Source organism: Strongyloides ratti, scaffold srae_chrx_scaffold0000002 (genome assembly GCF_001040885.1).
Source record: "Strongyloides ratti genome assembly S_ratti_ED321, scaffold srae_chrx_scaffold0000002".
NCBI lineage: Eukaryota > Metazoa > Nematoda > Chromadorea > Rhabditida > Strongyloididae > Strongyloides > Strongyloides ratti.
Window position 1 is genome coordinate 2,387,465 of NW_020171510.1, and position 288,358 is coordinate 2,675,822.

At 19.6% G+C, this 288,358-nt stretch overlaps 73 protein-coding genes across 73 annotated transcripts in view; 34 read left to right on the forward strand and 39 right to left on the reverse strand.

Annotated features, from left to right (window-relative positions):
- Positions 1-1,905: 1,905 nt before the first annotated feature.
- On the reverse strand, positions 1,906-3,423 carry SRAE_X000150700 (Peptidase M14, carboxypeptidase A domain and Proteinase inhibitor, carboxypeptidase propeptide domain and Proteinase inhibitor, propeptide domain-containing protein; the record flags this gene model as incomplete). The annotated part of the gene is made up of 4 exons (XM_024649752.1): positions 1,906-2,601; positions 2,643-2,967; positions 3,010-3,176; positions 3,223-3,423. 4 exons carry the CDS (start codon positions 3,421-3,423, stop codon positions 1,906-1,908), a joined length of 1,389 nt encoding a protein of 462 aa, XP_024498973.1.
- Positions 3,424-5,044: 1,621 nt separating this feature from the next.
- On the reverse strand, positions 5,045-6,612 carry SRAE_X000150800 (Nucleoside phosphatase GDA1/CD39 family-containing protein; the record flags this gene model as incomplete). Its single annotated transcript, XM_024649763.1, has 2 exons — positions 5,045-6,480; positions 6,552-6,612. The coding sequence occupies 2 exons, from the start codon at positions 6,610-6,612 to the stop codon at positions 5,045-5,047; spliced, it is 1,497 nt and encodes a 498-aa protein (XP_024498974.1).
- Positions 6,613-7,579: 967 nt separating this feature from the next.
- On the forward strand, positions 7,580-9,456 carry SRAE_X000150900 (ADP-ribosylation factor GTPase activating protein 3; the record flags this gene model as incomplete). The annotated part of the gene is made up of 3 exons (XM_024649774.1): positions 7,580-7,967; positions 8,010-9,007; positions 9,445-9,456. 3 exons carry the CDS (start codon positions 7,580-7,582, stop codon positions 9,454-9,456), a joined length of 1,398 nt encoding a protein of 465 aa, XP_024498975.1.
- A 545-nt stretch (positions 9,457-10,001) lies between these two features.
- SRAE_X000151000 (Hypothetical protein) lies at positions 10,002-10,763 on the forward strand (the record flags this gene model as incomplete). The annotated part of the gene is made up of 1 exon (XM_024649785.1): positions 10,002-10,763. One exon carries the CDS (start codon positions 10,002-10,004, stop codon positions 10,761-10,763), a length of 762 nt encoding a protein of 253 aa, XP_024498976.1.
- Positions 10,764-10,863: 100 nt separating this feature from the next.
- SRAE_X000151100 (EF-hand domain and EF-hand domain pair-containing protein) lies at positions 10,864-11,686 on the reverse strand (the record flags this gene model as incomplete). The annotated part of the gene is made up of 4 exons (XM_024649796.1): positions 10,864-10,983; positions 11,029-11,241; positions 11,298-11,566; positions 11,614-11,686. 4 exons carry the CDS (start codon positions 11,684-11,686, stop codon positions 10,864-10,866), a joined length of 675 nt encoding a protein of 224 aa, XP_024498977.1.
- A 1,275-nt stretch (positions 11,687-12,961) lies between these two features.
- SRAE_X000151200 (Hypothetical protein) lies at positions 12,962-13,738 on the forward strand (the record flags this gene model as incomplete). The annotated part of the gene is made up of 4 exons (XM_024649808.1): positions 12,962-13,121; positions 13,170-13,220; positions 13,287-13,415; positions 13,467-13,738. 4 exons carry the CDS (start codon positions 12,962-12,964, stop codon positions 13,736-13,738), a joined length of 612 nt encoding a protein of 203 aa, XP_024498978.1.
- Positions 13,739-15,003: 1,265 nt separating this feature from the next.
- Positions 15,004-16,103, reverse strand: SRAE_X000151300 (Osteopetrosis-associated transmembrane protein 1; the record flags this gene model as incomplete). Its single annotated transcript, XM_024649819.1, has 4 exons — positions 15,004-15,128; positions 15,180-15,596; positions 15,654-15,909; positions 15,990-16,103. The coding sequence occupies 4 exons, from the start codon at positions 16,101-16,103 to the stop codon at positions 15,004-15,006; spliced, it is 912 nt and encodes a 303-aa protein (XP_024498979.1).
- A 1,546-nt stretch (positions 16,104-17,649) lies between these two features.
- SRAE_X000151400 (Hypothetical protein) lies at positions 17,650-18,960 on the forward strand (the record flags this gene model as incomplete). Its single annotated transcript, XM_024649830.1, has 3 exons — positions 17,650-17,955; positions 18,001-18,222; positions 18,448-18,960. 3 exons carry the CDS (start codon positions 17,650-17,652, stop codon positions 18,958-18,960), a joined length of 1,041 nt encoding a protein of 346 aa, XP_024498980.1.
- A 3,644-nt stretch (positions 18,961-22,604) lies between these two features.
- Positions 22,605-24,752, forward strand: SRAE_X000151500 (Acyltransferase 3 domain-containing protein; the record flags this gene model as incomplete). The annotated part of the gene is made up of 3 exons (XM_024649841.1): positions 22,605-23,027; positions 23,083-24,541; positions 24,589-24,752. The coding sequence occupies 3 exons, from the start codon at positions 22,605-22,607 to the stop codon at positions 24,750-24,752; spliced, it is 2,046 nt and encodes a 681-aa protein (XP_024498981.1).
- A 1,331-nt stretch (positions 24,753-26,083) lies between these two features.
- Positions 26,084-27,050, forward strand: SRAE_X000151600 (Lipase EstA/Esterase EstB family-containing protein; the record flags this gene model as incomplete). The annotated part of the gene is made up of 2 exons (XM_024649852.1): positions 26,084-26,866; positions 26,928-27,050. The coding sequence occupies 2 exons, from the start codon at positions 26,084-26,086 to the stop codon at positions 27,048-27,050; spliced, it is 906 nt and encodes a 301-aa protein (XP_024498982.1).
- Positions 27,051-28,428: 1,378 nt separating this feature from the next.
- Positions 28,429-29,512, forward strand: SRAE_X000151700 (Hypothetical protein; the record flags this gene model as incomplete). The annotated part of the gene is made up of 5 exons (XM_024649863.1): positions 28,429-28,514; positions 28,564-28,714; positions 28,768-28,839; positions 28,884-29,027; positions 29,084-29,512. 5 exons carry the CDS (start codon positions 28,429-28,431, stop codon positions 29,510-29,512), a joined length of 882 nt encoding a protein of 293 aa, XP_024498983.1.
- A 192-nt stretch (positions 29,513-29,704) lies between these two features.
- On the reverse strand, positions 29,705-30,712 carry SRAE_X000151800 (Carboxylesterase, type B domain-containing protein; the record flags this gene model as incomplete). Its single annotated transcript, XM_024649874.1, has 1 exon — positions 29,705-30,712. One exon carries the CDS (start codon positions 30,710-30,712, stop codon positions 29,705-29,707), a length of 1,008 nt encoding a protein of 335 aa, XP_024498984.1.
- A 2,999-nt stretch (positions 30,713-33,711) lies between these two features.
- Positions 33,712-34,820, forward strand: SRAE_X000151900 (Hypothetical protein; the record flags this gene model as incomplete). The annotated part of the gene is made up of 3 exons (XM_024649885.1): positions 33,712-33,824; positions 33,872-33,936; positions 33,991-34,820. The coding sequence occupies 3 exons, from the start codon at positions 33,712-33,714 to the stop codon at positions 34,818-34,820; spliced, it is 1,008 nt and encodes a 335-aa protein (XP_024498985.1).
- Positions 34,821-35,132: 312 nt separating this feature from the next.
- On the reverse strand, positions 35,133-35,862 carry SRAE_X000152000 (Hypothetical protein; the record flags this gene model as incomplete). The annotated part of the gene is made up of 2 exons (XM_024649896.1): positions 35,133-35,662; positions 35,706-35,862. The coding sequence occupies 2 exons, from the start codon at positions 35,860-35,862 to the stop codon at positions 35,133-35,135; spliced, it is 687 nt and encodes a 228-aa protein (XP_024498986.1).
- A 2,022-nt stretch (positions 35,863-37,884) lies between these two features.
- SRAE_X000152100 (HAD-superfamily hydrolase, subfamily IG,5'-nucleotidase and HAD-like domain-containing protein) lies at positions 37,885-38,711 on the forward strand (the record flags this gene model as incomplete). The annotated part of the gene is made up of 2 exons (XM_024649907.1): positions 37,885-38,655; positions 38,703-38,711. 2 exons carry the CDS (start codon positions 37,885-37,887, stop codon positions 38,709-38,711), a joined length of 780 nt encoding a protein of 259 aa, XP_024498987.1.
- A 94-nt stretch (positions 38,712-38,805) lies between these two features.
- SRAE_X000152200 (HAD-superfamily hydrolase, subfamily IG,5'-nucleotidase and HAD-like domain-containing protein) lies at positions 38,806-39,346 on the forward strand (the record flags this gene model as incomplete). Its single annotated transcript, XM_024649919.1, has 2 exons — positions 38,806-39,080; positions 39,124-39,346. The coding sequence occupies 2 exons, from the start codon at positions 38,806-38,808 to the stop codon at positions 39,344-39,346; spliced, it is 498 nt and encodes a 165-aa protein (XP_024498988.1).
- A 438-nt stretch (positions 39,347-39,784) lies between these two features.
- Positions 39,785-49,154, reverse strand: SRAE_X000152300 (Inositol 1,4,5-trisphosphate receptor type 1; the record flags this gene model as incomplete). Its single annotated transcript, XM_024649930.1, has 6 exons — positions 39,785-40,109; positions 40,158-42,597; positions 42,791-42,817; positions 42,915-48,621; positions 48,662-48,938; positions 48,991-49,154. The coding sequence occupies 6 exons, from the start codon at positions 49,152-49,154 to the stop codon at positions 39,785-39,787; spliced, it is 8,940 nt and encodes a 2,979-aa protein (XP_024498989.1).
- Positions 49,155-53,051: 3,897 nt separating this feature from the next.
- On the forward strand, positions 53,052-55,265 carry SRAE_X000152400 (Segment polarity protein dishevelled; the record flags this gene model as incomplete). The annotated part of the gene is made up of 2 exons (XM_024649941.1): positions 53,052-54,117; positions 54,208-55,265. 2 exons carry the CDS (start codon positions 53,052-53,054, stop codon positions 55,263-55,265), a joined length of 2,124 nt encoding a protein of 707 aa, XP_024498990.1.
- Positions 55,266-55,606: 341 nt separating this feature from the next.
- Positions 55,607-57,740, forward strand: SRAE_X000152500 (Mucosa-associated lymphoid tissue lymphoma translocation protein 1; the record flags this gene model as incomplete). Its single annotated transcript, XM_024649952.1, has 6 exons — positions 55,607-55,809; positions 55,861-55,964; positions 56,064-56,230; positions 56,277-56,284; positions 56,341-56,399; positions 56,452-57,740. 6 exons carry the CDS (start codon positions 55,607-55,609, stop codon positions 57,738-57,740), a joined length of 1,830 nt encoding a protein of 609 aa, XP_024498991.1.
- A 7,428-nt stretch (positions 57,741-65,168) lies between these two features.
- SRAE_X000152600 (Hypothetical protein) lies at positions 65,169-70,268 on the forward strand (the record flags this gene model as incomplete). Its single annotated transcript, XM_024649963.1, has 3 exons — positions 65,169-66,555; positions 69,218-69,270; positions 69,333-70,268. 3 exons carry the CDS (start codon positions 65,169-65,171, stop codon positions 70,266-70,268), a joined length of 2,376 nt encoding a protein of 791 aa, XP_024498992.1.
- Positions 70,269-70,654: 386 nt separating this feature from the next.
- SRAE_X000152700 (PDZ and LIM domain protein Zasp) lies at positions 70,655-76,367 on the reverse strand (the record flags this gene model as incomplete). Its single annotated transcript, XM_024649974.1, has 8 exons — positions 70,655-70,845; positions 70,888-71,373; positions 71,456-72,829; positions 73,050-73,258; positions 73,563-73,769; positions 74,429-74,950; positions 76,073-76,218; positions 76,272-76,367. The coding sequence occupies 8 exons, from the start codon at positions 76,365-76,367 to the stop codon at positions 70,655-70,657; spliced, it is 3,231 nt and encodes a 1,076-aa protein (XP_024498993.1).
- A 936-nt stretch (positions 76,368-77,303) lies between these two features.
- Positions 77,304-81,092, reverse strand: SRAE_X000152800 (PDZ domain-containing protein; the record flags this gene model as incomplete). Its single annotated transcript, XM_024649985.1, has 4 exons — positions 77,304-78,337; positions 78,392-78,530; positions 78,582-80,906; positions 80,952-81,092. The coding sequence occupies 4 exons, from the start codon at positions 81,090-81,092 to the stop codon at positions 77,304-77,306; spliced, it is 3,639 nt and encodes a 1,212-aa protein (XP_024498994.1).
- Positions 81,093-82,563: 1,471 nt separating this feature from the next.
- On the forward strand, positions 82,564-84,196 carry SRAE_X000152900 (Hypothetical protein; the record flags this gene model as incomplete). The annotated part of the gene is made up of 4 exons (XM_024649996.1): positions 82,564-82,600; positions 82,663-83,046; positions 83,889-84,137; positions 84,189-84,196. The coding sequence occupies 4 exons, from the start codon at positions 82,564-82,566 to the stop codon at positions 84,194-84,196; spliced, it is 678 nt and encodes a 225-aa protein (XP_024498995.1).
- Positions 84,197-84,439: 243 nt separating this feature from the next.
- On the reverse strand, positions 84,440-86,091 carry SRAE_X000153000 (Hypothetical protein; the record flags this gene model as incomplete). The annotated part of the gene is made up of 3 exons (XM_024650007.1): positions 84,440-85,576; positions 85,628-85,767; positions 85,941-86,091. 3 exons carry the CDS (start codon positions 86,089-86,091, stop codon positions 84,440-84,442), a joined length of 1,428 nt encoding a protein of 475 aa, XP_024498996.1.
- Positions 86,092-87,518: 1,427 nt separating this feature from the next.
- On the forward strand, positions 87,519-89,090 carry SRAE_X000153100 (Protein Wnt-16; the record flags this gene model as incomplete). Its single annotated transcript, XM_024650018.1, has 6 exons — positions 87,519-87,537; positions 87,608-87,636; positions 87,686-87,819; positions 87,897-88,332; positions 88,386-88,577; positions 88,623-89,090. The coding sequence occupies 6 exons, from the start codon at positions 87,519-87,521 to the stop codon at positions 89,088-89,090; spliced, it is 1,278 nt and encodes a 425-aa protein (XP_024498997.1).
- A 120-nt stretch (positions 89,091-89,210) lies between these two features.
- SRAE_X000153200 (Hypothetical protein) lies at positions 89,211-90,275 on the reverse strand (the record flags this gene model as incomplete). Its single annotated transcript, XM_024650030.1, has 3 exons — positions 89,211-89,397; positions 89,440-90,075; positions 90,115-90,275. 3 exons carry the CDS (start codon positions 90,273-90,275, stop codon positions 89,211-89,213), a joined length of 984 nt encoding a protein of 327 aa, XP_024498998.1.
- A 1,268-nt stretch (positions 90,276-91,543) lies between these two features.
- On the reverse strand, positions 91,544-93,017 carry SRAE_X000153300 (Solute carrier family 40 member 1; the record flags this gene model as incomplete). Its single annotated transcript, XM_024650041.1, has 2 exons — positions 91,544-92,011; positions 92,088-93,017. The coding sequence occupies 2 exons, from the start codon at positions 93,015-93,017 to the stop codon at positions 91,544-91,546; spliced, it is 1,398 nt and encodes a 465-aa protein (XP_024498999.1).
- A 1,162-nt stretch (positions 93,018-94,179) lies between these two features.
- On the forward strand, positions 94,180-95,346 carry SRAE_X000153400 (Heparan sulfate 6-O-sulfotransferase; the record flags this gene model as incomplete). The annotated part of the gene is made up of 3 exons (XM_024650052.1): positions 94,180-94,313; positions 94,368-94,880; positions 94,923-95,346. The coding sequence occupies 3 exons, from the start codon at positions 94,180-94,182 to the stop codon at positions 95,344-95,346; spliced, it is 1,071 nt and encodes a 356-aa protein (XP_024499000.1).
- A 2,506-nt stretch (positions 95,347-97,852) lies between these two features.
- Positions 97,853-102,765, reverse strand: SRAE_X000153450 (Proteinase inhibitor I2, Kunitz metazoa domain and EB domain and Cysteine-rich repeat and Lustrin,cysteine-rich repeated domain-containing protein; the record flags this gene model as incomplete). The annotated part of the gene is made up of 3 exons (XM_024650063.1): positions 97,853-99,309; positions 99,420-102,535; positions 102,590-102,765. 3 exons carry the CDS (start codon positions 102,763-102,765, stop codon positions 97,853-97,855), a joined length of 4,749 nt encoding a protein of 1,582 aa, XP_024499001.1.
- Positions 102,766-105,917: 3,152 nt separating this feature from the next.
- SRAE_X000153500 (DNA helicase Pif1 like family and P-loop containing nucleoside triphosphate hydrolase domain-containing protein) lies at positions 105,918-106,619 on the reverse strand (the record flags this gene model as incomplete). Its single annotated transcript, XM_024650074.1, has 1 exon — positions 105,918-106,619. One exon carries the CDS (start codon positions 106,617-106,619, stop codon positions 105,918-105,920), a length of 702 nt encoding a protein of 233 aa, XP_024499002.1.
- Positions 106,620-107,483: 864 nt separating this feature from the next.
- On the reverse strand, positions 107,484-108,519 carry SRAE_X000153600 (Hypothetical protein; the record flags this gene model as incomplete). Its single annotated transcript, XM_024650085.1, has 2 exons — positions 107,484-107,752; positions 108,489-108,519. 2 exons carry the CDS (start codon positions 108,517-108,519, stop codon positions 107,484-107,486), a joined length of 300 nt encoding a protein of 99 aa, XP_024499003.1.
- Positions 108,520-110,957: 2,438 nt separating this feature from the next.
- Positions 110,958-113,045, forward strand: SRAE_X000153700 (DNA helicase Pif1 like family and P-loop containing nucleoside triphosphate hydrolase domain-containing protein; the record flags this gene model as incomplete). Its single annotated transcript, XM_024650096.1, has 3 exons — positions 110,958-112,098; positions 112,153-112,494; positions 112,546-113,045. 3 exons carry the CDS (start codon positions 110,958-110,960, stop codon positions 113,043-113,045), a joined length of 1,983 nt encoding a protein of 660 aa, XP_024499004.1.
- Positions 113,046-117,642: 4,597 nt separating this feature from the next.
- SRAE_X000153800 (Hamartin family-containing protein) lies at positions 117,643-120,400 on the forward strand (the record flags this gene model as incomplete). The annotated part of the gene is made up of 2 exons (XM_024650107.1): positions 117,643-117,757; positions 117,816-120,400. The coding sequence occupies 2 exons, from the start codon at positions 117,643-117,645 to the stop codon at positions 120,398-120,400; spliced, it is 2,700 nt and encodes an 899-aa protein (XP_024499005.1).
- Positions 120,401-120,639: 239 nt separating this feature from the next.
- On the reverse strand, positions 120,640-121,167 carry SRAE_X000153900 (Hypothetical protein; the record flags this gene model as incomplete). Its single annotated transcript, XM_024650118.1, has 2 exons — positions 120,640-120,775; positions 120,821-121,167. 2 exons carry the CDS (start codon positions 121,165-121,167, stop codon positions 120,640-120,642), a joined length of 483 nt encoding a protein of 160 aa, XP_024499006.1.
- A 6,222-nt stretch (positions 121,168-127,389) lies between these two features.
- Positions 127,390-128,770, reverse strand: SRAE_X000154000 (Diacylglycerol kinase, catalytic domain and ATP-NAD kinase-like domain-containing protein; the record flags this gene model as incomplete). The annotated part of the gene is made up of 4 exons (XM_024650129.1): positions 127,390-128,054; positions 128,102-128,476; positions 128,521-128,664; positions 128,707-128,770. The coding sequence occupies 4 exons, from the start codon at positions 128,768-128,770 to the stop codon at positions 127,390-127,392; spliced, it is 1,248 nt and encodes a 415-aa protein (XP_024499007.1).
- Positions 128,771-134,707: 5,937 nt separating this feature from the next.
- Positions 134,708-135,889, forward strand: SRAE_X000154100 (FMRFamide receptor; the record flags this gene model as incomplete). Its single annotated transcript, XM_024650141.1, has 3 exons — positions 134,708-134,785; positions 134,834-135,207; positions 135,277-135,889. The coding sequence occupies 3 exons, from the start codon at positions 134,708-134,710 to the stop codon at positions 135,887-135,889; spliced, it is 1,065 nt and encodes a 354-aa protein (XP_024499008.1).
- Positions 135,890-136,360: 471 nt separating this feature from the next.
- Positions 136,361-138,122, reverse strand: SRAE_X000154200 (Neurotransmitter-gated ion-channel transmembrane domain and Neurotransmitter-gated ion-channel ligand-binding domain and Nicotinic acetylcholine-gated receptor, transmembrane domain-containing protein; the record flags this gene model as incomplete). Its single annotated transcript, XM_024650152.1, has 3 exons — positions 136,361-136,708; positions 136,751-137,452; positions 138,087-138,122. 3 exons carry the CDS (start codon positions 138,120-138,122, stop codon positions 136,361-136,363), a joined length of 1,086 nt encoding a protein of 361 aa, XP_024499009.1.
- Positions 138,123-138,269: 147 nt separating this feature from the next.
- SRAE_X000154300 (Hypothetical protein) lies at positions 138,270-140,456 on the forward strand (the record flags this gene model as incomplete). The annotated part of the gene is made up of 3 exons (XM_024650163.1): positions 138,270-138,510; positions 138,555-139,359; positions 139,412-140,456. 3 exons carry the CDS (start codon positions 138,270-138,272, stop codon positions 140,454-140,456), a joined length of 2,091 nt encoding a protein of 696 aa, XP_024499010.1.
- A 111-nt stretch (positions 140,457-140,567) lies between these two features.
- Positions 140,568-142,064, reverse strand: SRAE_X000154400 (Neurotransmitter-gated ion-channel family and Neurotransmitter-gated ion-channel ligand-binding domain-containing protein; the record flags this gene model as incomplete). Its single annotated transcript, XM_024650174.1, has 3 exons — positions 140,568-140,979; positions 141,028-141,166; positions 142,007-142,064. The coding sequence occupies 3 exons, from the start codon at positions 142,062-142,064 to the stop codon at positions 140,568-140,570; spliced, it is 609 nt and encodes a 202-aa protein (XP_024499011.1).
- A 2,070-nt stretch (positions 142,065-144,134) lies between these two features.
- Positions 144,135-146,001, reverse strand: SRAE_X000154500 (AVL9/DENND6 domain family-containing protein; the record flags this gene model as incomplete). Its single annotated transcript, XM_024650185.1, has 4 exons — positions 144,135-144,630; positions 144,703-145,429; positions 145,485-145,857; positions 145,900-146,001. The coding sequence occupies 4 exons, from the start codon at positions 145,999-146,001 to the stop codon at positions 144,135-144,137; spliced, it is 1,698 nt and encodes a 565-aa protein (XP_024499012.1).
- A 1,599-nt stretch (positions 146,002-147,600) lies between these two features.
- On the forward strand, positions 147,601-148,281 carry SRAE_X000154600 (Cdc42l protein; the record flags this gene model as incomplete). The annotated part of the gene is made up of 3 exons (XM_024650196.1): positions 147,601-147,888; positions 147,934-148,131; positions 148,192-148,281. The coding sequence occupies 3 exons, from the start codon at positions 147,601-147,603 to the stop codon at positions 148,279-148,281; spliced, it is 576 nt and encodes a 191-aa protein (XP_024499013.1).
- Positions 148,282-148,827: 546 nt separating this feature from the next.
- SRAE_X000154700 (Protein of unknown function DUF1394 family-containing protein) lies at positions 148,828-149,937 on the reverse strand (the record flags this gene model as incomplete). Its single annotated transcript, XM_024650207.1, has 2 exons — positions 148,828-148,917; positions 149,008-149,937. The coding sequence occupies 2 exons, from the start codon at positions 149,935-149,937 to the stop codon at positions 148,828-148,830; spliced, it is 1,020 nt and encodes a 339-aa protein (XP_024499014.1).
- A 4,856-nt stretch (positions 149,938-154,793) lies between these two features.
- On the reverse strand, positions 154,794-156,271 carry SRAE_X000154800 (Protein FEV; the record flags this gene model as incomplete). Its single annotated transcript, XM_024650218.1, has 4 exons — positions 154,794-155,431; positions 155,472-155,867; positions 155,928-156,197; positions 156,268-156,271. 4 exons carry the CDS (start codon positions 156,269-156,271, stop codon positions 154,794-154,796), a joined length of 1,308 nt encoding a protein of 435 aa, XP_024499015.1.
- An 817-nt stretch (positions 156,272-157,088) lies between these two features.
- Positions 157,089-160,060, reverse strand: SRAE_X000154900 (Hormone-sensitive lipase; the record flags this gene model as incomplete). The annotated part of the gene is made up of 4 exons (XM_024650229.1): positions 157,089-157,926; positions 157,970-159,716; positions 159,774-159,816; positions 159,860-160,060. 4 exons carry the CDS (start codon positions 160,058-160,060, stop codon positions 157,089-157,091), a joined length of 2,829 nt encoding a protein of 942 aa, XP_024499016.1.
- A 975-nt stretch (positions 160,061-161,035) lies between these two features.
- On the reverse strand, positions 161,036-164,121 carry SRAE_X000155000 (Cysteine-rich Golgi apparatus protein 1 repeat and Cysteine-rich Golgi apparatus protein 1 repeat,eukaryote-containing protein; the record flags this gene model as incomplete). The annotated part of the gene is made up of 2 exons (XM_024650240.1): positions 161,036-162,196; positions 162,241-164,121. 2 exons carry the CDS (start codon positions 164,119-164,121, stop codon positions 161,036-161,038), a joined length of 3,042 nt encoding a protein of 1,013 aa, XP_024499017.1.
- Positions 164,122-165,995: 1,874 nt separating this feature from the next.
- Positions 165,996-167,350, reverse strand: SRAE_X000155100 (Protein of unknown function DUF2045 family-containing protein; the record flags this gene model as incomplete). The annotated part of the gene is made up of 2 exons (XM_024650252.1): positions 165,996-167,039; positions 167,096-167,350. The coding sequence occupies 2 exons, from the start codon at positions 167,348-167,350 to the stop codon at positions 165,996-165,998; spliced, it is 1,299 nt and encodes a 432-aa protein (XP_024499018.1).
- Positions 167,351-168,349: 999 nt separating this feature from the next.
- On the reverse strand, positions 168,350-169,927 carry SRAE_X000155200 (Protein kinase domain and Serine/threonine-/dual specificity protein kinase, catalytic domain and Mitogen-activated protein (MAP) kinase, p38 family and Protein kinase-like domain-containing protein; the record flags this gene model as incomplete). The annotated part of the gene is made up of 3 exons (XM_024650263.1): positions 168,350-169,529; positions 169,569-169,757; positions 169,800-169,927. 3 exons carry the CDS (start codon positions 169,925-169,927, stop codon positions 168,350-168,352), a joined length of 1,497 nt encoding a protein of 498 aa, XP_024499019.1.
- A 1,267-nt stretch (positions 169,928-171,194) lies between these two features.
- Positions 171,195-172,479, reverse strand: SRAE_X000155300 (Hypothetical protein; the record flags this gene model as incomplete). Its single annotated transcript, XM_024650274.1, has 4 exons — positions 171,195-171,378; positions 171,432-172,176; positions 172,214-172,337; positions 172,471-172,479. The coding sequence occupies 4 exons, from the start codon at positions 172,477-172,479 to the stop codon at positions 171,195-171,197; spliced, it is 1,062 nt and encodes a 353-aa protein (XP_024499020.1).
- Positions 172,480-173,927: 1,448 nt separating this feature from the next.
- On the forward strand, positions 173,928-174,683 carry SRAE_X000155400 (Marvel domain-containing protein; the record flags this gene model as incomplete). The annotated part of the gene is made up of 2 exons (XM_024650285.1): positions 173,928-174,485; positions 174,570-174,683. The coding sequence occupies 2 exons, from the start codon at positions 173,928-173,930 to the stop codon at positions 174,681-174,683; spliced, it is 672 nt and encodes a 223-aa protein (XP_024499021.1).
- A 228-nt stretch (positions 174,684-174,911) lies between these two features.
- On the reverse strand, positions 174,912-175,608 carry SRAE_X000155500 (Hypothetical protein; the record flags this gene model as incomplete). The annotated part of the gene is made up of 3 exons (XM_024650296.1): positions 174,912-174,984; positions 175,040-175,473; positions 175,528-175,608. The coding sequence occupies 3 exons, from the start codon at positions 175,606-175,608 to the stop codon at positions 174,912-174,914; spliced, it is 588 nt and encodes a 195-aa protein (XP_024499022.1).
- A 1,480-nt stretch (positions 175,609-177,088) lies between these two features.
- On the reverse strand, positions 177,089-178,064 carry SRAE_X000155600 (Collagen alpha-5(IV) chain; the record flags this gene model as incomplete). Its single annotated transcript, XM_024650307.1, has 2 exons — positions 177,089-177,859; positions 177,903-178,064. The coding sequence occupies 2 exons, from the start codon at positions 178,062-178,064 to the stop codon at positions 177,089-177,091; spliced, it is 933 nt and encodes a 310-aa protein (XP_024499023.1).
- Positions 178,065-178,690: 626 nt separating this feature from the next.
- Positions 178,691-179,536, reverse strand: SRAE_X000155700 (Valacyclovir hydrolase; the record flags this gene model as incomplete). The annotated part of the gene is made up of 2 exons (XM_024650318.1): positions 178,691-179,376; positions 179,428-179,536. 2 exons carry the CDS (start codon positions 179,534-179,536, stop codon positions 178,691-178,693), a joined length of 795 nt encoding a protein of 264 aa, XP_024499024.1.
- A 64-nt stretch (positions 179,537-179,600) lies between these two features.
- Positions 179,601-180,382, reverse strand: SRAE_X000155800 (Uncharacterised protein family,transmembrane-17-containing protein; the record flags this gene model as incomplete). Its single annotated transcript, XM_024650329.1, has 5 exons — positions 179,601-179,618; positions 179,664-179,701; positions 180,007-180,177; positions 180,224-180,317; positions 180,371-180,382. 5 exons carry the CDS (start codon positions 180,380-180,382, stop codon positions 179,601-179,603), a joined length of 333 nt encoding a protein of 110 aa, XP_024499025.1.
- Positions 180,383-181,280: 898 nt separating this feature from the next.
- SRAE_X000155900 (Cytochrome b5-like heme/steroid binding domain-containing protein) lies at positions 181,281-181,723 on the reverse strand (the record flags this gene model as incomplete). The annotated part of the gene is made up of 3 exons (XM_024650340.1): positions 181,281-181,385; positions 181,508-181,576; positions 181,649-181,723. 3 exons carry the CDS (start codon positions 181,721-181,723, stop codon positions 181,281-181,283), a joined length of 249 nt encoding a protein of 82 aa, XP_024499026.1.
- A 3,535-nt stretch (positions 181,724-185,258) lies between these two features.
- Positions 185,259-185,612, forward strand: SRAE_X000156000 (Gamma-aminobutyric acid receptor-associated protein; the record flags this gene model as incomplete). The annotated part of the gene is made up of 1 exon (XM_024650351.1): positions 185,259-185,612. One exon carries the CDS (start codon positions 185,259-185,261, stop codon positions 185,610-185,612), a length of 354 nt encoding a protein of 117 aa, XP_024499027.1.
- Positions 185,613-186,773: 1,161 nt separating this feature from the next.
- On the forward strand, positions 186,774-188,696 carry SRAE_X000156100 (General substrate transporter family and Major facilitator superfamily domain, general substrate transporter and Major facilitator superfamily domain-containing protein; the record flags this gene model as incomplete). The annotated part of the gene is made up of 5 exons (XM_024650363.1): positions 186,774-186,793; positions 187,019-187,317; positions 187,364-187,923; positions 187,982-188,059; positions 188,106-188,696. 5 exons carry the CDS (start codon positions 186,774-186,776, stop codon positions 188,694-188,696), a joined length of 1,548 nt encoding a protein of 515 aa, XP_024499028.1.
- Positions 188,697-194,631: 5,935 nt separating this feature from the next.
- SRAE_X000156200 (Cation efflux protein family and Cation efflux protein transmembrane domain-containing protein) lies at positions 194,632-195,437 on the forward strand (the record flags this gene model as incomplete). The annotated part of the gene is made up of 2 exons (XM_024650374.1): positions 194,632-194,896; positions 194,980-195,437. The coding sequence occupies 2 exons, from the start codon at positions 194,632-194,634 to the stop codon at positions 195,435-195,437; spliced, it is 723 nt and encodes a 240-aa protein (XP_024499029.1).
- Positions 195,438-197,218: 1,781 nt separating this feature from the next.
- SRAE_X000156300 (Kinesin, motor domain and P-loop containing nucleoside triphosphate hydrolase domain-containing protein) lies at positions 197,219-199,530 on the forward strand (the record flags this gene model as incomplete). The annotated part of the gene is made up of 5 exons (XM_024650385.1): positions 197,219-197,437; positions 197,480-197,671; positions 197,729-198,187; positions 198,245-199,252; positions 199,303-199,530. 5 exons carry the CDS (start codon positions 197,219-197,221, stop codon positions 199,528-199,530), a joined length of 2,106 nt encoding a protein of 701 aa, XP_024499030.1.
- Positions 199,531-201,109: 1,579 nt separating this feature from the next.
- On the forward strand, positions 201,110-202,280 carry SRAE_X000156400 (GPCR, rhodopsin-like, 7TM domain-containing protein; the record flags this gene model as incomplete). The annotated part of the gene is made up of 3 exons (XM_024650396.1): positions 201,110-201,259; positions 201,309-201,959; positions 202,020-202,280. The coding sequence occupies 3 exons, from the start codon at positions 201,110-201,112 to the stop codon at positions 202,278-202,280; spliced, it is 1,062 nt and encodes a 353-aa protein (XP_024499031.1).
- Positions 202,281-209,803: 7,523 nt separating this feature from the next.
- On the forward strand, positions 209,804-211,995 carry SRAE_X000156500 (CUB domain-containing protein; the record flags this gene model as incomplete). Its single annotated transcript, XM_024650407.1, has 3 exons — positions 209,804-209,929; positions 209,973-211,876; positions 211,935-211,995. 3 exons carry the CDS (start codon positions 209,804-209,806, stop codon positions 211,993-211,995), a joined length of 2,091 nt encoding a protein of 696 aa, XP_024499032.1.
- Positions 211,996-213,675: 1,680 nt separating this feature from the next.
- On the reverse strand, positions 213,676-220,032 carry SRAE_X000156600 (Epidermal growth factor-like domain and C-type lectin domain and von Willebrand factor, type A domain and MD domain and C-type lectin-like domain and C-type lectin fold domain-containing protein; the record flags this gene model as incomplete). The annotated part of the gene is made up of 1 exon (XM_024650418.1): positions 213,676-220,032. One exon carries the CDS (start codon positions 220,030-220,032, stop codon positions 213,676-213,678), a length of 6,357 nt encoding a protein of 2,118 aa, XP_024499033.1.
- A 381-nt stretch (positions 220,033-220,413) lies between these two features.
- On the reverse strand, positions 220,414-220,928 carry SRAE_X000156700 (Hypothetical protein; the record flags this gene model as incomplete). The annotated part of the gene is made up of 2 exons (XM_024650429.1): positions 220,414-220,838; positions 220,886-220,928. 2 exons carry the CDS (start codon positions 220,926-220,928, stop codon positions 220,414-220,416), a joined length of 468 nt encoding a protein of 155 aa, XP_024499034.1.
- A 1,235-nt stretch (positions 220,929-222,163) lies between these two features.
- SRAE_X000156800 (3-ketoacyl-CoA thiolase, mitochondrial) lies at positions 222,164-223,403 on the reverse strand (the record flags this gene model as incomplete). Its single annotated transcript, XM_024650440.1, has 2 exons — positions 222,164-223,335; positions 223,385-223,403. The coding sequence occupies 2 exons, from the start codon at positions 223,401-223,403 to the stop codon at positions 222,164-222,166; spliced, it is 1,191 nt and encodes a 396-aa protein (XP_024499035.1).
- A 4,391-nt stretch (positions 223,404-227,794) lies between these two features.
- SRAE_X000156900 (Retina and anterior neural fold homeobox protein 2) lies at positions 227,795-228,490 on the forward strand (the record flags this gene model as incomplete). Its single annotated transcript, XM_024650451.1, has 2 exons — positions 227,795-227,996; positions 228,099-228,490. The coding sequence occupies 2 exons, from the start codon at positions 227,795-227,797 to the stop codon at positions 228,488-228,490; spliced, it is 594 nt and encodes a 197-aa protein (XP_024499036.1).
- Positions 228,491-229,045: 555 nt separating this feature from the next.
- On the reverse strand, positions 229,046-230,686 carry SRAE_X000157000 (G protein-coupled receptor, rhodopsin-like family and GPCR, rhodopsin-like, 7TM domain-containing protein; the record flags this gene model as incomplete). The annotated part of the gene is made up of 4 exons (XM_024650462.1): positions 229,046-229,449; positions 229,513-229,719; positions 229,985-230,420; positions 230,537-230,686. 4 exons carry the CDS (start codon positions 230,684-230,686, stop codon positions 229,046-229,048), a joined length of 1,197 nt encoding a protein of 398 aa, XP_024499037.1.
- A 6,917-nt stretch (positions 230,687-237,603) lies between these two features.
- Positions 237,604-239,341, forward strand: SRAE_X000157100 (Hypothetical protein; the record flags this gene model as incomplete). Its single annotated transcript, XM_024650474.1, has 5 exons — positions 237,604-237,626; positions 237,696-237,810; positions 237,910-238,454; positions 238,501-238,588; positions 239,159-239,341. 5 exons carry the CDS (start codon positions 237,604-237,606, stop codon positions 239,339-239,341), a joined length of 954 nt encoding a protein of 317 aa, XP_024499038.1.
- A 284-nt stretch (positions 239,342-239,625) lies between these two features.
- SRAE_X000157200 (NK7.1) lies at positions 239,626-240,267 on the forward strand (the record flags this gene model as incomplete). The annotated part of the gene is made up of 1 exon (XM_024650485.1): positions 239,626-240,267. The coding sequence occupies one exon, from the start codon at positions 239,626-239,628 to the stop codon at positions 240,265-240,267; it is 642 nt and encodes a 213-aa protein (XP_024499039.1).
- A 754-nt stretch (positions 240,268-241,021) lies between these two features.
- Positions 241,022-242,340, reverse strand: SRAE_X000157300 (Homeobox protein HMX1; the record flags this gene model as incomplete). Its single annotated transcript, XM_024650496.1, has 3 exons — positions 241,022-241,854; positions 241,897-242,150; positions 242,210-242,340. 3 exons carry the CDS (start codon positions 242,338-242,340, stop codon positions 241,022-241,024), a joined length of 1,218 nt encoding a protein of 405 aa, XP_024499040.1.
- A 3,898-nt stretch (positions 242,341-246,238) lies between these two features.
- SRAE_X000157400 (Beta-lactamase-related domain and Beta-lactamase/transpeptidase-like domain-containing protein) lies at positions 246,239-250,305 on the reverse strand (the record flags this gene model as incomplete). Its single annotated transcript, XM_024650507.1, has 7 exons — positions 246,239-246,409; positions 246,454-246,693; positions 246,740-246,936; positions 246,995-247,506; positions 247,569-247,765; positions 247,881-247,949; positions 250,297-250,305. 7 exons carry the CDS (start codon positions 250,303-250,305, stop codon positions 246,239-246,241), a joined length of 1,395 nt encoding a protein of 464 aa, XP_024499041.1.
- A 7,020-nt stretch (positions 250,306-257,325) lies between these two features.
- SRAE_X000157500 (GPS motif domain and D-galactoside/L-rhamnose binding SUEL lectin domain and GPCR, family 2,extracellular hormone receptor domain and GPCR, family 2-like domain-containing protein) lies at positions 257,326-266,857 on the forward strand (the record flags this gene model as incomplete). Its single annotated transcript, XM_024650518.1, has 3 exons — positions 257,326-257,371; positions 261,163-261,346; positions 263,905-266,857. The coding sequence occupies 3 exons, from the start codon at positions 257,326-257,328 to the stop codon at positions 266,855-266,857; spliced, it is 3,183 nt and encodes a 1,060-aa protein (XP_024499042.1).
- Positions 266,858-268,153: 1,296 nt separating this feature from the next.
- Positions 268,154-270,476, forward strand: SRAE_X000157600 (Polycystin cation channel, PKD1/PKD2 domain-containing protein; the record flags this gene model as incomplete). Its single annotated transcript, XM_024650529.1, has 5 exons — positions 268,154-268,198; positions 268,328-268,765; positions 268,833-270,050; positions 270,096-270,225; positions 270,379-270,476. The coding sequence occupies 5 exons, from the start codon at positions 268,154-268,156 to the stop codon at positions 270,474-270,476; spliced, it is 1,929 nt and encodes a 642-aa protein (XP_024499043.1).
- A 1,068-nt stretch (positions 270,477-271,544) lies between these two features.
- On the reverse strand, positions 271,545-273,559 carry SRAE_X000157700 (Protein of unknown function DUF229 family and Alkaline phosphatase-like, alpha/beta/alpha domain and Alkaline-phosphatase-like, core domain-containing protein; the record flags this gene model as incomplete). Its single annotated transcript, XM_024650540.1, has 2 exons — positions 271,545-273,466; positions 273,505-273,559. 2 exons carry the CDS (start codon positions 273,557-273,559, stop codon positions 271,545-271,547), a joined length of 1,977 nt encoding a protein of 658 aa, XP_024499044.1.
- A 14,338-nt stretch (positions 273,560-287,897) lies between these two features.
- The window catches only part of SRAE_X000157800 (Hypothetical protein), a gene marked incomplete at both ends in the record, with an annotated part of 1,620 nt that continues 1,159 nt past the window's right edge, over positions 287,898-288,358 (forward strand). The window contains one exon of the mRNA XM_024650551.1: positions 287,898-288,358. This exon is cut by the window's right edge and continues 1,159 nt beyond it. Coding sequence (XP_024499045.1) covers positions 287,898-288,358 — 461 coding nt within the window.

A 288,358-nucleotide genomic window follows, 5' to 3' on the forward strand; every position in this document is an offset into this window, starting at 1 on the left:
ACTTTTTTTAAATAACTTAGTAAAGTTTTAATAAAAAGTATAATGAAATTTGAAAGTTAATGATAAAAAATTTGTATACATTATAGCCTTAAAATTGACAATGAAAAAATATTTATTTATTGTAAAATATAAATAATTATTTAAAGATATTGTAAGGTTAGTTGTTTGTCAGAAAGAATAAAATATTTCTTTATATTTTAAATATATAAAGAATATTATTGTAAATTTTTTAGTTAATCATTAAATATAAATAAAATAGAAAATAAACAAAATAATCAACACTTGGAAAAAAAAAGATCAACAAATTAGTAAATATAAAAAAAAATTATAGAAGGGTATCTATATGAATTAAAAAGAGTACTTCTGAATATAATTTTAAAATATTTTTGGTTTAAAAACTATTAAATAAATGTATTTTATATCTCTATAATTCATCTTTAACATACTTTGATTGCTCATGACACAAATAAAAGGGAAAATATGTTAAAATTAAGTGATTAAAAAAAGAGAATTTATAAGTTTACATTGAAATCAAGATTAGGTTGTTTGGTTGGATATATATGAATGGTTTTATATATTATTATACAACGATTTTTCTAAAATATAAATACCTATTTAGCCATAAAAAAATATCATTTATCTGATTTAGTATAATATATATTTTTTTTTAACAAAAGAATTTCCTTAAATAGAAAAAAAATTTTTATTTTTTTTGGTATCTTTTATAATAAATTTTTATAAAAGAAATATAACATAAAAGTATAAGATAATAGATTTTTGAATCATAAAAAGATTACAAAATAAATATATCTAAAAGTTTTATAAAACAAAACTTACTAGAATTATTCATAATATATAATAATATTTAAAAAAAGCAAAAAGAAAAAGAAAATAATTTTTTTATTGAAAGTAATTTTGTTGTAATTTAAAATATTTAGAAAATGATGTTATTACACGCGTATTTATTTTAAAGTGAGATGATGAAAATTAATTTAAAAATAGTAAAAATGACAAATCGAATATATAGAAAATAATATAGTAATTTCTTTATTCTAAATTATTTTTAAACATTCAATTAAATATTTTTATGTTTTACTACATTTTTTTTTAAAATAATAATAATAATAATATATTTATGTATTTAGATAAAATAATATTTTTTTTATTCAAATTTTATATTTTATTTCATATATAATTTATATTTTATTCATTATAATTTATAACAAACATTTTAAGTTGTTTGATACATTTAATATAAAACCTTTTTGAAAAAAGTAAATATGTAGTAAAAATATATTCACAAAAAAAAGAACAAATACAATTATATGATCTTTGTACATTTATTCTTCACATTCAAATTGGTATCATGAAAGTTAGATGGCACGAAAAAATATATTATTGTTAGCCAGGTTGGTAAAAAAAAAAATATAATAAAAAAGTTTTTATATTTTATACAAAAATAATGTATGATGCAATCCTGATAGGTATATAGATGTTAAATAATTCAATTGTATGGATAAATAATATAAATACACATTTATATCTATTAAAAAAAAGTAATATATCGATAATGATAAATAAATAAAAAAAAATATTTTATTTATTTATAAATATTATAAAATATAGTTCATTAATATACATATAAATTTAAATTATATAGAAAACTCTAATCTATTAAAAATAAAAATTATTAGCAAAAAAATGATAAATTTTTTTTTAAAAAATGTATAAACTAAATGGTTAATATCATTATATATATATACTAATTTACATATATTTAATTTTTTCAATGAAAAATATAAAATGAATGTAATTAAATGTATTGCATTAATCCAATAGAATAAATTTTATTTACTAGATCAATTTGTTTTTTTTTAAACTTAATCTTCAATACTGTTAAATTGTTTAATTCAAATTTGATTTTGATAAAGCATAGCGACACAATTTTATACAAGCACTTAATACTTCTTTACCAGATGGTTCAATAAATTTTGAAGGTATTATAAATCCATATATATCATCATCACCAGGTCTTAATTCTATACCATAAATATAAGGTACACCATAATTTTGCATATAATCTATACTTGTTCCAGATGCTGGATACATCATTTCACTTATTGTTCCAAACATATATTCAGCACCACTTATATTTTTTATTGCATCTAAAGCCATTAAAGCAGCATTTTTTTGATCTTTATGATTAATTGGTAAATCATTTGTATAACCCCATGGTGCTAAAAAAACTTGACCATATGAATGTAATGATATATAAATTTGAGGATCATATACATTATAAGTAATAAAATTTTTAAGACCTTTTGTTTCAATTTCACTAAATGGTTCACTACCAGAATATATATTAGAACATGGTGATCTATTAGCTCCTATTTCACCCCATTTATATCCCCAATTTCTATTAGCATCTGCACCAATACACCATTTACTAATTGTTTTATTTATTGATCTTGTTTTTCTCCACATACGATCCTGTTCCATACTATATTGGTAACCATCTGGATTTGCTAATGGAATTATATACCAATCAAATTTTTCTATGACATATTTAATGTCATTATCTTTATTAACCATTGTTAAAAGCTAAAAATTAAAATTAATAAAAAAAATTTTATTAGACATACTTGATTTATTATATATATGGCTGAAGCAGGTGCTATCCATTCTCTAGCATGAACTCCAGCATCAATAATTATAGCTGGTTTATATATTCCTGGTATACCAATTTTAATTCCTAACATATCACGATTTTCATATGTTTTTGTGACATTTAATAATTGACTATACTGTGGATATTTATTAACCATATTTATCATATATTTATTTATATTATCAACTGAATTATATGTAAAAATATTGAAAAATAATGATGAATCATCAATACTTCTTTTTTTTCGTCTAAAAGTATGTTCTTCATTTTGTAAGTTTTTTTTTTCTCCTTCCAAATGTCTAACAATAATTTATTAATCAAACAAATATGTCTATACTTACTTTTGAACATTTTTATGTATAATTTTATAATTATTAAAACCCTCATTTATTAGTTTTTCTTTAAATACATAAACAATTTCAGGAGACACCAAAACGTCTGCATATGGTTTAAGATTATGTGCTGGTGACCATATATCAAAAGAATTTTGATGTGTTGAAAGATAACTCTACATAAATATTTATTTATAGTTATTTAAAATATTAAAATCTTACATTTTTATCACTTAACTGTTTCTCTTCAAATTTTTCTAGCCAGTTATTTAACTTTTCAACTGATATATTTGAATTACATTTTATACGAAATAAATGATAGTTGTCATATCGTATTCCTTTTGATGATTTTTCATGCCATTGATTAGAAAATACTTCAAAATTAAATAAAGACAAAAAAATAAAAAATGACCAAGAAAACATAAATCTAAAAAAAAATAAATTATAATAATTTTAACTAGTGTTTCTTTCTATAGTAATTGTTAAAATAACACAAAAATTTGAGCAATTACACTTAAATAGTTTATTTTATTCTTTTTAAACAATACTGATAATAATTTTGTCAAATATATAAAGAAGAAATAACATAATTTTATGATTTGTCTAATATATGCTTTAACAAGTCTAACATATGCCAAGTGTATCATGAAAGATGATTATTTAACACGTAAAACTTCAAGTTGATTGTTAAGCTATAAAATAAATTTAACAAAGATTAAAAGTGAATTAATTTTAAAAAGATAAGTAATAGTTTTTTAAATAATGTTATATGATCAATTTCTTACTCAATTAAAAAGAAGATTAAAAAAAAAAGTTTAATTTGTAAATTAAATTATAAAATTTTTTTTAATGTAAATTTGTATTAACTAAAATTTTTTACATTAATTTTAAAAAAATTTACCAATAAATAATTTTATCAGGTTTTTTTTTATAATTTTTTTTAATATTAATTATGCTAAAAATAGTTTAAATAATTAAAATTAGTTAAAACAAAAAATATATATAAATAATGTTTTATTAGATGATAATATAATAAATTTTTAAATTATGAAAAACTAATAAAAAGGTATAATATCAAAATTTAAAAAAATAAAATAATAAAACTGTTTTATTTACCGTTTCGCAATACCATTTTTAAGCTGTTACTTGCTGATATTAACTTAATTCTGGTGTTTCAAAAAAAAGATCACATTTTACTTTTTACAATTAAGTGAGACATTTAAGAATAAGTTAATACAGCATACTTTAAATATACGAAATAAAAGTGGATTGTCAATTAAATTTAATATCTTTTAATATGCCAAAAAGATAGAGGCTATAAAAGACTGAAGTAAAAAAAAAATATTAATTTACTTTACCAAAGACAAATTATAAATTGTCTTCTTTTTTTTTTTAAAGAATTTACTAAAAATGTCATTTTATTTTTAAACAATCTTGTAAAAATAATTTTCTTTTTTTTTTTAAATTTATAAACATTAGGAGGAAAAAGATTATTAGAAAATTATTTGTATAATATTGTAATGTCAATATAAATTGCGCAATTTATAAAAATGACAAACTTCTTTTATATTAAATACATTTTCAATATGATCTTTTTATTAGACATATGTGCCATTGTTTTTATAAATAATATGTTACAATTTTTCTATTTTATTATTGTATAAACGTAACACATGTTAAAATTTTGAACCATTCAAAATAATAGATACCAGATTTTTATATTATTTTCACAAATATTTATACGTAAAAATATATTAATTAATAGTTGATTTAAAAATATTTATTTAAGTATAATAAATGAAATATTATATTTTTTTTTAAATAATTTGAATAAATTAATATATATAAATTTTTGTCTGGTAACTAAAAATAAACAATTATGCTTTTAAGTTTTAAAAAATTAAAGAAATAGTATTTAAAATAATAAAAAAAAATAATAACCCGATTGTTTATTTAAATAAAATTATATTATTTGCTCACTTCATTGAACTTTATTTTTGATAACATTAATGGCATTGTTTCTAATAAAATATAATTGCTGATTTCATAATGGAAATGATTTTCTTTTATATGTTGGTAATAATTCTTGTTTTTTTTTCATTTTTATAAAAATAAATACAACAACACTGAAACAAATTATTGTTATAACAAAAAATAATATATAACTTGGTACATCTGATGAATTATTATTCTTATAAAATGTTGTTGAATTATTGTATTTTGTTGAATGTATTATATTATACATATGATATAATATTGCACCAAGTGCCCATTGAACTTCTTGATTTCCAATTGTTAATGCACTTTTAAATAATATATTATCTGTAGTAAATCCAAAGCCTCTATGAAGTGAAGCCATTGTCCATGCTGTTTTAAAACAATTATCTCTTAATCTATCAATATCAGCATTTTTATACCAATGAATTTTTTTTTTATATAATATAGTTGGCCATTGTTGTTTACAGTATTCTTTTGATGCTGTTTGTAAACTATTATACCTATATATACCACCTAAATTATAAATATTATCAAAAGAATACCAAAATTCACTAAAACCATAAAATTCAATTTGATTAGTATTAATATTTGGTCTTTCAATATAATTAAAATAACATTTTTTAAATTCTGGACATGAATTAGAGTCATTTTCATTTATAATACTACTAATTGTATTATAACATTTTTCCCAATCACCAGTACCAACACGAATTATACTGTTATTCCATGTTGAAGGTTTTGACATTTTTTGCGGCAAACAATCATCAGATATGTTTTGTTGAGTAATATTATTTTGATCTATATTTATTAATTTATTTTTAACAATATAATTTTCATACTTTTTTTGTCCCTCATTTACACCATATCCAAGGAATGTTGATACAAATAATTTATATTTTAAATTTTCTCCCAATGAAATTATTTCTGTATGTTCTGATTGAAAATCACTTGATCCATTTGGTAATTCATATGCAATTTGGCATGATGCTCCTCCCATTTCAATCATTCCAACAGTAGGTAAATTAACAGATTTAAATTTTCCAAGAATATAATTAACAGCTAACCAACTATAAATACCTTCCCATTTTCCTTCAATAACTTTAATATTTTCTGCAAGAATTTTTAAATTTGAAATTAAAGGAAGATGAATACGTAAATTATCTAAAATTTGATTTTGTTTTTCTATTGGTATTAATCTCATTCCTGCTGTTGCAAAAATATATACTGGAACATTGTGTTCAACAACATCTGGTATATATTTTCGAACATAATCTAATAGAGGTTTTATATATGTAACAGCTTCTTTTGGTTTATCAGCAAAATCACTTAATCCTGGTGAAACTTTTTTAACTACAGGCTTTGTAAATTCATCCAACACAGGTGTTATATTTCCCATTTCTTCACCATATGATTGTTGTATTTGATAAAGAAATAAACGCGATCCTGTTGAACCAGCGTCTATCACAATACCATATTTGCTATCTAAAAAAATTTTTTTATTATTTATAATAAAACAAAAATAGAATGTATAATATAATTTCAATTAAACATACCATTATCAAAAGAAGCCGATGATAAGGCTGATTTAATCCAAATTGTTAATAAGAAAAGCATAAAAATTCCTCCAACAATTAAAATAATTGTTATAATATTAAGTGGAAAAAATAATTTGATTAATCTGTTAATACACAGTCGTTTAATGTGTTTATTTTTAAATTCCAACCTTATCATTGGACCAAACCTAAGAAAATTTGAATAAATTAAAAGTAATATAAAAATTTATTTTTGGATTGAAATTTAAATTAATTAAATTTTATTCAGATTTTATCTTTGTTATATAAATGAATATCAGAAGATAAGATTTTATCATATTTTCAAGTCATGACAAATTAAGAATGATTTTATTTAATATTAAAATGTATTTCTTGTCTGTTTTTATTAATATAACTTTATAAAATTATTGTTAAAAAAATTAATATGTAAATTTTGAGTATTTAGAAGTAAAAAAATGTTTTAAAAAAATTGAAAAATATATATAAGAAAAATAAAATTAAAATAATCTTTAATATAAACTTGTTGTTTGCAATTAATAACTATAATATAATAAAAAATATGATATCTAATTTTCTAAATATTATAAAATTTATATAAAAAAGTCCATTGAAAAGTAAGTGACGTGGGGCTATAACCAGCTGTATAAATACTTATTTAAAGTGTTTCTTTAGTGTCATAAAACGAATATACTACAATATTTGGAGAAATGTATTAATTTTATTACACGTGTAAAATATAAGGTGAAAGTTTTTAAAAAAAAGACTTTATAAAACTTATTTATTTTTATTTATAATATTTTTTAACAAAAAAAATTATGATTATTGTAATTAGCTAATTTTTATATTATAAAAATAATTTTATAATAAGATAAATTGATTATAATGTTAAATATAGTAATGCTATAGTGACGTGTTTGTATGTATAAATAATATTTTGATTACTTAAAACAATCTTTACCTCTTTTTTTTAAATTTTTTTTTATTAATAAATTTATTTTGTTTAAATAAAATATCATATATTTTTAGCAATGACTTCTGAAACTCCCACTGCTGATGAAATCGAACAAATTCTTACAAAATTGAAATCACAACCATGCAATAAAATTTGTTTTGATTGTAATGCAAGAAATCCAACGTGGGCAACTGTTACATACGGGGTATTCATATGTATTGATTGTTCTGCTGTCCATAGAAATCTTGGAGTTCATGTTACATTTGTTCGTTCAACCAATTTAGATACAAATTGGACATGGCATCAACTTCGTGCAATGCAAGTTAGTGGTAATTCAAATGCAAGCAAATTCTTCAAAGATCATGGATGTGAAACTAGTGATATTCAACAAAAATACAAAAGTCGTGCTGCAACAATGTATCGTGATAAGGTATCTAAAATGGCTACTTATGCCCATGAAACATGTAAGGGAAAACTTTTTATTGACACTGCTGATAGTGTTGTAGTTAATGATGAGAAAGAGGGTGAAGAAGATTTTTTTTCTCAAGAATTTAAACCTGCTCTTCCAACAACTGATGCACCTAAAAAGTTAATTGTTGCACCAAAAAAAGCAGAAAATGAGTTATTGGATGAATCTTCAGCTGTTGAATCACAACCAATAAAATCATCTATTATTAAGAAACCTATAAAAAAAATTACACTTGGTAACAAAAAAGGATTAGGTGCAACAAAAGTTAAGACTAATTTTAGTGAAGTTGAACAAAAAGCTATACAAGCTGAGAAAGAGTTGGAGGCATCATCTAAGTTTATTTATGAAAATGAAGAAAAAGAGGAGGTAGGAAAAATTTCAGGTCGTTTAATGATGCAAGATCCGGAAGATGTTAAAAAAGCTAATGAAAAACTTATCAAAATTGCAGCAGCTGATCCAAAGAAAGCTGAAGTTGTTGAGAGGCTTGGCATGGGTGGCATACAAAATGTTGGAATTTCTCATAATGTTTCATCTGGAATATATACTATCAAACAAATTGGTAATAAAACAAAACAAACACCAAAATCATCATATCTTGATTCTTGGGATACACTTGAAGATAGTGAAAAAACAGATGGAACAACAAATGAAGATGATGATTTCTTTGTTACATGGAAAGAACCAAAGAAAGTTGAAAAATCAAATTACTCTCGTCCAACAACTTATTATTCTGATGCGCCATCATCAGATGAAGCACTGAAAAAATTTGGAAATGCAAAATCAATATCATCGGATGCATTCTTTGGTAAAAATGAAATGGACAATGAAATGCGTGCAAATCTTTCACGTTTTGATGGTGCTACAAGTCTTGGTAGTGCTGATCTTTTTGGTAATGGGCAATCTCAGCAACCTTCTTATACGTATAATTCCCATGTTCCTGAAATATCTGAAATTAAGGATAGTGTACGTCAAGGAATGTCAAAAGTTGCCGGAAAACTTTCATCTTTGAGTAGTACAGTTTCATCATACCTTAACGTAAGTTTATACTTTTCATGGAAATATAGATTTAGATAAAGCGTAAAAATTGATTAAAAAAATAAAGTTAAAAGTGAATAATATACATGTATTCTAAAATTAAAATTAACATTAATAAAGAAAAACTTTCAGCGTCAATCAGCTAAATCATAAAAATATTTTTAAAAAAATATATGAAAATGGTTTCCATATATTAGTTAATTAATTTATTTCTTGTGAAAATACATTATTACTTTCTATTTTAAAATAAGAGAAAAAATTTATTACATGGTAAAATATATTATTTAGATTTTATGTTTATTTTAAACTTTAAATATTTTTTTTACCACAATTATGCTTATTAATTATTTTGTTATCTATCTTTAAATTTGCCAACATCTCAATTATTTTATTTATCTTAAATATTTTGTTTAATTATATTTATTTATTTTTTTCAGGAAAATTATTAAATTGTGACAAAATTTATATTATTATATTTGCGGTTTTTGTAGAAATGAAAAAAGAATTAAATGTTACTTTTTAAAATTATGTTAAATTTACATAAACAATATTTATTTGAACCTTTTTTTATATATTCATTTTATATTTGCCAACTGGCCGCAAAACAAATTGTAAAGATTTTTGACGAGGCAAATAAAAAAAAAAAAAAATTTTTTTTTGGATATTAATTTTTAATTAGTATTTTACTATGAAATAAAAAAATTTTAATCTGATTATTTATTTTTAATTAATTAATTTATATTACTTTTTATTTAATGATTAAGTGTTTTATTAATGTAATAATAATTTAAGAAACAAATTAAAAGCTTTTTAAAATGTATATAGGTCAAAATATGATGCTTAAAAACATATTACATCATTAAATTGTTTTGTTTAAAGATTTATAATTTGGATAGGTCAAATGAAGGGGGTATTGTCATGAAATTATTCATTATAAAAGGTCTAAAAAAGTATTAACCATTCATTATACTTTATTGTATATTTGATTATCATCATGTTACTATTAAGTTACTTATTATTTTCATTAACCACTTATATTTATGGCGATTTATCTCTTTCCTATCTTAATCGTCAATGTGGACCAAAAAAATATTCAGAACCATTTAAATGTCCTGAATTTAATACTGATTTAATTCGTATAGATGTTGCTACCTTCTATGAACCTATTCCAAATGAATGTTCAAATGAATGTTCTGCCATTCGTTCATATGAAAAAAAAGTTATTTATAATAAAGATTGGATAATGCTTCTAGATGGTACTGCTGCATATAAAGTTAATACACTTCTTTATAATCCACATTGTTATCCAGAAGAAACATTTGTTGTTAATGGAAATGTACCAGTATCCCTTTTAAAAGATAGAGTTAATTTTACATCAGAATTTGAATATATACTAAAAGAAGGTAGCCCAATTTTTTCATTTTTACCAAGACTTGGTCGTCGTAAAGTTCAATCAATGACAATTCAAGAAAAAGAATTTTTCATGTTTCTTACATTATATTTAATGAAAAATAATACAGATTATAATCATGAACTTCATCATAAAGCTTCTGAATTTTATGATGCTGCAACTGAGAATAAATTAAAGGGAGATGAAATTGATATAAATAAAGCTCAAGAAATGTTAAATGAAATGTATTCAGATGCTATAGAAATGTTAGTTGAATCTTCTGAGATGCAATGGAATCGTTTATGTGATTTAGCTAATACTGAAAAGGGACAATTTTATGAAGAAGTGATGGTTTGGATGCAGTGAAGTTTATAATATTTTTAACATACATTCTTAACTTTTTTTTCTACTTTATAAATTTTACTCGCAATAAAATTTTCTTCTTATTATCAGCATTAAATAGATGTTAAGCTGTAGGCAAAATTGTATATAAATGACTTATTGAATTTAAAATATTAGGATCATTAAGACAAAGTTTTGTAAACTGTTCTTTAGTTATTAATCCTGTATTATTAGGATCAAATTTCTAAAATATGATATATTTAATCTTTTCTTTTAATAAAAATCTTACATTAAATATTTCATTAGTATGATTTATTTTTTGTTCACGTGTTTTTATAGGCCTAGCATCATATCCAATCAAATCATCCATTGCTGTTATTACAAAAAATAAACGTTCCCAACTTATAACTCCTGTATTACGAGGATCATACATCTTATAAATCCAATCTATTTTTTCTTTTAATGTACCTCTACATAATGTTGACATACTTTTAATAAATTCCTAAAAAAAAGTTTTTTTAATTTTTATTAAAAACAAAAAATTAAATATTTTATTACTTCAAAAGTTATCATTCCCGTATGATCAAGATCAAATGTATTAAATACCATATCAGCATAATGTTCTGTATCACCTTTAGGAAATAATTCAACAAAAGCTTCTCTTATTATATCACGTTTAACTAAAGCATTTGGTGAAGCTTCCTTAAATGCTCTATAAATAGCTTTTACTTCACTTTTTGTAAATTTGCTTTCATTAACTAATTTATTTAAACTAACAGGGCGTCTAAGTTGTTGGTCTAAAGCTTGAACAATATCTGAATGAATATCTAAAAAAATATTTATTATAATATATATATATATAGATAAATAATACCTAATAAATTTTTCATCTTCAAATGTTCATTTGGAGAAACAATAGCTTTCCTTCTTTGAAAATGTTGCGCCATTTTTTTTTTGACTTTAATTGTTTTATTTTTATAATTCTAATAAAAAAGAGTTATTTTTAAAGATGATAAATAAAATATATTTTGTTTTAAAAATATATGTATATTATATAATTATAAATATAATTTCTTTATAGATCTTTACTAACAACGAAAATAGTTAAGCATAAAAATATTATAAATGCTATTAACAAAAAGAAAATAATATGGTTAGATAAAAGTATGCTCTATAGTATTATTGCAATAAAAAAAAATTCCTTATTTTAAATTTATAGTTACGTTAACATAAGATAAATAATTTGAATAGATGTTTAAAATATTCAAAAAAAAAGAATTAAAAAAGAAAGGTTAAAAGAAGCATATTTAAAATATATATGTATGTATGTCTTTTTGTCTTTTATTTAAAAATAATGCCAAAAATCATTTGAGCTACAAAGAACATTAATTTTTAAATTTTTCTTTAAAACAATTTTTTTTAAATAGAGCATTAGATAATATAGTCTATTGACAAGAATGATAAATTTATACAAATAAATATGTTTAGACATATAAATAAATAAACTTAAATTTTGACTTTATAGTACTTTATAAATAGTTAATTTTTTAATATCTAACATAAAATTTATATCATTAGTTATTTTATAATAAAAAATAATGATATTTCTTTAAATATTAAATCCAATTTTCTCAAAAGCTTTTATAGAAAAAAATAAGAAAAAAAACATTAAGAGATTTCAAAGATTGTAAAGTAATATAGTTTATTAAAAATTTCTTCTAATGTATCATTTTTTTTTCAAATAGTTTCTTTTTTAACTTAAATTCGGTTCAAATAATTTAATATAAGGACAAAAATAAGATAAAGAAATTACAAAAAAAAATAACTTAATTTGGCAGTTAAAGATATATCATACTTTATTTATATTTTAAAAAAAATAAACTTATTTTTAAATGTGAAAATAAAATATTAGTTAAAGTATAATAAAAGCTTTGATCAAAAATTATATAGTTATTGAGTGTGTAAGAAAAAATGTAGATAAATGAATTAATATATATTATAAATATTTTCATTATTATATATTGTTAAAATATTTAACTTATTCAATTATTTTAAACATAATTATCAATATATATATTTATTTAAAAACAAATGTTAAGTAATTTCATGATTTATTTCATTGATATTTATTTCTTTATTCTTTTCCTGTTTCTTTGAAATAATAGTAGTAGCTTAGTATTATTTATCATACATTTTAATTACAAATTTTTATAGAATTACTAATGAAGTTAAACAAAATAAATCTAATTGCTGTAATTTTTGTTATTTGTTTGGTTGGAACACATTTTCTAAATTCAGCTGGACTAAGAAACAAAAAAAAGAATAAAAGTGAAACTAAAAATATCCAAGAAAAATTGGAACCTGATACAAATGGATTTATGGGTATTTTTTTTTAAAAAGATATCAATTTTTTAATACAATTAATTTTAGAATCATCTATTACTTCTGGTGGTAGTAGCACATTATTACAAAGAAATAGAGGTAATATATATAATTATATATATAATATTAAAAATATTTACAACTTTTTTTTTTTATAATTTTTAGATGAAAAAAAAGAAGAAAGAAGAAAATTAGCAATGAATAAAGATGATGACGTCAGTGAGGAAGACGAAGAAGAAGAAGAAGATGAAAAGAATAAAGAAATTACAACAACAGTTAATCCAAATAATGAAGGTATGTAATTTTCTTTTTCATTTTTTTTAAGATAAAAATATGTACTTTTAGTTCAAAAAGCAATTAACAAAAATAGTAAAACTTCTCCTATAACACATAAATTACATAGAGAAAAAGAATTAGAAGAAAGTAATGAAGAATTCGCTAGAAAAGTTCATTTAAATGGTGGGAGAAAAAATAAAAGATCTGATGAAATTCATTCTCTTGGTAGGGCAAAAGAATTAGATGAAAATAATGAAATAGTTAATGCTAAGCCAAAAAATGAAAATAAAAATAAACGGTCAATTAATATTGAATACTTAAAAAATGAAAAGAGATTTTAATAAAGAAAAAATAAAAAGAATGTTACTCACAAATTTTTAAAAGTGGAAATTTTACTTCTTCTTTTAAAATGAATATGTTAACAATAATTGATAAAACAATTAAATGAATTTTTGATAAATTTTCATATATTATTCATGAAATTATTTGTGTAGTATTCTTAAAATGAAAAAAATATATATTTTTTTTAACAAATTATTAGACAAATTTTAACAAATTATTTTTTAACAATTTTTTTTAATAAACATCTATCATTAAAATATATCCTTTTTTAAAAAAAAATATAAGATAAAAATAAATTTTAATAAAGGAAATGAAAAAACGTTTAATGTATGAAACAAAAAATAACTAATCTTATAAAAAAAATTTTTTTCACTTTTCATTATAAAATAAATATTATTAAATAATTTACAAAAGTTTGATATATTCTAAAGTCATTTATTTATATAATCTTTGATACTTTATGCACTTTTATTCTTTTTAAAAATAATTTCCTTAATTGTAAATTTTATTTAATGTTATTTAAGAAATAAAAAAAAATATTTCACAGTGTTTAGGTAAACTATACTTTATTTTTTTTAACAACTTTAAAAACAAATTTTTAATCTTGTTTGATAATTTTAAATTATTTATCTTTAAAATTGTCAAATTAAATAAATTATTTAACAATTAGTTTTAACTTTTTTTAGATAAAATTTGTTATTTTTAATATAAATGTTATCAATTAAATAGTAACAAAAATTTATTTTAACAAAAGATCAATAGTAAAACTTTGTAATATTAATTTAAAAATATTTATTTTGATATATGATTAGTAAAGAATTATGAACAAATCATAAACATTTATTAGTACATTTTTAAATAATTATCAAAAAACTAAAAAAAAAAGAATTTTATCATAAATTGTTGTATATATTTATTTTAAAATCATGAAAAAAATAACACCATGTCTTTTGATAAATTTTGATGTAAACTAATTTACGATAAGAAGTCAATCCCGTTATTACTACCACGTAATGGGATACCTCAAAGCAATGTTTTTGTTCATTTTTTTTCACAATTTTTTTGTAAGGAAAGACTAATTAAAATAATATTAAAAAAAATATAAAAAAAAAGCCTTGAGATGGCAACCAGTATAAACACATTTTTTGAAATTAAAAATCGTTCTAACAAAGCATTAATGTTTTCTACTGAAAACAGCATGTCTACGATAAAGAATTCCAAAAACAGATGAAATTAATAAATATTTTAAAAATATATATATATTTTAGTCTTCCGCTATCATTGATGTAAAAGTTGGATTTAAATAAGAATGTTCAGAGTTACTGTCATTATGAGTTGAAGAACTTAATAATCGTGATCGGGGTACTTGTATTGGTGGTCTAGCAGAATCTTAAAAAAAAGAAAAATTAATTATAAATTAAAATAATAATTTTTACTTACAATTTTCTAGACGTTGAGGTTTTCTTTCACTTTGTATAAAACTACCAACATAAAAAACAATTATTGAAAATATAAAAAATGATGTAGTAGTTAGAAGCATTGTGCTATCATATCTTCGATCCTTACGGCTATCATCAGTACAATTCCAAATATTGTGCCAAATATTCATTGTGTCATTCATTGTTGTTTCAACATCAACACAAAAATCGTCATTTGGTTCTGAATAAATTTTCCAATAATAATCAAATAAATTGTCAAATGCTTGTGAACATCTTTTACATATATCTTTTTCAGTTGATGATTTATTAGATGCACAATTTCTCCAACTAAATATTTTATTTTGAAAATCAATAGTTTTACTATCATATACTATTTTTGAACCACCTCCTTCAAAATTCCATTGAACAATGAGGCATGCTTTAAAAAGAAATGTAATTGTTTAATATTTTATTTTTTATAAATATATAAACTTACAATCACATCTTGATAAATCCCAAACCTGTTTAGTTAATGAATCAGCTATATTTTTAACATATGATAATAAATATTGTCCATAAACAACTTGAGAACATGTTGTATTATCTAATGATGAAACATTATTTAAGTTTTTTATAGTATATTCTAATTCTTTAAAATTAATATATTGATCAATACAATTTGTGCATACTTTTGGAGGAGATGTAAAATTAGCAGCACATTCAGTCATTTGAGATATTGCGACCGAAAATTTCTAAAGTTAAATATGTTATTAGTTATATAATTGTTAAATAGATATTAAAAACATAATATACATATGTTATAAATACTTACCTCAATATAAGGTTGACATGGTGAATTAAGATCCCAATCTTCGCGTAATATTTCTCCATTACATATAATGACAGATATTATTAATATATTAGTTATTAATTGAAATATAAACATTTTGTCATGGTGTAAGTTAAATTCTAAAAAAAAATAGTCTAAATAAACATAATAAATATATAGATGGTCTTAAAAAGAAATAGTGACAGGAAAACAATTTTTTGGAATAAAGTTATTTTAATAGTATTAAATTAGTGTAATAATATATATATATATAAATGTAAGAAAGAAAAGTTTTTCAATCACTATATACATATAATATAACAAATTAAAAGGTATCATTAAATACTATACAATCTTTTTTTTTTTGATTAATAAAATTAATCTTTATAAAAAATAAGAATTATATAAATTAAAAGATGATAACAAATGTCGTAGTTTATACTATTAAAAAAAGTACAAAATAATAAATATTTTATAAAATGATAAAATATTTTACAAAAAAGTAATTATATATATATAATATAATAACAATTTATTAAAATTTTATATACAATTTTTGAAAAAATATTTTTAAAAAAAATATTAATATGGTTTAAAAGTTTTTGTTTGAATGATATTACAATGTTAAAAAGAATATTTTATTAATACCTTTAATATATACAAAATAATAATCATAAAAATTAAATTTGTACTAGATATAAAAAGAAATTAAATATTGATATTATTTTAAAAATAAATGACCAATGTATATTTTTTTATGAAACAAAAAAAAATTATTTTGATCAAAGTTGTTGTAAAAAAATATTTGTTTAAAAATAGTTATCTTAATATATATATTATTGAAAAATATCTTTGAAAATGATTATCAAATAAACTGTATTTTTATAATATAATAAAATTTGTTTATTAAAAATATTAAATAATGTATTTCTTTTTTTCAAAATCTTACTGTTTTTATTTTTTTTTATTATATATAATTAAAAGTATATAGTACTATTTTTATAATCTAATTTTTTATGATTTAATATTAATTATTTAAGTTAAAATCATTGATTTAAAAAATTTAAAATTATTAAACATTTAGATCATATAAAATTATGAATCATGACAAGATATATAAGTGTTCACGATATTAATAATAATAATAATATATTGTTAAAGAGATGTTATCTGGAACAATATTACAAACTTGAATATATCCATAACAATTCCAGATACTCAATCACCTTTTATGTAATCTAATTATTTAAAATTTAAATAAATCTTAAACCACCTATAGAGTTCAAGTGTAACAATGTTTCTAAAATATTTAAATAATTATTGTATTGAGATATTTAAAGAAATAATAAATATAAGCATTAAAATACAAAGACTTATCAAATTTAATACAAATAATTATATCTCAAAATAATAATATTATTTTCATCAAGATATTTTTTTGTAGTAAAATAATGGTAGTAATAAATTTTATTGTTACAGTCTTGAAAAATTCCCTGCCCATTTTTTGTACTATAAAAGAACAAAATTTGAATGAAATTTTATCTAATTAATTTATATCATATATTAAAACTTATAATTTTTTACAATGACTTTCTATTATGTTATTAATACATTTTTTATATTAAAATTATTTTTTGTTTCTCAAATTTATGGAGCATTTGATATGAATATAAGAAAGCAAAATAATTGTTGGAGTTCTGGTAATAAAATTCCAGCACGTTGGTGGGTAGAAGGTTCAATAATTGAACGTGGAAAATATTGGTATAAATGTGAAGATGGTACATTAAAACCACAAGGATGTTTTTCTAATTCAAATAAACGTATTAAAATTGGTGAAAGTTATATTGAAAATGGATATGAAATGACATGTATTTTAGGTTCACAAGGATATTTAAGTTTTAACTTTACGCATTGTGTTCCTGATGGTATTGAAAAATATAGTATTGGTCAAAGTTGGATTGATTCAGGTGTATGTTTTATCTAATTATAATATTATTATAAAAATTTTTTTTAGATGAAATCATGGTATATTTGTAAAGAAGATGGTCCATATCTTCGTATAGATATTGGTGGATGTGTTAGTCATGATAAAAAAAGAAAACTAAAAATTGATGAAGAATATGATTATAATGGATTTACATATACTTGTCGTCAAAAAGCTGATGGTGCTGTACAATTATGTGCCACAGGTTGTATTGTAAACAAAAAACATTATAAAATTGGTGAAGAATGGCAAGTAAGTTTTTAATATTTAAATTTATTTATATAAATATATCATCACCAAAATATTTTTAATTTTTTTTTTCTACAATTTTAATTACAATCTTTTATAATTATTTAATCTAATTAGATTAATACTTTTTCGCTTTTTTTTAAAGTAATAGAAAGTAACAAATAAAAAAAAAAACTTTAAAAAATTACATAACAAATTATAATAGAAATTTGATTATATTCATTTAAGGACGATAAATTTATTTATTATTGTAAACAAAAAGGTGGTAGAGCAGCAATATCCACAATTGGATGTATTCATAATGGTAAAAAATTATTTGATGGTGATAGTTTTATTGAGGGTAATGAATATTATCAATGCCAAATAAGAGAAACATCACACGGTATAAAATCAAGTGGTTGTGTTTCAATTGATGAAGATGGAAAAAAAGAAAAAAAAACATTTGGTTGTAGATGGATAAAAGTACTTAAAAACGGAAATAAAGTACAACAAACATGTTTAGATATTAATGGTAAAGGTAAAATATCTACAGAAGCTTGTATATTTGTTAAAAATGGAAAAGAAATTGTTTATCTTGAACCAAATTATTATACAATCTTTACTTTACCTAATTCAGATGAACCAAAAATATATACTTGTAAAGTAAATGAAAAAGGAAAGTATAATCTTGGTGTATTCACAATACATGAAAGCAAAGATAAAACTATTGGTATGAAATATGACAGGCCTCGTGGAAAATAAAATATAATAATAATCATCATTAAATATATTTATATGTTTTTTTTTCCATATTTTCTTATTAAAATATTTCTAAATAATTAAATAAAAGTATAATAAATTTTTTCAATATACTATCATTTAATTAATATTTAAAAAATAATAATTTTTTTTTTAAATATACTATGATAATTTGGTGATTATTATTTGTACCATATAAAATCAATATATATTTATATACAATAAACAATAATGATATAATTATGATAACTCTGATAAAGGGTATACTATATTATGCCATATAAATAAAAGACCATGACCGAACATTATAAATGCCCTTGCCCTAACTTAATATTATTTTTATTTCTACCTATCTTTTACAACATTAAAATTGTTAAATATTCTATAAAATATTTTAATTGAAAATCTCTTTAATGTTCTAGAATTTTTAACAGATTTTAATATAATTAAATTATTATTATTATTATTATTATTATAATACCTTTAATAATAAAAATTAATTTAAATATTACTATATGTTTATAAAATAGATTTTATTCTATTTAATATATATATATTTTATCTAACTTTTTATAAATTTAGTATAATAATATATATTTATTTTTATTAGGTAATATATATAAATTGCATATTACCTGAGTTATTTTAACATTATTTTATATAAAAAAAATATGATAAATTATCTCTAACTTTAATACTCGTTTTTAGGTTGATTTGTATCTTGAAACAATTTTTTCTCATTTAAATAAGCATTTTTAAAATTTTTGTGTGTATAATTTTTGCTTCATATCACTATTTTTGATATTACCTTGTTAAAATATGTCGGTCATCGGATATTTATACTATAAAGTACTGTCTACTATTTAATGAGAAGGTTATATAGACATGTAGCATATTAAATTTTATATTAAACTAACATTTAAAATTCCTTAATTAGAAAACTTTTTTTTATATATTTTAATTTAAATATAGATGTATTTAGATAAATTTTGACCTCACTCTTATTTATTTATTCATTTATTTTTCAATATTTGTATTAAAAAGACAAACAAATAATAAATTTTAATTTTTTTTTTCTATTAAAAAAAAAAAAATTATTATTATTGAGATAAACAAATTTTTTAAAATTATGTTAATGAATTTAAATATTCTCTTTTTTACACATCATTCTATTTAATTACGAAAATTTTGAAGTATATAATTATAAAATTTTTATTTATTATACTACACTCAATTGTATTATTTTTATTTTATTCTATTGCCATAATAATATAGCCACGATAAAATAAATAGGACATAAAAAGGTTGATCAGTTTTGTTACCATATTTAATGGATGAAAGAATAAATATTTCGTATTTTGTACCCATTTTATGATCATAATGCGACATGTCATCAAATATTTTTCTGGACAATTTATATATATATAGTAATATATATTATAAATGTTTATAATTTAACCTATAATAAAGTTTTTAACTTATATTTAACATTGAAAGATTAATTTGAAAATAGCCAAAGTTATTTTTAGTTAATTAATATATTTATTATCTAGTTATATAATCTATTTCAAGATTAACAAAATTTAAATGTAATAAATATTATAAAAATATTTTTTTTTGCCATATTTTGATAAATTAAATATATTTAAAGTATTATCATTCATATCTTATTGTTATGTAAATTAAAGTTACTAAATAATTATATATATGATACTGATGATATATCGTTAAAACAGGTTTTATAGGTAAAAAAAAAAACAATTATAAATAATTTTGATATAAGTCAATAATTTATGCTTATCTTTATGGTCAAACTTTCAAAAATATTTAATTAAAATTATTGTTATACTTTTTTTATTTTTTTTTATCATTTAATATGTTATTATTTTATAAATAACTTATATTATTAAGTAAAATTAATTTAGAAAAAAAACTATATTTTTTTTAATACATCTATATAAAAGTTACATGATTTTGATGTTTAATAAATAATAATATCTTTTTGTATCAAAATAAAAGTAATAGAAACAACAAATTTTGATAGTTTACATTGAAATTACATATTTTAAAATTTAATATTCATTTCAAATGATTTTATTTAAAAAGTCATCATTTTCACCTATTAATGTATATTTTGATTTATATATTCTTTAGCTTTAATATTAGAACATAAAATGATCCATTTTATAAAATTCATGAAATTTATTTATACCATGTTTACAAAGTGTTTAGTAAGTGATATATTTGTTTAAATTTATTATTTTATGTACATTAAAAATTAGTATATAAAATTATAAAAGTGAAATAATAGTAATAAATCACATAAAAACCAAACACTTTTTCAAAGATTTGGTTTTATTTTTTTTATATGAAACTAAACTAGTTAATTATGTTACTTTACCAAATTATGTTACTTAATAAATACAAAAAAATATATTTACCTTATAAATAAAAATACTAATGTAACAAAGTTACTTTTTTTTTTTATAATAATTTATTTAATAAAATTGTTGTTTATAGTTATTTTTAATCGCTTCATTTTATGACAATCTTTTTTTTTTTACAATATATAATTTCAACAACTTTTCATTACAAAAAAAAATATATATATATATTTATAATAAGTTTTTATATAATAATGCGTTTACTACTGGTAAATATTGTTTATATTATTATTGTTTTTACAAAATATATAAATTTTATATTTGTATTATAATAATATATTAATATATCCTTGTTAATATATTTAATAACCTTAAGTTATTCTTGACCTATATGTTTTGTAATCATTTTATTTTATAAATTTAATGTATAGTTATATTGGTTATAGGAATGTTACAACAAATTTAAACTAAATTAATTTTATATTATTTATTGCTCAAAGTTTATTAATCTTTCACAATTTTTAAATAAAAAAAATTTTTTTTTTTTTTAATATAAAAGTATAATTAAATGGTGTGAACATTTAGAATATTAAGGTTTACCTACTTTTTGACCATTTTTTAGACAGTATTTAAAATATTTAAGTTTCCTTATTATTTTGTATAAAATTAAAATATAAATTTTAATACCAATAAATGTTTTATATTATTTTAAATTTATTTATTTTATTATTTAGCAAACGTTTTTTTTTATAAATAAAAAGTATTGTATTAAATATATAAATAACATTTTTTAAAATAATATTATTTTATTTAAAATATAATAATATTAAGTTTTATTTATTCATTATTATAGTGATACTTTTCTTTTTTTTTACAGTATTTAATGTAAAATATCTTATTTTAAATTATATATATTTGTTGCATTAATTAATCATCATCTTAATTTATAAAAAAAAAGTAGAAAAGTATTAATTATCATTAAACTTTTATGTATATTTTATTGTAGTCAAAAATTATGAAATTATTTTTTATATCCATCAATATTAAGTTAATTATTTCTATGATTCCTTATGTTAATCAAATTTCATTTGTACTTTTTCTTTTATTTGACCTTAACATTATTATAAATCACATTTTTAGATATTTTATTCATTTATAACTCTATTTAAACAAGTTTGAAAGTAAAAGAGTTAATAAAAAAAAATTTTTTTTACTAAATACTAATAATATTAATAATAAAATTAAGAACAACAACTTTTTTCAATGCGGGTTATACTATTTTCATTATTTCTATATTTTTTACCATTTGCCTATGGAAAAGTTGAATCATTCAAAGAAGATTATGTTTGGAAATTTTTAAAAAGTGTACCAAGACAATTTTTATCAAAAAAATGTGGTGAAAGTTTAGATAGAGTTGAAAGTTACTTGACAGATTATAATACATTACCAAATGAAAGAGAATTTTATTATAATTCATTTGGAATTGGTGTAACAAGTCAACATAATTCAAGAGATATGGATAGATGGATACATAAAGCATATGAATGTACAAAAGCAGCTGGTGAAACTGCATACTCTGCATCACAATATCCACTTAATTTTTGTTATTCACAAAATACTAATAATCCAACATCTGATACATATGCAATTTGTATTCCAAGTACATGTAATAAAGATACAAAATATGTAAGTTAAATAATTATTAATTTTAATATATGAATATATATATATATTTTTTAAGCTTTTAAATGAATTTCAAAAAGTTGCTGGTAAGGTAGAATATAAAAATGAAAGTACTGATTATCATACATGTATTCAATCAAGATATGATAAACAATGGTATGAACAATTTATTCCTGTTGCTGATTTTGCACTTGATCTTATGTTAATACTTCTTGTTGGTGTTGCTACTGTTTATCATGTTAAAAAAGGTACTAATGGAAAAAGTATGACATCAAAACTTCTTCTTTGTTTTTCTGCTAAAAGAAATATACGAAGACTTATACAAATGCCAAAAGATCCACAATCAACAGTAACATGTATGTTTGGAATAAGATTTCTTTCAATGGTATGGACAGTTATTGGTCATAGTTTTATTTTTGTACAAGTATATATTGATAATGTTGATGATTTTAAAAAAGATCTTGTTAATAATTTTTGGAATCAATGGATTACAAATTTTACATTATCTGTTGATGTATTTTTTACACTTTCAGCAACATTAACAGCATATTCATGGTTTAAAAAATGGCAAAAAAATACAACAAGTGATGAACCATCATGGACATCATATGGTTATTGGTTACGTTTTTATCGTCATCGTGTAGTACGTTTATGGCCAGCATATCTTTATACATTATTTACTGTAACAACAAGAATTTCTGTAACACATTATCATGGTATGTGGCCACCAACTGATCCAGCTGTTCAATGTCCTAAACATTGGTGGAAAAATATGTTTTTTGTAAATTCATTATTTGATAATCGTTGTCTTCCATGGACATGGTATATTGGAACAGAATTTATTTTTTATTTACTTTGTCCTATTTTTCTTATAACATTACGTCAAATGCCTAAAATAGGAATATTTATTTCTGTCGCAACAATGTTAGCATCATGTATTGGTAATATGGTTGGAATGGTTTATTACAATTTTCCTCCAACACAATTTTTATGGAATCAACCAGCTATGTTTAATGATGATTATATAGCTCATCATTTAATTATATATAATAAACCATGGTATAGAATTTCACCATATATAGCTGGATTATTGCTTGGATATTATTTAGCATTAATACAACATAATAAAAAAGTAATAAATATTAAATATCAAATAATTGGATGGTTAATAGGATGTGGTCTTGGATTTTGGTCATTATATGGTCTTTATCCAAGTCTTCAAGGATGGGATTGGCCAATATATCATGTTTTTTATGGTGGATTTCATAGAATAGCATTTTCATTATTTATTTGTTGGCTTATATATGCATGTCACACAGGTATAGGTGGTATCATTAATAGAGCTTTAAGTCTTCCAATATTGCTTCCATTATCAAGTCTTTGTTATTCAGTATATCTATTTCATATGATACCTGTTGTTTTTACATATATGCTTGTTTCATTTCCAATTGTTTTTACAACAAAATGGTTTGTATTAAAACATTGTTTCTATCAATTATGTATTGCGTATTTCTTTGGTATGTTAAAATTATTAATATTATATAAATATATATTATATTTTTAGGTATGATTTGTACAATGGTAGCAGAATTACCAGCCTTAAATATTGAACGTGTTTTATTAACAAGAGAAAGAAAAGGAACATTAAAACCAATATCAACAAATGATAAAGATTGTGAAATGCAGTTAAAACCAAATTCAATAACTGTAGATTCGGTGAAAAATTAATTTGAATTAATATTGCTTCAATATACTATTTTGTTGAGAATGTATAATTTTTTTAAATATGGTAAATGTAACAAATGTATATTAAGTTAGTGATTCTTTTGTATTAATATTTTTGAATTTTTTTTTTTTATATCAAAAAAGCAACAATTGAAAAATTTGCCTTAATTTTGCAATATTTTAATATGAAAACATAATAATATACCTTAACGCAATTAATACATTTATTACTTTAAATATAACTCTTTAGCATTTTTTTTTTGGAAAATAATTTTTTTAACATATCATATTAATGGAAAAAAAATTTCGTTGTATCCTGTTATTTTAAATAAATATTTGTAATATTTTTGTACATGAGAAAAAAATTATTTTAATTGTTATTTATATGTTTTAATGTTTTATAATTTCATTGTTCAATAAATTAATTGTAATACTTTAATTAATATTCAAGTTTTTAAATAATTATAAAAACTAAGATTAATTAAAAAAAATTAAAAAATGTATTTATTAATAGAAAAATGTTAAATATTTAAATTTAATTTTTAACTTTTTAAAATGTACTTTGTAATTGAAACAAAAATTAAAGAATGCCATTGATATAATTAAGTTTAAAATTATAAAGTGAAATGAATGTTTTTTAATCATGTTATTGTAAAACAATAGAGAAGAAAAAAAGTTGTTTTATAATAATTAATATAATGATAAATAAGAAAGCAAATTTTTTTTTTAATTTTTAATAACAAATCTATTAATTAAAACGTAACAAAAACTAGTTTTTTTTTTAACTATTATGTACTTTTTTAAATTTTTTTTTGGTTAAAAAATTTTAATTTGCCATTTAAATAAATAAATGGTTTTCTACAAAATAAAAAAAAAAACTATTAAACATGTTATATAATTATAATAACTTTAATTTTTACAATTGAAAAAAAAAATGTTTTTATTTAATCTTAAGAAATCTAAAATTATTTACTTTTGTCATTTTACACGCTTAAAAATAAAACTAGACATCATTACTTTATTATTATAGATCATTATTTTCCGTAAAATTTAAAAATTTCCATGGTTTGGCCTAATTTTAATCGAGTAATTTTGTTATCCATAAGAATTTTCTGCGATTATAGTGCATTTAAAAGGTAAATTTAAAATTTAAAACTACTATTAATTTGGTAGATAAAAGAATATTTTTAATATTATAAAAATAGTCACTTTTAATTTCAATATTCTTTTTAATTTATTAATGTCATTTGATTTTCTTATAGATTAATAGTTTTATTTATTAATAAATTAAGATATATTTTTATTAATATTAAAATAAAATATACTATAAAAATATGAAAAACTTTTTATTAAATTTTATATTTTTATTATATTTTAATTTTTCATATTCTGCATTTACAACAGATTTTGGAAATTGGTTAAGCTTACATTTTGGTGAAAATATACGTCAAAATCTGGAACGTTTAGATTTAGGTGATAATGGTTCATTTGGTGGAAAAATAAATGGGACAGAAATTGCTAATAAGCAACCTGTTATTTTTGTACATGGTGTTTCTAGTACTGCTGGTGATAAAATGAAATTATCAGCAAATTTTTTTAAGAAACATAGTTATAATAATTATGAATTATATGGTACAACATATGCAAATGGTGCTCAAGGGAATCCATTACAATGGGCACAATATCATATGAGTTGTCATTATGTTAAATTAATTAGAGCATTAATTGTTGCTGTTAGATTATATACAGGAAGATCAGTTGATGTTGTATCATATTCACTTGGAGTTCCTATAAGTAGAAAAGCTATATTAGGTGGAAGATGTGTAGATACTGGAGAAGATTTAGGACATCCATTAACAAAATTTATTGATACATTTGTTGGTGTTGCTGGACCAAATCATGGAATAAGTCTTCAAATGGGTGTTCTTTCACTTCCTGGATGTGCATTAAGTGCAATACCTATTTGTAATCAACTTACAGGTTTATATTCTGGTAACTGCCCATATGAAAGTTCATTTCTTCAAGATATTAATAGTAATTATAAATATGAAGGAAAATATATTTATTCAATACATAGTAAAGCTGATCATGTTGTAGGCTACAAAGTATGCAATTATGTACGTTTCTTAAATTATAAAAAAAAATTAAGTTTTGTTATAAAATTTTTTTTATTTATAGATTACAACGCAAATACCAGGTCAAACAGGTGAAAAAGTTTATATAGATAAGAACCATGATGATGTATATTATCATTCGTATAATATACAATTAAGAATGGTACGTGATCATCTTATACCATAACGTTAATTAAACAGTATCTTGAAAATTATTTTAACATACCATTGTATAAAAATTGTTAGAACAAAAAAGTACAACTATTTTTTATTTTGTACTTATTTTAATTATTTTTTTATTTATATATATAATTACTAAAAAGAATAAAATTTAATATAATATCATGTCTATTTCTTTTATTTGATGAAAGAGTAACTAGATTTAGACATTTTTTAATTTGAAATATTTTTTTTTAACAAACAAAAACAATTAAAAGATAATTTATTGATATTTTTTTTTATTTTTTTTTTTGATTGCCTTTAAAATGTTGTTTTAAAATATAATGTTATTCTTTAAAAAAGTTACTCTTCATTTATTATAATATTTACAATTGTTATTTTGTTAAAAAAAAAAGTAGTTTTTTTTTTATTAATCAGAAATAAGATGAACTTTGATATATCTTTATATTATATAAATATATAATTTAAAAAAAAAAATTTATATTGTTACATTTCATTAGTTTAATATTATAGAAATATTTTGCTATCATACAAAATAATGTGTCATTTTTTTTTTATTAAAAAAAAAACGATTACAATTTATGTTATTTTTTTTTAATATTGTATAAATATTATGTTATATGTATAAAATTATTATTGTCTTCTTATTTTTGGATAGGTAATATAAAACTTTTTAAAAATTTTCCAAATCAGCAAAAATGTTTTTGGTATAGTTAAATCAAAACATGCTATCTTATCAGAGTTATACTTCGTATATCATAAAAATAATTATTAAAAAACAATTTTTGTCATTTTATTGCAAAAAACATAACAATGTTACTTTTTTATACTAATTATTTTTTCATTTAAAATAATTTAATTATTAATACATTATAATTAATAGTCTCTCTTAAACAGTTCTAGTAAAATTCAACGACATTAATCATTGATTTTTAATATAATATATTATATGCCGACATTGCTTTTTTACATTATACAATGACTTTATTATTATGATTACCTTTTTAATACCCCAAATCATTAAGATACAAAAGAACTGTTCACTTATATGACGTTGACAAAATATTCTACAAATCAATGTTCTATGTTGTTGTGTTGGCATTTAACTATGCTTATTATTATTATTATTGTAACATGTTTAACTAACTACAATAGTATACTTAATAATAATTATATTTTGGTAAAAAGTTTTAACCTATCTTTTAAACATATACATTATAATATATATATATATATATATATATATATATATGAATAGTTTAAATTATATGATTAATATTATCCATTATCACGTAGTTACTTTTTATAAAAATAAACTAAAAAATTTATTATATTCTTATAATTTTTCAATCTTTTCTTTTTATTCTGGTTTACCATTACAATAAATGTTCGTAGAACATTCATTTATATATAAATTATCACTTTATATTATTTTATCGTTTAATAAATTAATTTATTTATTTACTGTAATGTAAATTTGTTTATTTTATTTTAAAAATTATCCAGCTTACTAGTTATAGGTTGTATAAAAAAAAAACTACAAAATTTTCTATCCATCATAAAGAATTGTCGAACATTATGGTTACAGATGATTTTCTTATCACCGACCTAGATTTTTTAGAAAATAGATCTACTGTTGATTTACCTGAAATTGATACTGAATTTGAGCCTGTAAGTTATAAAAAAATATTAATTTTTATAAATATAAATTAAATAATTTTTAGGGTGCTTTATATGATGCAAAAAGATACTATTCATCTGATGAATTAGATAAATTAAGTTTATGTCTAAGTGAGGTAATTTTTAATATTAATTATTATTAAAAAATTAATTATTAAAGGCATCATCAGAACAAGAAACTAAAAAAAAAGCAACTTTATGTAGTGATATTATTCAAGCACAATTAGCATTATGGACACTAGTTTTTAGTATTTTTTATTCATATGCTTGGCAACAACATCGAAAAAAATTTTTAATGACAATTGTAAGTAATTAATAAATTTAAAAAAAAAAAATAATTATTATTAATTATGTTTAAAGATTTTTGTTGTTCCTACTGTTATCTTTGTTTGTTGTGGAATATCAATTCTTTTGACAAATATTATCATTCTAGGAAGAATGTTTACAAATACATTATCATTTGAAGATATTCTTAATAATAAAAGAACTTTTATGACAGAAGATAATAATAAAGATGTTAAAAGAAAACGTACATTATCAGTTGATTCATGGAATTCATCAATAAGTAATTATTCAATGGCAAATAATGAAATAGATTCTTTACCTACACCATCATGTATGAAGCATTCTTCATCATTGTTAAATAATTATATTAATGGTTATAATTTTACTGAAAATAATTCATCTTCCTATTATACTGGAAATGGTACAATTTCAAGGAAATTAAGTTATACAACAGCTCATTATACATGTGATGATGATTCTAATGAAAATATTGAAGAAAATTAAAATTTAATAATTCCCAAATATAGATGGTAATTGTGAAGTATGTTTAGTGAATTTATATAAATCATTACACGGGTATAAACAAAATATTTACCTTGAAGTAAATTTAACATAAAAAGTTATATATTTTATTTTTCTATTTTTAATATCTTGTTTAAATAATATTAATGTATTGTAAAAAAAAAAAATCTAATTTTATAATTCTATATGACCTTCAGTAATGTCTTTATGCCATTTTTGATAATCATCTTCTATATAAAAATTTGGGATTTCTTGATCAATGAATAAATCATTATGTATGTCTGCCATTGGAAACCTTTTACCAACCAGTTCTAATTTATTCATAAATGGAATTAAATTATTCCACAAGGTAACTCTTCTTTGATAAAAAGGAAAGTCCCACTCTACTTTACCATCTTCATGAAGTATTAAATAATAGTTTCTTTTTGTTGATCCTAATCGTGGAAATGTTGGATTTTCAGGATTACATGAATTTTCTGTTGGTGAACCTTTTTTAACAAAACGTATAATATATTCATTTAAACGTTTACAAAAAGTTTCTAAATATTCTGGAATGTTTGATTTTATACATACCTCAAAAGCATTATTTATTTCATACTCTAACAACCACACTTTATTTTTATTATCAACTGTTAATATATCATATGCTAATGTTTTTAATGGTGAACGAAAAACTTTATCATTTAAAATTTTTCTACTAACTTTCCATAAATAATATGTGTCTGATTTGTTTCCTTCTGCATATAAATATTCGTGCATAACTAATCTTCTAATTAAAGGAGCATTAACATTTTCATTATCATTGACTAGTTTATGTAAAAATATTTTAAAATCACGATAACTATAATTTTCATTAAATTCATCAATAGACATATACTCTGACATTATATTTTTACTTATTCCTAATATAATATTATATTTCTTTTTTAATATTGGTTTTTCTTTATTTTCATTATATGGTTTAAATGGAATTCCATCAACTTCATCAAATACCATACTATTTAATACATTTTTTATTTCCTCAATTGATTTAGTTTTCAAACAATCTATTGCTTGAGAATATGATGGAATGTGACAATCAATTTGTTTGAGTAACTTAGCTGAATAAATTCTAACATTATTTGAAGGGATTGATCTTTCAGAAAATTTGTTTCCATTCAACAATATAACTTTATTAAACATATCTTAAATAAAAAATGTCCTAATTTTATTAAGTAATTTATGTTTAATTATTATAATAGAAAAAAAAAAAAAGAAAAGAAGTTATTATAATAAAATTAACTATAACATTATTGAGATATAAATTTTTAAGTTAAAAAGTAATTAAACTATTTAATTTTATATTATAGTAATATTTACTATATATAAATAGGTTATATATTTATTTTTAATTTATTTTTACTAAAATATATTTTATTTTAATTAAAACATGAAATCATATTATTTTATTTTTTTTATTATATCTTTTATTATTACTCTATCTCTTGGTAATCTTCAAATAGATGGTAATGAGGTAATAAATAACACCCATATTATAATTTTAAGTTTTTAGCTTGTCCTTAATTTTAACTCCGAAATAAAATCTCGTCGTGTACGTGATGTTGAACATATTTTAGAAGAAAATATTCCACAAAATTAACACATCATTCTTATAAAAATATTATAAAAAAAAATGTTTATACATGAATGTTTGTGATTTAATGTTTTATAAATACTTTTATATATATATATATATTTTGTTTTTTTTTTTTGTTTTTTCTTATATATTTATATTTTTCTTTTAAAACTTACTTATTTCAACATCATCTCTTTCAATGGCCCAAGATAGTTGTGAAGCAGAATCTTCTTCCGCAATTAATGTTATATAACCAGTAATATTAAAATATGATTTATATTTATAAATCCATTTTAATGATAATACTATATCATGATGTCCATAGTCATTTGGATTATTTATATCTCCTGTATAAAAATATCCAAATAAACCTTCACGAAAATGTACAATTGCAATAGCTATGTCTTTAGATATATAATTTTGAACAAATGATAAATTATATGGTATATTTGTGTAATAAACCATTAATGGAAGTGGATTATTTGATATTTTATTTGTGGGAAGATAAAGATCCAAATTTAAACAATCTTCTGATGATTCATCATATTCAACAATTTTTCCTCTTTTAAAATGATAACATGGTGCACCTTTAATATTACCAATAAAATCACTGTTCACATCCGCAAATTGACTGTTCATAAATCTTTTTTCTTTTTCAGAATTTATAGCATACTTTATTCCTAAATATGCTTTGATACTTCCATTACTCAGGGATACTCCATTAATATAAAAATCATTGATTTTGATTTTTGTCTCATTACATCTTAGCACATTTATATATAATTGTATTAATATAGAAAATAATAAAATTTGTTTATACATTTAATATTAGAAGCTTGTAAATTTATAAATACTTTTTGGTCAATATATGCATAATAATTTTTATATATATACCTTAATCATTATATATTATAATATATTTTTTATCAATTTTTTGATAAGATAATTAAAAATTTTATTTACAAAATTTAATATTTATATTTCTGTTAATTACTTGATTACTCTTATCAATTTTTTTTGTATATAAATTTATTTGTATTTTTAAAGATTAAATGAGTTGTTGAGTTAAAATTAAACATCTCACATCAACATAATCTTTTTGTCATTTGTTAAACTTTTCTACATTAAACAAACTTATTTGTTGTATGAAAAATTATATTATTATATAAAAATTTTTTTTTTTTTAAGATAAGTATAATTTTACTTCAATTCATTTTTCATTAGAAAATAAAGATCTTTATTTTTTGTTATTATAAATATTTTGAAGTTTAAACATTTTTGATAAATATAATATTTTACCTATCTCATCAAACATAAATTTATATATATATTTCAATTGTATTTATTTATTAAAAAATTATTTTAATATTGTTAAAACTATTTTATTTTAATTCATGAAATATATTCATTCTTTATTACAACACAAAAATTTTAAACAATAAGACATATATTTAATAGTGACTCATTTTTGCCAAATTTCTTACTTATGATATGGTAAATCACAACCCCTCATTCTATATATCATTACATAGTACTATTCAATAAAATATTTTTACATTACTCCTATTCTTACATCGTTTTTCAATTAACTTTATATATAAATGTTTTATCTTGCATACATTTTGAATTGTATGAGGGCAATAGTAGTAAGGACATTTTACAATCTATTTTTGTTTTACTCTTATAGTAGGTGTTTTAATTCTTATATATATATATATAATACAATATTATTATATGTTGATAGAAATTAAAGAATGGCAATTGTTTAAATGAATCTAAAAAAAAAAAAAATTTTTTTTCTGAATAGAAATAGATAAAATACTTATATAATTTTATTACATTTAATTTATTTTAATTATTCTTTTTTTTCATAATTCATTTATAATCGTTTTTAAGAGCCAATTTCATTATTTATAGAATATAATTTCTTTAAACAATAAATAAAATTTAAATATAGGACATTATAATATTAATTTTATTATATAAATAAATTGGCTGTATCATGTTAAATTTAATATATATGTTAATAAGAAACATTGATGTAATATTTCTTTTTAATTTACCACGCAATTTTTTAAAATATTACCGATCATTTCTTAATTTATGTTATTGAAAGCAACCTCCCTGCATGTCCTGAGTTTGTGTTTAACAAATGTTTAGTTTTTCTCCTAGGCTTTTTATTTTATCATAGTAAATGGAATAATATGTGATGAACCATTCCCACTTCTTTGTTATTTCAAAATTTGGTGTCTGACCTCTAAATGTGCAGGACATTTCTATCAACATAGTATCATATGTTTCAATGATCACGAAATGATATGTGTTCATTACTTTATTATAATATGTATATCTTAAAATTTTATTTTAGGTAATAATAATTATTATTACATTTAATATAAATTATCATTATATATAAAAAAAAATCATACTTATATTATTAAAAAAATTAATTTTTATTTATATTTTTTTTATATTATTATGTATTATGAGTAATTACATTTTAATACGTCATAAAATATCTTATTTAAATTATAAAACTTTTTTTTTTTTTAGATATTATTTTGTAATGTTATTAGTTAATGAAGTGGTTGAACATAAGCTTAATCCACAACAAAAACATAATGAATTTGAAATACATTTTCCACATGATAATGAGACAAAAGCTTTATCAATAACAAGGTAATTATTAAAATAATCACAATTAAAATATTTAATTTTTTTTTTAGATATTATGAATATCTTTATGGAATGTTAGCATTAAGTACTAAAAATAATGAAGAAGAATTACTTGGTAATTATTTTAAATTCTTAAATCTTGTAATAACAAATATTTACGATAAACCAGAGGATGAAAAAGAAAGAAATGAAGTTTTACATAGAACTGCTAAACAAATCCTTTTACTATTAAGATTTTATAGATTAGCTAATATAAATATTCAAAGAAATAATGAATATGATGAGTATGCTATTGATATTGGAACAAGAGTTGCTTATCATAAAATAAGATTTAGTGAACTTGCTAATTCAATGGTACAAGAAAAGTACAATTTTATCCCGAGATTTTTTACATTAACAAATAAAAATTTAAGAGGTGAATTCATGTCTCAAAATAGAATTATCGCATTATGCTCTATTTGTAATAATTATGACCTGAATTCATTTAACGTTAGTTTCAATGTCTCAATGATTCCAAATTTTGTAAAATATTCTGAAAGTCTCAATACATCACAACATGTTTATGGGTTACTTTTAGGAAAACAAAAAGAAATTGGTACAGTTGAGTTATGTCGTATATTATCATTTGGAGAAAATCAAGATCTTTTTGATCCAAAAAATTTAAAAATAGTTGTAAACAATATTGCTGCAAGAGGATATTTTATTTATGGAATTATTTGTTACAATCAATCATCTGCATCTCTTTTAAAAATGCCAGAAATAAAATATCGTGAATATGTTAATTGTGGAGCATTTGTAATTAACTATTTTAAACATGTTGGAGTGTCTTTAATTTACCATTTTCCAAGAGTTGATGAAGAAATATGGAAACCAATAATTCCAAATCAACCATTATTAGAATATGTTGTTACTCATTTTACTTCTTGTTCACATATTGATATAAATCATGTTGTTGAAAGTAAAATTACTGAACATGATAGATATATTATTGATATTTAAAAAATTCGTGGTCGGATGTATCGCTTACCATTTTTGGATACTGATCTCGAAATTTGGTTTTAAATTTTTATCCTTTTTTTTTCTCTATTAATTCATTTAAAAAATATATTATCATATCCTTACAAGTATAATTTTACTTCTGGATATGTTAATGAATTATAATCTAATTTTTAAATTATCATTTGTATTTAACTTTAAATTTTACATAATTAACAAAACAATGAATAATTTTTTGTTTTATTTTGTGTAGTAAAGTTTTTTTTTTTTTTTTTTTTTATTAATTTAACCCGAAATAAAAATAATCGTTAATATTTAATTTGTTGATTTGTACCAAGCATCAACGTAATCACCAGTTTCTGTATTATACCAAGCAATGAATCCACAAGTTGCTTTACCAGAAACATTAAATAAATTTAGTCTGTCACAACCATCACCTTCGATACTTGTAGAACCATATGCATTTTTATTAATATTATTTATACCACATGACAATCTTCCACATATACCATCATTATGATCATAGCGACAATGAGCATTATTTGCAGTTGATGCACTTATCCACCTCCCACTCCATGAACAATCTTTTGCATCACTTTTACAACAAAATCTTTTTGTATAATATCCACCAAAAACTGTTGTACAAGGCATACCAAATGATGGATCTGGTTCACAAACACCTGAAAGCCACCATCTACTACATCTACCATTATGTTCACGAATAAAATCATATTCAATAGGACATCGATAATTACATAATGGTGCTGTTCCAAACCATTTACATCCACCAGATGATGATACTGGTTCATAACTTGTTAATTCTTGTAATGCATTTGAAGTAAATCCTATATAAAATATATAAAATTATTATAAAATTATTAATATTACCAATGACTCCTGATACTAATGCTACAGCTACTGGTCCTGATATTATTCCTAAATCACGTTTAATAATATTTTTTTTTAATTTTTCTGAAACACTTCCATCTTTTGAAATATAATATTTATGATTAAATTTTTCATCACTTATATTTTTAATTCTCATTTTTAAATTTTTATCTTCTTCCAATTGAAATATATCAATATAGTCTATTATTTCACATGTTATTAAATTTAATATTAAGAAAGATATTCCTATTAAATAAATTAACTTTTTTGTTTTTTGAGTATTCCAAATATATGTCAACATTTGTATATATATATATATATAATATTTAATGCCTATATTTACATATAAATGTTAAACAATATCAATAAATAATAATAATTATAATAATACAAAAATATATAAGACAAATAATACAAATTATAGTTGTAGAGAGACCTAATTTAAATAAAGAATTATAAGTAAAGTTTATTGATAATTTTAATTATATATACAAATTAACATCATATTAAATATTTAAAATTGCTTACAAAGTTAATAAAATTTATAATTTATATATACTTCAAATTATTAAAAATAAAATCATATTTAAATTATATAAAAGATGATATTTTAGAGAACAATACATTATATAATGGAAGGTTAAAAATTTTTAAATAGCTTTTAATTTTTAGATGATTTAACATAATTTAGAAGTTATATGAGTAAATGATAAAAATAAACATTAAATATATATTCAATTAAATACGAAATTTAATACAGGATTTTAAATATGATCTAATGAATCATCACTGATAGTGATTTGTAAAATTTATAGTGTAACAATTTCATTAAAAATAACAATATTATACAAAAGTAATTAAAGATAATAAAATTATTTAGTGTGAATTTTGTTGTTTGTTCATAAAATAAAATTTTTTTATATAAGTAAATTAATGCCATTAGAAAATATACTTACACATTATTTTATTATTACTTGTTGAAAAAAAAAGTAACATAATTTAGACCATTAAAGTATAGTATTTAAAAAATTTATATATTAAAAAAGGGTAATAATTTATAATCAAAATAAAAAAAAATTTGTATTATAAAAAAAAATATTATGAATGTAAAAAAAAATTGAATGAATATATACTAATAAATGTTTTTATAATTTTAAAAGAATCTTTAAAATGTGTAATTATTTTATTATTTTCTTCCATTTAAATGTATGTTAAAAATTCTTTTTAATTTAATTTAAATTTTTATATAATTTTAAATTACTTAATATTCTTTTATAAGAAAAAATTGAATTTATATATTAATTTTTTTGTCTTTCTAAAGATATGCTTAAAAATGCTAATATTAATATAATTTCATTTTCAGTAGCTATTTAGTTTATATTTTAAATGACAATTTACAGTTTTTAAAATATATTTAAATTCTTATAATATAAAATAAGTTATTCTATATTTAGATATATTTGTATGAAAACATATAAAAAAATAATTTTTAAATATTGAAATATTGACTTTTATATATAAATGGATGAGTAATATATGGTATATATATATATTTCTTTTTAAATATATGTATATAAACTTTTAAAAATTTTATAAAATATCAGTAAATTTTTTTTACGTCAAAATCATTTATCACATACTATATAGAAGTTTGTAATACAAATAATATTACTACATATTAACACTATCATAGAAATATCAATTTAGTATATTGCAAAGATCACTTTTAAATTAAAACAATTTAAAATAATGTCATTTCTTTAAATTTTAATATTTTATAAGCATTTATTATACATTAAACTTACAAAATTATTTGGAAAGATGTTTTTAAAATAAAATTAAAGTAAAAACCATTTTTATTATAAAATATTATATATTATTATTTATCAAAAAAAAAAAATTTATATTATTTAATCAATGTAAAATAATTTATAATTAGGTAACTAAATTTTTTTTTTCATCTTTTATATTTTATTATTTTATTACTTTTACAATAACTTTTATTCATATATTTAATACTCTTAAATTCTTATTAAATATCATTTTTAATTCTTTTTTATAAAATTTTTATTATGAATAAAATTTTTTTTAAACAGATTTAAAATTTGTAATAATGTTTCGTTTCATGGTAAAACGATTTCTTTCAATAAATAATAAATGTTCTAAAAACCAAGAAATTATGAATATTTATAATACAAGTAAAAATCAAATTCAAAAAATATCTTTAAAAAGACCAATAAATCCAAGAGGTGTCTTTGCACAAAATGAATTAAATCTTCGTCATATTGGAGCATTTGGGTTTGATTATGATTATACTCTTTGTGTATATAAAAAAGAATTAAATAAATTAATATATAATTTAACAATGAATGTTTTAATAGAAGATAAAAAATATCCAGATGCCTTAAAATCTTTACCATATGATTTTGATTTTGCAATAAGAGGATTACATTTTGATATTAAAAATTCATGTTTACTTAAGATTGATGCTTTTAATACAATTCAATCTGGTTCAGTATATAGAGGTAGAAGAAGATTAAATGATGAAGAAATACTCAAACAATACAAAAGTTTTAATTTACCAGATTCAAAAGTTCAAAAGATGATACAATTAAATGATTTATTTTCACTTCCTTGGGCTGGTATATTATCAAATATAGTTGATTATTGTGATAATGTAATTGGTAATGTTATAGCATATACACTTCATGATGATATTAAAGAAGCTGTTGGAAAAGTTCATACAAGTGGAATGATGTATAAAGCTGTTATGGAAAATATAGAAAAATTTGTTCATCCAAATGAAAATTTACGACCATACCTTGAATCATTAATTAATAATAAAACTAAAGAATTATTTATAATATCAAATAGTCCTTTTAATTTTATTAATGCTGGAATGAAATATATGATTGGTGATGATTGGAGAGATTTTTTTAAATATATTATTGTAAGCGCAAAAAAACCTGATTTTTTCAAAAAAGATACGCAATTTAGATTATATGATGAAAAGGAAAATACTGTTGTTTGGTTTTCTCCAGTAAATAAATTAGAACCTGGAAAAATATATTGTAATGGGAATATACAATCGTTTTCAAAGATGGCTAATTTTAAAACTCCAAATGTTCTTTATTTTGGTGATCATATGTTTTCTGATTTAGCTGATCCTATTCTTCAACTAGGATGGAGGACAGCTGCTATTGTTCCTGAATTGGCAAGAGAAATTCGCTTACAAAATCAAGATGATTACATAAGAGATATTTTATGGATTGATGCTTTAACAGAAATTTATGAACGTTATCAGTATTTAAAAGATCAATGTGATGATTGTGCAGATATTCTTAATCAATTAGAAGATGAAAGAAGGCAAACAAGGTAATAAATTTTATTTTTATTGTTTGTAATTAATTTATTTTAGAGAATCTGCTAAAAAAAAATTTAATCCTCAATTTGGATCACTTTTTAGAACATACAATAATATGACATACTTTTCAAAACGTCTTTCAAGGCTAGCTGATATTTATACAAGTCGTGTATCAAATCTAAGTAATTACTCTGATAGACATAGTTTTTATGCTAGAAGAAATGCATTACCACATGAAACTCCACTTTGTTACAATCATATGATTAAATATGATTAGAACATATTAACAAATTTGAAATTACAATAGAAAAAATAATTATTTTTCATAAATTTTAAAACTAACTATAATATTATGTAATTGATAGTAGATATTCATTTTAATATACTTACTAATATAAGTTTTAATAAATCAAGTTACTTAAATTTCAATGAAACAATATTCACAATTTCACTGTTAATTTAAAACTACCATTTTCAATCAATCATTATATGTTAATGTTATATTTGTTTTATTAAAAATATACATAATTAATATTTTATAAATAGTTATTTTAATAAAAATTCAATTAAAATAAAATTAATTTTTTTTAAAAAAATATCTTTATAAAACTAGGTAGTTTTTATAACTAATTTCATGTCAATATATACTTTTATTCAATAAAAAAAATAAACAATAAACATGATTATGGAATATAAAAAATTTTAACTAAATAATTTAGTCGTTGTCTGAATATGATCTTTGTAACATTTGTAATTTTGAATATATTTCCTTTAATAAAATTTCTTGTTGCTTTATTTGCTTTTGTAAATCTTTATATTCCGGTTGATCATTATCACTACCATCTTCAATAAGTGAAATAGCTTGCATCCTTGGAAACCAATCTATACTTTTTGATTTTACACAATTAGCAACATAACTTTCAGGTCCCGTAAATTCAGTTGGATCTTTTTCTTGTAACAATACAATAAAAAATAGATAATGCCATAGATTATGTTCATAAGTACGATGTGTTTCAAATGAAACGGAATGATTATCAAATCTATAAAAAAAATTATTATAATATTAATATATTAAACTAATAACTTACTTTCCACGTTCTAAACCACAAATAAAACAAGTATTTTTTAAGACATCTTCTCTATCATTTTTTTCTGATCTTAAATCACCAAAAGTATCAATAATTACACCAAAAATTAAATTAAGTACTATAATAATTAATACAACAAAAAATGACATATCATATATTATTCTTAAATGAAATGATTCTTCATTAGGACTAACATTTCTTAATACATCACCAATTCCTCCACCATTTCGTAAACCCCAATTTAATGTAGTTAAGATACACATTCTTAAAGTATCACATGCAGCTACTTCATTTTTCTCTTCTTCTTCTTCTTTTGATTTATAACATAATTCTTTATTATTTATTTTAATATTATTAATTAAATAATTATCAACATTATTTTTTGTTGTAGTAGGTTCTTCTAATGAATCTATTTCAAGTTTAAAATCTTTCTGGAAAAATGTATATCCAACAATTGAAAATTGATAAACTAATATTAACGCTAACATTCCAGTTAATATAATTGATTGCCAATTTCTTGTTACAGATCTGATAACATTTCTTAATGTCTCATCAGTAGCAACAATATCAAATAAAAGAAGTGAATAAACAAATGGATGAATAAGTATTCCAAATAAGCATGTTGTACAATAAACTACATGATATAATAATTTAGATTCTTTGAATCGTTCATTCCATGTTTTATCAATTAATCCTTTATTTCCTACATATGCAACTATATGAATTAATTTATTTAAAAATTGTAATGTACCAAATATTCTTATTAATAATTCTATACCACATGAACATTTTATAATTAAACCAATATTTATAAGTAATATCATAACAGCACTATTAAATGACATTGAATGTTTAAATTTAGAAGTAAATTGTTTTTTAAAAACAAAATATATATAAATTATTGATGCTATAATAACTCCATATAATAATGAATTTTTGTGTGAAAAAACTTCTTCACGATTTGAACCTATTGGATAATATAAACCAATAACAAAATTAATTAATATTGCAAAAAATAATGATAATCTACCCCATAATGGTAATAATTGTGTTATAAGTGATAATATTTTTCTATTTTCAAGTTTTCTTTGCCATTTCATTTCATCATATAAATGTTCCCATTTTTCAAAAAATCCTGATACTTTACTACCTTGATTATCTCTTTCTGTATTCATATAAATATAATTTTGTGTTTCTGGTGTTAAATATAAACATATATCATATATTGGAAATACAACTCTTTCAAGATTTCTATCTTCACGAACAATTTCTATTTGTGCTGTATGTTCTTTATAATATTGTAAACAATTTTTTATTTTTATATCTTGATGATAATCAGGATCTAATTGTGTTGCTAATTCATTTGAATGTCTTGATAATTGATGTGCTAATATATAAATATTATGACCAACATCTTTTGGTGATACTATTGTTAAATCATTAGAAGAAGATGATGAAGAAATACCATTATTTAATAATTTCATTTTTTCGTTACAAAATATTGTTGATACTTGCTTTTTGACATCACAATTATTTACAATACTACCACAATCATCTACAGCGTATTTTTTTGAATATTCATCATTATATTGTTTTAATACTCTATTATTAATATCATTTGATTCATCCATATTATATGTTTGAGCAATAGCTTTTATAAGTTGTGTTATACCAGATGTTGTATGTGCCATATTACTTAATACACGTTCTGCATTTTTACTATCATGTCTTGATTCCATAACTGCTAAAAGAAGTTTTGATGCATTACATTTAATTTCTAAAGCTTTTTCTGTATGTTCATCAGCTAATGGTCTTATATCATTTAATACTAATGATATTATTATATCTAAACCATTTGATTCATGAAATGCTAATGTATCTTGATTTTGATGACATGGACCTTGACAAAATTCAGTTAATGTAATTAATGTTTGTTTAATTAAAGAAAAGTTATGTTCACCAATTTCAGCAAAAACACCTAATGATCCTTTTGTACTTCCACAAATAATATCAAGAAATGTTAATGTTTCAGCAACTAAATTATGATCAGGTCTATCACCTTGTGTTCTTAAATAATCTTGAAGAAGATTATTATGATTTTCACATAATAATTGTAAAAATCTTAATATAGGTTCCATAATAGCAACTTCTTGTGGAAGAATATCTTTATATTTATCTTCTTCATTAAATGTTGCAAATTCATAATTATTATATCCAATATTATTATTATCAATTTCAGAAGCAATAGATTGTCTATGTATATTTTTATTTAATAATGGTGATAATTCTTGATTATTTTTATCATTGTTAATTTGTCCATTTGTTAAACCTAGAAACAAATTGCTTGTTGAATTTTTAATACTACCCAAAAAACCATTGTGTAATGAATTTTCATGTGCATTTTCATTAGCATAGGGTAATGGCGTAACTATGGCTGATGCTGAAAATTAAGAAAGGATAAGATATATGTTGCAAAAAAAAAAAAATAGTGTTGATAAGGTTAGGAGGGTAAGATAGACTGACAAAATTTACTAACAAACATATTTGTGTAAAAATTAATAAGCCAATTAAAAAAAGACTTTGTCATACAAATGACTCACAAAAGGGCAAGTTAATAAATTGAAAAATATTACATCGTCGTGATATTGTTGTAGATGGAGCTGAAAACAAATGTATTAGTATTAATATTTAAAAAAATGCAATATTAGTTATTATATTAAAATTTATAGTTAAATTTATTTTATATTAAATATATACCTGTACGTTGGCGAACAGAATTTCCAGACATCATATCAGCTTTTAAACGATTTTGAGCAGATTGAAATTTATTAACAAATGTTGAAAAAAATTTTCCTGATACTTGTTTATCTTTTAATTTTAAATAAAATGATTTTTGTACTTCTTCATTTCCTTCATATAATAATGCTTTAGCTAAATGGCATGCTTTAACAAAAATTTCTTGTGATATATCTGCTATAACTAAATCAATAACTAATTCAACAGCACCAGCATTATTTAATTTACATTGAATTTCATGTAATGATATACTTTTAATTGGTTTTAAATCACTATTAAATATATAATTTTCTTTCTTATTATAATCATTTATTTGATCATTATTTTTATGTGATCTTCTTATATTTTGTAAATTCATTGGTTCATGAATTGGTTCAACAACATGGCTACCAAAATAACGTTTTAATAAAGTATATCTTAATTTTTTAGCTTCACCATAAAATTCTTGATTAGCACAATTTGCCATTTTACAAAGTGTTTGAATAACACTAATACATAAATTTTCTTGTTTATTTTCTAATAAAAGTTTACAATGTTGAATAAGTTTTGTAACAGCTTTACCATTTTCACATTGTCCTCTTAATATTGATTCAGCAGGAAATAGTTTTTCTGGTAAATGTAATACATCAACAAGTACTGAACATTCAGCACTTTGTAATGGCAAAAGATAAATTTTAAATACATTAATAACTTCTTGATATTTAATTACAACATTTGATGTATAATGTTCTGATGAAGGTATTTTAACTGTTGGAAGTCTTGTATTTGAATAGTTTGATTTTGTCATAGAATTATGATTACTTTTATCTATAATAAATTTTGTTGCTTTAACAGCATTTTGAAATCTTGTAATACCATTTATTGCATTTGGTTTCATATCATTTATAGCCATACTAGCAATTAATGTTATATTATTATCTGAAGCAACTCTTTTCATTAATTTTAAACAATTTCCAATTGAATACCAATTTTTGATATCACTTTTTCTAAGTCTTCTATTTGATGCTACATTTAATTCATTTACAATTTGTATAAATGTTGCTTTATGTTGTTTTATATCAATTATAGCAGAATTATTATAATTTGTTGTAAAAAATTTAATAAGTAATCTTGTAACATATTTTCCAATATATGATTCTAAATTATCTAATAATGTATTATCTTCATTTATATTAATATATGGTACTGTTAAAGCTGTATTTGAATGTGGTGTTAAATATGATGATTGTAATGGTAAACTTTTATTATATGATTTCATATCTTCACATATATTTTTTAATATTTGATCAATATATTCAAAATTTCGTGCATCTTTTAATTCAATATCAGTATCAATATAACAATGCATCAAAAATTGTATATAAACACTTTTTACCTGATAGTTACATTTTTCATAAGTAATAACTCTAACAATTTGATCCATTGGTAATATACTTGCACATTTTAATTCTGTATTACCATTTTTACCTTTTGTACATAATGCCATTAAACGAACAAATTCAATATGATAAATAAGTGGATGATATGTTGGTAAAGTATGACTATCATTATAATGTTCTTTCATCATATCTTTTAACTGTTCAAAACTTGCTGCATCAACATAAACTTGTTTAACATCATCAGCTGCTTTTTGAACTTCTTCAACAACTTTTGATTGTGCTGATTCAATTTCATTATCATGATCAATTACAATAGATTGTAAATATTTTAAAAATATTGAATCTTTTCCTTTATGTTCAATTAATCTAACAATATGTGATACTAAACCTTCACTAACATTATCACTTAATTCAAAATTATTTTGAAAAATACATGTTAATGTTTCAACTTCTTCTAATGTTTCAATACATAATTGACCATCATTTCTTCCATTTTCAATAGAAATAAACTTATGAAGTCTATTTTGATTTTCTTTATTATTTTTACAAAATGATCGTAAAAATATGTGACTAAGTTTTATTAAATGTGGCATTTTATGGTCATTTTTTTTATCAAATGGAATACGTAAAAATTCTAAAACAACCTCATAAACACGCATATTTCTAAGTAATTGTTGATTCATACTATCAGCTTTTTGTTCTTTGTGACAAAGTGATTCATATCTTTCTAATATATCTTGAACTAAAGGATATCCAAGTAATGGAGCTTTATCCATAAGATCATGTAATGCTGATGCAGTTTCTTTTTTATCTTGACTTTTAAGTAAAATAACAAGTAAAAGAATACAACTTTTTCTAGATGTTTTATATTCTTCATCAACAAAATCAATTAAATGTTTAGGTATTGTTTTAATATCATTTTTAACAGATTCATCTAAATCAATTTCCCAATCATCATCAATAGAAGGTGGTTTAGAATGTTCATCATTATGATAAACTATTTCTAATGTATCTTGTCTAGTTAAACTGTTATTTTTTTGTTCTTTAACTTGATTTTGTAAATTATTACCATCTTCATTATTTATACCCCAATGAACCCAAAGTTCTGATTTTTCAGTTAAATTTTTTAAAATAAAAACATCTCTGTCAATTTGATGATAATTATCAACATCATTATTTGATACTAATAATTGAACTTGTTTTAAATCTTCAATTAATTCATGGTATTGTGTAAAATGTCTAAATAATACTTTTAATGCCATACTTGTTAATGTTGGAAAATCATTCATTGTCATTTGCATTAATATTCTTAATAATTGTTGACCTTTTTCTCCATCAAAATCTAATTCAGTATCAATTGATTCAAATACAACATTACATAATTCTTCTGGTTTATCTTCAATTTCACATATATTTTGTTGTAATTCACCATCTTCATTACATGGATATTGTTTTTTAAACCATGATAATGCAACAGTTATTCTATAATCTCTTTTGACATTCATTATAAATTGTAATATATCAACAATAATTAATTTTGTTTGTAATACTAATTCTCGTGATTGTTTAGCTTTTAAAGCATCTTCATTTGGTATTTCTGGATTTTCAATATTATAACTTAATCGATTTTGCATTTGTGATTGTAAAGTATAATCAGGTGGTACCATATTTGTTGTCATACCAGTTAACATTTTCATACCTTTTTTAACAATTGATTCATTTCCTTCATCTTCATTTGGATTACCATCAGCAATAGCTAATAAATTTTTTGCTAATCTAAGTAATTCTGTAAAACTATAAAATCCAAATTGTGCAAGAGCACGAGCTAAATTTACTATTTCATAAGTAAAACGATTAACATCACAATATGCACCACTTTCTTTTAATACAGGTTCATTTGATTTACTTTTATTTATCATATTTTCTAAATATCTATCAACAATTTTTAAAACATCTTTAAAACTTTCAACATCTGCATGTTTACTACGACTACCATCAACATATCCTTCAACGGCACTACTACTATATTTTTCTACTGTTACATCAATTGGAATATCTCTCCATAATCGTGCATGTCTAACAGCACTAACTGGTGATCCTCTTACAACATGTAAATGAAGCATTAAACGAGTAAAAGATGCTCTAATATCATCTGGTAATCTTCCATCAGCCATACATTGAATAATTAATTCAATTGGTAATTCTTTACTTACATTTAATAAATGACGTTCTGGAGGTGGATCAATAGCTAAATATTGTTGATCTTGACACATTTGTGCTAATAATCCTAATTGATGACGATAATAATCTAACATACCAGCATCTTCTTTATTTGAATTTGCATCTAATGCACAATTAACAAGTGATTTACAATAAGTTCCTTGTGTACAAAGATAAATTTTATATTTTCTAAAATTTTTAATATCATCTTGTGTTGGACATTCAATAGGTTGTTTTTCTGTTTCCATAAATATATCTCTATTTCCTTCACTTAAAACAGAATTACAAATTAATTCTTGTATTTTTTTATTTGCTTCACCTCTACAAACACATAAATCAGCTAAATAATCTAAAAATTTTCCAGATTTATTTTTTCTAACTAATTCTACAAATCTTTCAACATGAGGTGTTTTAACATATTTTTCTAATAATTTTGGATTATTATGTAATACTGCCGTCATTGTATCTTCAGCAAGTAAATCAAATCCAATTTGTTCTTGTATTTGATCAAATTTTCCAGCTAAAAATTCTTGATTTTTTCTATAACCAGTTTGGGCATATTTTAATAAAGCATAACAATATCTAAACATTGTTTTAAAAACTAAATTTCTTTGTTCATTTAATGATTCACCAGATTCAAATAAAGGATCAATTTCTTTATTATCTTTACCTTTTCTTTTTTGAAATGGTGCTTTAAGTAAGGCAAAAACTTGTTGTAAAACACCTTGTTCACGTAATAATTTTTGCCTATCTCTACTTGGAGAAAAATCAACTATATTTAATGGATCAATCATATGATCAGTAACTCCTGTAACAAAATAAATACATTCAATTAATAATTGACATGTTGTATTTGTCATATCTTTTGGAATTATTTGTCCTGAAAGCATAAGTGATATAAATTGCATTAAAGCTTTACTAGCATCATTGGCAAAATCTAAATCACGAACTTCATGTGGTGAAACTTTAAATAAAGCAAATGCTTCTTTATCAATTTTATTTTCTTCACATATTACTTTAACCCATCCTTTTTCTGTTTTATCCATATAAAATAAATTTGATTTTATTCCTGGATCAGTTGTATGAATCCAGGCACCAGTTTTATAATGTTGAATTCTAACAAATGAATCAATTGGTACTTTTTGATCTTTACCAGAAGTTATTTTACATGGATCAAGTATAAATAATAATGATTCATCTTTTGAAGGATCATTTGAATTTGATGGCATTAAAATAAAACAATTATTTCTTGAATCTCTATTATATTTAGAATAATCCATTATATCACCTAAATGATTACCATATGATGAAGTAGTACTAAATTTTCTATCATAAATTATTTCATGTTTTGTAATATCATATGGAAGAACAGTTAAATATAAGTCAGTTGCAAGATGTTTAAAACGTATAAATTTTCTCCATGTTGCTGTACCACCTCTATAGGCAAAACCTCTATTAAATATTTGTATTTCCCATAAAGCTTTAGAACTTGTTGCATCAGCAGCACTAGATCTATTTGTTAATCTTAAAAAAACAACATCACTATTTACAGGACAATTTTCTTTATCTTCCTTCAAATTATCACCATTATTTATATTATTTTTTTCAATATTATCTTTTTTTAATTTATTTTTACTTGATATTCTATCTAATGTTAAAAATGTTTGTTGATCTGCATGAAATAACCTAACAACATCACCACTTTTAACATAATCAGTTAAATTTTCATCATATTGAAGAAAAAGATTTACCTGCCATTCTGTATTTTCATTTAAAATATTAACTTCACAAGCATTTTCATGATCTTTTAAACGTTGTCTAGACAAATGAAGTTGATGTTTTATATGACCTAATGAATTTTGATTTCCATTTGTATATGGAACAAGATAAATTCTTTCTGATGACATAACACCATATCCAATAGCAACATGTTTATAGACAGGTTCAACAATAAACCATGATCCTTCATTTCCAACCTTATCTAAATATACACGCATTGCATTTCTTTCAACCTTTGCAGGTGAATTTTTTTGCATTGTAAGATATTTATTTGATTTAACATGAAGTAACTAAATTATTATATAATATTAAAAAAAAAAATTTAAATACCTGAATAGATGTACCATATTGAATTTGAGTTCCTAACATTTTTCTATATTCTAATTCATTTTGTTCTTTTTCTTTTTCTGCTGCATTTCTTAATTTACTTAACATTTCTTTTTCAGAACTATCTCCTGCTAAGCATTTTTTTTGTTCACTCCAATATTGTTTTTGTGCTGCATACCTATAAACCGGACATATTCTAAAAAGGCAATCTCTATAATTTTTTGGAGGTGATTGTAATGATCCATTTTTAAGTTCCACTAAACATCTATCATCAACTAATCTAAAAATTATAGTATTGAATATGTTAATTTTTTTTTATAAATTTTTCATACCCAAGTGTTGACAGAAAACCTTCATAAATATTTTTTTCTGAATTATCAATGGCGTAAAGTGAAATGACGTCACCTATATGAAGATTAGTATTGTGAAAAGCATCAAGGCTGACATTACTTGATGATGTAAATTGTTCACGACTTTGTAGTAAATTTTCTACCATATATGCAAATTTCAATAATCACCTTAAATATTAACATTTTAGAAAAAAAATTTTTATTTTTTTTAGATAAAAAAAAGATAACATATACAAGAATAACCTATTTCTAAATTAAAACAATTGAAAAAAAATTAAATTACAATGTAGTTTTAAAGATATGTTCGTCATTCTTAAAAACGACCTTATAAATATTATAAAATGATATTTTATGATATAATAATATTAATATATTTTTTAATTACAAAAAAGTAATTATTATTTCTGTTAAATTTATTTAATTTCTAAGATAAATAAATATGAATATTAAATAAAACAATTTAAAATTATTATAATTACCAATTTAATAATAAAAAAAATAAAATATTATATAAATAAAATCTTGAAAATAAATTAAAAAAAAAGAAAGAAGATACTTTTTTATTGATAAATGTTACATAAACTGTTAACATACTTTCAATTTGTTTTACGGATCATGATAATTTTATAAATATATATTTAGTTTATTTATTTAAGAAATGACTAAAATATATTCGTTTCTTTTTTAGATGGAATGAATAAATTTCTTTAAAAAGCAATTCTTATATTATTTTAATATTATTAGTTGTTTCTTTATTTAAATAATTTTTTTTTATATATAAATTTATTAAAGTGATAACAAATATATATATATTTATATTTTAAATTAATAAGAAAACAATTAAAAGACTTTAAACGTAAAAAGATTTTTTATAATATGATCAACATATAACAAATTTCTTAAAATTTTAACTATAGAAAAAAAATATTTTAAAATATATAATATATTTGATTAGAAATTAACTCATTATATATAATTTTTTTTTTAGATTAAAATAAATTTTTTATAAAAATTATATATTAAAGAGTATATTTTAAACTACTATAATAAAACTTATTCATTTATATTAAATTAACAAAAATAGAAATAAAATATATATTTATATATATATATATATATATATGTATAAATATAATAATAATATTATTTATACATATATATATTTTATAGGTGATGATCATAAAGCTATAAAATTATAATAATGCTACAAAATATAAAAAGTGACAATTTTAATTTTTAAAATATTGTATTGTGAAGTTATGTATCATACATTTTTAATAATAAAAAGTTAATAATGTATAGAAGCATATTTGATCATATTACTACATGTTATGAAAAAGGAATTGAAATTATCATAAAAGTGTAAAGAAATTTTCCGCGTATTTTCTAGATAAATGGTAATATTTTCTCTCAATAGATAAAAATAAAGTACATGATAAGAATGAATATGTTAAACCAATATTATAAATGACTCTGATTATGTTTTGAGACTATTACTAATCTGTACTAATGGAAGCAAATTGATATTTATATTAAAATGATTTTTAAAATATCATAAATAATAAAAATAAAATTGATCAAAAATGTAAAGTTTTATAATATGTATGTATATTATAAATATGTTTGATAAAAATAAAATATTTTAATTTATTATAATAACGTGTTTTGTTTTTTTCTTGATTATAGAAAACAATTAATTAATGATATATTAGTTTAGTAATTTTCAATCACTTTAAATATTATTTAAATGATATCATAATAATAATAATATATAAAATGAACTTTAAAGATATTTATTACATCAGTCAATATATGTTAATGAAATAGTATTTAATTAAAAAGTTTCTTAATAAATTGCTTTGTTAAATAATGTAGAAAATAATCTTAAATCTGATAACAATAATGATGATCCATGACAAATGGGTGTATAAACAAAAATGATCTTACTTAATTTGCAATTATTAGTATTTAAAGATTTAAAATACTTTATCATTAGGTAAAATTTTTACTTCAATCAAACAAAATAAATAATTAAAAGAAGGATTTGCTTTAATACTGATAAATGACATCAAACTTTCTACTTTATTCATTTGACTGGAACAGCTTCTTTATTTTTCATTTACAGTATTACATATTATTTTTATTGTATATTTAAACAATTATATGTTATCTGTAAACATATTTAAGACATATTATTATTAAAAAAAAAAACAACATAATAATATACATATTTAAAAATGAATTAATATATATGGATATTGTAATGTTATAAAATTTTATTATTCATATGTATATATATATAATTTTTTTTTACAATTTTAATTAGTAAATATTTATTTGAACATTTTAATCAGATTAAATGTTGAACATTAATCTAAAAATCACTAGTTTTTCATTAAGTCGGAAATAAAGTAAAGTCTTTGATTTTCTTTTTCATTTTTAAACATGATAAATGTAATAATCAAATAATGAAAATATTTATCTCCTTGTATTAAACTATTTTATTACTATATACACGTCATAAAAGAATACCTCTAAATATTAATTTTAATTATGCTTTTATAAAATAAATTAAATAAACTATCGGTATATTACTTTAAGAGGATAACCAATTTTTGTTTACTGGAAAAATTAATCTTATCAAATTTGTGATAAAAATTTTCTTTACAACAATTTAGAAATTTTCAATAATTATTAGTATGTCATTGATGTTTTACAACTAATCATAAAAATAGCACAAATTACTTTTTCCTTTTCAAGATCATCTTTTTATTTGATAATAAATATTTTTAAAATTTTTTAATAACATTATTTTAATGAACAATTATAATTTATTTTAAAGATAGTTAAACTGATTAAAATTATTAATAATTTGAAACTATCATTTTAATGAAGAAATTTATTTCAAGAAAACATTAAATATTAAATAGGTGGAGACAATATGAAAAAAATTGCCATCATATTATTTTAAAATATTAAAAATATTAGTTACCAAGATTTTGCTCCTCCTTGGCCTTGATCAATTATTGATAATAATTTTAATTTTTAAAGAAAATTTGTATTATTTATTACTATTGTGAAATAGTTTTAAAAAAACTTTAAATTTATTAATGCAAAAAGTAATTTCTTTACAAATATACATATTTAAATATCTTAAAAAAATTTTTTTAATTAAATAAAATTATAAATTAATTATTGTGGAAAAAGATAATTAACCAATAAATTATAAGTAAGATATTGATAAAATATTTTTTTTTCTTTAATTAAAAGAAGCAATGAATTGAGTGAAATATGTAAGATATCTTTTTTTTCTTAATCACATATCAAAAATTTAATTAATTTTTAATATTTATAATCATCTATAATAATATATAAGAGGCCACTTGTAATTAGGTATTAAGATAAATAATTTAAAAATTTTTTATCCATTTTATGAAGATTTCTTAGAATTTATGAGAATATACTTTATATAACAAGTATATTTGCTAAGCAATAACCTTAATATATGAATCTTTCTTCTGTTGTCTACTGATAATTATCGTACAACATTTCCTTTACTTTTATATTAATTATGTTTTCTTAAGATATATGAAAAATATATTCTTAAGAGTATTAACCAAAAGAAAAAGTTCAGGTAAACAAATGGTGCTATTGGATTTATAATTATCTTTACGAAATATTATGCAACTATAGTAACTTTTTTGCGTAATAAAGATAGATAATTTTTATCTTCAATATATCTTATTATTATTTCAAATTTTTTTACTAATTATCTTTTTGTTTATAAATATTATTATAGATACTAGAAAATTGTATGCTTTAAAAAAAGTAATCTTATTAAACTATTTTATAAATTTTTATAATTGTATTTTGTGAATGATATATTGTAAACATTTACTAATTTTATTTTAAAATTTTTCATAAATATTTATTAAAATAAAATTATTTGTAACATAATTTTCTTTTTTTTTTAATAATCATTTCAAAAAAATTATTATATATTGATATATTTTTTTATTTTTTAGTGATATAATATTAAAAAGATGAATGAAGAAATAAATGTACCAAAGCGAAAAATAAAACAATACAATGTCAGAAGTAAAACAATGGATTTTATTGATACTTTTTTATCACCACTAAGACATAATAATGTTAAAGAAATAACAAATACAATTTCAGGATCAACAAAAGGAAAAACTTTAGCTATTCAATCTCCATCAAATACATCAACACAAAATTGTTTAGTAATACGTGAAAAAGATTCTAAGCAATTAAAAAAGTCAAGTACTGTGATTTTTGAACAAAGTTATAGTAATTCAAGTAAAAATAAATCTCCTTATGATGAAATAAACATTGACTCAACCAAAAATAGCATCATTTTAAAAATGCGCTCTTCTCTTAAAAATAAAAAGAATAAACAACAACATTTTAACAATTGTAACACATCAATGGAAGATTATTCTGATAATAATCTTGATTCAAAACCTGAATTATATGTTAAAAATATAGAAAATTGTGAAAATAAAAAAAATTCCGACAAGTCTAGTTTAAGTGCAAAAATAAATATATTTAAAATGTTTCTAAATTCATCTAAAAAAAAGGATAATATTGATGTCAAAAAAATTAGAAAAACAAAATCATACAATTGTCGTGGAAATACATTGAACTATGACAATGATTTATCAAATAGGACATCTGTTTGTCTTGGTAAAGAAGGAAATAATAATGATGAAAAAAAAAATTATAATAATGTCAATAATATTGTAGATTCTTATACTGTACCAAAATTAAATTCAAATAATTTATCATTTTTGAATGATAAAAAAAAATTAACAAAAAATGATTCAACATTGAAAAATAAAATTTTACCACAAATAAATGTAAATGATAATTTTAGTCTTGAAGATGAAACTAATATGGTTCGTGTCAAATTAAGACAACCAAAAAAATATTATGGATCGCATACAACAAGTAGATTTATAGATTGTTATAATGAAAATGTTCCTGATGCTCCACCAAGACGAAAAATGATAGGATTTTTACATCGTACTTCAAATTTTTCTATTGATGGTACTCATAGTGATGACTCAACAAATCACTATTCATTAGGTATCTTTTCACAAATATTATTTTTGTTAAAAAATATAATAACAAAAATAATTTTTAAAAAATATATTATTAAAATATAATTTTTTTTAGAAAATAAAAATAATACATTATTAGAGAATAATTCAAAAGAAAAATACAATCGATTATCAACAGCATTAGAATGTGTTACTACATCAGTACCTATTAAACAAAAATATAATAATAGGGATAGAAGCTTAAGATATCATAAAAATATTAATGTTATATTAAAATTGAAAACAAATGAATTTTTAGGAATAAATCTAGTTGGACACTCATCAAAAAATGGTGATAAAGGTATTTTTATTGCTGATATTCTTCCAGGTGGAGCAATATCTCAATGTGGAAGAATATGTGTTGGAGATGAAATATTAGAAATGAATGGAACAAGTTTTGAAAATATTTCTAATGATCAAGCTGTTATAATGCTTACAAATGAATTAAAAAAACGTGATTTATTAAGGTTAAAAATTAGAAAACATTACAATAGCATTGATGATTATTATGATAATGATATAAATAACATATCAATTAAAAATCGTTTTGATTCAGCAAGAAGAAGTCTAAGAGACTATCCAAATCATTTTAATTTTTTACAACCTGCTAATGATGAAATTTGGATAAAACAAAAACCAATAAAAAAAAATGATAACAAATTGCAATTAGAATTACCACAAAAATTGATGCCTTCAATACATGAAAGCTATGAAAATTTACCTTCATCACCATCATTAATAAAAAAATCATCTAAAAATGATGATGAAAAGAAAGAACTTACAATGCATCATGTTGATAAATTATTTGATTTAAATAGTAATAAAGAAAATGTTGTTATGTCAATGTCATTACCAAATTCATATTTAGAAGCAAAAGAGAAAGCATGGATTAAAATAAGTTACCCTATGTGTTTTTATGGTAAACATTTAGTTGATTGGTTATTAGCAAATGTTAAAGGTTTAAAAGAGCGAAGAAATGCTAGAAACTATGCTTTTGAATTATTGAAAGAAAAACTTATTGTACATGTTATTTGTAGGTATACCTTCTCAGAACAATGTTATTATGTTTTTGGAGAAAAAATTGAAAAATTAAAGAAGGCTGATGAATGTGGAGTTAATGGATTAATAATATAGTTTATTTGTTTTTATTAATTAAAATATAAAAGAAAAAACATTTTATTACAAATGGATATATGCACAAATTAGTTTTTTTTTTATCAAGATAAATATTTTTTTTTTAAGAAAAAATTTAAAATATTATTTTATTCATATTTTTAACAAATATATATTGATTTATCATTTTATTCTTAATAAATTAAATCTTTTTAATGTTTATTAAAAAAAAATTGTCTATATTATATTTATTGGAATAACGTTTATATTTTTTAATTTTCAATATATTAAAAAAAAATTATGTCTATTATATTATTTAATATAATAAAATAATTTAATATAATATTTTAAATTAAATAGAAATGAATTCATTAAATTATATTGAACAATTATATGATGATATTAATCATATGAATCGTGTTTGTTGGAATAAATCTGATTTTTTTAATGAAGTATTTGGAAATGTATCATATCGTATAGTTGTTATAGTAGAACATTTATTAAGAAAGAATAATGCATGGAAATGGATTGTTGGATCAGATAAAAAAGATTCATTTTACATTCCGTAAGTATTTAGTATATTTATTATAAAATAAAATAAAAATATATTTTTAAGAGAAAGTAAAATGAATTTGTTATTAAATGATGTTGATGCAGTTGAAAAAATAATAACATTATTAAATTCAAAAGGAATAACTATAAAACAATTTATATGTCAATGTAATGATGTTATTGTAGATAATTTTGATATTATACCTGTAGAAGAAAGAAAAACACTAGAACTTATACAATTAACGTTATGTAGAAAATTTCATCCAGTTGAGTTAATTAATCCTGACAATAAAGAAATATTTGATATTGAGATACTTGAAGATAGTATGTATTTAAAAGTAAGTATAAATGTTAAATCATTTCCTGCACCTAGTTATGAATGGAAACATGATGGAAAAATTTTTAATCCTTCACATATTGATGATACAGATAACGTAAGATATATACTAAGATGTCATTGTTTATTAAATCAAAAATTAGAATGTATTGTGTATAATGAAACACCATTAAGTGATTATTTATTATGGTATTTAGAAAATAAAAGATGTACTATTATTGGTGGACCAATAACACTTGAAAAATATGAATTAGAAGAGAAATTTAGTAAGTTTTATATGATAAAAAAAAATGAAAATGGTTATTATATAAATTATAGTCTGTTTTGATTGTAAAAAAAAACAACTTATTATTAATGAAAATGATTTAAATACAATTGTTGATAAGACAAATATTACTACTATTGATGAAATTGGAACAAACTATGATACAGATAGTACAAATATAATATTAGAAGCTTCTGATAAAGTTGCACTTATAATAGCTAATAGAAATTATCAAATATTAAATCTTGGTTTAAGAACACCTTTATCAGATGCTGAAACATTAGCTGAAGAATTACAAGGAATGAATTATAAAACAGTAGTTTTAGCTGATCTAAATTTAGAAGAAATGAAAAGTATGATTATATATTTTACTAAACTTTTAGGTGATAATGTTTATGCTGTTTTTTATTTTGTTGGTCATGGATTTCAAATAAATGGTCAATGTTTTCTTTTACCAATAAATAATGATATAGAATATTATTCACCTGAACATTGTTTACCAATGAATTGGATTCTTAATAATTTTATGTCATGTAATCCTGGAATGCATGTAATATTATTAGATATATGTAGATATGAAGAACCATCAGATCCAATAAAATTTATGTATAAAGCTAAAGAAATATATAATATTCAAAAAATTCCTGTACGCCCAAATGCAATATATGGTTTTGCTACATCAACAGGTGGTGGAGCATATGAAGTTGTTGGTGAAAATAATGGTATATTTATGAAATATCTTAAAAGACATATTTCAAAAGATATACCTGTAATATCAATATTACAAAAAGTTTTCAGAGATGTTCAAAATGATCCATTGATATCAAATATTCAAGTTCCAGAATTAACATGTAATCTTCCACATCCAAGAAAATTAACAGATCCATTGATGATTAATGGTCATACATTATCATATGAAAATCATAATACACTTTGGTGTAATATACATATGTTTCCTGATCCAATAACAATTAAACCAAATAATTTAAATGTTCTTGTTACTATTTGGGTTAATTATTGTGGACATTTTACAAATAAATGTTATATAAATGTGAATGTTTGTAATGATAGAAATATTCAAAATAACCAAAAATTTATGTATATTGCATTTTTAAAATTTAACAAGCTGCTTAGTATTTCTAAACCAAGAAAAACAGAAAATGAAGAAGAAGGTATAACAATGTCTTATTTAGTTTCTGGATTACAGAAAATAAAACAAAATGTAAAATGTATAATGATATTAGAAAAATATCATGATGATGAAAGTACAAATAATGATACAAGAGAAATTTTTAGTAAAGAAATTGATTTAGGATGTATTTTAATTACTAAAATTACATAAACATTTATTTATATATTATTTACAAATAAAAAATATTGTTTATACATGTGTAAGATTAAATTTATAAAAATACAATTCATTATAATTGTATTTATATAAAACTTAATAGAAATTGTAAAAAATCATATTTTTATTATTAGTAGGTTATCCCATATAAATAATATGTTTTCAAATGCCCAACACTTGTAGCTTGTTTAAATTCAAAACTAGCTATGTTTTTATAAAATTAAGCATTTTGTTAAATTCGTAAGAGCCTTCTCTGCATAATGACGTATAAAACATGCTAACAATAAAGTTTATCACTTTTAATTTTAATTTATCTAATAATGTTACCAAACGTGAAATTTGCATTAATTTCCTTTAAAAGTTTAAACTAGTGATAAATGCAGGAAAAACAGCAGAAAATATCAATAATATTATTGAAGAAAGACTTGTAAATCCTTCAATTGTACAAAAATAGCTAAAAACAATTCAGAGAAAGAAATCAAGATCTTGAAAATGAAGCCACGAAAGAACAGTTTTAGTTGTTGATAACGACTATTTAAAAAAAGTTATAAAGATGATTCTTAACAAAAAATTACAAAGATATCAGATCTTGGAGTTTTAAAAGATACAATTTTCCGCAATTTGAATCAATTTGCCAAAACGAAATAATTAGATCAATGGGTTTCTCATGAAATAACCAAGAGTAAATGAATTATCATTTATAAATTTGTTATTCTTTGCTTCTAAGAAATAAAAACTATCTTTTTTAGACCGAATTGTAACCTGCAATAAAAAGTAGATTATATACGAAAATAAAAAACGCCCAGGACAATGGTTCAATAAAGATAAAACCACAAAACAGTTTCCAAAACTCCAAATAACGTTAAAGAATGTAATGATCACTATTTTGTGATCTTCTGAAAAATTTGTGCTTTATGAATTTATGAAAGCCAGTGAAACAACAAATTCTTAATTCTACTTCAAATAATTGAAAAATTTTTCAAAATTGTTCCAAAAAAAAACTTCTTTAATCAATAGAAAAAGTCTTTTTTTGCTACATGACAACACCCGCTTCCATTTTTTAAAACAATACTTCAAAAAGATTAATAAAATGGAATATGAACACTTGCGCACCCACCTTATTTCACAGATCTTCATTTTTAAAAAAAAATATTTATTCTTTACTTTTTTACGCGCATTTAATTTTTTAAAATTTAAATATGAATTTCATTTGATACAACTTAATATAAAAAGATAATTAAAATTTGTAAGAATTTAAATAAAAACATTTATAGAATTATTCACATATTTTTTAAATACTCCAAAAAAAAACCTTGACGAATTTTTTAATACATTTTTTTGGTGAAATATTAAACAAAATGATATAAAAGATTAATTTCATAACAAAAATTTGTATTAAATAAGTTTAAATGTAAAAAATTAATTAATAATTAAAAAAACGTTTTCAATAGTTATTTAGTTTATTTTTTTTTGACATTGTTATATTAACTTCATTTTAATTCAAAACAAATAATTTTAAAATTTTAAATAATTTTAATATTACATAACAAATTAAATATAATTTCTAATATTTGGTTATTATTTTTAGTCTTCAAACTTATTTTTATTATTTTCAATAAATATTTTCTAAATTTATTATTTATATTTAATATTATTAAAAAGTGCTACATTAAAAATCTCTCCATTGTATTTAGTTATTTACATTAAAAAAAATTTATTCTATAAAATAAATTACTATTTATAAATGATTTTTATATTAAAAATTATAATAATTAATGATAGGTATAGAAGTTATAATTTTATTACTTTCATAGTTATTCAAAAAAAAGTTAAAAGCAATTAGATACTGTATATTAATGATAGCAGGATTGAGATATAAGATTTTAAAAGTTATTTTTGTAAATATTTTTTTTATAACCAATTATTATTATTTATGCAAATATCTACATATTCAATTAATATTTAATAAGTATTATTTTAAATTCATCTAAATAAATTTATATAAAAATTAACTACGTAAATTTTCCAATTAGTATGTAATATAACTTTTGTTCTTTAAACTATTATTAATTATATTTTTTGAATTTATATTTATTTATCTTTTTAATAGTTTTTTATATTTTGGATAGAAATAATTTAATAAATTACAAAAAATAATAAATTTTAATATTTATTATTATTTAATACTTTAAAGTTATTAATATCAAGCAATTTTAATTAACCATATATCAAAAAGTAATGTTTGTATTTTGTAAATTATTGTTATTATGATTTTTATTTTATCTACCTATCTTATATTTATTTCCTGTAACTTATACTAATCTTTTAATATATTTTTAATAAATGATAAAAATTTATTTTTATGTGAAATAACTTTTAATAAAAGTAAAATAAAATATATTTAAAAATATCTCTTTATAATAATTTTCAAATCAACAAAATATCATATTTATTTGAATAAAATTATAAAACATTTCCAAATGAATAGTTTAACAATTATTTTTAATAAATGTTACTAAAACATTTTAAAACTTTTATTTTTTTTTATTTTACTCATTTTTAAAACGAAAATATTGTATGTGTATTATCACAATATATTTTTAATTTAGTAAATTTTTTTATCAATATTAAAATTATTATTTACTTAATTATTTTATTTATAATTATGTTAGTTAATATACATGTTTAATACTATATATTATTTTTATTTGTATACGTATTATTAGAAATAATAAATTAATTTTAAAAATATTGAAAAAAATATTTTACTTAATATAAAGTTTTTAAATTAACATATTGTTACTAGTATTTTTAAAATCCTGTTGATTCATATTGGAAAAAATTGTAATTAGCGATATTCTAATTCTTAATTAACAGTTTTTACAAATTTAATTTCATAAAAAATTATTCTTTATGTATTAATTTATATTTTTTAGTAAATATTACGTAGTTAATGTTGTCATTTGGGTATGGTAACTAAATAAAATTTCCATATCTCAACTTTCATAGTTTTTTACTGTTATTTTCAAAACATGTGACCAAGAATTATATTAAAAAAATAATAGAATTTTTTTTTCGATTTCATTAACTTAAAATAGCTAATTTAAACTGTATGTTTTAAAGTTCAAAACCAAATCTTTCTGAAGTAATTATTTAGTCACGAACTTGAAATTTATAATGATTAAGGTCTTTTTAATTTTATTAAATTTTATTATATCACAATCTTGGATTGTTTAAATTATTCTGATAATTTATAAACTTTGTTCTAGCTTAATTTAAAAAAAAAATTTTGTAATCATTGTACATTGTATACTTTTAATTATCCTCAATAATACCTTCCTTTAATAAATTGTTTTAATGATACAAAGCAAAAAAAAACATGTTGTGCGTCAAGAACATTAGTCTTTTACTAGTTCATGAATTACAAGTTTTTTTTTTATCTTCATTATGATATTACTAGTGACTTCAAACAGTAGAAAAGATACCAATTGTTATCTAAAAGTCTTTTACAAGTTTATAAACCATCTCACATAAGTTTTTTTTTTAACAAAGTCGATATAATTTTGATCTTAAATAAATATTTTGATTTACAAACTCTTTAATTCTTAAACATTGTACTTATATAATGTGACTTTTTGAACCAATGTTTTTTTACTTAGTTTTGAATTAATTTTGAATTTTAAAAAAATAATAATATTTTTTTTAGATTTAATTTTAAAATGGCTAAAATTAAATTTCCAAAAGTTGTAACATGAAAATCTGATTTTGACATAAATTTTAAGTAGAATCTTAATAATTCTTATAATAAAAAATATAGAAATTATAAATAATGATAAAAATAAAACTGATTAAATTTTTAAAATCGTGAACACATTGTATTGATAAATATATAAATAAATTATAAAAATACTTTTTTTATGTGATATTTTTTTTTGAAAAATCTAATATTACTAATTTACTTGAAATTGTTCTATTATTTTTTTTAATGCATTATATATATTAATAGTTTTATTTATCTATTTTTTAAAGGAAGATTACAACCATACAAAATTCATTTTATGTAACAGCTATAAAATTAAATAAACATTTTTTTTTCTAAAGTTTATTGAGATACTTTAATAAAAAGAATAATGTTTGTAAATAATAATTTTGCAAAAGTATTATATTTAAAAAAAATTATTTTTATATTTTTTTTTATTTTAACTAGGATACCTTTCTTTATAAATATATTTCTTTTTTCTATTATTATTACTTTAAAAAATTTTCCTCTTTTACAAAATTATATAACGTTGAAATTTCTTTTTATATGAAATTCTTTGAATAAATGTTTAAATACTATTAAACAAAATATTATAAATAAAATTTTCTGGATACTTTTTATATTACTTTAAATATTCGATTCAATTGTATCTTTTTTAAAATGAATTTAAAATTTTAATACTTTATAAATTATTTTTTATTTTTTATAGTTGAACAAAAATTTAAATTTAAAAAAATAATCTTTTTTTAACAATTTTAAATACATTTACTCAATATACGACTTTTGTTTATATTTTTTTTGTTTTACTATTGTAATAAGTATTTATGACTTTAATTATCCATTATTGTAAGTATAAAATAAATCAAATTTTTTATTTAATAATTTTTTTTAAAGAGCAACATTATAAGTATAATAATACAGGGTTTATGCGTATTTAAATTTTTTTTTTCTTATAACTATCTGTTGTATTAAAAATGCTAAAGAAAAATTTTCCAATTTTTTTTTTGAGTTATAAAATTAAAGTAATAATAAATAATTATATATAACCTATATATAAGTTTACAAAATGTTACAATTTTGTTTCATTTTTGGTATTTTTTTAATTTATTTCACTTTTAACCTTACATATATTATTTTCAAATTGGCTTATGTCAAGAAAAGTGTTATATAACTATTTATATTTTAATAAAAATGTTAAAGACTAGACTTATGAAATCTTTCAGGTTATAAAAAAAATAACAGCAAACTTAATTTTAAAGTAAATATATTTTTAAAAATTAAAATAAAATAATGAATTATTCAAGTAACATTAATAATAACCGAATAATATATTTTAAATTTTCATATTTAAAAATGGCTTATTTTCATTTGTATATTTTTAGAACAAACAACTTTTGTGTATATATAATTAAAAAAAGTTTCTACTATAATTTTATAAATTTTTTTTAATACTTATGTTAAAAAATTAAATGTAAATTTTTGTTTGATCTATAATTCAATCAAGTTACTAATATTTATCAAAAATATTATTGTAATTAAAAATTCATTTTATTTTTAGGTATATTTATCAGTATAATTGTTTTTAAAAAAAATATTAAAAAAATTTTTTTGTTTTATTGGTTAAATGTTAATAAAAAATGTTGTAGATTCATGATAGTAACAAAAAATATATCAATTTTACATTGCATCAAAAATTATTTATAGTTCAGTAAAATTCTTATTAATTTTATTTAAATTTCGCAATAATATATAATTATAATTTAAAAAAATAAAAGTAGTGTAATTTTAAAGATAATTTTATATTAGCAAATAATATTTGTTCTTAATTTTTACTATAATTAAATTTTAATAAAGTTTAAAGAGCTTTTTTACTGATTTTATTTAAATCTAATAGTTTAATATTTAAATTAAATTAATTATTATTTTTTTAAATAAAATTTTTACTAGTAAATTTAACAAAAATATAAAAGTAATAGCTTGTAGTATGTAAAGATAAAAAAATACTATGAATGTAAATTTTAAAAATAAAGTAATTAATGTCATTTTTAGCAAACATTTTTTATGTATGACAAACGTAAAATTTTTAGTTATTGTATAATATTAAAATAAAAAAAATAAATTTTTAATATTTTAATAATTTTAAACTCAAAGCTAACTATAAAAATACATTTTAATTTACTAACATATTTTTTTTATTAGAAAAATATTGAAACGGATTTAATTTTGTATTGACAATTAATTTGTTTTAATTATATCTTTTAAAAAAATAATATTTAATATTTTATTTCTAATCCTTTTAGTAATTAATTTTAAAAGTGATAAGTTTTTAAAGAAAAAGATTTATATAGCTATAACTAATTTATAATTATATTTCTATTATAGTTTTAATTTGAATTGCCACCTTTTACAGGAACTGGCTAATACGGTTATCTTTAATAAAAGACATTAAATAAATAATATTAAGTTAAATATACTTTATTAAATGTAAATAAGCATTATTAATAAAACAATAATAAAAAGAAGCTTGTTTCTGTTAATTTTATCATTATATCATTAGAAAAAAAAATTTAATTGGATTTAATATTTTTTTAACATTTTATTTTAAATTAAATTACACAAGAAAATTGATCATTTACTTGTTTTTATTTGTTATTTTTTAAATTTAAGTATTTTGTTTTGTACTAATATTTTATGTATATATTTTTCTTAATATATTTTTTTATAACTACAATCACTTTAAAATTTATTGAATTTTGTGTTTTTAACAAATATTTTTAAATTATTAATACTCTTTTGAATAATTTGTGGTATTTCAACATAATGTTTTTCTCAATAAACTTTGGTCCATTAAGACTCTTTATTTTTAATAGACTTTGACTGAAATATTAAACGTTTTGGTGTAATTATCTAAATGCCCAACATTTGTAATGTTCTTTTATTACACCGAAAAAGTTTCCATGGAAACACCTTTTTATAAAATATTTAAATTTATTTTTAATTAATTGTTTTCTCTATAAAGGCTAACATTTTAATATAATTAATTGAAAATTTTAATATGAAACGGCAAAAAAAAATAACTTATTTTTTTATGTTTTCCTTTTAATGACAAATTTTTACATTTTATATTATAAAAAAAATTTTTTTTATAAAATTTGTAATAAAAATATTTTGCTTGTTATATAAATAAATATTATTTTCATGATGTCGATGTGTTTTTTTTTATAATTATTAGTTGCACTCTTTTTTTAATAACTGTTAATGAAGGATAAAATTTTTATTATATTTATAATTTTTAATATGGTGAATTTATAGGAATGCAAATTACATTAATATTTTTTCTATAATGGAATTTGAATATAAATATAAGAACATAAAAAAATTTTTTCAGGTTGGTCTTTTTTAAAACTATATAAAAAATTTTTTTTTAATAGATATCACCAAAATTTAATAAATTTATTTCATATAAAATAGTTAAAAACTTTTTAATGAATATAATTTTATATAAAATTTTATTAACTAATCAAGCAAAAAAATTTAAAATACATGAAAATGTCATAATTATATTGATTACAAAATTTGAAAAATTAATTATTCTATTTGACTTACCAAAATTTGAAATAATTTTTTATATTTTATTGTTATTGAAAAAAAATAAAATTATTATGAAGAACAATAATAGTTACTATCAATCAAATCAAAAAGACAATGATAATTCAGATAAAGGAAATAAAGAAAAACATCAAAATTATGATAAAAAAAATAATGAAGAATCACAAAAAGAAGACAATGAATATGGGAAAGGAAATGAACAAAATAGTGATGGAAATTATGAAAGAAATAATAATAATAATAATAACAATAATAATAATAATCCTAATAGAAATAATAAAAAGAATAATGATGGTAATAAATCAGATGATAGTGATAATGATGAAGAAAATGAAGATGAAGAAATAAATAAATTTTCATTAAATGAAAATAATAAGACAAAAAAAATTTTATATGGTGGTAAAAAAATATTTAGACCAAATATAATTGTAAAAAGTGTAGGAAGTTTTAATAATCTAAAACATATTAAAATATGTGATGATGGAAATGTTGGATTATTTAATGTTACAAGAAATACTTCAAAAAAAATAGAAAAAAATAATTTTAAAAGAACAGAATCATTAGAAAGTATAAATTTTAAAAATGAAAAAACTTTTGAAAGTACTATAGATATTAATAAAATGGTATTAAAACCAATTATTAGAAGATTAAATTATACAAAAATAATTAATACTTTGTTAAAAAATATAAATTCACGAAATACAGCACTTTTATTACAAGCATTAAGACAACAAATAACACGTAAAGAAAGTAAAGAAGCATCAATTGAGGTAATAAAAGTTTTTGCTTTTAAAGATATTTTAAACTTAAGGAATGCAAATAATTCAATTGTTTATAATATTTTATTACATCATACATCCCAAAATGATATTATTAAAGAAGAGTTTGCAAGATTTCTCAATGCAATTGCATCATTTAAAGTTGGAAGAACATTTTTAATAAATTTTTCATATGGTAAAAATTTTATCTACCCATCAGTAGTAGCATTAAAAAATAAACGTTTAGATGAAGTAACATCATCTCATATTTTGGCAGCAATACAAAAAGTATCTATAAAACAAGTTGTACAAAAAGAATTATTACAACAAAATATACTTGATTGGTTAGTTAAAATTATCACAGAAGAATGTGTTTCACCAACATTTTTTGATTTTGGTATTGGTTTAATATTAAATTTGGTATTAAATCCTTTTGTTCAATCTCATATTTTTCGTATAACACATAATTTAGTTGTAATGTTATCAACAATATTACAAAAAAGTCATTTTAAAGATAAAAATGTCATTTATGGTATAATGTATGTTGTATTGGAGTTAAGAAAAGTTAGAGTGAAAGCTAAAGAATTAAAGATTGATGAAATTTTGTATAAACATTTAGAGGTCTCCACAACCTATGAAGAAAAATATATAATTGCTTTCTTACTTTGTTGTTTATATGAAGGTAAGAGGTTTAAAAAAATTAAATATAAATATTGTTTTTAAAAGATAAAAATTTCTAACATATGTTATTAAAGTCGATAAAGTTAAAAAATTTTTAAAATAAAAAAAATACTTTTTTTTGTTAACATTTGATTTTTTGAAAATAACATTTTGTTGTTTTTAAAAGATAAAAATATATTTTAAGAAACCTATTTTATTTAAATATGTTTCTTATAATAATAAATTAAAATTTTTTTTTTTTGTCATTTAGAAAATTAAACAAGTTGTTTGAAGAAAAAAAAATTTTTAATTTATGTAAAACAAATAGTTTATATGACATATTATAAAATTAAAAATGTTTAATAAATATTAGTTATTTTATTTAAATATATAACGAATAATTACATATCTTTTTTATATTAAAAAAAATATAATATATATATACATATAAATAGATTTTTTTTTTATTTAACAAAATTCTTAAAAAAAATTGATTTCTATAAAAGATAAATTTTTTTATTAATTTTATTTATATAAAATATTTCAAGATTAATAAAGAAAAGAAGACATTTTTTATTTTACTTTTTTTTTATGAATATTTTAGTAATTTATTTTACCACTACATAGTTAACTAGTTGAAATGTCAACTCTTTAAATATATCTTAATATAATATTTTTTGTTACATTCATTATTTTATCCCATATTTAATATAAATATTTCACTTACAAAAATTATTTCTATTCATCATATATCATCAATGAGAAGTTTTCATTTTATTTTTATATTCAAATGCCTTAATTTTTCTATCCAGATAAAATATACATGCTCAATTTCATGTGATATTTTAAAAGTTTTTAAATGTTTAAAACATATTATAACAAATGTCTGTACCCATTAAAAAATGCTTCAATGGTTGTCCGTGGCAGGTTGTGCTGGTCACTAAAATACTAAGACATAGAATATTTTAGCATTACATAATCATTATTTTATCAAATAATTTTAGTTATTTTTAATTCTTTTAATTTTTATATAATTTATTTTTATTAAGTTTTTTTTATTTGTTATGAAATATAAAAAATTATTTTTTGAGATTAATTTTAAAATTTTTATATGATATTTAAGAATATCACATTTTATACTAGAGAACTGCTATACGATTATATGTATATAATTTTTTATTTCCAATGTGTAGATATATTTTGTGTATATACATGTATAGTTTAAAAATTCGTCAAAGTTAATATCGTTATTATTTTTGTTTAAAATGTTCAGTCAACATTAAAATTATCGTTCATTTCAAAATTTGTTTCATACTTACCCATTTTTTCTCTCTTACAATATATTTCATTTAAAAAGGAAACAACAGAGTTCGCATTATTATTTTAATAAAAAAATATATTTCATTATGAATTTTTTTTTTTTACATATTCAATACTAAGAATAAATTTAGATTTATTAAAAATTATATTGCCTATTTCAAAATCATGACGTATTATTAAGCAAAAAATAATCATGAAATATTTATTTTAATGATGTATAACATAAATTAATATTTTCAAGTTATGGTTAAAAAAAAACTGACTATATATACTCTTATTTTTATAAATATTATTCATTTTTTTTTTCTAAAATTGCTTAAAATTTGAAGCTTATATTATGTTGCTTAGCAGTATATAGTTTATTAAAATTTATAAATATATATATTTTTTCTTAACATATAATAATCTTTTTTACCTATATATTAGCTAATTTAATTTTAACAAATATATTAGATAACAGAGTTTATTGTTGTAAAAATTTATTCATTTTATTGTTACTTTTTTATCTTTTTAAAATAGTAAAAGAGGTGTATGACAATTGTGCCAGGCTGTATCCTTCTTCTACAGATTATGTCCTAAACTTACATACTTGACCACATCAGATAAAATATTTTTGTTGCATATATATAAAAATCGACTTACATATTTGAAAGAAATATTTATGGGTATAAAATAATGAATTATGTAAATGTTTCTCTTTTTTTATAAGATAATTTTATTACTATACATTATTTTTCTAAATTACAACAAAAATATATATATATATATATATTTTTAAAATATTTCATTCCAATTATTAGTAGTATAACGAAATTTTTTTTATTATATAAACTATTTAGTTTTTTAAATATATCTTTTTGTACTTTTACGATATTAATAAAATATATAGTAAATATATAAGATAACCTATTTGTCAAATAAAATTAGAACCATAGATTATTAAAATAATCAGGTAACAATTATTCAATAATTATATTAAAACAAGTACTTTTTTTACATTATTAAAAAACACCTTCTCTGTTATTATATTTAATTCATTCCCTTAAATCAGTTCTTTATAATATGTATATTTACATTAATTTTGATAATAAAATAATTTATCTAAACTATAATATTTAAATAAACAAAATTTTTTTATTATTATATTAAAATTTTCCTACTTTACACACTACAACATTATACTTTCTAATAATATGAAAGTATTTTTTGAAAACAAAATTATAAAAACTTACGACTTCCCGTTCCCTGAGACTCTACTTGTGACAGATTTAATATGTCCCAAGTTAGATGATCAGGTACCAGGATATCGATAGTACCATATGTTAGAAAAAAAAAATAAAATAAATATTATTATTTTTCTTTAGAATATGACTATGGAAATAAGAAAGTATATACTTTGTCAGAAAATGATGATAATGTAAGTTTTTTTTAATAAGTATAATAAAAAAAAAATGTATGATAAATATAATATAATTATAGTGGGATGATTATATAGAAGCTGAGATAGAGTCAACAGATAGACTTCGTCCAGGAGCATTGGAATGTTTTGGTGAAAAACTTTTAGTAGAAAAATATCAAATAAAAAATGATCAAAAAGATATTTTTTGTCAAACATTTACAGAAATAAAAAAAAAACCTTTTTATATTAATAATAACTCTTCAGGTATTACATCAAATAATATTGAAAACAAAAAATTATCAATTATATCAAATGATACATTAAATGGACAAAATATATCACTAACATCGAAAAATAATGTTAAAAGAATGTCAGCAGTAAATAAACAACAAAAACGAAATTATTTAAGAACATCTCATTCTCTTACAAGATTTTCAACAAAAATAAATGATTTAATTAAACCACCAAATTCAACAACATCATATAAAACTTTTATTTTAGAAAATAATAAAAGAAAACCATTACTTTTACCTTGTGGTATAAAAAGTGCAATAATTGAAAATTCAAAATTAATAAGAGCAAAATTAATATCATTAAATATATCTTTAGAAAGCGATGATAATGAAAATTCAAGTGAAACTAAAACAAACATTTCTAATAAAATTGAGATGAAGAAATTTATCGTTGTCCCAAAAAAAGTAAATATTGAAAAATCATTGAATATAGAAAAAAAGAAAAATATGAAGAATTTTTCAAATTATAAAAAAAATAATGAATTTAATAAAGATGGTATTTGTAAAAATGAGTCACTTCCAAAAAGTAAATATGATAATATTTTACAAATTCAAAAAATTGATATTTCAACAAATGATTCTCCTCTTATTGATGTACCTTGTGAAGAATGTGATGTTGATTATAATAGTGTTTTTTTGTCACGTCCAAAAGTTCTTCGTACACCAGATAAAGTAAATTTAGATAAAACTGAAAACACATTTTTTTCAAAAAATTTTTATTAAATAAAATGATACACAAACAAAAAATATTTTATTTCAAAAAATAAGAAGATACAAAAAAAAAAAATGAAGTTATATTTGTATGCAAAAAAATATATTATAAATGATTCTTTTATTTAATGCATTTAATATAAATCTTTACAATATATAGAAAAATAAAATGAATTTAAAAAGCATTTTTGTCTTTAAAAAATTAACTTAAACAAAAGAATATAAAATTTAAAAAACTAATAAGATATTTAAAATTCATTTATATTTAACTATTATTCCAAATATAAAAGTACTAAATAAAATAAATTTATATCAACTAATCACTACATAATAAGGCTAGATTATATTTAATAATGTTTTTTTTTTCTTTGCAACAAAGGCTAAAATAAAAAAATTTATTAAGCATGCATTCTACAATATGGTTGATTGTTTTTAGCATAAAAACTTTGGCCTTCCAAATTTACATGGCAAACTACACATGAAAAACAATTTGAGTGAAAAGATGCTCCTAATGCTTCAACCCATCTGTCTCCAGCCTCAATTGGAAATTTGCAAGAAACACATTTTGTTGTAAAAAGATTGTTCCAATCTAAATAAAATATTTTTAATTAGTTTTCATTAAAATATTTACCTCTTTCACAATATGGTTTTCCATTTTCCATGTAAAAAGCAGCATTACCAAATGCTTTCATACAATGAGCACAGGTAAAACATTGTGGATGAAATTGTTTTTGCAAAGCATTTAAACAATCACCAGTAATTGGTTTATTACATTTGCCACAAACAGGAGCAATAAGTTTTTCAAAACATAATTCACAAAAACGTTGTCCTCTTTCTTCAACAAAACCAATATCAACTAATTTACGAGAACATGAAGTATTTGCACAAACAAAATGTTCTGGGCAATAAGTATTACCACCTGTCATGACAAATGCACCATGAATTTCATTTCTGCATTGATTACATATTGGAATTCTACTTTCATATGGTTGTTGAGAATTTCTTCCATTATTACCATTAAATGTAATATTTTTTTGTGTTGTATAGGTTGATTTATTATTTTCTTCAATTCCTTGATAATTAACCCCTGTATATTTTGGTTGTTGTTGATAATAGTCTATAGAAAAATAAAAAAATTTATAAAAAATTAAGAGAATTAAAATAAAAAAAAAAACATAAAAATAAGTAATAAGACAAACCTAAACATTTTTTTGACAAGGACATATCATTACAAGGTAAATTATTTTCTACATAAACATTTTTAATTTTTTTACATATATAATCAGCAGGTGTTACTACTTTTGTTGGTTCATATTGAGAAAATGATGAATTTTCTTCTTTAAAATTTATTGTTTCATACTTTATAGGACCACTAAAAGTGATTGGTTTATATTCCTTATCAGTAACAATAATACTTCTATCACGTAATTCAGCTTTCATTTTTTCGATTTCTTCTCTTGTTTCTTCAATTAATTTTATTGTTGAATTTTGTTTATACTTCTCTATCAATGAATTATCTTTATTTTCAAAAATTAATTTATTATCTATATTATTATTATCCATATTATTATCCTTTTTTATTCCATGTTTTTTTTCAACGTGTAACAAAAGTTGTTGAGTACTTTTGATAAGTTCAGTAAGTTTATTTTCTTCAAAATTTTCACATGAATTGGTTACTGATGTAACAGTAAGATTATTAATTTCATCATTTTCCATTTCATTTTTTGGTTTAATATCTTTTTCAAAATTTGAATTCATATTATTATTTTGTTTCTTTAATTTTTCTAATTCTTCTTCTTTTTTATATTGTTCTAATTCTTCTTTTATCCATTGTTCCTGTTCATCTATACAATCAGATTCATCAGCCTCTATATCCTCAAAAGTATTTTCATTTTCATTTAATCGATAGTCAGAAAATGATTCTTCAGTTATAATATCTGCCTCCTCAATTATTTCTGGATCTTCTACCCAACGTAATTGTTTTTCAATTTTTAAGGTATTTTCTATAGTATCATTTGATAAAGATGTAGTTACAATTTCTGGTAATTTTTTTATTTGAATAGAATATTCATTATCATTATCAGGATTTATTGGAATAAAGTCATATTTTTTATTAATTTCTTTATTTTGCGAATCCTTTTTTTTGTATCTTCTTGGTGATATACGTGGAGGTGTTAATCTATCAATATTTGAAATTGGAATAGACATAGAAGTTGTTGGTTCTTGATGATTTGATATATCTAAATCTTGAGATTTTTCATAAGTTGAACTTAAAGTAGGTGAATGAAAATCATGATTATTATTATTATTATAAATACTTGATTTTAAATCTTCCTCTACAACCAAATCAAGAAGTGATTTATTTTCTTTTCTTGTATATGGAGCTAAATTAAGTGTCCAATATTTTTGTGGAGATGTTGAAAATGATTCTGTTGGTGGCCAAACTGGTAAACTATCACTTTTTTTAAGATATTTTATGGTAACATCTCTAATTTCTCTAGGTAATGGACTTTTTTTAAGATTACGAAACTCTAGTGGTTCCGGTGACTTGTTAATATTCACATTTAAAGTATCTACATAATAAAAGACAAAAACAACATTTAATGTCATGTTAATTTTTTGTTAAAAAAAATTTTTTAAATAAATGTTTGTTAAATTGTATGGTCATAAAATGTTAAACAAAAAAATTTTGTTAGTTTAACTTAGTTTCACTAATGCATAAAATTTTTAAATATATAATAATTAAAATATATTAAAAGCATTTTAAGAAATAATAAATAACGAAATACTTACCATAATCATGAGATGATCCATAAAAAGGAGTTGGAGTTTTCTTTAATTCATTTGTCATGGTTGCATAACTTGAGGAGGAATAATTTTTGATTATTTCATCTTTTTGTTTTTCATTTAAAATAGGTTGTCGTGCCATGATATCAGTTTGAAAAGATGGTTTTGACAAATCATGCTGGTATATATTATTTCCTGACGAATGAATATTTACTCTATAAAATAATGTATATAATTATTAAAATATATTGTAACTAGACTTATAAATTAATATATTTCTTTAAATGCACTATTTTATTTCATATAAATATAATGTAAATATTATAATTTATTTTTTTTTTAATTTATTTAAATATCAAAAGATATACAGTATATTATTTTTCTTAATAATAACATACTTAATGTCTATTGTTTTTTTTTTCAATTAGCATTTTAAAATTTTTTTATTGTTATGTCAACGTAAATTTTTTCTTCTTCATTGGTAAAGATAAATTTTTATTTTTTTTTACAAAAACTTACGGCTTGTTCTCATATTGGTGAGAAATTTTTAAAGTATTTGGTGAATATTGTGGTTGAGATAACGACTTTATTTGTCTTCCATGAACATCACAGTAAAATTTTGAATTTACAAAATGATGTCCCTGATTCTTTAAATTGCTTCCACATGTTGAACATGAAAAGCAATCAGCATGAACATTAACATCAAACGCACGACAAACAAGTCCTCTAAAAATATTTTTATTTATTATTATTATTTTAAAAATTTAAATAAATTTTTTTTAGATTATATAATTATTAAAAAAAAAAAATTATGAAATTATATAATTGTATTTTATTAATTTCTTTAACTTTTTTTATTTTTTACAACGTAAGTAAATTATTATTAATTATTAAGTAAATTATTTCTAGAATACTAAAGCTGAAGTTATGCCCTTGAGAAATTTAAATGAAATTTTATATACAAAAAATGATAATTTACCTATTCAATATAAATATAAAATTAAAAAATATATTAACTATCCTATCGATAGAAACATATTTAGAATATGGGAAGGAATGATTAATCCTAAAAAGTTGGATAATGAAATGATCTTTACAAAAAAGAGACTATATGAAAGAACTGGTGGAACAATATTATTAGGATAATCCTACTTTTATACAAAAATTTTTTACAAAAAAAAAATACATTTATCTTTATTATCTTTTGATGGTTATTTACAAAAAAATTTTTTCTATCATTTTTATGATATGCCAGTCAGTATTAAATTTTTAAAACAATGTCATGGAAAAACAATTATTAACTATTTAAGGCTAATTTCAATGCATAAATATAATAATAAGATATATTTTCATTTAACGTTAAGTAAATTTTTAATAAAACTTACAAAATATTTCGTCCACATATAAAACAAACAGGTAAATTATGATTTATATTATTTGTAGTCATAATTCCTCTTGGACCACAACTTTCTTGTCTATATGGACTGTTAACTTTAACAGGTACTTTATCGTGTCTCTCTCGTTTATCATCTTCTTGAATTAATTTTAATGTTTCAGAATTAAGATATGATGGTTGATTTTGTTTTTGATTAAATGCATTCTTTGCATTTGGATCTGTTCCAAATAAACCACCTTTTTCTTTTAAATATTCTTCAGCTTTAGTAGAATGTGATGCTGAAATTTCAAAATGTTTTTGATCTCCAACATGATCATAAGCATTTTGTAAAGTTTGATTAAATGGTTTAGCTGTGGTATTAAAACCATTTACTAATGGATCACAATCTAATGGTCTATGTTCAAGATTTACTTTAACATTTGACTGTAAATTTGTTCCAGTTTTAAAAACATTTTCTGATTCTGATGTTTCAGAAATAATTGGTTTCCATATTCTTGTAGATGACATATTTCTGTAATAAATTATTAAAAAAAAAAACATATTAAAAAATATTATAAATGATTTATTAGGAAAATTTTAATTCATAATCATAATTTGTTATAATAATAATATTTAGGACTTAAAATATGAAATGATATTTAAAATTATGTAGGTCAAATAACTGGGAGAATTTATTTAATGAAGATTGTTAATAATAAAATGTTATTCAATACTTAGTTTAATCATTTTATTATCTATTACAGTTTTACAAAACATAAAATTAATTTCACTATATCATTTAAAATATACTAAGTCAGTTGTTTCATTTTAATGATCCTTTTTAATAATTTTGAAATTAATAATCATATATATTTTTAAATAGTATAATGAAAAAGATTTTAATAATAAAATAAAAATAAATAAGAATTATAAATTATTATTGAAAATCATGTGATTCTTATTTATTTTACCAAGTTATATGATAGCTTTTTTTTTTAAAACCGTTTAAACATCAATATTAAAATCATAAAAAGAATATATAAAAATTTAAAAAAAAATTTATTTATTTACTTTAAATATTATATAATGATTTTAAATATTATAATATAATAATTATAATTTTATATTTTAAAGAATTACCTACTAAAATTAAATTTTTTATTTAAATATTATTAAGCTAATATAAAATAGATTTAAAAATATTTTAATTATAAACTATCGCTTTATCCTTACATTTTTTATGTATAAAAAGTAAAATTTTTGAAAAAAAAATTATATATATTAAGAGGAAAATAATATGTTTGTAATGATTAAATAATAATAACATATAAGTGATTAATATCTAACATCTATAAGATATTTTTAATATAAAATTAGGCTTTTTTTTTTAACAATTTCTTATTGTTAAATAAAGATAACCTGTAGTCTTCTTTTTAAAATACATATGCTTAAGAAATAGTAAATAATTATTGAAGGAAGTCAAATAAATTTTATTCAAGTATATTTCTTAACGCTTTAAAGCCAGTTACAAATTATTTAAATAATCTTAAAGATAAAATTTTAAGCTAAGAGGTAAAACGAAGTATCAGTACACAATTTTGCGTACTTGAATATATTTTTTTTTTCTTTTATACATATTAAGTTTAACACTTACCTATAAATAATTAATTCAATTTCATGAATAGGTTGGGTAATAATATTTTGTAAACGATTAAAATCATTTACATTTTCATTTTGTATTTTAGAAATTTCATCACCATGTTGAATTCCTGCTCGATCAGCTAAACTTCCACCTTCAATCTTTAATTTAAAAAAAAAAATTATTAATAGTACATTATCAACTGTTAACTTACTTTATAAATAGTACTTGGTGGTCTTACTTGAAATCCCCATGGTGTATTTACATCAGCTCTGTTCATTCGAACAGTAATCATTTCTTTGTTAATCATGATGACAATTTAATGTACCTACATTTAAATAAAAATATTATTCATACATTTTTTTTATAATTAAAAATAAAAAAAATATAAAAATAAATTAATGGTAAAAATTATTAATTATTATAATTGAAAAAATAACCAAACTATAATATAATGAATATTTTATATAATTAATTTTCTAATGAACGAATGAACTTTAAAATTAATCTTTATCATCAAAAATCTAAATAGTAGCTAAATATATATACATTATAATTTTTATATAGAAATAGGATGATAATAATAATGAATGTTTTAAATTGCTAATAATACACAATGTCAGTTGTCCTCTAAGTATAAAATATTAACCATTACATATTATATTTTTAAATTTTTATTATTATGTTAATAAGTATTAACATACATCCAACGTTACAAGGTAGATAAAGATTGATTTTCTAAAAGTTATTTAACAATTTTTCTTATTATCTAAGATAAAAAAGAAGCAATAGTATTATTTCATTATATTTTAACTTTACTTAACATCATTGTAAAGAGATTATAAATATATATTTTTATTTCTATAAAATTACTTGATAGAAATTCTTGAAAGTAATAAGCATTTTGATTGATAAATGTGAATAAAAATTACTTTATTTTATCTAAATATAACATTTAATTTAAAATGATAAAACAAAATATTTTGTAAAAATAAAAAACAAAGAAGTAGTTTTTATATTTTATATATAAAATATAATTTTTATTAATTTTACAATATTTAATTAAATTTTGTTGTCATTATTTTTACTAATTTCCCCATTTAAATTTCTTTTAAAGTAAAAAATAATCTTTTTTGTTTTTACAAAAAATTAAAAAACATATTTGTTTTTTTTTTTTCGTGAATCTATTATAAATTTGAAAATAAATTATAATATTTTAAGAAAGATATTAATAATAAAATATTACTTAACCATTTTCAGTAGCATCACATGAACTGAGACCTTCACAATAATGAATCATAACTAAAGCTAATGCTTGTAATTTTAAATCCATCTCAATAAGATCTTCTTTTTGTTCATCATTTGATAGTGTTTCAGTAACATTATTTAAATTATTTTGTGATATTCCAGAATTTGCAAGTAATTTTTCTTTCCTTTGGTTTGCCAATTGTGATATAATTTTTTGCACTTCAGTTATCTTTATATTATTTTTTTCTTTTCTTTCAATAATGTCAGTAACATCATTAAATGAAATATTACCTAATTCTTTAACATTTTTAATAACTGTTTCATTATATGCATTATTTGGTTCAAACATAAGTTGCCTTAATTTTAAAGGACATTCTAATGAAACCAAATGATCATGAATAACATCATCTAATTTTATTAAATTTACATTTGGAGATATATTTCCTTTTGATTCATTTTTATGTCCTCTATTATAAGCTTTTCCTAAAAATTTAATTCCACTTGAAACTTTTTCTGAAAATTTTCCCCTTTTAATACTTCTCAAACTACTACGATCAAGAATACTATTACGATCAGGTGTAGATTGTAAAGAATCTTTATCTTGAACATCTGAATTTGATTTCCTTTTCCATAAATTATTATCTTTTGAAAAATTTTGTGAAAGTAATGTACTATCAAGATCTTCAAAATCAGAATCTTGATAAACTGATATACATTCAATATCAGTATAAGCTTTCTCAGAACAACCTTTAGAATGTACTATAAGATTACATGTAGAACATTTTATTAACCCAGCAAACCAATGTTTTGTTTTACATATTCCACAAATATATGAATCATTTTTTTTACCACTTATAACAGTAAATGTATGTAAAAATTTTTCTTTTTCCGTTATACATGTTTTATCTTTACTAGAATTTTCTGATGTTATTGTTACTTTATTACTACAATCAATACTATCTTCATTATAATTTTTCTTATCACTATTTAATGTATTATTTTTATGTAACATTTCATTAGTTAATCCATCTTCTAAATAACGAAAAAATATTTTAAGATCACCAAAACATAATCTTTTATCAAAACCTGGTTTATTTGAAATATTTAAAGAATTTGTAAATTGAAAATTTGAATTTTTTGTTGGACGTAAATCAAAAACTTCACAATGACATTTTGATAGTGTTAAATTACAATCATCAATTATCTGTGGGATAAAAATACTAGTCTATAATATTAATTTTATTTATATAAAATTTATTTATAAAAAAAAACCTACGTATCCTAAAAGAATTGGGTTTGAATCAATCTCTTCAAGTGTATCTTTTGATGATTTACTTTTTGTATTACTATCTTTATCATTTTTATTTTCTTTATCTTCATTGTCAAATTCTTCATCATATTTAGCATAAACAAGTACATTCAAATATTTAGTACAGTTTTTTTCTAATGTAAAAAATAATTCATCATTCCATTTTACTTTTGATTTTAATTTAACTGAATTGGTATTTTTTGCGAATATATTTACATCATTTTCTTTTCCTAATTCATTTAAATTTTCTTTTTCATTATAATTAGATTCATGATTACTTCTTTTAGATCTAATACCTTTAGCGACATTTTTAACTTTACTTTTAAAACCATCAACAACTGGTACTTCTAGTGATATTGGACGTTTTTGTTGTTTTACTCCTGATAATGATGAAATAATTGAATCTTTTGAATAAATTGAATCATAATCATTATTAAACATATTTTCTTCTGTAGCTTCTTCTCCTTCTTGAATTTCTTCATGTTCATTGTCTTTCTCATGATCATTTTCTAAATTTTTTTCTCTTCTTGATTTTATCATATTGTTAACTTTTGATTTTGTTACGGCTAATTTATTTACCATTTGTACATATTTTGCTGCTAGTTTTGTTCTTTTTTTACCAGTTTTTAATTCTACTAATGAATCTGTATCTTCTGAACAATCATCAGTTGCTATTGATAAGTTATCTAAATCATTTTTACTCATTGAAATATTTGAATTATTTGATATAGATTTTTCATCATTTTGATTTTCATTATTAGTAGTGTCATCGGCTTTATCTTTTAATTGACAACTTAAATTGTCAACACTATTCCATTTAAACATATTATCAATATTTGATGATTCAATCATTGATACTGGCCTTATTTCCGAACCTACTTTTCTTAAATTTTGTGAAAAAATTGTTTTCTCACATTTCTCTTCATTTATTGTAGGGTAAACATCTTGAATACTTTGTTTATCGAATAATAAATTATCTGGACTTGATTTTGGTAAACTTTCTGATAATGATATATTATCACATGGTATAGGTATATTATCAGATTCTTTTATAATATCATCTTTTTTTTCATTTGTGTTATTTGATAATGATGTAATAATAATTTGATTATCCTTGTCATTTGTAATATTAAATTCAATATCAACTAATTCTTCATCAAGACATTCTTGTATTAAATCAGGTGTATCAGATCTAAATAAATCATCATTTTCTCTTTCAACTAATACAGATAGGTCTCCTTTTGTATTTAATAATTTTATACCATGATTAGAATTTGAAACAACAACATTATTTACTGATAGTATGATGTCACCTTGACGAAATCCTGCGTCAGCAGCAGATGAATTTAAAGCAACACTTTCAATCTTAATCTTCTTACTACCAAAATCATCACAATGTTTTATAAATGTTAATCCTAATGGTTCTTTTTGATCATGACGTGGAAAATTTATCATAATTGTACTAACATGATTACAATTAGCATTAAAATTAGCAAATGGTTTTGGATCTAAAAATACAGCACAATACACAATTGCTTTTTTTCCATTTAATATTTGTATAGGTAAACGTGATCCTTCTAATATATTTACTTGTAAACCACCACGTATATCAACATGATTAAAAGCTTTTGGTGATGCTGTAGGTTGCATTAATGGATTTGGAAAAAATGGACGATAACGTACTTTATAATTTGGCCAAACTTGTTTTTTTTGTATAACATTTCTAAATTGTTTTTCAATAATTGGAGTACAATATTGAGCAGCAACTCCACCTAATTGTGTTTCAAATGCTAACTCTAAATGAGGAACATTTGTAAATGAAAAAGCCCAATGTGGATAAGGATCTCTAGACATTATAATTTTTGCTTTTCCTTCTAATTTTGTTATTTTTACTCCAATAAATGTATCACCAAATATTGTACTAGCAAAAATTGATGTATAAAAATTTCCTGTATAAAATAAATCAACTAATAATGAAAGTGATTCAACAGAATTATCATCATTACACATTTTTATATTTTCAACAGATATATTTTTAATAATAGGAAATTTACTTCCAACATCTAAATCTCTTATTTTAACACTTTGAATAATATAATGTGCTGCAGCATTCCTTGATGAAATATCATTAATTTCTAATTGAAGCCTTTTATGAAGCCAACGTCGAAATAATCTTGTATCTTTATGTTCTTGAAAAAGAAAATGTAATAAGGCAGATATTGAGAAACATGATTCAACCCGTGGTGTAGAAGATGATGTTAAATTATCTATATTTAAAAATTTTTTTAATTCCTAAAAAATTTTATAATTTATATTTTATTTTTTTAAATAACAAACCTCTGGCATTTCTAAATTTTGAAATTGATCTATCGTCTTTGGTGAAGTATTTTTTTGTGAAAATTGTATATAAATAAAAAGGAAAGCTGTTATAATAATACAAAAAACACCAAATATAAAACCAACTAAAAACTCAAACATATTTTTTTTTCTTCAATATATACAACAATAGTAATATCTTTTTTATTATAAAATAAAAAGAATTGGTGTATGATTTACTACCAGTAGTTTAATATTTTAAATATTATGGCTTTTAGGAATATACAATTAATTATCTAAAACAAAATTAAAATAAAATGGTTAATTATTTTATAATATGACAACAATTTAATTAATATATAAAATAAATAAAAAACAATTTATTTATTTATAAATTAAAGTTCAGACAAAAAAAAAGTTAATATATATACGTGCCACATGATATGATCATTTTTTAAAAATATTATATAATAATAAATATATTTATAAATTTCATAATTTATTGCTAAATCAAATGTGAGATAAAAACCACAAATGTGTTTTCTTTTAAATCACAATTATTTACAATATTTTAAAAAACATTTATAAAATAATAAAAATTTGTATTATTTATAGAAATAAAATTACCATATTTAAATATAAAAATATTAATTAATATACAAATGTTTTAACGAGACTTTTATTTATTTTATAAAAGGTAAAAAAAAATATAATGATAATGAAAAATATATTAGATAAATTTATATTTTTTTTCTTAAATAATTTTATAATATATAATAATAATAAATAAATAATGAACAAAATAGTAATGTTATTTGTCATTATTATGTAAATTATACAAAAACGAGTCTAAATCTTTTAGGGGAATAAGAGATTTCACATGACATCAACACTATATATTGCTTGCAATTATATTCATTGACAAGATAAAATGAACTAAATTTATTACCTGCAATAAATAGAATAATTTCATTAAATAAGAAAATAAAATTTATCAACAATATTCTTTCTTAAAACAACATTTAAAAAAAAAAATAAAGAAGATATTTTTTTTTCTAAATACTTTCTTATTTTTTTATTATTCATTTTTTCATATAATTTTATATATACATAATATAATTCTTAACCAAAAAAAAAAAATATTAGTATTAAGAATAAAGTTTATTTTTTATAGTCAGTTTACACATTATTTTATTAAAATTGATAGATTTTACTTTCCCGATATATTATAAATTTATTAAACAACATGAAAATATATTAAAAAAAAAATGATAAATATATGTTTTAAATTAGAATTTGACACATTACTAAACAACATAATTTTGTTTTTGATGAAGGAACAACTCTATGAAACGTCGTACAATTACAACAGATTATCGTTGTAAGAACTTATATATTTAGTAAATATTTAAATTAATTTATGGTTATAAACATAAAATAAAATATTATAACTGATTAATATATAATAATATTAAATGATAACATTATAATATCTATTATAATTGTTAAAAAAAAATTAAAATGATAAGATAATATATCATTTTATAAATAAAATATTAATATATTATTATCCAATAAAATTATTATTCAAAAAACTTTTTAAATATTGATATTTTCTATAAAAGAATATACAATGTTTTTAAACAGCTCTAAATGGTATAATATATTAAGTAAGTATAATATAATAAATTTAAAATATAAAAATAATAATAAATAATTGTTAAATTTATAGTTATTAGTTTAAAAATATTTTTTACATTTTCCTGTAATTCACCAATAACAAATGATGATTGTAATATAGGTACACTAGATTGTTGTAATGAAAATTTAATAAACTTTTTAAATGTCAACAATACTATTTGTAATAGTAATAGTACTTTACACAATATCAATTGTTATATACAAGTTATTGAGGATATGTATAAAAATGGTAAAGAAAAAGATCTATTAAAGATATGCAATGCTTATACAAATTACAAAAATTGTTTAGGAAATTCTTTTCCAAAATGTTTATCTAAAAATTACTTAAATAATTTTTTAAATAATCAAAAAATTGTTTTTAATATATCAAATTTTATTAGAAAATTAACATTTGTCTGTGGTTCTGGATTAGAAAGTATGTTTAATATATAATATATTTATATATCTAAATATGTATTAAATAACATTAAATAGTTTTAAAATTGAGTAGCTTTTTTTTATTTAGTAAAAATAAATATAGATTTTTTTTTTATTTTTATAGTTAGTAGAAATGAAAAATTATAGGGCGTTACCATGTTAATTTTAATAAAAGAATAAAATGAAAAAAAAAAATTTAAGATAATAAAATGTATCTTTAGCATAAGTTAGTTAAGGAAATAAAATTTAGTTAACATAAAATATATCTAATAAAATATATAGCTTAAAGTAAAAATAACTTTTTCATTATATATTTTTTAACACACTTAATACTATTTATTTTCTCATAAAATATTTTATTTTTGAACTTGTAACAATATTAAAAATAACTAAGATTATATTATTAAATGTATAGGATATTAAAAATATTTTATTCAACTGTATATTTTATTGTTCTTATTATAGAAATTTATTGTTAATAGTTTAAAATTCTCATCATATAATATAAAAATATTACATTATATTTATAAATATTTAAATATCTCAAATAAAAAATTATATAAGTATAATTATTTTTATCATTTATTTTTTATTCAATAGCCATATTTAAAAAATAATAATAGTTAATCATTGAGAAAATAATGTAAAAACAAATTAAGCTAATTATTATTAGAATATAATATGTAAAATTAAATCAAAATTATATTTTATAATATAAAATATAAAAAAAAAAATTTTTATAAATAATTTAGTAATATTTAATTGTACTTAACAATATTTATAATAAAATGTTGGGTATATAATATATTTTTGTCATTCATTAATCAAAAATGATTTAAGGTTTTTTAATAAATGATGAATGTATATCAAATGTATTTGAAAAACAAAAAAATAGTTTAGAAAAATGTTGGATTGATTTTGAAGAGTCATTTGAACAATTAACAGTATGTGCCAATTTAAATGTATATATTCAATGTTATACAAATATATTTTTTAATTCTTGTAATTCTGAATCAGCTTGGTGGAGTTGTGAATATGGAAAAGCTAGTCTTTTTTCAAATTATCCACAATGTTCAACACAATGTACTTGTAAGTTATTTATTATCATTTTTTTTTTATTTTTCTAAACGATTCATTTAGTTAGTTAAATTACAATCTATAAAACAAATGTTTTTTACTACATTTAATAAATTTTCTTATTACAAACAAAATTTTTTTTATTAAATAGTAATAAAATATTTAATAAAATAAATCTTTTGATAAAAAAAAAAAGTTTAATTTGTTTAAATATTATATTTTTAAATCTAATAAAAAGGTAGATATAAATGTTGTTTCCTATATTATTGTTTTTAAATATTTTTACCTTAACAAATATTTAAAACATTTTTTCATTACATATTATAATAATTATTTCCATAAAAGTTATTTTTATTTATGTATTGTTTATCTTGATTAACAGTAGATAATATGTAATCTTGTTCATTATACATATTTGAATTTAATTCTATACCTGGGTTGTTTTGAATATGGGTAGAGTCATTACTTTTTCTATATCTTAAAACATTGCTATTTCCATTATGAAAATTTTGATTTTTGACAAAACGACCTTGTTTAGGTGATGATTCTACAAATGAAGATGTTTCTGATAATGTTGGTGTAAGATATTCTTTTATATTATTTTTTAATTTTGTGTCATTTTTTACAACTAAACAATATTTATCACAATTAACAATTTCATTCATCATACATATTACATTATTTGGTAGTATAATATTAAACTCATCACAAAGATTTTTTTTTTCATAAAGAAATTTTAAAAAATAATAATGTTCTAATGTAATATTAGACATTGAAAGATTTGTACATGACTCATTTTGTTGTTTATATAAATCATTGCGACTAATATCTATATTATTTTTATCATTTTCTAATATATTATTAACTATTGGTGGTGAAATATGTTCAATTTTGTCACGTATTAATATTGACTGAGGTAATAACATTTTTGTTTCATGTTCAAATGTTTCTTTTGATAATATTTTGTTATTACTAACATTTTGTATACCTAATTTTGACATATTTTGATTTTTATCTGATGAGATATAATTTGATGTCAAATTATAGTTACTTCGAATAGTAGGTTTTTGATTATAAACAGCACCTGATTTCCATTTTTCTCTAGTTCCAGAAACATCAGAAATAGATTCTTTACTAATAGATTCTTTTATTTGTTCTCTATCATACCAAGGAGTAGATAATGATGGTACTGATAATGTTTCCATAGATTTTCCTTTTTTAATATGTTTTATTTTTTCATTAATCATTTTTATTTTGTTTCGTTCAATTTCTGCATTTTTTTCAGAATTATCTATTAATTCTTTTCTAAATTCAGGAATAATACTATCATTTGGAATCAATGCTTTTTGATTTGAACTTGCTACTAAAGATGCTGACATTGCATCTATTGATCTCCAACGTGGAAATTCATATGACTTTTTTTTTTCCTTCATATTTTCAAATTGTTTTAGCTAAAGATTAAAAAATTTTTTCAATAAATTTAGTAAAAAAATATAACATACCTTTTCTTGATTTTCTTTTTCAATATTTTTTTCCCAATATTTTTTAATCATAGGTGTTTTTGTAGTTAATATTTTTCTACTAATTCTTGGTATTGTTTCATATGTTTTTGATAATTTAGGTATTGTATTTAAAACTAATTCTATATTTAAAATATAAAAGAATAAATTAATTATAATTAAATGAAATCTTAATTTAATAGAAAATATATTATTAAATAGTTTATTTCAAATAATTAACGATAGTTGAGTGGATATTTAAGTGTAACAAATTGAACTGTCAAGTTCTTTCTTAACACAATCATCTAACACTTACCTGTTTGCAAGTTTTGTTTTTCACAATCAAACTTTTCTTGAATCCCTTCGTCATTGTTTATGCTATTGTTATCAAAATTATTCTCCTCATTGTATCTTCTTTTTGCATTAAAGACATTATGATTTTTCTCACTTTTGTTCATACTACTCATTATATAAAATATATATAATTTTATTTTTCTAAATCTGTACGGTATGAGTTATCTAAAAAGAAAATTATTATATTAAAGTTTTTTTTTCCTAAATTGTTTTAAAATAATTTTATTAAAATGTCACAAAAAATATTATAAATATTTAATAGTAAATTATTATAGTGAAAATGAAAAAAAGTAAAATGTTTCATTTATAATATGTTATTTACTGATTATTTAAATCATTAGATTAACATTTGAACTATTGAGTAAAATATATTTTTACAACAAAATAAATTTACAAATATTAAAGATAAAAGAAGTAACAAATATAAGTTCTAGGGAAAAGATTTTTACTTGTTTTCAGATTATTTACATAAGAGAACAAACAAAAGAAGATGCTGTAATGGTGTATAAAGCTATTTTTTTTATTTTCAAGTGATGTCTATGATTTCTAATGCTTTTTGAGATAAAATAAACAAAGGTAAGATTATTTCAACTTTTGTTATTATTATTTAATTTGCAACCAAAAAAAAATGTATCTTAATTAATTTTTTAGTATAATTAACTTATATTATTAATTGTTATAAATGATATTTATTTATATAAATGATTTTTTTTTAAAATAAAGTTATAAAAAACACAACTCAATGTAATAGTTTTATATAAAGTTAAAAAAATAAATAAAATTACATCTTAAATTTTAAAATTTTTCTTTATTGTATTTTCCTTGATGTTAAGTAATAAAATCACCAACCGATACATTGTAACAAATACAACTCATCATCAACAAACATTACCAACAATTTACGATTTAAATTTCCATAAATTAAACAAGTCTTTTGATGATTCCATAAGGTATTAGACAGACCTCAATATCATTTTCTGTTGGGTAATTGCCATAAAAAGCAATCAAAACTTATACTCAATGGGACAGAATACAGTCTTTTTATTGCTCAATTAAACTAACAACCATTAAAGAAAGTTATATTCCTAAAATCATCTTCTAATATCATAAACTTCAACAAATACATATATTTTATATATATAATTGTATAAAATTTGAAAATTTATTTTACAGAATGATTAAAAAAAAATTTTTTTTTTCTTTTATACATATTTCCATTTAATTTTAATATATATTTTTTTTCAAAGATTTTATTATATATAAAAAAATAATAATTGTTATGTATCTTGTTTAATATAAATGTTTTAATAAAATTCCATTATTAGATAAGTTAAAAATATTGTTATAATTTACCATTTAATATATTTATATATATATATATTTTTTTTTTTATTTTCTTACTAATCATAAAATTTTATTAGAAGGAAAAAGATAATAAAGTAAATGTTAACTTTATTACTAAACTATTGTTTAATTTTCTTTCAAATGTGATCATTAACTTTTTATTTTATTTTAAGTTTTGTCATTTTAATTATGGCATATGCTTCTTGTTACCGATAGTCTGTTGCCTGAGATAATTAGCTAACAAATCTATAAAAATTTATTTCTTTAAAATGTGAAAATTTGGAGAATATTTATATCAAATCTACTGCTATTTGGTATATATATCTTGTTTCTTATATATTTTAAATTTTTTTGATCTTCCAGAAAAATACATGCATAAATATAAATTTTTTTAATACTAGAATAATAAATCAAGTATCAATGTTAATAAATTACTCTTATTTCTTTGTAACATTAATTTTTTTAATATCAAATGCAGCAAGTAGTTTGAATTGGTTGTAAGTATTATTATATAATATTTTTATCATCTTATTAATCAATTTTAATATATTTATTTCTATTCTTTTTTTTTTAGAGCTCTTGCTTCAACTTCAACACAAAATTATCATGTACCATACAAAATTCATAGAAATAATGATAATCCTTATCATGTTTTATGTGATCGTTTACCAGGTTTAAATCCTATACAAAAACAAATATGTCAAAAATATCCATATGCAATGCCTCATGTTAGTAGAGGTGCAAAAGAATCTATATATGAATGTAGAGAACAATTTAAAGATGAAAGATGGAATTGTTCAGAACCATTAGAACATGAAAATTCAAAAAATCCACGTACATTTGTTGTACCATTAGAAAAAACATTACAACAATCTAATAAAGAAACAGCTTTTGTTTCAGCAATTACAAGTGCTGGAATTGTACATTCAATTACCAAAGCATGTAGTATGGGAAATATGACAGAGTGTGATTGTGATAATCAACCTGGAAAACAACGATTTGTAGATACTGTAATTTTATATATTTATTTATAATAAAATGATAAATTATTTTTATTTTTTAGACATCACAAGTGGCTGGTGATATAATACCAAAAAAAAATGAACCATTTATTTGGGCTGGTTGTTCTGATGATATTACATATGGTATTAAATTTGCACGTGAATTTTTAGATAAATATGAAAAAGAACAATATGATAATTCAGGAAATGTAAAACATCTTATGAATCTTCATAATCATTTTGCTGGAAGAGAAGTAAGTTTTTATATAATTAAAATATATATATATATAAAATATTAGGCAATATCACAAAATATGAGAAGACAATGCAGATGTCATGGTGTTAGTGGATCTTGTGAATTAAAAACATGTTGGTTACAAATGCCAAAATTTTCAGAGATAGGTGATATGTTAAAAAAACGTTATGAACATTATTCTGTTCAAGTTGCTAAAAAATCTAAAAAAAGATTAAGAAGAAAAGAAAGAAGTGAACGACGTATACCACTTCGAGGTACAGAAATTGCATATATTACAAGATCACCAAGTTATTGTGAAAGAAATGAAACACTTGGAATATTTGGAACACAGGAACGTGAATGTAATCCAAATTCATTAAGTACAGATAGTTGTGATTTACTTTGTTGTGGAAGAGGATACAATACTCGTGAAGAAGTTCGTGTTGTAAGATGTCATTGCAAATTTGTTTGGTGTTGTCAAGTTAAATGCAAAGAATGTAAAGAATTAGTTAGGATTAGTACGTGCAAATAATCCTAACAATATTTTAAAATAATAATTGATTCATTTTTTTATACATCAATATTGTTATTATTAATTCATAACATTTTTATTTATCAAAAATAAAACCATCAGAAAAAAATTAAGTTTATTTTAATATATAGTATTTTTATAAAAAAATGACTTAAATGATCTAGGTTTGAATGTTAAATCTGGTGGAAATATTGAAAATGTTCTTATAAATGGCTTATTTGGTACATCATTATTTATATATATATTATCATTAGATATAAAATCATCGGGAACTTTTTCATAAATATGTTCATCTATATTGATGCCACTAAAAAAAAAAATAATTAAAATAAATTTTTAAGTAACATACTCTTTATCTAATTTTCTATTTATATTTTTTATAATAATAGAATGATCATAATTATCAGGTAATATATCTTTTTTTGTTCTAATATTACAAAAATTGTTATTATTCTTTGTAAATTTTGGTGCTCCTAAAACAAGTTTTGCTAAATTATACTTCTTTTTTTCTTTTTTAATTGAATTTGTATAATTTATATTTTTATTGTAATCAAATGATTCATTCTTTTTTTCGTAACTTTTTATATTAATATTTTTTTTATTTTGCATAGAATTCAAACTTTTGTCACCACATTCATTAAAATAATTTATAATTTGCGATACAGAATGTCTTTTTTTTTGACTAATGTTTTTTGAATTTAAATTAATACTATTTTGCATATCTATTGAAGTTGTGAAATTAATTTTAGGCAAATTAACAAATTTTTTATCACGAAATTTAACTTTTTCCTTGAATTCTTTAAAAATTATATCATTATTTATTTGGTTATTAGTTATATTTTTAATATTTTCTTGTATTTCATTATTATACCTTTCTTTAGTTATTAGTTCATCTAAATAAGTTTTACTTTTTTCTGAAAATGTTTTTGAATTTACTGATAGTTTTATACGTGGTATTAATTTTAATTGTAAATTATATTTAGAACTAAAAATATTTATTCAAATTTATAATTAAAAAACCTACTTTATACATCTTTTAAAGTTTTGATTTTCATAAAATTTTTGATTATTTAATATTGATACAGAAGAATATGGATTAATTTCATTAATTTTGTCTTTGAAAGTTTTTCCATCAATAAAATTGTTTGTAATATAATGATAATTTAAGGATTTAGATCTATACATATTATAATACTTATATTTTTTTAATAAAAATATTTAAAATTTACTAAAATAATAAAGTTTTATATAAATAATTATTACTTATTAAGCAGAGAAATATTATTGTACACATAATGACATAATAAGGGACATTTAAATATTACGTTAAATCTTAACTAAACAATAAAATTTTATAATTTATATTATAATAATATATAAACTGTGATTTTAGCTATTATGTTAGGATCAAATTTTTTTCTTTAAGTTTAATTTAAATTTTGAAGTTTATTCAGATATATTGACATTAAGACTAGATTTAATAAAATTTTATTGTTGTCATCTGATCTTGATATATCATTTCTAGTATTAATTAGTTTCTTTGTTATCTTTATTGTTGATATACAATTTATTTTATAACAAAACTTTTATATTTTTATGCTTTTCCTATATTTAATTGATTCTATAATAAAAATAAATAACATTTTACAAAACTAAAGCAAATAAAAAGTCTTGATTTTCACTTAAAAATTATACGGAAATAATACAATAAAAATGTCAATTTTTTGAATAAAAAATGAATTTTTTTCTAAAACGGTTTTGTAAAATAAAAAGATTATTTAATTAATAATAATAAATTTTATTTAATATTAATCAAACGAGTTTTAATATTTTATGTTAAAAAATATTATAATAACAAATGAAAAAATTTCCAACAAAAAAAATCTATATGTATATCTTTATATTATTTTAACTAAAAAAGAAAAATACATCTATAAAAAGTGTATAAATTAAATTTAACATTTTATATATATGCTAAATTTTTCAATTTATTAGTAAAATTTATATGTTATTCGTCAATAAAATTTTTTGATAATACTTAAATTTATTAATGTATAGAAAGATTTTTTCCCACATACAAGTTGATAATAAATTTGAGCAATTACTTTAATATAAGAATAATAAAAGAACTATTTAGTTTTGATAATTTAAATAGATTTTATAAATAATGTTTGGGTTATATCTAACATTTTTTGTAAATTTACAAAATAAAAATATTTTTTTGGTAGTTGTAAATTTTATGTATACTTTTGCATATCAGCATTAATAATGTTTCAAATCATACTTCCTTTTTTATACCTTAAAGTTGTTACTGACACTTTTATCTTCAAAAAACTTTTATAATTTTAAACTATACTTATTAAAAGTTTTATTTATTATGTTAAAAATAATGATAAAATAATAAAGATTTGATTTATTATCTTAATTAAAATCAATTAAAAATTTAATAGTTTTTAATGTTTTTTTCTAATAAATGAATAAAAAGTTATGATTAAAGAAATTGTCCCAACTGCAACAGATATAATCATTAAAATTCCAAATGTTCTAATATCAGGAAATAATATTACAAAAATGTCTTTAATAGTTGAGAAAAAATTGCACAAACTATTTTGAAAGCCAAAAACTGAACCACGATTATTTTCTTTTACAGATTGTTGCATTTGATGTGTTATAGCTAAATCTGTAAGCCATAAACCTATTCGAGAAAATGTAATAGTTATTAAATAAACCCATACACTTGGATTAGTTGTAGATAAATTAGATTCAACTGTATTTGGTGAATTTATTACTTGACTATTTGTGGAAAAAATTTTAGAACTCCAATTACTAAAATTCCATTCATCAAAATATTTTATAGGATCAAAAGGTGTCCCAGGTAATACAAGTGAAATTAAGCAACAATAATTAAAAAATTGTTGAATCTATAATAATTTTTAAAAAAAGATATATTATTTATATTATTGGTAAGCAAATTCATATAGATTAAAAAAAACTTACTAAAAGTCCACATAAACTTGAAGCAGATGCTTCAATTTTTCTTTCTAATTTCATATAAATGAATGCACCAACAATACCTGTAAGTGAACTTATTCCTCTAAAAACTCCTAAAATATCTTCAGTAATATTTTGACTTTTTGCATATGCTAATGAAAGACCATCAAAAGCAAGAACTGTCATATATAATAATGATAAAGCTAAAGATTGATAAAAAGTAGATTGTGAAAAATATATTTGAATTACGTTTATTAATGAAATTTTTTCATCATTTTTAATTTTATTTTTCTCTTTATTTTGTTGTAATTTAACGTTTTCCATATATAAATTTCTTATTAAAAAATATTCTATTATCCATGAAATTAAATTCCATACCATAAATATAATACAAATTATATCATAATTAATTGTTTTTAATAAAATTCCAATTAATATTGGTGCAATGACACACATAATTTGATCCAATATTGTCATTGTTGCATTTTTTTTACTTAATTTATTTTTATCATTATCAATTATTACCAAAATCCAATCTTTTGATAATAACATTCTTTCTGCTTGTGATGCAACTTCACTTATTGAATTTAATATTAAACCAATATATATTAGCATATCAAATGTATTATCATAACTTTCATTTTTTATTCTTAAAATAAACATATAAGTTATTGCACATAAAGATACAAAAATATTATTTAAAAATAATACAACACTTATAGATTTCATTCGATTTTGATTATCTAACCATTTTCCAAGAATTCCTGACAAAAAAATAGTAGCTAAACCATTAATTAATTGAGAAATAGCAATTAATTTTAAACCACCTATTTTTTCTAAGATAAAGATTATGGCAAATGACCATAAACGATCACTAAGACATGATAATGTATAAATAAAATAAAAGTTATATCTACAAAAATTTATTTTTTTCATTTTATTGCATTAAATAAAAGTTATAATATATTATATTTATATGTATTATTTAAATAATAATATAATATTGTTCCATTATAAAGATTATAATGTATTTATCAAAAGTTACTAAAAATTATTTTAATAATCTTAAGATGATTTGAATATTAAAAAGGATTATATTAATAAATTATTTTAAAAATGAAAAAATCCATTGATTTATTTATTTAGAAAGGTAGTTAATAAAAAATAAAACAATTATTTATATTTAAAATTTATGATATATGATATATATTTATGAAAAAAGGTTACTTTTTATTTATAAACTTTAAATAATTTAACAAATTTTATGCTTTTGTTAACATTCACAATTTTTTTTGTCATACAAAAATTATTAATAATGAATTATAATAAAATATTTTTTATACATTTTTAAAACATTTTATTAAAAAATAAAAGGAAATATTTATGAAATTTAATCATTTTTTTTATCTTAAACTTTTTAATAAAATTTTAATTTAAACATAACAATATTGTATACATTTGTAATAATTAAAAATTGAAAAAATTAGCTGATAAAATTTACAAATTACCATTAAATAAGTAATTATAATATTTTTTTATACCTATAAAATTTTCTAGATTTAATATTTTACAATAAAATATAAAAAATTATATAATTTTTTTAAATTTTGTCACTAATTATTTTTTGATTTTAGTTTATTATTTATTAAAATGTATTGAGGTAAAATTATTATATCAAAAAAATATTTATTATTTTATTATAAGATAATTGTAATAAAATTAATAAATATCTGGTTTTTATTATTGATTAATAGTTTATTAGAAAAGCTTAATCTTCTTTTTCTTAATAAATAATACCCCTAATTAATTATGTTCTTATAAAGAAATGCAATGCCATTTGGAGTAATGTTTCAAGAAAAGGTTTGTGCCAAAAAATCATATTGTTTTCTTTAATATATTGTTAAATTTTTTTTATTATATTTTTGATATATATACATGTATCTTTTATATCAACGTTATGAATTTAAAAAAAACAAAAGCAAACTTTAATTTTACTAAAATATGTTTTTCTGGTATTATTATATTTATAATTATTGGAATAATTTATATATATGATAATGGTGATTATAGAAAAAATTCTTATTTACCAGCTTCCAATATGTATACAAAATATTCATTAGAACAGATGAGAAATTTTGCTTTTAAAAATAAAATTAGTATTGAATATAGACCACATTTATATACAAGGTGGAATATGTCTTTTAGTAAAATTTTAAATAATCAAAATTCAAAGTATGTTTTTGATTTGTTGTTATTAAAAAAAATGAATAATAATAATTATTTTAGATTCAATTTAAATAGTGATGATGTAATCGTTTTCTTACATATACAAAAAACAGCTGGTACAAGTTTTGAAAAATTTCTCGTAAAAAATATGAATATTGAATATAAATGTGAATGTAATTTGGGAAAAAAAAGATGTAATTGTAATAAAAATAACAGTACAAAACAAACTTGGCTTTTTTCAAGATACTCAACAGGTTGGATGTGTGGTTTACATGCTGATTATACAGAATTATTTGTCTCTGATTGTGTTGAAAATGTTCTTGATCGAAAAGAAGGAGGTCATAGAAAACGACGTTATTTTTATACAACTTTTTTAAGAGAACCAGTATCTAGATTTATTTCTGAATATAGGCATGTTGATAGAGGTGCAACATGGTTATCAGCAAAACATATGTGTAATGGGAAACCACCAACTCCTGATGAATTACCACTTTGTTTTGATCCAGATGTTGGATGGGAAGGAGTAACTTTAGATGAATTTTTAGATTGTCCTTTTAATCTAGCTTTTAATCGGTAAATTTATAAAAAATAAATATAAAATAATATTTATTTTAGGCAATCTAGAATGTTAGCTGATTTAACATTAGTTAATTGTTATGATACAAAAACAATGAGTTCTGAAAAACGTGATCAAATTATTTTACGAAGCGCAAAAAATAATCTTAAAAATTTTGCATTTTTTGGAATCAAAGAAAATATGAATGCTAGTCAAGTAATTTTTGAAAAGTCTTTTAATTTAAAATTTACAAAAAGTCTTGGTGTATGGAATAAAAGCAAATCAAAGGATACTAAAATAACAAAAGCACAATTAGAAAAAATAAAATATAGAAATAAACTAGATATAGAATTATATGATTATGCGTTAAAACTTTTTGCTAAAAGAATGAAAAAATTAAATATTTCAGGATTTGAAATTCCACCATCACCATATAATCTCACATATGAAGAATATCTCAAAGAAAATAATAATTGGGTTTAAATTGTTTTAAATTTTATGTTGTTGCCAATAACAATTTTTTTTAATTATTAAATTAAAAAGAACGATAATATTATTTTTAATAATATATTTTGCATGCAAATTTTAATAAAATCATATTTTTAATTTTTTTATTAATAGTTTTTATAAAATATGGAATAATTATATTTTAACAAAATGAAAAAAATAAGTTGTAGTAATAACATTTAAAATATTTGATATATTAATAAATATTAGAAATATTATCATAGTAAAAACAATTTAAAATTATTATTATAAAATTAAGCTAATTTAAAAAATTATAGACTGTTAAAATATATATAAACTTGAAACACTACATAAACTTTAAAAAATGTATAAATATACTGTAATACAATTAAAAAGAATTTGTATAAGCTACTTTGCAATTTTAAACATTAAAAAACTAATATTATCAATCATTCTGAATTAAAAGTTTTAAAACTTGAAAACATTGTTATATTATTTTATTAAAGTAACGTTTCTTCTATCTTGCTAATCTAAAAAAAGATAAAATTATATAATTTTGTTAAAAATCAACAAACTAAATAGAGTAAAAAATTTTTTCATTTGTTATACATTATTTTTTACCTTATTTAAATATTTAATTTTGTTTAAAATTGTTGTAATAATGATAAATAACTTAAATAGTGATATTACCTATTTTAAATTTAAAAAAATTTTTTCATGCTTAAAAATATGATTTAAATATCTTAATTTCTGGTTAAAGTTTTTGATGATTCTTTGATATCAAATAATTTTTTTTAAGTTTTTATATCACCTTGTTTTTAGATTTTAATCAATGTTGACAAGTGATAAAAATTTTATTCCATAACTTTTATTTTAAAAAAAATTAAGTTTATAAAGCGCTTTAAATTTGATTATCAACTAAAATATATTCAATTTTTATTAAAAATTAACAACTTTTGTTAAAAACAATATATATATAATGATAATTATTACGTATAAAAAAATAAAACAAAAAATTATAAAACTTTAATTTAAATATAAATAAAAAATAAGTTAGTATAGTGTTAAAAAATTAGTAAATATATTAATATTTAAATTTTCTTTATTAAAATTTTTTCTACGAAAAGTTATATAAGAAAATAGAAACACAGTTATTAATAGTTTTTTGTTTTTTTATTTCATCAATCACAGCACTAAATATATACTTATATATTTATTTTATTCATTTTTATGTTGTATAAATTTTACATCAATTAAAATTTTTATATATTTGTTTTGGTAAATAAAAAAATTTTTAATATTGTTAATATGTTGTGTTTTGTATTTTTTTTTCTATATTTTAGTGATATTTGCACATTAAATAGCTTTATCTTGAATAAATTTATAAAATTGTTTCTAAAAGTACTAGATCTATGTGGAGTTTAATTTTAAAATTCTATTTTTATAAATAATATGTTTTAAAAAATTATTTTACTACTCACTTTATTAATAATTATCATATTCAAAAATGCTACTAAATTTGATTTTTTTTGCAAAATTACTTTTACAAACTTTTCAAAATTCTATAAACAAAAAAAGTCAATTTTATTTATAATCTTCTTTATTTTTTTAAATTATTTAATAGACTGTCAAAATTACCTTTTAAAAATTTCTCTCATATTATTTTTTTTATAAATTTTTAAAGTTATTTTTACGTTGATTTTAGGGTTAAAATTCATTTAAAAAATTTTTAATGTCTTTATTAATTTTTTTTACAATTTTATAATATTTGATTTCAATTAAATTTTATAGGAAAAAATTTTATTAACTTTACTTTAACATATGTTTTATTTTTCCATACTTTTTAATTGTTATTTTACTTTTTTAGAAGATATTTTATTCTTCTATAAAAAAAATATAAAAAAAGCAAATTTTAATTTTTATATAATAATTTTTTTTTTGGAATTGACACTGAGTGTTTCTTTTTCTATCTTTTAAAGATCAAAAAAATAATTTAGGAAATTGAATGTTACACTTGTGATGCTTATCTGTTTAATTTTTAATGTGTACTTAAAAACGTTTTTATCAACTTTGTTACCGTTTTTTTAAATTTGAAAATATTTTATTAAGATGGAACTAAGTTTATTAAATGTTTAATAAGTAAAGTTTTTTAATCATTTTATAAATTTCTAGTTCTATCATAAAAATAAAGTTTCGTAAAAAGTATATCTATTTTAACTACTAATTTTAATTACTTATGACATCTGAAATGCATGCTAATATGAATTTTCTATAATTTATTTTATTCTTTAATGCAAGTATATTTTATACTCGATTAATTATCAGAAAAATCATATAATAATTTGATATTTGATTATTACAGACTTCATATGTTTTGTTTTCTATTCATAGTTATATTTAAATTTCATTATTTTTCAAGTATTCCATAAAATAAAATTTTTTTTTTAAATTATTATTAACTTTTTATTGTTTTACATAAAAACTTGTATTATTAATTTAAAATAATATGTGTAAATTACTTTTACAATTTATTATTAGCTACTGAATAAGGATGTTCTTCAAAAAGGTCATTTGTCTCAAAGTCTTCTAAATCAACATTTAATGGATCATCATTTAATAATGCTTCATGGCAAATTCCTTTCACAGCTATTTGTCCTTTTGGACATTCATTAAGACATTTTTTAATAATTCTATTATTCTGTATCTTTGAAACTTGTACTTGTGATGAAGAACAAGCACTTACTCCTTCAATAATTTTACTTGGAGAATACCTTCTAGATGATCCTTCTGAACAACATTGATAATTATTTGACTTCAAAGATTTTGTACATCGATATCCTGATGGACAAGAATCTGGACCCATATTAGAGCATTGAACTGGTGTCCCTGTTGATGGGAATAATAATGAAAACGTCCCACTTGGACAACCATTTATATCTTTTGTTTTTTCACTACTACAACAAAAATATTGTTTTACTTTTCTAGAATATAAACATTTGAAACCAGAAGGACAAGAATTCTTGGAACATGATTGTGGTAATCCATTAACAAGATATGGACTACCATTTAAACAAACATTCATTCGACTTGGTATAACTTTTGTATTTTTTGATAATCTTAAATTTCCACTTAAAAGTGAATTAGATGACAATGAAGACTTTCCACAACAAATATTTCTTTGACTACTTGGAGACCATTGGCAGGAAAATCCTTTGGGACATGTATTTTTTCCTGGATTACAATATCTAATTTTATTTGTTGATAAATCTGTTAAAGGAACTTGACCTAAAATGGGACAAATTCCATTTACCTGTATTGTTGAAGTTGGTCTAGAAGAAAACTTTGATTTTTTACATAACCCATCAATTATATCTGTACCTTCTGGACAAAGACATATTCCATCGTCACATTCACTTCCATTTTTACATTGTTCTTCAAATTGGCATGCATCTTCAATTTCTTTGTAATCATAACATTTATTTTCAATCATTATTTGATGTAAAGGACATGACGATTTACAATTTCCATTAATCATTACCATATTTGGTGGGCATTTACATACTTCTTCATGACATATTAAATTTTCAGGACATTGTTTTGTATCAATACATTTTTCATCAATATTAACTTTTGGTAAACATTTCTCATCAATTTCTACTTCATTTTCAGAACATTTAATTTCTTCAATAGTACAACAAATAAATGATCCAGTTGATGTTTTAATACATCCAAATCCAATTGGACAATTATTAACTGTCGGTGAACAACCTTGTGGTTCTCCAGACATTCCAATAAATGCTACTGAATTATTTGGACAACCACCAATACTTCCACAACATTGATATTGATTTTGTGATGGTATAAATAAACAGAAATATCCCAAAGGACAATCACTACCACCAGCAGTACATATTTTAGCTTGTGTATTTCCTGATTCTTTATAAGCTATCTGATTATTTGGACATCCTAATGAAGCCACTATAATTAAAAAGAAATTATTAGTAAATAAAAAAAATATAGTAGTTGTGAAAAAAAAAAACAAAAAAATAAATATAAAACTAAAAACGTGCATTTTGTGTAAACTTTACTTGATTTTGATTGCTGAATTGGTATAGTACTACTACAACATTGATATCTCATATTACTCTTACTCCATTGACATGTATAAGATGATGGACATGGAGCATTTGATGGATTGAATGGATCACATGAAGCTATTTCATTATCTTTCATATAAACATATTCATTTGGTGGGCATCCACCAGAAAATGATATTATTTCACCTTTACAACAATAACCAGTATTTGAATCAGGTGCACTTTGTTGACAACTATATCCATTAGGACATGTTATAAATGCTCCAATTGTACATGATCTTGGCATTTGATTACTTTCTTCAACAAAAAATTCACCTTTATCAGGGCAAATATGATTATTTGAACAACAGTAACCTTGAAAAGCTCCAGGTATTGTTGATTGACAACTATATCCATTACTACATTGATTTCCTCCAATTGTACATCTCATTGGATTTTTATTTGTTATATCTCTAAATACAGATTTTCCTTGTGGACAAAGATCACCTTTAATATTACTGCAACAATAATATCTATTTTTTAATGAATTAAATCTACAAAGATAATTTGATGGACATGAACCTTCAACATTAACAAGACATTCTCTGACACTATTATCTGCAGCATTAACAAATGCTTTCTCTCCATCAGGACATACATCCATTCCTGATGCTCCACAACATACTGATGATCCTGTTAGTTGATCATATGTACATTGAAAATTAATTGGACATGAATTAATTAATGAAGGGTTACATTCATAAGGAAGATTTGTATTTGGATTTACATAAGCAACATCACCTGGTGAACATGCTGATGATCGACAAAAACTATTACATTGTTCAAGTGAAATCCAATTATTTAAATTTCCATTACATCCATTAAATGTAAATTGTGAACATTCTTTTGTTACAATATTAAAATAATATCTTATAGCTTGTGAAGAACTACATGATGATCCTTGTTGTGGTGGTAATGAACATATATAATTTCTTGTAGGACAACATCTATTTACAACAGATGATCCACTACTGATAACAGTACATTCATGAGTTGATGGACATGTATTAGATGCTGAACATACTGTTAATTGTCCAAATTCGTTTCTATGAGGTGTTCCACCGTTAGGACAATTAGCTACTCCACAATATGATTCACATTCTTCTCTAGTAGCAAAATTATTTGAATTTCCATCACAACCATTATATTTAAAACTAGCACATTCTTGATTTTGAGAATCATAATAATAACGATAACTTGATCCAGATCCACATTGAACTCCTTTATGACTTGGTAATGAACATGTATAGGCTTTTGTTGGACAACAACCCCAAACATGGTTATCAAAATAACATTCAAAATTAACAGGACATGAATTACCTGTTCCAGAATTTGAACATACATAATAATTTCCTTGATAATCTTTATAAGCATCACCTTGTGGACATTGTGGTTCTGGACTAATATTTTCACATGTATTTTGACAATCTAATAATGTTTCAAAATTATTATCATTTCCTTGACATCCAGTATATTCAAAATTTTCACATGCTTTTGAAATAGCATTATAATAAAATCGTCTAATTGATTGTTTACAATCACCAAGACGAAGTGGTTGACTACATATTGCTTGTGGTCTAGGACAACATACACCATGTTCAGCATTACAATCATGACTACTTGGACATTCTGCATTTGAAGAACATTTTTGATTTGAAGAACCAATTTTTAATGGTGATCCATATGAACATTGAAGTTTAGCACAAAATAATTCACATTCAGCTGATGATTTAAAATTATTAAATGATCCAAAAGCTCCATTATATGTAAATGGTATACATCTACCTTGTTCAGCATCATAATAATACCTTGAAGAGGTAGCAAAATTTAATGAATGTGTTCTTTTCATTGTATATCCTGGATCAAAATTAGTTGTTCTTAAAAGATCCATTGGACGTCCACCAGCATTACTACAAATAGAAGCAACTGTTGGACAACAAAGTTGCATTGAACCAATAGAAATACATTCAAAATTACCACCACATGTTCCAGTTGATTGACAATTATTAATTGGTTCATCTTGATTTACTACAGATCCAGATAAATATTGAGGTCCACCACGTTTACATGTAAATAAACAATATGATTCACAATGTTCTCTTGTTTTAAAATTATTTGAAGATTGTAATTCACTTTCATCCCATGGATCCCACATAAATTGTTCACAATTTCCAGTCACAGAATTAAACCACCAACGTGGTCTAACACCAGCTGGTGCAGCTGATCCAGAGTCAGCTTCACGTTTTGGTTGTATACAAGTAAATGCTCTTGATGGACAACAAATTCCATCAGAATCACTATGAATATCATAAATTCCTTCCATAGCATTTTTTACATTAGACATTGATGTTGGAGCTCCTATACAATCATAAATATCTCCTATATAAATTCCATTTCCTGGTGTAAATGGTTCTTGACCATAAACACATGCTCCACCACCATTTGGAAGAAAACTTGTATAATCAGTATTTTTTGAATTACAAAATTGAAGTGGATTAATATGTTCACCCATTGGAATATCATGATCATCTGGATCAGTCATAGCAGGATTACGTAATTGTGAGACAGGCATTGTTAATAAATCATCATCATACTCAGGAAGAGGACATTTAGGTATGACATCTGTATCTTCACCAGAATGAAGTATACAAACAACTCCATCTCTAGTTTTTGACATAACATATGGAATTCCATTAACATTTTCTGGACAAACACATCTACTTTTTTCACAACGTGATTCTGGCCATATAGCAGAACATTGTTCAGAATATTGGCAACCAGATTCACCAGGATTTTTTTTTAAATAACAATATCCTTGAATTGCGACAAAATTGGAAAGGCAAGCACATGTTCCAGTTGAACAAAACATTCCAGCAAGACAGTCAGTATTAAATGAACAAAAATCACCTACTCTACCACTTCCAGAAATACCTTGACGTTTTCTTCTTTCTTTTGGAATTTGACATTTTCCTTCAATAAATTTTTCATTTCTATAACATGATTTTAATGAATAAACTTTATTCATACTATCACATTCTAAATATGAAGTATCAAGAACATTAATTTTTCTAAAAAATAAATAATTAAATATTTTTATTTATTAATATATTTCTTTTACTTACTTTGTTCTTGAATCACAAAAAAATGCTTTTTTGTTGTTTTCATTATCTTGACATTTATCTCCAGGTATTGTAAAATTACAACTATTGCAATTATCTCCTATCTTACATTGCTCTGTATTATTTATTATAATATAAGATATATAGATGATAATATAAATGCAAGTTTTTCTGCTCATAATACATAAAAATGAAATACAGAAGAACAGGATAAATGTTTGCCGATTTACAAATATATAAGAAGTTTAAATAAAATGGACAAAGTAAATTTAATTTCTAAATACCTATAAATGTTCAACCTTTTAGTTTACTTTCACGCTTAACTTACAGGAAATGGTCAACTTTGCCAAAGTCTTTTGTAAATAATATATACTTTAATTAATATAATACTTTCATCAACAATAGCTATTTTTCACGAAATTATAATGATAAAAGATTTATAACGGCTTACTTTTATTAAATCATTTTCTTACCTATTCTTAATTCTTTAAGTTTTAACACTTTTCATTAAAAAGTTTAATTAAAAATTAATTGCACAAAATCTTTGTATCTTATTCATTTACAGTAAATAAATTCTTTTTCACATAACTACTTATATTTATTTGTTTAATATAATAACAAATAAAAACATTCTATGAATGTTTAATATTTATTCTTTATACATATATATAACAAGTAGTTGGTACAAACGTTATACATACAGAGTAAAAAAAGCTTATTTTTTTTTATCCATATATCATTATCGATGATTATCAAAAAAATTTTATTTAAATTTTAATCAATTTAAAAAAAATGTTAAAAATCAATTTTGACCAAGAAATAAAAAAATTTAGTTTCAAATCTTTATTTCCAACATATAAAATTTTCAATGTAATTATATATCAAAATGTTGATTAAAATTTAATATTACAATCTGTTATCTATATTAGTAAAAAAATATTTATACTTTTTCATGATTTCTATAGGCGAATTTAGATATTTAACATAAAAAAAAGTAAAATAAATGTTAGATCTATCATTTAAAAAAATTCTATACGTACAAATTTTTAATATTTGATGAATAAAAGATTTTTTTTATTATTAGTTTATCAGAGCTAGTATCAAAAATGTAATTCTCTAAAAATTTTTATATTTTTTAAATTTTATTAAAAATTTTATAGATTATGCATTAATTGCATAAATATTGCATTTTTAACACTTCGTAAGATTTTTTAAAAATTTTTCTGTCTTATGACAGTAATAGATTTTGAAAAATTTATTATGAAATTTTTACAAGCTGTTCTTAATAGTCTTTTTTACAATTATGTGATAATAAATTTTAGTCAACTTAATTTTGATAATTTTGTTAACTTTTTTTCAACACTTTATTAATTTTTTTATATTTCAACTTTTATCTTTTCTAAAAAAATTCTATTTTTTTAGAATTATTTATGTTTTTTGAAGTTTGAAAATAAATGTTATATTTTTCTGTATGTTGTTAATTGAATAATTTTTTAAATAGATAAATAAGTTTAATTTTTAATATTATTAGATTTTCTCACATAAATGCATTTTTATTAATACTCAAGATGTTTGCTAATTTTTTTAACAATTTAGTGACAGTTTAATAGAGTAAGTACTTTACTCGATTTCTCCGAATCTGCTTTACAAAATAAAATAAAAAAAAGTGTGAAGATGACAGAAAAACCCATTTTTATTATATTTTTATCATGTCTATTAAAAAAGGTATACGAATTTTTTTTCCATAAAAGTGTAAAAGAGAGACAAATACAACAAGAGCTACCCACAATATTAATAAAGTTTTTGGAGAGAATCTTGTGAATCCAACGACAATACAACAGTGGTTAAAAAAATCAGAAAAAAGAAATTAAAGCTTTGAGAATGAAGACCATGAGGATGCATTTTCAACTGTTGACAATAAAAATTTGAGGACGTTATGGAAGCTGATTCTTATTAAAAAGTTAGAAAAATGTCTGATGTTTTTAAAGTATCTAAATCTATTGTTGCTATTTATTTGCAGCAAATAGGAAAGATAAAAAACTATATCAATAGATAATCCATTAATTTAACAAAAATCAAAAAAATCGTTCTCTTGAAATTAGTTTCTTTTTGTTGTATAATAACAGAAACAACCATTATTTTGGATAGAATTGTTGCATGTGGTAAGAAATAGATTCTATATGGCAACAGAAAACGAAGTCGGTAATAATTAAACAAAAAATAATTTCCAAAACAGTTTACAAAACCGCAGTTAACTCCAAAGAAATTTATGGTACCTTTTTCGTAGTCTTGTAAAGAATTATGATAAAAAAAAATCCTTAATTGTATTGTTCACAACTAGTAAAAGTTCATCAGATATTGTTCAAAAAAAAGCATTATTTTTTAAACAAAAAAGAACTAATTTTTCTCTGCACAATACTCGTCTACATGTTTTACAAAACACGCTTCAATAATTGAACAAGCTGAAGTTTAAAACTCTTTCTTATTAATCTTTTTCTCCAAATTTTGCGCTAACGGATTTCTACATTTTTATCATCAAGTTTTTTTTTAAATAGAAAAGCTTTGAATACTGTAAAGCTATAAAATTGGCTTTCAAAAACCTTATCGATGCTAGGAAACCTAATTTTAATTATGATAAAAAAAAATAAAATTGTATTTCATTGGAAACAATATGTTTCTTACAACGTTTCTTATTTTAAACAATAAATGCTTTTTTATCACTGAGTTACTAGAATTTAAAATTTTAATAAAAAAAACTGCATTTTATGTGAGTCTACCATATATTTTTATAATTTATTGATATTTAAATATGACAATAATTATAAAAAAGCTTTTTTTATTATTTTTAATCCTTATGTATAACTTTAGTTACTATCATAAATTATTGGACGTTAAGAACATAAATTGTTATTTCCACAAAATACTTTATAAATATTAAAAAAACAAATTATATGCTTACAAATGATAAAAATTATGAAAATTACAATATTTATTTTTTACAAATATTAAAATAGCGTTATAAAATTTTATAATAATTTATCATTATACATTTAAATAATAAAAATAATTTATTTACATGACTATTACTAATTCATGCAACAGATATATCTGGAAAATTTTGAGTGAGTACTTTTTGAAGGGTCGTTTTTGTAACAAGTTCTATAATTTTTTATGATAACGTTTTTTATTTTGCTTACTTATTTGGAACTTGTTGATATGACTATTTGACTACCACTTCTTATATTGCTCTAACCTGGCTAAGTGCAACGTATAATTGACCATGAGCAAATAAGCTTTCTTCAAGATAAAAGCCAACTTTTTCTAAAGTTTGTTATTGGGATTTATTAATTGTCATACAAAAGCCGAGTTTTACTGGATATTGATATCTCGTAAATGGAATAAGTATTTTTAAATCAATTGGGGTATGTAATATCCTTGGAATGTGAAATATTTTTTTCCCGTCTATTGATATACATTTCAGCAATTTTTGTGACCCATCACTCGTTTCAACAGTTTCTTGATATATCATTCTTGTTCTATTACACAATCCTTCTTTTATTTTTAAATTTCTAAGACATATTAAAATACATCCTTTAGAAATTTTTAATTCATGTAATGGATATCCTGATGGATTAAATGTACTTAAAGTGTCACACTCAAATTCTAATTCTTCGGAATTTTTTTGAAAATCATTTTCAAAGTATAATTTATTATTTGATAAATATGTTTTTTGCATATTTTCATGAAAATATATATTCAATATTTTTTCATTTATATTGTTAACGACATTATTTGTTGACGCTAATATTGCTGAATTTTTATTTTTTAAAATATCATACTTTATTTTTCCAAATACATACTCAATAAATTGATTATCACCACCATCAAATATCATTTCCTTAGGAATTGTGACAAATCTATGGTTGTCCATTCTAACATCTAATGAATATGTAACTGATGAATCGTATGTTTCACCATTGCCGATAAGTGATAAAAATTTGACAAAATCACATTCCTCACTACCTTCTCTCATGTTTTTTTTCTAAAAATATTCTTTTTACTTCATTTCTATTTGTAAAATATTTTGAAGTAGGTGTGGTGGATGATAATATTTCTTGGGTGGTTGAATCTTGTATAATAGGTAAAATGGCAGAAACACTTCGTAACCTATACCTATCTGAATCATTCATCATTCTAACATTTTTTTTCGACAAAAAAATTTTTATTGTTTATATTCAAAGGCATTTTCAAAATGAATGAATCGTCTGCCCTTCATAAAGTAATGATGCAGCGATTCTTGTAGTTGCTAAATTTACATAAGTTTTGTTTTGTGTTCTTAAGTATGTTGAAATCTATTGATATACATATGTTTTCCAGTTCCGGTAGGTCTTTCGATCATCATTACTTTTGAATCCCTATCTATATCAAGAATTTGTTTAAAGAAATTAAACGTATATATTTGATACTTTGTTGCATTATTTATATAAGTTTCTAATAATTTCAAATCATTTTTATTATTTATTTCATCATTATCAATAATTTAAATATAATTAATAGTTTCTAATAGCAAATTTGTTTTTGATAAGTTAAAACCATTTACAGATAATTTTATACTAATATCATAAAGTAAATGATTATTAGCTCGATAATTTACTATTTCTTCATTAATAGGAATTCTTAAATTATTTTTACTGTACCTTTCTAAATATATTTGATTCATATAGTCTTTATGTAGATTAAATATTTTTTTATTTTCTTTAAATTCAGGATCAAAATATATATAAATAACAAATGCATTAATAAATTCTTGAGGAGTTAATAAATTCTTCAATTCAATAAAATAATTTAACTCCAAAGCACCATGTTCTATTAAATTTAAATATTTAGCTTCATCGGTTTATGTTTGAAATTCTATACTATCTATTGTTTTCAAAGCATCAAATGATGTAATACCTTTTCTATGAATTAATAAACTTCTCATTGCAATTAATTTTTTATTTTCTTTAGAAATTGGTACTATATGACCAATTACTTTTCTTTTATTAATTCTTCTAATCCATGCACCTTTTTTATGGCGTGGTATTGTATTATCATCTTTTGAATATAGAGGATCCCATTTAAAGATAGTTGGAATATTTTTATATGCTAAATTAATAAGATTTGTATCTGGATTTTCTTAATTTTTTTTATTTTTCATTAAATCAAAATAGACCATTAATTTTGATTTGCCTACTATATTTGCTGTTATTAGATGAAATAAAACATCATTATCAGTATTAATATCAGTTTCATATAATAAATTATTGTCTTCATTTTAATATGTTAAAAATATTGTATTATTTTCTTTTTTTGGTTTTTCATAAATATACAAAACTTCAATAGTAACAGTATTACATAAAATTGTATATTCAAATAATTTCATATTGTATCGGTTGGTACAAAAAATTTTACTTTTTGATAGGTTGATACTTAATCTTTATTATTATCATAGTATAACATTTTTACATTAACTTTGTTTGTTTCTCCATCTTTGCTAAAATATTCGTATATATAGGTAAAAAATTAATAAAAAAGTTTTTTTGATTTTTATATTTTAAATAAACTTTTCTCTTAGAAAAAAATGCGCTGATAACAAAAACAACAATCATTATTTAAAAAGTTGCGTTTTTATAGAGATAATGTAGTTAAAAGAGTAAAAATATTAAATGCTGCAAAATAATTTTTTTGAAGCAAAGTTTAACCTAACAGCAAAAAATAGCTCAAAAACTTGTTTTTGATAATGTTTCTGAATAAAAATTAATTTTTAAAAAAATTATGACATTTTGCAAATTTCAAAAACTCATAACTTTCTCATAATCTAACTTATCAAAAAAAACAGGTCTTGGACATTTTTGTTACCTACATTTTGACAACCTTACCGATTTTTTTATCATTTCCTGCTATCAAATTGACCTTAGCAATGTAAAAATTTTTAAAAATTATTTTTACATTTTTTTGGACGTATTATATCATTTTGAAAGGTGATTTTATGATCATGGTGACATGAAATATGTATTTTTTTGACATTATTTTCAATGATTAATGTGATATCACAAAACAAATTTCATTCTCGAGATATATTTAAAAATAAAAGAAAAGTGTTATTAAAAAAAATTTATACAAATAATTTTTTAACATTTTAACTAATTCAACCAAACAATTTTACTAATTTTTAAAAAATAACAATTGTTATATCAATATTAATGTAAACAATAAAAAAATTGTTTTTTAATTTTTTTTATAAATAATTTATCTATTTAAAAATTAATTAATAAATATTAAAAAAATTTTTTTTAAAAATATTACGTTTTGTTATTTAATACTTATAACTTTATGAATAAAGCTATGTATCAAATGTCTTTATTTTTAACATATATTAAACTATAAATTACAAATAAAATGTTTTGAAAGATAAAATGTTTAAATATTTTTAATAACATATTAAAATATATAAACATATACTTTAGATGAAGATGTAATTATTTTTATTACAATAATGATGTTTTATAAAAGACAAAAAATAATTTCAAAAGGAGATTAAACAAAAAGATAATGGAGATTACAACGCATACTTAATGTTACAATTAGAAAAATAAAAAAAGACAATTTTAATATTATTACAATAAACAAAAACTACATTTTGATTTTTTTATTGTTTTTCTTTAAATAAAATAATATAAAATAAAAATTTTATCATTATATTTTTATAATGAAAAAAAAATTTAAACATTCTATTTAGTATAAAATAGATTTTTATGATTCATTTTTCATTTCAATTTTTAATTTAACTTTAAATGACCTTAGTTAACGGCAATTTAATATTTACCATTTTTTTCGACATCCTATATCATCGATTGTTTCTCAGATCGAAGTGATTTTATGAAACGAAATAAATTTTATAATTGCCTCATCAAAAATATAAACAATTCAGTTCTGGAAATACCATATTTTTATAGATTGTAATAATGAAGATATCAAAAGGCATTTAGAAGTTTAGAATGTAATTGATATCAATATTGCTATTGAAGAATGCTTTAAACATCAAGTACTTTTTGTAGGTGATAAATGTGTTGTATTTAAAGACAAATTAGATGGTTTCGAGTTGTTGTATCAATATCAAAGTCAACTCCCTATTTATTAAAATTGTTAAAACTTAAACAAATCATTAAAAAAAATATGTTAACGATTACTATATTAATATTGTAATCAAGCATTGAAATGTTTTGCTTTGCTTTTATTAGTGGAATTATAAGAAAGCAAAATATATCTAGAATTATTTCTAAACATATTATAAATATATAATAGAGATTTTCATAAAAAACAATATATATAGTGATTCCCTTGATATCACAGTAAAAGTTTTTTAATAAAAGCTTAAATTTTAAAATTGGATTATCGAAATTTATAGAGTTATGAATAAACTATAAACGATATTAATAAATGACTATTAGTATATATTTATTACAGCGGATATCTATATGAAGTAACTTTTGAAATACATTTTAATATTAATAAAATCAATATAAAATCATGCAGATTTTGATTTAAAAGTTTTTTGTGAGAAAGAAGATGAAGAAATTAGTGATATTTTAAATGTATAAAAAAAAATAAAAAATAAATTAAAACAATAATATTGATAAAGTAGAAAAGAAAAATTTTAAAAATTCTGGTATTTTATTTCGTGATTGCAATCTTTGTTTTAAAATAAAATAGATAAAATTTTATTAAATCAGATGATAAATATGATAATCTTGTACAAAATGATAAAAATTTTAATTTTTTAATTAATAAAATAGAAAAAGAAAAACAATTCTAAGAAATATAATAAATAACAATGGCATTAATGTAGAATATATTTATAATAATAATATGATTCGAATAAATTTAAGAAACAATAATATTAATAAATTATTATTAATACTAAATTACAAAATTTTTAATATAAAAAAATCATAAATTATTAAAATTTACAACATTACAATATTTAAAGTCATCTCTTAGAAATTTTGGTAATATTTATAATAGAAATAAGTGTAAATTTTGTGAGGCAATATATTTTAGCAATAAAAAAATCGGAATAAAATGCTGTAAAAAAAAGAAAAATTAATGAATCTAAAAAATTAACAAAAAATTATCCTAATGAATTATTAAATTACCTTGATCTTAAAAAACTATTTTGAAAAAATTTTTTTAAAGAAAATTCGAAATATAAATTATAATAATTTTTTATATGGTACTGATATAAATAATGATACTGATGCCTTACTTCACCTAATGTCAGCAAACACAATTGGTAAATCAAAATTAATGGCATACTTCGATTTGATAAAAAATGAAAAAAAAAGATAATCCTGATACAAATGTTCTTAATTTAACATATGAAAAAGTTCCAACTATCTTTAAATGGGATCCATTATATTTAAAAGATGATAATACAATACCACGCCATAAAAAAGGTGCATGGATTAGAAGAATTAATAAAAGAAAAGCAATTGGTCGTATAGTACCAATTTCTAAAGAAAATAAAGAATTATTTGCAATGAGAAGTTTATTAATTCATAGAAAAGGTATTACATCTTTTGATGATTTGAAAACTATAGATAGTATAGAATTTCCAACATACACAGATGCAGCAAAATATTTAAATTTAATAGAACATGGTGCTTTGGAGTTAAATTATTTTATTGAATTGAAGAATTTATTAACTCCTCAAGAATTTATTAATGCATTTGTTATCTATATATGTTTTGATCCCGAATTCAAAGAACATAAAAAAATATTTAATCTACATAAAGACTATATGAATCAAATATATTTATCAAGATATCAAACAAATATTAGAGAGATACCTATTGATGAAGAAATAGTTATGCTAAGAGCAAATAATCATTTGTTATATGATATAAGTTTAAAATTATCAGCCAATGGTTATAATTTTTCTAATACAGATTTACCATTGAAAAATATTAATTATGATATAATAATTGATAATGAAGGAAAAAATAATGAAGATGATCTAAAACTTCTACAACTTTATATTTCCAATGCAAAAAAAGAACAAATAAATGCTTTTAATTTTTTTAAACTTTTACTTAATGTAGATAGAGAATATAAAGTAATGATGATAGAAGGTCCAGCAGGTACTGGAAAAACATATGTTTATCAAATGATTTCAACATATCTAAGAACTGAAGGTAAAACATATGTAAATTTAGCATCAACTGGAATAGCAGCTTCATTACTACCAGAAGGACAAACTGTACATTCATTTTTAAAACTGCCTTTAAATATAAATAGAAAAGATTATGTTGTTGATAAAAAATTAATTCGAACAATGACTGAATCAGATATTTTCCGATTAAAAAATGCATCTGCTATTTTTATTGACGAAGTATCAATGTTAAGTAAAAAACAACTTCAATATATTAATATGGCATTACAAAAAAATACTAAAAATTATAATTGTCCTTTTTGTGGAAAAGTCATTGTCTTAGATGGTGATTTTTGACAATGTTTACCTATTTCAGATTCATCAACTACTGCAGAGATAATAGCATCAACAATATTATCATCCAAATATTTTACCAGTAAAAATCAAGTAAAAAGAATATTTTTAACTGAAAATATGAGAGTTGGACATGGAGAAAGTGATTTTGCTCAATTTTTATTAAAAATTGGTAATGGTGAAACATACAACTCATCAGTTACATATTCATTAGATGTTAGAATGGACAACCATAGATTTGTCACAATTCCTAAAGAAATGATTTTTACCGGTTATGATAATTATTTCATTGAATATGTATTTGGAAAGAGAAATTATGAGATTTCAAAAAGCAAAAATTCTGTAATTCTAACATCAGCAAATAGTGTTGTTAACAGAATTAATGAAAAAATATAAAATAAATATTTTCATAAAGATTTACAAGAAACATATTTATCAAATAATACATTATACTTTGAAAATGATTTTCAAAAAAATGCCGAAGAATTAGAATTTGATTGTGACACTTTAAGTACATATAATCCATCAGGATATCCATTACATGAATTAAAAATTTCTAAAGGATGTATTTTAATATGTCTTAGAAATTTAAATATAAAAAAAGGATTATGTAATGGAACAAGAATGATATTTCAAGAAGCTGTTGTAACGAGTGATGGATCACAAAAATTGCTGAAATGTAAATCATTAGACGGGGAAAAAATATTCCACATTCCAAGAATATTGCATACTCCAATTGATTTAAGAATACCTATTCCATTTACAAGGTACCAATATCCAGTAAAACTCGGCTTTTGTATGACAATTAATAAATCACAAAGACAAACTTTAGAAAAAGTTGGTCTTTATCTTGAAGAAAGCCTATTTGCACATGGACAATTATATGTAGCTTTAAGTCGAGTTAGATCAATATAGGAAGTGGTAGTCAAATGGTCATATCAACAAGTTCCAAATAAGTAAGCAAAATAAAAAACGTTATCATAAAAAATTATTGAACTTGCTACAAAAACGATCTCTTAAAAACCACTTACTCAAGATTTTCTAGATATATCTGTTGCATGAATTAGTAATAGTCATATAAGTAAATTAATTTTATTATTTAAATGTATAATGATAAATTATTAAAAATTTCTATCGCTATTTTAATATTTGTAAAAAATAAATATTGTAATATTTAAAGCATATTTAAATTTTTTTAATTAAAAAATTATTAGATTAATTAATTCTATAAATTCTATTAAAATTAATATAGTAAACGAAGTCATGCTATGCGAGCAAACGTGTACGAAACACGCACTTGTTTAAAGTTAAATTAAAAATTGAAATGAAAAATGAATCATAAAAATCTATTTTATACTAAATAGAATGTTTAAATTTTTTTTTCATTATAAAAATATAATGATAAAATTTTTATTTTATATTATTTTATTTAAAGAAAAATTAAATAATATAAAAAATACAAAATGTAGTTTTTGTTTTTTGTAATAATATTAAAATTGTCTTTTTTTATTTTTCTAATTGCAACATTTAGTCTGCGTTGTAATCTCCATTATCTTTTTGTTTAATCTCCTTTAAAAATTATTTTTTGTCTTTTATAAAACATCATTATTGTAATAAAAATAATTTTATTTTCATCTAAAGTATATATTTATATATTTAAATATGTTATTAAAAATATTTAAACATTTTATCTTTCAAAATATTTTATTTATAATTTATAGTTTAATATATGTTAAAAATAAAGACATTTGATACATAGCTTTATTCATAAAGTTATAAGTATTAAATAACGCAATATTTTTCAAAAAAATTTTTTTAATATTTATTAATTAATTTTTAAATAGATAAATTATTTATAAAAAAAAATTTTTTTATTGTTTACATTAATATTGATATAACAATTGTTATTTTTTAAAAATTAGTAAAATTGTTTGGTTGAATTAGTTAAAATGTTAAAAAATTATTTGTATAAATTTTTTTTATAACACTTTTCTTTTATTTTTAAATATATCTCGAGAATGAAATTTGTTTTTGTGATATCACATTAATCATTGAAAATAATGTCAAAAAAATACATATTTCATGTCACCATGATCATAAAATCACTTTTCAAAATGATATAATACGTCCAAAAAAATGTAAAAATAATTTTTAAAAATTTTTACATTGCTAAGGTCAATTTGATAGCAGGAAATGATAAAAAAATCGGTAAGGTTGTCAAAATGTAGATAACAAAAATGTCCAAGACCCGTTTTTTTTTGATAAGTTAGATTATGAGAAAGTTATGAGTTTTTGAAATTTGCAAAATGTCATAATTTTTTTAAAAATTAATTTTTATTCAGAGACATTATCAAAAACAAGTTTTTTTAGCTATTTTTTGCTATTAGGTTAAACTTTGCTTCAAAAAAATTATTTTGCAGCATTTATATTTTTACTCTTTTAACTACATTATCTTTATGAAAATGCAACTTTTTGAATAATGATTGTTGTTTTTGTTATCAGCGCATTTTTTTTTAAGAGAAAAGTTTATTTAAAATATAAAAATCAAAAAAACTTTTTTATTAATTGTTTACCTATATATATGGATTTTTTGAATATTGAAAATTAAATTCAACACTATTTTTTTAATTTGCAAAGTATTTACTAATTTTTAATTGCTATTTTTTGTCTATCATTTATAATATATTATCAGTGATCGTAAATTACTATAGTTTTGATTAATTGTTATATATTTAACAAAAGTTTTTATTTATTTTGTTTTTACTAATCTACGTTTTCATAATGTAAATATTTATTATTATCCTTTCTAAGTTAAGTGAATTCAAAAATATTATAAATTAAATTAAATAAATAGCTTGTGATATTATTGCCTAATTTATTAAATAAAAAAGTTTACAATAAATCAATTTTTGCTATTTCATTAAAAATATTTACAATTAAATTCCATTATAAAACAATTATAAGTATTATTTTATTATTAATACAACTTTTTAACAAAAATAACTTAATTTTAATATCTACAAATAATTAAAATAAATCTTTCAGTTATAACTATACTATTTTATTTTACGAATATTCTTCATACGTTGAAAAAATAATGTGTTTTAAGAAAATTTTATTTTTAATATCATATATTTCTTTTAAAAGTATGTTAATATTTTTTTTATTGTCTTTTAATGAAACAGAAATATATCAAATAATGTTTTCTGTAAATAAATGATTTCAATTTATACATAATTACATAAACATTAACTAATATAAACATTTAAAAAAAGATTTAAAAACATATAATAATAAAATTATTATTTTATCATATAATTTTTTATCTCACAATAACACGTTTCTTTCAAGAATCTTATCATGTTATGAAGTCAAAAATTTTTAAACTATGTTATAAAAAATAGCAATAAAATAGAAAGTTTTAAAGTTAAAACTTTTTTAATTTTTTAAAATTGATAGTATATGCAACATGTCGTAAAAAAAAATTTAATGAAACACGATAAAAATTTTCTTAAATATAAATGTTTGCTTAAACATATTATATTTGAGAAAAAGCCCATAATAATAAATATATATCATTTTTTTAATCATTGAAAAAATTAAAAAAATAGTAGAATTATATAGTATATTTATATAAAAATTGATGTTTTATCAGTGCCCTTTTTTAAAAATTTGAATAATTAAAATTCTGAATTACAATATATATATTCAAAGTTTTTTCTATTTTATTTATTTTTTGTTTAAAGTTGCATGAAAATTTCATACTTTTCAATCCCACTTTTACTAAATTATTTGAATAAATAAATAATTTAAGTTTATGTCTCATTTATATCTTTATTAATAAAAAGCATATCATAATTAATTAACTTTATAAGTACATTTTTGCAAAAAATAATAATTATTACAAGAAATGTTAAATTACAATGATATTACAACATTACAATTATTAAAACTTTTCATTTTTAAAATAAAATGAATATTAAAATTATAATTTATTCTATACAACTTAAAAAGTTTATAATAATAAAAAAAAATAGTCAATAAAGAAAAAAATATAATATAATGTGAAAAATGATTTATATTGATACGATAATAATAAAAACATCTACTACTGTTATATATATTTAATAAAGTACTTTTTCATTTTTTTTATTTTTGTTTATTAGTTTTTTAATTAATTAAATATTTTAAATTAAGATGTATTTTAGTAAATTACAGAAAATTATAACTATAATCTTTTAAATGATCAAATATATTAGATAATTAAACTTAATTAGAACAAAATTCTAATTTAACATTAGTAATTTTTTAAATGTAATACTTCTTTGTAGAATTTTTGTCATTTATTAACATTAAATTAACTTTATAAAAATGTTGAAAATAATTTATGATCAATTACAAATTTTCTTTTTAATTCAAAAACAATTTTAAATTTTACAAAAAAACAGTTTATAAAAGCTGTTAATTTTAATAAAAATGCCATTTTTTAAATTATCGATAACAATTCAAAAGCAATTATATAAAAATATAAAAAAATAATATATTTTTAAGAATCTAATATAAAATAGTAGATTCAAAGTTTTTTGTGAATTGAATTTTTAAAATATATCTATAAATTAAAAATACTTACAATGTAAAATTTTGTTTTTTGTATTTAAAATTAAATGTCAAAATAAAGTTGCTTTTATATTAATATTTCTTATTAAAAGAAGACATATATAGCTAATGCTACTTACTGATTAAAACATTGTTAACATATTTAAAATTTTTGCAACTATATTTTATTTCAAAACATTAATTTGAAGTAAGAACAAATACAAAAATATTAAAAAATCTTAACAGCAAAGTATAAATAAATATCAAAATGTTTCAATCGAGTTATCAACATCATAAAAAAATAATATATTAGACAATTTTTAATGATCATTTTATCCGATACTTTGTGTAATAAAATATTGTTATATTAACATGATTTTTCTTTCAAATTTTAAACAATAACATTAAATTAATTTTTCTCTGATTTAGTTTAAAAAATTTCTTACAATAATTTTTTATTATTGAAATATTTTAAAACTATAAAATTATATATTTTAACAAATTTTCTATTTTCAATTGAAATAAAATTTTATAACTAAATTTTTCTCATATGTGTTTCTTTATCAACTAATTCAAACCATATATTTTTACATGTAAATAATTCTAGTCATAATTATATCATCGAATACGTTTGAAAAAAAAATATTATATAATTAAATGTACTTTTTTCATTAAATTAAAAATTAATTATAACATTTTTACAATCAATTAAGATATTATTTTATATATAAAAGCGAAATATATTTAAAAAATCCGGTATGCTCTTACAACGTTGGTAAAATGTTTATGCAAATTATATTATATATATATATACTTCTATCACATTTAAAATAATTATTTTTTCTTTATATAATTTTATATTTAATTTGACTTAATTCATTATTATTAAATTTAATTATTCATTTATATTTTTTAAATGGTTCGTATTCAAAATCCAAAAGTTTTAAAAAAATATATTCAAAAACTTGAGTCACTTAATGTTAATGAAGTGAATGAAGCAAAAGAAAAACTAAATGAATTTATTGATAAAGGTAAATTAAAGAAATAAACAAAACAATTTTTTTAAAAAATAGTTTTTTTATTTTTAAGGTGTATGTATTGTTGAGTTGGTTGATGAATTTTTAAGAACACGTTCATTTAGATGCATTGAAATATTATGTAATGTTAAAGTACCATATGATAAAATTTTAATTGAATCAATAGAAAAACATCTTGAAGAAAATCCACATGTTACATTAATATTATTGGTACATTTGACACAAAATTCTTCAACATGGATATCAAAATTTCCATTTTATAATAATTTTTTTGAAAAAATATTAAGAAATTATATATATGATAGTATGGATCCATTATTAAAATCAGCTGGTTTATACTTTACTTCTTGTCTTTTACCACATTGTCCTAAATTACCAAAAAGTACTTTAGAATTAATATGTCAAATATTTATTAAATGTTTTGAATATCTTTTTACAATTCTCAAAATGGAAAATAAAAATGAAGATGATGATATATCTTATAAATTAAATATTCATTTTTCTCTTAAAGAAGCATTTACAATATTTTATGGAATGTTTCCTAATACATTAGTTAATTATATTAAAAAACAATATAAATTAGGTAAAATTACAAATGATATTTTTAATCAAATTATCGAAAAATTCTTTTCATCTGTAAAATTTAATCCAATATTAATAACTAAAGATGAAATTGATGAAGATGAAGGAATTCATTTAAATTTTACCAAACCACATGATATTTGGAATGAATTTAATAATTTATCTGTATATAATGAAGATTATAATATAACATTTATTAAATCAAATGAAAATTTTCTTTGTAATGATAGTTATTTGGCTATTGATAATTTTTTGACAAATAATGATGTTATTGATATTGGAAAAGAAATTGTATTTGATGAAGAGAATGAAGAAATATATGACAAAGATTTATTTACAATATCAAATAGTAATAGTAGAAAAGTATCAAATGAATTAAACAATGCCAAAGAACAAAGAAATATTTTTAATTTATCTTCTAACAAAGAAATATTAGATGATGTAAGAACAAAAGTAATACCTCCAAAAAAAGATAATATAATTAAAGAATATAAGGGAAAGGAAATTAAAATATTAGAAGAAGGTTATTTAAGTGATTATGATATTGAATTTATAAATTTTCAAAAAAAACAAAGTATTAAAAGTGAATATAATTTTTGTGAAATAAAACAATCAAATAATTCATTATTAAAAAATAGTAATGAAAATATATTAAAAAAAGATAAATGGAAATCATTACCAAATATTTTAGAAAATTTAAATTGTGATTTTTGTAAAAAGTATAAAGAAAATATTACTAATAAACCTGATGTTATTATATCAAATCTTTTTCAAAAAAAAAAGGATAAATATATGCAAGCAAGTAAAATTCATCATGAATGTCTTATAAATTTAGGATTAGGAGATCGTTTTCCTGGTATTATGTATGATGATATGAAAAAAATGATGGAAAAATTAAATGAAAAAGATAAAATAGATGTTCTCAAAACAAGATTAATACTAGTTAATCAACATTTATTATTTGAAAGGTATTCAAGATTAATGTACTTAGAAAGAATTAAATGTTTATATAATCGATTTTTACGAGAAAAAAATAAAAATAAATATTTTAAATATTTAGAATTAACTAACAAATCACTTGTTGCTGAAGTAAATTGTCTAAATCAATATATTACAGATGTTCAACTTGAAAAACAGAAAGAAATTGATAAACAAAAAGAAGAAATGACCTTATGGAGAAATAAACTAATAAATCTTAAAAATGAAAATGAAGAATTAAAAATAAAAATAGAAAAATTAAAAAGAAATAATGATTATATTCATAAAAATGAGCTAAGTGATATAGAGTCAAACTATTTAGCTGTTATACGTGATCTTGAATATGAGAACGAATTGTTAAAAAATGATATTAATAAACTTAGTAATATTGAAAAATCATTCAATGAATGTAATGACATAAATTCGCAATTGACAGAAAGGTTAAATGAATATAAATTAAAAAATGAAAATTTAATTGAAGAATCAAAAAAACAAACCAGTAAAGGTGATGTTGAATCTCTAAGAAATGTTCTTATATGTAAAGAGGATGAATTAATTAGAATGCAACAACAATTAAATAATTCAAGAAAAGAATTTAAATCACTTATACAAAAATATAGACAGTTAGAACAAACATTAGCTTTAGAATATCATAAAAATAAGGAAATAAAAATTCTTACTGCTAGGCAAGCTAAAGCTAACTCAAAATTCATAGAAACATTAAATGAAAGATATAAAACAATATCAATATTGAATGATAAACAAACAGATTATATAAAAGTACTTCTTGGAATAATTGAAAAAAATAAAAAACGTATACCAACAACAAGTGAAAGTAACAATCAAGAATTAGTTAGAATATTTGAGGATAATTTCTCATCTGATATAGGACAATTTAGTCAAGATAATTTACGTGATTCTAATCTTCTTCCTGAATTAATTAAAAATAATACTGTTGGACAAAGATATTTACAAAGTCGTGGTTCTGGAAGAAATAGTTGGAATAATTCAGAGCCAAATAAAAGTCTCAATATAAATAGAAGAAGATTTGATAGTCAAGCAGAAAATTCTTCATAACATATTTGTAATTACATATATACATTTTTTTTTGTTATGCAAAATGTACGCAAATAAATAAAAACAATAAATTTAAATATTTTTACTTGTTATAATATTAACTTAGTGTAACATTTTAAAGACGTTAAAATATAATTTTACCTGAATTTTGTGTAAAGTTAATTTAACAAACAAAAATTTATTGTTATTCGAAATTAATATAATTTGAAACTAACTAAAAAAATAAACAAAATTATAACTTATTCAATGTGAGTAAATTTTTGATCCTTCTTAACTATAGTTCTTTCATCTATATGGTTAAGATATTTAATTGTCCTACTTGTTAAAAATGCTGAAATTCCAAATGCAATAATTGCTTTAAAAGAAGTTGATAATCTACAATAAATATATTTTTTTTAATAAAAATATTATAAAACTTACTTTTTTGGTATTAATGGTTTTAAAAAAACAGCTAATAAAATAGTACCAAAATTATAGATAACAGAAGAGAAAACACTGTATTCAACACGATTCCATTTTGATGTTTGATAAAGATGGGGTCTATAGAAAACAAAAAACCCACTTCCTACAAGTGATGTTGCTATGAGTGATTTTGATGCAACAACATCCCACTCATCACATATATTTTTTAACAAACCAGGAGAAAAAATATTTGCTGTAAAAAGTCCATGTGCAGCAACTCCTGTTAATGGAATATAATGTGATAATATATTAGTCATATTAATTGGTCTTGTTAACCAGGTTACCCAACTATATTGCGCTCGCATATTATGTCAAAAGGAAAAAAATTTACTAAAAAAAAATTACTTATTAATATTAAGTATCTAATTTAATGATAATATATAAATTTAAAAGAAATAAAAATATATAAAGATAGAGAAATAGTGAAAATGAAAAAATGAAAGTTACATCTCAATAACCTAAACATGATTAAGATAAATTGTAATTTTTCTTAATATAACATATATATATATATAAATTGTGTGTATATATATGTGTTAAACACATGAATAAAATCTAGGTATTTTACCACATAAACGACAACATGTATATAAGACGCGACATACCACAAAAGTATTATTTCTGGACATTAATATAAGGCGTATCGTGTTAAGAAGTATATAATAAATATATTTGAACAAGAACAATTATCAAATGAGTTGTTTAAAAATATAAATATACTTTTTTTTTACTATCTTAGATGTAAATAAGTTAACAAATTTTAACTTTTATTGATCATTAACATGTAAATTTATGTAAAATATTAACAAATAATTCTATGAAAAATTATAACAAAAATTTTTTTTTAAATAATATTTTTTAATATTCCTTGATAAAATACATTGATAACTGTTTATTAATTGAAAATATTATCTATTTGATTCTTTCGATAAACAAAAAATGAAAGATTGTTTATTTTAACATATTATTATAATTTTAAATACAAATATCTATTTGATTGAAATTTTGACTTAAAGTGATTATATATATTTATTTTTATCAAATGATTGGTATCAAAAAAAAATATTTGATATTTTAAAGCAAAAGAATTATTCATTTACTTTAATATATTTAAATAATATGTCTCTTAAATATTATTTTAAAACATGTTTTTATAATTTACAACATTTAAATCTCTAGTTTAAAAAGTAAGGCATTATATATTTTTGTTGTGTAAAATAAATATAAATTATAATTTATTAAAATTAATAAAAATTAAATTGTTATTTATTATTTGTAGAGGACATAATAAGAGGTGCATTTGTAATATTAAATTTTTAATATTATATTTTATTTTAGAATTATAACATTTAAAAAAATTTGTAAAATGATTATATCAAATTTTATTATTAATACAAAAGTTAAAAAAACTGAGTTCTATTCAATTTATTTCAAATATAAAATAAAATGTTATAATTAATATATTTAATTAATAATTTTATCATCATATGCTTTCTGATAATTTTAATTAATTCTTATTAGTTTTTGATAACTTATAAAAGATAAGATAAAATTTTCAGGAATCTGTCATTAACTATATTACCATTTAAATTTTTAAAGTATGCTAATTTTGTAAACCCAGATACGTTGCAAAGATATTTGTATTTAATTAATCTTTGTTACGTACTGAGTAACAAAACAAGCTTTCTTAAAAATTTATATTCATTTTAATAATTAAAATTTGATAGTAATAATGTTTTTTTTTCATTTTATATTACAAAAAGTCTTCTTTTTAATATTTTTAAATTAAAATATTCTTTCTTATATTTTTATTTACAATTTGAAAATAACAAAAATTAAATATTATTCAAGGAAAAATCGTATGAATTTGAAAAACAATACTTTATTTGCTGGCCTGGAAACAATCGCAAAGAATCACTAAAAAATTCTTTGCGACTAACCAGGCCGTAAATAAAATATATATATATATATTGTTGGGAATTGCATAAAATGGTACATAACATATTTTTCAAAATATATATCTTTTTAATATATGTAACAAAAATATTATTTAAATTAAAAGGAACTTACTTTCGTGGCCTGGATTTGGTCGCAAATAATGTATATACTTATATAAAAATATATTTGCTGACCATTCCAACCACGAAGATAATTTCTTTATTTTTCCACATAAGAAAAAAATTTTTTTGATAGAAATTTCGTGGCCTGGATTCGGTCGCAAAAACGATTACATATCATGTTTGCAGATCGATCCAACCACGAGATAAATATCTAATAAATTTTAACATTTTATTTTTTTAAATTTTGTTACTTTTCCTTCCGTGGCCTGGATTCGGTCGCAAAAAAATTTGAAGATTATATGTTTGCAAACTGATCCAACCACGAAAGTAAAAATACTTTTAGTAATTTCATATGACGTGTAACTGTATATATAAATATAATTATACATGCATCTCATAAATAATATAATAATAAAAAAAATTTATTAAGGTATACAATTTTTATACACCTTCGTGGCCTGGATTCGGTCGCAAAGACATTATCTAATGTGTATTTGCTGATCGATCCAACCATGAAGATGAATAAAATTTAATAAAAAAGATTTAATAATGCTTCATATTACGTGGCCTGGATTTGGTCGCAAAAATAAATAAATATTATGTTTGCAACTATCCAGTCCATGAAATATGAAACAGAAAAAAAATTTTAAAAATAAAAACATAATTAATTCCCGTAGTTTGGATACAGTCGCAAAAAATTTTTAAACGTTTTTTGCTGATCGATCCAACTGCGAGAAGAAATAATGTATAAATTTTGATGACAATTTAATAACTAACCCTTTACTTTATTTAAATAATACTTCAAATTTCGTGGCCTGGATTCGGTCGCAAAAATGTATTTGAAACATGTTTGCAGAAAGATCCAAGCCACAAAATAAGAAATATTTATAACAAAAATAGTTTAAATAGTATTACAAAACATATAACTTAAACTCAATAAAAAAAAATCGCATCGCTACGACGTCACATTGACAAATCAATAAATATGTAAAAGACACAATAAAAGTAAAAAAAGGCACAATTTTAAAATAGGTTTATATATTTTATAAAAAGTAAAATTGTATTAAATAACTTATTTTAAAACTGAGTTTTTTTTTATGTTAACAATTTTAATGTATTATTTATATATAAGTTATACCTACAATGAAATTAAAAAGACTAATATAAAATATAACAACATTACTTTTTTATAGGCAATTCATTCTAAATTATGTAGAAAGATATGCCCACTACTAATAATATAACAGTTGGTAGAGAAATGAGAGAATTTAAACGTTTTATAAAAGAGTAGACATTTGAGAACAATATATATATATATGTATAAATATATATATATATATATTACTGTGGTTACGAAATGACATATAAGTTGGACAAGAGAAGTTATATACATATATATATATAGAAAAAAGATATAATATATATGTATATGCAGACTTTATATATTTAATTCACTACCATAAAACATTGAAATAAAGAAAAAGTGAAACTGACGATAAGGTCCACATTACAACTGCTTTTAAATGTATTTTTGCGACCTCAACTAATCTTATAATAGACCTGCCCACAAACATATACAGATACTGCCATTGAATGACAAGCCTATCGTTTTATCAAACCAACCGTTATGTGTATACAAGTTGGCGGTCTTTTGTCTGGAAAACATAAATTCAAATGTCAGTAAATAAATTAAAATTAGAAAGATGTTTAATGTCTAAGAAACATTAATTTTTAACTATTGAACTATATCAATAACAAAATAAAAAAAAAAATATATATATGTATATATATTAATTGGTAATGATAAAACATTAGTTAAATAACCTATTTTAAAATAACAAATATTATATAGTGAGAGGGTATAGAGAAATATTGATAGAGAAAAAAAGGAACATAAATGATAATCTAAATTAAACATGATAATATATATAAAAGTACATATTAGATAGTGAAAAAAAAAAAGATTGAAAATTATTTGAAAATTAAAAAAAAGTGAGCTGATTGTTTTAATGTATAAAGTAATATTTAGATTGTACATTTTGAACATAAAAGAATATAAAATTATACTATAATATGATTGTCGTCATTTATCTTAGTACTTCATTTTCAATACTTTACATTTATTTTATCATTAACTAATAATTTTTACATTTAATGATTGAAAATTGAAGAGAGAATGATAGATAGATAAATAGATAGTAGAAAGATATAAGAAAAAGTTGATTAAGTTTTAAGATAAAAAAGAAAAGTATTTAACAAATTTACCTTTTAATTTTGTAAAGATGATTTAAGCAAGTTTATACAGATAAAATTTTAATAAAATTAAAAATGTTATTTATAAATATTAAAGTATATATAAACTTTTTTTTTAAATAAATAAAATTCTTTTAGTTAAATTTTTATACATTTATATACCAAAATGTTCAATAAAATTTAATTACTTTTATTTTAATATAGTAATTTAAGATCAAAATAAAATATAATTAAAATAGAAGAAATAGTTATGAAAGAAAGAAGAATCTTTTATATAAAATTTTTAATAGACATTAAAAGATTTTTAGTATACAAATGAAAAAAAATTAAAACATGTTTATTTAATTTTTGTCTGACAAAAATAGTTGACCAATTTTATTTATATATGTTTAAGATTATTTAAATAATGAATATTTTATTAATAAAAAATTTTACTAATATAAATTGATAAATATTATTATATTTTAATTTAACTTTTTTCATTTAATTATTTAATATTTTTTACCTTATTCTTTAATTAATCTATTTTGATTAATATATAATCAAGTTTTAATCAAAATTTTTTTTTTATTTACAAAATTAAATTTTCTAAAAAATGGTTTTATTTATAAAATTTATTATATAAAAATGATATATATAGAAATCAAAATTTGATTGACAGTTACTTTTAAGATTTATAGATTTTTCTCATACAAAATATTCTTATTTATTTATAAAAATGCTTATAGAAATAACTTTATTTTAAGTATTGTTTTAGGCGGTTTTAACATTTATACCTTAAGGCGTATCCTAGCGTGTTTCTAAAAACATCTGCGCTTTTTTGCTGTCAAGTTGCTGTCAATAAGGAAATCTAATAAAAAGAACCTCAAGATATACTAGAAAAATAATAAAATGTGATGATGTCAATTGAAGTAGTGTTTGAATCTGAAATATATTTTCTCCTCCTTTTTTTCAAGTGTATATAAATCAATCTAAAAGTAAAAATTTATTTTAAGAATGCTTTCCTATATACTTTTAATTTAATCTTTCAATATTTATATAGTATAATAATAATAAATATTAATTTATGATACATACTTAAAGTATAAATGAAATCTACAAATGGGTATGTTTTTCGTCCAAGATATATTTGATAAAAATCTTGCACGATTTACATACTCACATGTTAATTTCATTAACTTAATATTATTTTATTTTTTAAATATTAAATTTGTATAAATTTTTTTTAAAAAATATAAATATTTATTTAAAATAATTTTATATTTTGAAAAAAAAAAAGATTTTTGAAATTTTATTTTTGTAATTTTATATTTTCAAAAATAAAATAAAGCATATAAGTAATATTCTTTATTTACATTTTTAAAAACGATAAAATATTATTTTTAACCAAAAAAAAATTAAGAAAAATTAATTGATTAATGATATAATCAAAATTAAAAATAATATAAATATTGATTAAGAAAAATTAAGGCAAATAAAAAAATGTTTATTAACTTACATAAATAAGTATAAATTTAAATTTTTTAAAACATTTTCTTTTACATCACTTCAAAATAAATCAGTCATACAAAATTTGTGAATATAACAATTTTTTGTTTTAAACAGTTAAAAAAAAATATATATATAAAGAGTTAGTTGATACTTGTAAGAAGTTAATCTTATATTTGTATCTTTTTTTTTATTTGATTTAATTGTTTATATAAATACTTTTTTTATTTATAATATGTTATTTAAATAAGGAAAATATGATTTTAATCTAGATATTTTTTTTGTTATATTCATGTATTTATTTTTATTGTTAGTTATTATTTACCAGGTTTTCAATTAATTATTTGTTTGAAAATTATGAAAAAATTTTTTTATTTTTAAAAAAAGTGCTATTTAATTATATTATTTTTTTTGTATAATTTTTTCTTAATATTAATTAGTACAAGTAACGGTATTATGTGTTATCGATGTAAAAAATGAAAATAATTAAATTAGTTTTTAAATTTATTCATATAAATGCGATTGAATAATGAAAAAAATAAACAATTGATTTTTATTTCTAGTATTTATAATAATTATCTTTATAAATGTAATTAAACTTTTTTGATATTTACGTTAAACCTAGTTTAAATTATAATTAAAATAAATATATATTATATATATGCCTTTTTTAACATTTATTTTATAGTTTTTTTTGTTTTAAAACATTTTAATTATATTATAAAATCATGAATCTTCCTTATTACAAATAACACTCATTTTTAATTCAGTAGTCGTTGCCTGTATTACTTTTTCATTAATTTTTTCACCATCAATAACAATTGGACTATCATTTGTTTGTGATTCTAATCTAAATGAATCAACTTTAATAATATTAATAAATGAATGATTGCAATGTTTTCCATCTTCGATATCTATTAAAAATTTTATTATTTTTCTTCTTGAGGGTAAATCTTTGCGTAGACAATAAGTTAAATAAATATTAGGATCATCCAATTTTGCTGGTGGCATATAAAATCCATCTCTACTTATATGTGATAATGTAACAGCATAAATAAAAACAAATTCTTCATCAATTACATTCCATGATGTTGGAATTGGGTCTTTTATTGATGGAATATTTTTATTAAGGTGATATATTCTTAAATCATCTTCTTGTTGATTACTTTCTCTATCAAATTCTAATTGAGAATCTGTTTTTTTTATAATTTTATCATCTGAATATACAAAATTTTTTCTTTCATTTTTAAAATTTTCATAATTTATATTTGGATTTCTTTTAGTATACCAAAGTTTTCCTTTGTATGAAGGTATATGAACAACTTTTAAAAGTGCTTCTAAAAAAAACCTATGTGATCCTAAAGTTTTTCTCCATCTTTCACTATCAATATCTATATAAAATTTAGTTAAAAAGTAAAATAATAATTAAAATACTTACCAATATTAGCTAACAGTCCCCATCCAACTGATAAAAATGAAGTATAATTACTACTTTCACTTTCAATATGTATAAGATTAACATAAGATGAAACTGCACTATTACTACTAATTATTTCAATTGCTCGTTCTTGAAAACCTTGTTTTTGAAGTGATATATTATTTGCAAAAAAGATAGATGATAGTAAACCATTTCCTGATCCAGTTGGAACAATACCAATAGGTATATTATTAAAAATTTCAATTTTATTATCTCTTTGACATATTCCATTAATCCATTCAAAAATTAAGCCATCTCCTGACATGATAATAACAGCATTATATTCATACAAGTTTTTTATATTTTTAGCCACTTCTAAACAATGATTTTTTCCTTCTATAAAATTTTTATATATTAATTATATAAATATAAAATATTACCTGTTCTTATAACTTCAAAAAAAATATTATTTTTCCTTAATGCTGGCAATAATCTTTTATTAAAATCAATCAATGTTGTTCCAGAACCTGAATTTGGATTTAAAAATATCAAAACTTTTTTTTTACATTCATTTGATATATTACCTTAAATAAAATATTTACAAAAAATGAATAAATGAAACTTGCATTCATTAGTTATTTCTTCACTAGTATAATTATCATTACAACAACAAAAAATTTTTTTAATCATTATATTACTTTTTCAATCTAAAATTTAAAAAAATAATTATCGTTGATTAATATTATGGGATGTATAGTTTTGATCACAAATTTTTCCTTTATTTTATCTTTCATAATAAAATGATAAGAAAATAATATATTTGATTACAAAATATTTATTAGTTTTTGCATGATCGAATGATATAATAAACGGTTGTGTTTTTGATTAGATAATTTATAAACTTAACAAAGTAATGATGCTAAATTTGTAAGAATAAGAAATACATTCATATATTTATATATATATATGTATTATATTATAATAAGTAAAAGATTACTTATTTTAAGATATTTGTATAATAAATACATATAACACAATACAAACAAATAATAAAGTTATTCATATATTGCTTTTATCAATATACAGTCTGTCACAAAAATAACTTCTTACGACTACAAATATATAACTTTTCTTATTTTAATTCTTATTAACGATACTAAAATTATTTTGTAGTAGAAAATAAACTCTTCTTAATTCATAAATTTTCATATAAATATTATTTGTTTTCATGAACTTATGTATTTATGAAATTAAAAAAATTTTTTTTACTTATAATTGTAAAACTTTTTATCAAAAAAAAATTTTTTTTATGATATATTAAATAAATACTTTAGATTTTTTTTTACTAAAATTGCATAAAATATCATTAATAAATTATTGTATGTATTGAAAAAAAAATATAATAAAATTTTTGTCTTTTTTTAAGAATTTTTTTAAAATTTTTTTGGATGCCTATATTTATATTTAAAATAATATTGTCATTGAAAAAGTAGTGATTAATTAATAATCTACTATTTTTGTATCGAAAAATTAATATCATTTTATATATCCTATTTTATTAATTATTAAATATTCTTATATAAATTTTATTTGGCAAATGATTAAAAAAAATTTTAATGTTGTAATAAGATAATCTCTGCATTCCTATTAAAATTAAATATTTCTTAATTTGTATTTTTTTTTGTTTTAAATTTTTTTACAATAATAATTCATAAATTAAAAAAAATATTTTTTTTATCAAAATTAATGAAAAAAATAACACATTTATGATTTTTAATTTATTTAATAACTAAACATTAAATAATTTATCAATGATAATTATTTTTATTAGGAAATATTTTCTAATTCAAGTAAAATCATTTGATACATTTAATTTAAACAGTAAAAAAAACAAAGAAATATTTGATTCAATAAGAATATTTGCTTATTGTCATTAAAAAAATGTAAAAAAAATGTTTTTATTTATAACATTTGATAATTTTTTTTAGTTATCAATTAAATTAATGTAAAATTAGTGTTTTTTAGTAAAAGCTTGAAATATTAAAACAAGATATTTATTATTAAATATTTTTTCTTGTTTAACAGTCACTTGTATATTTTTTATGTGATAATAAAATCAACTAAATTTCAAAATCTTATAGAACTATATCAACCTAGTAATTTTAAATAAATCTAAAAAATATCCAAAAAAATAAATTTTTTGTTTCATATTATTAATAAAACAAATGAATTTAATTATAAAAAGATTTTACAAATTTTATAAATATAATAATATTTTACAATTTTTTTATCTTAATATAGAATAGAAATTAGATTTATAATCATTTAATAATAAAATAAAATGGTACTAAAATTTGAACTAAATCAATACAATATTAATATATATTATATACTTTTAAAAATAAAATTTTTTTTATTATATATCTATTTATATCTATTTATATAATATTATTATTTAACTTCATAATTTTGAACAATTAATATATTTTAATTTTTATTGTTCATTAATATTATTTAGCTATTGTATTGTAATAGTCAAAATATCTAATTGTTAATAAGAAAATGATCTTATTACTTATATTAATATTGTAAATAAAGATTTTTTTTTTTTATAAATTGTTAGTTAGTATTAAAAAAAACTTATATTTTAAGATAAATTTAATATTACATACTTGATTTGCATTTTTATTGTTTTAATTGTTTAAATGAATAACTTTCGTTTTTTTTAAAGAATAAAATAATTGGTTATATCATAAAATTTTAATAAAATAAATATGATAATTTGACAATAAAACAATGTTAATAATAGTGCTACATAAGTACAAAAATATTAATGCTAAATTTACCACTTTTAATTAAATAATTTTTTCTACAAAAAGAAAGTTATTTGAATTTAATGTACTCTCATCCTTATCATTTGCAAAAATAATAAATATCTTCAAGAAACGAAGAAGGGCATTTTCTCTTTATGTATTCATTTCCTGCAGTCGACTTTTTTAAAAGAAGTATAGTAATATATTCTTATGAAAGTTAAATTTTCATTCAAAATAAGATATTCTTCTTCATACAATTGAACTTTTTTTATTATAAAATTTTATTAATTTTATCTAAGCATATTTAAAGTATATAAATATTTAAGTTTTTTTTTTTTAATTTACTGTTTATAATGTTTCAATAAAAAAAAGTTATATATTTATAATAAAATATCTTTTAAAAAGTAGTAAAAAATTTTTTTGTAAAAATATTAATGAATTAAATTTAGATTATTTTTAATTCTCTCGAGCACATTGAAAATTTTTGTACATAAATTGGATGAGCGTACTTGTATCATACATATTTTTACTTATATTATTTAAACCATATAAATATTTTTGCCATCATTACTAATTATAGTTTTGGTACGTCTCATTTACTATTTTACTATTTAAGCAGTTCATTTTATGATATATGTATTCAAAATGCATTTTGATGTTATATTTTTATGTACATAACATATCCAAAAACATAATTCAAAAATTTTTAATTTAAAAAAAAGAATTTTTATTTTATTATAAATGTTCATTTGTTTTCAACGTTTAAAATTAGGAAAAAACGTTTTTTTTATAAAAAAAATAAATTGTAGTTTTATATGTAAATTTATTTTCAATTATTATGTCAATGTACTTGATAATTTATTTGATTGAATTTTTATTATTGTGATAAGATATTTTAAAAAGATAAACACCTCAAATTTAATAAACTCAATGAAAAATAAAAGCAACTTTAAGTTTTTTTTTTCACTTTTTTTAACAACACTATAAGATTATCCTTAAAAAAAATATATATATATATTATAATATTTTGGAACTTCTTGTTTATATAATAAAAAAAAATATGTTACCCTATATATATATATAAATATTTTTTTTTTTCGGTACCGTTATATCATTTTGTTTTTAGTCAAAGATTGTATATAAATTTTGCCAATTAACTTTTTTTTTGTATCATAATAATTTATATATTTATTGTTACATAAAAATTATTATTCCACTAATTAACTAAATTTTTCTTAATATAGTTATGTGTTTTTTTTCCTCCTAATAAGTGGTACATTTGTCTTTTTTAAAAATGTATAAATAATAACAATACTTTATTTTATTTAAAAAAAAATTAGAAATACAAGTACAGTTTTTGGATAATTTAAAAGTATCATTAAACGTAAATATTATACTTTTTTTTTATCCATTAACAATATTTTATTGTATCGTAAATGTTATAATTTATCAAATTAAACTTTGTTAATTTAAAAATACATTTTGATTGTTAGCGATCATGTTTAAAGATAAAATAAAATTTCATCATTTTAAAAAGTTATTTTTTAATTATCTATTAGGTTTTCTAATAAACTTACTTTAATTTTTCGGTTTTTTCTTTTAATAAAATATAAAGAGTATACTTGATTAAATATCTCCTATAATTAAGTTTTCAATTAAATTATCTATGCTTACTAAAATAATGTATCATTTAAATAATAAAAATAAAAAAGAAATACTTTGGTTTAACTATTATTTTTAAACATTTAACTTAAACAGTTAAATTTCCTATGATGTTTTTTTTTTGTCTAAAGTATATTGTTTGTATTTTATAAAATAATTACAAAAGAAAATTGGTATTTTTAATGTACAAAATTACGTTTTAATGTAAAAGAACTAATTTAATTTTTTTTACTTAATATAACATAAGTATAAAAAAAAATAAATGACATGTTATGGTGTTTAAAATATTTTATGAATTGATTTCTTATCTATAAAATTGTCTATTCAATCATTATTTTTGGCATTATTTAAAAAGATAACATATGTTTTAAAAGATTTTTTTGAACACTTTACTCTATATAGACTAATTTTTACTAACCCCATTATGAAACAATTCATCTTCCTTTTAAAATATCTTTTGTTTTATTTTATTTTTATGATAATTTTTAGATATATAAATTTTATTTTTTTTTTTATAATATATAGTTCGAAAATTTTAAAAATTAAAATACATTTAGTTTGATTATTTTTAATTTTTTAGAAATAAAATTTAATGTATTATTTAAAAAGAAATATATAATATTTAATATAAAATTTTTGTCATATTTAAATATGATAAAATATAAAGGTATTTTAAATTTTTATTCATTCAATTGTAAAAAAGTATCTTTTCTCTATTTATAGAAATAGAATTACAGTAATTAAATAGAAAATAAAAAAAAAATTATATTAATTTTTATAGTCTAAAAATATTAAAAAGTAAATAAATTTGGCTAAATATTATTAAGTAATTTTGTCTATATATTATTTTTGAAAAATTTATTAACTATTATGTACTTTTTATAATATATTTCCAATTACAATAATTAGTTTTCATTTTAATAATATTTTATATTTATTTTTAAATGTATTTTACTTACAAAATAATTTTTAAAGCAATCATTTTATTATAATATATTATATGATTTTTTTTTAATATTTGAATTAAATATAAATAAATGAAAAATTAATTTATAATAATCTATTTTTAAATAAACATTAAAACTTTATTGTTTCTTTTAATATAAATTCTATTTAAAAAAAAATTGCCACATTTATTTTAAATTTTTGATCATAATAAATTATTTTTCTAAAATGATAAATATTTAACATTTATATAATCATTTAAAAAAAAATAATTTTAAAGGTAGCTTGTAATTAATATTACTAAAAAAAAATATTATATTAAAAAATATTATTAAATTTAAAATAATCATAAATATTTTTGATTAATTTTATTATATTTTATCAAAAGATTTTATCAAAAAAAATTTTTAAATAAGATATATATCATTGATATACTTTTTGCCTTTGGTTTAAAAAGATATTAGGAAAAGATTAAAGCCTTAACATTTCAACTAGAAAAATTTTGTCAATTTAAATTATTATAATTCAATGATATTTTATAAAATTTTATTATTAACATTTTTATAAAAATAATGCGACAGTTAATATATATATATGTTATAAATTTAGTATATTTGATTATTATGTACCTCTTAAATTTATCATTTCTTATCCCCTTTATATTATATATTATTTTTGATAAAAAGTTTTTGACAGAAAATAATATTTTTTGATAAAAAAAATTATTATATATTATTCTGATTTTATATTAATATATATTTACTTCAATACATTCTTAAAGTTTTTTTGATTTTTTCTGATAAACTATTTTTATTATTACGAAAGTACAAATTTAGTAAAAGTACATCATAACACAGAATATAGTAAATTTGAATGATAATAATATATGTTTATAGAATTTATCTTTTTTATATTATAACTACAAACTTTTTATAAATTTATAAAAATTTTATAATATATTTTTCTAGAATTTAGTGATAAATTATTATAATAAATGTGTTAAGAAAAAAAAATTGTTACTTAAAATGTGTTATATTTTACAATATAACTTTTTTAAGATAAAAAATAAATCATTATTTTAGTTTTTATTGAATGTTTAGAAGGAATATTATTATTAAATTATTTTTTTATAAATATTAAAATAAATTTATTATTCTTGGAGTTATAAAAATTTTTATCATTTAAAAATAAATAATATTTTTTGTAGATGAATGATTCTATTGTTATTGATACACCTTTACCGTATTGTAATATATGCTTACCATCAACTGATCCTAAATATCAGGTTTGTTTTTTCTTATTAAAATTTTTTCTTATAAATATATTATTAAAGGCATATAATATAGCGGTATCAGGTATCTTACTTGCATTTGTTGGTATTGTAGGATTTTTTGGTAATATTCTTGTTATTCGAGTATATACAACACCTAATATGAGAAAACATAGTTCAAATATATATTTAGCTGCATTAGGAACATCAGATCTCTTAATGATATGTACAGCAATGTTTTTATTTGTTCTCGAATCATGGAGACATCATTCACGTCCTATTGTCGCATATATTTACGGGTTTGGAGCACCCTATATATTTCCATTAGGAGCAATATTTCAAACAACATCAGTATATTTTTGTGTTGCTGCTGCTGTTGATTGTTTTATTCGCGTAGTACTTCCTAAAAAAATTGGAGATAAATGTTGTACTGCAAAGTGAGTCTTATTAGATTTAAACAAAACAAAAAAAAATATTTAAATTTTTATTTTGTTGTTTTTTTTTAGAATAGCAGAAAGAATCGTTATAGTAATAACAATAATTTGTTTAATATACAATATTCCTCACTTTTTTGAACTTCAATCTGTTTTGTGCATAGATACAAAATATGAAATAAATAATTTACAAATATGTCCAACAGACTTTAGAACAAATGAAATATATTATACAATATATTATACATTTCTTTATACAACATTCATGGCTGTTGGACCATTAATTGTATTGGTTATTCTTAATATATGTGTTGTTGTATCAGTATGCTCCAAAAGTAATACAATAGAAGAAGATGATGGAATTGATGAAGAAGATGGAACAATAAGTTTAATATTAGTAGTCTTCTTTTTTATTTTCTGTAACTTTATAGCACTTATCGTTAATTTTCTTGAATTAATATTTCAACAACAACTTGAAGCAACAATGGCATATTTAATTGATATGTCAAATCTTTTAGTTGTTATTAATTGCACAGCAAATTTTTTTGTTTACCTTATTTTTTCACCAGCATTCAAAAGAACATTAAAAGAAATAATATTTACAAATAAAGTTATAAAAGATGAGGAAGAAATATGGAAAGAGTCATGTGAAAATGGTAGTAGTCTTCAAAATATTCTTGATTAAAATAAAAATGTCTAATTATTATTATCAATTAGAAGTATACAACAACAACAAAAAAAATCTATTGTTCTAATTAGTATTAATTTGCAGTATATGAAAAAAAAAAGTTTTTTAATCTCAACAACTATTGGCAATTAACCATAAAATAAATATAATATTTTTTTATTATCTTTTTAAATAAAACATTTGCAACAAAACAAAATTATAGTTAATTATAAAAATCTCTTTATTTAATTGTTTTTGAGATCATCCAATATAATTGAAAAAAGTTTGTCATCCATAATTAATAAAATGTAAACAATAATGAATAAACGGAAAAAAAAATGAGATGTACAAGTTTTTTAAGAAAGAAAGTTAAATAATATTACTTTTACCAGCTTCATTCTTCAATATATAAAAAAATAATCTTTTTTTTTTGTTAAAAAAATACTTGCGATTATTAAATCTAATTCTTTTTTTTTTCAACAATCATAATTAATACCATATTTCAGGCCATAAAAATAATGCTAAATCAAGAGCTATCATTAAAAGATAAAATGTTAATGAAAGATGTTCTAATCTTCGTATTACCCTTTCCCAATGTGGTGGTAGTAAATTTCTTTGTTGCATTTTATGCTTAAGATCAATAAAATCACGCATTAATGATATTAAAAGATCTATTTTTTGAAGATCTAAATTAGATGGTTCAAATAATTGCTCTGGATGTGCAGCTGCTGAAGTAATATTATTATTATCTGCCTGTCCACCACTTTTTATTACACGATCTTCAAAACTTTCACTATTAGGTGGGATAATTTGTTGAGTACAATCAACAAAATTTATCTAAATAATTTAATTAAAAAAAAAAGTATTATTAAAACTTACATCTGTAGGAATTAATTTTTTAAATATTGTACTATCTAAAGAAGAATGACGACTTTGAAGTTTGATATTTTTATTACTTTTAAAATTTTCACCTTTATTAACTCTTAATGGTTCTGGTACATAACAACAAAAAAGTTTTTTTGCACTTAAAAATCTTAAATAACAAGGTATAGAATAAAAATTTTGATTCCTTAATGCATATTTTTCAAGATGAACAAAAATTGAAGAGGTACATGTTGCAACACTAATAAGAAAAATTAAAGTCATATAATATATTCCTAATAATGGGACATCTGAAAAAGAACCTCGTTGACCAGGTATAGAAGCTAATGAAAATTTCATTTCATCAACCAACATTAAAAGCATCACAGACATTGATAAAAGTGTCATAATACCAAGACGAAATTTTGATTCACGACGTCCAGTTGCATTAATAGGTGCATGAAAACCAATAACAGCAACCAATGATACTAATGTTGTTGGAAAAACTAAATTAAAAACATAATAAAATGATTGTCTTCGTAATGTTAACATCATTTCAACCATTGAAAATGTTTCATTACCTATATAATTCATTATATTTGATGTTATTGTAGCATCTAATAATAACCATTCCTGACTATCATAAAATCCCCCAAGAAAGACATCTTGATTTTCAACTATAAATTTAACATACTTCTCTTGATAAGACCATGAACCACACTATAATTAAAAATAGAGTAAGTTTTGGATACATTTTATATATATTTATAACATATCTTTTTTTTTATTCTTTTTTTTTTTAAATAGTAAAGATTTTATATTTTTTTTTATAAGAAGTAATAGTTATTTATATCAATTTTTGTTATCATAAACATTGTATGTACTTAAGTAATGAATGAAAATTATATATATATAGTAACTGTAGTAAATAAAAGATTATATTTTTGTCAAAAAGTTGTACAATTTTTAAATTACATATTATATTTTTATAGTTTCCTTAATAATCAAAGTAATAATATAGAAAAGGAAAAGTCATTAAAAGCATTGAGATACATAATAAATGTCAAATATTATCAATCTTTTTTCTTTTTATGAAAAATTTATACTAAACCTTTATATAATTATTTTTATATACTTTAAAATGCACTAAGTCTATTTAACATGAAAAGAATAACAAAAATTGGTTTATATCTTTCTTATATATATATATAAGATAATAAGTGAATAAATTTCTAAGGTATTGCCAAAATGTTGTGTAATTCAAAAATATATATTCATAAAAGAAAAAAAAAATTATTATATTTTCGTATAAAATAAATGTAGATAAAAGAAAATATATTTGACCTGCCTCAACTTGCCATTTATTTTTATACTTCAATGGAGTTACCATTAATTTCTTAAATATTTATATTTTTGAAAAAAGTTTATATATTTTATTTTTTATAATTTTTTTTTTCTATATATATATTTTTTTAGAATAATTAATTTAAAATAAAATATGATAATCCCAAATATATATTTATATCTTTATATATTAATGTTAATTAATATTAACAATATATATATAAATGGTAATTCAAATATTGAAGAAATTAATCATAAATCTGATATTGATACAATTGAAAGTGTTGAAGCATTGAAAAATCAAATTATTATTAATACATCAAAAATTGGTCCTATTGATATATTAAAAGTTACTATTGATGTATATGATTTAGAAAATAAAAAATTATTATATTCTAATTCATATTCAGGAATTTTATTACTTATCTCTCGAGGTATTTTTTACCTTTATAACAATAAAAATGTTTTTTTTCTTTAGGAAAATATGTAATTAATTTTTTGGAATCATTTCATTGGTATGGAATAATATATCAAGTTTATCAAACAACATCACAAGAATCAAAACATCATATTGAAAAAATTATGGTTAAAACAATAGGTGAAAAAAAAAATAATTTATCACAAAAAGAAACACCATTATTATTAAGTGTTAAAAGTGAACGATCCAAACTAGAAGAAACACATTTAGTTGTTTTTCAAATAAAATGGAATGAATCAACAAAAGATAAGAAAGGAATTGATTATGGTAAAGCTAATATAACATTAGAATGTAATGGAATTTTAAAAAATAAAGAAATAACATTAAATAAAAGTGAGCTAGGAAAAGATATTGAAATTAAAATAGAAAATGATTTTGGGATTCATGAAGAATTTAATGGATCACATAAATTGATTGCTGTTGTTAAACCAAAATATTGTAATAAATTATGTTGGAATGGAAAAATATATTCTACTGTTTTAGAATATACTTTTGAAAGAGATATATCAAAAGAATGTGAAAAATTTAATCCTATATATGCACAAACAGAAGTTCGTGATATTATTTCGTATAATATTAGTGATAGTAAACTAATTATATTTACAACACAACCTAATGAAATCCCAATAACTGATGAGAAGTATGATATTATAATTGTTAAAGCTATTCAGCTTGCACATAAAAATATCACAATAAACAATTCAACTAATATTACTGATAATGATGAAAATAATCAAAATGAAATAGATTTACCTGAAAATGATGATGTTGGAAAAAAAAATAATACTATTGAAGAAGAATTTGTGTAAGTAAATTTATATAATTTTTATTATTAATGTTAACTATATTATTTATAGAATAACAGGAAATGATAGATACAATATGTCTCAATTTGAAATAAAAAATTTAGAGGAAAATAGTTATTATGCTGTGTCATATAACTATAAAAAATTAAATCCAATTCCTTATCATGATGAATTAAATTTTGTTATTCAAATACCTGAAAAAAATTTAACAAAACCAACATTTTTACCAGTTATTGTAAATATATCTACAACAACTTTAGATAAAGAAAAAAAAAATTCTAGTGAAAATTTAAAGGAGAATGAACATATTAAAGCAATGATAAATTTTTATATTTCAAAAGAATTTATGAATTATAGAATATTGGTAGAGATTCAATCTATTATTAATGAAAGTGACATTTTTTTACCAATTACTTCAAAAACAAATGATAGTATTTTTTGGTTAACACAAAAATCTAATGTTCATTCAATTATATTACCAGAAGATTTAATAAAATATCTTTGTGGTAAATGTAAATTAAATATAATTATATGTTATACGTATGAGAAAGAAGAAAGTAATAAAAGATTTAAAAGAAATATTAAAAATGTTAATAATATACCTGAAAATTATGATGAAAATTTAAATAACACTTTTCTAAGAACTAAAAATGATTTGATGGATGTTTATAATGATACAGATAATAAGTCATTAAAAGATAAAATAAACATGTCGGCAACATTATTATTATCAACACTAGCAACCTTACCAAATGATAATAATAAGATGGATAAAGATAATGATAATATGGATAATGAAAATGATGAAGATGATGAAAAAATAAAGAGAAATACTTCTGAAAAAACAATTTTTGATGGATTAAAAATGGAAACTAATATGACATCATTACTTTCAAATGAAAGTAATGAAAAATGTACTCAACTACAATTATGTTATAAATTACATATATATTTAGAATCAAAAATGTATGATATTGGAAAACGTTGTCATAATTTAACAGAACTCTTTTTAATTAATGGTAAAGATAACTTATATTCTATTAATTTAATCTATTTTTTAATGTTTTATTTTATATTATATAATTTTGTAAATTGAAAAATAGTCAAATGAAAGTTAATTTTCAATGTTATTTAAAAATGTCATACTATTTAATCTTATAAAAGAAAAATAAATATAAAATCTATAAATTTTTAATACTTTTTATAATTAACTTACCATAAATGAACAATTTTGTGTGTCAAAAGGGAAATACTTAACATTTATAGGACATAAAGCTCTTGATGTTATTGGAACAAACATTCGTATACGTCCATTATTTTCTACTTGAGCTGTTGCATATTGGTCATAATCTGGTGTTCTACCTTGAATACTATGATAAAGATGAAATTCAGGTTTCCATATATTTTTAATAGGTACAAATGTTTTTGATATATTATCAAAATCACTAATATTCCATTTTAAATATGGATCATACCACCATACATCAAAATATCCTGAGATTGTTGCAAGATTATTTCTTTGGTCAATATCTACAATTTGATATAATGAAGCTTTTACATAAACATCTAATCTTTCATTAGGATTAACCACAGGTCTACGATATGGTTTTGCATGATTACTAAAAATAAATTAATATACATATATAATTATTTTTATTATATTTTACCGTAAATATAAAGATAACCTATTACTTGGATCATATAATTCATCATCATTCTCATCATCATATATATTATTATTCCTATCTTTTTTATTTCCTATTTCAGCTGCTTTAAATCTATTTTTATGTTTTTGAACAAAAACTCCTATAAAAAATAATAAAAGATAAATTTAATAATATATTAGGATATTCTTTCAATTTAAATATTTATATTTAATAATAGTGTATATAAAAGATATTTTTATCTTATCAAAATAAAAAGTGCACCAAGGTAACAAAAAATCATTATTGTTATTTCTTTTTATATTTCCATTTATATATATATATATTTATTTTTTTTTTAACAATTAACATTGAATAAATTTAAATTAACAAACAGAAGTAATTTAATCTTATGAATTTAATGAAAAATAAAAATGAATCATGTGTTGTGGCAAAATTAATTGTAAAAATATATTTTAATGTATATAAATATTTTGATTTAAAGTAAATATAATGTTGTTGTTTTTTATTTTTTTGTACTGAAGTACAATTACTTAATTTTATCAATAACAACTTTATTTATCCCCCAACAATCTGTGTTGATAAAGATTTCATTCTACAATAATCTCTTGAGATTATATTATGTATATATATATATATAACTAAATTACAAATAGTTATTTAAGGGTGGTCTTAAGGCCAACAAAAGACCATTTTAACTTTTATTTATATCAATTTAAATATTTTTACAATAAAAATGCAATTTTCATAGATATATTTTTCATTTGTAACATAGTTAAACAGTATATATAAATAAATACTTTTTTTTGAATAGTGATAAAATATTAACTTTTAAATTTTTTTTTATCAACTAATTCTATTAATATAAAAGTATTTTTTACAGTGATTGTTTGATGATATATCTTAAAACAATCATTTTAACAATATGAAAAATCATTTTTTTTTTTTCAAAAATATTACAAAAGTATAAAAAAAAACTTACCATTGATAATAGGAATGAAGAATGAATAATGTAATAGAATTAATAGTAGTAACCGCATATTTTTTATGAATATATATATACATATATATGTATATAAATATATAATATATATCTAAAAACATAAATTTTAAAAATATGGATAAAATATTAAAGAAAAAATATAGAATTTCTATTCATTGATATGAATAAAAATGATAGATCGCATTTTAAAAATCTCTTCCATTTTTTTTATAAAGGAAAAATTTATTTAATTTTAAAGTGATATATAGATAAAAATAAGTTTATATAAAATTTTTTATTTGAATGAGTGCTTTTTAATGAAGTAATTATAATATGGTTATAAATTTAAATAACGGAAAATATCATTAACCTTATAGGAAATATTTTGTTTCTATAACTTAAATTAAACTTTTAATAACACCGCCTATTTTGATATTTTGTTTTATATGTATAGAATAATTAACGTTTAGGGATGCTATCTTTAGTACTTGTTATAACGGCAATTCGTTTCCATAGAGTAATATATATATATATATTTGTATATTATATATATAAATATTTTAAAGATAAACTAATTTTTGTCTTCACAGTATCTTAGAATAAAAATAAAAAAAAAAATCTTTACAAATTTAATGAGAAAATAGAATATATAAATTATATAATATTTCCTTAATCAATTCAATGTGTTAGAAATAAAAAGTAAAATAAAATTTAAAAAGATATGGTTGTTAATACTTTTTAAAAAGATATACTAATTTATTAATATTAGTTATTGTGTTGCTTTTAGCTAATAATCTAATAGACAATATATAATATAAAAATGAATTGATAGATAAATATATAATATATATCTCTATTATTAAGATAATTATTGTTTGAGATTATATTAAATAAATGATTGCTATTGTTTTTAATATAGAAGTGATAAAAATTTACAAATATTATTTTATGACTTTTTGAAATATATTAATTATAATATGAATAAATCCAACTTTTCAATTAACTAAGTGATTTATGCCTATATTTAAATAGAGAGAAAAATATTTTTCAAAAACGTTAATTAGACTTATTTATTATTAATGTAATGATTTTTCCTATTAAAAAGAAGAAATAATATTAAATAAAAATATAATATAAAAATTTTAATTTTTTTTTTTCATAAATAAATAATATAATTTAGTTAAGTATGTAAAATTTATTAACTTTATTAATATAAATAGAATAAAAGATCAAGAATAGAAGAAAATTAAAAATGTTATAAAAATGACAAGAGCAATAAAAAATAATCTATTAAAAAGATATTTGTTGAAAAAATAGAAGGTTTTACTATTTAACAATATATTATTGCATTTGCCTTCAAAGAAGATAAGAAGCGACAGTCATAAAAATGAGGTTTACTTTTATGGGGACAGAAAACCATTGGCAACATAACTCAAACATTTCTATAAATATGCATATATCTTTATACATTTAACCGTAAGTCCATAGTTTTAAGTATCAAAGATGTATAATAGATAAGAATACATTGTTACTATATACGCCTCTTCAAAATCCATTGATACTTATAATATTTCGGGAGCAAACATAAACTTACAAGCATTTTTTTTTCTTACAAAATAAAGACATCTGTTATGACGTTTTTACAAACACATTACAAATTGGTATACTCCCAAATCTTTTGATAATAGTGATACTATATCAAAAAGTTTTAAATTTTTTGAAAGAAAATATAATGACAAATGTGAATGAATTATAGTTTACATTAATAATATAAAGTAAAAAAATATAATTAAAAATGTATAAGAAGATTTTATGGAAAAGAAAAATGTCATTTTCTTAAGAAAATGATATGTACATTACTACAATGAAATTAATTGCTTTTTTCTATATAAAATAAATTTTAAATAAGTAATATATATTAAGGTTTTATCAATTGATATCAAAAAGGAGTGAAAGAAAATAATATAAAAAAAAAGAAAAAATAATTTTAAAAGTAAAATTTTTTATTAATAGTTTTATTTTAAAAAAAAAAATATTTTATTTTTAAATAGAAGACAAAATATTACAATAATAATAATATTTTTGTTATTGATAAGATGAAATAAATAATACTAACATATTTTTATTTTTAAATATCAGATTCATAAAAGTCAAAGAGTTCTCGAAAAGCATTGTTACTTAAAAGAACAGATTTAAGTTCATCATCAATATCTGCCATAATGTCTGTCAATTGCCTTCTTAATTGTGACTTTTCCTCTTTCATCGTTGATGATAGGGATCTAAAACGATTACTTATTTTCATAACTAAATCAACAACTTCAACATGATTATGTTTTGAAAGATTTAATGTTGATATATTAATATTTTTCATAATATCATGATATGCCTCAACCAATTGAAGGTTAATATCTTCACATCTTTTACTGAACCAATTTTTAAATGTTTGCGTATTTATGAAGCGACGATATAATTGTGATATATCTTTTTGTACACCGTACGCTTTTAAAGGATTTTTATGTTGAGTGAGACTTTGAAGAAAATCTTCAACATTAAAATTATTTATTTTTGGTATGGGATTAAAAATTGAAATATCTTTTCTAAGAGGCATTAGTGATAATAAATACCTATAAAAAAAATTTTTATATTATAATAAAATAAATCAAAAATTATAAATAAATAATATTTTTAAAACAAACCTTTCAAAAGGGAACATAAAACATTCTGTAAGTTCGGTAAAATGTTTTCTTATAATAACATGTTGTGCATCATCAGGACGATTTCCTGTTTTTGTTAATTTTTTTATTAAACTATTATCATTATTGAGAAAAAATTTTGATGATGAAAAAAATCCTAATTTTGTATCAAGTGTTTTTAATTTAACATTATTCTTTTTCTTTTTACTTTCTATTTTATTTTCAACATTAATATCACCTAAACGAAGAAGGTGAGGAAAATGTTGCATAGCTTTATTAAAATATGGATTTGTGACTCCTAATATTATGCATGGAATTTGTGATGAATTAGTAAATAATGCAAAGTCGGGGTCATGAATTGTAAAATATGGTCTATAGTCACCAGAATATTGTAATGGATGTATTAATGAAACTAATGCTTCTGTCAATGGAGCACAAATGGCTGGAGAAGGTGCCATTACAATTAATGGATCACCCGTAAGAACAATTTCCCATAATGCATTTAAATTAGATGCTATACTACGAAGATATTTATAAAGATTAAATTCATGCATTGTATGTAATTTTATTTCTGATATTTCTTCATTTTCATGAATAGGTGATAATAAATTATACCTTTGTTCAATATCATTTGATTTTGGTATACGACAATGTATAGTATTATTAAGTAGTCCTAATTTTAATATAGCTCCTGGTTCTGGAGCAGGCCAATCATCTAATTGTTTACATGCTTAATAAAAAAAAAATTAGATATATAAAAAAATATAATAATAATAGTAACATACCACTTTCAATTGCTAATTCACCAAATTCAAAAAATGCATTAGAAATAATTTTAACAATATTGTAATAAAATATATGAAGAGGATATGGTGCTAATATTACAACACTTTTTTGATAATACCCACGTTTTATATTAATATCTTTTTGTTGACGAAAAACGACGTATCCATATAAAAATTGTGAATTTGTAGATAATGCTTGTGGACAATTTTTGATAAATAATTGATGTGTATGAGTATCCCTGTCAAATGTTTTATGTAATCTAAAATGATAACTAGTTTCTTGTGATACAGGACTATGAGAATCAGGCATTGACATATAACATATACTTGTACTTTCTTCTTTGCTTAAGTATGTATCTCCTGGATAGATAAACTAAAATTTTTATTAAAAATATTAATATAATATTATGTATACCTCAATTATTTGCCCAATTTCTAAGTCAAATTTTACAACACATATTGAATGAATCCATTTGTGAAATCTTTCCCAAGGTTTTTTTTCATTTTCTTTCCCCATATGTCGTTTATAGTAATAACATTTAAAAAAAATCAAAACTTTTAAGGTTATAGTAAAAAATATTTATGATTTTTAAAATAAAATTATAGTCTAAAAGAATTACCAAACAACAAAAAGATATTATATGCTTATTGATCGATTAATATTAAATATAAAAAAAAAACAATAAATAAAATATAATTATATATATTTTCTTTTATAAAAAGAATTATTAAAATAACAACATAAAAAAAATAAAATTATATCTTAAAAATGTTATTTTTTTTTAACTAATAAAACTTTAATTATTATATTTACATTATTTATAATGTAGTGTTATCAGTTATCATTATACATGTATATAAATATATCAAAAATGGCAAATAAAAAAGAATATTTAATCATTTCTAATTAACGTAGAACATATTATTTTTGACGAAGTATACATTTTAATGATAAAATATTTGATAAAATTAAAAAATCATTAAATGTGTTTGTAAAAAAGCTTTAAAATACTTAAACAGGTAATATAAAAAAAAACATATTTTATTGGCATAAAGAGTAGTGATACTAAATTAAAATATATATAATAAAAAAAATTTTTATAAATTTTTGTTACAAAACATTATTCCACAGCTTGAAATGTAATAGTTTTTTTAATGTAAATGTTGTGAATCTTTAAAGAAAGATCTATAAATATTAATGTTATATATTTTTTAATGATTTACAATATTTATACTTTCAAAATTAAATTATTAAGGTCATTTATTTTAAATATGTATATATTATATATTTTTAAACATCTTTTTATAATTTAATTTTTTCATAGTATATATTTTTAGACATTCTTTTTAGATATTATATACGTATTTTCTGAAAGTATATCATTCTCTTATGTATTGTCATTTTCTATATAATTTATATTAACTATATCTTCTCTTGTTATAAATTTGTATTCTATACACACATCCCACAAGTTCAAGGTACAAGTACAAGGTCAATCATAGTTAGAAGAGAGAAATATATACATAGACGATTGTCAACTCTCACTCTTAATCTTGTAACGAATTTTTTTTTTGTTTAGTGTAAAATCAAAGATAGAAAATTTGTTTGATGCTATGCTCTATATTTTATTTTAAAAAAAAAAAATTATAAGTGTTTTGATAGTACATTAAATTTTAATATATTCTTTGCTTACTAATCATAAATAAATACTTTTTTTTTTTGTCTTTTTTTATAATGAAATACCTCATCAATTTATAATAATATATAGTTTTTAAAATTATTCTGTCAATGACGCGTGTTCAACTTAGAATATACTTAATATTTAGCCAATTTATTTATTTATAAATTTTTTTTTTTTAATATAGTAATAGGATATTTTTAGGATTCATTTTAAAAAACTTAACAATATCATACATATACTTTAATTTTTTTATAATAAATACTTTAAATGTCAACATAATATTATTTATTTTCAAATATTTGTATGAATCACTAGTATTTTTCTATCAATCTTTGTTTTTACCATTTTTATCTTCTTTACCAATTTTTATATATAGTGATTATAATGATTCATGAATGAATAATAAAGATAAATAATGATATTATTTTTTAGATATGCAAACCATCAAGTGCGTTGTTGTTGGTGATGGAGCCGTTGGTAAGACATGCTTACTAATTTCATATACTACAAATAAATTTCCTTCTGAATATGTACCAACTGTTTTTGATAATTATGCTGTAACAGTCATGATTGGTGGTGAACCATATACTTTAGGATTATTTGATACTGCTGGACAGGAAGATTATGATAGACTTCGTCCACTTTCCTATCCACAAACTGATGTTTTCCTTGTTTGTTTTTCTGTTATAGCACCAGCATCTTTTGAAAATGTTAAAGAAAAGGTAAGTAATTATTTATACTTAATATAATATTATTTTTTTTTTAAGTGGGTTCCAGAAATTGCTCATCATTGTGCTAAAACACCATTTTTACTTGTTGGTACACAAATTGATCTTAGAGAAGATCCTACATGTGTTGAAAAATTGGCAAAGAATAGACAAAAACCTGTAACATTTGAAATGGGTGAAAAATTAGCCAAAGAATTAAAGGCTGTTAAATATGTTGAATGTTCTGCTTTAACTCAGGTAAGTTTATTGTAAATATTTTTATTTATTTTTAACATTTATTTGTGTACCTTTATATAGAAAGGGTTAAAGAATGTATTTGATGAAGCAATTATGGCAGCATTGGAACCACCCGTTCAGCCAAAGAAAAAGAAATGTAGTATTCTCTAACAATTTATATCTCTTATTAAACCAATGCAACGCAACTAATTTTAAATTGCCTTTGTATCAAATGAATTTTTTTTTTTTCAATTTTTATTACAAACAAATATATATGTTATTTTCATGGTTTTTTTTTTAAATAAGAATAATATGACATTTTATATAATTATATTTGTTATTTTTATATATATATGTATACCTGAAATTCATATATAAATAAATTCACAATCATTTTATCTTTGAATTTTCTTTTTAATTTCTTAATATATTTTTTATAAATTATAATTTTAAAACAAAAATTAAAATATATTCATATTTATAAATATATAATTAAAAAAAAAAATTTATAAAAAATATAAGTAATACGTAAGTTTATTTAATAAATAAAAAAATGATTAAAAAAATTAATTAAAAATAATTTGCAATATATATATATTTGTTTTGAATCTTTATTAGAATAATTTGTATAAATGTAATTTACTTGAATAAAAATTTGTTCACTATTCATTCCAATAGTAAATATAACTATTATTATTTATATAAAAATATATAAATTTAAGAGATTAGTAATCGTATACTTTTAGGAGTCTTATCATCTTTCAAGTGCTTACTATTATAACGTATTGTATTAAGAAGGAAAGTTTTCTAAAATTTAAAATTAAAATAAATAAATATGATTATATATATTTTTTTTTATGATAATTAAACTATAAAATTAAAATAAATAATACTTACTTTATCATCTTGAAGTAAATCTGAATGGAGAAGTTCTAGAATTGATTTAATATTTATTTGACTAGTTTTTGTAAATGCACCATTTTCATGTATATGATCATATAATAAAAGTGAACCAACTAATGCTATAGCATAAAAATTAATTTGTTCAAGATTTGGTTTATTTTCTTCTGTTAAATATAAAAGAATTCCATGACATATATGGACTATTGAAGATAAGGTACTTGTTGTATTATCTAATGGTAGATCATTGTGATTTGAGACAAAAGCTAATGTTCCAGATACAATTGATGTAAACATTGGTGATGATACCGCTAAAAATAAGCAAACATTATTTGCTGTTTCTAAATTTAAAATTAATTTTGCATCAGAGAATGGGCTTCTTGAGATAATTCTTCGATAAAGGCTTAAATCATTTTGTATTGAGGGTGTTGCTAATTTTATTGCGTCAAATTGAAGAGCAAAACATAAAATTTTTATAAATTGATAACTTAATGCGGCTAATTTTTTAAGTTGATCATTTGGAGGTAATGGACCAGAACATAATTCCCATAATAAAGACGATAAAATAGTATTTAATTGAATTGAAATATCATAATACCTTTTTATCCTTTCAATATAAGTACTTATTTCTGATAAAACTTCATTTTGTATAACATCATCATCAACACATGTAATACCTTTTTTAACTAAATGTGATGCACCAGTATTATATGTTGAAATATCTTCTAAAATTTTATCACACTCCTTTAAGCAACTGTTTAAAATTTCATATAAATTAATATCACTTCCATTAATTGGAATATCATTTAAATTTAAAAATGATTCTAATAAATCACTATCTAATGTTTCCTCAAAATATGCATTGTTGGATGATTGACGTAAGACATATCTCACCACATCAGCACATCCGGCACTTCTACTAACCATTTTTTAAAAAAACAATTAATTTCTTATATAAAATTTTTATTGCTTTAATAGTTCATAAATAATAGTATGATCAATGAATATATATATATATATTGTTTTTGCTATAAATATACGAAGATAGTAATATAATATAGATAAACATTTTTATAATAAACATATTTTTAACATTAATTGAGTAAAAATAAGTGGTATATTTAAATTAAAAAAATACATTTTTTATTATTATAAATAATCTACATAAAAATAGAGGTTAGATAAATATTTAAATACATAACAATAAAAAATTATTGTATCATCATTTTAAACGTAAATTTAGATTATAGATTATTTTCAATAATCGTAAGTATAAATGTAATGAAGAGTATTTGATCTTAAGAATAATAATTCATTGTAACAAAACCTTAAGAATAAAGTTAAAACATTAATTTTAAAAAGAGATTCTTGAAAGTACATATGATCTTTTATGTTGATTTATTGGTTCTATATAAAATAATATATTAGTTTAATAATATATCAATTTTTTATTAACTTTTAATGTATTTTAAACTATTTATAAAGAGATAAAAAAAAATTATTATATTTTTAAAATAAAAAAAAAAATAATTAAATAGTAATGGTAAACATTTTTGATACATAAATGTCAAAAGTATTAAAAATATTTTTACTTAGTAAAATATGTATAAAAATAAATTTTTATTATACAAAAGTGTTATATAATTTTTATTATCATACCACTATGTTAAATTTATATATAATATTTTAAAAATATACATTTTATAATGATTATATAGGTATAAAAAAAATTTTTTTTTTTTATTAAAATTACATAGTAAGTGAAATGTCATAATAATAATTTAAATATCTATAAAAAAGAAAATTTAGTTTACGTATCAAGTGATAAAAGTGTTTACTTTGATCAACAAAAAGTACGTTAAATATACTAAAAATTTAAATAATGATTCATGGTAAAGTAAATGATTGTATATACATATATATATATAATAGTAAATGTCTAACAATAATTAGACAGAAATAAAGTTAATTTTATATTTCCTATATTCTTAACTTCTAATTGGAGTGATTTGCCACACATTGATAATTGTCAAAAGAAGTTAGTTTTCCAATTAGCTAATTAAATAAAAATTTTCTATCGGGTAATTATATACTCGAATAGAAAATTAGTTTAAATATAGTAGATAAATATTATTTATATAAGTATTAATATGATGTACAAATTATGAAATAAATACATATATATAATATTTCATTTTACGAGAGTAATTGAATAATTTTTAATAGGAACAAATTATTTCAAAACATTATATAGTTATCATTTGAAACATATTCAAATGATATAGTTGAATGATTTATATCAAAATTTTGACAATTTTAATAAATTATTTATTTATTATTTTAAATAGGTCATTATAATATATTACTTAATTTTTATAAGCAAATTAAAAAAATTATAAAATCTATGCTAAATATTTTTTGAAAAATTTTTTATATAATTTTGTACATATTAGAATATATATATATATAATATCTTTTAAATTATTTTAATTTTGATATCTATTATAATAAACGGATATATATATATATATAATATCAAACTAACATAAACCAGACATATATAATTATGTATTTACAAAATTAATTCATATTTTCATGAATAAGTGAATAATATAATCTTGTTTGTATTTATCTTTTACATATAAGCATTATTATATTTAACAAATATACTTAAAGGTACATAAATAATATTACTTATATATTATTAAATTTTATAAAACCATAAAAATAATTTTATATTAAAAAGTATAAAAAAAAAAGAAAACAGTATAGATTGGATGATTAAAATAATTGTATTATTGATAGACAAAAAATTTTTTGAAAAAAGAATAAATATACAACAACCAAACTAAGTGTAGCTAATAAAATGTGGTGTCTATGCCACTTCTGATGGTAAAAATATTTTTATAGAAGTATTGAATTACACATTTTATGGTACTATAAATATCTCTTTTTTATAATAAAAAGAAACAAGGACTTTTATTAATAGATTGAAATAAGACACAACTACAATTACGAGATTTTTAACACCAGATGTCAAATTTTTAAAAAGAATATATAATAAAATTCGGTTATTTATTTTAAATAATTATCTTTTCAAATCCAATATAAAATATATAGACGTGTAAATATATATAATATATTAAAATGTCTTAAATTTTTAAAAATATAAATAAAAGTGATACAATAAAACTAAGTAGTATTTTAGAATGATATGATTTGATAAATTTTTAAGAAAGTTTATTATATCTTTTTATTGTTGGATATCATAAAAAGTTTTCCATAGGGATAACTTTTCAAGTAAATGAAGAATTTAATATTTTAGTTAAAAACTATAGTTAAATATTGAAAAATATTATTTATAGAAAAATATATTTTAAAAAATTGGACTATATATTATATAAATATATTTAGATATAAATCATAAAATTAAAAAATAATTTATTTTATATCAAATATATTTTATATAGGATAAAAAAATAAGAACAAAATTATTTTGTATACTTTTTCCAAGAAACTTTTTTATTCATCATAAAAAAATTTTTTTTATATAAACTAACAATTTCTTTTGTCTAATTTGTTAAAATATGCTTTGAAAAATCATAAAAACTATTGTAAACAAAAAAATTGTATGTTAAAAAAAATGTTTTGTAAGTTTTTTTTCATATATATTTCTAATAAATAATTTAATTTTAATGTTTAGTGATCTATGTTTATAATTTATAAAACTAAAAAATATAAACATTTTTTAATGAATAATTTTAAAACAAATTTGGTATATTTAAATGTTTTATAATAAATTGATAAGTATTTATGTTTAACACTAATAAATGGAATTTAAAAGTTGAAAATAATAAGTATATATTATTTAAATTGATTTGTATATTATAAACAAAAGAAAATGATAAGTATTTTAAGACAATTTTAAAAATACATCATATTTTTTTAGTGAAAAGTTTATCTAATATTTTTAGCATTTTTTTTTATAAATATGACTATTTTGTAATAAAAAGTTTTATTATAATAATGATTTTTTGATATTATCTAATTATTATAAATGTATATTTTATTTTTACTAATAAAAAGAAATTATTACTAATAAAATATCTAATTCTTTATATTTTAAAATAATGTTAATATTGAGATTATTTATATTAAAAGAAAAAATCAGAAATAAAAATTTAATTATGAATTGTCACTATTTATTATATGACTTCCTTGACTAGTTTTGCAAGATTTTATCTATACATTTAATAAAAGAAAGTAATTAAAAAAAAAACTTTTTCTATTATGTAAATATATTCTTCTTTTCAAGGATATTATTTAAAAAATAATGAATGTCTAAAAATATCAATTGTTAAATATATAATTAGTTGTAATATTTTAATTATATTTCAAAATGTATAAAAACAAATCAATGATTAATTTTTTAAATAAAAAAATTAAATATAAATTATAAAGTAATGTCTTTTTACTATAAAATGAATCATAAAACATTAATTAAAGATTAACAAAAAATTTTTTTTCTTTACAAATTTAGTATTTCTGTATTCCAATTCAATATATTTACTAAAAAATTTATAAAATTTAGATTTGAGTTTCATGGGGAAAATTAAAAATGACTATTACTTTATAAAATTGTATAAAGATAAATTGACTAACTTGTTTTTTAAATACTATATAAAAAAAATGTTATCACAAATGTTTTTTTATTAATAAATTTTTTTTACCATGTTACAGATAGTAAGAACTTTGTATATATATATCTATACAACTTAAAAATGTAATTTATAAATAATAACTTATGATTTTATAATATGATACAAATTTAAAAAAAAAAATATAGAAATAAAATTGCTATAATAAGTGAATGCTTGCGTATTCATAAAAAAAAAAAAACTATATCGTATTCATGAAATTATCTAGAATATCTAATTGCCTAAACATATTAAAGTAATTACTATAAAATGTTTGTTGATTTGAAATATATATAAAGTATTGTAGTATAATACTTATTTGAAAAAAAAATCAATTAAAATAATTAACACAATATCTATTGTATTCAATTTTTTTATTATTTTAGCATTATTTACGCTTTTAATATAGAAAAAAATGTTATAAATCGTTTTTATCTAACTTGAAAAACAAATTCTTATAATATTTTATAAATTTAAAAATAATTTGTATTTTTTTCTAATTTTAATCATAAAATTAAATATTTTTAAATCATTTTTACTCATTATAAAATTAAAATAGTTTTTTTGTAAAAAAATAAATAGAAAATTTTAGAAAAAAAAGTTATCTTTAAGTTTAATAAACTATTGTATCTTCAATTAAAATGGCTAATTAATACAAATATATTTAATTAAAAAATTAAATATTATAAATTAATTGTATATTTCTTACATAATTAAAATATCTTTTCTGTTACATTGTGTGTAACAATTTTTAATTGTAAAACTATAGTATTATTTTAGAAGAAACATAGTAATAATTTTTATTATAAAATTAATTTTATACAATTTATAAATAACAATTTCATCTAAATATCAAATTATGTTTTGTTTTTAAATGTTATTATAGTTTTATTTATAATAAAATGAATATATTTAAATCAAAATAAAAATTGTACCTTATAAAACAATACCAATAATTATTTTTTAATTTTCAATATAATAAAAAAATTAATATAAATTTTATTTTATGGTGATAAATTTTTATAATTTTAAAAATTTTAATATATGATAAATAATGTATTTATTATAATCATTGAATAATACTTATTATTGGTCGTGATTTTGTATTTGATGTTGTTGTCGAAGATGTTGATTTTGTTGTTGATGATGTAATGTAATATTAACATTCATAGGAAAATTCATATTTTCCATGTATTGTCTTCTAAAGTCAAATGGTAATTGGGTGGAAAGATGTGATGAATTTGAAAACATTGTATTAGATGCCATCATTGGATATGAATGGTTAATATATGAATTATTATTTGGATACATAGAATAAGAAGTATTAAATGTATTTATGTGATGATTAACATTATTAGCCATATTGTTACTTTCACTTGTCAATGATGAATTAAATCTAGTATTATTATTATCACCTAAAAATACTTTTTTTTTATTATCACCTTTTGGATGTGGTGCCCAATAAGCTCTAATAGATTCTTTGTCACGAAATGAATTTATGTTTGTTGATGATGATGAAACAATTGTTGAAGGATATTGTGAAAAAGTACCTGATATACCAGATAATTGTTCATTATTTGCTAAAGAATTTGGATGTAATGTATTTGTAATAATTGATCTTGATAGAAAATTTTGATAAGGTGATTTATTTTGATAAGAAGATAAATTATGAGTAAGACTATTTGTTGTCATACTTGGTAATATAACATCATTCCTTTGAAAACCTATTTTAAAATTATATTAAATGTTTATGATAATACTTACCAGCTGTATATCTTTGAAGAATTGATTCAGCTTGAATTAAAGGATTAATATTTCCTGAAAAATTTGGACTGCATTGACATGCAGTAACAAGACCGGGAAAATTAAATTTATAACAATATCTTTTACCATGAACTTTTGTCATTATACTTTTATCATAGTAATATCGTAAAGCTCTACTAAGTTTATCATAATTCATATTTGGTTTACCTTTGCGTTCTCCCCATTTTTTTGCTACTTCATCTGGATCATGAAGTTTAAATTCTCCATGTCCACCTTCCCAAGAGATACAATAACTAAAAATATGATCATTACCTAATAATTCAAGTATAAATTGCCATAGTTGTATTTGACCACCAACATTTATCTGAAGACATGTAGTTAATAACCGATTATAAACTATAAAAAAAATAATTTTAAATATTTTTTTATTTATAAAAATAAATTTTTTTTTTATACCTTCAACTGGATATTTTGTTAAATCCACATGACTAAATGAACTATTATCAATAGTATGACGATTTCTATCCAAAGAAGAATTATTACTACAAAATTTTTGTAAAGTTGTTGAACATGCTAACAATGAATCTGTTGGATGTGAATTTGGTGAAACAATTAAATTTGTTGGTGATGATTGTGTAATTGTTGAAACAAAAGGATATAATGTTGTTGGTGATATATTATTCTCCTCCTTCTTACAATCATTTATAAATGTATTACTACTAATATCTATAAAATAAAATAAAAATAAACAAAAAAAAATGGTATAAATCAATTAGATTGTTTTAAATTTTCTTACTCATTATGTGTTCTCATAAATTTTAAGAGGTAAAATATCAATAGTTTTTAATATTCACTTTTTCAAAATTTAATATTCTATCCGCTTCAAAAGATCCGGCGGAAGTAAAAAAAAATATAAGGATGTTAAATTTACTTTACTTTAAAGAAATATACGTTTTTTGATTATTGAAGCAAGCCTAATTTAAATCTTAGGAAATATATTAATATAGTAAAAGTTGAATAAAATATTAATATATAAATATTTATTTATAGAAAAAAAATGAAATGATAGAAATAATTTAAAGGTAGGAACTTAATTTTGTTATTACTTTTTATCAATTTCTGATGTTAGAATTATTCTTTTATTTTATATTTATTATCTTCATATATTAATAAAATAATCTTCATATCCTTTTATCTATTATTTATTTTATTTAATATTCCTTCCTGATGAAAATTATCACTTATACTTGTATATAAATTTATTACAGTACGATATTAAATTAATTATAATTTTTACTTGAACTCTACTTTGTTATATAACTAATAACAAAAATTATAATAATCATCATATATGTTGTTTCCGTAAATTTCAAATGTATCCATAGCAATTAAATTCAATTATTGTAATCTTTACAAAAACTTATTTAATATTAATAATAATGAGACGATATTATTTTTATTAATATTATATTTATAAACTTCTAATATATTTTGAGATAATAAAAATATTTAAAAGACATTAATTTTTATATAGCAGGATATATAATCTTTAAACTTATTATTATATAAAATATAAACATTTAAAATTTTACAAAAAAAAAAATGCATATTATTTTATTAATTTTTGTAAAAACTTTCAGGTACATCCAATGATTCCATCATTATATCCAAACATATATCAGAGCCTTTTTTACATTCTGGTGATACCATAGTAAAATTTAAAAATCCATGTGAAAGATTATCAAGTAATTTAACAGTTTTAATATTACCACCTGCTTTTTTAACTTTTCTGGCAAATGAAATAGTATCATCAAGTAATGGATCTAAATGGCAACCAATTAAATAAATTGGTGGAAGTTTCTTTAACATATCATCAGTTGCATACATAGGAGATATCTCTGGTAAACGTGGAATTTTTAATTTTAATAATTCATCAAGAGTTGATTTATGATGTTCTGTTTCTTTTTTATGATGTTCTGCTGCCATTTTTGGTGTCATTGTTGCTGCACGACTTAATTTTTGTTTATCAATATGTCCAATAGGTTTTTTATCTGTTTCAAACCATTCAGTTAAATTATCAATAGCATAAGTTGCAGCCATAGATGCTGTTTGTGCCAATGACTGACTTAATGTTTTTTTCTTTTGTTGAGAAATATTTTCTGAATTATCTGGTGTTTTAGGTAGAGTATTAAAATTTGGCAATCCAGCAATATTATTTTCAGATATTGAAGTAATTGATTGTTTTGTTTCAAGTTGTGATTTAATAGGAATAACATTTTGTAAATCACTTGGGCTTTCAGATGGTGTTTGGTAATTACTTTCTTCAGATTTTTTATCTTGCGACTCAGTCACATTATCTGTTCCAGATGTTGAGAAAAATGAGGAAATAAAATTAGTAGTTGCAGACTTTGTTAGGAATTTTTTTTGTGCTTGTAATGTTGCTTTTTTATCTTTACTAAAAAAAAAATTTATTATAAAAAAATATATTTAAAACTTACCTATTTAAGAAATCATTATTATTTTTAAAAAGTTCTATAAGTGTAGCATCATAATTTTCAGATGATAAAAGAATATTATCAGGATCTCTAAAAATTTGTACATTTTGCGTTCTATTAAATGGTGTTCCTTCAATTTCTTCATCATTAATATTTTGAATTATTGAATCATTATTTGTTGAAATTGATGGAATATTTATTTTATCATCTAAATTACTTTGTACTTCTTTTGTAGTTGTTGAATCTGGTAAATTACAATCATCTGATCTATTATTTGAACAATTATAATATGCTACAATTGAATCAGATAAATTATCAAATTTAAAAATATTTCCAATTTGACTATTTTTTAATTCATTAACATATTCAAGTAATGAACGATGTCCATTTTTTTGTGATGGTTCATCTTTTTTTTCTGTATTTTCAGATTCTGAATAATTTGTTGTTAATGGAATTTTATTTATTTCTACATCTCCTAATGTATATGCAGTTAGACAACGTAATAAAATTCCCATATGAAGTATTGGATCCATAAAACTTAATATTCTTGATGGTGATGGTAAATATTGAAATAGAAATGGTGTATAAATAGGTACAATACTGGTTGGTAATCTTTTAACATTTAAATTAATCATACGAAGTGAAAGTGATGCTATTAAATTTCCTCCAGCAGAATCACCAACAAGACATATTTTTTCTCCTGTCCAACCAAATTTTTCAGGAAAATTTAACATATATGCATATGTATAAAGAACTTCTTCTGTTGGACGAGGATATGGATTTTCAGGTGCTAATGAATAATCAATTGATACAATAGGACAATTTGATTGTTTAGCCCATGCTCTAAGATATCCTTCATGTGATTTTGATGATGTTGCGACATAACCACCACCATGACAATGAACAATTATATATGGTGATAAAGGTAATTTTGAGCTTTGTGAAACAGGACTAAGATGATAACGATGAACTGCTGATAAGATACGATATTTAACAGGTCTAAAACCTGTGTGAGCTGTTGGTTCAGGTATTAAAACACGTCCACCATCATTTGTCTCCAAAGGTAAAGGACCATTTGATGTAATTTCTCTTAATTCACATATAGCAAGCGTTATACCAAACCATTTTGGTATAGCTGGTAATGCACCAAGTTCAGGTAAATTCCAAAAACCTTTACAAAATTCAACATCAGCTTCTCTAGTAATTTTTATAATTCTACTAGCTCGTTCCTCTGGAGATAATAAAAATTTAGCAGATTTTATTAATGACCCAAATGCACCATTTCCTTTTTCCCATGTTAAACTATATGTTGCAAGTAATATTCCAATAATTTTGAACATTTTACTTACAGATGGACAAAACTGAAATCCTAAAGGTCGTGAATAAAAACAGGTAGAATCTAATGTTTCTAAAGTTTTTAAAACACTAAAATATTGACTATAATCATCAATATCTATTGGTGGAAATAAACTATCACTTTCTTCATATGAAATACTTCCAATTAATTGTTGTGAAGACAAAATCCAAAATCTTAAAACAGCCATATAATTTTCAATTTCTTTACAAAAAAATGAAATTCTAAACATAAGATTATTTTTCATAAGACAACAAGATCTAAGTAAAGATATAATATGAAGTATAACTGTATCACAAACACAAATCATTGATCGAAATCCATTTCCAGGAGTATTATCATCAAAATCAAATTTTGGTGCCAAAATATTCATTTTTATTAATAATTCATATGCAACTGTTGAGTATTCTGAAATCTCTTGACATGAGGCACTAAATCTTTTAGTATATTTACAATTTGAGGTTGAAGAAAATTGTTCTATAGATTGTGAACATAACTAAATAAAAAAATTATTTTTTTTTCTTTTTAAATAAAATTACCTGTTGAATAAGTTTAAATACAGTTTCTCTATTTACAGTTAATCGTGGTTCTATTTTTTTAGATATAGGTGATGATACCTCTATCTTACCATCCTCAATTATATCTTCTTCTAAATTATTAATGTTATTATCATTCATAACATTATTTTGACTATTATTTGTATTTTCAATAACATTATTACTATTATTTAAAAGATTCATCTTCTTTAATCATACAAAAATTTATCTATAAATTATCATTAAAATTAAAAATGTTCTTTGAAAATTTTAATTAATTATAAACAAAAAAATGTGACAATGTCAGAATAATACTTTAAATGTTTAAAAGTTATATATCTATAAAACATTTGGAGTAATGAATAATGAAGTACATGTGTCACAACGCCAACAATAACATTTTATATAATATAATGTGATTAATTATTTTGTGATTAAATTTAACTAAAATAACAAATTCATTCAATTGGAGCAAAGTTATTACATACTTATCAATATATATGGTTATAAATATGTATGTCAAAAGAAAATGATTCTTTTAACATTTTATAATGAAACATTCATCAACTTATACTATTAACTAGTGACAATTTCTTTGATAAAATTTTTTAATAAAAATTATCGTAGTTTGTATTTAAAAAAAAAATAATGTATATTACATAGCACTAAATATATATATATAAATGTCTAAAATAATTATGAAAAAAAAAATTATTTTTTTTTATTAACTCTCGATATCTTATTTTATGGAAATACCAATATAACAATAAATTAACAATCTTTATAATTTATTTAATATAAAAAAAAAATGCTAAAAATAGGATATAAAAACTATTATAATAAATGTTAATTTGTAGCACAATCATATTCTTAAAATTTTAAAATAAATATAAAAAAAAGAAAATTTTCTTTCTATAATAATATCTAGTACGACATGAATATGATAAACAAAATATTATGCTTTTTGTTTTAGTTAAAAAACAAAGAAAAAATTATAATAAATAATAACTAAGGAAATAAAAAGCCATTCTTAAAATTTAAAAATTAATTAAACATTGTTATTGGTTATAAGTTTCTTTCAATATTTAGTAATTTGTGATTAATTAAAATAACAATTTTATATTTCCCGCAATCATTGGCATCCACTTTTAGGGATATGCGCACAATCATTTTATTTTTTTATCGGTTTTTCATTTCTAAATGAGTACGTTTTGTGCAACGACCACAGCAACATCCAATAATTAAAATTATGAGAATAAAAATTCCAAAGAATGAAAAAATTGAATTTCTTTGAGGATGATTATTTATTGAATCAACAACAAGTAATAAATCAAGCCATGTTTCAGGAACTGACATTTTATAATCATCATGTGCTACACTCCAAAGTTTCTTACGTTCAATTAACTTTAATTTACAATCAGTAGATAACTTAATTCTTGGTACTTCAAGAGTATCTAAAAGGCATGTTATGATACGTGAATCTCCTGGTGGTGTATCTCTACAATATCTACGAATATCTGTATCACAGGCTTGATGAAGTATAGGATCTAAATTGATATCAACAATACTTTCTTCTGCTCTTCTAGCTATTTGTGCACCACATTCTTTATCTTTTATAGCTCCACCATAAAAATCAGCTTTGAGACATTCTAAAACAGTATCGAATTTTCCATTCTTTTCAATTATAGAACCTGCACAATGTTGGTTAATAATTTTTTTACATGCTTTATATAATGCTGGATCTAATGCAATATCAAATTCAGATTCTAAAATAAGATTACTAACTTCATTTTTACATGGTTGTGATAAATGTACTACTTTAGATATATAATTTTCTCTAAGACATGTAACAAGTATTAATTGTAGTTCTTGTTGAGAATATCTTGGATTATTAATTAATTTAAAGTGGTCTGGACAATATGCTTGTGCATCAGTTTGACAGGCTTCCATCAATGCTGGATTGAGACGTATATCTCTAGATTGTTCCATAAGCCTTTCTCTAACAACTTTTTGACATTGTGGTTGAAGTAGGCGTAAAATTTTATTATTTGATAAACATGGTAAAATTCTTTCTTTATTTTCAGAATTACAAAATTTATTAATATCACTTTTACATTTATTTTGTAATTCATCATCAAATGTATTATCAACAGCTTCAATTTTCTCTCTACCAAATAACATTGATTTACAATCATTTCCAAGATCATCATATCCTTCTCTAAGACATTCTACTAAATCTTCAAATTTCTCTTCTTTATCACATTCCAATTTTTTAATTTCACGGCTACATTTTTCCATTAACTCTGGATCAGCATCTTCCATGTGCTCTTTGTCATCAAACTAAAATAAAAAAACAACATTAATAACATTTACACAACACGTACGTTAACCTGTTCTTGCTGAAGATATTGAACCTTCAGTTGATTTTTACAATCACGGCTAATATCAAGTTTGTTACCAAGTACTTTATGTTCAAATACAATATTAGAAAGGCATCTTATTATAGCTCCTTTAGAATTATTATCTTTACTACAATGTTTATTTATATCATTTTGACAGGCATTTGCAAAATTGTAACTGAAATGATAATCTCTTAATGTAATTAATTCAAAGTGATTAACATAGCTACGACATTGTTTTGTCATTTCCTTAGTATGTTTATGTACTAGAAGACACTCTTGAACATCACCATGATCAATTCCTTCATCAATAAATTCTTGACAATATTTTTTAATTACTGGACGACATGCTAAAGTAAGTAATCTATTAATCTTTGTATCTTTTGATTCTAATAATGTAAATTGTGATACACTATCATAACATTCTGGATAATTTTTTCTAAATGCATCAGTTTCAAAATGTGATTGAAGGCACATCATTTCTTCTTTTGGTGCCACATTTACTGAACAATATTCAGATAATGCACCTCTACAATTTTCTTCAATATCAGGAAGTAAATTAACTCTTACTGCACGTTCTTGTAAGACTCTTCTTATTTGTTTGGCACATTTTAATGACAATGGTTCTTTATCATCATATCCTGCACGATATAAACAAGCTAGAACATGTGGACCAGGATCAGGTCCATTAGTTTTACCCATTCCTATATGCCAATTTTCTGAAGCAGAACATCTTTTAACAGCTTCATTATGACAAGAAGCATAAAGTTCTGGATCAAGAGACCAATCACGTGCCATGAAATATTGAACTTCAATAAGTCTATCAGAACAATCTACTGACATTTCTGGACTATCAATATGTTTCATAAGACATTGTAATGTTGCTATATCTGATTGTGCCTCATTAGAACAAGGTCCAGAAAGTAAAGATTGACAAGATTCCATTAAAATCTTATCAACTTTATAATTTGAACCAATATCAACAACTTTAACTGTTAAACCTAATGCATTCATACATTTTGGAGAGACTTGTTTTTTTTCATCACGTGACTCAGCTATACGCATTAAACAATGTAATGTTTTACCATCTTTTTCAATATCTCCACTATCAGAACAAAAATTATTAATTTCATCAACACAATTCATGACTAATTCTGGACTCATATGGAATTCTGATGTCATGATACTTCTATATGTTGTCATTTCATGTTTACATTCTGGAGTAAAATCAGGTAAATTTTTCATTGGTCCATTAGGATCAGCTTGTTTCATATGAATACCATTTTCTAAACACAAAAGAACTTGTGTAAGATGATAATTTTGTGATGTAAGTAATGCTTGTTTGTTTGGTACACAATTATAATTTTTTAATTCAATTTCACAATTTTTAACCAATGGATGAGCCATTTTGAAATCTTCACCAACAAGTTGTGCTCTTTCAACTAATAGTTTAGAACATGCTGGATTCATTCTTGAATCATGAGTATGTTGAACAAGACATTCAAAAACTCTTCCTTCTCCAGCTTCAACATTACGACAAAATTGTTCACGATCTTCTCGACAGGCAAAATATAATGGTCTATCTAAATGAAAATCTTCAGATTGTAATTCAGCTATTCTTAAAATTTGAGTTTTACATTCATTATCAATTTCAAATGAATTTGGTTCATCTTTTTTATTTTCTGTCATTTTGTTAATTAAACATTCAAGTGTGGAACCTTGTGAATGTGGTACACGAATATTTTTATCATCAGATGGTGGTTTTAATGAACCACAACTATAATGTGTAATTGCAGTTTTACATGCATTCATAAATGGTGATAAAAGTCTAAAATCTGAAAATATTATTCTTTCTATGCGTTCCATAAATTTATAGCAAACGTTTGTTTGATCAAGAAGTGATGCATGTTCCATCATACAAGTAAGTGCTTCACCATTATTTGTTAATTGTAAACAATTCTTAAGTTCTACATTTATTTCAAGTTCTTTACTACAAAAGTTTTTTGCTGAATCTTTAAATCTTGCATCAGAAGTAACTGCATATTTAAATTCCCATAAAGCATGTTCACATGAAGATGTTAAGACTTTTGTTTCAGATATTGCAATATTTTGTAAACATTCCAATAAGCTATAATCATTTAAACCTTCTCCTTTTAAAGAAGAACAATGTTTAAGTGTATCTTCTGAGCAATCATAATTTCCAACAAGGAACGTTTTTTGTTTATTATTTGAATTACTATCATTTTGTTGTTGCGCAAAAGTTCCAACGCTACAAAAAAATATTATTAACCAATTAAAATTATAGCTATAAATTCTTAAAGGACCCATTTCTAAAAATAAATTTTATTATTAATAAAATATACATAAATATATATAAATATATATATTTATGATGTCATAATAATAATTTAATATTTTTTATTATATTATATGAAGTTTATTACTTAAAAATTAAGAGTAGAACAAATAAAAATGTATAATACGTCTGTATGTAAAAAAATTAATATATTGTAACATTAATGATGTGGAATATATATAAATACATGGTTTTATCAAAATAAATTCTCATTTGATAATCGGAAAAAAGATAGTATACATATATTTTGATAAAATAAATTTGTACTAAATTAATAAAATAATAATTGGATAAATATATATCAAATATTAAATAAGGACAATGTATTGTATGTACTAAAAATGTAGTAAAAAAATCTCTTTAACTTCTTTTTTGTTATTTTTTAGTGATAATTATGAAAGAGAACATTGTTAATAAACGATGCCACAATATACGTACTTTTCCAAAGGCCACGTATAATATATATGTGTACATTTTATTTAATGTTAATATATTTTATAATAAAAACATTGCTTTTAATGGAATTTCTTAATGTATTCTTAAGAAAATTAAATAAATTATAGTAGATAAATAAAATTATATAAAAAAATATATATATTATTATAAAAAAATGTTTTAAAAATGACATTAAAAAAAAACTTATAATTATTTTTTAATTTAATAACAAATTTAATATTTAAATCAATGTTAAAATTAAGAAATTTATAGTGATATTATTTAATATTATTACAGAAAAGTTTTATCTATTAAAAAGGCATAAAGTAATATGGGTTAAATTATATATATATCTATATATCTAAAAAGACAGTTGACATCATTTATGACATAGAAATATATACAATTTATGAATTTCGATCTAAATCAATTACAACAAAATGAAATGAAATTTGTCAGAATTGAAAAAGTAAATAATCGGTTATCCTAAATTTATATTAAATATTATTAAACAATTTTATAAACTGTAATTATTCTTTATTATACTTTTGTCAAAAAATTTACAAATACATATAATATATATATATTTTAAAGTAGTGAAAAATAAAAATATTTATTCACTACTTATACATTTTTATTAAAAATTTTTAATTTTTATATTTTTTATGTATATAAATTTTAGAGATCATTTATAGTTCAAATATATATAGTATTTTGTATACCTTAATATAAAAAATAATAAAATTAAATTTGAAAGTTTTTCTTTTTACTAAAAAAAAAAATTCATCGTTTTAAATTATTATTTGCGGCTTTTTCTAATTTAATTAACGGATATATCAAAAAAATTTTGATATTAATTAAATGATATATTAATATTATTCATTAATAAATTGATTTAAATGTTCAAAATAGTTATGCATTATTTTTTATTTTTTGTTTTTGACTATTTTCAACCATATGGCGCTGGTTGATAAAAACCATCTAATTCAAATGTTAAAATTGGTTTTTTTGGTCTTTCAGATAACAAATCTTCAAGAATATTATTCCATTGTAATGTAATAAATGTTAAAAATGAATTTAATGGCATTTCTTCATCAGTTTTCTGAAGCCAACTAACTGCTGAATTTAAACCTTTCATTGGCCATAATCTATTTAATGATCCTAATCCGTTAACTTCCTCATCAATTGGTTTAGCTTCAACTTCATTATTCTGATTTACATTATCTGCTTCACTTGTCCATCTTCTTGCTCTACTACTTAATGTTCCAAAAAAAGATGTTGATGTTGAAGCTGCTGTAGGTGTTGTAGCAGTACGTTTTGTAAGCATTCTATTAAAAAGATTTGTATCTGACATTCTCCTTTCACTATTTCTATCAGTATCAGCCAAACTTCTTCTCATATCATAACCATACTCAGACATTGGTGTTTCAAAACCACAACTTGCAATACGTGCAATTGCCATTTCTGCAAATCCTTTACCATGTGGTCCACGCATTCTTATAAATTCATGACGTTTTTTATTAACATTCATCAATTTTTGAGCCCATCCCCATGTTTTTGTAGCTTTATTTTCATAAGTTTGTTTCAATATATCATATCTAATAGATCCTAAAAAAATAACTGATTCTTTTTCTTTATATCGTGTTCTAGCAACCAATTCAACACAAACACATTCACCTGATGAAACAATCATATCACTAAATACTTGTTCAAAATTATCAATTGCAAAATATATTCGTGGATATGTTATTTCTTCTGATTCTCCTTTTGCATCCATTCTTCTTCTACTTGGTGATGGATATACTCTTTGACAATTTTTTCTTTGTATTTGTAAATTAATTGGTGAATTTTTTGTACATACAGCACATGTAACATAAAAATCAACAAATTGCATTAAAATATTTAAGCATACTGTTTCTTCCCAATTAATTGTTGATGAACCTGGTATTGGTTTATTTTTTGATTGTTTTCTAAAAACTTGTAAATGACTAGTCTAAAAAAAATAATTTTAATAAAAAAAAATCATTTTCTTATATATATATAACTTACCCCTGATGCTGCTGGATCTTTACCGCTACAAGATTTATTAGCCATAGGAACATACCAAACCATATCATCTCCTTTACTTGAACAAGAATTACCGACACAATGAATATTTTCAAGAATAAATTCAACAAAAATATAACTCCATTTTGCTTCTAAATTTTCAATTGTTTGAAAACCTGAAATACTATCATATTTTGTTCGTTGTTTCCATAGTTTATTGACATTATCAATTAATAACTTAATACATGGACAGCTCATATTTAGAATGTTTTTCTAATTATTATATATGTAATATAACACCAATGTTAGAGAATTAAAATAGTATCTATTTAAAAAAAATTATTATTTTTACATTTAATTTAAATAAAAAATATTAAAAGAAAATATTTAAATGTGGGATATGTAATTAAAAAAAATGGTATTTAAAATTAGATAAATAGAATAAAGTAATCTATTTAAACATAAATCCAAGAATTTCGTCATAAGAATCTAGGATAACTTTAATCATCAAACTGTTAAAGAGAAAAATATGAGGCATAACACAATATAATATAATATGTATGCATGTATATAATAAAATTTTTGCTATTAAATTGTTTTATTTAACATGATAAAATAATTTCTATAAAAGTTTTTCTATGTTTTTACATATATATTTTATACAATTTTTTTTTTTAAGAATCAAAAAAATTAAGATAAAATGATAAATATACGCTTATGTAATCATTGCACTATCAACAAATAATTTTTTAAAATCTCTATCATTCATAATTTTCTAAAAAGTGCAATTAAATAACAGTGTTAAATTGAATAACAACATGATATCATATTATTATTTTGCATATGACTTCAACAAAATTATTTTATAGTTCAAAATTAATACTTTTCTTAATAATGTTAATGAAAGTTTTTTCAAACAAAAAAAATACATGTTTTATAAAATAAAAATATGAGACATTCGATATATTGTTATTATCATGTTTTGTCACAAAATAAAAAAATTTTTAACAGTAGATTAAAATAATAATAGAATGTAATATGTTGACAAAAATTTTTTCACCATTTTTAAATATTAAAAAAAGATGATTTTATTGATAAATAAAGAATTTTTAAATAATACATTATCAACTTTTTTATGATAAAAATTAAAATTTATTTATAGCATTAATGACAGGAAAAAAAAAATTTTATTAATCGCTTTTTTATAGGTTAAAAATAATTTTAGTAAATAAAAAATAAATTATCATAATGATAATATTATTTTTTGAAATTTATAGGCGATTTGGGATTTGATATATATGGAGTAGCATCATCATCAAGTGTCACCTTATTTATTTTGTTATCATCATTTATTATTTTGTCTTTCTCTTCTTTGTTTGTTTTTTTATCATCTTCATCAATTTCTTTAATATTATCTTTATTAACAATTTTTTTAGTTTCATCTTCATCTTCATTGTCATTGTTTTTAGGTGTATTTTTATTTGAATCATTTTCATTTTTTTGCGCTTGTTCTAATAATGATTTTCTAATATCATCATTTGTTATAACTTTTTTATCAATTTCCTCTTCTTTTTTTTGTTTTACTGCAGTTTCATCAAGTTTTGACTGTTTTGGTTCAGGTTGACCACCATTTATTACATCATCTTCCGTTATTTTATTTTCATTCTGTAATTTTAATTCTTTTTCTTCTTTAGAACGTTGAAAATCATGAATCTCATTCCAAATAATTTTTTTCCATTTATCTATAGAAAAGTCACCGTCAAGTTCTGTTTCAAATGGTTCTGATGTTGGTTCATCTTTTGGATCATGATAATCAGCAAAGTATGGATGTTCTAATGCTTCAGATGCTGTCAATCTATAATCTGGATCAAGATTTAAAACTTTTTCTAAAAAATCTACAGCATAATCATTGGCACCATGAAATAATTCTTTAAAATTTCTACGTGGCATTTTTTTCATATTTCTTATATAATTTTTAGCCTCTTCAGATGATATTTTATCTAAAAATTCTTCTGTTGGTGTTCCTACAACACTCATTATTCGTTGTAATTGATCAATATGATCATTTCCAGGGAAAAGTGTTTTACCAGTAATCAATTCTGCCATAATACATCCAACTGACCACATATCAACTGTTTGTGAATAATGCATCCAATTTAACATAATTTCTGGTGCTCTATACCAACGAGTTGCAACGTATCCCGTCATTTCTGATTCTGTATGTCTAGCTAAACCAAAATCAAGAATTCTAAGTTCACAATCTTCATTTACTGCTATATTTGATGGTTTTAAATCTCTATGTATAATACCAGCTGAATGTATATATTTTAGTGCACGTAAAATTTGATAAACTAAAAATTGAACATGTTCGTCTGATAATTTTTGAATTTTTAATATGTCTGATAAATCAGCTCCCATAAGTGATGTAACTAGATAACTAAAAATGGGTACATTATAATATTTTATATTTACATACATATCATTAAATTTACTAAATGTTGGTGTTGAAGTAAATACATCATGTAAACTAATAACATTTTCATGATTCATTAATCTTAATAATCTTAATTCTCTATGAGTTCTATTAGCATGTATAGGACTATCAAATGGTCTTGTAATTTTTTTTATTGCATATTTTTCTTTTGTTATAGTACATTCAGTAGAACTAAAAAATTTCATAATATTTATATTACTATTAATATCCTACCATACACAGCCATATGCACCTGTACCAATTAATGTTAAATTTTGATAATTTTTTGGAATATTCCATGTTGTTCTTCCTAATTCAGTTTGATAATAACCAGGTTTTAATAAATTTGTAGAATCTGTCATTTTAAATATAAAATAAATTTATAAACTAAAATACTAATAATTTAAATTTCTAATAATTATATTAAAAATATTTTACACATAGAATGTAAAAATAAATTTTAAAAAGTATAATAATATTTTAATTATTATATAATATTTTTACTTTAAAGAATATTATACATTAAAAAAAATCTAAATCTTTTATATCAAAAATAAGTTGAAAAATATAATGTATGTGTACTAAAAACAAATATAATGAAGACCCGAGTACACATTTACAAAGAAAAAAATATTTATATAGCGATAATGAATAATGATATCATGCTTATCAAAGAAACAATTAGAATTCGTTATATATTTAGCATCATTTCATGAGTTATTAAAGTGAAATAAAAATATATCATATAACATAAAAATAATGATGACAACTCTCATTTTACAACATTTTCTATTTTTATTTAGAAAAATAAGAGTAAAAGATTTGTATAAATATATATATATATATATATATATAACAGAAACAACCTAATGATAAATATGACTAGACATAAAGTAAAAGGGAATGAATATTTTCTAATTATATATATAATATTATTACGTAAAACTTTTTTTTATCTATTATATAACAAATATTAATAATTTTCCTTAAAAAATGGATAAAATAATTGATAATAAATAATTTTTTTTATTCTATTATTATTAACAAATAGTGTATAAATAAATTTATTTATTAATAACTTAGTCAAAAATTTTAACCGTAGATGTATAATATATACTAAGGCTTTCCAGTTTGAAAGATGTTCATTAGTATTGACAATCGATTACTATACAAAATTTTAATTATTTATCCACTAAATTTTTCTAAAAGATTAAGAAATATAAAATTAAACTTTTATTTTACAACAATTTAAAACGACTTTCTATTTTAAAATAAATTATGTAAATGTAAAGTGTATTATAAACATATAAAATATCTTTAACAATTCACATACATTAAAAAAATATTAAAAAGATATTTTTAAAATTGTTTTAGAAATTTCTTTTTCAAAATTTGTTTTATTTTAATAACCAAAACAATTTACCGATAAAATTGTATTGTTTTAAATTTATTGAAAATATAAAAAAAAAAAAATTTTTTTTAAATAATATATATTACACATGACATGATATAACTTTATTAAGTATAAAATATTGCAAATTTCTCTATATTTAATATTCCACATTATAAATTATTTTTATTACTTATCTAAAAAATTTTTTTTCAAAAAAAAAAATTGTATAAATATGGTTAAAATTGACCACTTTCTTTTTCTTTATTTCTTCTTCCTGAAAATGCATCTCTAAATGGAGTACCTATACTTTTTGATCTTTTCTGAGAATCAATTGATAAATTAGATCGTTTTCTTGATACTAATGGAGTTCTAATATTTGATGTATTACTTTGACTTGTTTCATCACTTCCAACAGCAAATCTAATTTAAAAAATATATATATAAAAAATATAATAAAAATTATTTAATTATACCTTGTTAATGAAATTGCACGTAATGTTGTATATGGTGATGCCATAAATGGTGTATTTTGTCTTCCATGTAAAAATAATGTTGAATATCCTGGCATTACAGGTGGATATAATTTTAATTCAGATCTTGCATTAAGGAATGATGAACGTGCATAACGATTTTCAAGAACAGGATAAGCTGGTGGTGGTAATGGTTGATAGGGATTTTTTTCATATATACCATTATGGTGTGGAAAATGTTTTATTAAAACAGTCGTATTTGCTGGTTGATTTTTATGATAATAATGACGAAATTTTTCATTTAAAAATGTTGATGTTACTAATGATGCTATACAACCTATTAATATTAATAAACAACTTATTACAAATAGTATAGGACCAGCTATTTGTATAGGAGGAAAAAATTGAACTTTTTCTGGTGGCCATGTCCAAAATGGTGAATCATGCATAACAAAATAACCCAAATATATCATTATTAATGAACCTATTAAAAAAAAAATTCCAAAAGACCATAAACAAACAACATATGATGAACCTCTAAATTTATTTGTACGATAAGGAAAAAAACCAAATTGTGCAGGATATAATACATCCCATCCTTTGGGATAATAATAAAAAAATGGATCTCTTTGCGCCATTGGTCCAAAATGTAAAACTCTTTGATTTCCTGTCCATAATGATGGATCTATTTCATCTGGTCCTGCTTGAACCATTTCATCTTTTTTATGCATATTTTGCATTAATCGATCTAAAAAAAGTTTTATTTATAATATTTTTTACCTTACTATGTGTTCTTCTTTTTCTTTTAACTGTATGATGCTCCGATTTTTGTCCAAATAGTAGGTGAGTTCTAACTCTATCACTTGATCCTGGATTACCACCACCAGATTTTTTACTTTTTCCACCCATCTGTAAAAAGATGATTTATAGTAAAAAGAATCAAAACTAAAATAATATTATAATTAAAAACATAATTTTAAAATGTGTTTATGATAACTTTAATTGTGCAAATTAATAAAAAAAATAATTTTAATATACTTACCATTACCATCTTTAAAATATGTCTTTAATATATATATATATATATTAATTTTATTTAATTTATTTGTTTTCTCCTTAATCTTTTTAGATTTATATTGACGCTATATAGAAAAATTATGAATAGAATTGAAATTTATTGTTAGGAAACATATCATTAGGATAAATATATATTATCTGTGATTTTATAATGCCGTGTTAAATATTATATTATAAGAAGTTAAAGATAACACCAATATAACAAAATCGATCAAAAGCCAAATAGTTAATAAAACTAAAAAGAAGTTAGCTGATTAATAATTTTTCAGAATAAATATGTTTATATGATATAATATAAAGAGTATATATACATTAAAATTTATTATTAATTCAAAAACATATGTTTGTAAATAAAAAAAAATGTTGTTTTTTTATTTATTAAACATCAATAATCTTATAAATTTTTATTTTTATTAAATTAAATATTATTTTTAATTAAAGAAATATTTTCTTGGTATTAATAGTAATTATCATTTTTTTAATTTATTGAAATTTATTACTAATTTTTAATGCTATCATTTGTCAATTTCTTTATTATTAAAACCAAATGATAATTTTACTATGTATAATAAATTTAATTATGATAATTTATTAAATAACATCTTTAAAAAATTTGACATTTGATTAATCATTATATTCTTTTAACGAAAACCTGTGGAGTATTCAGTACAGTATTTGTATGTTTGTTGTCAAAAATAGTACAAAATTTACCTGTAAATATCTGAAATTTTATGTTAAAACTATTAAATAATACTTTTTTTAAATTTTTCTTTTTTAAATTTTTTTAAATTAGATCTTTTTTGTTAAATATTTTATTTTTTTTATACTTTTATCAATGATAAATATATATATATATATTATAATTATTAATAGAGTTACACTATATATTCTTCCTTTCATTCTTTCATTCAATAAATAATACATTTCTTTTATCAAAGAAAAAAAAATTTTTTTTTTTAATATTATAATATTTGAAACAGTTTTTTTTAATTATCAATTTAACTTATAATAATTATTTGTTTTTATAAAAAAGATGACATATATAATATATATACTTTATTATTAACCTGTTTGAAATATCAAATATAATACAGTTGTTATAAATTATATATATATATTCACTATAATTTATAGAATATATTTATATTTATATAAATGAGGTATAAACTGTTATTTTATCACTAATTTATTTAAAAATGCATATATATATAATTATTTTTAAATATATTATTATTTTTTTGTTATTTAGAAAAATTTAAAAAATCATAATATTATTTTATAAATTTGTTTAACAAAATATATAAAGTAAATATGTGACGATGACAAAAAATAATTATTAATAACAATACAATTCACTTTTTTATTAATATTTTTATTTTTCCATAATTTATAAAGTATTTTTTTTTGTAATTTATTATAGAAATGGCATTATTTGGTACATTTGATCCGGAGATGTTAAAAATGCCGTTAGGTTTTATAAAAGTTTTACAACTACCTTTTGCTTTGATAGCATTCACAACAATGGATGGATGGGGATTCTTATTAGAATATAAATGTAATGATGGTTCTATTCAAAAAGCTATTATTGATAGATTTTCTTTGTCATCAATTATTTTACCAATGTGTAATGGTACAAAAACTAATCTTTGGGAACACTCATTTGGTGGAACGGCATTATTTTTTGGTTTGATTTCATTATTTTCAATAATATTTATAGCATTACTACTTTTTATTTATCTATTTAATCTTGAATTATATGCTACTGATAATCGTTTACCACATGCTGATTGTATCACCACAGGTGTTTTGGGAATTTGTTGGGTTCTCGTCGCAATAAGCTGGTGGTCTGCAACTTCAAAAGTCTTAGAAGATACAACTAATGAAAATATTCTTAAACTGCTTAATGAAAAACATTTTTGTGGAGAAAAAGAATGTATAAGCGGATCATATTCTCATAGTTCTACATTAACAATTTCTGTGGTAAGTAAAATAAAATAGTATTAATATTTGTATTAATTTACAAATTTTAATCATATTAATATTATATAACTTTTCTTTTTTCAGCTTGCAGCATGGGGATGTGCTATTTTATTTTTTTCAAATATTTGGTTTACATACAAAGAAACTGATTGGTTTAAAAATCGTCAACCATTTCCAGAACCACAAATGACAATTTAATCTTTTTTTTTTATATTTACATAGTGTAATAAAATTATAAATCTCCCAAAAATTTTTTCAAGATTGCTGTATAAAATTGATATAAATCTATATTCATTTTTAATTTTTATCTTAATATAATAATAGTTAATTATTTTAAACCTATATATATATATCTATATATATATATATATATATCAAAAATTTAAAATAACCTATTAACTAATATTAAAAATAAAAATGAATACTTCAATAAAAAAATTGAAGTGTTACATTTATAATTTGAGGATGAATTGTTGTTATTAAATATGTTGTTAAATAACTGTTTAGCATATTTAAATATTAAAAAATTTGGTATTCTATCATTGTTATTATACTTCCCTTCTTTTAATATTTCTTTACTTTCATTCATCTTATTATATGTATTTGTTGGTAATTGATGAGATAAATTATGTTCTATTTTCGTTTTACTTACATTAATCTTATTTTCAACCAAAATTTTATTTGTCGTTAGAGGAAGTTCAATGGTGCAAGAAGAACAATTACATTGCTTCATTAATTTTTGTGTGCAATATTGAGATTGAACTTGGCGCATAACTTCAACAGCCTTTTTATTTGTGACAATATTACTGATATTTTTTAAATCTATATCCCAAATTGAAAGGCACCTAACTGCTGATTGAACTTTTGTACTGTATTCAAAAATGTTTAAACAATATATAACACCTTCAGGATTAATATCTTGGCATTCATATGTATTATCTTGACATTCAGGAACTATTGGCCGAACATCAAGACAATAAGTACATTTCTAAAAAAATTATTATATTATAAAAAAAAATAAGATGATAAATATAAATAATACCTTATTTTCTGATTTTGGGCGAAAAATTACGGCTGTAGAAATTAAACAAAAAATAGCACACTCCAATGGAGATCCTATCATTATGTAAAAAATAAATATTTGATTTTAAATCTTTTTAAATAATAATTATTTTCTAAATAAATATAAAATATATCAAAATGTTAGTATATATATTTAAAATTTAAAAATAATAAATGTATTAAAGGACTATTTTAATAATTTAACAATAATAAAAGAAAGATCTAATATGTATAAAATGTTTTTTTTTTTAAATTCTTATATATAAATATATACATATATGGATGACTAAAAATGAATATTTAAGTATTGTTAGTGACAAGTGCTTTTCAATTTAAATAAGTTAGTCTTATGATTCGCATGAACTTATAAAAGTTATATATTTTGAAGTATGAACAACAAAAACCATATGGTATTTAAAATCTCAAGAGAGATATACATTACAATAAAAGAAAAATATCTTTTGATGATTTTATTGAAGCATATCTAAGAATCAGTATATAAAATATTTAATATATGGTAATATCTTTTTTTGATAAATCATAATAAATTATTGAAAATTTTAACTCATTTTTACTATAAATTTAACATGAAAAAAAAAATAAATATTTTCCTTTTAACGTTCCTAAATATATATACAGTATAATAAAAAGATATTTTAACTTTATGCTGTTGTCATAAATTTTATTGCATGATTGAAATATTAGATATAATATAAAAATGGAATATTAAATCAGCCATTTTTAATAAATCATTTATATTATAAAAGGAATAAAAAAAACAAAATTATAAATACTACATTTTTATTATAGTATATATTAATGTTAGATTCACCTATCTGCATATATTAAATATTTTTTCACCATAAAATAAAAATAATTAAAAAGATTTTTATAAAAATAGAGATAGAACAATTTTATAATAACTTTGTTACTTTAAATATTTTTAAATTTAAATAAATAATAAAAAAAAAAATTGGAGCAAATAAATTAGTTAGAAAATTTAAATTTTATATAAAAAGAGTATTTTAATTATCCTTCAATCAACATTTAAATCTATGTATAAAGCACTTTTAATAAATGATTATTGTTCTGGAAATTTGATTAGATAATAAAGAAATAGTTATATAAACTTAACAGCTTTATTAGAAATAATTTTCATTGACTTGTAAAATTTATATATATATATCTAATTTATACTCATTTTCACATTATTTAAACTTTTTCTGTTTCCTAATTGATCAATTTAAAAAAGACATAAATTTCCTCATCTAAAATAGTTATTCTAAAAAAAAAAGTATATATAATTAAATATGCTATATATCAAAAACTATTAACTGTATTATAAGATTTTTAGTATATTAAATAAAAAATTTTTTAAAAGATGTACAACTATTTTAGACTAAAAATAATTGTATAAATAATATAGTAAATTCATTTCAATATAACAAAAGTAATACTTTTAAAATGTATCATTTTTATTTCTATATAAATGTATTAGCCTAATAGTGGCAGAAGAAAAATTAAAAAAAAAGATATTATTTTTAACGTCTTCTAGTTCCATCTTCAAAGAAAACTCCACCATCAATAGCACAATATTTTGGACAAATTCCTTTTTCACCTGGACTTCCTGGTTCTCCTGGTTGTCCTGGAGTTCCTGGATTACCGTCTGATCCTGGTGAACCTGGTGGTCCTGGTGGTCCTTTTGGTCCAGCTGGTCCTGGAGCACCATCACTTCCTGGTTTTCCTGGACTTCCTGGACCTCCTGGAGGACCTGGTGGTCCTGGTGGTCCAGCTTCTCCTCCTTCAGAGTATTGTGATTCACCATCAGGTCCAGGTTGTCCTGGAGCACCTGGTTGTCCATCATTTCCTGGTGGTCCTGGAGGTCCTGGTGGTCCTGCAGTTCCTGGTTGACCATCTGGACCTGGGCTACCTGGTTCTCCTGGTGCACCTCCATCTCCTCCTGGTCCTGGTGGTCCTGGGGGTCCTGGTGGTCCTGGTGGACATGGTTGACATGGTGGTGGTGTAGCTGGTTCACATGGAGCTGCTGCAGCTTTACCTGGTGTTCCTGGAGCTCCTGGTGCACCTGGTTTACCTGGTTTACCAGGTTTTCCTGGTTTTCCTCCTGCACCTGGTGGTCCTGGTTTACAACAAGAATTGCATGATGTTTGAGGTTCTGAAGAAACGGCAGCAGATTGAGTATATCCTCCTCCAGATGGTGCACCTTCACCATATCCTGCAGCACGTGCAGTCCTATTTTGTGGTTGATAATTCTTGAGAGTATTTACTTCTGACCAGATATCTTTAGCTGTTGTCTATAAAAAAATAATAATTATTAAAACTAAAAAAAAAACATACTTTACAGAATGCTATTTCAGAATTTATTGTTCTTTTTACATTATTTACATAATTACTAACCATAGGAAGTGTAATACAAACACTAACAATGGCAACAACAGAAAAAGCGACAGCAGAATAAGCTACAAATCTGTATGCTTTTATCCTTGCGTCTAAATCCATCTTTTTAAAAATGTAAACGTATGAATAATAATTAACTAATTTTAAATAAACCTTTTTATACCAATTGAAATCAGATACATTTTTTTAGATTATGTTTCTTATAATATCTAACATAATTTTTTTAACCGGTTCATTAAAAAAAAACATATTTTTTATCTTTGCAATCAGTTTTTAATGAACTATGCTCTTTTCAACATTTTTTTTTAAACCGGACCTAAAGATTTTTTTTTTTTAAATCATGTTTTGTTTTATTACCATTGATAAATATAAAACGTCATCTGGATACTATTTAAACAAGCAAATTATATTTTTTTACAAGAATTTTTATTAGTAATACAATTAGTTTTTACATAATCCATCTTATTTTATTTATTCTTTTTGTTTCATATTTTAAATTTCTTTACATAATAACAAATAAAAAAAGTATGACGAAACAATGTATAAACGATATCATAATGAAACAGAAAATAACTATAAAACACTATGAAATTTTTAGCATTTAATTACATCATATAAAAAAAAAATAATAGAATTATAAAAAAATACTTGTTACTCTTAATTCACAGGTTTATTATCAAAAAAAAATGTATAAATTTTTCGTGACAAATGAAAAATTATGACAATATTTATTTTTCACAACTTTGTTCATCTGTTATAAATTGATATACATTTTTTGCAAACCATTTTGGATATTTTATATGAACATCATGATAAGCTTGAGCATGAACCAATACTTTAAAATGTTTTAATCTATCTGTTATAATTTTTGGATCCATTATAAATCTATCTTGTCCACCATTTATTAATAATACTGGACATTGTAATTGAGGAAGAATATTATGAGATAAAAAAACACCACCAAGCATTTCATAAACTTCTGAAACTAAATCACATAATGATCCCCATTGTTCTCTAAGAAATTCTTCTGAGTAATGTTGTAGATATACTTCTCTTGAATTTGGAAGCCATTGATTTGTGTTACGCATTCCTTTAAAAACTGTTGCACCTCTTTGATCAACTTTAGTACTTGTAGCAATAAGAACTATATGTTTAACTAAATCTTTTCCTTGACCTCCAACATGAATAGCAGTTCTTCCACCTTCACTCCATCCAACAACATTAAATGGCTCTAATTTAAGAATTTTCATCAATTCGAGACAATATTTTGCATCTAATTGACATCTATTGATTGATTGTTTTCTATCTGGAGGTCTACTTGTTCCATAACCTGGTGGATCAATACAAACAATAGTTACATAGTTTGGATCAAAATGACTTAATAAAAAATCAGGATAATCCTTTTTGTAACATCCTATAAAAAAATATAATTAAAAATGTTAAAAAATTTTTTTTATTTATTTACCAACACCACCAGGAATCATTAAAATATTAGTTGGTCCTGATCCATATTTACAAAAACCTATTTTACAATCAAGGATTTGTAAAACATCTTCAACTATATCTAATGACATTTTTCTCTATCAAATTATAACAATAAAATATTATCTATTGTATTATTTAAAATATTGATAAACTTTAAAACAAAATAAGTTTCTAAAGTTATATTAAAATTGTTTTGTCAATTGTAAACAGTATTACCTGAATAATGATATGATGTCTGGTCAAGGACGGAAAACCTAAAAATAATTTATTTTAACTAAATTTAGAAAAAAATAAAGAAAAAAAAATGAAAATACTTTGGTGTAACAAAAATTACTTTATTATTTATAATTATTTATTTAATGAAAATAAAAAATAGTAAAACTATATGATAACTAAAAATTTCATCGTCTTAATAACATTTTATAGTCTCTTTATTTAATAAAAAAAAAAATAGATATCAGTAGAAAGATTAATAATATTATTACAAAAAAACTTTGTATGATAGTTAAGTATAATTCAAGGACAACCATAAAAGATTGAAAAAATACAATATATATACAGATAAGACCCATTAAAATATTTAATAATATTGATAAAAATAAGTATGCCCATGTCTCCGTCAAATTTCCTCTTTTAGCCCATGAATGTTTTATTATTTCAAGAGGTAAAATTTCCAAAATTAATAATCCTTCAATCACTTTAATATATATTGGATATGTATAAATTGAAACTTTAAATAAAAGATATTATTATACTAGTTTTTAATTTTAATTTACCTTTATATATAAAAATTGAAAACATTATTATAAAATAAATTAACGAATAGTTAAATGTTACCTTTAAGGTAATTTGTAAAGCTAAACTTGATTTCTAGAAAAAAAAAAAAAGTATTAGTTTAATTAACTTAATAAAAATAAACATACCATTTGAGACATAATCATTTTTGAAAAATACTTAAAATATAAAAATAAACTTTATTTTAAAATTAAACAATTTTGTTAGAATTAATATCTTATTATATTTTTATATCTCTATGGTAACCATGGTCTTTCATCATTTACCAGCTTAAAAACATAAATGAATTTTTGATTTAAAATTAAATGATTGATAAATTATTTTAAATAAATATTATAATTTCAAAAAAATAAATATTATAATTAATAAATTATCATTTAAATTTTAATGCATATTTTATAAATATCAATATAATTATCAATTTTTAAATTTTTCTTTTATATATTAAACAATTAATACAAAAGACATATTTAAAATAACATTCATTTTACACTCTTTTAAATTTTAAAACATCTTTAAAGAAAAGATTGTTTACTAACATCAAATATTTATAATTGCAACATTTATTAATCATTTGAAAGTAAGATTAATCAGTTAAATATGTAAACTTTATCTACCAATAACTAAATTTTTATACTTCTAATATAAATCAGTGTATCATTGATGAAAGACGATTGAAAAGATAGACTACACATTTTTATTTAAATTTCTATTTTAATAATATTATCATTTTTAAATTTTTATATATCATTTTACCTTAATATTATAATTTATACATTACATTTTTTGATAAAAAGTTTAAAATATTAAAAAAATAAAAAATTTATGTTCAAATATTTTTTTAAATTATATTATTAATACAAATGCTTGCACTTTATATTTATCTTATTATTATTACACAATATAGTGGATTTTTTTTTGTACAATTATCAAATTATATTTTAAAAAGTAGTTGCCTTGAAAATATTGAAGAAGAATATAATAATTATTATGAAGAGATTGATGATAAATTTTTTGAATATATATATATTTGAATTGTTATGAATTGTATAATTTACCAATTAAATTATTTTCCAGTACATTTTTTATTGTTTGAATTGCAATAATGTGTGAAGGAATATGTAATATAACTGATGTAATGTCCTGAAATTTAGAAAAATAAAAAAGAAAGTTAGTTATTTTTTAAAATTTTATATATATATCTTATTTTTTTTATTGGAAGAAAAAATTAAGTTATAACAAAAAAAAAATGGTATAATGTTTACCTTTCCAGCATATTTTAAAAGTGCTTTACCACCAGGATGATGAGGATAAAAATTAGTTATATCATAAACCTGTAATTTTTTTTTTTTATTGTAAAAGTTATTATTTTCAATAAAGATAAATTAATTTTATTATTTACTTACATTTCCTTCATAAATTATCCATAAACAATCAGTTGTGTTTTTTTGTGAAACATCAGAAACAGTATATGTATTCATTTTTATTATATATATATATTAAATAAAAAGTAGATTTTAAAATTGTAAATAAAATTTTTTTTTTATATTTAAATCATTTATATATATATATGTATATTAATTATAAACAGTTATTTTAGATAAATTTAAGTATTTAATTATTAATGTAATTTTACACAAAAAATATTTTCTTTATGCCATCAATGCACGCAATTTCTTATAATTTTTCATTTTGTATTAAATCTTTTAAAATTGTTTTATGACATATGTAATATAAGTAAAAGTAACACCTGGTGTATTAAATATATCTTTTAATAAAACACTTATTTTTATTATATATATAAAGTAATATGCCTTTATATAAATTATAAGTAGTGACCTTTATGCATAAACAATTAAATTCATTATATTTTCATTTAGAAATTATTAAACTTGATATGTTCTTAGATTATGCTAATAATATATATCTTAATGTTATTGTTATATTGTTACTAATATAATTGGGCTTAATTTTATCCAAAAAGAATGATGTTTCCGTTTTATTATTGTATGGGAAACCCTTTTCCGTCCATAATTGTATATAACAGATGACCTATATATATGTATATATATATATATTTATAGTAAGCATACAAACTACTTTTAACACCAGGTTGTCCCAGAAATTTTTAATATGTATATATATAATAACATGAATTTATTATATTCTTTTAAACTAATTAAAATAAAATTTTTTACTTCTATTTGTAATACTTTTACTTTTTCCCTTTACTATATATATATATATTTATAAATAATATTTATATTATCAATGATTCATGAATAATTTACTTGTTTTCTCTTACAACTAATACATCGATAACCCATCAATACTATAAACCACCACGTGATTATTGTCTGTTAACAGTTAAAAATTTCAAAATATTTGAAATGAAAGATTTTTTTAAAATTATAAAAACAATTGAAACATATAGCTTTTATCATAATATTTAGAAAATTAAAACCAATTTAATGATAAAAAGTTTTCATAAATATTTACAATGTTTTTCAATAACATTTCATTTTACATTCAATATTATAACGTTATATTTTTTTAATATATTATTTAAAAGAACAAAAATCTTTTGTCTCAATATATATTCTTTGTTTTCTTGTAATAACAAAGAATTATAAAAATGAAAAAGTAGTTTTTAATGTGTTAGTTATCCAACAATTGATTTTTTTTTTTGTTATATATCTTTGTCTCATTTTATATATTATTATTATATAAACTATTGTTTCATAATAATTTCTTTGTGTCATTATAATATATTACATCATTGATATCAGCTGATGTTGAGTTAAATAACATTATTTTATATACATAGTTATTTCTTTTTTTAGGATATAAAGATAAATATAAAATATGTATTATAACATTTTTTTGTTCACTTCTTTTTTTTATATCATTACTGAACTTGTTGTTACTAAGATAATTTATATCTTATAATTTATATATATATAAATGTTTTTATTTTATCAATTAATATTTATTAACATTAAAAAAATTATTTTATATTAGATAAATTTTACAAATGTATGATACATGCATCAATTGAATTTAAAGATTATATTATTTTGAAATAATATAATTTTTTTTGGCCTCGTGACTACGAATCAATATAGATAAATATATAAAATTAATTTTTTTTTTAAAAGATATTTTGAAATATTTACCAAACTATTGTTGTCCTAGAGAAGATTAGTCAAATTTATTTGTTTATTTTTAATTAAAAATATAAATCTTTTAATAGAGTAATAAAGATAAGAGTGATGATTACATTTTTGAATATATTTAAAAGTTTACACTAAAAAAAAAAAGTTGTTTATAATATAATATATTATTTTATTTATAAAATAAGCTTCTCTTATTTTTTTAATGTATACGTAATTCTCAGTAATCACACGCATTTCAATGATATATATTTTGGAGGATGACTCCTATAAACTTATATCAAACACGTGGTATTACAATTAAAAAAAAAAGTATATAAAAGTTGTCATGTTATATCTAAGAGACTTTAGTTTTTATTTATGATTTATTTTTAATTTTACTACTTACAAATCAAGGATTTTTTTTTACTCGTTTCACATTATAACATTAGTTAGTATACCTTTCTTTTTGTCATGACAAAAAAAAAAAAAATGGTTGTTGTTTAAAAACAAACTGCGTTTTTTTTATTATTTATCTTTATAATTGTATTAAAAATGATAAAATATAAACGTATGGTGATATTTCTGGTTTATATTTAATGTTACAATAGGTTTACCTAACTTCTATTGATAAAATTTTTATTATTTATAAAAAAAATAATATATATATATAACTTTTTTTTTTCGAATAAGGTGAATGAATAGTATAAACAATCCATTTATCGTTCGTTTACTTTTTTTATGCTTACTTTATAAAAAAAAAGTCATATTAACTATATTTATGTAGACAATTTCTTCATTTTTTTTAGTATCATTAATTGATCAAAATGTGTTTAGTTATTATCATTACTTTTGGAAATATTATAGTAAGTAGGTGCAATTCTATCTAACAACTATTAATAAATTATAATTTTGTGAATGTTGTTTATCAACGTCATTTAATTATTTTTCATAACAAGAGAACATTAAAAAAAAGTTTTTTTTTTTCTACTTTAAATACATTTATATATATTTTACTCGCTTCTTGAATCATGTTATTTTTAGTCTTAAGGTTTATATCTTGTGACTGCTTTCTTAGGGTGTTGCTATATAGAAGAAAATAAATAATATATATATTTTGAAATAAAAGGTTGTCATATGAGAACTTTTTTTTACATAATATCTTCATACATACATTTTTAATACTAAAAAGCCTAGAACAACAAATTGACACACCCGAAATATTATTTTATAAAACTCTACAAAATTTTTATACGCAACATATGATTAAACAACTATTCTTTATTATTTACTTAAATTAATATAACTAAATATATTTAATATTCTTCTTCAACTTTGATTTTTAACCAATATTTTAAATTTATTATATTTTAAGTATTCATTAAATGTCAAATATACCATTAAATATTACAATTGAAGTGAGGATTTTGTTTTTATTTCTTTAAAAAATAATTTTTAAAATTTAATTGTTATTTTTATAGAAATAATTGTATATCTTTATATTTTTTTTTTAAAATTTAATTCTTTTTAAAATAATTAACATATTTATTTAATACTTTAATGAGAATTTTTCAAGAATTATTTTTTTAATTGAGTAATATTTCTCATAAAATTAATACTTAAGTATATGAGGAAATTATCACGTGTTATTGATTTTTATGTTTAGTTTATTATTTTATAATATTTGTTTAATTTTAAATTTATTATCAACTTTTAGTTGTATATTATAATAATAAGATATAAAAAAATTATAATCGATCATATTTTTTAATCATTTATCAAAAAAAAATCTATCATATAGAAGTAAATAATATTATTTTTTTTTTTAGAAAAATCAAAGACAACAAAAGCTATTATTTTAAGCATGAAGTGGGCATATAAAGACGAAAATCCATTTGAAAGAAGACTTGCTGAAGGCAAAAAAATTCGTAATAAATATCCAGATCGTATTCCTGTTATCGTTGAGAAACATCCAACATCAAGATTGAAAGATTTGGATAAAAAAAAGTATCTTGTTCCTTCAGATCTCACTGTAGGACAATTTTACTTTTTAATCAGAAAAAGAATTCAACTTCGACCAGAAGAATCTTTATTCTTCTTTGTTAACAATGTTATACCGCAAACCATGACTACTATGGGTCAACTTTACCGTGATCACTTTGAGGAAGATTTGTTTTTATACATTGCCTACAACGATGAAAGCGTCTATGGATCCTAAATAAAAAAAAAAGTATAAACATTTTACAATTATAATTTTTTTTTGGTATCAATTTTAAGATAATGCCAATAATTCATATTAAATAACTACCAATTTCCGTCAATACATTAGCAATTATTACACATACATTTAATTTGATCGTAATGTAGCTGTTTTAATTTAAAAAAAAAAATTGCAAAAAATATAAATAAAATATGTCATACAACTGAATGGTAAAAAAAAAAGAAAAAAAAAATATATATATATTTCAGAAAAAACAAAATATTACTTTGGTGGATAAAATTAATATTAAAACTTTTTATTTTATCTTAAAATATGTGATTGTTTTTTCATTATGTGCTTTTTGTATTCTATTTTCTTTCTGTAAATAAAATAAATTGACGGAAAATTATTTTACTTTAATATTTTTTTTTTAATTTACAAAACCATTTTAATAAATAAGATTATTTTTTAAAAAGAAACTATTATTGATAATAGTTATCTTTATATCAAATACTCCTATATAAATGCGAATTAAGATATCAAAATCTATTTTAATGTAACATGCTTTATTTTAATGATTATGTTGTAATATTATACATTTACTCTCATTTCAATATTATAATAAATTAATAAAATTCTTATAATATTTACAATATAAATTTTTTCTTTTTTTTAATTATTTATATAATTAAAATAAATTTTTAAAATTATGTGTACTTTTTTTCTACAAAATTTATCATGTAATAAAATATTGTTAAATATCATTGACATTTTTAAAGCAATTTAAATCATTTTCAAATTTTATATCTATTTTTTTTTAATTTTTTATTATATCTTATCAATAAAATATAACTTTTCTTTGACATTATATATAAATTAAAGCTAGTTGTAAAAGTATAAAATTTATAATTATTTAAAATATTTATTTTATGTGTATATGTTTTTTTTTCCATTAACAACATTTGCCATCAAACATTTTAATATTATTTTATAAATAAAAATTAAAGATAATTAGTATTAAAAAATTTATATTATTTGTTTTAATACATATTTCTATGTTATTATTTTGTTTAAATTTCCTTGCATCCCCAATGATATTATTACTCTTTTTTATTTTAATATTCTTATCCTTGATAATAACAACAAAAATTATACTAAAACTATACTTATCATAAGATAATGCATATATTTTCCTATTAGTAAGTATTATTTGTCAAGCTTTTTTAAAAATTTAAAACTACTTAATTATTTTGTATATTAATAGTAGTTGTTATAATATGAATTAATTTAGATGCTAAATAAAATAATTTTTTTTTTTACATTTTTATACTATTTTTCCGGGTTATAATCTGTATATCTATATTAATTTAAATTATAAAAAATTTAATATTTTTATTTTCTTATTTTTTTTTAAATTTATTTAGTAATTTAAAAAGAAAAATGTTGTCACCAGAAGGAAAAGATTACAAAATATTTGTATTGTGTTTTTGTGTTTCTGTTTGTAGTAATTTTATGGAAGGATATTCTAATTCATATCCAAATACTGCAATTATAACTTTTAAAAATTATATTAACAATTCATATATTGATAGAGATAATCCTGATGGTCTATCAGAAATTGCTTATTCATGGATATGGAGTTCTATTTTGAATGTATGGTTTATTGGATATCTTATTGGAACATTAATAACTCCATATTTTACAGATAATTATGGAAGAAGAAGTAAGTTTAATAAAATTAATATTATTATTATTATATAAATATTTAGCAACACTTATGTATGCAAATTTTGCATCATTTATTGGTACAATTATATCAACAGGTGCAGTATCATTACCTTATCCAGAATTACTATTTCTTGCTCGTTTAATTGCTTCAATCTCTAGTGGGACATCTTTTGGAGCATTAATTTTATGGATTCAAGAATCAACACCAACACATATGAGAGGAATTACAAGTTTTTTAAGTGAAACATCATTTATTTTTATGACTGTTATTGGAATGGGTTTTGGATTAGATAATATTTTTGGTAATAATTTAATACTTCTTATTGGTATTGGAGCTATACCAGCATTTATTGGATTTCTTTTAATGATACCACTAGAAGAAACACCAAAATATGTACTTATTAATCAAAAAAATAATAAAAAATTTCATAAAAGTTTGAATTTTTATTTTGGTGAAAATTATGATCATACAGAGATTATGGATTCAATTATGAAAGAGTCAGATGAAATTGAAACTAAAAAAGTTTTTCCATTAATAAAAGAAGTTTTTAAAACTCCAAATCTTTTAAAAGCATACATTATTGGAATACTAGCACTTCAAGTAATTTTTATATAAAAATATATTATTTAGTTAAAATATTTGTTTGTTTTTTATTTAGATTATTGTTGGAATTTGGCCAATTATATATTTATCAACAGATTTTCTTTCAGTACATTTTGATAATTTAACAGCTCAGGTATTATATATAAAAAAAAAATTTTTTTAATTATTTTATTTTTAAGTATTATTCTTTTGGATTAACTTTAGCATGTTTTTTCGCAAATTTACCTGGATTATTAATTATAGATCGTTATGGAAGACGTCCCTTATTTTTAATTACAGCTATTATAAATATAATAAGTTTAATTTTTTATATTATCTCAGATAGATTATCTCTTAATGGTTATTCGTATATGAAATACGGATGTGTAGGATCATTATTTACATTTGGTATAAGTTATGGAATTGCTTTAGGACCTATTGCATATTTTATAACAAGTGAAATGGTACCTCAAAGATCAAGAGCAGTTGTTCAGTCAATGGTATTTTCAACAAATACAATATTAAATTGTATCTTTAGTGAGATAACATACCCTTTATATAAATTAATAGAAGTCTACTGTTTTATTCCCTTGTTTATTATTCCATCAATATTTGCTGCCATCTATTTGTCAAAAAATTTACCTGAAACACGGGGTAAAGAAATATATCAAATTGTCAATGAAATGACAAAGAATAGTCAATCATATGGTTCAACTAACAACATTAGTATTACATCTGAAAATTCTATTAAATTAAGCAAAAAAGATTATGATTGTACAACATTTTCTTAAAAATGTTTTATTTAATTTTGTTTTTTTTTTCCTCTTATATATTATTTAATTTTTAAAAGTTTTAAAGTAATAATTATAGATGAAATATGATTGTTTTATTATTTTATTGTAAAATGATATCAATGATCTTTTAATTCTTTGTTAATGTTATTATATTACATAAAACTCATCAGTTTTTATAATAAATTTTATATATTTCATTGTTTAAATTAACATAAGTTATCTGTTTTATAAAAGTGTAGTATCACTTATAAACTATTAAATTTATTAATCTGAACAACAATGACTAGACTTATAAACAATTTTTAAAATGTTTATGTTAATGATCATCAATAAAATATATATTTTTTTTTCTGTTATTTATTATTATAAGTGTTTTATATTATTTAAATTTAATGCTTTATTTTCATTAAAATATGATTGCATAATATGATTGCAAAACAGGCATCTTAATATATCAAATTACAAAGTAAAAAATATATAATTTTAACAAAATATGTTTTTATAATTCATTAAACAGGTTCAATATCTTATTTATGAAAGAAACTTAAAGGTAATTTAACAGTAAATTATATCTAAATATTTAATATATTTTGTAGATAAAAATAGTTTATTATAAATATGACATTTTTAATTAATTAAATATCTTTTTCTATTATAATATACATTCATAAAAGTTATCTATTTAAATATATAGAAACAACAATCATTAAAATTATAAATAAAATAATATTATTAAAATTAATTACATATTTATTTACAAAATATTTTATTTAAAAATTTTTATCAATAAACAAATTTAACAAAAAAAAATTATAAAAATATTTAATAATATTATAATATTACAATATATTAAACTTTATTAAACTTGTCTATGTGTTATATATCACTTTTTCACCGACTCACATCTTTTAATTATTACTCTCTCAGTGGATTTGTTATTAAAAAGCTAAAAAAAAATATCAATTAATATCAAACCTTTTATCAAAATATTTTATCAAGTATAATTTTAATCAGGAGAAAAATTAAGTTGTACTGTAGTTGAATTTTCATCCATTTATACATTTAAGTAATATTTTTTTTTCTTATTGTTTAATAATGATAGAATCCTAATATGAGTCTAACATGATCTCATGATATTATCAATTAACATGAGAATCATATAGACCCATGTTAGAAGTACATCTAACAATAAAAAAAAAACATTACCTTTGAAAAAAAAAATAAAATTTCCAGAAAAATATATTAATAATTTGTCATTATTTTCCAATATATCAAATTATTCTTTAAAAATATTCTGAGTTGTTATAAACAAAAGAAAAATCCATAATGAGTCTAGTTTGATCTCATGAGTTCTTAATGCACACGAGATACAAATAGGCCCATTATGGAAATTCCCTTTGACAACAGTAGATATATCTTATTTGAATTGATAAAATATATGTTTATATTTAAATGATTTTTCGTCTATTTGATAAAAAAAAAAATAGTGATCTGATAAGGAATCTTTGCAATTCCACGATAAGTCTAATTTGATCTCATGAAATTATAATCAACATGAGAAAGCAAATAGACCTATGATGGAAATGCAGTTTTCACATATCAGGCTCACTAAAAATTTTTAAATTAACTGTTAAATATTTTATAATGTCTTTTATATACATATCTACATAAATTGAAGCTAGTTAGTGATTATGTCTGTCTATCAATCATTCATTTGATTTTATTATTATTATTTAAATTATAAAATCAGCCAATTAGAAAATTTGTACTAAGATAGTTAAACTTTTCTATCATTTAAATTTAAAGAATTATATACACATATAAATATAAATATATATATATATAATTACACAATTCTAAAAGAACAAGTATGATGATAGTTAAGATGAATGTCTTTATATGTTTTTTTTTTATCGTCATTAGTCTTAAAATTAAATAATACTACAAATATTTTATATTTTCAATAGTTGCGCTTTTATTCTATGAAATATATATATATATATATATATACATATTTCTTCCAGATGTGATGAATGTTTTTTTTAATTATAAATTATTTTCACATGGTATTTAAGAATAATGACATTAAAATGTTTCTAAAAAAGTTAAAAAAAAAAAAAAAAGAAAAGAGAACGAACAATTTTTACTTTATAGTTCTTTTCCAACATATAAATCAATACATATTGTTAGAAATATATTAACCTATTTTAAAATTATATTGAGGTATATAATTTGTAGTACAGATACTTTAAACTCAAGAACAGGGGTATTAAGATTAAATATTTTTATTCAAAAGGATACTTCAAAAAGCATAAGTAGTTATAATCAAAAAGCTTATCTGTTATAGTATAAATCATTATAACGACGGAAGTCTTACCTTCATAGAAATATTCAAGAGAAAATCTCTATCATAATTAATTTAACTTTTGGATTACTATAATTAAGTAATATACAAAAGAAAGCATAATCTAAATGAGTTATTATAATCTATTAACTGACCTCAATGAATTATATATAAATATATATATTATAAATATATATAATATAATATAATATATATTATATATAGTATATATATATAGAGGTGTATTCAGCAACCACTAAAACATTTAGAATGATATGCTTGCTTTAAAACTATGGTTATTTATACCATTACAAAAGAGATGTGTTGGAAGCGAATACATTAACACTATGATGTATAATATCAATTACACGTATACATTTTGGAGACAGCCTCTTTTAAATATAACCAAAAATTCGTTCTACCAGAAGTGTATAATGTTTATCATCACATAAATCGTTATACAAAACTATACATTTTTATTAAAAAAAAAACATATTTAATGAATAGTACAATATATATCATATATATATATTTTTTTTATAAAGATTTGTAATTCAAAAAAAAAAACCTATATTAAATATGAGTTATATATATATATATATATTAATTTTTAAATAAAAAAAATTTTTTTTTTCCATATTTTTAGTACTGTATTTTAAGATTATAATAATTTAAATGATTGTGATGATAATTATATTAAAAGGAAAATATCTAAATATATAACCTATTTTAAAAGATGATTAATAATTATTTAAAAATATAAATTAATAAAATTGAGAGGGGTATATAGAAAAATGATACAATATCTATTCTGATTTCTATAATAAAATATAAAATTTATAAAGAAATATCTAATTAAATATGATATATATATATATATATAACAACTAAAATTATTTTTCTATAAAATAGTATAAGATCACAAAACTAATAAATGATGTGTTGGCCATTTGTCTATTTGAACTTTATAGAAAAATATTTCTATATATATAGGGAATGATGGCTTTCATTTGATCAACAGACATATAGAAAAAGGCGTGCTTTATAAATAAAAATGTTGCTGTGTATAATTTTCCCCATTAACATTATAATATGTATATAAGAAAAATCTAAAATGTTATAGATGTGGTAGATAATATATACATATGAATAAGTATGTATATGTTGTTGAACTATAACATTTGTTTTGCAGACATCAAATTAATGTCTATGAATCTATATGATATATACATATATATAATGTATACATTTTTATTACAAAGTTATATATATATATACTAATGCGTGGTTCTAAAAGAAGAATTAATGGATTGATATATAGGAGGTTTCGGCTACGAAATACACAATCATTTACCAATATATATATATATATACATACACCTATATGCTTAAATTTTTATGAAAAGCCTCAATAACCTTCTTATTCACATATATACTTTAAAATCAATCCTTAACCAAAACGCCAACACTCTATATAATAGTTACTATGATTGCTACAACAAAATTTTGATGTATCTTGAAATATATATATATATAATGTATAAAAATATAATTTGTGACATACATATAATATATATAATATCATTTAAAAATTTTAAAAGTATATGAATAAAAAAAAAAGATAGTTGACGTGGAGGATGCTGATATAATGTTATATGATTTTCTTAACCTTTTTACTTGACATATAAATTTTTGTAAAATCAAATTGATATTTTCTTGATAAGATCAAAAATTGTTACACATAAAAAATTTTAAGCTTTATAAGATAAAAATTATAAGTAATTAGTAAAACATTATATATTTAAAAGAAAAAAAGAATTTATGATAGGGATTTTCAATTATTTTATTAAATTTTACAAAAATTAACTTAACTTATTTATCATGATTATAAATTTCAAATGATATTATTCGAAAATTATACCAAAGAACATATTTTTATTTATTTATAAAAAAAAAAATCAAAAATTCTCTTAAATTTACAAGGTTAAATTTTATTACACATTGAACTTAATTATCAAAAACAGAGATAGAGCATTCTTTTACACTTTAACAATCAATCATTATTAATTAATATTAAAGTTTTTTATAAGAAAATTAATTACTTTCTAACATTTCATTTATATGAATTTTTATAAAAAAGAAGGTTATCTTAAAAACTTTTATTGACATTCTAATAAGAAATTTTTGTCAATGACAAATATATATATATATATATATACTTCATTTTACTAATTTTTTTTCTTTTCTCATACAATTAAATGTTAAATCATAGTTTGTTTTTTATTTTAAATATCAAAGATAAGTTTTTACGAAAATTTGTATCAAATTTAAACATTTTTAGTGAAAAGAATTTTAAAAATGTAAATATACATCGATAAGAAAGAAAAAATTATTTATCTTACCAAATTATAATTATTTTTTATAGATCTTATAATAGAAATAAATTGATAGTTTATATTTATAATATTAAGAATATTATTATATAAATATATACATATGTATAATATTATTTTCCCCATTCCCGTTAATCAGATATTTTTTTGTTATAGGTAAAAAAAAAAAGATGAGAAAGATATCTAGCATATATAAACAAGAATATATATATATATATATATATATATATTTTGTTTAATTTCTAAATATATGCACATTAAAAAAAGATTAATGTAAACTGACTTTTAGAAATTATAAATGAGCATCATATGAAATGTTTAAATATATATATCAAATCAACTTTGTTGAAAATTAAAATAAAAAAAAAATAATTGGTGGTAAATGAATAAGTAAAAAAAAAAAATTCGGTGATTTTTCAATATGCCAATCAAAGTAAAGACAGATTATTTATAAAATGACACATTAAAAGAAAGAAATGTAATTTCATTATACTAAGAAATGTTAATAAGATTATAAAATATATTGGTATGAAAAAAGTTTTTATTAAGATTTTTAAATATAATAAAAGCAATCAAATTGATTAGTCATATAATTTAAACTATTAAAAAGTAAAATTTATTTGCATTAAAGATAATATATATAACTTTAACTGTTTTAAAATAATATAAGTCAATCAAAATTTGTTGTAGTTTTTTGTGTACCATTATATAAAAGAAGTAAAGAATTTAATTATATATTTGAATTATAAATAAACAAATAAATGAATACGTTTTTGAAATATGCCGAAGTCAAATTAGTGATGTAATATAATCTCTATTTTATTTGTATAATAAAAACATTCTTCAAAGGTTATAATAATTCAGGATATTCAAAAGTATTCTTTTCATTGTTATTGATTTTACTATTATTTATAAATAGTAAGATACATAAAGTATTTTACATATTATTTTTAATCTTATATCAACTGATACGGTATGATATATATAAAAGGAAAATATAAAAAAGGTTGTTATCTTATCAATGATTTTTATTTTATCATTTAAAATATAAAAATAAATTCATTAGATAAACAAATATATCATATCATTCTTTATTATCATATGTATGTCTTTCAAAAATATTGTTTAATCATTTTTCCTTTTTCTTAGGATTAATTATATATATATTAAATTTTTTTTTTTAAATATTTTAATTATGTCTGAGATTGAAAGAAATATTGAATCAAATGTAATTGAAGGTAATCAAATAAATGAAAATAATTTTAATGAAATTAATTTAAAAGAAAAAGATATATTTGAAAAAATTACAGGAATTGTAATAATAATTGTAATTTGTGAAACAATATTTGGAGTTATATCAAATAGTATATCATTATTAGCAGATTCATGTCGATTATTTGTTGATATTTTCATGTATTTTAACTTATCTAAAAATGTTACAAAAAAGCAAAAATTTTTAGGCAAGTATATAATACAAATAAATATTATTATAATTTTATTACATTTTTCTCACATAAATGTTATAAAATTTTTTTTTTTTTAGAATCACTTTTTGTATTTATTGGTATTGTATTAGCAATAACTTTAGCAGTATTATATATTATAATTTCAACTAAAAGATTATATTCAAATGACATTAAAATTGATTCAACAAATATGCTAGTTGGAGGTTTCCTAGCAATACTTGCAAATATTGGAATGTGTATAGTTCATGCATCAGATATTTTTAAACCAAGAAGATATACATTACTATCAGATTTTATTAGTATTAGACTACAACAATCATGTCATATTTTTATAAATCATGGACTTGGATTTATTGTTTTTATTTCAGCATTATTAATATATATTGATAAATATTATATATTTACAGATTCAATTTCTGCAATTGTAATGTCAATCCTAATTTTATCAAATACCTTAGCTATAATAAATAAATATCAAAGATATTTTATAAAGAAATATTCTTATATAGAAATATCATCTACAAACAATGAATAAAGAAAATATAAGTTAATAAAAGTATTATTACATATGAAATGATAATAAAAATAATAATTTTTGATATTAAAAAATACTTATTATGGTTAATTTATAAATACAATTATTGAATACACATCTGGAAATTTTTATTCTAAATGTCATATTGTTTTGGTTTTTTTTTTTCTTTTAATAAAAAGATTATTTGATGTTTGAATATAATGCATATACATTTATGTATTTTTATCAATTAAAAAAAAACACATAATTATATTGAAAATGCAAGAAAAATAATTATTAAAAAAAAATTTTTAAATTGGGTTTAAAAATGAGATATTTTAACTTTATGCTTTTTTTAGTATATTGATATTTGTTTTATAAAAATAATAAATTTATTGAGAAATCCTATCATATGTAGTACATATGAAATATGTCAATATAATATTAATATAAAATTATATAGATATACTGTGAGTAAAAAATTGTTTCTAAGCAATGTATTTTCAAAGGTATACAAATTTTTACTATTACTAATAAATAATTTATTCTATTAATTTTATTAACAAGCTAAATGTGTGTCATTTAATATAATAATAGATAATTTAAATTAATAATAAAATATATTATTAAATGTCATTTGTTACAATATTGGATACAAATTTTAAACATTAAAAAAAAACTTATTTTAATTATTTTATTAATTTGTTTTAATACTTTAAAATTTTAATTATAGTTATCTTACTTATAAACTGTAATATTTTTTATTAAATATTTTATATAAATTAAAAAAAAAAATTTAAACAACAATTTTTTATTTGTATAAATTAATAAGTTGTATTAAATTTAGTTATTATTTAAAAAAAAAGTAAAAAAAATGTGATTTTTAATATATTTTAAAAAATATTTCTTTAATAGCTTAAAGATATAGTAGTTTTTGTTAATAGAATATTATAATTATAATATAATTTTTTTTTACATAATTATTTAAATCGTTTATGTTTAATATTGAATACATAAATTAAAATATTTTAATTTAAACAGTGTAAGTTATATTTAATTATCACTTTATATTTATTATTTCTTTTTCATATGTTGCTAAGTGATGTAATCAAGAAACAACATATTTTTATATTAAAAAATTTTTACTGTTTAAGGTAAACATATAAAAAAAATTATATAGGTAAAAAAAAAAACTTTTAAATTATATATACATATATTTTGTCTACATTTATATTTTACCACCTTTAGATAACAAAAAAAATTTTTATTTATAAAAACATTCCTTTAGTAATTGTTTAATGAATTGATTAATCTTTATAAATTTTTTTATCTTAAATTAAAAAAATTTTTTTTAATTTTAATGCTTTTGATAACTACTATTTATTATAAAATATTATAATTATTCTATTTTTTTAATTATATATTTTTTTAATTTCAATATTATTACAATAAAATATTAATTAAATTGGTAATTTAATCCTTCACTTTTAATTTTTATTTATTATTTAAAGCAAGAAAAGTAATTCTTTTATACTATTATAAAATATTAATTTATTAAATATTTCTTTATAATGCTTTCACATAAATATAATTTTTTCATCTATTTTATAAAAATTTTTTTTTTTTTATATATACATATATAACTACTTTATTATATATTTTATATAAGAAAAGTAACTTTTTTCTTATATAAACGATTTATAATTATAAGATTATAAGAACAAACATCATTTTTTTTTTGTTAAATTCTCTTTTATTAAAATAATTATTAAAAATTAATTTTAGATATTAAATAATATAGTATGGCTGAATCTGTTAGAGTAGTATGTAGGTGTAGACCATTAAATCAAAGAGAAATTGATCTAAATTCATCAATTTGTGTTAAGATGGATTCAACATTAGGTGAAGTTTCTATATATGGATCTGATGATTCTGTTAAAACTTTTACATTTGATGGTGTTTATTATACTGATTCAACAGCTGAACAAGTTTATAATGATATTGTTTATCCACTTGTAGAGGTAAAGTTATATTTTATTTTTTTATAATTATAATAAATTTAGAATGTTGTTGAAGGTTATAATGGTACTGTATTTGCATATGGTCAAACAGGATCAGGAAAAACATTTTCAATGCAAGGAAATGATAAAATATCATCACAAATAGGAATTGTTCCAAGATCATTTGAACATATTTTTGATGCTGTCGCAACAACAACAGATTCTAAATTTATTGTAAAAGTTTCTTATGTTGAGGTAATTTTTAAATCATGTTTTATTTTATTTAAAAAAAAATTTTTTTTTTCTATTTAGATATATAATGAAGATTTAAAAGATCTTTTAAGTAATGATAAAAATTTAAAACTTGAAATAAAAGAAAATCCAGAAAATGGAGTTTATGTATCAGGTTTATCAATGCATATTGTACATAATATTGGTGATTGTCAAAAATTAATTCAACAAGGAAATTCAAATAGGCATGTTGGAGCAACATTAATGAATAATGACTCCAGTCGATCACATTCAATTTTTACACTTTATGTTGAAGGAATAAATTCAAAAACAGGATGTTTAAGAATGGGTAAACTCAATTTAGTGGATTTAGCAGGTAGTGAAAGGCAATCAAAAACTGGTGCCACGGGAGATAGATTTAAAGAAGCAACAAAAATTAATTTATCATTATCAGCTTTAGGAAATGTAATATCAGCATTAGTTGATGGAAAAAGTAAACATATACCATATAGAGATTCAAAATTAACAAGATTACTACAGGTAATAAATATTTGATAAAAATATAAAACATATTTATATATATGTTTTTATTTTTAGGATTCTCTTGGTGGAAATACTAAAACTATTATGATTGCTTGTGTTTCACCTTCAGATAATAATTATGATGAAACATTATCAACATTAAGATATGCTAATAGGGCTAAAAATATTAAAAATAAACCAAAAATTAATGAAGATCCTAAAGATGCTTTATTACGGGAATATCAAGAAGAAATTGAACGCCTTAAAGCTTTTGTTAAACATGGTGATAGCAGAAGAAAATCAATAGTTGACATTGAAGCAGAAAGACAAAAACTTCGTAAAGAATATGAAGAATCAATGAAAAAAATACGTCAAGAATATGAAAATGAACAAAAAAGTAAAGCAGCATTACAACAAGAGTTAGAAAATCTTAAAAAACAATATGAGAAAGCTTCTGTTGCTATTAATAATGAAGAAGGATCTGATGGTAACATAGAGTATGTTGCTGAAACAAAGAAAAAAATAGAAATGTTAGAAAAACAAATGATTGGTGGTGAACAAGCTAATAACGAATCATTAAAAGCAACTCGAAAAAAAAGATTAAAAGATGCTGAAACAAAAATGCAAAGACTTATGGATGCATTAGATATAAGAGCAGATGATCCACTTTTACATGTATATAATAATACACATGAAAAATTAGAAGCATTAACAAAGCAATATAAACAACAATGTCAAAAAATGAAAATGTACGAGAAAGAAATTAAAGATATTCAAAGTGAATTTGAGATAGATCGTTTAGATTATTTGGATACAATTAGAAAACAAGATAGACAATTAAAATTATTAAATCAAATTATTGATAAAGCACAAAATTATTTTAAAAAAGATCCATTATTAAGTAATCTAGAAAAATTAAAAAAAAATTCTATATGGGATGATAATAATGATTGTTGGATATTGCCAGAAAGTAATAATAGTGGTACAACAAGTCTTCCAAGCGCATATAAAGCAACTAATAAACCTCAAATAGAAAATTCATTATTATTAAAAGAAAGTAATGATTTAAAAAAATTAAAAAAAGTAAGTTAACATGATATAATTTAAAATAAATATTAATTATTTATTTATAGAAATTGGAAAACAGTACATCTGAAAATATATCAGAAACATATTTTAAAAATAAATTAACAAGAAATGTAGCTGAAAGGATAAAAGCTGACAGACAACGTTTTGATACGGTAAATTCATATCTTTTAGATGAAGGCTTATCAAAAGGAATAATATATACAGATGATATTTATGAAAGCAATAATTTAATGAGAAAAAAACCACAAAGATTAGAAGCTCTTACAAAATAATGAATTTTCATTTGTTTGATTCTTAGCCAAATAATTTCTATATATAAATATATATTGCAAATAAAAAATTATTATTAAATATTTATTATATAAATATCTTAAAAATAATTTTTCATATTTTTTAATAAAAATTTATAAGAATAATATATTAATTTTAGCAATTAATTAAATATTAGTTTTATTAAATATTCTATAAGTTTTTTGACTTTTTTTTTAAAAAAAATTAAATATGATAATTATATAACTTTGTCAGATAAATTTTTATAAATGTCATTTATTTATAGATAAAGATATACGTTTTAATATAATTATATTATTAGATAAAAATAAAAATATAAAAAATTATTTATATAATATTTAGTATATAATATTAATAATTTCAATTATATCCTTCACTATAAATTAATTTTTAACTATTTCCTATAGCTTAAAAAGTAAGAGATAGAGAGAAAAAAGTATTTATATTTTCATATATCGTATAACCTTTAATTAAAAAGAATCATACTATTTATATTCCTTATTAGCAAAATGATAAATATATATTCATTTATATATTTTATAGAAATAAATTTTATTATGTTGTTGAAGAAAAAATTTTTTTTTTCTTTCTTTGTACTTTTTATTATATATATTTCATTAATATACTTTAATAAAAATAAATTTTTTTTAACTTTTTTTTTAATATAGTATAAAATAATATGTGTTTTCCAAAAATATTGTATTTTTAAATAATAATTTTTAGTATATCCGTCCTCTCTTAAAAATTATAAAATGTAATTGTAAATAATTAAAAATAATATACTAAAAAAAATTTTTTTTTATGTTGATGTGTTTTAAACAAAAATGTAAAATATTTTTTGGAAAGCTATAAATTTTTATTATAATTTTTTTTTGTAATACTTTTTTGCTTAATAGTAACACATTTTTAATAAATATTAATAAAATTTTTTTATATTTATATATTAAACTAAAATTTTTTTATCTTTTTAAAAAACATACGTAAAAAATAATTTTTCTTTTTGATAAATATGCAATCTTCTATTGAAATTTCTTTTGTATTATATTTAAAAATTAAATAGTCATTTTTTTAAGTGTTTTTTAATTTTAATTGTTTTTTTTTTAAATTTCATTTTATATTTAAAAATATACATGTCATTTTTTTAATATTTAAAATATATTTAAAAATAGATACCACCTTTAATATAAGATTATCTCATATTTAAATTCGTTTAATTTATCAAATTCATAGTTTTTTTTTATCAAAATAATATTTAAATAGGCTAATATTTTTTACATCTTATTTTCAATTTAAGATATATTGAAAAACATTTTAATAATAATATATTTTTTTAATATACTATTTTATTCAAAAAATATGGTGAGTTATGTTGGCTTGGTAGGATTAATATTTATATTTTCAATTAAATTTACACTATTTGTAACATACATAATTTTGTCAGTCAAAACTAAACTATTAAATAAAAATAAAGTAATCTCTGAAAAAGAATACATACACAAATTGTTAAATGTTGATTTGAAAGAAGATATTGATAATATTGAATTAGTACAATCATCTCAAATGCCATCAGATGGTATTTTTTATCTTATATTATTAATGATTTTATGTGGTACTTTTTCAATTGTTGGAAATATTAATCAATTAGTATCATATTATTGTAAAAAAAAATTTTTTCCAAATAATGATAATATTTTTAACAAGAATACAAAAGTAAGTTAAAAATATATAATATTTATATTATTAAATATTTTTTTAATAGATTTTAATAAATTTATTACATATAATTTATTTACTTCTAACACTTGCAATACCATATTTAGTATTAGAAAGAATACAAGAATCATGGATTTTAGGTAATGAAACATGTATTTTTAATAGAATATTAATAATGCTTGAAAGATCAACAAAATTATGGTTAATAATGTTTATTACACTTTTTCAATATAAAGAATATACACAGTTAAAAAGACAATTACAAAATAGTACAACAAAAAATGATTATTTTTCAAAGTTTTCTCTTAAAATATCTTTATTTATTATGATTATTGTTAGTGGTTCACTTATACTTATAATGTTACCAAATTGTGGAGCATTTAAAATAATTCTTCAAACATTTTATATTGATACTATTAAAATTGACATCAAGCAAATAAAATGTGGAATTTCAGTATCTGATTTATATTTTTCAATTGTTTATGGATATTCATTTATGGTAGAATTTTTTATTCCAGGAATCATTTGTCTTACTATTATTATAAAATGGATAATATGTATTAAAAAAGATCCTAATCAAAACAATATTAGCTTAAAATATTTGTCATTTATAAAATCAGTTTTTATTTTTTTATTCTTATCATTTTATATATTTCTTCCTCATTGGTGTGTTCTTTTATTAAAAATATACGGTTATGTAAGTTATTAAAATTAAAAATTAATTAAAATTAAAATATGTTTATTTTTTAAATTATAGGATGTATTTGGTGATGATATTGCTGAATATTTAATATGGTTATTTGATGAATTATCAAATATTAATATATCACTATCTCCTTCAATTTCGTGGCTTCCTCTAATGTATTTATCGAATCATTTATCAGAAGACGAAAACAATGAATTAAGCAACAAAAAGTTTTATACAAGTAACAAATATATAACTAATTATAAAAGAAGTTCTACACAAAATGTAATTCAGCAAAGAAAATATAGAAGTACAAATAAAATAGAAAAATAAATTATCTAAGACAATTTAAGATATAATAATCATAAATATTTATAAATTTTATTTTTCAATATTTTAATTAATTTTATCAAAAATAGTATAATTATTATGATAATGCAAATTTTCATATAATTTTTTAAATGATATTAAATTTTAAACTTCTAAATATTAAATATTGCAATTTTTAAAAATTTAGTATTATTTAAAATATTAATAAATTATAAATACGATTTTATTAAATAAATATAAAGTAGTATTAATAATCCATGATGCATATTAGTTTTGTTTTAATTTATGAAAAGTGACATTAATTAAAACCATAAATCGAATTTGTTCAAAACCTCATGAAAATAATTATTTTATATCTATCATGTTTTTTAACATATTTTATAAATTTTACATTTGTTATTACATTTTATTTTGTATCTTTAAAATATCTTTATTTTCCTTCAAAAAAAATAATAATAAAAAAAAATATTGTTAGTAATGAAAAAAATTTTTATTATTTTACGTAAATTTTTTTTTAACGGAAACTTTTATGATTTTATGTTAAATATATGTTGAGATAAAAAATATTTTTAATATTTTATTTTATTAATCTTTGAATAATAAAATTTTCTTGCAAAATAAAACAGATTATAGTTAAAATTATTAAATTATATAATATTTTTATAAATGTCATTATATTAATTCAAAAATTTTATCAAATATATATAAATATTACAATTAGTTAATTTAATTTTTAACAAATAAATATTATTAAATTTATTTTAATATAAAATTAAACTTTTAAAAAAAGAAATTTAATTTTGAAAAAAATTTATTATGATGTAATAAAAATTAACTTTAAAAATTATTACTATTTAAAGATATTGCAAATATATAAAAGTTTAAACAAATTTAAACAAATTTTAAGATCAAAAAAATTTTTAAGTTTCATAAATTTAACAAAAAAAATAATTGTAAATGTTGTGAAAGCCAAATAAAGAACACTTTTTAAGATAATTGTAAAATAATAATTATTTTTATTTATTGTTATTATATGACAAAATAATAAGCAATAAATATAATATTTTATAAAAAATTATTTTTTTACAATCATATATTTTAAAGAAAAATTATATAAAGAATATTTAAACTTTACATATTACGCATTTTCTTTGTTAAAAATTGTTTCAATATTCTAATTGTTTATAGTCTCATAAAAATTATTAATAATAACTTTTTCACTATGTTTATATCTTTTTTCAAGATTATATTATATTGAACATATTTGTAGCTGACTTTTTAATAAAACAGTAAATTTTTATCTGTATATTAATTTTTGGTTAAAAGATTATATGATTGGTATACACTTTTATTGTTTTTAATTTTAATATATTTTATTTTTCTTCTGATAAAAATATTATTACAACATCTTTCTTTTAATTCTTGAAATTTATCACACAAATTAAAATATAATTTGGTTAATATGTACACTTAAAATAATACTTTAGATCTAAATGTCTATTGTTTTTACAATTACTTAACATTTCATTACATATTTAGCTACAATTATAGTTATTAAAAAATCCGATATTTTTACGTGTAAAATATTTTCTTTATTTAAACATTATTTATATTTTTTTTTTTCAGTACTAGCTTATATGGTAATTTAATAGCTATCTGTAATTTAATGGTATGTTATAATATTTTTTTTCTATTCAACTTAATTTTTTAAATTAATTTGTTATTTTTAATTAATAAATTTTTTAATTATCTTCTACAAATTTCTTTCTATCACAAACCTAATTGTAAAGTACTAATTTTTAAACAAGACCAATATTATGTTTAATACAACTAATATCATTATTATAAAATTTTTTTTAAATAAATGTACAATTTTTTTAATTATTACTGAGAATGACATTGTCGTAAAATTTTTGTTAAAAATTTAATTCTACATTTTAAACATTATTTTAAATAAATGAATATACTTTTTTAATATAAATAGTGATACCATTTTAACAGTTATAATAGTTGTACTTTATTTGGCAACAATTTGTAGTTAGGATTTATAATCTTCTTTTAAAAATATTTCATAATTAGCTTTATTATATGAAACAACGTCTTCCACCATATCTTTATTTTAATTATTTTTCAATATATAAAATAGATACTGCAAAGCTAATTATAAAATCACAAAGAATAAAAATATACTAATATAAACATAATAATAATTAATTATTATTGTAATTTAAACTATTTAGAATAAATATTTACATTTTATATACTTTAAATTTATAATAAATTTTAGTACTTTTAACAAATATATCAAACATTGTTTTTATTATATTATGAAGAAAATAAAAAGAAATATTTTTGATAATAAATATTATTGTTATTAAGTTTATTATATAACATAAGGTTTATTTTGGATAAATTAATATAATATATGGAGAAAAATTATTATTATATTAATATAAAGAATTTGAAAAAAATAAAGTATTTTTAAAATAAATAAATTAAAAAATAATCTTTATAAAAAGATATCCGAATACATCATAGTTTTTTAATAGATTAAAATTATTGATATTTAAAAAAAATTTTTCTTTTTTTTTTAATTTATTAAATTTACTTTGGTTTTTAGTTGAATTTTTAATACAAACTGTTGTAAAATTTATCAAATATATTAAAATTTTAAATTTAATTGCAAAACATATGTTTATTAAGTAAATTTTTTTACCTTGATATAATTTATAGTTAGAAGCAATTTATACACTAAATATTGAATATTTGTTTTTTTCAATACATTTAATTAGATATTTTTTTCAAATATTTTTATAAACAGAAATAAAAATATCAACAATTATATTCAAATACTATTATGAAAGTTTTCATAAAAATAAAGTGTGATATGTTATGGTTTAATTTTTACCTTTTTGTAAAGATATATTTTTATATAATAGAAATCAATTAATTACATTAAAAATTAAATAAAAATATATGTTTATAAAGCAAATTAGTTATCAAATATATATTAAAGAATCTATTATTGCATAAAAAGTTTAAAAAACTATATATGATAAGCTTTAAGTTATTATATAATTTTAAAAAGGTAATATTTTAATAAAATTGAAAATAAAAACTTTTTTTTATGGTTAATTTTATTGCTGTTTACAAATTTAATGCATACTTTGTATCGTATTTTTAGATAGTCAAAAGATGTTTTTTTACGCATAATTTTTTTGAATAAGTTAAATCTTGGTTTAATTAGTAAAAGAAAAAGATAGTTAATAATTATTTCTATGAATTTATAAGAAATTCATTTAAAATTATTTTTCATCTAATAAAAATAAATGTTAAAATTATCTGTTAATTAAAAGTAGAAAAAAATTAATTATTTTCTACATTAAAAATTTTAAAAAATGACTTGATTAAAAAAATGTGAAAATTTATTATATTCCTAAAGACTACATCAAAACAATAAATACTTTGTTTACTGTATAATTCATTTAGTTTCAAATGAAACTTAAAACTTTTGAATTATGACAAAATTAAAATTTAAACACATAAAATAAATAATTTCTTATTTAACATTATAATACAATATTTATGTTATGTATATGTAATAGTAATTATATAGAAGATATTTTTTAATTTTGTTAAAAAAATTTAATAATGTTTATTTTTATTAAATAGTAATTTTATATTTATATTATTGATAAAAAATAAATGTTTTTTTTACAAATAGAGTTATATTAAACTTTTTTTTTATTAATAATGATTTACTACCTTTATTTTGCTAAAAACATGTTTAAAAATATATATTGAATGATTTATCAGTTTTAAAGTTTTTTAAAATAAATTTAAAATAATTATTTAATTAAAAAATTATAAACTTTTAAGGTCATTTGAAAATTTTTCGGTTTAACAATGATAAACAAAATTTTTTGATTTCATTATATTACTACTTATCTAATAAATTTTTATTAAATCACAATGCTTTTTTTCTTAAATTCTTATGCTCCAATGTCTTGTTAAAAATAATTATATGAAAGTCTGTTCAAATACCCATATACATTCTCTTCATGCACTTTTTTTGATAAAAAAAATTTTTATTAAGCTACTTTTTTAACTTCTAAGATAATAAATATTCTGAGAAAGTTAAATCTTGCAAATAAAGAAACAGTTTGTACTTCAATTTGTGAAACCTTTGTTTATGCAATAAAAAATGTTTAAAACGTTTTTGATCACAAACAGTACTAACGTTAATTACAATTTAGTTACTTTTTTCATGTATTTTTTTTTTGATTGATATAAAATGTAGATACTTTGAAAAAATCTCTATAGTTTTAGCTGTTTTTTATCTATTCTTTATTATTTTATAATACCGTATCAAATACTTTTTCAATAATTTCTTTCATCGATACATTTTTAGGCGTTTAATAAATGAATCATTTTTTACATTCTTTTGATCACATTTGAATTTACTTACTAATTTCTTTATTATCAAAAAAAAAGCATCTTTTTCTGATTAATTTCTTATGATGTCGAAAATTGTTGTTGTAAAATTTTTTTTATAAAATGTTTAACTATTATTTTTGTTAAAATTTTCCTATATCAAAAAAAATTTCAAAAATGATTGTTTTTAAATATCAAAAATTAATAATAAAAAAAAGTAACATATCAGTTTGAAATTTTATTTTATGCATTGGAAAAGTTTGCATATTAAAAAAGGTTTCTCTGAGTTTATATTTTTTTATCATTAATACCTTAGCTGGAAATTTTTCAAATGCTCTAGTATGTTAAAAACGTTAAAAAAGCATACAGTTATTTTAGTAATTGATATTTTTAAAAACATTATCTTAATATCAATAAAAAAAATTATCATGTAACTAAAAAATTGTTTTTATAATAGATAAAACAGGATTTTAATGTTGCCTAGTTTTTTGTTTCATTATACAAACTTGTAATGTTTCGACAAAAAAAAGTTAATTTTTAGAATGTGAAAAAATTTTTTTGCTTTTTATAAATTTTATAAAAGTACAAAAAAAATGATATACAATAAATGTAATTTTAAAAAGATAATTAATAAGATAAAAATTTAATTATTTTTTTAAAAATAAAGTACTAAAAAGTTGATTTTAATAGACGATATAAAGCATATTAGAACATATGATATAAAGAACACTGAAATGAATTTGAAAGGTATTTCTAGATATTTGAAATGAAGTACAAAACTTGATAAAAGTTATGTACATTATCAAAAAAAATTAATTTTTTATCTAGATATGATAATAATTTTTTGAAAATAGTTATTTTTTTAAATTTGGCTTATAAACATGTTAAAATATAGTTCACAAACAATTGTTAAAAATATTCTCTAAAAATTATAAGTTAAGAGGTTCTAAATTTATTTTAATAGTTATAAAATTTCTTTTAACAAATAGATTTTTTTTTAAGAAATTGAAATAAAACAATTACTTTCCTTAAATTTACGTAAATAATTAAATAATGACACAAAATATAAAAATAATTTTTTTTTAAAAAGATCATAATACTATTAAATGAATTTAATAATTTATAATGACTTATTTTTATTAAAGAAAAGGTATTTGAATTAAAAATGGCAAAATTATTAGCATTTTTATAATTTCCTTGGAATATAAGAAATTCACTTAGAGAATAAAAATATGATAAAATAATAGTGATGTAAAAATGATATAACGTTAGTCTATATTTTTTATTTTAGTTAGAAATTTTTAGCAGTCTCCAAATATTATAAACTCTTTATTTATATATATATTTATTCGAATTAACGTTTTAAATTTAATAATTACAATGAGTAATAAAAGAAAAAAAAGTGCTATAGAATCGGTAAATAATTAATATTTTATACTGGAACTGAACTTACTTTTTTTTAAATATTTATATCTCTACAAAAGGTTTAGAACTATGGAATTTTCTCTTATACGAGACTTATACTTATTACAAATTAAACCTCTAAATAATAATAAAAATCAATACAATAATAACATTAAAACAATAACGGATTCTATAAACATATAAAAATTAACAGTATATGTAACTAAAACTTCTTACAAAATTTTAGACTTGCATACTATTACAATCATTATAAAGTCAAATGTATTATATATCATAAGGTCAAAATATCATATTAACTAACTGATATGTTTTTATAATAATGAAATTAATTAAATAACTATAATAAAGCTATACAATAATATTGTGATATTAAAAAAAAATATGTAAAATATTATGTCAAAATTGTAAATCGTTTTTTAAAAAAATACGTAACTTTTTTTATAAAAAAAAAAGTAATATTTATTTTTATTAATTAATCTGAAATATTAAAATAGCTAATAAATGTTAAAAAATATGTAATATTTGTTTTAATTTTTTATTGTATTTTTTAAATTTAATTATATTTATTTAAATGACAGCACTTTGTCTCATAAAAGTTTTTATTAATTACATAAAATAAAAAATTTTTATAATGTTAATTAATTATTATGTTTTTTTTTAGAATTATTAATTTATCAAATATTTTTGAATAATTTATTTATTTATATATTAATAAGTGGTTTAATGTTAAAAAAACATTAGTCATTTTTTCAAGCCCTTGTTACTGTAAAGAGGTTTTTTTTCTGTGTATTTTTTTATTAAAATTTTAGGATATAGATTTCCATATTTAATCTTTTCTATTCTCTATTTTTTAAATATGTCTTTTTTAAAGTGTTTTCTAGTTATGTTCTTTTTTTTTGGTAGAATTATTGATGCTTCTCAGAAAGTAGATAGCATATTTTTCTATTGATAAGACGATTGTGAAATTAACAATCTTTTTTAGTTATAAAATAATCTAAGTAAATATTTTTAAAAATTTATCATAATAAAATCTATAATAGTAATAAATTTTTTTACTAATAAAATTTTTTACTAAGTGCTTTATTAATAATAAAATATTTATTTATTAATTTTTTTTTTTTAAAACTGAACAGTATTAAATTTTATTATTTTTATACTGTAAAATGATTCAACTTTTTTACCGTAGTTTTTACCTTTCATTATATTATTCATTTTTAGACAATATTATAAATTTATAAAAAATATTTTAATAGACATACCAAAACATTATAATATAATTTTTTTTTATCACAGCAAGAAATTGTATATTGCCATATAATTGTTGACATGCTTTTCTTCTTTGTATAAAGATAATGTCTGAAAAATGTATCATTTTTAATAGTTCAAATAATGTGTGTAAATAAACAAAATTTTTGTATATATGATTTAATTTAATTTTGTTTTATATAATATATCAAAAAAGATATAAACCTCCGTTTGATATATACATTTATATATATATAATTACATTTTGTAAATAAAAGAAATTTGATAAAGTTTATTTGAAAAGATCTTTTTTGGTTATAAAATATATTTTTTAAACACTATTTTGTGAGATTCTTTTTCTCTCAATGATGGAATTATTAAAAATTTTAATTTTTTACTTTTTATTTAAAAATTCTTATGCTATGTCTAAAGATTTGTATCTTTGTCAATGTCCACCAATAGAATTTTCTAAAGATGTTCCTCATGAAGTTTTTAAAAGTAATGGATTTCCTAAAAATTATTGCAATAATCAACATTGTATTTATGAAGTAATATTAAACATAAATTTTTTATAAAGTTATATTTTTTTAGATAGAGGGTAAAGAAAATTCTGTTATTATTGTTAATATAGAACATTTTGATATTGAACCAACACATGATTATGTTGAAATTTATCATACACAAATGTATAATGGAGAACATATTAAAGTAAAAGGGCAAGTCTTAACAGGTAGTGGTCATGCAGCTAAACAAGTAAAATCTTCTATTGGAGGTGGTCTTATATTTATTTTTAATACTGATAATTCAGAAAATGATTATGCTGGATTTAGAATGAGTTTTACAAGATTAGATCAAACAAAAATGGCTAATGATGGTTGTAATTTACCATTTGTTTTTGTAAATAATACTGAAGAACGTTCTATATCATTACCACGATCAAAATATACAATGGAAACTGTTTGTGTATATCAATTTAACTCAACAAATTATATTGAATTAAATATCAAAAAATTATCACAAGGAATGGATATAAAAGTATATGAAACAGAAAATTTTGATTCAAAAAATCCGGATCGTTCAAAATTATTTGCTTATAGTTTTTTTACACTATCAATTAATAATACTAACAAAATAATTCAAAGTAGAACAAATTCATTAACATTAATACTTAATATTGTTGGTAAAATAAATAATATAACAACATCAGATTTATTAATAACATACAAAGAAATAGAAAATCCATGTAGATGTCCAAGTGAAGAAATAATAATGAATAAAGGAGAACAAATTTCATATGTTTCACCAGGATTTCCAGGAAATTATTGTGATAATTTAAATTGTACTACAAAAATTAAACTTAGTAATGATAATAGAAATGATAATAATTATCAGGTAATATTTAATAAACTTGATATGGAAAAAGAGATGGATTACATATCATTTGGAATAGGTGATGTATCATTAATAAAATTTAGTGATGCAAATAAAGGTAATTCATTAACAAAATTTACTTATAAAAGAGAAAATCCAATTATTAAAACAATAACTGATCATAGTATAACAATGGAAGGATATAATCTTACAATTGTAGCATTAAATGAAAGTGATACTTGTGAATGTTATAATAGAAAACAATTAGAAACTATTAATAGTATTATTGGAGATATTACAATGGTTATAGATAAAAATTGTAAATATATAGATTGTTTTTTAAATATAACACAAGATGAGTTTAAAGAAAGACATAAAGTTAATATTGCTATATCATCTAATATAGGTGAAAGTGATTTTATAGAAATAACTTCTGGTGATAATAATGCTCATAATATTGATAGTTATCGTTTAACTGGTTTAACATATTCTTATAAAACAACAAATGAATATTTTTTTGAGAATGCTCAAAATATATTAATTTGGTTTCATAGAGATAAACCTAATTTTGATACAAAAGTTACAATAAATATTCAATACAATTTTAATGTTTTATGTGCTTGTCCATCTTATAAATTAACAGCTATTGAAGGAGTCTGGAATACATTAACATCACCTGATTATCCTCAACATTATTGCAATGATTTAACATGTCGACATTTAATAGAAGCACCAATAGGATATCGTGTTATTGTTAATGTTACTAATGTTTCAACAGAAATGAATCATGATAAATTAGTTTTATTTGATGGTGATAATATTAATACAACACATATTGAATTACTTACTGGTCTAGTAACAATGAATGATTTTATTAGAAGTAAAAGTTCACAAATGACAATATTTTTTGAGTCTGATACATCAATAACTGGTAAAGGATACTCACTTTTATATAGTGCTGAAATGATTTCTGATAAAAATAGTCTTCATTCAAATATATTTAGTAGAAATTTTTTTATATTTTTATTATTTATAATTATTATTGGATGTTTTGGTTACATATACTATAAAAAAAAAAATTTTACATATTTAACACCCGTCACTTATCAAAATTTTAGTAGACCGTAAGTTATGGTATGATATCCATATATAAAAATTTGAATATTTTATATATTTTTATAGTGATGAAATACTAAGATTCAGAAACATCAATCATTCTGAAACAAGGACAAATTTGATTTAATTTTATTTAAAGAAATAATTATATTTTTTCATAATTATTTATAAATTATAAAAAATATTACATTTTACTATTTTTTTATTTTTCTGATTTGATAATATACAAAAATAAATAAAAAGTTTAATTCTTAATTTTTTTTAAACATTAATTGGTTTAATTAATATGTTAATAACAATAAAAATTTAAGTTTTTTTTAATATAAAAAAATCAAAATTTATCTCGATTTTTAAATCTTTAAAAACTTTATACAAATATTTAAAGATTGATTAAAAGATATTTAGTAATCTTTTTTAAAAAATTATTAGTTCATTTTTGATATCAAAAACTATTGCTTATTTATTGAAAAAAATTTTAATAAAAATTAACAAAATAATCTTAATTTAAATGTTTTATAAAAGTAAGTTGTATAAATTGTATATTTTATTTGTAAAAATTTGTCTTGCGCGATGCATATTTAAATAGCAAAGAAATTTAAAAGATAGAATTTTTATACAGTAAAAATGTAATCATTGCGTGATGGTTTGGTTATCATTTTTTATCTATTTAAAGAACTGTTAACTTCGTAGAAAATATATTTAATCATTTTTTATTTAATCACGTGTCACGTCTAAGATTTATTTCTAATTTATTTATTATAGGGTTGAGGTTTAAGAACTCATTCTGAGGTCTCGTTTTATTGTAATCTAGGGAGTTTAAGTTTCCTCTAAAGTATAGGGGGTGAATATTTTTGTAATTGTATAATTTAATATTTAATATTTAGAAATAATTTTTAAAGGCGTTTATTAAAATAAAATCTTATAAAAATCCTCTTCTACAAATAATACCAAAAATAAACCTTAATCTTATTTATTTGCTATACAACATAAATCAAAACTAACTACTACAACTACTTTTGGAGTTTCTATACTCTATATGGGCGTATTCATTTAACATGATAATTATATAAGAAAGTCAAATTTTTAATTTTTACTTATATTTTTTCAAAATTAGTTGATAGTAAGTTTAAAACTTTTTATTAATATTATGATTAAACTATATTTTAATCTAATTTAGTATTTTTCAATGTCTTGAATTTTAAAAAAATAATTACTTTAAACAAAAATGTTACTATAGTTTTTGATTATTTAAATAATTATTATTCATAATTAGCCTGAGCTATGATTATTATTTTTATATATCTTCAGAAAAATTATAAGTTTATCAATATTTTTTTATCATGTAAATAATTTATTATTGGTTTATGTTCTTTTGTATAAATCAAATTTTTATAGTTTTATTTAAACCATAAAATAATTATACACATATTTTTGTATCTCATTATCTAAATTACTAAAAAAATTTTAAAGCAATTTAAAACAGAACCTTTTAAAAAAAATTACCAATTTTTTATTTTTATTTTTTTTATATCAAAATTGTAATATAATTATTATTAAAATAAAAATAATTTTTACTATAAAATTTATATAACTTAATTACAAGTTATTATATATAAGTATCATAAAAATTAAAATATTTTAAATTTACTATTAATTATTGTCATTTTTTTAAAATATTTTCTATTATAATTTATTTCTAAAAGTGTTTATGGTAAATTAATAAACTAAAATCAAAAATAATAATTATTTTTAAATGCAAACTTTATTACTTAAATAATAAAGAAATTTAAAATTAACTAAAATAAATTTATTCACCACATATTGAGAATCTTCTACAAGAATGCGATTGAACAAAATTAACAGCATTTGTTTGGAATTTATTTGGATCATTAGTAACATACATACATTTATTTCCATTAAGAACTTCAACAGGTGCTTTATATGGAACATTTAAACCAACAGTTAATAATCCCCAACTTCCTGATCGTTTTAAATTATTAAATATTTGTAATGCATCATCTCCAGTATATTTATCATTTGAGGTAAGATAAACAATTGTATGATGAATATCATTATCAGTACGATATCCTGATGTTGGATTGGAAGCAATTGAACCAGCAATAGTAAATGCTGATGCTAAATTTTGTCCTGTTGAATTACTTTGTTGGAAAGTGTTAAAATATCCAAATAAACCATTTGATGTAGTTGTTTGAGATAAATTAAAGTTAAGTGAAGATTGATCAGCAACAGATATACCACCAACACGCGTATTATTTAAACCTTGTACATAATATTTTCCAACAATTCCAATAGCTGTACTTTTAAGATTTGAAAAATATTGATTTACTGATGTATCCATAATAAATAAGAAATCTTGTTTAACAAGACTTAAATCACAAAAAGGTGGTGGTGGATCTCTTTCTGGCATTTCATTAATACAACTTCCTGTTGTAACACGTCTAAAGTTGTTACCATTATTATCAACACCATAAACTGCAACTTCAAAGTTTTCAAACATACATTCAAATGTTTGAGTTGAATAATATTCATATGAACATGATTCACGTTTTTTAATTTCTGATGTAAAAAACAAACCTCTTTCACTATAAAGTTGAACAAATGTCAAAAATCCATTTTCTAAATTATTTGCATGGAACATCATAATATTTTTAGCACCAATCTTAGCAACAGGAGCAAAATATCCATCATCTTGTGTTACTCCATTTAAATTGTCAGTTACAACTGCATAACCAGTAAAAACTTCAAGTGGAGAATTAACATGAACATGGATATTACAAAATTGTGTAGATGTTTGAGAATATAATCTATATGTACCAGTTTGTACTTTTGAAGAAGCATTAGTTTGAATAACATAAATTCTATTTGTATCAGATAAAACAACAGGTGTAGGAAGATCTATTACTGTTTGATCAGGACCATATAATTTTAATTTTGCATCAAATCCTCCAACATAAGAAATTGTAAATTCAGAAGCATCTGAATCAATTTGGAATAAAGCTTCATCATTTGAACAATTTCTAACATAATTTTGTCCTTCAATTAAATTTGTTGTATATAAGGTTGGAAAATATGATTGAAGAAGATTTGTTGCTGCTTGACGTGATGTCATAACGTATAAATTTCCTCCAGTAGCACCAGCAAGTCTCATTAAACCACGAGCTTCCATAGTTTCAAATCCTAAACTACATGGTGAAACAGCATCAACTAATATAACATTTATTACTGGTTTAACTTGTTGTATTTGAGTAAATAAATCATAATAATCATAATCTTCAACACCTGAACGAGTAAAAAGAAGAACTTGAGAATTTGGTTTATTAAAATCATCTCTTGATAAAAGATAATTCATTACTCTAAATATTGGGCGATTACAACTATTTCCACTTGGACATGGCATATTATCAGCACATTGTCCACTTGGAATATTTTTTAATCCATTAATAATATCATTGATATTTGATGAAGCAACTACTGGAGCCCATACACCACTATTTTTTGTTTGATCAAATGGAACAAGAATATAATTACTAAACCATAAAGCTTGTTTTCCTTGTGACATTTTTTTAATAGTATCTTTTAATGTAGCTATTAAATATTTTATCATAGATGTTGATCCATATGATTGTTCAATAACAATAGCTAATGTTTTATGATCATTAGCAAAATTTTGTGGATGTTTTAATTCACACATTGGTGTTTCACATGATACACCACTAAATTCTTGTTGACATGTACATGTTCCATCCTCATTTATTTGTCCACCATTAAAACATAAAATAGTACCACATCTTGAACCAGTATAATTTGGTGGACATATACATTGACCATTATAAATATAACCACCATTTAAACATTTAGTGATAGGTTTGGCACATATTGATGTAGAAAGACGTTCAAATAAATTTCCAAATTGATCAATACCAGAAAATTTAACAAAATATTCATGTGAAGCAAGATTTGAATCTTTATCTGGACAGGTAAATGTTTGTGAAACAGTTCTATATGAACATTCTTCACGTCTTTGGAAAGTTACTGGTGTTAACATTACAGCAGGTTTTGTTGAATTAAGAGCTGTTTTATACATAAAAGCATAATTTAAATTACCATCAATATTATTAACAAAACTTTCAGTATTAATTGGTTCTAAACCTGTAGCTGTTGCAATAAATCTATTTGTTGTTGAACCAAGATTAGCAATATTACTTGGAATATCTTCATGAATATCATTAACAAATCCATAGAAAACTTGAATTTTTGATTGAACCATAGAATTAAAATAACATTGTCCTGTACCACTTATTTTCATTTTCCAAATACCTGCTGGTAAAAGATTAGCAGAATCGACATCAGGTGAAATAACTTGTCCATATTTATGTCTTTGGCAAATAAAATTATATGTTTTATTACATGTATCTCTGTACCATTTACTTTGTCCAGTAGTATCTTTCATCATGTATGCACAATCTAAACCATCATTATCAATAGGTTGTGAAGCCCAATTTGAATATGATCCAAGTGGTTGTCTTTGAACACCATCAGGAGCATCCCAACGCCATACATTATCAATACCTCTTCTAAGACCCATCCAAACACCAATTGTACCAATTTGATTATCAAAAAATGTTTCTTTTTGTGGACTAAATAAATCAAATAAGAATGAGCCTTTTGTTTGATGACAAGCTACTTGAGCATCATCCCATGAAAGACGTGAAGTTTGAAGATTATAACAATATTGATTTCTTGGAATATCACGTTTACTATCACATGGAATAATATATTGATTAATCATATTTGTGTTATCAGATAAAATTTGATTTAAATAATCACCACTAGCATCATTTCCATATGGATCATATACATTGATTTTTAAATTTGATCCATGAGCTGATACAGTAAATGATTGTGACCATTGATCAATTGGTAAATAATATGTTATTGGATTAAGATTACAATCAAATGAATAAAATGCACCAAATCTTCCAGATTCATGTAATGTTGAAATATAATCTAAATAATTTCCTGGTGTTACTGTAAATGAAACGTCTCCATTAGTAAATTCAATTAAACTTTTTAAGTCATCAGAAAGTGTTGTTGTTCGAGTACCATTATTACATATTTGTGTTGATGGGATAATAAGATTTATTGTTGATTGTAGAGATTCCAAATTAATAAGAATATTATTATAACTTTGTTGAGCAAAATCAGAATTTAAATAATCAGAGTCACTAAAAACAAATATTAATGGTTGATTTTTTTGATTATAAAGACCAGCAAGACTTAATGCTTCCATAAGTTGTCCATTACAATTAGCATTAGGATCTGACAATAATGGCATTTTTGCAACATTATTAAAAGCAGTTAAAAACTCAACAGCATCACTTCCAATATATTGTCCAACATTATATGTACTATTGTATGCTATTAAAATATATTGAGTAATAAATGTACTTGAAATTCCTTGTAAATCACGAATCATATCTGGTAATTTTGTATTTAGTTCGTTAACGGCATGTTGCATAGTATATTCAATGTTAATAATAAATATAAGTGATCTTTCTTCATTAACAAATGTAACATTTGTTGATTTATCATTACATTTTATTTTTTCACAAAATCTTCCTCCTGTACCGTTTGGACAAGAACATCTACCATTAACTTGAATACCGTTATTTTGACAATTAATTTGTTCACAATATCTACCACTCCAATTTTGCTGACAGATACATTGTGATGAATTGTATGGATTTTGTACACCACCATTTTGACAAGTACCTGGTGGAGCTGGAGTTAATTCAATATCAGCACATACAGCTGGAATTGATCTTTGAATAGTATTACCATTATTATCATCTGCATAAACTGTTATCATAAGTTCTTGATCTGGTACTCTACATGTAAATGAATTAAAATATAATTGATAATCACATTGATCTCTATAAATTCCATTAGAAAAGTAAACTGGAATGATATTTCCAAATTTATCATAACTATAAATAGTCATTTCAGCAAATAATCTAAATGGATCATAAATATTATCTTGTAAACCACCTATTTGTGCAACCAAATGTGAGGGTTTTTCATAAATTGGATCAAAGAAAGTAACATCATTTGTAATTTCATTAGATACACCAAGGAATAATTCATAATTTGATTGTGTCATAACACGATAATTACATGGATATGTAGCTCCTCCAACAGATGAAAGTAAAATAAGATATTCACCAATCATTAAATTATCATTAAAAATTTCCCAAATATATGAATCACCATTATGAGCATTTAATACTGGATTAACAGTTTTAAAGTCAGGACGAGTAATAGTAAGTGAAAGATTTGTTCCTGTTGCTAAAATAAAAACACTTTTTTCAGTATTATCAACAAAGAATGTTGTAAATCCTTTCATAAGACAATTTTTATAATCACCAAATAATGCCATATTCATTTGGAAAGCAGTTGATGATTGAATCCATTGGAAGAAATGAACAAAATCATTTAATGGTAATTGATATGTAAGACCTCCAGAACGTCTTGAAATAGTTTCAAAAACTTCAAATCCAGAATTCATTGGATCAAAACCACATTGATTTGATTCATCTAATACCATAAATATATGAATAGGGAATTTTCTTGCTGTATTTCTATGCATAACACTAATATGATTTTCATCTGGAGATGAAATAACATCAGTAATTACATATACTGGAGATTTATTATAAATAAGTTGTGTATCAAAAATACTTTCAATTCCACCAACTATTGTATCAGTACATCCATTAGCAATAAGAGAACTGTTTTGAAGACTATTAAAATATGAGTAAAAATCATTAATGTCACGGAAGTCATTTTTACTCATAATATTACTATCAGTTACTGTTACTAAAACAAATGAATGATAAACATCTTTATTATCTAAACTCCAAATTAAATCATTCATTTGCATTGATGAAATAATTAGTGGAATTCGATTTTTAATAGATTGAGAAAGGCGAACGACAACAATAAGTGATTTGTAATCTGTTCCAAAACCAGTTTTATGAGCATCAGAACATACAACATCTTGACAATTTAATCCAGAAAATCCTGGTGGACAATCACATGCTGTTCCTGAATTAATAGATATTCCACCATTAACACAAGAAACTGTTTGACATGTTTGTCCTGTATATAATTCTGGACAAATACAATATACTGATGAAGTTGTATTTCCAATAATTGTACCACCATTATAACATTGTGTTGGTTGTGGTGGTAATGTAGTTGGTGTTGGTGGTGGATTAATAGGTTTTAAACATGTAAATGTATTTGAACGTCTAAATGGATAACCATTACTATCAATACCATCAACAGTATACATAAATTCATTATCCATTTCATTACATGTATACATACCAGCATAATATGAATAACCACAACCAAAACGTGTTGTTAAAGCAGCAACCCAATCAGGAATATAATTACCATTTTTACGAATTTTAACTGATCCAATAAAACCAGGAGATGGTATATTTAATGGTTGAACTACAAAATATTCTGAAACACCTGAAATACCATCATGTGGTGTATCATAATTAGGACTACTAACAAATCCACCAGAAACAATAAGTTCTGAGGCAGAGTTTATTGATACAATACAGAATGTTGTTGGTGTATTACCATTATTTACAGTAACAGAAAAAGTTCCAGGAATTAAATTTGCAAATGAGCTAACACCTTGTCCAGGAGAATTATATGTAGATGTTGTTTGTATAGTATTACCACTTGAATCAGTTAAATTAATAATTGGTGAACCTTGATCTGAGTGAGCAGTAATCATTACATATTTCATTGAACCATCAACTGGAAATTCAATAGAACCAACACATCCAGATTGAAAATTCATTTTATCAATTAAAATACTTGAAGTATCTGTTGGTATATATGGAGTTGATTTATTTGTACAAATTGGTGATTCACAAAATCTTCCTGTCCATCCAACAGGACATGATAAATATGGACCATTTGCGGCTAAATTTTCAGTATTTTTAATATCATCAGAAGATAATGGAGAAAAAACATTAGCTAATTTTAAACGACTTAAATATTCGTCTCCATTTATTATACTAGCAAATGTAGCTAGTACAAATAAACAATAAAACCAAGACATAATTATGATAGTAAAAATTGTCAAATTTTTCTTTTATATTAAAAATATTTCAATGCAATTTTTCATAGATTTTAATTATGATTTTTGATAAGATTGATAAGATTTTAACATTACATATTACAATAATAATATTTTATATTACATTAAAGTTAATAAAATAAAAAAATTAATAATAGATAACATTTAGTTTATCAATATTGATGAAAAGTATTTCATTACAATATAAATATACAAAATTAACATTTTTATGTCTTATCATACATTAGTAAAAATATTAATTGAATTAATTTTTATATCCAATAAATTTTTAGTGATAAGAAAATAACTATTATAATAAAACGATCTTTATTTTTTAATAATATATAATATTGCAAAATATATTTATATTGGCATGTTAGAATTTTTATTAATTTTTGCAGTTTTCTTTAAAAAATGATATGATAAATCTCTCCATTCCATTAAACGATTTTCACACTCATTTTCACTCCAATTTCTGTATGGATTTGGATCAAGAGTTATCTCAATATCAATAATACTTGTATTAAAAAATCTTAAAATAAAATCAAAAAATAATTTACTTTTCTTTGGTGTTATTGCATGATAAAAAAAATTTTTTCCATTATCAAATTTTCCAATAATTTCAGCACATGTCCAATAACCATCACTTGTAATTTTTTTAATATTATGATATGGAAAAAAATTAATATAATTACCATTATATTCTTTCCATAATTCTACACATTCCATCTCACTTTTACAATTTTCATTCCATATAGCCATAACACCTTCCCATATAATTAAAGTATCTATTATACATATTAATAAAAAATAATACAATAAATTTAAAACATACTTTTTAAATTATTAAAAGAATACCAACACGAAACTTCAAACATTTATAATATCATATAATAAAATTGAATTTTTCTTTACAATTTCATATAACAGTTAGCATATACATACATATATACTTTAAAATACAAAATAAAAGTATTTATTGTAAAATATAATAACTTTTAAAAATTAAGATACTTTAAAATTCTTTCTTATATATAATTTGAATACTTTAAGTTAAACGTAACTTAAAAAAAAAAAGTATATAAAATCTATTCTTGTGTACTAAAAGATAATTTAAACATTTTCTTCAAATATATATCAATCGCACATACATCATTTATTTGAATATAACTTAAATAAAAATAAAAAAAAAATAATTTAGCTTAAAAATAAGACATTTTATATTAAAACAAAATCTTGATTGATTAATTAATATTTTATATGATGCTTATTTGAAAACTAAAATGTTAAAGATAGTTTATATTAAATGAATAACAATAATATATAAAAACAGTTGCTTCTTAAAATGTCATTATATTTTTTCTACTAAAAATCTTAAATAATAAAAAAAAAGATTCTTTTATATAAATTTTTTAAGTTATTATTATAATTGACAATGTTTATATTAGTAACTTATTATTCTATATCAATAGTATATATATATTTTTATCTATTTAAGTTTCCTGATAAAAAAAAATTTAATAGTGTAAAAAGAAAACATATGTGATTCCAGTAAATCTTTTTTAAATTATTATAGAATGTTTAAAAAGTTCATTTAAACTTTTGTTATTATTATTTTATTTTTTTTATTACTTGGATAACAAAAAATTATTGTTATTATATAAATGTTTCTTTATTTTTCAATACTCTTTTAATAATTAAAATACGTATATATATATATGTAATTAATTAAACATATTATAAATAATATCTGATTTATTTTACTATATTTTATAAATAATCATAAGCTAGAAATAAGAGAGTAATATAAATAATCTATGATCAAAAAGAATAATTAATAAAGTTTTATTAAAAATTGGATTACAATGTTACTATATACTTATTTATAATTAATCACAATCTCATTTTATATTTAAAATAATTTTTTCTTCCTGTTTACAACATAATCTTTGTTATTAATATATTTTAACACAACTTTATAGTATTAAAAAAATTTTTTTACTAAGTTAAAAGAAAAAACAATTTTTTTTAGTTTTAATACTTTAATTCAATTATTGTAAAAAAACAAAAAAGAAAATTTTATTTACTACAATTAATAAATAAAATATATTTGTTAAACTCTTTCAAGAAGAACAGCAATTCCTTGCCCTCCACCAATACATGCTGATCCAATACCATATTTAACATTTTTGCGCTTCATTTGATGTGCAAGATGTGTTAAAATTCTTGTTCCAGAAGCACCTAATGGATGACCAATAGAAATAGCACCACCATTAATATTAAATTTATCACCGTCAATTTTTAATTCTTTTTGACATGCTAAAACTTGTGGAGCAAATGCTTCATTAATTTCAATTAAATCAACTTTATCTAAAGTTACTCCTGTTTTTTTAATAAGACCATTTATTGCTGGTACTGGACCAATTCCCATAATACTTGGATCACATCCACTAACAAACCATCCTGAAATTCTAACTAATGGTTCTAATTTTAATCTATTAACAGCATCATCTGATGCAATAACACATGCAGCAGCACCATCACAAATTCCAGATGCATTTCCTGCTGTTACAAGTCCATTTTTTTGAAAAACTGGTTGAAGTGATAACAATTTTTCAATTGTTGTAATTCTTGGATGTTCATCTACCTCAAAATTTACATCACCTTTTTTTCCTTTAATTGTCATTGGTGTAATTTCATCTTTAAAAATACCAGAATTATTAGCTAATGACCATCTAAGTTGCGATTTATTTGCATATTCATCTACTTCATTCCTTGTTATTTTATACATTTCACCAAGTTTTTCTGCTGTAAGTGCCATTGGTTTATTAATATATGTATCAGTTAAACCAGACCAAAGTGCATCTTCAAATTCATTTGGTTTACCAAGTGTTGTACCAAAACGTGTACCACGAACAACAAATGGTGCTTGAGACATTGATTCTGTACCACCAGCAAGAACAACATTTGAATCACCAGCAATAATTTGAAGGCATCCATCAATAACTGATTGAAAACCAGATCCACAAAGTCTATTAACAGTTACAGCAGGTACTGCAACTGGTATACCAACTTTAAGTGCTGAATGTCTTGCAAGATATATTGCATCTTTAGATGTCTGAACTACATTACCTACTACTACATGATCAATTTCTTCTGGTTTAATAGCAGCATTTTTAATGGCAGCTTTATTAGCAATAACTTGTAAATCAGTTGCTGTAAAATTTTTTAAACTTCCTCCAAATGTACCAAAAGGAGTCCTTTTTGCTCCAACAATAAATATTCCTTTAATATTTAATAATAAATTTTTTTTTTAATTAAATAAAAAACATACCTTTTGATAAACCAGACATTATTACAAATAGTAAATATTAAAAATAAGAATCAATGTCTGTTGGAAAGGTATTTATATAATATTGTATGTATTTATCGTTACATCGTTATCTAATAACATTAAAAAAGAAGGTCAGTGAATAAAGTCGAAAGGTTATTTTTACTATTACTTACTATTGTCTTCATATATATTACTTAAAATCATGTGCTATCAAATGTAATTGTTTAAGAATAATCTTTAATATTCATTTAAAAAGTATAAGAATAGTTAAAAAAAAAAAATATTTATTATTATATGTTAACTATAAAAATAGCTTTTTTCACATAAAAAAATATAACAAATTAAATAAATCATTCATTTTAAATATCTGATTTGTTGAGTTTATTATTATTATTTTTTTTTATATATTTAAAAAAGATTTACAATAAAAATAAATAAATATTTTTAAAGTATTAATTATTTTTATAATTAACTAATTAATATATATGTTAAAATTGTTTTAAATAAATTATATAATAAATCAAAAGAAGAACAAATTTGTACAAATATGTGTTTTTATGAAATTTGTCATAAAAATTTTATCATAAAATTATATATTTTTTTTTATATTTCCTGTAATATTTAACTTTTCCATATCATACCTAAAAATGTTATATTAAATAATATTTTCTATCACTTTAATATAAAAATATTATATTCTAATATATAATTATTTTTTCAATTCTTACTTGACAACATATTTAAAGGTTATTCTTTTAATTGTATAAGATATTTTTAGTATTTATTACAAAATAAACAATTTTGATAAATCAGTTTCAATGGAAATATCAACTTGTTTTAAGATAAGAAAAATCTTATAATTTTTTTTATGATAAATTATAAGATTTGCCAAAAAAAAAATGTTGCTATAAAAAGACTGATTATTTACATGTATAATAAATTTTTTTTTTTTGATATTATTGAAAAAAACAAAGAAAATTTTATTTTTAAAGAATAAAAATAAATAAAAGATTACTTTAAGATATTTAAAAACTGCATTATCTAATTTGACTTAATTTTACTGATAAGAAACAAAAACTGTTAATTATTAACATTAATACTTTTAAAAAAAGTTATTAAAAATTATAAGTCTTTTATAAAAGGTTTTCTCTTGACATTATAAAATGTTAACATCCATTTAAAGAATATATTTGTATAAAAAAAAATTTTGCATAAATTTTTATATAATATATTATCAATTTTAATTAGTTAATATAAAAAAAAGTCATTTCTTTAAAGAATGAATTCTAATAATTAACTATCATTGAAAAAAAAAAATTCATAATTGTTTAAAATTTTATTTATTTAACACATTTCTTATTTACAACATTTATTAAATTATTCAACATTTCCTATTTAATTTTCTTTGCAGCTAAATATGTTATATTCATATAAAAATTCAAATATCTGTCTATATCTGATATACATATATATTGAAAAAAATTTTTTTTAAATAAATATTTTAAATTAAAATAATAAAACTAAAAGTTATAAATGTACATTAATATTAAATTTTGCACAAGAATTAATGAGATAAAGTTATATGATTAATAAGTAATTAAAAGATTACCATAAAATTAAATTTGAAACAAGTTGCATTGATCATATATAAAAATCAAGGAGACAAAATTTTGTAGTAATAATTAAGAATAATTAAGAAAATAAATTTTTAACATTGACATGTCGTTTTTCTTAATATCTAAAAATATTAAAATAAAAAAAATTCCGGATAGAGAGAGAGACATATATAATATCTTTTATATATATAGAAGTATATTGAACAAACATTTTTTTGCTACTTCATAAAGTAACAAGATTATATTTAATAAATGAAATTTAAAAAATTTTAACATTTATTTTATTGAAATATATTTATTTGTAAATAATTTTGTAAACAAAATTTAGGTTCTTTTAAACAATCATTTGCTTAACTATTTTATCCTCTTTTTTTTTGTCTAAAAATGTTTTTTAAACATTTTTTTATTTGTATTAATGTGCTTATAGTTTAAAATATTTTATATACTTTTATTATTATTTTAGTTATTTAAAATTATAATAAAATAATTATAAAGAAAAATAAAAAAGAAAAGAATTTATCATTTTTACTATCTTATAGTTTAGCTTTTACGCATTATATAAATAATTATTAATGTTAATATAGTTGTTCTTAAAAATAATATAATATATTTATGTCAAAATTACAAAACTTTTTTTTTTTCTGATAACGTACAATCTTATATTTCTTTTAATGGAATATAAAATCGCTAGTATAATAATTTATTTTACAAATCATCTCCTTTTTTTTATCAATTAAAAAATTATAAATTACAAATAATTTGATTATTTTATTATAATATATTTATATATATATTCATGTATATCAATCATTCTTTTGTAACTTTAAATATTTGACTTTAAATATTTATTATTTATTTTCCATGAGAAGGATTAATACATTATTACAACATAACTATCTCTTTTTAAACTGATTTAATATTATATGTATTTATTATAATATTGTTAAAAATAAATATAATGTTTAATATATATTTTTCAAAAATTATTTTTTACTATAAATTAATATATTTTAATAATTAATAAAATTTAAAAAAAAAGAAGAAACATTTACTTTTCTTTAAAAGTAATAGAAAAAAAAAATAATTTTTAAACAAAAAATTTTAATGATAAATGAAGTGATTAGCAAATGTTCTCCAATTTGCAACATAATACTAAAGATTGTCAGTCTTTAAGTGGAAAATATTATAATATTTATAAATTATTAATAACAGTATCTATATTGTTGAGTTATGTTAAATATATTTATTTTTTATCTAAAAAGATTATTAACGTAAAGTATTAAGTTATTATAATAAGGGTTAAAAAGTCCAACATCAAACAAGAGATTAAATATTAACAAGCAATTACCTGATTAATGCGCAAACAATATTGTTTTAGGCACCTATAAGTATTTGTAGAAACAATATAAAATACTGCCGCAAATTTGTTTTATGATTGTTAAATTAGGTATTTATTAATAATAGTAGTCAATTGACTTTTCCTCAATCATTGTTTATTTGATTAAAAATCAAATATATATAAAAGTATTGTAACATTTACTAATAAGATTATTAGGTATATTATTTGGTAATTTCAATTTCTTTATAAATATATTAACAATATTAATTTAATTATGTACAAAAAAGATTTAACATAAAAATATATGGTAAATGGACATTTAATGTTATTATTATTATATACTTAAATTTTCTATTTATAAGATATTTTGTCCTACAATAATGATCCATTAAAAAGTTAATTGAATGAAAAACTTTTAATATTTACAGACTCCGTATATATATGTACATTTATGTAAATGATGAAATATCTATAATATAATCGTGAATTTGTTTATTTGACCAGACGTTGATTGAAACGTATTTTATTATTTGAATACATATGTTTCGTGTGTTTTTCTTTAATATACAAAATTTATTGTAGCCTAAAACATTTTAATCTACCTAACAAATCATACAAAATTTATTATGTTGATTATAATATATATGTATATTTGTTGTTTGAGTAAACTTCTGAAATTGTAATTCTATTCATCAAAATGGTTCATTCTTTAAATATATACTTATACATATATATATATATTGATAAGCAATTTCCTTTGATAAATATAGTTCAATAGAATTTAAGAACTGCCAATAAATTATTGAAATTGTATAATAAGCTTCCGATATTTGATATGATAAGATTAATATTTAATGAGAATCTTATTTATATCGTATTTTTATTGTATGATAAGAGTTAAAAAGATGAAAAAAAAAAACTTTATAATGAGAAAAGTTATCATTTTTCTTAATGCTACTTGAGAATTCATAACATTTATTTTCTTTTCAAATGACTTATATTACAATAATACTTCCTTGATTTTATAATAATATAATAAAAATATATTATATATTATATATCTATACATAAGTTAAAGGTAATCATGTAACTACCTAATAATCACCTCCTAATCTGAGGGTTATCAAAATTCGTTAAGTAAGTAAACACCATATGTATTAGGTTTCTAAAATCAAGACTAAGTACAAACTTAGTAATTTTCCTCTTTATTTAACTCATTTATTATATTAAAATACTGTGTGAAATTGTTCTCACATAAGTTAAAAGATAAATTAAGAGGCGGTTCCTTTTATTTCTTTATACCGATTACCATTAAAAGTAAATAATACGGGTCCACTTATAGAAGAAACAATTGTAAAAGTTACATTATTTCATTTTTATAATTATTTTTAAAGAAACCAATTATCTATTATAGTAAAATTAATAAAAAAAAAGAAATAAATATAAAGATAAATTATGGATCAACCAATAACTTTTCCTAATAATCAATCTCATTTTTATAATCCTCAAAATTATTATTCCTCTATTCCTGTTTTTGATCCATCAACTGTCTATTACCCACAAAATTCATTGATAAATAATTATCTTTTACCTTTCCCAAATACAAATATTTCACCTATTAATATTAATTCAAAAAATTTTAAACAAAATATTAAATGTAAGTATAAATAAAATTTATAATTTATTTTTTCTTTACTATTCTTTAATCATATTTTTTTTAATTAATTCTTATTTATCTATAATTTTTTTTTTATTTTAGCAGTATCTGGTGATTCTGATGAAAAAAAATCTCGTCGCAATAGAACAGCTTTTAATGATACACAATTGGATGAATTAGAAAAATGTTTTAAGATGTGTCAATATCCTGATGTATCATTGAGAGAAAAACTTTCTAAGGAAATTAATTTACCTGAAGCAAGAATTCAAGTTTGGTTTAAAAATCGTCGAGCTAAACATAGAAGACGTCTTAGAAATATGCCATCACCAGAAGGTTTTGAAAATAATAGTACTATAATTTCGGATAGTCAAAGTTATAACAATGTTAAAACTGGTATCAAATGCCAACAAAATCAAGTAATAACATGGACACCAAGTATGTCATTTCAAGGTTTTCCTCCACAAACACTAAAATTATTTAGCTCAGATCAATAATTTAATTATAAAGAAATGAGTATTATGTAAATGTTTTTATGTCATATGGCTCAAAAGATTGTTACCCATCTTTTATCAAACAAAAATTTCTTCTTTTTATATAACAATATTATTATTATACAATCTAAAAACTGCTTACTATCTTACTTACTTATATATATATATTTTTATTTTTAAAAATTAAATTTTTATTTATGACTTTTAAAGTAATGTCTAAGATAGAATAAATAATAATAAATTGATTTTATTAATATATCCTTGTTTTCTTTTTCTATAAAAAAAATCTTTTTTTTTTATAAAAATTTTAAAAAGTAATAAATTTAAAAATTAAATTTTAAATACTTTTTATATTAAAAAGCAAATTAAAAAGCATCTACAAAAAATATAGTGGAATAATTATTATTATCCATTACTATTACATTAAGTGATAAATTTAAGCAAAAAAATATAAAAAAAAATAAAGCTTCATAGGATTTTTTATCCATATATGTAAAATTTAAAAAATGGAATAAACATTTTGTTATTTTAATTTTTTAAATATTAACATTCACAATTTTATAACAATCTTTGTTGTTCTGGAATATAATTTGTTCTAACTGTTCTAGTATAAGGTGTTCTTGAAGATCTCCCTGCTTCACGAATACGTTCTAAAATGACACGTTTACTTGATGCAACTGAACGTCTTTCTTTTGTCTCGGATAAATATTTGTTAAATGTTTGTGGCATGTCAAATTTCATATTCCTACAACAAGGGAAATTTGATAAAATTGTCATATTAAACATCCATATTGCATAACGAATTTCAATTAAACGACTAGCATAGATAAATGCATCAGCTATAAATTTCATAACATTTAGGAGCATTGCTACAACCATTAGATAAAAATATGTCTGTCTTGGTAATTTAATTGGACAAGCATTACAAAATAATACATATTGTGATAATGTTGGTAGCCATCCTAAAAATTAATAAAGATTTTATGTTAATGTTATTTAAAAAATTATTTATGTTATTTTCTTACCAAGAATAGCTGATCCAGCAAGAAGCATTATTGTGACAAGGAGCCTTTTATTATTTTGACGTTTGCTGACATTTGTTCCTGGTTGATTTAAAATAGGATCTTGTGATAATTTGTGCATGTGTAAAAGAATGTGCAGGTAAAGAAAAGATATGATAATGACAAAAACTACAAATGGAGCAACAATTATCCATCTTACTAATACTTCATCTACAAAAAAGAACAATTATTTATTAATTATATATGTTTAATTAACTAAAACATATAATTTTTATATATAAACTTTTAAATTATCATATTCTTAACTTTGTACCATATATTTATATAAAAATTTACTTTGTAATTTTTTTTTTATAAATATAAATTTTTATATTAATTAAAAAATTAAGAAAAATTTTATTCTTTGAACAAAAAATGAAAATATAATAAATTTTTCAAAAAATAATTAATTTTTTTTTTTTAAAAAAAAACTTACTAAAAATTTTGCTTCCCTCACATCCATTTGGAGAGAAGAAACCAAAAGCTTTCTCAGCTTGAAAACCAAGACCGGGCATTACAGAGAAAAGTGTCATCATTCCCATGATTGGAAATAAATATGCGACGAGAATGGCAAATTTAACAGTCTTTGATGTAATTGCATGTCTATTTAATGGATAAACGATTCCAATATAATGATTCAAAGCAAGAACTAACAAATTAAAAACAGAAGCAAAAAATGTTGCAATTTTAAATGCTTCTATTACTAATGTAAAACAATTTGATATTATTTCCTTTGTATTTAATAAGTAGGGAAGAGTTATATTTACCAAGTTACTCAAAATATAAAAAAATGCTCCAGCACAGTCAGAAGTTGTTAAACTAAGACATAATTGTAAATTAACTGTTAGTGGTCGCCTCAGGAAAGTTGAGCACTAAATGGAACATCATATAAATAATAAAAAATAACTCATGGATATATGTAAATATTTGAATAAAAAAAAAATGGCAAAAAAAATATGTACATGTATATAAGTTTAAAAAAATTTACCACTAAAAGATATAAATTGACAAAAAATGCTATAAACGCAGCACCAATGATTAGTGTTGAAGCCTGGATCAATGTTATGACAGGTCCTGTCACTTCATCTTCAGTTGCTATGATTAATGACAAATTGGTACTTGAAGATAAGTTATTCATATTTTCTTTATGATTATAAAAATTTTTCTTTTTCTGTCATTAAACAAATATAAACAATTATATTTTTAATCTGAAAATCAAAACTATTAGTTATTTACATTTCAATAAGATTAAAAGTTGAAAAAAAAAACATATTTTAAAGAAAAAAAAAAAAACTTTTAAATAGGATTAATAAGATATCTATAATTAAATGTATTTTTATAAAAAAAATTATCATTTTAATATATATATAAATGAAACATTTGAAATGCCAACAAATGATTATAATTTTTAAAGAAGGGTGGGGATTACGTGCATGTGAAGAAAGAAACTATTCTTCTTTTTCTTTATCGTTTAATAATTCTAATAGTTTGGAGAAAAAGAGAAACTTGAAAATGACATATAATAAGTAATGGAAGAAAATTTTTGAAGTTCTATTAAAAGATAATAAAAAAAAAAAAATAAAAAACGTGTACTTTTGGGAGAACAATTTAACTATAATTTAATGGTAGTAAAATAAAGAAAAGTCAATCAAGTTATTCTAACAATTTTTTTCTATCAAATGATATACTCTTCATATTCTTTATATAATTTATTTTTTTAAAAAGTGATGAAATACTGATATATTTATAAAGTAAGTTTAAAAATCTATTGAGACTACCCCTTTTTACTCAAGATACTTTTTTTTGAGCTATTTATAAAAAGATAATATGATACATGACACACGTCTTAAAAAATATTAATGTTGATAAAAGATATGTAAAAGAATAAGTTTAAAAGAACAAAAAAAAATTAACTCTCTCTTAAAGATATAGGAAAAAATGATAAAAAGTTAATTCAAAATTGTCTTTTTATTAGAAAAAGAATTGTTTTTGTAGAGGAATTTAAACTTTTTATGTTTAAAAAAGAGAGAGAGATACTAAATAACTTGGCACTTGATTATACAAGATTTGTGGTTTATTTAATTACTATATGTTTTACAATAAGAATAGTAGATAAAATTAGTATCTTAAATTGATAGGGAAAGCTTAATCATCCTTTAAAAAATAAGAAAAAATATATCTTCAAATCATTATGGTCTATTTTAAAAGGATAAAAGTAGTATATGTAATAAAAATACAAGATATATGTGTGAATTTTTAACTTTTAATATGTACTTAAAGATATTTTAGGTTTATAATGAAATAAAAAAAAAGTGTAAAATGTTAAAAATTGTTAAATGCAAAAAAAAAGCGTTAAGTTTAAAAAAAAAACCCTAATATGATCTAATTTTCTTTATATATCTTTTGTTTTGATAAAATCAAATTTAATCGTTTAATCTAATGTATATTAAATTATATGTACTTTCTTTTAACTGATTTATTATAGCACATGTTTAAAAATATTTATCTTTTTTACATTATTTATAAATAAATATCTTTATTTTTGACAATTTAAGAAAATTTTTGATAAAGCGAATTTCAATCAAACTATTTTTTTGTGTCTTTTTTGTGCAATTTAATAAGAAGATGGCACTTATACAAGAAAAAATATGAAAAATGATGATTATCATATATATAATTAAGCAACTATTATTATACTTCAATTTTAAAATTTAATAGTTTTTCTAAAATTATTATACAAAAAAAAATATTTATGTATATATATATATGGCTATATATATACATTTAAATTAATGAATAAAAAATTAAAAGTAATAATTATTATTTGTAACATAAATAAAGATTATTAAATGATAATGTTTAAAATATATTTATAAAATTATTCTAAAATTTAATCATAGTGTATAATTATTTTATAACTTTGGATTCAAAATATAAATTATATGTTAAGAAAAAATAAATATTTGCATTAATTTTAAAAATTTTATTAAAAATATATATATATTATATTTATAGTATCTTACTTCTTTTTATAAAAATGATGTAGGTTAAAAGTTATAGAAATAATTGTGCATTTCCTTTAACTATTATAGAGTAATATTAACAAATTATTATTCAATTGAAATTTTAAATATACTATAATATTTTTTTTAAAAGAAATATATATCTATAAATGTTCTTTATTTGTAAAATAAAATAAATTAAATAAAATATTTATATCTTAAATACATGCAATTACCTTAAAAAAACAATAAAATGAACTTAAAATAAGTTTTTTTTTTGTAATTATGTATGTTTAAGAAACTGTGTTTATAAATAATAAAATAAAACAAAAATACATTTTAGAATTTAGATGTTTGTTTTTAATGAAAAATAAATTTGAGAAATAGAAATATTGTTACAATGATATAAATTATTTTTTTTTTTTTTGTATATATATATATTAAAGTTTGTACAAATACTAATTAAATTATAAAAAAAAAAGATTACAAATCATTATAGATTTGATCAACAAATATTTGTACAAAAATATCTGTATCACACTTTTACGTACTTTTTTTTTGTTATATTTATAACAAAAACAAAAAAAAAATTAGTTTTTTTTTTTTTTTAAATAATAAATATTCATATTCCTATTATTGTTACTATTATATTAAATAAAAAAATATAAATAATAAGTTCAATTAAATTTTTTAACAGTCTGTTAAAAGAAATGTAATAATTACTTTAAAATCTTAAGAAAAGCATACATAATGCTTTTTTGTCATTTCTATATTTATGAAAACATATATTGTTTATAATAAAAAATATTATTATTATTTTTTTTTTATTAAAAATTCTAACACTGATATCATACAAAATTTTTAAAAGGTGGTCAAGTGCATAAAAAGATAAATAAATAGATAATTATATTTATAATGTTAGAAAGATAAAGATAATCTAATTTTCTTCATTACTTTAAATAAGAACTTAAATAAATAAACATTTAAAAAAAATTTGTTTCAATTTATAATCATTTATCATAAATATTCAAATTCGTTAAAATTAAAGAAAATAATATAATAAAAGTTTTTTTTTTAATTAAAACAAATCTTTATATAATAAATAAAATTTAATGATGAGGTTAAAAAAGTTGACTTAAGGGACAAAAAGAAAATGTGTATATTTATTTTATAGTACCTTACAATTCCCAATTTTTTTTTTAAATTATTTATTATCAAATAAACTAAAATAAGAGTAATTGAAGATGTATAGGTTTTTTTTTATAACTTTAGATTTTATACTTTTACATAAAAAAAAAATATAAAAATAGTTTTACATTATGATATAAATTTTCTAAAACCGATTTTACAAAATAAAAATATTTTCAACATAAAATTTTGTAATTATCCTTTTATAAAGTATAATTTATATTTAATTATACATGAATATCTTATATAAAATAGAAAGTAATTTTGAAATTTAAGTATAAAAATTAATTAATTATACTTATAAAATTTTTTTTTTAATTTTAACATAAAATAGGTCTAAATTTTTTAGTAATTAAATATGATAAAAAATAATTTTTTTCCAACCATAAATAATGATAAAAAAAAACAAATATATCTTTTTAAACATGTATCTTTACATTTAAACATATTTATTTTTTTTTTTTGTAATTTTAAACTACCGAATCCTTTGTATGTTAATAAAAATTTATGTAATGAATAAAATGTTTTAAATTTAAATATTATAAAATAAAATTTTAAGACAATGGAAATAATGAACCAAAAAAGATTATATTTATTCCTTACATCGTTAAGGTTTTCAATTTTTATCAATATAAAATTTGTTAAAAAAACATTTTTTTTAACAATTAAAAATTTATATATTTGTAAATATATATAATAAAACAAAAGAAACATATTTTATTTATATTATCTTCAATTAATTTTTTTAAATTGCTTAGTTAAAGGTTCATTAAAAATGTTTTTTCTTTACATAATGTATTCCTTCTCACTACATTTAATTTAATATAATTATACATGACCACCATGATTTTTCTATATTTAAAATTATATGTTTTAAATGATAGTAGACGTCATATACCTACAAATTTATTTTGTCTTTATATTTTATATAAATTATTATTACTATAAATAAAATTTGTTTGTTTATTTTCTTTCTATTTATGTACTTTTATATAAATAATAAATATAAAATATACTAAAAATAACTCAATTAAATTTCTCTAATATTAATTAACAAAGAAAGAGTATATGTAAAATTTTAAAGAATAAATTTAATAAAATGTTTATAATTATTAATTTATAAAATAACTAAATAAAAATGTGGAAAAATGAGAGAAAATAATATAAAATAAATGATCTAAAAAATACTATGAGGTGAAATCAAATGTTTTAATGAATAGATATATTAAAAAATTATTTAATTTTGATAGATAGTTAAATTTTAAAAATTATTTCTATAAATATTAAGAATTATTTGTTTTTATAAAAATTAATAATTAATTTTCTTTTTTATGAGAAAATTTAAGCGTTATAATTTAAAAAACAAAAATATTACCAGATATAATATCTATTCATTTTTCATTATTTAAAGTTAATCATTTTCAAATTTTGTTATAAAAAAAGTAAATAAAAAGCATTAAATTTATGAATATGTTTGTTATTTTTTTTTATATATCTCATAACTAAATATTACGTTATTTAATAATAAAATCTGCAAAACTTTCAAGTTTTTTACTTACAAATTTTTTCTATTCAGTTACTTTAATAACATTTACAAAAAAAAAATTATACATATTATAGATATAGTTATATAGATATTTATTTTCATATAATTATAACTATTAAAAATTGAAATAAAAAAAAAATAATAAAAAAATAAAATGTTAAATATAATTAAAAATATACATTTAAATAACATTTAAATACATATTATAGAATTCTTTTCATATTACTTGATCATTTTTGCATGTTCATTTCATTCTTAGAAAAGAATATTAGTTATATGTTATTGTTAGATACAAAATTTAACTTAATTTTTCTAAAAAAAGTACAGTTGAAGAAGTGTTGTACTTTCTATTTTTTTTATCCTACCTTTAACTATTTTTTTATGTAAAAAAATAATGTAAAAATAAATTAGGGAAGCATTAAGTTTAATCATCTTTAAATTACCAATTCAAAAAATTTGCAGTTTTCATTTTACAATTTTTTATCAATACACCTAACACTTTTTTCTAATTAAAATTTTTTTTTGCCATTATTATTAAAAATATTATGAAAATTTTGATTATATTTTTAAAATGCCTTCAAAGCCATTTTCAATATTCAATTACAACTATTAAAAATTGTATATAATTAAAAGTCATTTTTTAAAGCCATAAATTTTATTAAAAAATATTTATTGACCATAAAAATGATAATACTATCGTCATCAAAATATTTTAATTAAATTTTTGTACTTTTTAATTTTCTAAACTTTTTAATTATTTTTTTTAATATTTATAAATTTTTATTCTTTATGAAAAAGTTTTTTTTTCTATACTTTTATGTTATTTAAAAAACAAGTATATATAATACATATATTTTTGTTTAAAATTATAAAAAAATATTTCACATAATAACTTGTTTTTAAACATGATTTAATGGCAAAAATAATATCACAAAAATATTTCCTATTATATGAAAATCTAAGACATATAAAAAGAAAACAAAACTATAAAGATAATTGGAAAATATAAAATAAACTTGTAGATTACTAAATAGAATTTTTAATGAATGAAAGAATATTTTTTTTTTTTGAATTCGACATTTTTTTATTATTCCACAGAGTTTCATGACAAATCTATATATATATATACATATACATATACATATTATTATTTTATAACTTTCACAAAAAAAAAAAATAGTTGTTGTAGGCAATTGTATCTTAAAATTGTGCCAAATTTAAAACATATATATCCTTTTTTTATCTTTTAACGTTCATGATAAACTATAATAAAAATAAAATCGCTATTATTTCTAATTTAAGGTTAAATATTTATATTATATATTATAAAAATATATTCTTTTTTTTTTTTACTATTATTTTAAATATAGTTATATGCACTTATAAAATAAAATTATACGAAACTTCCTTTAAAGAATTTTAAGGACACAATATAGATAATATTTTTTTTTGGTTTAATGAAAATTTTATATGATACTTATTGATAAAGATTATTGAAGTATTCTGTTAACAAACGTAACAGCCAAAGATAGCTTTTAAATTATTTATATCAATTTATTGTATAATAGTATATATATATATATATATATAGGTACCTTATATATTTTATTATACCATTTTAATATAACTCATTTTTCATGGTATATAAATATTTTTTTTTCTTATTATACTTAAAAATAAATAAAGTCATTATCATGTAAATCATTCTTAAAAATTTATTTTAAGAAACATCCTTTATTTTATTATTAGTCATATCAATGTCACTTCTTTTTTTTTTAAATACATATATATATACTTATTGTAAAGAACTTTTTAAATACAAATATATTCTTTCTTTTTCATCAACTAACCATACCTCAAAGACCTTCTACAATATTTAAATTAAAAAAAAAAATAAAATTTTTATAATCTTTCTTTTTTCTTTTATTTTCTAAAAATAATAAACTATAAGGATAATTATATTACTTTACTTTAACATATAAAACTCTTTTAACACGTAATAAATTACTTCTTACACAAAGGATAATTTTATTACTACAAATGTAGTAAGAAAATTAAAAGAGATTGTTGTGTTAAAAAAGCCTTAACCAAAATTATAATCATCATTAAAAGACATTAAGAATATGAATATACATACATGTATTTTGCCAATATTTTTATTAAAAAAAATTTTTTTTTTTTTACTTGTTACAAAAAAAAAAACATTTATTGTTACTTTTTATATTTAAGTTTGATTAAAAATTATTTTTTTTTTATAGTATTATATTATTTTTGTAAAAAAAATATATTAATTTTTATAGATATTCTTACGAAAAGAATATGGCAAATATTAATAATAATGAGTAAGTTTTTATTTAATTTAATTTTTTTTTTTTTACTATTTTTTTTTTAATGGTAACCCATTGTTTTAGAGGAGAATCATTACAAATTGCATTAGAAATATCATTTAAAAATCCATCATTATTTCCATTTCGATTAATAGGAGATAAAGCAAATGGGGTTTTTGTAACGTGTTTAACTGATGAGGTATATTAATTTAAACATTATATATTTTAAAACAAATTATTTTTATTTATTTTTTATTATTAAGATTTTTTTTTCATGTAAAATATATCTTTTTTTTAGGGATCCTATCTTAAAAATGGTGATATTTTTTTGTATTGTGAAAATATTAAATTATCTGGATTATCATGTAATCAAGTTTACTCTGTTATCAAATATTTTTCCCTTAAGAATGATGGTATCATAAATATTATAATATGGAGAAATAATAGTAAAAATTTTGAAAGTCGTATGAAAAAGCATTGGACAGTGAATGAAGGATTAAATCTACTTAACACTCAATTTACCACTAAACAAAGCTATCATCATTATAATGACAAAAACGAGAATAAGGAAGATGAAAATAAAGAAGAGGAGTTGTTAATGGTGATGAAGAATATCAACAATGAAAATAATAATAACAATTATGATGACAAAGTGTTATTTGACAATAATTTTTTATTTTATCAACAATTTAATTATGATAATAAAATTAATAATATTTTTGATAATAATACTAAATCAATAGATATTATGTTTGAAAAAAAACAACAACTCAAAGTTCACAGTTATTTAGTAGTTTTTGATGAGGCAAAGTGCAAAACAACAACAATTCTTCAATCTAAAAAGTAAACAAAAAATTTAATTTTAATATTTATAATACTTATTTTTTAGGAAGTATTTTTCTGATTTATTTAATAAAGCTTATTCTCAATATACTGGGCATTGGATATGTCCAACATGTAAATATCACGTTCGTTCGGTAAGTAATAAAAAAATTTTTAATATTTATATTCATATATATAAAACAAAGTTTTTTTTTTTTATACATTAATTTTATATATGATGAAATTTGATGATTTATAATATATTAATTTCTACAAAATATATACATACATATAAAATAAATTTTTATTTATAATGGTGTTAGAAAATATATTTTAAGTATCCAGTGATGTAGAAATTTTTTTTGACTAAATTGATATTTGAAAACAATCTAAAAAATACATTTATCTTATTCTTTGCTATTTAAATCTATCTTTGAGTAATACATATCTATTTAATTAAATTTCAAAAAAAAAAAAATTACTTTAAGTGTTAAATTCAATTTAAAAGTGGTAAATATATACACACACAAATGAAACACCAAAATTAGGCCACATTATTTTTATATGGTATGTAAATATATCATTTTATAAAATGATAATTAAGAGAATAAAAATCAAAGGAAAAGTTTGAATAAAATTTTCTTTAATGATATCTTAAAACAATTGGATTTCCAAAATTTGACATTTCTTTCCTTATAATTTATTTACTTTACTTCTTTTTTTAGAGACGATTACATACAATTAAGCATGATTGGATATCAAGTGCCAAAAGACTATTACCACATTCAGCATCCAATTTCTTTGAATTACAACGCTTCAATGATAAAGAAGATAATGAGGAGGTGGATGATGATGGTAATGAAGATGACAATATAAGAAGTTATGAAGAATATTCTTCACTTTTATAATACCCATTCTTGTATATTTATTTATTTTTATAAAAAAAAAACATTTATTATATCAAAAGTTAAATCTTTTTTTTAGTTTTTTTTTTTTTTGTATTGTCGTAAATTATTTTGTGTAGATAAAAAATCGGAAACAATAAAATATATCTAATAAATTTGAAGTTTTATTAGTTATTTAATATTTCTGTTATATTTGTATGTACATTTATTTTTTACTTAAATTATATTTTTTTTTAGTACGAAAAAAAAAATTATCATCCGCAGTTTATAAAAAAATTTTTTATAAAATGGAATTTTCATTACAAACATTAATAAATATTGGAAGTCTTATAGAAAGTACAATAAAACAATCTCAAAAAAAAAATAATAATAATACTAAAGAGGATATTACCAGTATGAATAGAAATTTATTAAATAACAAAACAAAAGATATTAAACAGACATCATACATGATCAAAGATATTTTAAGCGGATCTAAACAAAAAGAAGATAGAAATAATGGTAACAATACAAAAATATCTCAATTACTAAAATTTTTGACTACAAATAATTTAAATAATAATAATGATATTCTAACTAATTCTTCATCTAATTTAGATATTCTTAAAAAATCAAATTCTTCTATAAATTCTAATGAAAAATATAAATTATCAAATAGTATATATGATAATAATAATCATCAATCAACAACAAACTATATGATAAAAAAGAAAAAAGCTAGAACAACATTTTCAAATTATCAAGTTTTTGAATTAGAAAGATATTTTCAATTTAAAAAATACCTTACATCAGGTGAAAGATTGGCATTGGCTGAGAAATTAAAATTATCTGAAACACAAATTAAAATATGGTTTCAAAATAGAAGAACAAAATGGAAAAAACAGGAAGAACCTGTTCAAATTTTTCCTCAATTTTTACCTAAGTTTTAATATTTGAAATTGTAAAAAAAAAAATGTTTTTATTGACAATAGAAAAACAAAATATTTTATGTATCTTTTTTTTTATTAATAAATTTCAGTATTAGAAATATTTAAAATAAAAAGATATTTACTAAGAAGTAACTTACATCATATAAAAATAATAGTATTATTTTAACAAAAAAAAATATAATATAATTTTCATAGAACATAAATATTACATAAAATAAAATGTCATTATATTGAAATCAAATATAATTATTAATACATAATATCATTATTTTTAATTATTATAGTTATATTAATATTTCGCATTTTTATTATTTTTTACAAATCATATAAAAAAAAAGATAATAATTAAAATAAACCTTTGGTTTACAATTCATTATTTTTCTTCTATTCATTTATAATGAAAGAATAGACAGAGATCTAGTATATTTCTTATTATTTTTAAGTAATAGATAGATAAACGTCAAAGGATAAAAATTACAATGTTATATTGCGAACATAATTTTTGTTGATGAGTAATAAAATAGATATATAAATATTTTAGTTGATACAAAATATTTATGATTCATGACTTTAATTTATTTAATACATACTTTTTAGCCAGAAACATTCTCATCATTATTATTCTTTGAGAAGGAAAGAAAAAAGTTGTTTTTTTTTTTGAGGTATTCAAAATACATTCATTTTTTTTTCATTTATATATTTTTTTTTTCATGAAAATAATACTGTTTTAATGGTAATAATTATTATAATTACATTAAACAAGTGATTGTGAATTCATTCCAGCTAATGCACCATATGTATTAAGCAACAATTTTGCTGCCGCTGCTGCTGCTACTGAATTTGTTGTTCCATCAAAATTAACTAATTCTCCAGATGTTAATGATGTTGGAATGCATGATTGATTATTTGTTGTACCATTTGATGGTGGGCTATTTGAAGGCGTACCTTTATTAAGAATACTAATATTTAATGTTCTATTAACTTGAGGAAATAAAGTGTTATTAGTTAATATATTATGTAAATGTTCATTGGTTAAAGCTGACAAAGCCATTGGATTGGTTGGTCTATTATTTGTTGTATGTGCAAAGATATTTAGAGGATTTGTTATTGAAGGGGTGGAGATATTAAAAGTACCAGGAATTTCGCCATCAGATGCTGCTTGCCTTTTCCATTTATTTCGACGATTTTGAAACCAAATTTTTACCTGAGTTTCTGTTAAATGTAAATTTGATGCTAAATGTGCACGTTCCTGGCTACTTAAGTAACGTTTCATATCAAATGTCATTTCAAGTTGTGATACTTGATGTCTTGAAAAAACTGTTCTTGTTTTCTTTTTACGTGATGTTGATGAACATCCATCACCATTTATTATTGAAACATCATCATCACTTAAATGTTCACCTCCTTCATATTCTTCATTATCTGAGATAGGAATATTAGCAGAATTATTACTTTTAATAGATTCACTACCATATGAATCTTTTCCTCCATTAACACATTCATTTTTATTAGGATGTTTATTTAATGGAAGCATTATATTATTAACTTTATCTAATAAATGATCTTTATATTCATCATAAGGAAAAACTTAAAAAAAAAAGAAATTAAAATAAAATAGATAAAACATACGATTAAATGATAATTTACCATTAAGTTTTTCAACGAGTGTCCCACCATTTTCTATATTATTTAATGTTGTCTCATTAATCCATGGTGGTGGAAAATTGTATGGTTTATTATTTAACAATGGATTACAATTAAGATCGTTATTACCTTTTAATGTATCAATTAATCCTTTTCCTGCAATTATCTCCCAAACTTTTACCAATGGTTGGTCTTCATTATTTAATATTGGTGAGGTAATTAAAGAACTACTTGTTGAACTAAAAAATATATAATTTAAAAAAAAAAATTATATTTTTTATATATTAAAATAACTTACTCTTTTTTTTTACCTTCTAAAATATCATCAATTGAAAATTTAGAAATTTTTGATGTTATTATATTATTTGATTTAGGTGATTTACTTTCCTCAGAAGATATTTTTTGATTATTAATAGAAAGATCCATCATTTAAATATATATTATTATAATATATACAATATATTATATATATTTTTATGTATATTAATATGTATGTATATATTAAAAGAAATAATATAATTTTAATATTTTTTTTATCACTAAATATAATTAATTTAATTGAGAAATACTGTAAATTATAATAATGAAAAATGTATATCATATATTTAAAAATGCTTTATAAATTAATATAATGATTTTGAATGATTAATTAATAGCACACAAATTTAATTTAAAAAATGTCACGCCTTTTTAAATAAGAAAAGTAATAATTATATTTATCTGAATAATAAATGTTGCTAAGAATAAAACTGAGATTATCTTAAAAATTTGAGAAGTTAACCCGTATTGTGAGCATTAATTAAATCATTCAATGATAATTTTCTTTCTTTTTAAAAATACAATAGGAATCGGATTAGATTAAAGTTAGCTTCATATTACAAGAAGATTTAACAAAAGTAAAGTGGTCCGTCAATAGAACTTCCTCATAAAGGTGTGAATAAAATGACTTTTTCATCTTTTATACATATATTATTATTTTTAATAGTTATTAATTAATTATATTAAATTTATATTATATATATACGTATAATAGGTGTCAAATTAAGTAATTTTAAAAAAAAATTTTTTTATCTTTATTATTACATAAGAAAAAAACTATTATACCTAATTATAAATAATTTTTAAATTTGAGAAGAATATATATATAAATAGTTAAAGCTTTAAAAATTTTAAAAGTAAATGATGTGTTAAGATAAACGAGGTGTACATGAAAATTAACTATCATTTACTTATAATTAGCTAAAGATGATATATATCATTATAATGTTCTTTTATATACATTATTATTACCATGCCATGATAGGTATTATTATAAATAGGTAAAATCATTAATAATTATTGTCATGAACATCATTAATCTTTTAATCTAATGCACCTCTACAAAATGTTTATATTTTTATTTTAAATAAATTTATTTTTATTATTTATTTTAATTATACCTAAATATATATTATTATATTTATTTTTAAAAAAAAAAATATTAAAAGTGTTTTTAATAAAATTACAAAAAAAAAATGAATATTTATAAAATTAGATTAAAAAAAATTTTTTTTTAAATAATATTTCAAAATAAAATTAATTGGTTCCTTATTTAAAATTAATTTAATTATAAAAAAAATTTATTTTAATGACAAGGAAGAGAAAAATAATAGTAAATTATTGGGTAGAAATAAATTAAGTATAAAGTTGATTTTAACTTTTTCGAATTTATTTTAAGTGATTATATGTACTATTTTAAGGAAAAAAAAAGGCGTTTATTAGAAAAAGATTTTTGATGAATACCGACAAACATATGTAAAAAAGAATGTATGTTAAAAGTAATAGATAATAATTATCTATTTTGAGATAAAAACCTCATCAAGAAAAAGGCATACCCAACTAACTCTTTACCGTTTAATGATAATTATGTAAAATTACTAAATATGTGATATATGTATGTATATTCAATATACACAATGAGCCTTTCACTATTATATGAATTAATTAATCTGATAAGAAATAATAATTTAAAAATGCTGCAAGAATGATTTTATAGAAATTATTTGTTAATAACTTATTCTACAATGAATAGATTTAGTAATTAAGGAGAAAGAGAAAACATAACCGTAATATGCATGCATGGTTGATCATTAAATTGAATAATAAGCAATAACTATTTTAATGTTAAGATATTTAAAGAAATAAGTATAGCTATATATAAAAGTGATACGGTAGTATTTAAGAAATAAAATAAATGAGATAAAAAGAAAAATAAATTTATATATTTAAAAATAATGTGTCCTTTATAAATGACAAAAATTTTGAAGTCAATTATACATTAATGAAATTGATGTTGATAATTTAATTTCATTTTTTTTACTATTGTATTGAAGTAAAATTAAAAATTATCACTTTTATAATGAGATATCTATTAATAAATAAAATAAAAGAGATATAATAACATTGGTATCTTTTTGTTAAAAGTATAACTATTCAAATACAAAAATCCATCTTAATGCATTTAATTATTAAGTCAAAAGAAAACATATATTTTATCTAATCACCATATATTAAGAGAATAAATAAAATAAATATAGATAAGAAACCAATTTTTTTTTAAATATAAAAAAAAATTACCAAAAAGAATTGTCAAAATATTTTATCATTTAAAATTTTTATATTATGTTAAATTATTTTAATAAATATTAAATATAAAAATATCTTAAAGATAATTTTAATAAAAAGATGATATGAAATATCATTTTAAAAAGATATAACCACTTTACTACTTAACAAAATCTTTTAAGATTTTGCCAATAAAAGTTAAATTACTTAAAATTTAAATGTAACCAATATAAAAGTTAAATAGATCCATATTACTCAAATTTAAAATGATATATTAAAAATAAAAAAATATAATGGATTTTATTGCCAGGAGTCAAAAATAGATAAAATGAATTTGTCTTATCAAATATATTTTTTGTCAAAGCAATTCAACTAACTTGTATACTGTAATCTAAATCAAAATTTATTTTAAATTTGAACTATATATTATTATATATAAAATATATACTATCTATAGGCGACATTTTATTTTTAATGAAAGAAAAAAAATTTTAATTTATTTTTAGAATTATTTTAAAATAGTTTTTATCAATGAAAATTTACATATACATAAATATAATTTAATAAAAGGACGACAAGGTAAGAAAACATAAATTTTGATAAAATTTTATAACAAATTGTTATTTCAAATAAATAAATTATATTAAGTATAATTTATAAAATTAGATGTCAATTATTTCATTAAACTAACAATAATATTTTTAATGGTAAAATAAAACATTTATTTTATCCCTTTTTCGTTTAAATATATATTTAAATGCATCAATTTTACCGTTAAGATTAAATTAATTAATTATTACCAAAACATCAATATATATATATATATCAATATTATATAAATACAGTACTCTTTATATATATTTTTTTTCTTTTTTAAATCTCTATCAAAATATTATTAAAAAATAAGAAATTTTATTTAAAAATGTCTTTATAAATATTTTATGTAATAAAAATTATATTACAATAGTTTAATTAAATAAAAAGGGTGAGACAAATATTAATTATAAATATTATTAAACAATGCTCATTAATACATAATTTAGTGCTATCAAAACTCTATAACATAAAAGCGTAAATATCAAGGCATATGTAAAATCTTTATAGGGGACAAGGGGAACAAACAAAATATAATATTTGCCGTTTGGTGTTAATAAGTTGTTATATAATATCACGGCATGAAATATATTAATATATATGAAAAGAAATTTTAACTATAAAAGATCTTTAAAAAAACAACAACATTAATAATAATAATAAATATTTTCTTAACTGATCGGGAAAGATTAAAAAAAAAAAAAGATAATTTCTTTTATATAAATGAATGAGTAATATGTACGCGGTTAATTAACACCAAAAACATTTTAAATAGACAAAACAATACTTTTTAAATACATAATATAAATTTTTTTTTTTATATTAAATATTAAAAAAAAAAAGCCGACACAAAAGCTTTTAAATATAATTCAAATAATCTTATAAAATTATAAGAAGATTCTCATCTCTTAAACTAATGGTAATACATTTGTTTAAAATCACTGACCGTATTAAGAAGAGGTGTTAAAATAAAATGATTATAGTTATAAAATGGAAGTATATAAACAAAATTAATTTACTTATAAATTAATTTGTACTTTTGACAATAAAATTGATATGTAATAATTACTTAAATTTGTTGTGTATCATGTTATAAAATAAATACATATAAATAATAATTGTAATAAATTTATAAGTTATTAGAAAGAGATTTAAAAATTTCATGACGAATTCCAATATATTGTGAATGTCCTTGTAATCCTGGTCTTAAACCATTTCTTAATAAACATATTACAATTTCATTATTTAAATCAACATCTAGAACTTGCATTCCATTACCAACAAATGACATAATATATTTCTAAAAAATAAAAATAAAAAATATTTATATAAAGTTAAACATACATTTGAATTAAGTGGATGTATATCATAAGTAAATCCATAACCACGATAAATTTTATTAACAAGAACCTTATCATCAACATATTTTAATGGTCTTTCAATCATTTTTTTTACTTCAGGGGTTATTAAATCTGATGTAATAAAATATGATAATAATGAGCTAAGACCACGAGATGTTCCAATACCATTTGCACTGGGTACTTCAAGTTTATATATTTTAGGATTATTATATGGTACATAATTCTAAATAGTCAAAAAAAATTACATTTATTAATTTTTTTTTTATTACCTTCATAATTGCTAAAGGTTCCGGATAATTTGATGCAATATCAGATACTTTGTTATATTTGAAAAAATTATATACTAATTTAAGGAAAGTTAAAGGATGTAATGCCCATTCATATATTGATTCAATAACATGTGGATTAGAAATTCTGGCAACATGTTGGTTGACCTTTTCTGGTAAGCTAATATAAAATTCAGGATCTAAAATTAATATTAATAAATTATATTATAATTAAAAAATATATATATTAAAACATACATTGAATTTTTGAAATAATATTATCTTTAAGATATCTTCCTATACTTTTACCAACTATTCTTTTAACAATTTGATTTAAAATAAAACCTCTTGTTAATGCATGATAAGCAGTGGTACTTCCTACAGGCCATAATGGTTTAGCTTCTTCAATAATTTTACTAATTTTATTATCATCCATCAAATCATCTAATGTTAAATGAGCACCAAAAGTTATCAAACCAACTTCATGATCTAAAACATGTCTTAATGTAGCGTTACTTTTATGATGTAAACCAAATTCTTTCCATATAGATGATATTTTTGTATCATATGTTATTAAATTTTTACTAACTAAATGTGATATAATCATACTTGTTACTGCTTTAGATAATGAAAAAACAACTGTATGTGTATCTTCCTCCCATTCTCTATTAGATTCTTTATCAGCATAACCACCATAAAGATGGAGAACAAGATTATTTTTATGATAAACAGCTATTGAAGCACCTTCTCTTTCTGTATATAATAATTTTCTATATAATAATAAAATATAAATATTCATTTTTTTTTTATTAAGATGTTACTAAAAACTTACTTAAAAAGTGGTCTAACCTTTGAAAGTTTATCAATTTGAAAACCTTTAACTTCATCAGTTGGATTAGGATTTCTAATGTATAATTTTAAAAAAAAACCAATTAAAAATGCAAAAAATAATATTTTACTTCTATGATTATAAAGTTCCATTTTAGTAATTAAAAAGTAGAAATTTAAACAATTTGTAATTTTTTTTTTCTAGAAGTTTCGATTAAAATGTCAATGACAATGAAAAAATGTTTAATAAGAAATTTATAATGATAAATATTATAGGTTATTTTTATAGTCGTTAATAGTATTTTAATATACTTACTAGCAAATGATATAAATTATAATTATAATAATTAAAAATTAGTGATATAAATATAAATACAGAAAAACTCTGAAAACTTAATTAAGTTATTATTAATATACTAACATATGATTAATTATTTTTTGTACAATAATATTCACATGGTGACCACAATATTTGTTTTTCTAATCAACTGATAATAAATTTATTTATATATTTCTCCGCATCTAAAATTGGTTCCGAACATCAATAAAACTTAACAAAATTATTAAATTAGAATAGAATAATTTTATTTTTGTGTTTTGTGTAGTGATCGAGATCATAAAGTGTAAGATAATATAATAATTTTTATAATGATATTAAATAATGATTGAAATATGTATATTCAAATGTTTTGAAATAGTAACAATATAACTATTTTGTCATTTTTATAATAATATATATAATCTTCATTAAATTTGGTAACTATTATCAACAAATTATTTGTAAAAGATATACATTCTTCTTATCATAAATATTTTTGTATATGATAATTCTTTTTTATGATTAAAATAAATAAAAAGTAACAAAGAATTTTTTTTTTTACTTATATATACAACAAATTTGATACATATTTCTTTCATTTTATTTAACAATTATTTAACAATTTTACGGTTATATTATCAGTAAAAATAAGATAAAAAAAAGAATATTAATAATGTGAAGATTTTTTTTGTTTATCATTAAAATTTTAGTTATTTACCTGATATAATAATTATTTAATATTATTATATAATAAAAATATATAAATGATTTTTTAAAAGATTCATACAAGTATTTATGAAATATGTATTTATAATATATAAAAATATTATGATACATTTTACTAAAAAGGTTTTTAATAATATTTCATTATATAATTTTAACTATTGAAAAATAAATTTTTTTTATAATATACATCAAATTCAAATTATCATTTTACAAGTTATTCCCTTAAAAATATTAGTAAATAACAACATTCAATTTCTGTAGAAATGTGTAAAAGTTTAATGAAATAAAAAGTAAAAAGAGAATAGGAATGATGGACAATTGAAAATAAAAATATATACATAATTTGTAACTTTAAACAAAGATAAAGAAAGATGATAGAAAGAAAATTAACAATGTCCATATAATAAAATAAATATCTTTATTATATATCTTTCTTAAAGTTACTTAATCAAAAGATAATTTTTTTTTTTTGCTTGATAATATACTATTTTTATGATATTTATTGATGGATTTAAATATAATTTCTGTTGATATTATAAAAAAATTTGTAAACTAAATTTTATTATTATAATTAGCTACCAATATTATTAAAATATATATATGTCTATATTTATTTACGTTTTTACATAAATATTTTTTTTTCATTAGTAATGTGTTATATTGTATGTATACAATTATAGATATCTTTAGATTCTTTTAAAATTATTATCGTATCCTTTACCTCTCTATCTCTCTTCTTTAATTAATCTATTAACAATTCAAAAAAATTTCAATTAAAATGATCATAAATCCGTTAATGGCCATATGCTTAACAGATATTGACAAAATGACTTTTTATTATTTTTATTGATAAAAGTTAATGAACCTTTAAAAAGTTAGGTTTACCATATTGCCATTTTATAATTTATAAATATATAAATGTAATATATTTAGACACCTCAATTCAATTCTATAAATAATTACATTTATATATAAGGTATGTAATGCCAAATATTTTAGTTTAAAACATATTTCTCATTTTATCATGTCTTTTTTATGATAATATAATGATAATTTATTATTATTTACATAAAAAATATTTTTTCTTCTCATTTTTCTATATACATATATCACATATAAATCATTTAATTTTATTTGAGTTATCATGTAAATTGACATTATTATTTACTTTTTATTTATATAAATTTTTTTTTTAAATACTTATGTTATTATCAATTATATTTTTCAATTTTAATTATTTTATATATATTAATAAAAAAAAAAGTATAAATTTATTTTAATTTAGTAAAATATTTTAAAATAAGTTTAGTAAATTGAATAATTTTCTTATCAAACTACCTAGTGATACTAATTTAAATGGTAATTTTAGAAGATAGATATTTACTTTTATTTACCTAATTATTTACTTTTGAATTAAAAAGAAATTTTATCACAAAAATTGATTCTTTTATCAAAAGGTTAACATTAAAAGAAAAAATCTTTATGTTAAATTATAGAAAAACATAAAACCACTAATAGTAAAAAAAAATCTTTGATGAAAGATTTAAGATAAAAATATTATTATAATCTCTTTTTCTTCCCTTTTCTTAATATTATAATCTTTTTACCTTTTCTTTATTTCTTTTTATAGATTATAAGTATATTGATAGTTGATAAAAAAAAAGAAAATAAGTAGCTTAATACATACTTTAATCATTTAAAATAACTTTATATTATGATAACAAGAAAAAAAAAATTCAAATTGAAACAATATTAAAATTTATTTTTACACTTTTTATTATAATCATCTTCTAAATATTTCTTCAAGGTACTTTTAAAAATAATTATTATCCTATAAAAATTATTTATTCATTATTTTGATACATTTTATACAATTTATTCTCTAAACATATATTTCATTTGCTTTTTATATTTTAAAATTATTTTTCCCATGATGATATTTTACATTTATATGTTTATTCTTTTAAGAATCTTTCTCTTTTACTTTATAATTTCTTTTGTTTAAAGTATACTTTTTAAAATTTTATGAGAAAAAAAAAATTTTTTTTTTATTCTTTTTTATTCTTTTTACTACCTTTCTATTGTTTTGTTAATAATAAAATTTAATAAAATTTTAAGTATCTTTTTTTTTCACACTATTATAGTGCAATTTATTTTTTTTTACTATTATTTTTAGTACATATTTTTTAATTACATTTTAACAATATTATATTTGAAATTTTTAATAGTTGATTTTAAAAATGATGACAAATTATTATATTTAATTGATTGTTGTGACTTCATTAAATAATATTACTAACATTTATTAAATATAATATAAACAATAAAAATAATTCATGTTCATATTTTATAATTTAAATCATTTTAAATATATCTTTATAAAATTTAATTAGACAACAAATTTTTGATACGTAATATATTAATTTTAATTAAAATGATAAAATATTACTCAGGTTTATTTGATATAACTTATTATTTCTTATTTTTCTTAACAATTTTTTTGAACCGTGTTAAGTATATGATTAAAATTATATCACACGTGTTTTATAACAATTTAATTTTTGTATTTTATCATAAATTGACATTCTTTAAAACATTTAATGTCTCTATATATTTCTTATTATATTTCTTTATACTTTTATTATTTAGATATATTGATATACATATATATATATTATATATTAGTAATTAATACAAAAGTAAATTTTAGCTTTATTTCTTTTATTTAAAATATATAGATAAATATGTGTATATATTTATATAATACTATTTGATTGTGATAACAATATTAGCTAAGTGATAGATACTTTTATATTATCATAATAAATGTTATATAGGTAGTCAATCTATTTTCCTTATTTAAAAGTGATTTAAAAACTACCATTACAAAATGTCTTTTATCTTATATTTCTTCTTCAACAAAATACCAAACCTGACTTGGGAATGTTTTGTTGATTAAGAAGTGATTGTTTAATTTGGAATATCATTTAATTATTATCTTTATTTTGTATAAATATATAATAATAATAATAATAATAATACTGGTCTCATCATTTTTACTTTTAAATATAAAACTTACTGTTAGAGTATTTATAAAAGCTTCTATCATAATATAAGAGTTTCTTCTTTATATATACAAAAATTTTTCTTTAACCAAAATTTATATATATAAATTTAAATAAATTATTTTGTATAATTACTTATATGTTAAGATTGTTTAATTTAGAACTACCTCTTACTCCATACCCTGCTGTGCTTTTTCAAAATATTTATGAGTAGGTATGTTATTTGCAACATAAATTATCAAGTGTTATTCACCTATCTGAAAAACTTCTTGAACTTTATATTTATTTTCACTATTTTAACTTGTAAAATGGAAATATGATTATATGGATATTAAATAACATTGATACAAATATATTTAGTGACATAACTTAAATGCCAAAATTTTAATTTTTTTTTTCTTCATAACAACTATTATTAGTAATATTTTACTAAAGAAAATCATCTTTTTCTTTTAAATAATTTTATTTTATTATTCACTTTTTTTTTTCTTTTCAATGTGCCGAAAAAATTATTATAATAAAAAAAAAATGAATAAGTAATACTAACTTTGAATAATTTCTTTTAATTAACCATTTTTAAAACCATTTTATTTTTTCTTTAAAATTGTTAAAAAAAATTTTTATTCAAAATATATAAATAATAATTATTCTTGTCATTTTAATTATATTTAAATACCATCTTAAAATCTATTCATATTAAATTTAGTTGAAAGATACTTAAAATATTTGAAGTAAAAAAAAAATGATTCTTAAGAATTAAGATTATGTAATCTCTAATTTTTATTGTTAATGTATATTATTTATATGTAACATTTTTCAATAATATAAATTCCATTAACTTTATAAAAATAATGTAAAGAAAAGTTTATTTAACATAAAATATCATCAAATTTCTTTTACTTCATTGGTATAAAACAATAAAAAATCATCCTTATTAACATGCCATTTTATTTAACTGTACTATTTATTTATACATAAAAATACTATTTATACTAAGCTTTTTTATAACTTTAAATTTAAAAAGAAAAATTATATTTAAAATAAGTTTTATTGATAAAAAAAAAAAAATTTATCTTCCAAAATTTTTCTTTCTTTTTTAAATATTAACATTCTCTGCAAATGATGGATATTTTCATCTTTAAAAATATTATATAGTTAATTTTAAATCCTTAATAATTAAAATTAAATTTTTCAATTAAAGTTCTTTTTATTAAAGTTAATTTTATTTTGGTTGATTTAAAATTTATCTTTTTCTTTTTATTTGTGTAATATATTTCTTTCTTTATTTGAACAAATATTTTTCTAGTATAAATGTTTATTATAATGCTATAAATATAATTAAAAAAAATAGATAATTTAGATAATTATACAAAATACTTCATTTTTTAAAAACAGTAAAAATTATTTTATGTATAAAAAGATTATTTGTATATTTACCTTTCTTAAAAAGAAATATTTAACTTGGCTTTATATTTTTTGACACAAAATTTTTTTTAGGAATATATTTTATTTTTATTGTTCTCTAAAAATAATATATATATATATATTCATTGATTAACTTATTATTAAAAAAAAATATATTCATTCTTTGTCCTATTACAAAACAAAAAAAAAACTATTTTATATTTATTTCTCAATCATATTTTATATATTTTCATAATATCAAAAAAAAAAAAAAATAAAAATGCATTTTCTATTTCTTTGATTGACTTATATAATTCTTGATTATTATATATTTTTATATATACAGTTCCTATTTTTTTTTATTTTGATTCACCACTATTAGTCACATAAAAATATAATATTCTAAAATACTCTTTTGATTAATTTATCATTTCTATGATATAATATAAACATAGAATTACAAATATTTTTATAGATTATATGAAAAAGATATTGTATAAATTAAAAAGTCTTTAACCAAAACATTTATAATGATATCCTTAATATATTATTGTAAAATATTTAATGTATATTTTTAAACCATTACATGTTAATACAACCCTTATCTACGTTACAATCATGTTATATACAACCCTTTATAATATTATATTAATATCAACTTTTTACTGAACATTTCACACAAAGTCCGATAACCACAATGTTCTTTTATTAAACTTTTGTAGTGGTATAAAATTAGATTAAAAAAAAAAAAACGACTGCATGATATATGTATATGTATTTCTATTATTTAAATGTTCTTCATTCCAATATCATTTTAATTATTCATCGTCGTGTACTTATACATAAATATTTTGTTATCTTTTAACGAAGTTATATATTTTAGATGTATCAATTAAATTTTAAAATAATTTATACATTTCTTAATTGTTTTTTTTTCTTAAAGCTGTACTTTTTTTTTCTTTAATTTAATATTATTAAAACTTTTAACAACCACCAATTATCATTACATTCTAGAATGATGCATCCTAAATTTATTCTTCTTTTTTTTTTGAATCTATAAATATACCATCATCATCGTTTACACATTATTTTCTAGTATACCTAAATAATTAAAACAATTTTTCTTTCTAATTGCCCTTTTATATATATTATTATAACTTATTTCTTAAATTTATATAATAGATAGAAAAATTTTCTACTAATTTTTATATAATTCTAAGATAAAATGATACTAGAAAAAAAATCTTTTTTTTTTTATTTTATAATGAAATCATGTAAAATTCTTTAATTTTTAAGAAATGTTTAATGCATACATGTATTCTTTTTCAACTATCTCTTCATATTTATTTAAAATATTCCAATTTAAAAGATATATATATTTTATTTATCATAATATGTAAGAATATTTTTCAACTAGACATATCTATTAATCTTCTTTTTTTTAAAATTCCTTTATTTTTTTTTCTTTTTTTGTCATTGTTAATGATCAATTTTTTTTTCATTATATTAATGTTAATTTTGGATATAATATATATTCTTAGAATGATATAATGATACGTTAAATGTCATGTAATGTAAAAAAAAAATAAAAAGACTTTATATGAATATTAAAAAAAAATTCTTTGGTAGACAATTATTAAAGAAATAAAATTTTAATATATAATGATATAAAAAAGTTTTTTTTTTTTAATTTTACCAAATAAATAGAGAGAATATAATATATAGTTTTTGGTCATTATCTCATACATACACACTATACATGGATCATCTAATTTTCTATATGAGCTGATTTGTTGAGTTTAATGAGGTATTGAAATATTATTTTTACTACTCTTAATATCACCTATGAAATATAGATAGTTGTAAAAAATTATAATACATGATTTATTGTTTATATAAATATATTTATATATAATAATATCCTGAATATCATATACTAAAGCTATTACATAAACTATTGTAAATACTTATATATTATATTGTATAAGAATCAATCAAAAGTAATAAAAATAATTTATAATATTTTATTTTTCTTTTATTTTTAGATATAAATATAACAATTAAATTAACTAGATAATATGATTTTTTTTATTATTATTATTATTAATTAATATTAAAATATAACTTGAATTAAAATTATTCTTTACTTCTTTTTTTTTCTATATAAGTTTTAATTATATAAAAGGAAACTTTTTTTAGTAGTATATATCCTTATGTCAATCAGTCAATTATTTTTCATGAAACAAAAACTCCGTTAAAAGAAAAAAGAGGTATATATTCTTTAATAGCCGCTAAAATTACTCATCCAAACTAATTTGACATGTCCTTTTTTTCACATTTTCATCATCATCTATATATATATTAAAATTTTTAACAAAACTTTCATCCATTATTTTTATTTACTATTTTTCTTATCTTTTATTTCTTCCATTTCTTTGAAAAAAATTTTTTAACTTCTTATATTTTTAAAAGAAATACATCTTAAGTTTTTATATTAATTTTTGTCTAAAAAAAAAAAGAGAACTAAGAAAGAAAGAAAATGTTATTTAATTATCAAAATTTAAAAAGAGGTTAAAGAAAAATAACTAAAATGTTATATTAATTTTAAATTTTACTTATAATTAGATAAAAATTTTTATAATAACATTTTTCTTATCCTTAAGCTTATTATAAAAATATATTTTAATAAATATATATTTTCTTTCTCATAGATATATATCTAGTTAGCCATAATGTTTCAATTGACATTATAAATATAAAATCATGACAATGTTAATCATTCTTTTATTCCCTAAAACATTTTTATATATAAATAAAGTAATTTAATTGCCTAACAAAAACATTTTACTTTCTATAATAATTATCTTTATTATTTTTACCCTAAATTAATTTATTTCTTTCACATATATTTTTTTTTTAAATTCTTTTAATATTTAATAATTTTACAGATAATTAATATAAGCAATTAACACTTATTAAAGGTATTACTAATAATTGTTTCTTTATTGGATACCCTTTGATAAATTGTTGTTGGAGGAGATGATGTTTTGTTAGACGGCCGTCATCAAAGAGATTATACTTATAAAACTTCCAAATAAATATGTTTCAACAAGGATTCACTCCTTACTTTAATTTTTGCCTATCGCCTTAAGCTAACCTTTATTTCATCTGCCTTCTTTTTATCTATCTTTTTATTGTCCTTAATATTTAGTTACATTTTTATTAGTATTTAAAAAAAAAAAAACAGATGCCATTTAATAATATATCTATAATAATATATTTAAAAATCACTATGAATAATCATATATTATATTTAATCTTATTTTTTTATTTTAAAATATTTATTTCTTAATAATTTTATTATTTTATCATGTAATTTTCTTCTCCAACACACTTCATCATGATTTTTATTTTAGTGGGAGGGTTTGCTTTCCTCTTTTTCTTCTAATATTTTAGGGGCAGTTCTTTTATATAAGAAATAGAATATACATATATATTATTGTCCACTGCGCAAGCCAAATGTTGCCGTGTCCATCATTTTCTACTTCTGTTTTTCTCAATACATTGAAATACTATAAAATAAAATTACTCCTTTTAAGTGTTCTTTTTTAGAAAAGATATTTTTTTTCTATAGTTAAATAAATGTTATTATCTTTTAATAATATTAATTTTTTAAATTCTTATATTACATAATCATTTCTTTTTATTTATCATTTTTTTTAAATTTTTTTTTATTATTTGTTGATAAGTTTTATTATTACATATAAAGTATACATTTTATTTATAAAATTGTATAATTTTATTAATATTGTTAAAGATAAGTTCAATCATTCTTTTAAACTATTCTCTTATCTTTTATTTTATTTAATCAAATATTTAACTATTATTTTTTAAAATATTTTAATATTTCTGTATTAAACAAAAAGATACTTTTACTTTAAAAAGAATTTTTGTTAACATTTTTACAATTTTTTTATTATTTTCAGAGTTTAAAGATTCACTTTAAAGATATGCATAAAATTTTCTAAAATTAAACAATAAGAAGCTTGTTTTGAAAATATTTTATAACAATCTATTTTCTATTAATTATATTTTCCTATAAACATAAAAGTATCAAAAATCACTTTCCTATATATAATTATAATTTAAAAAAAAATAAGAAATAAATAAAAAGAATCAAAAAGTACATATATAAATAATATATATTAAAAATGTTATTATTATATTTGCAAAAAATATTATCTATTATGGCTATTTATTTTTATCTACCAACACCTGTATTGGGAATAGATAGTAAGTTTTATTTTTTTTATATATTATTATGGGAAACATTATGAATTTATTTGTTTTGCTTAATTAGACTAAAAACAATTAAGTAGTTATATACTTTTAATCTAAATTTACCTATTATTGTTGACAATAACTGTTCTTTATCAATATGACACTTATGTCTTTTTTTGTTTAATTTTATCGTTCATGCTATTATTTATTTAATAGGTATTAAAATATTTTGTGTACATTACCTAGTTTATTAAACTTTACTTTTTATCATTTTATTACATAATAATTTTACCATTTTATATATAAAGTTATTATATATATAAATGTTTTAAATAATTTTTTGTTATGATAACAATTTATTATTATTATCATATATTAAAGAATAAAAATAATATAGATTTATTACTTTCAAATTAGATTTATGACTAATATATAAGTTTAATTATGTAATAATTAAATTGACTTATAAATATAATAGATAAATGTTGCAAATTACTTTTCTATATAATACTTAGCCTAATTACCATTACCTTTCTAAATGATTTCATATTTTAATTGTTATTTTAAGATTAAAAGATAAACTTTTATTGATGTGTGAAATAATTTAACTGTAGATAGAAAAGATAGATAGAAAAAGGTGAACAGTAGGAAGATTTTTGTGAATTGAAATGATTAATTACTTTACTATAATTAAAGTTTTTTTTTGTTAATTATTTTATAGATAAAATGATAAGATCTAAAACATAAATAAAGTTATCATAATATTATCTTTATTATAAAATTTATTATTTTTTTTATAAAAATTTTTTTTTGTTTTTCTTTTGTAAAATAATAATATAATTGAGTAGAGGATATAATTTTTGAGAAAAATTTTATTTATAATACAAAAAAATTAATACTATTATTTAATATAAGTAATATAATATATTATGAAAAAAAAAGTAAAATTTATCTCTATAATTAAATGGTAAATGTTTAAATTAAAAAGTAAAACAATAGTTATTACTTTATGAAAGTTTATATTATTTTGTAATATAATTAATCTTCTTTGTTTTTAACAAAAACATTATGTTAGTTAAATATACAAAAAAAAAGATAATAATTTAGAAGATTTTTTGATATATGCCGACAAAATTATATTATTTTATAGTCATCTTTTTTATGATATTTAATCTCTTTAGTCTTTTTAAACTTATTTTAATTGTAACAATTGTTGCATTTGACATCTTTTGTACCTTAAATGTACTGTTAAACAATAGAAATTCCTTTGTAGTAATATTATTATGTTTATATTTTATTTCAAGGTGTCAAATGTAGAAGGGTACTTAAGCTATATGCTAATATTATATTATATATTAAAGTATAACTTTCTTTTGTAATATACTATCGGCACCAAATTTTGTAAATTTTCATTTTAATGACATAAAAGTGTATATATAATTTTATATCTTAAGATTCATTATAATGACAATTAGATAGAAGAATTAAATTTCTATTATTGTCATCTTTTTAATTTATTATTCTTGAAACAATACTGAATACAGTTAACTCATATTCAAGTATAATATTATTTTTAACTACCAATAAATAAATATAATATGGTGGTTTTGTCAATATTTTATAAATATAAATATATCATTTAATATACTATTATAGTTTTGAGAAAGTAATGAATATTATTACAAGAATCATACATATGTTGTTGAGAGATAAATATAGATAGAATTTTTTATATTTTATATCAATATATATATAATCTTTTTCACTTATTATCCATAAGTTGTTAATTAATCATATAAATGTTTTATTGTCTTTACCATTTTTATAACTATCTTTATAGTAAATGATACTTAAGAATACTTTTTCTTATCAAAACATTATAACTATAAATTTAATTAACAAAAATCAACATCTTGAGATAATTGAAAAAGATATATAATAATTTTTTTTTACCTTTTCGGCATTTTTATAATATATAGATAATATCTATAGTAAGATCATTTTAACAGAGTATGTATCGCACCCATAAAAAGAAGATAATCCTTTATCCAAATACATCACATCATTTTTGGATGGCTCCAGACTTTTCATGCTGAGGATATATATATTACTATATTGTAATGAAGCAGTAAGAAACAAGAATTAAGTATAGTTAAGAAAATTGGTATATATAGTAATATATATTTGCCGACATAACAAAAAGTAACTTAGTGTCCAGATATATAATTTTATACAGATTTTAATATATATATATACATCTATATCTATTTTGACATTACTTTTATTTTTGCCGAATGTTACCTTCTTGTTAAGGAGATTAATCTTTTAGTTAAGCTTATAAATATACATTAAATTAAGTGGACATAAGCATTTTCTACTTGTCATTTCCTAATACAATTTTTGATTAGAAGTGATGTCTTTCAACACTTCCGCTGTTTTCTTTATCTTTAAATTATATGAATCTCTTGATCTTTGGATAAATCTCATGTACTCATTATATTATTCATTATACTTAAATAACTTTTTAAAAGAAATATATTAAACATCAGGTCAAGAGTGAAAAACAATATGAGATTAATCTTAAACAAAATATGAATTAAAAGACAAAATGTTATTAAAATTAAAAAGGTTTTTATTCATATAAAAAGATAGTATATGTTGATTATGAAAAATGTAAAATCATATAATAATTAAAAGAAACTTGAAACAAGCTTTTATTAATTAAGTGGGGAATTAATTAAATTATAGATTTCCCATTTAAATTAAAATTAACATATTACTTTTGTTGAATGTATATTAATTTATAACTTTTATTATTAGCTTCAATCATATTTTTATTTAATAATCTTTTATTTACCAAAAACTTTATCCTAATGGTGTGTAGTTTCAACTAAATATATAAGTATAATATTAATGGGGTTGATGCACCCAATAAATATAAAATATGTATTAATGTGATTTTCTTTCACATTGTTAATAAAAACAAACAAATTGTAATATATATCATTTAATAATACTTCATGACATTTGATGAAGAGATAGTAAATAAAGATGAAAATTTTTTGGTTATCTTTAATTTTGTCCTATCAATTTTCTTTATTTGTACAAGTAATATATTTTATCAAATATTAAAGTTTAAATATAAAACATATATATATATTTTTTTTTATTTTACTTCAATAACTTTTAACTTTTATAAAAATAGATATTATATCTCTTAGGAACAATTGATAAATAAAATAATACATAAGAAGAGAACAGTTAAATTCAATTAATCACTTGAGGATTTCATACATTAAATGTATAAGATATAATTTTCCAAAACTTTTAACAACCTTAAAATTTTGTCATTTTGATAAGAATGAAAAAGTTGTTGACAGATGTGGTAGTTGATATATTATATTTTGATAAAAGTATAATTTATATATAGAGTATATATTAAGTTATTATATTTACCATTTTTATGACAATAACTTTTTGTTTTATAAAAGAGATATAAAACATTTGTAGGAATAAGAGAAGAAACAACTTCTTTTGAATAATTATCTTTATACTTAAAATTTAACATTGTTATAATTTTTTTTTTCTTATAATTATAAGGTTTATTTATGTGAATAAAGATATTATATCCATGAATAGAATATAAAAGATATATTGGGTATAATAATTAAAAGAAGTTAGATTGAGGGAATATAACTAAAAAAAAGGAATATGATTTTGTTAACTAAATAAATAAACAATTATTTTCTTTATAAAAATAAATACATATTTATTATATATATATATATTTTTTTTAATTTTAGAAGAAATTACAATTTGTGATGGATTAAATGTAACTTTACAATGTGATGAAGCAAAGATAATAAATTTTACAATGGCAAATTATGGTCGTTTTGCAATAGAAGTATGTAATGATCCAAATGATTTTAAGATTCCTGATGAAAAAATTTGTAAAAATGATAAAACATTACCAATACTTGAAAAATTGTAAGTTTACTATAATTTAAAAGATATAATAAATAATTATCATGCAAGCATATGTTATAAGAAAAATTACTACAAAACATTCTTTTTTTTTTAATGTCACATAACAAAATATATATTCATCTATCTTAAATGATATCTGATATAAAAGAATATTAATTATATAAATAATAAAATGAGTAATATTTAGTTGTTTGTCTTGACTTTTTTATCTATGATGTAATCTGTATAATCAATTCTTTAAATAAATCTATTGTTACCGACTTTTATTATCCTACCGTCATTACCAAATCTTTTTATATTGTTGCATTTTTTTTTTTGTTATGTATTTAACTTAAAAATATGACGGCAAAAGGATGCATCATGCAATCATATGTTTAATTTTCTTTTTGTTTAACGCCAATGTATCATAACACTTATCCGGTATTTATTCTTTTATTATAATACAAAAAAGTAGATTTTTGTAGATAATTTTAAAATAGTCATTTTTTTTTATTTTTTTGTCGGTTTATTTATGTATATAAAAAAGATTTTTTTATTTATTATTATAAAAAAAAATTATAATTAAGATTATATTTCTAAATAAAGAGAAAAATAAAATAATAAACATATTTAATTATTTATTTAAAGGTTATTTAAGATAATAAAAAGTGAGAATTGTCATAAAATAATCATAACTACTAAAAAGTTAACCTTGATACATGAAAGGATAATAAAAAAAAATTATTTTTATTGACCTGTTATTATAATTTATTAAAATAATATATAAATAATTTTTATTGACTTAATATATTTAAGTTGTTAAAATAAATTAAGTATAAAAATTAATATAATATCTAAGAATAAAAATAAACTATCAAAAAATAATTAAAAATATATTATCTTACGCTATCCTTCTGCCATTTTTTGTCAATCAAAGTATGTCTTTATATTTTAAAATTGGATTCATTTTAAGTCTATTATTAAAAACATTTAAAGCAGGTGGCTTAAGTGGATAAAGTTAACAAGATTAAAACATTAAATATAGTTCATTTTATTAATGCTCTAAAAATTATTAGTTATAGTAATGTTAATAAAGAAAAAAAAAATTAAAATGTTTAATAATATAAAATTGTTTTTGATACTCTATTATTAAAAGTATTATGTTTTGTAATTAATCAAGATGTTTTTTTTTTCTTTATTATATCATTTAGGATAGTTAATAATTATATGATAATTAAGATATAATTTTATAAAAAGTTAAGAATTAAAATAAAGTATATATGAACTTCTGTTTAATGGATAATATCTTATTTTAAGGATTACTGAAGATTATATAGGATAAATGATTACATAATGTTCAAATTTTACCAGATTAAGTAGAATAAAGTGTTAATTTAGTTATACTATTACCAATTTAAAGATATATAAAATTACTAAAAAATTTTTAAATGATATTTTGTAAGATTAATTGAAAAGATATTTGGGATCAAATTTCAATAATAGTGACTTTTTAAATTGTTATTTATAAAATGTTTTTTAATTGACTCTTAATTATATATTATGTTTGAACATTTAGTTTCTTTTACAATTTTCTTAATTACTATTGTAAAATTAATATATAGATATTGGACCATTAATTAAAGTAGTATATTTCTTATAAATAAATATTTTAAAATAAAAACATAATAATATGTTATAACATAAAAAATAATTTAATTTTCTACTTTAATTTTCTTTTTTATTCATCTTTTTTAAAAAATTTTTTTATAAGATATAAATTTAAGATTTATAAAATTTTTATAATTACAGTTAATTGATATGTAAAGTAATAAAAGATGTTAAAAGGTAAAAAGTATGATAATATAAAAGAAAATTTTATAAAAGTTATTACTTTATTTTATGTAATTTTAACTTTTTAAAAATGATTATTTAGTAATAGTTGATAATTATAGGATTGTTAAAAATCCATATTACTTATGTAATATTAATTCATCTGTCAATAAAAGGAAACATTTTATTATTATCGGTTAGTTCTTTTACAAACTATAAAAGTTACTTAAAATATAATAAAAGCCGACAAAAAGTGTTTTAAATTTTATTTTTATTTAATTAAATGTTACATAAATGGTCAATTGTATAAAGCTTTTATTATTTTAAAAATAGCATGATTTCTCATACTTTAATAAAGTAAGTAGTAAATGATAAATATAAGTAATAAATAAAGATTTTATATATACAATAAATACTTGAAAATTTTATACAAAATTGTTAATAGAAATTTTTCACATGATAATGTTTATCATTAAATTTATTCATCCTTTATTAAGACATCTTTTTAATAAATAAAAGTAGAAATTTGTTAAATATATATAATATATTCTTTGTAAAGATTTATGTAGATATATATATATATTTTGTTTAAAAGAATAAATTTTTATATAAATTTATAGTAGCCATTATAAATAAATGAAAAAATAAAGACATTATTTAAAATTATTATCACTTTAAATTTTATTTTAAAATAAATGATTATATAAAGAAAATTGAAAATAATTTTTAATATCAAATATTATTTTTAGATGTCAGGGACAAAGTATTTGTTCATTTAATGTTAATAATAAGATGTTTGAAGATACATGTATTGGATTACCAAGATATTTAGTTGCAAGATATAATTGTATTGAAAAAATTATTCCAACAACAACACAAAAAACGACAACTGAATTGGTACAAATTAATATTCATCTAATGGAGGATAATGAGTATGCAAAAGTTGTCTCACAAAAAGAAGATTCTCCTATGATTAATATTGGAATAACAAGAAATCCAACAAAAGTTATTGCAAAAATTGAAGAAAATCCTGAAAATGTAGTAAAAAATTGTCCAAAAATTAGTAGACGTTTAATTACATGGCCTGAAACTCATCCAGGAAAGAAAGCACGTGTTGATTGTCCAATTGGAAGTTTTGGTCTTGCAGAATGGTATTGTTCTAATGATGGTAAATGGGAACCATCTAATGGTCCAAGTTTACTTTATTGTAAATCAACATCATTTAATAATTTAGCTCAAGATTTAGAGGAAATTGATCAAACAGAAAGTAAAGATGAAATAAGAAAATCAATTGAAATACTTCTTGAAGAGACAGTTAAAAATTTAAAAGTTCATACAACAGTTTTTGGTGGTGATCTTATAGTTATTGGAGGAATAATTTCAAAAATAACTGATCAATTTCAATTTTTAGATGATGATAAAGAATCAGCAGGAATTATTGTTGATAGATTATCAGATGTTATTGATGTTCTCCTTAAACCATCAAATGAATTTTGGAATGATTTAAATGAAGATTTAAGAAAAAAACTTTTAGTAAGAATATTAGAAAATTATGAAAAAATGTTGTTAAAAATTTTAGTACCAAGTGAAAGAAAAAATGTTGCTAATTCAAAAACAATATTAAAAGAAAACTTTTTAGGTGTATCAACAGAAGTTTTAAAACATAGTAATGCAAAATATCCTTCTGAATCAGTTAAAAATTTTAAAGATAATATTATGATACCAGAAGAAATTATTGAAAAATATATTGATACAATGACATTTGTTTCTTATAATGGAAATATATCAAAATTGTTTAATGAAAATATTTATAATAATTCAAAAAAAATTTTTCCAACAAATATTGTTTCTGTATCACTTTATGATGGTGGAAAAAAATTTATTAGAATTAATGATAGAGATAAAAATTATACATATCCATTTGTAATTGAATTACAATTAAAAGAAGAAATGGAACATTCAAAGACAATTGAATGTATTAATTATGATGATGAACAAGGATCATGGAGTAATGAAAATTGTATTTTTTCAACAATAAAAGATAGTAAAATTATTTGTCATTGTTCAGTTTTAGGAAAGATTGCAACTATTATGATTGATAATAATATTTCTAATATTATACCTATTAATAGTAATAATTATATTCAATTAATTGTTATTATTAGCTGTGTTATTGGAATTTTTTTTATGATAATGGCATTATTTTCAGTATTTGTTTTTTATTCAACATCAACATATGATAAGGGTCAAACAATAATGTTAAGAAATATTACAATAACATATATTCTTTCAAATATTTTGATACTTGTATTTTTTGCAACACCAACAATTATTTCTGGTTCTGTTGCTTGTAGTATTTCAACAACTTTAACGCAATTTTTTATATTATCATTTCTTTTATGGATAATTATATTAAATTATCAATTAATGATTGGAATTTCACATAATTATACTGGACCAAGTAATTTAGCATTATTTATTTATAATACAATTGCATATATATTACCATTATTTATAAGTTTTGGATCAGCATACTGGTATCAATCAAGCATTGGAATTGATAGTTGGAAAGTAAGTGAATTTTGTTTTCATAACATAAGTGATAACTTTATTATTGGCTATGGTATTCCAATTGCTATTGTTATTGTTATCAATGCAATTATTTCAATTATATTATTATTTACCATCTTTCGTCGAGGTACTGAAGGTTATAGTCCATGTAAACAAGATATATTAACGAACTTTAAAAATACTAAAAAAATGTCAAAAGGAATAATTTTAACTGGTATTTTTGCTTCTATATCTCTTGTACCAATACATTTTTATATTGAAGCTGAGAATCCTTTACTTATTTATTTATCATGTGCCTTTAATATTATATTAAGTTGTTTCTTTTTTATATATTTTGTTGTAACTAGTAAAACAATGGCATATAATTATAATCAATGGGTATTAAGAAATGAATGGTTACCAGAAATAATTAGAGAATCATCATTAAAAAATATTGAAAATAATTCACGTAAAATGATTTTATCATGTGAAGGTGAAACACCAGTTCTATTTCCAGAAATATTTTCTAATAATATGTCACCAGCTCATTTTAGTTTTTCACCATCATGTGTTTCAACATATACCTATTCTGGAGATAAATCATTATTATGTTCAAATTATAAATCACATATGACATCAAATATTTCATATCAACAAAATCCATCACCATTTAGTTTACATAATAATGAACAAAAAATATGTAATGGTGGAACAATGTATGATTATCCTTCAATGTCTTTTGATAAACCAAATTATGTTGGTACCTTTTCAACTGCCAATACATTAATAAATAATGGTAAAAATCAAATGAAATATCATTTTTTGGATAATAATGATCAAAATAATGGACAATCATTTATTTATCCAATTGAATGTATTTCACCAAATCTTCGCACAACACCTCCAAAATTTCCACCACCTCCACCACCACAATATGTTAATGGATCAGCAACACTTCAATATAAATTAAATCAAGGACCAGTAACAATGTCTGAAGATTCTGCATATAGTGATAGTGGAAGTTCAACATTTATACCACCAGTTATATCAAATGGTGTTCCATTAGTGGCAAACTATACTAGTGGATCAATGGTTTTACGAATGGATTTAAATAAAAAACCACCTGTTTTTTTAAGTGGAAGTAATAATTAATTTTATTTTTATTTCAATTAATAATTGTCGCAATAGACGGGGTATATGTTTTTCTACATAATGGAATGAATCTCACAATCAATAACAGAAAATAAAAGATATGTGTTTATAGGGAAAGTATAAAAAAATAAAAGAAAAGATAAAAAAAAATATTTTTTTTATTATTTTTTTTCAAAATTCTATATTATCCAGTGAATAAAAAAATATTTAAATGTTATTAAAAATTTAATAATACAATTTTTATTATTTTTTTATTTTTTTTTTTTTTTGTAAAATAATTTATCTTTTATTGAGAATATTATTATTATGTTTTTTTTTATTATAAATAAAATTTTAATATATTATAAAAAAAATATAATTAGTATATTATTATTATATAAAAAGGAAAGTATATGTATATATATAAGTGATTACATTTGTTTATAAAACTTTTAAATAAGACTGCTCCAATATATTCTAATAATTTAAAAATAGTCTTTTATTCTTTTTATTATATAGTTAATTGAATACAAAAGTTAACAGTTAATTTTATCGACTTGCGCATTTCAAATTTTAGTTGATCTATATATTTTCAGTTCTTTATTAAAATACAAATTTAGTCTTTTCATCATGTATAAATTTTGTATAAAGACAATATATTGTATATACACTTACTCATTTACACAAATGTAAATTATTAAACAATTTTAATTTTATTTATATATTTATTATAAATATTATAAATATACCTTTTATATTGCCATATTTTATAAGTGTTATATTTTATCAATAACTTTAATACATTTAGATATTTTATAATATATATATATATATATTTTAATATTCTTTATTCTATCTTAAATCAATTTTATTTTTATATTATTATTGTTAAAAAAAAAAACATGTTTTTGTAATTTATTTTTAAATAGTAAAAGTTACTATATAAATAGTTTCTTTTTATGTCATTTCTTAAATATTTTTTATTTATTGATAAATTCTATCAATAATTTACAAGTTTAATGTATATTTTGTGCTTTATACTTTTTTGTTTTACATATGTTTAAATATATTAATTACATTATTTGCCATTGTATGATTATATAATGATCATGTAATTAAAATTTTCAGTAAAAAACGTAAATATAAATTATAAATATACTAAATCATTGGAATTATTTTTTAAAATATAATATTATTTGTATTGTAATAAGATTAAAAAACCTTTCAATATTATATGGTTCTATAACTTATGTTAAAGTATATCGTTTTAACAAAACTTTTTTTTTGTTAATACTTTAAAATCGTAAAAATATTAATATGATAACGTCATCTGTTAATAATGGATATTATCAATTTCAAAATGTAAGTTTTAAAAATTTATTTTTTACTTTTGTATTATATTATATTAAAATATTTATATTTAATAAAAAAAATAACCTAAATTATATATTTAATTTAAGTTTATCTATTTGATTAATATTTTATTTTTAGAACACAATACAGGAAAGCGAAGAGACTATAAACATGAGAAATGAAGAAAATAATAAAAAAGAATCATATGTTGATTATAATAATCTTTTAAATAATATGGATGAAAGTGATAGAGAATATGCAAATCGTCTTCGTAGACATTTACAATTTTTTTTTATGGATCCAATGAAAAAATTTCAAACACGAAGGCAGATGCCATTTAAATTAGCTTTGCAAGTATTTAAAATTGTTACAGTAACAATACAATTAATATTGTTTGCTGAATTACGAGTTTCTCATGTTGATTTTATTGAAGATACATCTACATTTATGAGGCATAAATTTCTTCAAAATTGGAATGATGAAAGAGATGTTGTTTCATATCCACCATCAGCTGGTAGATATTCTGTTTTTGATAGTAGTGATATTTTAGAACATTTTGCTTTTGCAACAAATGCCGTAAGTTTTTTTTTTATTAATTTTGTTATTAATATACAATTATAATATACATTTTTTTTTATGATAGTATTATTCAATACAAAATCAAACATTTGCCTCATTTTCATATGATACATCATGGAAAGGAGTATCTTTTGTCAATTCAACGATAACTTTTCAAACACCAATATATGACATTCCACCAATGTCATTGTGTATAGAAAAAATAGCTAATGTTAAAATTAATAAAAATAACTATGAATTTGATATTTCTTCAAAAAAAGAATGCAAATTTTTAAATTACACATCATCAGAAGTTATAAAATTAAGAAATGAACCATTATATATAAAAGAATTATTAGCTAAAAGAAATTTAACATTAACTCCAGAAGAATCATTAAGTATTTCAAAGATATTTTTAATGTTTAATTTAAGAACTATTCATTATTCTCCAGCTAATAAAGATCAAACTCCAGAATGTTATTTGATAAAAATTACAATTTCTTTTGATAATTCAAGACATACTGGTCAAGTATTTATTGATTTAAATTCAGTTATTAGTTATGAACAAATATGTAATGGAAGAATTCTTAAAGCACCTATTGTATCATGGGATTCAATAATAGTTTTTGTTATTGATATTACTGTTCTTGTATTTTGTCTATTTTCATTTATCTTATGTCTTAGAGCATTAATAAAAGCACATCTTTTGAAAGAAACAACAATGTCATTTTTTGAAAAAAATATTGGAAAAAGAATGACAATAACTGATCAAATGGATTTTATAAATATGTGGTATTTAATGATTGTTGTAAATGATATTTTAATTATCTTTGGTACAATTTGTAAAGTAACAATAGAATTTAGGGATTTTGATAATGATCTTTTTACACTTACTTCAATATTCCTTGGTAGTGGTGCTTTACTTGTATATGTTGGTTTATTAAGATATCTTGGATTTTTTAATCAGTATAATGTTCTTGTTTTAACATTAAAAAAATCAATACCAAATATTTTAAGATTTTTAGTTTGTGCAATTATACTTTATGGTGGATTTTTAATTGCTGGATGGGTTATTATTGGACCATATAGTCTCAAATTTAGGACATTAGCAAAATCATCAGAAGCTTTATTTTCATTATTAAATGGTGATGATATGTTTGCAACATTTGCTACTATTAATGATAGTAATGGTACTATAAAAGCTTTTGGAACAATTTATATATATGTTTTTGTTTCACTTTTTATTTATGTTGTATTATCATTGTTTATTGCTATAATTATGGATGCATATGAAATTATTAAGGTATGATTATATTTATAATATAATAAAAACTATATCAATTTTTAGGAACGTTATAAAGAAAATGAAAAAAAAGAAGCATCTGTATTAAAAGAATTTGTAACCAGTTCTGAAACATTAGATGCTTCTGATCCAGCAAATAGACATCTTTTTTCACCAGATGCTCTTTTAAAACTTGGTTCGTGCCCTATCTTATAGAAAAAAAATTTATTTTTGTAATGATGTTGTCCTTTTTTTTTTTTTATTAATTTTTGTATATTAATGTGCCTGTCTTTTCTTGTTGTTGTTTGTTTAATTTTTAAATGTAAAGTTAATTATTTTTTGATTATAGGTGGTCCACTATTTCATGAAAGAGATATTATTTATCAAATTTACGAAAGACTTTATAATTTTGGAAGAAATATAAAGCAAAAAATATTAAGAAATTAAAAAAAATCCAGTGAACTTAAATATAAATCAGCATACTAACTTACAATAAAATAAAATAAAATAATATAAAAATTTATATATATTTTTATTAGAAAAGAATAAAATAATTTATTAAAAATGTAAAATTTGATATTAGTTTGTAACATTATTAAACTAATAATTATATTAATCTATTGTAATATTGTTACATAATTTACATATAGACAACACTGAAATTTATTCATAATTTTCAATGAACTCTTTATTTATATTTGTTGTAATACAATATTTAAAATATTTCTTAAATTGGTTTAAACAAAATATAATATTTATCTTGTAATGTACAATTCATATTATATTTATTAATGTTTTGTTTTTAACTAAAAACTTTCTTTATAATGTAATTTTTTTTATATTTCTGCACATTGTTTACAAATTACTTACATTTTTAGATACTTTATTTTATTTTGAAATTTTTTGTTGTAGTCAAAAATTTTCAATTTTATCTAAATCTTTTATATTTTTTGAAATATAAAAGTATTAAATATTAAAAAAGAATATTTTCTATAAAAATGTAAATACTTTAACTAAATCAAATTTTTTGATTAACAAAAAGGTTAATCCACAAAGTAAAGAAATTATGAATCATAAATTGTATATATTAATAAAAATATAATCATTATTTTTGCTACTATGCAAAAACTGTTTAAACTTTAATAAAATAATTATATTTATTTATTAAACGTATCACGTTATTTTAAATATTTGAAAACATTTTATAATTATCAATTAATTTATATAAAATTTATAATAATATTTTAATTTATTTGTACATTGATTTTGAAGTTTTACTAGTTAAATGTGAATAAATTTCATAAAACATTGTAAAAAATAAATTATAGTATAAATTTAGAAAAAGTATGTTTTTTTTACTATAAAAATTAAAAGTTTAACTATACATTTCTATTTATTTCTCTATTTAATTTGTTTCTACGTTAAAATAACTAAATTTTTGTTTTTATTATTAATTTTTTATATTATAATTATAATATTAATATTAAATAAAATTATTAGTAATATACAATCTTATCATTTATTATTATTTTTTTTGCAATAACAATATTTGCTACTTCTTTGTTCATATAAACATTTTTCTGATTCAATACCATAACGGTTTAATCTTAATAATTCTCCATTAAGTAATTTATATTTGCTATTGAAAATGCCACTAAAAAAACCATTACCTGGTGAAACATTTCCTTTAACTTTATAAACAATTTCTTCATTATTTAGGTAAGCTAAACTTATTGAAAACTCATAATTATTATTTAAATATCTTTCTGAACATATATTAGTTAAATTATTATCTCTAATATGATTATTAATTTCATTAACAAAAGCCTTTTTAAGATTATCTGCTATTTCATTGGATAAAAACGATGGTGTTGTAAAATTAAACTGACAAAGGCAAAATTCTAAAGGAACATTTAATTCATAACAACTTCTATTATTAATTGGTAATTTTCTTAAAACACTTTTACCTTTTACATTAAAATTAACTGTTTGTGATAAATCAAATTCATCAAAATTACTAAAATTATTTTTAGATGATTCTGTTAAAATGTCAAGTAATGTTGCATAAATATCTAAATGTGATATATGCTTATTAGAATTATCTATTAAGTTTTTCATTAATTTGCTATTATTTCTTAATATTTTTGGTACAGAAAACATAAAATATGGATTATTTCCTTCATATTCACCTATATTTGTTAATTGATATGTTCCTAATCTATATCCATGATCACCCATAATTAAAATAAAATTATTATCAAATAAGTCAATATTTTCTTTAAAATATTTTTCTAAATAATCATCAGCTTCATAAATACCATTAATATCATTATGCATCAATTCAGATCCCCAAATTAGAGATGCATGTGATATATCTTTATATTTTTCTGAAAATAATTTTAAGTATTCTAATATTTGTAATCCTTTTACATAACATTTTTCTGTTTTTACTTTTTCAATAATACTTGGAGATGTGACATGTTTTGCTAACTGAAATGTTCTAAATGTATGATGCGCCTGTTGATTTTGAAATCCTTTACAATTGCACCAATTAAAAACACCACCATACCAATAATCTTCTGCATTTAATGTTATGTATCCCATTTTTTTGTATAAATCAAAAATATATGCTTTATTATCAAGAAAAAATTTACAAGGATCATCTCTTCCCCAATCACTTAAGATAGTTGAATTATTCTCATAAATATTACTTATATTTAAACTATTTATGTTCATTAAAAAAGCATAAGCGTTTGGTCTACTATTATCAGCTACTCTGTTTAATAAAGAAAATTCAATACTTTTATATTTATCCTTAAATAACTTTCTTGTTTTACTTAATCCTCTTTTTGCTTGAAAAAAAGACAATGAATCAATAACAAATAATAAAATATTATATTTTTTTCGATTTTCTGGTAAAGTATAGTTTTTTTTTAAAAAATCAAATGATTTTTTATAACTAGTATTAATAGATCTAATATGAAAATTAATATCTTGAAAAATAAATTTTTTCTCAATATTTTTACAATAGAAGTAAAATGTATCACAATCAAGATAAACTGGCTTTTCTGCTGTATTACAGTGTCCTATTTTTACCGAATCATCACCTTTAGGATAAATACAGCAATAATAACATTTTATATCTTTTGATATATTTGAATTAACTTCTAACAAACTATTATTTAATGTATAATAGTCATTTTTATATTTCTTTTCACATTTTTTATATTTGTATGTTTTATTAATAAATTGCCTTGTAGAATTATCCCATAAATCAAAATTTGGAATAAAACATTTTTCATTTATTTTTTCGTTATATGATATTTTTACTATATTAGATTCAGAAGAAAAATTAGATATTCTTAAATTTAATACCAATATAAAAATTATTGCAAAAATAAGAGCTAATATAAATAATTTTGATTTATATTTCATTTCTATAAAAAAGATTAATTATCTAAACATTTTTTCTTACCTTTTTTTAATGAAATATTTGGAACTTTTGTATACTTTTTCATATTTTCTACCATTTTTTTTTTTGAAACCCTATAAACACTTTTTTTTATTATATAAATAAATAAATGTATTTTTAATATTATAAATATTTTAGCAATAGAATAAAAGTAAAAATCATTTAATTTTGTCATAAGAATATGTAAAATATAAATTGTTTTTAAATTATAAAGTTAATATTAAATTTTTATTGTAAAAAATATCTTTTGCTAACAAATTAAAATCGCTTTTGCTTAAAGTAACATTCGTATTAAATATTTAAATGACGGTTACACAAGCACTCCAGGAACTACTGGATAGCTACAACACGTTTTAAACTATTAGTTATAATTACATCTAAAAAGTTTTGGTTCTTTTAAAATGAATATAAAAATTTTTTTTTGTATATTAAAACATTATATGATAATTTCTAAAAATTATTATAAATAAAAAAAAAGTTTGATGTCAATTTTTAAAATGAAAAATGAATAAAATTTAATGAAAAAAAAAGGTAATTGATATTTGGCTTGTACTAAATATTTTTTTTTTCAAAATTATGAATGTTTTGAAATGCCGCTAAAAATAACGCAGTAATAGTGTTTTAAAGACATTTGCAGGGATACACGGAGGCGTATGTTAGAAAGATACGTGTATGAATTTACATGGCGGAAATAGAATAAAAATAATAAACATGAGTTCATGTTACGGAACATTAGTTTTTTTTAACTTTTTTTTAAGTTACAAAGAGGGATTGTAAAGAGATCTCACCCCTCAAAATTTAAAAAAAAAATATAATTTTGAGGGAGGTTATGACTCTTTGAAAATTGCAGTGAAATAACATAAAAGTATTAAATTTTTAAATATTTTTATATACTAAAACATCAATTTCATTTTATTATAAGGAAATTTAACGTTAAACATATTAAAAGAATTTTTTTTAGTAATATTAGTTTTTTCTTTAATATAATAAATTTTTAAGAAAAAAAAAGTAATGACAATTTGAAAATATTTTTTTTTGATTATTATAGTAAACTTATTCGTACTTCTAATTAATAAATAAATATGATTAACATTATTTTTATTTACTTTTTTGTTTACAAAAAGTTTTATAGTATGTTTTTTCATAAAACATTAAGAATATCAAAGTATGTTTATGTTGATCATAATTTTGTATTAACATGAATTTTAGCTTTACATCTTTCATTAAAATAAGCTATGTTGTATTTATAAAATTAAATAGTATTAAAGTCATTTAAAAAGTTCTCAGCTTTACAATGACAAACTTATTATTTTGACTGAAAAATATCATTAATATTTGACATATTATAACCTAAAGTTAATGCATTTTTTATTGAGATTCCAATGTCTCAATGTTTTTTAAAAAATGATTATTATCAAGGTTTATTTAACGTATCTTGAAGCTTTTTTTTGATATAAATAATTTTTACATGGGTTTTTTTAACTTAAAAAAATAGAAAATAATCTAAAGAATCTAAATATAGCGAATGGAGTAATTATGCTTTTTAAATTGTCAAATTATTGCTATTAAAGCAAAAAATGTTTAAAACGTTTTTGATAAAAAAAATCATTAAATGCGCTATCTACATTTTAACTAGCTTTTTATGCCTAATTATATAGTTAATACAAAATGTATAAACTTTTTAAAAATTTCCATCTTTTCAGCTATCTTTAAAACTATTAATTCTCTTTTTAATACAAAATTATAGACTTTTTCAGTAATTTATTTCGTTGATTCATTTTTAAAAAATTATTCAGTGAAATATTTTTTATGTTATTTTTTTTATCTAGGTTTGAATTTAGTTACTCACTTTTATAAATACCAAACAAAAAGAATTTCTTCTTAATTATTTTTTTATATAAATAAAATTTTTGTACCTGTAAAACTTTTTTTTTCACAAAATATTTAATTATTTCTGTTTGTTTAAATTTGCCTATTATAAAAAATATTTTAAATAGATTATTTATGAATATCAATAACTGATAAACAACAAAATTTATCAGTATGAAATTTTTTTTAACAATAAAAACATTACGCTATTAAATAAACTATTTTGTAGTTAAATTTACTTATCACTAATGTTTTAAGCGGAGAACCTTTCAAATGATTCTAGTATGATATAATTTTTGTATTTAGTTGTTGTTTTTTAAATTAATCATATAATAAATACATTTTTCATCAACATGAAACAATAGTTTTTAAATAAATAAAGTTTACATTAGTACTTTTACTTAGTTTTATGCTTTTTAATTAATAATGTATTTACAAACAAAAAATTATAAAAAAATTTAAATATTAAATTGTTATTTAAAAAAAAACGAAAATATTACTATTTAAACTTCATGCAAAATTAACTACCAAATTAACACTTTTTAACAAAGTTTATTTTAACAGTAATTGTATGATAATAAATTTTAAAACAATTAACGATTATATAAATTAGATTGTTTTAGTGATTAGTGTTAAAATTGATAATGAAATAAAATAATTAATTATTTTAAATTTTTTAGTTAAGCTAATTAAAATAAAATATTTTATTAACTGATTATATAAAATAAGTGTAGATTGTGTTAATAATACTGATATAACTTTTTATTGCAATAATTTTAAGTTAAGAACAACTTTTAAAAATGTTATATTTGGTAAATAAAAAATAATCAAATTTTAATTTTAAAATAAGTACAATATTTTAAAATTGATAAATTATTAAAAAAAGTTTAATAATGACAAATATTAGTTATTTCCAACAAATTTTTAAATTTTTTGCATAAATTCATTAAAAAGACATCATAATTTGAATATTTAATGTATTTATTAAAAAAATGTGAAATAATTTCTTTTTTATCAGAAAATATTGTTCTAAAAACAAAAATATTTTGAAATTATTACAGAAATTATTTTTACTAAAATATTTAACGTACATAAATTGTAAAAATGTTTTGTCACAAATATTAGTATTTATAATTTATAAAAATATTACTACCAAAACTTTGAAATAGTTTCATTTAAAATATTTTAAATTAATAAACTAATTTTTGTTATTTTTTGTAGCAATAATAGAATAAATTAAATTCTAACTTTTAATTTTTATATTTTTTTAAAAATTATTTTAAAGTTTAATTTATTTAAAGATGACGCTTAATATATGTGCAATAATACATTTTAAGAATTACTTCTATCAATTAATTTATACTTTATTCTACTAACTCAGTATTGTACAAATAATACAAATATATAATTTTTTAAAAAAAAAAAGCTTTTAATTATAGTATGTTAAAAATTTAATGCTATCAATAATATAAATTATTTTATATAATATCTAAAATAAGGTAAACTTTTAAATAACATTCATTGTTTTTATATAGGTATAATATTGTGGTATTTAGGTTGGTCATTTTGTTATATTAATTTTTATTACAATCTAACGATAACAATACCACATTATTATAAAAATACTAATAAATTTTTTTTTTTTTTGAGTATAAGTTAAAACTGTTAATTTTCTACATTAATTAAAATATTATAACACTTTAAATAAAATTCAAGCTGGATATACTTAAAATTAGTATTTTAATAACATCTGTACAAATAAAATCTATTAAAATTTAAATTATTATTCAATTAGATATTTATATTTAAACTTACTTTAATATTAAACATCTTTAATATAATGTGTTAAAGGTAAATATTTAAGCAAAAATGACAGTAAATTATTAAATCTTTATTAAATCTTTAAACTTATTATTGAAAGAAACATTTCTACATAAATTTATAAAAATAAAATAAACTTATCTTCAAAACAAGATATTTATATTAACAAACAATATTATCATAATTGAAAATATGACAATAAGTACAATATAATTTTCTCAGAGTATAATAAAATATGATTTGTAATCCAAACAAGCCTATGAATGTATGTTTAAAACTTTTTATTGTATCATATTAAGTTTTTATTATAATAATAATAAACTATACATTTTTTTCACTCTTATATATAAATAGTTTATATTTTAGATATTAAAAAATAAAAAAAAATTTATAAATATAATATTATTATTATTAGATTATATTTTTTTAAATATACCAATAATTATTCTCAAATATAATCTTATAAGAATATCCTTTCTAATTTCAAACATATTATATAATAAATTATATTTTTTTAAACTATTTTTTGATTATTTAATGTGTAAAAAAAATCGTCTTTATTCTACATTTAAACATAGAAAGGAAATAATATTTAAGTGTATTAATATAATAATTTTCTAACTTTTACTTCATTTTATTTAGAAGTATTAGTTTTTATTTATATTAATTTAATAGAATAACAAATCTGCAAAAATAATAAAAAAAGAATATCATATTTTAAATATTATTATAATACAAAAAAATCTAGAAAGTTATTAAAAAGTAGTTTTATGTCATTTATATTTTTGATTTTTTCTAATACAATATCTTAAAAATATGTTATCAGAGTTTATAGAAACTGTAAACATAAAATTTTGATTAAATAAATTTTTTATTTAATGTAGTTAAGTCGAACAATTTAATTTAATAAATTTTATTTCATTTTATTTAAAATTTAATGTTTTTTTTACAAATATATTACTTTTTTCTTAACTAAGATAACTAACAAAAATTTTTTATATAATAACAATAAATTTGTTAGTAAAATTAAATATTGAAATATATTAATACTGTAACAAAAATACATTATTTAAAAGAAACAAATTTGTCAATAATATTTATTATGATACCTACTTCAAAAAAATTCTGAACAAAAGATTAATGTAACACTTTTTATTGCTTTACATCTGTATTTAAAAATAAGAAAATAACATTGCAAAATATTATATACACTAAATGAAAATATTTTTTTACATTTAATTTAAAAAAGTTTTTCAATAGATAATATAAATATTGTAAATTTAAAAAAAACATTTTTTTAAATATGAAAAAATTATTAGAATTTTTTGTCGATTTTTTTGTTAAAATATTAAAAAAAACATGGATATTCCTTAAATTAGTAACAAAATATTAAATATAAAGTATTTTTTCTAATAAATTTTTTTTGTTTATTTTTTTAATCACCATTACATTAATAAAGTTTACTATAAATAAAAAAATATAAAATATGCGGTACTGTTTATTGTGATAATCATCATTTTACTACATTTTACAAAAAAAAATTAGTAATTTAACTAAAAAATATTTTTGTATTAATATATTTTGCTACAATATTTTTAGAAATTTCAAATAAGTATAAATAATATAATTATTATAACATAAAATGATTAAAATATCAATATAAGCCATGTTTTGTAACATACAATATATTTTAAAAAAAAATTTGCTAACGTATTATGAAAAAGACTAACTTGTATAAAAAAAAATTAATTTTAAAAAAATAATTTTTCTAAATAGGAAAAAACGAGAACTTAAAGTAAATTTTATTTTAAAAGATATTTTATAACAATAATATATTTTTTGAAAAATTTCTTTTTTTTTATATTAAAATAATAGATGTGTCTGATATAACGTTCTAGACAACAAAATTATACGTATAAGTTTTATAATAATATTAAAAAAGTTTACTAAAAAAAAAAGTAAAACAAATTTTTTATGATAATATCGATAAAATATAAACGATAGTTTTATCAAAAAATGTACTAGATTTCTTTATTTACTTAGTGATTTACTAATAATTTATGATTAAAATAATCAGTTATGGTTTTAAGATAAAATGGTCTATTGCTAGCAATATAATCATATTATCTATATAAGTACATTTTTAATCAATGGTTATTTTTAATTATTAATAGAAATATGAATATTGTTAAATACAATTTATATTTTAATACACTTTTTGAAAATATCTTTAAATCTGGTATCCTATATTTATGGTGTAAATAGATTTATTTTAAAATTTCTATTAAAATTTTTTTATCATATTCTTATAAAATAATAAAAAACAACTTTATAAATCATTAATATACTTTAAATTTTTTTAAATATATACAATTTATTTATTATCAATGAGTTAAACAAATTAATATAAGTTATAATATTTTATAAATAATTATTTTTTTCTAATTTTATTTATTAACACTTAACATATTTCATAATAATCATTTATTTGTTATTATTTTAATTGATACATCTAAATAATTATTATATATAAGTTGCAAAAGATTAAAATTAAAAAAATGATTATTACTTAATGTCTTCTAAAATATTTCAAATAACAAGAATAGATATTTTAAAAAAAATAATGTCTATTAAAACCAAATCAACTTGATACTAATCAAAATTAAAAAGAACTCTTATAGAAAATGTGAAAACATTAAAATACGAATTGATTGTCAAAATTTTTAATTATTTAAAATTTTATTTTTCTGTATAAATCTACAAACTTTTTAAGTGCTAAATAAAATATAAATGGTAAAACAAAATATTTTAACTAATTTTTTATATATATTATTAATTAATACATTTTTTAATAAGAAATTAAATTCTTTATACAACGTATGCTTGATTTACAACTCTACAGTATTTTCAAAAATACAAATTTTTAGTATGAGATTATATAATTTATAAACATTTTGTACGTTTAATTGGTATTCAAATTCTTAGTTGAAATAGATACAAGTGGTATAAAATGAAAGAAACAATTTATATTGTTCATAAGAAAATGTAAATCTCCTAAAATTTCCATCAATTACTACAAGAAATTTCAATCTAAACTTGTATTTACTTTTAAAATAAATTTTTATTAAATGTTTGCTTACTATTACATTTGGTTTAGAAATTTTAGATTTTAAAATTGTAAACATTTTTTTGATTTTCAAAAATGAGTGTTATATATAAGGTTAGTTAACGCGATATACCTATTATTATTAGATTTAATCATTCTTTAAAATAAAAATGGTCAAATAAGGTATTCTCAAACGCAATAATTTTTTAGAAATATAAATAATATAATAAAAACAAAAAATTAAAAATATTTATTTTTTACATAGCATAATTTAATTGCAACATCAATAATGATAGCACAAATAATATTTAAGAAATTGAAAATTTGACAAACACTTATTAGTAATTTTATTTAAAATACTAATATCTCATAATTAATGAATAAAATCAGTTAATTCTATTATTTGTTATAAAATATTTAAAAAAAAAACAAAATTATATGATCAACTAAAAAATTAATTTTAAAATTAATAAAGTTTTTAAAGTAAGAAAAAAAATAAAATAATTAAAAACTACATTAAAACAATTTTTCATGATCCGTCTATTATTTATAGCTACAATTTTTATCAAAAAAAAATAATTTTCTAATAGAGTTTAAAATTTTATGAAAAAAACTTTATTAAGAAAAAATAAAAATTCAAAAAATATTTAGTAAGAAGCAAGAATCAGGGAATAAGCCTTCCTAGCTCAGTTGGTAGAGCGTTAGACTTTTAATCTAACGGTCAGGGGTTCGAGCCCCCTGGAGGGCTACTTTTTCTATTGTAAACTTTTGTTTTTTAACTATAAATTTTTTTTCTTAAGATTTAAATCATAACTACTTTTTTTTCCATTAAATTTTAGTTACAATTAATTTTAAATATTTGTACTCTTTAATAATAAAGTTATTTAAGTTTTTTTATTTATAATAACAAAAAATTTATTGTATATTATATATAAAAATTTTTGTAACATGACTAAAAATATTTTTATCATGAAATATAAGATAAAGATCTCCTTTTTATTTAAATTTTTATGTTAAAATATTATTGGTATATAAATAATAAAATTGTTAATAAAAATGGATACTACATTGAATGTAAAAGCATTTGTAAAAAAAATTATAAAAATATTTATAGGAAAAAAAATTTTTTCTGGTTATTTTAAACACCCTAGCAAAAAAAATTTAATATTGGTCAGTATTCCTTAACAGTCTCCAAATATAAGTAATCTTCTTATTAATATACTTTATTTGATGTAAATATTTAATAATAATATATATAACAAGAAACGCTCTAGAATCCGAGAATAAGTAAAATTCATTACATGGAATAAACTTACTTTTGAATTAAATATTACTATCTCAAAATGTATAGAACTAACATAATTACCCTTATATGGATCTTTTACTAATACAATTTAACTCCAAAAATTAAATAATAAGTCAACAAAATAATTATTAGGATAATAATATTTAAATAACAATTAATAACAAATTCATAGAGATAAAAATTACAAACAAAATTTTAGATTTATACACTTTTAAAATTATCAAAAAGTCTAAAGTTTTATATTTCATAAGGTTAAACTATCAATTTAACATATTACTTTCTACTAAAATAAAAAAATTAACTATAATATAGTTATGCTATATTACTGCCTTTTCAAAAAATTACATTTAGAAAACAAAATTTTTAATTTAATCAACAAATACGTTATTTTAACATTCAAATTTATTACTTTTTATATGGATTCATTATTAACATACTATTAGTATATTTAATTAAATATTACAAAATCTATTTTTAATGTTAAATCAAATAATAGAAACTAATTTTTAATAATTTTTAGTACAATTTTTTACAAAAGGACATTTTATATAGTATAATGGACCATCATAAATCTATACAACAATTAGTTATCATCTGAAATTCAGGATCTGTTTGATAGATTAAAAAATTATTCTAAATCGGTCGATTGTGAAATAGAATAAAAAAAAAATAAAATACTTTGAAAATCGTAATCTTTACTTTTTGAATTTTTTCCATGGATATACAAACTAGGCATCAATATTTACTCAAGATACTACTTCCTTAATTCTTTGAGTTTAAAAATTATCTTTATATATTATTCCGTTCATTGGATTATAAGTTGTTCTTATTTTAACCTAAATAAATCTATATAAATTATTACTCAATGAAATAGATATATATATATATATATATACATTTTTGTAGTGATGAATGTATTAATATATTGCAAAATATTTTCAATTTTTCAAAAAATTATTTTTTAAAATATATTTATTTATATAAAATTTTTAATAGTCATTTTCAAATAATTCATATTATTCGATTTTGTTCAAAAAAATGATTTTACATTTTATAGAATTAATTCATTTTAACACTAACAATTTGTTATATTATTTTATTCAAAATTTTTCAATAATTAACATTTTTAAAAACATAATTATTAATTGGTATTTTTAATAATAGTTTTGATTTTCAATTAAGTATATAAATCAAATAACTTTAAAATTATATTATAAAATTAATTTTTTTTACTGAAATATAATTAAACAAACCTTATAATTTTAAAAAGTTATGTAATTTATTACTACTATCTATTATTTAAATGTAGCTCTTTATTTTTTTTGTAAACACAAAAAATGCCTAAAATGAATTTATTTTTTCGGATTATATAAAACGATCATATTTTGAATTAGAAATTGTTAAAACATACTAGAAGTTTATAAATGTAAATTTTAGTTATATCTTATCTTTTGATTTATTTATATCATACAATAAACAGTAACGTTTAAATTAGAAGTTTTACTTATGTTTTTTTACTATGGCCACTTCATAGTTTGTAACTAAACTAATCACTTAAAAATTATTGAAATTTTTATTATAAATGAATATATAACATAATATTTATTTATAAAAAAACTGTATTCTATCAAGCTATTTCTAAAGCCTTAATTTTTCAAACTTGAAAAAAAAGAACTGAAATTTAAATAAAAATTTTGTTTTATACAATCCTTTTTTTCTAATATGAGAGAATTTTGATAATTAAAATTTTAAAGAATCATCTATTGTTTGAATATTATAGCAAAAAAATAACTTAAAAAAATCATTTTAAATTAAAAATAATTTTATTATCCTATAAAAAAGTAAATGTTACATAATATAATATGTTTTTTTTATTACTTAGCAGACAGTGAATATGACATTCTAGATATTTCTACATGAAAATTCATTCAAAATTTTTTGAACGTCAGAACTATTTTGAGTAATTTCAAACACAGTTTCTTGAAAAAAAGACAATTTTATTTCAAAAAAAGTTTTTATTGTATTTTTTAATATAAAAAAATTTGTCCTATATAATTTACTTTTATCATTAAAAATAACGTTTGATTTTAAGAAAGAAACATTTAGCATATATAAATTAATTAACGATAAACATAAGATATATGCCATATATTTGATATTTTTTTTTCAGTTAAGAAAAAATTTAGAAAAGATTATGTTAATATATATCATTTGAATAATGTAAAATATTTAGTGTAAACATAGACATTAATCTATAATTTTTTCCTTTTATCATAAAAATTGTCTAATAAAATAAAAACTTATTTTTTAGCTTTTGATAATCATTAATTATTTTTGTATATACATAAATGCAAAAATTTTTATTTAAAAAAAGTTAAAAACAATTAAATTTAATAAATTAGAAAAAAAATATTTTTGACAAAAGGTTGTACTTTATTATGTAATAAATACTTGTCTAATCATTTTAATGACTAAAGGAAAATTTTTATGACAAGTTTTAAATAAGTCGATTTTATTATTATAAAACTCTTGTAACTTTGCATACAGTAAATAATGTAGTTTCAAAAGTTTTCTTATTCATTCAAAATTGTATTATTTTGACAGATATGATTTTCAAAAACTACTTGTTACAAATCAGTTTTTAAAATTCATTTACATTATTTTGACATAAAAAACAAATTAAAGATATTTTGAAAAATTGCATCTTCCTTCTATTAGGATTATAAAAACATTAAAAATATTATAATAAAAAGTTTTTTTTTTAAATGTTTGCAAAAAAAATAAAAGCATTTACCATGAGTAAAAAATCTTTCATTTTATAAAAAATTTTTTTTCCGATATTTTATTAACTCTTCACAGTTAAGTATTTATTTTGTCTTAAAATATTTTGATACTTAAAAAAATATATTGTAACATATAGTAGTAAAAATGTCTGTTAAAGCGTATAAAATGTTTTAAAATTATAATTTAAATCTTCATTTATTAAAAGTATACTTGCAAGAAAAAGATAAAAGTTAAAATTATAGTTGATTATGAAAAGCTGAAATAAATTATATTTTATGTTTACAATCATTTTGATTAAATAAATCTTTTAATTTTTTTATTAAAACAAACCAAACTAAGTTTTAACTACTTAAAAATATTAATAGTAGAATTATTAATATAAATTTCTACAATATGCTTAATTTTTTAAAAAATTTAATACAGTAAATATGACTCTAAATTATGATTGATTTATTTTTGTTTTAAAAATTAATATTATTTAAACATAATATCTTATAAAAACAATAATTTGATTAATCATTACAACATTAAATTTGAATAAATAATAGTGAAAAGAAAGTATAATTTTGTTTTGATAAATTGTAAATATATAAACAAAATTTTATAAATTTTTCAAATCTTTTTGGCAATGCTAAAAATTTATGAAATTTATTTTTAAACATAGTAATTTATTAGACTTGTTTTATATTTCAGTTTTATGGTAGCAAATTTAATTTAAAGTTATATAAGTTTGTGTTTCTAAAAATTTTATAATATATCATCATGTTATTTTTTATTCATAAAATATTTGACTTTGTTTTATCATATGATTATTATCATTTTAACTGAAGTTTGATATTTATAAATAAATTATATATTAAAGTAAAATAAAATTTTTTATATAAACAATTAATATAATTTAATAATAATCTTTCTTGACATGCTTTAAAATATATGCATAAAATATTACATTAAAAATAATGTCAAATATACAAACAATAATAAATTTGATTCAAATAACATTATAAAAATGTGGTTTTTAATTAAATTATATAGATAATGTTTAAAAATTGTATGAAATAAAATAAAAGTTGTATTCTCATATTTTAAAATATTATAAATTTATTTTATTTATAATCTTTAAAATAACAAAAAAAAATATTAATTTACATTTTATTAAATTAAATAGTTTTTTTTTTTAAGTTATAATTTATAAGAATCAAATTATAATACTTAGTAAAAAAAAAGTATATATGGCATTTTTGATTATATGAAACTTTTATTAATAATTTGTAGCATACATTTAATTATTTGTGTGCATATTTTTAAGTAAAAATTTTATTCCCGATAAACCTATAATTAAAAATTAGATCGGTCTATGTAACAGAAGAAAAAGTAAATAAATGAATTAATAAATTTTTTTTGCTGGCTTATATCTAAAAAAAATTTATAATTATTCATTTAACGCATATATCACTTTAGCAAATATAAAAATAAATAAACTTTTTTTTTCTAAAAATAGATTGAAATTTTTAAATTTAAATATATCAATTTTTTATAGTATAATCCTTAATTTTAATATTATTTTGCAAATAAATTAAAAATGATAATTTTTTAATATTATTTTATTTAAGTTTTATTTCATGAGAAAAAGACAAAAAATTTTATATGTTTATTAATTATAAATATATTTAACATTATATGATTGAAAAAGTTTATAATTTATATATAAAATAACATTTACATAATTGTTAAAAATAAATTACACTTAAAAATATCCTTTATAATTTATTAACATTATATTACTTTTAATTTATTTTAATTAAATAAGCTTTATTGTTTTACTAATATGTTTCTAGAAAATTCGAGTAATAAAAATTTATTTAATTCATTTTTAAGATAAAATCTTTTCCTATAGTTATATTTTATAAACAATTGATATAAAAACTTATCAAAATATAATGATTTTGATAAAATTTATTGTAAGATAAAATTATATACAAATTCATCAAATAGTAATAAACAAAGTTTTAGAGTGTTTTTTAGCTTGTTAAAAAAGTTCTTATACTAATATCAACATTAGAAATAAAAAAATAATATTTTAAAAAAAGACATTTTAAAACCATTTTATATTTACAATCTTTTTATTAAAATATATGTTATTTTACTCAATACCAATCATTTAAAAAATTTACTTTTCTATTTAACACGAAAATTTATTTTTTATGATAAGATTTAATAAAAATTACATTACTTATTATTTTAATTGCAAATCAATTTAAAAATAAATGTTAAAAATAATTATTGTTAATAAATTAAAAAAAAATAAAATTACAATATTCATATAATTTTTAATGCTTGAAAAAATTTAATTTTATTGTAAAAATAATCTTCTTATCTTTGAATTATTTTTGATATAAATTTGAAAATTTTAATTATTTTTAGACTATCATAAATTTTATTAAACATAATTTTAAAAAATTTTTTAAAACAGTTTGTTGAAAATATTGCTTAAAATACATTATGTATCTCTTTAAATAAAATAATTATATTTTCAAAATTGTAACTATATTTATCTTTTTTTTTTCATGTATTACTTAATTTAATAGTTATAAAAAAAATATGATTCATTTTAAAGAAGTATAATGGTTACATGTAACATATTGTTTTATTTTCTAGATAAATAAGTAGAAAAAATCTAAAAGATATATATTATTAATAAATAAATTTCTCAATTTAATATTTTAAAAATATATTTTATTTTTCTTGTTTATTTCATTATGATGTTTATAAAAAAATAATATATATATATATATATTTACGTTGAATATACTGAAATCAAATTATTTTACTACTGTACAATATTGTTTTTATATTTTCTTGTAAAATTAATAAAATATAAATTTTACTAAAGTTTTTTTTACACAAAATTTACTTTTTTTTTAAAATTATATATGAAAACAAAATAACCTTAATTCAAAATTAAATGACAATTTTTTTTTATATATAATTTTTATTATTTAAACTATATGAATTTACATTTTCCTTATTGATGCTATACCATTATTTACATCAAAAGATAATGTAGACAAAATAGAAAAAGAGTCAGAGACATAAGTTTATGTAAAAGATTTTCACTCAGTCATTTTTATGTATTTTAGTGTATACTTTTTAAATATTTTTACTTTGTACCAATTTTACAATTTAAAAATTTTTTACTAATAGTATCCTCACATTATTAAACAACTTGGTATTCTTGATATGTATTGTTAAATATATTTATCATTTAAATATCATAGTACTAGAAAGTGTCTCTTTTTAATTTTTAAAAATGTTTTTGCAAGTTAAAAATATTAAAATTGATTACTTTAATATACCACGTGATAATTATACATCAAATTATAAAAGTTTAGTTATTTTAATATGTTATAAGAAATTTCTTTATAACAATTTTTATATTCTTATTATATATTATTGTTAGTAGTATTTGTTATTATTATTTTTTTTTGTATTTGTAGGGGCATAATTAATATGGAAGAAAGTTTATCAATAATAGAGATAATTGGCATAGGAATAATTAGAAAAGAAATTCTCAAGCAACTTTCTTCATTTGTAGATATTAGCAATCTTTCAAAATCATGTAAATGGATAAATTTTTACATTTATAATGAATCTATTAAAAGAAATATGTTTTGTTTTACTGATTTCCCAAAAATAACAATAAAAATAAAGGATGGACTTTTAATGAATCCTATTATACCAAATTTAGAGGATATTGAATTTAAAACAGATGATGAGTCAAATAAAGTATTAGATGATGCAAAAAATTTTTTAGGTGAAGCAATTGTTAAAAAAAATCAGATACTTCTTTATATTAATAATAACATAGAAAGAGTAAATCAAAATGAACATGATTTGTTTATTGAAAAATTCGTTAAAGAATTAAATATTAATCGTCCAATAAGAAGAGAAGCAACAATTCTTGATTTTGG